At 40.7% G+C, this 259,090-nt stretch overlaps 4 protein-coding genes and 2 long non-coding RNA genes across 7 annotated transcripts; 1 reads left to right on the top strand and 5 right to left on the bottom strand.

Annotated features, from left to right (window-relative positions):
- Positions 1-64,071: 64,071 nt before the first annotated feature.
- Positions 64,072-67,603, bottom strand: LOC121393839. The gene is made up of 2 exons (XR_005961405.1): positions 67,558-67,603; positions 64,072-64,178 (listed from the first exon to the last, which is right to left on the bottom strand). It is a non-coding gene; the product is annotated as an uncharacterized LOC121393839 (long non-coding RNA).
- Positions 67,604-67,960: 357 nt separating this feature from the next.
- Positions 67,961-68,623, bottom strand: LOC121393838. Its single transcript, XR_005961404.1, has 3 exons — positions 68,478-68,623; positions 68,282-68,364; positions 67,961-68,000 (listed from the first exon to the last, which is right to left on the bottom strand). It is a non-coding gene; the product is annotated as an uncharacterized LOC121393838 (long non-coding RNA).
- A 9,253-nt stretch (positions 68,624-77,876) lies between these two features.
- Positions 77,877-149,835, top strand: rock2.L (Rho-associated, coiled-coil containing protein kinase 2 L homeolog; the record flags this gene model as incomplete). The annotated part of the gene is given in 34 exon segments (NM_001087476.1): positions 77,877-77,964; positions 82,626-82,726; positions 85,988-86,125; positions 86,330-86,590; positions 92,641-92,785; positions 95,164-95,302; positions 106,061-106,152; positions 107,391-107,550; positions 108,877-108,914; positions 108,917-108,940; positions 114,193-114,203; positions 114,206-114,215; positions 114,218-114,284; positions 115,331-115,379; positions 115,741-115,876; positions 117,004-117,095; positions 117,176-117,422; positions 118,069-118,175; positions 118,699-118,858; positions 121,179-121,339; positions 122,240-122,424; positions 122,783-122,852; positions 123,827-123,930; positions 128,102-128,288; positions 129,253-129,346; positions 129,501-129,595; positions 131,974-132,153; positions 132,843-132,999; positions 138,607-138,674; positions 138,836-138,924; positions 140,575-140,653; positions 141,874-142,132; positions 142,543-142,756; positions 149,790-149,835. Coding segments are annotated over 34 exon segments (4,011 nt in total), but the record flags the coding sequence as incomplete, so codon positions are not given.
- Positions 149,836-158,675: 8,840 nt separating this feature from the next.
- On the bottom strand, positions 158,676-170,004 carry LOC108717185 (solute carrier family 66 member 3-like). The gene is made up of 7 exons (XM_041563544.1): positions 169,734-170,004; positions 166,030-166,112; positions 165,828-165,897; positions 164,576-164,633; positions 163,392-163,512; positions 161,824-161,865; positions 158,676-159,273 (listed from the first exon to the last, which is right to left on the bottom strand). The coding sequence occupies exons 1-7, from the start codon at positions 169,880-169,882 to the stop codon at positions 159,182-159,184; spliced, it is 615 nt and encodes a 204-aa protein (XP_041419478.1). The 5' UTR covers positions 169,883-170,004; the 3' UTR covers positions 158,676-159,181.
- A 1,814-nt stretch (positions 170,005-171,818) lies between these two features.
- On the bottom strand, positions 171,819-177,321 carry c2orf50.L (chromosome 2 open reading frame 50 L homeolog). The gene is made up of 3 exons (XM_018264012.2): positions 176,808-177,321; positions 174,346-174,385; positions 171,819-172,460 (listed from the first exon to the last, which is right to left on the bottom strand). Exons 1-3 carry the CDS (start codon positions 177,050-177,052, stop codon positions 172,269-172,271), a joined length of 477 nt encoding a protein of 158 aa, XP_018119501.1. The 5' UTR covers positions 177,053-177,321; the 3' UTR covers positions 171,819-172,268.
- Positions 177,322-211,350: 34,029 nt separating this feature from the next.
- pgat.L (Primordial germ cell-associated transcript protein L homeolog) lies at positions 211,351-219,139 on the bottom strand. Of its 2 annotated transcripts, XM_018261687.2 has the most exons (3): positions 219,011-219,139; positions 216,414-216,660; positions 211,351-215,272 (listed from the first exon to the last, which is right to left on the bottom strand). In XM_018261687.2, the coding sequence occupies exon 3, from the start codon at positions 215,239-215,241 to the stop codon at positions 214,360-214,362; it is 882 nt and encodes a 293-aa protein (XP_018117176.1). In that variant the 5' UTR covers positions 215,242-215,272; positions 216,414-216,660; positions 219,011-219,139; the 3' UTR covers positions 211,351-214,359.
- Between the last annotated feature and the right edge of the window lie 39,951 nt (positions 219,140-259,090).

The raw sequence follows: 259,090 nt of genomic DNA, 5'->3' as shown, positions 1-259,090 counted from the left end.
AATGTTTAAATGATTTTTTTTAGACTTAAGGTATGAAGATCCAAATTATGGAATGATCCGTTATCCGGAAAGCTGCAGGTCCCGAGCATTCTGGATAACAGGTCCCCTACCTGTATATGTAAAACGTTGTGTACCATCTTACTAGTTTTCTAAAGTTCAAAAACATCTCTTTCCAGCTATTAAACTACAGTTCCCAGAGTCCCCTGCTGCAGCTTGCTGACCCAAGCGTAGAAGGCTGCAGGGTTGCCAGATTGGCGGGTTTCCAGCCAAATTGGGCTATTAATTTAAAGCCCAGCGGATTTTTAAAGTACAAACTAGCCAAGGTACGGATTTGGGCTACTTTTTGGGTCTTTGGCTAGTTTGTACTTTGGAAACCAGCCAAAGTTTTTTCTTGCCCTAAAGTGCCGAGCCTTGCCAATGCATGTTGGGTAATGTATTTTTTGTTCAACAATTTGCCAACTGCCAAGTTTAATGTAAGACTACAATACCCAGCATGCCATGGGACTGGCCTGTAGCAGTTGGGAGATTTTGGGCTCTGTACCCCAGTCTACCATCATGCGTAAACATTCTTGCATTTTCCAGTGACTTTCCTCAATTTCAGACAATTCTGGGTCAAAAATCTTCTAGCCCCCAAAATGTCTAGGAGCTGAGCTGTTTTACCAGTATTTAATGAAATTGTAAATGTATTAGGGACTTATGGGCAGGGCCGGATTTTAAGAATTGGTGCCCCGAGGCTGCATTTCATAATGCTGGACGCTGCGCACGTGCCCCCCGTATGGTCCTAGCGCCGGACCCTTAAGGAAGACAAGCTCTCGGTGCACACGCGAGTGCCCTCTTCAGTGGTGGAGCACTGGGGAGCTTTGAGCCGGGCTGGGCGGCATGCCGCGCCTTAAATGTTGCCACCCTAGGCCCGGGCCTTTGTGGCCTCATCACAAATCCAGGACTGCTTATAGGACCCCTATACCTCCTGGGGCCCCTCTGTAGTTACGTCCCTGGTGACGGGCGAATTTGTCCCATTTTGCTTCATGGAAAAATTTGCAAAACAGCGAAAATTTGAAAAAGGTGTATTTTCACATACCGTATATTCATTTACTTTTAGACTTTTTCACTGCACATATTGTGCTATTTTGGGGCTACTTTTGAAGTGTCTCTTGGCTAGTTTTGGGCTGGTTTAGTAAATTAGACCTGACAACCCTGGAAGGCTGATGTATGTGAAAAGAATGTGGCAGTTAGAGGAGAAGTGCAGGCAGTTTTGGGGGGATTTGAGAGCTGAAGCAGCACAGCAGTAGTAGGGGGGAGAGGGGTGGGTGATCGGCACTTTCCCTCCATGGGATGTTTGTGCAGGAAGAGGAGGGCTCGGGGCTGGAGGGCGGCTCTGTCCCAGCAGTAGCGGAGGGCAGGGGGTACTGAGGGCAGTAGCAGCAGTAGGAGAGAGACAGAGAGAAAGAAGAGGCTGAGAGAGAGCCGGGCAGGAAGGAGGGGAAGGGAGCGCGCACAGGGCGGGGGGAGGCAGTCCCAGCCCCCGGAGGAAGAGGAGGGGGCAGCAGCAGCAGCAGTGGGAGAGGAAGGAGAAGGGTTAGTGTGCGGGAGAAGCGCATTCACACGGCAAGAGGAATTGTTTGGCGGGGGGAACAAGCCGCCTGGATCAGCGGATACTTTGCTGCAGCCACCCCTGCCGGGAATTCACATTGGTCGGACCCACTGGCGGAACTTCCCTTTCGCTCTGCGAGACCTGTGGATCTACAAGTTTACCTGGAGGGAAGTCCTGTACCGCTTCCCCCGGATATCTGTCTGTCTGTGAGAGAGAGCGGGCACGGGGGGCGGCGGCCCCCTCTTCTAACTAACATGCACGTGGGGACCCCCTTTAGCTGCCCACTCCTTCTTCTCAGGGGGTCGGGAACTGCTCCCTAACTGTCCATCCCTGAGTGACTCCTCCAGAACAGCCTTAACTTCCTGTAGACTTGTACTATTTATATTATCTGTCCTTCCTACACATCCCTCTGCCCCTATATACACAATAGAACACCTATATACACATATAACATCCCTACACACAATATAACACTTATATACACAATATAACACCCCTACACACAATATAACACAGACACACAAGACTTAGCTAAGTTGCTATCACACACACACACACACACATGTATGGACCTTAAACTTTAGCCATAAGATCCCCCCAAAACTCTACACTAGTTAAATCTCCTATAGGTCCTACCCTTAGATCAGCTCAGTATCGGGGGCCGGCAAGGGGAGGGGGCATCACATGGGACACAGACCTTTTGCTCCTGGAGATAAAGAAGTGGCGAGGGACTGTGTTGGGAAGAGACTGAAGGATAAACCTGTTTGTTAAAGTTGAAAATAAGCCGAGGAGTATTGTACCCCACCGCAGAAATGCCTCCCCCACAGGAATGCATGGGCACCCGGTGGCAGACGCTGGAAGCCATTCTACACGACCCCCGCTCCCCCATCAATGTCGAGGGCTTGTTGGTAAGTGGGCACTTCAGTAGCAAATAAGAGGCCGGGGGCATGTCTGTGTTTACAAGCTGATATATGTGTATTGCATAAGTCAAAGTCCTTGGTTTGAAGCGGTTCAGCAGCATAAGGGTTAATGAAATAATATCTGACTTTTCTAATAACTATATTTATAATATCTGACCCCCCCTTCCTTCTGTTAAACTGTTACTTGCGCCTACTAAAGGATGCTGGGAGATGTAGGCCGGCTACAGCTCTGTGACTTCATTTGCAGGCGTTTTTTGTTTTAATCATGACTTTTTCAAATTATGGCTGCGTCATGTCTGATCACTGAGGATTCTGGGAATGTTTACTCAAAAGCTTAAAGGCCACTGCTTGATCAGTTTTTCTAAAGTTTAGGCAGCCTTTAAATAGATGTGTTATTCTAAAAATATCAGTGAAAGTCAGCCGGAGAAAGGAAAGTCAGTCGGAGGCCCGCAGATAATGATGGACTACAACTCCCACTCTCTGCTGGTCTAAATTGGATCATTATTTGGCCTCATCCCCTTATTGCGGTGCTTGTCACATTGTTAGCCTTGTCTGACACCTCTGTGTGTGCGGCTTTCTAGTGCACTGTGAACTCTCAGTTCCTAACAAGAAAACTGTCCCAAAGGCCAAACTAAATAGCACTAATTTGCTCTTCTGGCAGACCAGTGGGGGGGAGGGAAGCTGCAGGGCCACTGAGGGGGGAGGGTAGCTGCAGGGCCACTGAGGGGGGGGGTAGCTACAGGGCCACTGAGGGGGGGGTAGCTACAGGGCCACTGAGGGGGTGTGTGGTCGCTGCAGGGCCACTGAGGGCAGGGTAGCTGCAGGGCCAATTGAGGGGGGGTAGCTGCAGGGCCACTGAGGGGGTGGGTGGTAGCTACAGGGCCACTGAGGGGGTGGGTAGTAGCTGCAGAACCACTGAGGGTGGTAGCTACAGGGCCACTGAGGGTAGGGTAGCTGCAGGGCCAATTGAGGGGGGGTAGCTGCAGGGCCACTGAGGGGGTGGGTGGTAGCTGCAGGGCCACTGAGGGGGGTAGCTACATGGCCACTGAGGGGAGGGGAGCTGCAGGGCCACTGATGGGTAGGAGAGTTAGTTGCTGCAGGACCATTGAGGGGGGGGTATCTGCAGGGCCACTGAAGGGGTAGGAGAGTTAGTTGCTGCAGGGCCACTGAGGGGAGTGGAGCTGCAGGGCCACTGAGGGGGGGGGGGGTAGCTACAGGGCCACTGAGAGGAGGGTAGCTGCAGGGTCACAGAGGGGTAGGAGAGTTGCTGCAGGGCCATTGAGGGGGTATCTGAAGGGCTACTGAGGGGGTTATCTGCAAGCTATGTGCCCTAGCTTGGTTCCTTCCTCAGCAAATAATTCAGTATATTGTTTATTTAATGGGCCTGCAGGGTGATGCATTAGACTGGTATTTGCAGTGCACTGGGATGTGATGCAATGCAGGCAGCATACTCTGTTTATTTTTTGGGCTGATGTGTGTGGGTTGACAGGGAGGCTGAATCAAACAGACAAGAGGCACATTCCCTCGAGTTCAACGTCAGCCCCCTCCCTACTTGTAAAGTGAGTCTGCATCCGCATGGCTCAATACACTGTATAAACAAATGCTAACACTTTATTTTTACTTATTAAAGGGGAAATACGCCTGCAAGCAAACCTTTACTTAGACTGGTATAAAAATAAATAACAATACAAATAAAGCTGACAGTCTGCTTTCTTGCTTTCTAGGACTCTTACAGTGAGACAAATATAGTTAAAGTTTGTAAAAAGGCAGAATAGAAATGGTAAATATAAAGAAACCCAATCCTGTTCTGCTGAAGGCTGACCTTTCAAGTGATATGGCAACCCTACTATAAAATAGTAAATATGCCAGTGAGGAATGTTTTGACAGCACTGAGCTATGTCCTCATTCATAACTATATAAGGGAGAATAAATGGCTGGATTCTATATTTATAATTCGTGTGTATTTTCTCTCTAAAGCTGGTACATCAGAGCCCATGATGGGATGTTGCCTTGGAGATGGTACTGACCACATATCCAAAACTATTTTGTACTTCCAGACAGATGGCAACAACATACTCCGCAGTGTCTGATAAATTGACGTGCCACTTTAAGAGCCAATATACAAATATTTGAATTTCCTTAATTTGTATTCCAAAGTGTGGCTGCCTCAGAGGAACTGCTGTCCCCATTCAGGCTCAGAAACAGTGTTAGAGGTGTGTGTAGTGAGGAGCAAGTAGGACAGACTGCCATGGCATTAACTGTGTCATAACAGAGCAGCAGTTTTAGGTAACAAGTACAATACAGTACAGATATGGGTTATCCAGAATGCCGGGGGACCTGGGGCTTTCCAGATAATGGATCTTTCTGTAATTTGGATCTTCACTACTTGTTACTTTGCTGGCAGATCCAATAGTAACCATGGGGACTGTGGCTGTGGATAGGGCTATAATAGGGAGCGTTGGTGCCTATAGTAGCAGTGGGATAATAGTCTCTGGGAAGGGAGTGTGACTGTGGGATAGCAGGTATAGTAGGGAGAGATGGTGCCTATAGTAACAGTGGATAATAGTCTCTGGGAAGTGAGTGTGACTGTGGGATAGCAGGTATAGTAGGGAGAGATGGTGCCTAAAGTAACAGTGGATAATAGTCTCTGGGAAGGGAGTGTGACTGTGGGATAGCAGGTATAGTAGGGAGAGATGGTGCCTAAAGTAACAGTGGATAATAGTCTCTGGGAAGGGAGTGTGACTGTGGGATAGCAGGTATAGTAGGGAGAGATGGTGCCTAAAGTAACAGTGGATAATAGTCTCTGGGAAGGGAGTGTGACTGTGGGATAGCAGGTATAGTAGGGAGAGATGGTGTCTATAGTAACAGTGGATAATAGTCTCTGGGAAGGGAGAGTGACTGTGGGATAGCAGGTATAGTAGGGAGAGATGGTGCCTAAAGTAACAGTGGATAATAGTCTCTGGGAAGGGAGTGTGACTGTGGGATAGCAGGTATAGTAGGGAGAGATGGTGCCTATAGTAACAGTGGATAATAGTCTCTGGGAAGAGAGTGTGACTGTGGGATAGCAGGTATAGTAGGGAGAGATGGTGCCTATAGTAACAGTGGATAATAGTCTCTGGGAAGGGAGTGTAACTGTGGGATAGCAGGTATAGTAGGGAGAGATGGTGCCTAAAGTAACAGTGGATAATAGTCTCTGGGAAGGGAGTGTGACTGTGGGATAGCAGGTATAGTAGGGAGAGATGGTGCCTATAGTAACAGTGGATAATAGTCTCTGGGAAGAGAGTGTGACTGTGGGATAGCAGGTATAGTAGGGAGAGATGGTGCCTATAGTAACAGTGGATAATAGTCTCTGGGAAGGGAGTGTAACTGTGGGATAGCAGGTATGGTAGGGAGAGATGGTGTCTATAGTAACAGTGGATAATAGTCTCTGGGAAGGGAGTGTGACTGTGGGATAGCAGGTATAGTAGGGAGAGATGGTGCCTATAGTAACAGTGGATAATAGTCTCTGGGAAGGGAGTGTGACTGTGGGATAGCAGGTATAGTAGGGAGAGATGGTGCCTATAGTAACAGTGGATAATAGTCTCTGGGAAGGGAGTGTGACTGTGGGATAGCAGGTATAGTAGGGAGAGATGGTGCCTATAGTAACAGTGGATAATAGTCTCTGGGAAGGGAGTGTGACTGTGGGATAGCAGGTATAGTAGGGAGAGATGGTGCCTATAGTAACAGTGGATAATAGTCTCTGGGAAGAGAGTGTGACTGTGGGATAGCAGGTATAGTAGGGAGAGATGGTGCCTATAGTAACAGTGGATAATAGTCTCTGGGAAGGGAGTGTAACTGTGGGATAGCAGGTATGGTAGGGAGAGATGGTGCCTATAGTAACAGTGGATAATAGTCTCTGGGAAGGGAGTGTGACTGTGGGATAGCAGGTATAGTAGGGAGAGATGGTGCCTATAGTAACAGTGGATAATAGTCTCTGGGAAAGGAGTGTGACTGTGGGATAGCAGGTATAGTAGGGAGAGATGGTGCCTATAGTAACAGTGGATAATAGTCTCTGGGAAGGGAGTGTGACTGTGGGATAGCAGGTATAGTAGGGAGAGATGGTGCCTATAGTAACAGTGGGATAATAGTCTCTGGGAAGGGAGTGTGACTGTGGGATAGCAGGTATAGTAGGGAGAGATGGTGTCTATAGTAACAGTGGATAATAGTCTCTTGGAAGGGACTGTGACTGTGGAATAGCAGGTATAGTAGGGAGAGATGGTGCCTATAGTAACAGTGGATAATAGTCTCTGGGAAGGGACTGTGACTGTGGGATAGCAGGTATAGTAGCGAGGGATGGTGCCTATAGTAACAGTGGATAATAGTCTCTGGGAAGGGACTGTGGGATAGCATAGTTATACATTATATTAATGTTTTTTTATACAGAATTGCATTCTTATTCACTTCCTAAGCAGCCATGTGACAGGCTGAGCCCCCCCGCCATCCCAATAGCTGGCACATAGCTTTGGTAGGCATTGGTATGAAAGCCGCAAATGCTCATCTTTCCACTGCCCGGGGGGAAGGTTCCATGTTCTCCCACAGCAAATGAGTTAAACTGCCAAGATTCTGTCGATGGAGAATAAGGAGCCAACATCCTTCGCCTCCGGACTGCAGAGTGATCATCCAGTTTCCCATGCTTGTTCCTTCCCTCTGCAGAGCCAGATGACAGTTTAGTCACAGACACATCAACTATTGCCTTGGCTGCTCGTTTGTTTCCCTTGTTCATCTGAATGAGGACGTCACTGCAGCTGCTTGGGACGAGCTAACACTCTGTGGCCCTCCATCCGTTGTTGATCTGCGGTTCCCCTCAACCTGCCTCTTTCTTGTAGCTCAGTCTGAGGGGGATTTACCAATAAAAATCAATCCCATGTACATTCAATGATGATCCAAAAAGAATGAGGATGATTTTCAGTGGTATGTCCCCCTTCCGACTGATCATTGATTATTTTGTATGTTGATTTTTTTTAATTATCAGTCTTTTTATTTCATTTCCACCCTTCAGCTGAAATTGCAGTCTGGTTGTTGGGGTCACTGACCCCAGCAATGAAACTTCAGATTTACTATGAGATGTCATTTTTTGTTTTATTGTAGTACAGGTATGGATTATCCAGAATGCTCAGGACCTGGGGCTTTCCAGATTATGGATCTTTCTGTAATTTGCATCTTCACTACAAGAAAATTAAGTAAACATTAAATAAACCCAATAGGCTGGTTTTGTTTCCAATAAGGATTAATTATGTCTTAGTTGGGATCAAGTACAAGGTAGAGTCCTGCAGCAGGTTGGGTACCTGAGGGTTACCTGCAAAAAAAGCGGGCACCCTGTGGAATGAGGGGAGAAATTTCAGGTGTGGGTATACCCACGGGTCTGCAGGTCGCGAGTCGGGTTGCGGGTCTCATCTAAATTTCTTATCTTATGTAATATTGTCTATATTTAACTCATTTTAAAGGTTTACAAAATTCGTGATGACGTCACTTCCGGTTCGCAGAAGCATCACTTCCTGTTTGATGGTGGTCGGCGGGTTGCGGGTAGGGTTGCGGATAAGGCAGTTGCGGGTCTGGGTTGGGTAGTGGATCAAAGTGGGTAAATATGCAGGTTGCTGGTCGGGTCTTTGGATAACATGTTTCTGGATAATGGATCCCATACCTGTACCTAGTTTTGTTTACAGGCCCTCTACTATTTACATTCTGATTTAACCACTCCCTGGTTGCTGGTGTAGTTAACCCCTGTCCCTCCAAATATGCCAGTTAAAGATTCTAGCTCCATAGAAGAAAGATCCATTAAGGGCCCTTATGACATGGCACTTCTTCAATTATTCATAGGTATTAAATGGCAAGTGGGATATGCCCCAGCATTGGATCTCTCACCGGTATATTAGGGAAAGCAGTGTTTTTATATGGGCTCTTGGCTCCGCTTTATTTGGCCAGCATTCCTGTCTGCAGTGCCCAGACACCCTCCTGGTTATCAGGACTATGCCAGAGATGTATCCACTTGGGCTTTCTCTAATCAATTTGTTTTCATATGAAGATAAATGAATCCAGGGGCTGTTTGGCTACAGGAACAGTAGGATTTTTATCTCCCTGCAGTTCTGTCTTGTTACTTTATATATGAGACATACAAATTGGAAATCATGAAAACATTAGCAAAATGTGAGGTTACATCTTGCATAGAATCTGTGCTGATCATTAATCAATTTGCATGCACAGTATGGATGCACCTCTAACCCCCGAATCCTTTGCGAAAGATTCGGCAGAATTCCAAATCCTCATTTTCATATGCAAATTAGGGGTGGGAAGGGGAAAACATTTTTTACTTCCTTGTTTTGTGACAAAAAGTCACGAGATTTCCCTCCCTGCCCCTAATTTGCATATGAAAATTAGGATTCGGTTCGGCCGAGGCTGAATCCTGGCCGGATCCCGAACCCGAATCCTGGATTCGGAGCATCCCTAAGTGCACTGTTTTTCTCATATTGCCGAATACGAATCTGCTTTAATTACAAGTATGTGATTCGTTGTCTGGAAAGCAGCTATCCAAGAAGCGCAAAATCCTGCGAAGTCCGTCTTCCCGTTTTAATCAAATAATTTAAAATTTTAAAACCTATTCCTTTTTTCTCCTGAATAATAAAACAGTAGCTTGTACTTGATCCCAAATGAGATATAATTAATCCTTATTGGAGGCAAAACCAGCCTATTGGGTTTAATTAATGTTTAAAATATTTTTAGTAGACTTAAAGTCAACTTTTAGCATGTTATATAGAATGGCTAATTCTAAGTAATTGGTCTTCATTAAATTTTTTACAGTTTTTGATTTATTTGCCTTTTTCTTCTGACTCTTTCCAGCTTTCAAACGGGTGGGGGGGGGGGGGTTACTGACCCCCAAGGTACCGTTTTATTATTACAGAGAAAAAGGAAATACTTTTTTTTAAATATTTGAATTATTTGATTGAAATGGAGTCTATGGGATATGGCCTTCCTGTAATTCGGAACTTTCTGGATAATGTATTCCGTTGCCAAAGGTCTGGTTGGGTGGGTCAGATCAATCCACTATGTAGCCAGCACTCTCGAAAAATAGTATAGATAGTGTATATATATATATATATGGTAGTTCCCTCAAGAAAGGCCCAGAACGGGACCGAAACGTTGACAATAAATTTTCTTTTCTAAACTGCATTATGAAGTCCTGGAGTGCGTCAATCTTGGGGAACTACTTTCTATAACAGCACCCAGGCATGAAGAGAACTCTTGACTGGAGTGCACCACAGCTGGGACAAATAATTATAGAGATTGCAGATATTATGCAGGTATTGTGGGAGCTCTGTAAGCTTAGAGAAATACTTGTGAGCAGCGTAAATGTTTGATGTTAGGTGTTGGGGACCTGGGCAGTGCCGTATTTAGACCTGGGAGGAGTAAGTACTTACCTAGCTGTAATGTTGCCTTTCTAGTTTGCCTGCTGTCACAAGCTGACCTCTCATTGTTAATCTAGGCCTAATGCACCCACGCAGCCATGCACAGAGATGTTATTTCTGCAACATATCACATGTAAAACTGAGGGAAGATGTTGCTGTGATTGGCACAGTGGTGCTCCTTACTGCTCTATTCTTTTACTAGACATGAATCAATGTAGCCATGCTGTTATGTTCTATTAAATTGAAAATGCACATTAGGTACAAGTAGGTTGCCTTGCAGTTCTCCTGGGTGGGACATCTCCTGCAGTTCTCCTGGGTGGGACTTCGCCTGAATTTCTCCTCAGTGGGACATCTCCTGCAGTTCTCCTGGGTGGGACATCTTCTGCAGTTCTCCTGGGTGGGACATCTTCTGCAGTTCTCCTGGGTGGGACTTCTGCAGTTCTCCTGGGTGGGACTTCTTCTGCAGTTCTCCTGGGTGGGACATCTCCTGCAGTTCTCCTGGGTGGGACTTCTTCTGCAGTTCTCCTGGGTGGGACATCTTCTGCAGTTCTCGGTGGGACATCTCCTGCAGTTCTCCTGGGTAGGACATCTCCTGCAGTTCTCCTGGGTAGGACATCTCCTGCAGTTCTCCTGGGTGGGACATCTCCTGCAATTCATAGGTGAGTATAAAGATAGCTTATACGGGCAAATTTTAGGCAGATATCAATAGGACATGTTTAAACATCTCATCAGAGAGATGACCGCGTAGGCTTGTTGAATTTAAGGGGGAACTTTCCAAATGCAGTCCTACCAAATGTTAATGGTAAAAAGTGAAATGTTTGTAGTATTTTAATGTTCCAGTGATCTTCTTCTTTTAACTTAGTCCTATGGTACATTAGCAGCCGTTCAATTAGTCACGGATTGCACTAGGAGTGACATAGCCATTTATCATGCCATTAATGATTGGAAGTCTACCATAGCTTGAGAGCTGCATGGATTCCTTTAGTTTCCCTCTTTCCTCCTCCCCCTCAGCACATTCTGAATTGTTTGTGTAATTCCATACATTTCTGGGAATTTTCTTCCTGTCGGAGCTGATGTTTTCTGTAAAATGCCTTGGAATCCAGTGCTGGGGACTCTGCTAGCTGTGCACCAGTCTTTGTGACATCTAAAGGGAATGTTTTATTTTTTTTTTTGCTTAAAATATAATTCTAAGCAAGTTTGCGATATACATTCATTACAAATTTCCTATGGCTTTTAAAATGTATATGTATTTTATATATATATATATATATATATATATATATATATATATATATATATATATATATATATATATATATATATATATATATATATATATATATATATATATATATATATATATATATATATATATATCTTTTGAAACCAGTGTCTTTTCCTTTCTATTCTTTGTCCTGGTGGCTCAGACTGTTGATATAATGTAAGATAAGGCAGCTGATTTATGGGGTGGTTAACCTTAATGTTAACATTTAGTATGTTACAGAATGGTAAATTCTAAGCAACTTTTCAATAGGTCTTCATTATTTATTTATTTTTACAAATTTGTAATGAATTGCCTCCTTCTGACTCTTCAAAGTTTTCAAACAGGGGTAAGATGCTCTGTAAAGCTACACATTTATTGTTATTGCTTCTTTTAATTACTCATCTTTCTATTTAGGCCCCCTCCTATTCATATTCCAGTCTCTTATTCAGATCAGTGCATGGTTGCTAGGGTAAGTTGAGCCCTAGCAACCAGGTTGCTGTCTCTCGTGTTTCAGTTTTGCAATAATTAGTTGATACATTTCTCAGCAGCATCTCTGGAATATTAGCAACTGTTGTATCAATTCTAACAGCTGCCTGTAATGAAACCCAGAGATTCTGCTCAGCAGAGACAAAGTTAAGAAATGTATCAACTAAATGTATCAATTTAGAATAGTTTACAGGGTCAGCGACCCCCCCCCCCAGGGCTGCTTCAGAAGGTAAAAAATGACACTTTACATTTAAATATTAGAAAAACGGTCACACATAGAAAATAGAAAGTCATTATTTCTAAAATGTCGTTTCTATCTGAAACTAGTTTGAAGGTGAACCACCCCTTTCACAGACCTGTCTTTGCTGGGGAACGAAGACTTTTGCAACATTCTTTAAATAGTAACAACCAGGAGAATGCCGCGTTCAATTGCGATTGATATTTTGGGTTTAACTTGCCCAATATTCTACAGCGAAAGATGTTTTCTATGTCAATATAGAAGGGCCCTAAGAGCTTCGAGGGCCAGCATAGTCATACCGGAAAAGGCACATGCTCGATTCACTGTCTTGTTAGGAGCTGATTTGTGTCGTTCCAAGCAGATCAGCTACTTACACTTATCTCTATTAGTGTTAGCAGCTCCATAATTAACTTTTCAGAGACTTATTAGCAGCGAGCTAATGACTTGTGATTGTTCAGCACGTTGGCGTAAGTGAAATCTTTGAGCCATAGGTTTATAGAAGGAAAGTCATTTGACACTTGGGGTGCCAAATATTAGGCACCCCCAAGTGAATGTATTTACTTACCTCAAACCCGAGGCTGGTGCTCCCATCAGCAGAAAACTGCACCGGCCCAGGGTTATACCAGTGAGCACCACTCTTCAAATTTCCCGGGGCAGATGCATGCTTAGTAGAATGAAATAGCGGCTTTTTTGTTAAAATTTGGCTTTTCGCTGTACTGCGCATGCGCATCTGCGAGAAGAAAGAAGAAGTTGGAAGAGGATCGCCCCACGCTGGAGCAGTTTTCCTGCTGATAGGAGCCCGGGCTGTCAGGTAAGTACATGGGATCACTTGGGGTACCTAACCTTTGGCACCCCCAAGTGCCAAATGACTTTCCTTCTCCTTTAAATACACACAGTTTGATGGTTTCATTGGGCTGATCAGTGATCTGACGGTTCAGACCATTGATTCTTAGCAGCTCCTAGACCTTTGGCACTAGATATCACTAGATATGCTGCTGAGAAGAGGCTGCAACTACTTGTGTGCAAGGTGAGGCAAGAAGGGGAAAGTGTGTGTATAGTAAAGCAAAAGGGCATCAGTCCGATTTTAAAGGAAAAAATATTTTTTTCAAAACGCATCCGTTAATAGTGCTGTGTCAGCAGACTTCTGCACTGAAATTAATTTCTCAAAAGAGCAAACAGATTTTTTTTTAATTTTGAAATCTGACATGGGGCTAGACATATTGTCAGTTTCCCAGCTGCCCCAGTGATGTGACTTGTGCTCTGATAAACCTCAGTCAGGGCACACGCTCAAATTCAGGGGGATTTGTCAACCGGCGACAAATCTCCTCTTATTTGGGGCGACTAATCTCTTTGAACGGTCTCCCGCCGGCTAGAATGTAAATTGCTGGCGGGATGGCACTCGGATCGCTTCGTTTTCTAAAGTCGCCCGAAGTTTCCTCATGTAGCAACTGCGGAAAACAAAGTGATCCGAGTGCCATCCCGTTGGCGATTTACATTTTAGCCGGCGGGAGGCAGTTTGGGAGATTAGTCGCCCGAAGAAGAGGAGATTTGTCGCCGGTTGACTAATCTCCCCGAATCTGAGCTTGTGCCCTGACCCTTACTGCAGTACTGCAAGTTGGAGTAATATCATCCCCCCCCCTTTCGCCCCAGAAGCCTATCAACAGAACAGTGGGAAGGTAACCAGATAACAGCTCCCTAACACAAGATAACAGCTGCCTGGTAGATCTAAGAACAGCACTCAATAGTAATATCCAGGTCCCACTGGGACAAATTGAGTTACATTGAGTAGGAGAAACAACAGCCTGCCAGAAAGCAGTTCCATCCTAAAGTGCTGACTCTTTCTGAAAGCACATGACCAGGCAAAATGACCTGAGATGCACCTACACACCAATATTACAACTAAAAAAACATACACTTGCTGTTCCAGGAATGAAATTTTATATGGTAGAGTGAATTATTTGCAGTGTAATTTAAAAATAAAAACTACATCCTAAAAATCATGACAGAATCCCTTTAAGGAAAAAGTAGCGATCAGGCGTTGCAGTAGATGGCTAAAAAAGGCCAAGTCAGCAGAATTCCGGTTGTAGTAAAGAGAGGGAAAGAAGGAAATTGCTGCAGCAGCTGATGTGGGCCGGCAAGGCATGACTGGGCTCCTGTCTCTCCGGCTCGGGGAAATAGCAGGAAGAAGCCACGCCTGAGCCAGCAATGTCCCTGGGAGGTATATACAGTGGGCTCTGTCTGAGAACATCAGGATTCCACAACAGCCCCATTCTTCCTTATCCACGCCGCATTTGGGGTGGAGCGGCTGCACAAACACACTTTATCTGGGGGCCCGCTTGCCCTGACAGGCTCCTTAAATGTCTGGAAACAAGTTGCTTTTATGTAAAAAGCCCCCCTCCCTTAGGATAAGGTCCCTTTACTCATCATTAAAGGCGACGGGCTGTTTAGCCGCCTGCGATGAGAACTGCTTGGGGCTTTGGTTGTCAGGCAAGGTGTTAAAGTTCCTGCTGAACTGTAACTGTTGTCTTTGTTTGCCTTTATAGACATGCAATCATGCACACATCTTCCTTCTTTTGTCTATTTCTATTCTTTTTATGTGCAATTCCATACATATATATATATATCCATTGGTGTTGTTTCCTTTGCCTTGCTAAGCTTTCTTATCTCGGTTTGCTGGTTAACCCGATTAGTCTCATGCCTGTTGCACACAGGGCATTTTGACGGTGTTTCGGTTGGAGCGTGCCCTGGGGCTTTCTGGATAATGGATCTTTCTGTAATTAAGATCTTCATACCTTAAGTCTATTAGAAAATAATGTAAACATAAATAAATAAACCCAATAGGCTGTTTCTGCTTCCAATAATGATTCCAATAAGGGTTTTCTTTTTTTACAGTGAGAGCTGTGAAGATGTGGAATTCTCTCCCTGAATCAGTTGTACAGGCTGATACATTAGATAGGTATAAGAAGGGGTTGGATGGTGTTTAGCAAGTGAGGGAATACAGGGCTATGGAAGATAGCTCATAGTACAAGTTGATCCAGTGACTGATCTGATTTCTATTTTGGAGTCAGGAAGGATTTTTTCCCTTCTGAGGCAAATTGGAGAGGCTTCAGATGGGATTTTTTTGCCTTCCTCTGGATCAACTGGCAGTTAGGCAGGTTAAAAAAAAAGTTAAAAAGGTTGAACTTGATGGACATGTGTCTCTTTTTCAACTTAACTTACTCTGTTACTATGTAATTATTAGTTTGGATCCAATGTACTGTTTTATTAGTACAGAGAAAATGTTGGTTATTTAAATAAAATGGAATCTATGGGACACCGACTTTCCTTAATTCGGAGCTGTCTGTATAAAGGGTTTCCAGATAACGGATCCGATACCTGTATTTTGGTTGGAGCGTGCCCTATCTGCCTCTATTAATAATTCGGGTAAAAATGATGATTGCTGCTAAATAAAAAATATAAATATATAGGAAGGTTGGTATTTTTTTTTCTAGAAAAGCAGCAAACCTAACAGTAATATATGTCAAACACGGCTGTCCTGTTGATTTCATCTGCTGGGCTAACCCTGAAAAGAGAGGTGAGACTATAGCATGTCTCATAATGCCTAAAATCACATCACCAGTGCTAGCAGTGTTCATTTCACATGTACCCCAGAACTGGCAATATTTAAGCTATACATGTCTGAGTCCATAGTACTCGGTGATCTCTGGGAATGTGGATAATTATTGTAATTGCCAAGAGCCCTACAGGCACAGGGAGCAGATGTTGCACCTGTAATCATGACTTGTGGAGCAACAGAGCGACACTTTTGTTTCCTGCTTCTCTTCCTGTCTATCTGGTCCAACCGCACTTTCACCTCTCGCTCATCTCAGCCTCCACCTGTCTTTCCATTTTGTGCTTTAATTCACGATCATAAAAAAGGAGAACTAAAGCTTAACTAAAGAAGTAGCTAGAAATGTTGCACATTATGATTTGGGCTTCTGTACCAGCCAAAGGCAACCAGCAGTAAAGATCTGTGTCTCCAAAGATGCCCCAGTAGCTCCCCATCTTCTTTTCTGCTGATTCACTGCACATGCTCTGTGCTGCTGTCACTTACTGAGCTTAGGGACCCACTCACAATATACATAGAATAGAAATGTCCCAATATAAGGCTGATTAGTAATTAATACAGATAATTACTACATGGCAGCACAGAAACCAGTACAATTAGCATCAGAATTTAATAATCAGCCCTGTAGCATCAGTTTATATTACAGGGGAAGCTCATTTTCTGCTGGATAATTAGTGACGAGCCCTAAGCTTAGCTTCTCAACAGCTGCTCAGAGCCCACTGAGCATGTGAGTGTCACAGACACTTTCCAAGATGGTGACCCCCTGTGACAAGTTTGAAGTCCTGGATCATTGCTGCTATTGACAAGCTGAAACTTTAGGATAATGCATTAAGGTCACTATATAAAATATGACATCAGACTGATGAAGTGCCAGAGCGAGGCATGAAACGCGTCAGGTGACTAAACATGTCTTAGGGTAGGAGTACATCTGTAAATGGATGCCTGTTTGTTGTTTTTAAATACCCTGGATATTTGATTTTATTCTCCACGTGTGGAATGGTTTTCTTAACCACTAAACCCCCAATAAATGGCCAGAACATCGCCTGATTTGTTCTGTGTACTACTTTATTTAATCTGAATGGTTAGTGGTAGGTCAGGAGATTGCAATGAATGATCCTGCGACGGACATATCTAGATATATCTGCATGTCTATGGCCATCTTGAATCATTTCCATAAATGGTAATCTCTGCCTGCGGAAATGGCAAATGGGACACTCTCATCCACGCTTAATCTCCTCCAGAACCTCATTTTCTGCTTGAAAATCCCCCCTAATGTTATGGTGGCCATACACGGGCCGATAAAAGCAGCCGACAGACCGAGTCGACAGCTTATTGGCCAATGTGTGGGGCCCTCCGACGGGCTTCCCCGATCGATATCTGCCCGAGAGTCGGGCCCACGATCGGATCAGCCCCAGTAGTGCCCTAGTTCTTGCATTAATTATAATATAATAATCATCATTTTAAATGTCTTCTGAGGCGCTGTGCTTGATATGTTCCAATGTGGCCCTACTTCCCCTTTAAAGTTTTGGCTTGACCTTTAGGGTAGAACTCCACGGGTGATTTTAAATGTGATAGCTTCCATTCCGACACGCTGAGATAAAGCGCAGGCGTAACGTCGGATGCGCCGAATCTAAGGTAAGTAATAGGAATGTCTGGCGTTGTCGCTGCGTGCATCCGACACAACACGACTGTCGGATAAAGACGCAACGCTCACATCCAACAGTCGCGCCGGATGCGCGCATCGACAAAGCCGTCATTTCTATTACTTACCTTAGATTCGGCGCATCCGACGTGACGCCTGCGCTTTATCTCAGCATGTCGGAACGGAAGCTATCACATTTAAAATCGCCCGTGGAGTTCTACCCTTAGTCAATCCTGGCTGTGTGGAATAAAAATAAAATGCTGGTATATGAGTCAAGTTTTAGAATAGAGACTTTGCTCTTGCTTGGGAAGTAGCGGTTTATGGAGCAGACAGGAATGTGATATACAGTATGTGATCTTTGGCCAGGCTGCTAGCAGAATGAAAGATACTGTAAGTGTAATACTCTAATATTAAAGGAACAGTAATACCTAATAATTTGTGTTTTGAAGTAATGAGAATATCGTGTTTGCTTCAGAAACACTACTATAGTTCATATAAACAAACTGCTGTGTAGCAATGGTGGAAATTGAAAAAACTCTATATGGCACAGGTTAAATAGTGGATAGCCGATAACACCATTATGGTCTACAGAGCTTATCTGCTGTGTAACCTGAGCCTTTTCTCTTTTGAATGGCTGCCCCCATTGCTACACAGCAGCCTATTTATATAAATAATAGTAGTGTTTCTGAATCAAACACACCAGTTTTACTAGTGTAGGTCAACGCTGCATTATATTTTTATTACTTTAAAACTATTTTTTTTTTAATGTTACTGTTCCTTTAAAGGCTAGTGTAGTCCCTTTTTTTGCTTGAGTGTGGCACTTGAACTGAACTCTGCAGGTTTTAGGTGGCGAATATTCGAATTAGGACTGTTTCCATGTTAAGGTGTGAGAAATCTCACTTTTGAATTTACATGCGAATTGGGGGATTTGTGCATATTGACACCAAAAAAAAAAAATCGAAAATTCAAATTTACTATTCGACCATTAATAAATCTGCCCCTAAAAGTTTACCTAAATACAAAACACCCCTTTAATGAGCAAACTGCTGCCAGTGTGTTACTTGCCCTTGTGTATGGAGTGCCAGCTGATGGGGTTTTATCAAGCACAGCCTTGTTTCCTTTCTACGCCTATCAGGGATGTATAACCACATGTTCTATACATCTATTCACAAACATGCTGCTTCCTCTTTTTTGTGTGTGGCTGTAACACTTAAAGGAACAGTAACATCACAAAATTAATGTTTTAAAGTAATAAAAATATAATGCAGTGTTGCCCTGCACTGGTAAAACTGCTGTTTGCTTCAGAAACACTACTATTGTTTATATAAATAAGCTGCTGGGTCACAATGGGGGCAGATATTCAAATGAGAAAAGGCTCAGGTTACACTGCAGATAACAGATAAACTCTGTAGAACATAATGGTGTTATCTGTTATCCACTATTTAACCTGTGCCATATAGACCTTTTTCAATTTCCACCATTGCTACACAGCAGCTTGTTTATATGAACTATAGTAGTGTTTCTGAAGCAAACACATCAGTTTTACCAGTGCAGGGCAACACTACATTATATTTTCATTACTTTAAAACACTTACATTTTTGTTGTGCCTTTAAAGGCAACCCCCATAAATAATTTTTCATAAGAGAAACCTACTTTCACTGAAGTCCCAAATGCTCAAGACTTTTCTCAATAAGGCACCAAATTCCAGCAGTCCAGTCTTCCCCAATATCACAAAGCTGTAGTATGTAAATTTCCCACAATGCAGCGTTGTCCCATTCAGACCAAGACTGCCGATTCTGCACACAAACGCCTAAACGAGACTTCAGCACGCGCATTAAATAGTCAAAGTTACATTACAATTAACGCCGATATTCACACAGAAAGACTCGGCGGGTGGGCACAGGTACAGGATCCATTGTCCGTTTAACCCTTTATCCAGAAAGCTCTTCCCATAGACTCCATTTAACCAAATAATCCAAATTTTGAAAAATGATTTCCTGTTTTCTGTGTAATAATAAAACAGTACCTTGTATTTGGTCCAAACTAAGATATAATTAATCCTTATTGAAGGCAAAACCAGCCTATTGGGTTTATTTAATGTTTAAATAATTTTTTAGTAGACAAAGTATGCAGAGCCAAATTACAGAAAGATCTGTTATCTGGAAAATGGTAAATCCAGAGCATTCTGGATTGTAGTCTGTTTATTGCTCGGCACTTTATACCTCCCTGTGCCCCCAGCAGTCTACTTCCAATATAAATTTCTAAGTCAGTATAATTGTCAATTTCTTTATTTGTTGAAAGGGGGTCATTCAGGATTACATAAACTTTTAGTATGATGTAGAGAGTGACATTTTGAGGCAATTTTCAATTGGTTTTCATTTTTTATTATTTTGAGTTATTAAGCATCTGATTCAGCAGCTTTCCGGTTTGCAGTTTAAGCAGTCTGGTTGCCTAGGTCCATATTACTCTAGCAACCATATATTGATATCAATATGAGACTGGAATATGAATAGGAGAGGCCTGAATAGAAAGATGAGTAAAACAAAGTAGCAATTACTATATATCTGTGGCCTTACCAAGCATTTGTTTTGTAGATGGGGTCAGTGATCCCCCTTTTAAAGCTGGAAAGAGTTGGAGAAAAAGGGCTAATAATTCCAAAACTATAATAAAGTAAAATCAAAGGCCAATTGAACAGTTGTTTATAATTAGCCATTCTTTAACATAATAAAAGTAAATTTAAAGGCAAACCACCCCTTGAAACGATTCATCTTTGTTCTTGGGTTGTTCATGCGCCACCATGCTGATGCTTTCAACACATCTTGCAATTTATTTTTGCTCAACCCTTCTCTAGAATCTAACACTTTGCATGTACATAGGGCCACATGTAACTGTATGAACTGTGTAGGTTTGTTTACTTGACTGATGTTTTCTCCTACCCTGGAATCCCATGGGTCCAACTTTTCCACTGATGAGGTTGCTACAGGCAGCACCTACACCTCCGTGACTGATAAAGTCCAGCTTGTGCATTTCTGCTGCAGGTGTTGTAGTCTGTATTAACTAGGAAAAGCTATGGTTTGCTGGACCAGGGCAGTCTTAAAGAAATTGTTTTTAATACAGTTAGTTAGGCAAAAATGTAATGTATAAAGGCTGGAGTGACTGGATGTCTAACATAATAGCCAGAACACTACTTCCTGCTCTCTTGGTTTCCACTGATTGGTTACCAGGCAGTAACCAATCAGTGACTTGAGGGGGGGCACATGGGTCATATCTGTTGCTTTTGAATCTGAGCCAAATGCTGAGGATGAATTGGAAACTCACTGAACAGTTATGTCCCATGTGGCCCCCGTTATAGTCACTGACTTAAGCTGGCCAAAGATGTAAAGATTTTTAAAGATCTTTTCATTATCGTGAGACCACGATTATCTCAAAAGTATCATTTAAATGTACGATTTGTCCATCAACTAAAAAGACCATTTCAAGTGATATTGCCAGGAAAACTGAGGGTAGCTGCCTGCTTGGCCCTGCAAACATAGACAGATTGCACTGGGACCGAATAACATATTTTTAACCTGGCCGATCAATTTTCTGACAGATGTCAGACGAAAAACCGTAGGATGTGCGATTGTTCGATTCCCACTAACGATAATTTGACGGATTGGTCGGATTGAAAAGCAGGAAGTAGTGTTCTGTTATGTTAAGAGATCCAGTCACTCCAACTTTTATACATTACATTTTTGGCTAACTAAATATAATAGAAGCATTTTTTATTTTACACAGTTTATTTTCTATTTACACAGTTTTTATTTTTATTCTGAACTGTTCCTTTAAAGGGGTTGTTCACCTTCCAAACACGTTTTCAGTTGAGTTGTTTTCAGATTGTTCTCCAGACTTTTTTCAATTGCTTTCCATCTTTTATTTTTTTTTTTACCATTTTCCCAAAGTCTTAAGGGCAGATCACACGTGGCGTTTTTTAAACGTGCAGCCGAGCGTAAATACGCACAAATGAAGCCCTATTGAAAATAATGGAATACACTCTATAGCAATTCCCATGGGTGCTTGTGAGCCAATATCCACCACGCAACGCCAGGATTTGCATTTTTCAGCAGAAACGTTAATACGCCATATTATTGAACTCTATGGGATCTGCAGGTTTGGAAATGCACTTCACTGAAATACACCGCACATTTTCAATACGGTGGCCAAACTCTTGCGAGATGGATTGCGCATATACGTATTTGCGGCGTATACTGGTGATGTAATTACTTTGCCTATTGACAATCGGTTTGGCTACATTTTGCATTTAAATTGCTTTTCCTCTTTGCTTTTTTTCACAAAAGTTTACTAAAATTCTTCCGAGTGGAATTGTGGGGAACTAGAACAACCTGAAATGCATCTTGGGAAATAGAAACTACTGGCTGAAAATGTATATTATCATGCGTGCGTGGTTTCATTGGCATATTTTTAAAAATGCAACATAAAAACTCCACATGTGACCTCCCCCCTAAGTTTAAAGTTGAATGTTAGAGTCTGGCAGCTCAGTAATTCAGGTGCAGACTCTAAACTGTTACAATTTTACAACTTTTAGTTGATACATTTCGCAGCAGCATCTGTGGAGTATTAGCAACTATTGTATCAATTCTAACAGCTGCCTTTACGGGAGATTCAGTCGCCGGGCGACTAATCTCCCCGAACTGCCGGCTAGAATCTAAATAGCTGGCGGGATGGCACTCGGATCATTCGTTGCTCGAAGTTGCCTTACAAGGAAAGGCATTGCGGGGAGATTAGTGGCCCGAAGAAGAGGCAATTTGTCACTGGGCGACCTGAATCTCCACGTGTGTGTCTGCCCCAATGAAACTCAGGGATTCTGCTCAGCAGGGACAAAGATAAATGTATGTAGAACAGTTTACAGGGTCGGCGACCCCCCTCCCAGGGCTGCTCTAGAAGTTGAAAAATTACACTTTTCACTTCAATTTACACACACATAGAAAATAGAAAGTGATTGGAAAAAAGTCTTTATTTCTGGTGAATTATCTGAAACCAACTGAACAGAAAAAAGTGTTTGAAGGTTACCAACCCCTTTAAAGGACATTGTAATAAATATAATCAGATCCTTTGTTTCAAACAACGACAAATCAGGGGTAACTGCTAATAGGTTGGTAGATATTACTGTCTCTGGAGCACACTTTTCACCTGATGATACACCCCACATTGGATCGTTATACTGAGTAACCCCTACCTTTGTGTATCCATAGCTTGCCAGGCACCAAGAGTCAGAACTGAATTATTCTGTCCGCTGGGCTTTGGAGCTTCTAGCTGAGTAAATAATGTGGGAAGCGTGCACATGCTACAATGGCATTCATAACTGGATTCCCTTAGCCCTCAGTCTGTAGTGGATTTTCAGGGAGTTTTTAGTTACCTGTTTATAAACTCGAGGAATAGGGCACTTGTAAATGCCACAAATGTTGCCGTTGAAAAGAAAAAGAAGTGAAACACTAGATAGAAGCTGCCCAAAGTCCCTATTCTTTTTGCCTCTCGTCGTGACCTTAACAGGAGGAAATATTTAAAATTTCTTCTGTTTTGTAGCTGTTAGAGTAATATTCGGGACTTGGCATATTTATAGCTGCTTTTAAATAAATTCCTAAAATTAGTTAGGACAATTTATAACCATTTTCAGCTACTTTAAATAAACTCCAACTTACAGTTAATGTCATTAAAAGAAGGGTTTTTTTTTATCTTTGTTATATTTTTATCCTGTACTTATTCCCCGGAGCCCAGGGCATATTTGGTGCTGTGCCCATGAGTACAGGGCATGCGTTTGCAAGTGCATTATGTACCCTGTGCCCAGTGCTAGGGTGATGCCTAGAGAAGGAGGGCTGCACAAAACTGTATATTATGTGAACAGATACAAATTAAAGGGGGTTGTTCACCTTTAAATTAACTTTTAGTACCGTATGATGTCCAGGGTGAGACAATTTGGAATTGGTTTTCATTATTTATTATTTTAGGTTTTTGAGTTATTTAGCTTTTTATTCAACAGCTCTTCAGTTTGCAATTGCAGCAATCTGGTTGCTAGGGTCCATATTACCCTAGCAACCATGCACTGATTTGCATAAGAGACTGAAATATGAATACAGGAAGACCTGGATTAGAGTCCTGCGCAGAACCAATTTCTAAGACCCGAACCCGCAGCCCACGACCCAAACCGAAACCCGCATATTTACTCACTTTGATCCGCCACCCGGACCCGCAACTGCCTTATACGCAACCTGTCGACCACCATCAAACAGGAAGTGATTGTGCTGCAAACCGGAAGTAACATCATCAAAAGTGGGCGGGAACAGAAACAAGTTTTGTAAAACTTTAAAAAGAGGAAAATATAGACAATATTACATAAGATTTAGATGAGACCTGCAACCCGACCCGCTAGTATACCCACACCTCCATATCCTCCCCTCATTCCGCAGGGTGCCCGCTTTTTTTGTGGGTACCCAACCCGCTGCAGGACTCTAACTTGGATAGAAAGATGAGTAATAAAAAGTAGCAATAAGAATTAATTTGTAGCCTTACAGAGCATTTGTTTTTTAGATGGGGTCAGTGACCTCCATTTGAAAGCTGGAAAGGGTCAAAAGAAGATGGCAAATAATTGAAAAAAATTTTTTAAAAAAGAATAAATGAAGGCTAGCTGAAAAGTTGCTTAGAATTAGCCGTTCTATAATATACTAAAAGTTGAACCACCCCTTTGAAATAGCTTTTTTTTTTTATGTCACAGGGTTTAGTTATCCTTTAATACCAGCTCTATGACCAAGATGTTACTGGGAGAACAGAGGTATCAGAACTATGGGAGGAATATACACGCTGTGTTGGAAACATGGTCTCTCCCACCAAGTGCTCCCCTCTCTGCTTTATGATAATGGATTTATTTGCATTACAATTATGCTGCTGGCAATTTTGTCACTGCTGTTGCCAAATACTTTTTTGTTTATTTTTTGTTGCTGTTTTTTTTTTTTTTGTGTGGGATCTCCGTATAATTTTTATCAACATGATAACTGATATTGTTTATGTATTTTCTTTCCACTAAAGCCTGTAATGTAAACAAGTGCTCCTATTCGTGTTTATGCTTATCTCCTGTCGTTGCGTGGGGGTTTGTCCTGTATATTTGATTCTCGAGTAAGTTCAGGTTTAGGTATAGGATCCGTTATCTGGAAACCTGGTATCCAGAAAGCTCTGAATTACAGAAAGCCGTCTTCCATAGACTTTATTATATTCAAATAATTAAAAAATCTTAAAAATTGTGAAAATCGGAAATCGACGCCCTCGTCCAAGCTGTCGTTGCCGTTAAAGTCAATGGGCGTTTGAATAGTTTGACACAAGCCGATTTTGATGCGAGTGACTTCGGACGCCCGTCCAAAAAAATTGAGGCAGGAGAAATTTGCAGCAAATTTGTGCCAGGGAATTTATTCGGCCATAACTACATTCAATCCTTTTCAGTTGCAAAACAATCCTGTAGTGTTTTTTTTTAATTAATTCCTCAAAATTCCCCAAAACAATGATTGCCAAACCCATTACCGTAATAAATATTTACAGAAATTAAATTAAGTAAAAATAATTAAAAAATGGTAGTTTTACATAAAGTAAGTTCTTATGGCTGTTAGCTGGTATAGGGCAGGCTATGTGTTTGTACCTCTGGGACTTCCAACGAGTTAAAGGTAAAGAATTCAGAAGTCATTGTATCCCTTGTGAGTCTATGATTCATAGGGCCAATGCAGAGTCTTCCAACATAAATAGTCGCTGGCCGTTTAATCCACAAAAATGCAGCACACTCAACCAGCCAATGGCTGAGCTTCCCAACCCCTGGAGGGTCTCTGCTATGACTCTTTTATTTTTGTAAAAGTTAAAATGATATGAAGAGAGTATTTAGAAATGGTCATATTTTTGCAGAGCTGCAGGAATTTCTATAAATGATCAGTCTGATGGCAGATTCTTCCATGCACTAAACTGCTATTGTTGCTTCTTCCTTTCCAAGTCGCTCTGTCTGTTCTCAAAGCTTTTCCAAGCAACAGTAACACCAGACAACAAGTGTTTTAAAGGAATAACAATGTAATGTAGTGTTGCCCTGCACTGGTAAAACAGATAAGTTTGCTTCAGAAACACCACTATAGTTCATATAAACAAGCTGGTCTGTAGCCATGGAGGCAGCCATTCAAGCACAGGATACACAGTAGATAACAGATAAATTCTGAAGAATCCGGAGCTTATCTGTTATCTGTTGTGTATCCTGTGCCTTTTCTTCTTTTTCAGCTTTGAATGGCAGCCCCCATGGCTACACAGCAGCTAGTTTATATAAACAGAACTTCTGTTGCTGAAGCAAACATGCCTGTTTTACCAGTGCAGAGCAACAGGATATTATATTTTCATTACTTTAAAAAAACTTTCATTTTTTGGTGTTGCTGTTCCTTTAAAGGGGCAGTATACTCCTTGCTTAAGCTAATTGCAAGTTCTTGTGAGCAATGGTGGGAGGAGAACGCTCCCAGTGTTCACATAAACCCTCCCCCTTCATAATGAACTCCTCCTATCTGTAAGCCACAGACAGACAATTCAAGTTGCAAGGCTTGTTATCTTTATTTAAACTAATTTAGCTGATCCCATGGATAAAAGTAAAAACAAAAGCACAATCTAGAATTATTATAATTTTCTGTTTTCCAAACAACTGCTCTCACTCTTATCACGACCAGCTCCCGTCATACGCAGAGCATTTCAAATTGTTTTGCATGACGGTTAGTTAAAGGTACAGTAACACCAAAAATGTAAAGTGCATTATAGTAATGGAAATATAAAGTACGGATTGCGCTGCACAGGTACAAACTGGTGTGTTTGCTTTAGAAACACTACTAAAGTTAACAAGATGCTGTGTAGCCATGGGGGCAGCCATTCAAAGCTGAAAAAGGAGAAAAGACACAGGATAGATGACGGATAAGCTCTGTAGTATACAATGAGATTCTTCATAACTTATCTGTTATCTACTGAGTATTCTGTGCTTGAGTGGCTGCCCCCATGGCTAAACAGCAGCTTGTTTATATAAAGTATAGTAGTGTTTCTATACACCAGTTTTACCAGTGCAGGGCAACACTACATTCTATTGTAATTCCTTTAAAACGGTTTCTTTTTTTTTGGTGTTACTTTTCCTTTAAGGGCATTTTGACTGACACAGTTTGAACCCCTAGAGCACCATAGCAGTTAAAGCTGAAAGCAAGAAAGCGTGACGCATCCCTATCCTGAGCCTATTCCCATTGCTGCCACCAATTAATTGTACCTGAATTGCAGTAATTGAGATGCTAATGAGTTATGGAGACCAGGCACTTCTTTAAAAAGCTTTTACCCAAGAGAAATCAAGCACTGTTCCCTGTTCCTCTGAGAAACTGCTTAATAGCTCTGCATTGGTCACGCATGGTTTTTGAGACTAAGAGGAGGACTCCTTTTATTTTTATTTTACATTTGTAATTGTGTAATGAAAATATACAGGGCCAATGTCGTTTATGCTATTAATTTTCTCTCTCGTTAATAAAAAGAAACTGTTTTACCATTGCTTCTCAAGCTGGCTGGCCACAGGCTTCCTTAGTGCATCTAGCAACTTCCTTTTGTGTTATAATGTTATAATACAAGCCATGAATATCCTGTAAATTATATCCTTATAAACGGTGCTTAGTGATGCCATCGGTTATAATCGGAGCTTGGTGATGTCATTTCTGTCACATGACTCACTGAAACTTGTGTAATAAATAAATGATCCCCTGTTTTAAAATATGAGGATATTATAGAAATCACCTCGGAGTTTCATGACCGGCTTTTATATGGCTGTGGAACTCCATAGTAACATATAATATCCTTATATTTTACTAGAGGGGCTACGTTATTCACTATATATAACAAACCATGACTAAGATAACCTTATATAATACACAGAAGCCATGAATATCTTGTAAATTATATCCTTATAAACGGTGAGTTCTGATGTCATTTCTGTCACATGACTCACTGAAATTTGTGTATTATAATAAATAAAGTACCCCCAGTTGCAAAATATGAGGATATTAGAAGTTACCTCGGAGTTTCATGACCTGTATAAAAACACTCGGCCTTCGGCCTCGTGTTTTTATATGGTCATGAAACTCCTCGGTAACTTATAATATCCTTATATTCTACTTTATTCACTATATAACCAGATTTGGTCAGGTAGTTTGGCAAATTTCAGCCACACAGCTGGGGACGTTAAAGGAACAGTAACACCCAAAAATGAAAGTGTTTTAAAGGAATGACAATATAATGTACTGTTGCTCTGCACTGGTAAAACTTGTGTGTTTGCTTCCGAAACATTACTATAGTTTATATAAACAAGCTGCTGTGTAGCCATGGGGGCAGCCATTCAAGTACAGGATTCACAGTAGATAACAGATAAGTTCTGAAGAATCCCATTTTATACTACAGAGCTTTTCTGTTCTTTGCTGTGTTGCCTGTGCCTTTTCTCCTTTTTCAGCTTTGAATGGCTGCCCCCATGGCTACACAGCAGCTTGTTTATATAAACTATTATAGAGGTTCTGATGCAAACACACCAGTAGTACCAGTGCAGGGCAACAGTACATTACAAGGAAATGTTGTGGATTATGTTTTGGTCTTATGTACCAGCCCAAGGCAACCACAGCCCTTTAGCAAAGAAGATATGTGCCTCCAAAGATGCCCTAGTAGCTCCCCATCTTCTTTTCTGCTGATTCATTGCACATGCTCTGTGCTGCTGTCACTTAATGAGCTTAGGGACCGACTCAAAATATACAGCACACATAGAATAGAAATGTCACAGTTTAAGGCTGATTAGTAATTAATACTGATAATGACTACATGGCAGCACAGAAACCAGTGCAATTAGCATCATCATTTAATATTCCGCCCTGTAGCATCAGCTTATATTACAGACCAACCTTATTTTCTGCTTGATAATTAGTGACGACCCCTAAGCTTAGCTTCTCAACAGCTGCTCAGAGCCCACTGAGCATGTGAGTGTCACAGACACTTTCCAAGATGGTGACCCCCTGTGACAAGTTTGAAGTCCTGGATCATTGCTGCTATTGACAAGCTGACACTTTAGGCTGGTGCAATAAGTTCAGCAAATAAAATATGGCATTTTTAGGTCTATTCATTTTCAGGGTTTAGCTCTCTTTTAAATCTGAAATTATAGTAGGGACCTATCCCACTGTGGTTTAGAAGTATAGACGGGAACCTGTTATCTTGAATGATCGGGAGCAGGGGTTTTCCAAATCACTGACCTTTCTGTAATTTGGATCTTCATACCTTAAGTCTACTAGAAAATCATAAAAACATGAAATAAACCCAATAGGCTGGTTTTGCTTCCAATAAGGATTCATTATATCTTAGTTGGGATCAAGTACAAGCTACGGTTTTATTATTACAGAGATAAAGGAAATCGTTTTGAAAAAATTTGGATGAAATGCAGTCTACGGGAGAGGGCCTTTACGTCATTCAGAGCTTTCTGCATAACTGGTTTCTGGATAACAGATTCCCGTACCAGAACAATATGGCAGCATTCAATTACCATTTACTCACCGTTCTTAGTGGCTTTAATAGAAAATGCACCCTGTGTAAGAGGTAGGGTTAACAATAACTTTCTTTTTTATAATTGTTTGGTTAAACATATTTACATAGGTTACTCTGTTCAGAAAGTCTTGTTTGTTTATTTACTTCTTTAAGGGACAATCCACCTTCTCAAAACACATAATCTTCAGACAGTATACCACAGATCTTTTTTCAGTTACCTTAAACTGCAGTTTCTTTTACTTTTTCTTTCTTTCTAAAATTGACCTTATAAAAACAAATGAATATTTCCTCCTTCCTGTGTAAGTGATTGGTTGACAGGGGGCTTGGGTGGACTTCAGATGATGCTTCTGACTGGTCAATAAAACCTGCATTCAGACTGACTCACTTTTTGATAATACCAGCCCTTTTTAAGGAGAACTAAAGCCTAAAAATGCCACATTTTATATACTGAACTTATTGCACCAGTCTAAAGTTCCAGCTTGTCAATAGCAGCAATGATCCAGGACTTCAAACTTGTCACAGGGGGTCACCATCTTGGAAAGTGTCTGTGACACTCACATGCTCAGTGGGCTCTGAGCAGCTGTTGAGAAGCTAAGCTTAGGGCTCGTCACTAATTATCCAGCAGAAAATGAGGTTGGTCTGTAATATAAGCTGATGCTACAGGGCTGATTATTAAATTCTGATGCTAATTGCACTGGTTTCTATGTTGCCATGTAGTAATTATCTGTATTAATGACTAATCAGCCTTATATTGTGACATTTCTATTCTATGTGTACTGTATATTGTGAGTGGGTCCCTAAGCTCAGTAAGTGACAGCAGCACAGAGCATGTGCAGTGAATCAGCAGAAAAGAAGATGGAGAGCTACTGGGGCATCTTTGGAGACACAGATCTTTACTGCTAAAGGGCTGTGGTTGCCTTGGGCTGGTACAGAAACTCAAAACATAATGTACAACATTTCTAGCTACTTCTTTAGTTAAGCGTTCGTTCTCCTTTAATGAAACAAGGCATTAAAGGGGTGGTTCACCTTTACAATAACTTTGAGTATGTTATATAAGGGACAGTTATAAGCAACTTTTCAATTGGTTTTCATTACTTATTTTTTTTAATGATTTTTAATTATTTCCAACTCTTTCCATGTTTCAAATGGGGGTCACTGACCCCATCTAAAAAGCAAATGCTCTGTAAGGCTACACATTCATTTCTATTGCTACTTTTTATTACTTATCTTTCTATGCAGGCCTCTGCTATTCATTTTCCAGTCTCTTACTCAAATCAGTGCATGGTTGCTAGGGTAATTTGGACCCTAGCAACCCGACTGTCGACATTGCAAACTGGAGAGCTGCTGAATAAAAAGCTAAATAACTCAAAAACCACAAATAATAAAAAATCAAAACCAGTTACAAATTGTCTCAGGATACCACTCTGTACATCATAGTAAAATTGAACTGCTTCTCAGTGTTGAGTACAGCATCATTAGGGAAAGAAACACTGTAATCCCGGTATACAGCTCTGGGACTGTATCCTTTGTCACACGCTGAGGGCAAACATACACTTTTGTTCTGCGGATGAAGTAAGGTTTATTCCGGAGATATATTTAGCCAGCTGGGAAGCCCTAATGGGTGCAACTAAAAATAAACCCGTGAGTGCATCCAAGTGAACAGATGTAATAAGCCATAATTCCTTTCCCATATAAATAGCGCATGCCTTAAATACTAAAAAAGATGCAATGACAGATTTCCAAACGTGTAAGTGAGGGAGAGTGTTATGTGTGCCCCCCATTTGGATTATGACATAGCGTGACTTACACAGGATCTTTATTTGGCTAACAGATATACATCAGCTATTTGACACCATATCTGCTCAGCACCTACATTTAGGGAGTCAATTCTGTGGCCTAAATTTAGATTAGAAATAATTATAGCTTTGACTCATCTGAGGGCCCTAGCAAGCAGGTACCTTCTCATTGTATCAACTGTCCTTCTGAGTACTTTGGAATGCCCTTGAGCACATATCTTCAGAAAACACCCAAGCATTCCGTATGACTTTAGACATTTTCATCTATTTCAATTGATCAGTAAATGGAACGCTGTGGTGCACATTTAGGGGGTATGGGGGTTTTCCAAGTGATGCACCGAATCCCCTTTTTTGGATTCATCCGAACCCCCGAATCTTTCTCAAAGATTCGGCCAAATACTGAACTGAATCCAAATCATAATTTGCGTATGCAAATTAGGGGTGGGAAGGGGAACATTTTTTTTACTTCCTTGTTTTTTGAAAAACAGTCACGCAATTTCACTCCCCGCCCCTAATTGGCATATGCACAATGATTTGGCCAAATCCTGCTGAAAAAGGCCAAATCCCGAACTGAATCCTGGATTGGGTGCATCCCTAAAAAAACCTCAAATCTTTAGACATTTATTATACCCTGAAGCTGGAAATAAATTGAATTGGGAAAAACTCCAGCTAAACCCTGTCAAGGTCATGTAGAAGTCAATTGTAGAGGTCCCTTGAACCATTTAAAGATGTTTGTAGCCTGATGTTTGTTTTTTTTCCTGTGGTTTTCGCTCAAAAACTCGATTAAAGGTGTCCATACACGGATAGATCGACAAACGAGCGAATCTCTCTACGATATGCCCACCTTGACGTGGGCAATATTGGGCTGATCCGATCGTGGGCCCTAGGGCCCAACGATCGGATCCTAACGCCTGGGAAACGGGTGTCGGATCGCGGGACCGCATCAACGAACAGATGCGGCCACGATCCGATGGGATTTTTTGTCCCATCCGATCGAGAAGATCTCGATCGGGGAAGCCCGTCGGGGGCCCCCATACACGGGCCAATAAGCTGCCGACTTGGTCTGTTGGCAGCTTTTATCTGCCCGTGTATGGCCACCTTAATTCGAGTATTTGAGTTTTTCACCCAGATTACACTAATTCAAGGTTTTTACTTTCAAGTTTTTTAATAAACTGTTAAACATTTGAATAGTGAGTTTATTCGAATTATAAAAAAAAACTCCCAAACCCCCCTAAAGTGGTGGATCCCCTTTAAGTTAATTATTCATATGTTATAGAATATAACTCTCTACATCATACTAAAATTTATTTAAAGGTGCACAACCCCTTTAATGGCACACTCTGTGATTCTGGATGCTTTGGTTTCTAAGTTCTACTGGTTAATGCCAAAAAAGCCCAGAACAGCTGGGCTTTCACTTCAGCGGCAATTGGCTGGACCTCGCAAGAACAGTAGTTGTCCCTCAAAACCGCTGGCTACTGTAATTTCAAGGAACAACCATCTGTCCCTAACCTCGCAAGTGAATTTACTCAAGTGTTTTGTAGCTCACTTTAACTTCAGTGACCAAAGCACTTCCCCTCTTTGTCTTTGCTAAAGTTCATTTCTTACAATTATAATTTAATTTTATGGGCCTTAATTACATTGCATACTGATATTGATCTCTGTTGTAGAAAGACTAACAATAGACGACTCCCCGTCTGTTCCACACTGAACAACAAGCGATTGTGTAAAAGGCAATGCTCGTAATTTTATTTTAATGTTTAACATAATGTAGTGGCACCTTGTGTGACTTGGACTTTACTTTGAGGCCAGGTTGTTCCTGAGAGTAAGAACTCTTGGCTGTAAATGTCCTTTGTGTTCTTTATGGAAATCTCTGAGGAGAGAGTTTCATAATTATTTAGAAATAATGGGAATACAGAATAAATCAGTGGTTGCCAAACTGTGGTTCTGCCCCTCTTGGCCTGGAGAAATGGCAGAAGGATGGCCATACACGGGCAGATATAAGTTGCCGGCAGATTAAAGGAGAAGTAAGTAAGCTATATAAATACAGGTCTATATAAATACAGATGAAGCCACTTTGGTTAGTGTGTTTAACACAGAATATCTAAACACATTTAAACACACTTAACCGATTTTTAACACAGAAACACCAAATTTCTTTCCTTCTTTTGTGTACTCATGGGCTTCTGTTTTAGACTTCCTGTATTCAACATAAACCTCCAGGGCTAGGGCTTGAGCATGCTCAGTTTGCTCCTCTCTCCCTCTTCCCCCTCCCTTTTCCCCCTCCCCTCCCGCTGTAATCTGAGCCCAGAGCTATAAGTGAGCAGGGAGAGACTCAGGCAGGAAGTGATGTCACACCAAGCTAATATGGCAGCTGCTATCCTAAACAAACAGAGAGAGAGAGAGCTGTTTACTAATGTTTGGTAAAGAATTCTGCAGAATAAATTAGTGATGCACTGCATCTAGGATTCAGTTCGGGATTCGGCCAGGAGTATGCTTTTTTCAGTAGGATTCGGATTCGGCTGAATCCTTCTGCCCAGCCGAACCGAATCCTAATTTGCATGTGCAAATTAGAGGAGGGGAGTGAAATCCCCTCCTCTAAAGGGGGAAAAAAAGGGGGAAATGTTTTCCCCTTCCCACCCCTAATTTGCATGTGTAAATTAGGATTTGGTTCGGTATTCGGCCGAATCTTTCCCAAAGGATTCGGGGGTTCGGTGCATCCCTAGAATAAATATAGTGTTCTAGCTTGCACTATTGTGGCTAATCTATTGGCAAAAAACTGCTTCGGTGGGTTTCTTTCTCCTTTATTTCGGCATCTTATTGTCCGGTGTATGGGGCCTGATGTTGATTGTCCAGTCTTGAAAATCCCGTCCGATTGAGGGATGCGTCGGTTCGTTGATGCAGTCCTTGACCTGACAGTCCATTTTCTCCTCGTTATGAGCCAATCATTGGGCTCTAAGGCCCGCGATCAGATCAGCCCTATATCTTCCACTTCAAGGAGGGTTGCCAAATGAACAGATCTCTATACATATGGCCAGCTTAAGCCTGTAGCCAATTTAGGTTGTGTTTTGGGGAGAATACTCTCCTAGATAAACCAGAAACTCAGTTGAAATGAGTTAGGATGCACTTTTGTATGAAAATCTACTTTCTGCCCTAGGTATTATAACCTATATTACCCTATACCTGCAACCTTGTTATGAGCTAAGTGGGGCCCTGAACAAATTTAGGTACTTCAGTAGGTACATGACCTCTGCTTTATATGGTGTTTATACAAGCATATAAGGGTTCTAGAACATAGAATCAATCTATGCCCTGATGTTGTGTTCTAATAGGATGAGGCTTGAGTCTTTTGATTGGTTGTGCCTTGCATGTGGGCATGTCCATGTAGCACAAGTAAGTAGTGTAAGCAAGTGGTGTAGATTGAGGAGTCCATATAATGAAACCAGTAATTGATATGATTCTATATGTGTATCCATTTACTTTCTGCCCTTTATCATTCTGTCAGCACCACAATTCTGGCGTAACTATTTGGACTTTTCACTATTGCCACCCTGGCACATCCTGCGCAACGATGAGATAAAGCTCCGCTATTCATAGGAATCAATAACCAAGGAAAGTCCTAAAATGCTTTTAATTAAATATTGCAACCCCACTCCAATAAGTGCTATGGGTTTCTGGTTTCAAATAAGTGACTCCTTATTCACTTCTTACCAATGACGTCTCTAGAACTCTGCACTTTTCAGCTTATTAACTTTGCTAAGAGCTGAAATTCTAGAAGTCTTGGATACGCTCAGAAGGATTGAGCTGGAATGTGCTCTAATGCCCGCGCTCTTCATATTATCAGATCAGGGAAATCGAATGAAGTTCTGTTTCTTACCGGTATGTTGTCCTTCCTCAGCGGGTGCAGTTAGTAAAACCTGTAAATGTAACATATGACCCAATATGATTTAAAATGCTTACAAAAAAAAAAAAACAGCTAAACACTTGGGTGATAAATATTCATATGCACTATATATTGGAAAAAGTATGTGGATACCTGCCTGGGTGACATCTGTTTCCGTAAACCAAGAAGCAAAATACCTTTTGTTAGAGCCATTTAACTTCCAACGTAAAGTGGAATTCAGGCTTCATTATAATAACATAATTATATCATTAAGTGATATTTATTTACTCCTACAACAGGCTGGGGATCATTAAAATCCATTTGGAAGGCCTTGCCTGACCCGTGGACCTCAGGTTGGGTAGTCTTTTTTGACAAAACCTAAACCTGATAATGTGATGGGAAAGAACTGGATGTATCCAAATGTGTTTTTTAAACTTAAAAATGTGTATTTAGTTAGATCAATTACTTTTCACATAGAACCGTGATTCCAAACTGAGTTTAAAGGCCGATTACTTTGAAATGTGAGGCTGAAGGCTTGTTAACTGCTTTTACCCATGAGCCACATTCAAATTTAAAAAGAGTTGAGCATGAAAAATGTTCCAAAGGTTCCAAATAAGAGCTGTGATTGGCTAATTGTTAGCCCCTATGTGGACTGGCAGACTATAGGAGAACCAGTACACCTGGTTTTTATGCAACCAGAACTTGCCTCCAAGCCGGGGATTTAAAAATAAGCATCTGATTTGAGGTCACTGGGGGCAACATCCAAGGGGTTCATGAGCAACATGTTTCTCAAGAGCCACTGGTTGGGGATCACTAAAAAGTCTCCATATACATCTATAAGCTTATTATAGGTATATGTAAGGAATACCTAGCCAAATGTTTGGCAACAAAGAAGAGCCCAAGTCTACTTGTGACTCTACCTAGTGTGTCACTCTGGGCTTCCATAAGGAATAGTGGAACCCATGCTTTCACATGGACAGGGCCCAATGGAAACTCCATCTGATCCACTTATTCTTTGCCAAAACCTCTCCTCATTTGACAAGAATCCCTTCTGCAGCAGTCTGAACCTATGACAGGACTCCTTGATGGTGGTTCTGGTATCACTCTCTGGTTCCGGCATATAGACCCTTACATAAAATAAAACTGACTGATGAGGTACACATCCAACGGGTCATGGGCAACAGACAATACAACTGGTGGCCTCCATGGTTGGTTAGTTGAGTTTCATCTGATCTGTAATCCCATATTTCCCTACTGAAGCGAAATATCAATTTTTCCATGTTATGGGGATGTTCATAAACCATATTTATAATGAACTTTGATTAAGCCCTGGATTATGTACTTTGTATGTCGGTGATCAAGCTGTTTACAGAATGGTTGGCCCTGCAAGAATATACAGATGGAGCAAATGTCTCAGAAAGCAATCAACAACACTACCCGCCACACCATTCGGGGAGTGACCGTGATCTATTTTAATGTAGTGACAACATGAATCTGAACCAAAAATTACCCTTGGTACAGCTGACCATAGGGGAGACAATATGACTATTTTTATGTAGACGCCATTAATTTGGTGTTTTATGTTTAGGACTTTAGATCTCCTCTGACATCCCTAGCCTCCAAATGGTCTTGTCTACTTCATTGCATTCCACATTTGTGAACCCTTAAAGAAGTGGGGCTATTAGAGAATAAGCAGAGCTGTAGAGCCAGATTGGTGGCTTTGGGGCTAATTCCCATGGCAGCTGGGGTGTGTCCTTTGAGGTATGATATTTACATTTCATTTTAGTCTTAATTTCCCTTTGAAATGAAAGGGATATAGGAACTTTCCCTGATATATAAGTATTTATCCTAAGCCTTTTCAATAAATATGCACAGCACTATAGATGCCAACGCATTCCTCACACTTATTCTGGTTTTCATGTTGGGGCAAATGGGTTGTTTTTTTCCACTACAGGCTGTTATTACAACAGTGGCATGGAAACCGTGAGTCACTGTGTATAACTGAAATCCATTACTCTATATACTGGAGCTGGAATACAAATGTGTAGCAACCAGGGCAGAATGTATATTCAACTACTGGCTGCTTCCACTTGTTATTAAAAATGTTTATAACCACATAGTCTCTCTCTGGAAAACTGTATAGGAATCCTGCTCCTCCATCATTTTTTTTCCAGACCTGGTAATTAAAAGGACATTAAGATTCAATAAAAGTCTTTTAACACCTGTAAACTATGTGCGCTGTTTAGTTAATTAGATTGATTTATAGTATTATGAAAATGATACGACCATTTGTTTCAGTTGTGTGAAGGAATATATGGCATTCGGCTTTCTTTTAGCCATAGTGTTGTAGCTACCTGTATTGCACAAAATGGCGACTGAGTAGTGGCTTTTATTTAAGTCGCTAGTCATTGTTTTAAAGTCCCGCAGCCACAGGTAAATCATCTCAATCATGTATTTTTTGTATAGGTAGTTCAGCCCTGGTGTGCCTAGAAATAAACAGAAGTGGCTGTAAATTCTCAAGTAACTCATATCTTGATGGTAGCGCAACTACTTCATATATTGTACTGAATTATCTTTATTCATATATAAATAACAAGTGAAAGCCATATTGTGAGCCCAACACTTTCCCTTTTTTCACAAGTGCAGGTATGGGACCTGTTATACAGAATCTTACTTTAATTTGGATCTCCGTACCTTAAAGGAGAAACAAACCCGTAACTTAAAAACCCCTACCCCCTACCCTTTGTAGACCCCCCTCCCTCCTTCCCCACAGCCTAGGTGGTACCCGGGGCAAATGCCCCTAACTTTTTACTTACCCCTCGGTGCAGATTCTGTCCCCCACAGTTCACAGCAGCCATCTTCTTTTCTTCGTTAAGTTTCAGAAGTAGACCTTCGTTTTCGGCGCATGCGCAGTTGGAGTAATTCTTCGGTCCCGAACAACTGCGCATGCACCGAAAGTCATGAAAATTTGCACAGTTGTTCAGGACCGGAAAATTACTCCAACTGTGCATGCGCTGAAAACGATGGTCTACTTCCGAAGTTTAACGAAGAAAAGAAGATGGCTGCCGTGAACTGCGGGGGACGGAATCTGCACCGAGGGGTAAGTAAAAAGTTAGGGGCATTTGCCCTGGTACCACCTAGGCAGGGGGGGAGGAGGGAGGGTCTACAAAGGTTAGGGGAGTAGGGGTTTTTTATGTTGCAGGTTTGTTTCTCCTTTAAGTATACTAGATAATTATTTAAACATTAATCAAACCCAACAGGAGTGTTTTGCTTCCAATAAGGATTAATTATATCTTAGTTGGGATCAAGTAAAAGCTACTGTTTTATTATTACAGAGAAAAAGGAAAGCATTTTTAAAAATTTGAATTATTTGAATATAATGGAGTCTATAGGAGACGGCCTTTCCACAATTTGGAGCTTTCTGGGTAACGGGTTTCTTGATAATGGATCCTATACCTGTATTTTTAATACATAAGAATTGGACTGCTATGTTGATGGCATTCTAGCATGTAGATGCATTCTTTTGGAATGAAAAAGCCAAGCTATTGCACTAAAGGAGGTACGGTATTGGTAAAGAGACCAAGCTGGCCATATTGAAACACAAAGCAAATATAAGGATTGCTACTGAGTCTATGTAAAAAGTCAAAAAAAATTGTATCAAAAACTTACATATTAGCTAACAGCCCAAAATATTGAAACATCTGTTCAAAATATCTGACAAAATATTTAAACTTGATTTCCAGCCGGATATCACTTGGGTGGAACCATTGGAGATGGGCAATTAAAGCTCTGTCTCGGATTGAACAAGTCCAAGTGGTGGCTAAAATCTGCCCATGTGTGACCACCTTTAGCCCAATGGTTCCTAAACTGTGCCCCCCAGGTGCTATTCAGTGACTGTACGGGTCTTAAGCTTTCTGCTGTCCTATATAGAATGACTGATATCACAATATTATCCTATCTATCTATCTATCTATCTATCTATCTATCTATCTATCTATCTATCTATCTATCTATCTATCTATCTATCTATCTATCCTCATTTCTGGAGCTAAGGGGGACCCTGGCTGAAGGTTGGACTGTCATGAAGGCTTCAACTGTGTATTCCCTTGTATGTTCCTTTATGAAATACAATAACGTGGATACATATTCCCATTAATGGTAGGATTTGCTGGCCATTCCTGGGTGAGTTGTCAGGCTTTCCCTTTTCTGGCTGCCAAATCATTAGATTCCAGACTTGCTCCGAGTGGAAAGTCTCGCTACTGAGAGCCTGAAGCAACTTCACCTTTGCTGGTTATTTAGGACGAGTTCATGTTGGGTCAGAGCTCCCGGTACCCCTGCCAGGGGAGAAGCATGGACAGCTGATAAAACACTTTGAATGCAATTATAGCTGCAGAAAGCAGATCCACATATGTAGCATTTTTGAGGTGGATGAACATAAAACCCTGAATGTGCCTTATTGAACTGGACAGGTGAAGCCTTTGTGGAATCTGAAGCTGCAGCACATCTGGGATTATAGATATCAGATAATGTCTTTTCCCTTTTGCTGTCAGATCCCCGCTGGTTAGCCGTGTCCTATATCAGTGCTCCTGGGCTATCGATCAACTGCTTGTCATCGTTCAAAGAGAAATGGAGCTATAAATTCTGTATGCGAGGACTTGATCATGTTCACACACCCACACAGATTTTTGTGGGTTTTAGTGATACAGAGATAAGGCTGTTTAGTTTTACACGTGCATGGCATACGCAAAGCTGGCCATAGAAGCAAAGATAAACTCGTACAAATCTTGTTTCGTACTATTTTCAGACAGTGTGTGGTTTGTCCCGTCATTTTTCGTGCCAAGATGATCAGTCATTTAGTCGATCAGACGGGTCAGAAGATTTCTGTCGGCTAACGGTAATATATCTGCATGTATTGCCTACCTGACCATATCATTGGGTGACTGTCACTACTATTTGTCAAACTTTCATACGATTGCTGTGACTGTCTGTCAATTAATGGCCAGAACATCATCTGATACTATTTTATTTAATATGAATGGTTAGTGGTAGGTCGGAATATTGCAACGCAATTGGACATAAGGATACATCTGCACGTCTATGGCCAGCTTAAAGTCCTTGTTCTTTTATCACAAATGTTCCTGTGTGTTTGTGTAATTAATTATTAAGAGGTAAATGTATAATTATTTGTCAAGTACAAGGTACTGTTTTATTACAGAGAAAACTGAAATTGTTTTTAAAAATTTGGATTATTTGGATAAAATTGAGTCTATTGGAGACGGCCTTTCCATAATTCAGAACTTTCTGGATAATTGGTTCCCGGATAACAAGTCCCATACATGTATGTTAAAATTATCAGTCCCAGCTAGCTATTGGCAGCATGGACATCCGTACCCAGAGAATATTTTAATCATCTGCAGGGCTTGCTTAAAGGGATACAGTCATGGGAAATAGGGATGCACCGAATCTACTTTTTTGGATTCGGCCGAACCCCCGAATCCTTTGTGATAGATTCGGCCGAATACCGAACTGAATCTGAACCCTAATTTGCATATGCAAATTAGAGGTGGGAAGGGGAAAAAAAAATTTCCTTCCTTGTTTTGTGAAAAAAAAATCACGTTATTTACGTCCCTGCCCCTAATTTACATATGCAAATTAGGATTTAGATTTGGTTAGCCTAGCAGAAGGATTCGGCCAAATCTGAATCCTGCTTAAAAAGGCCGAATCCCAAAACGAATCCTGGAATCAGTGCATCCCTAATGGGAAAACATGTTTTTTTCAAAATGCATCAGTTAATAGTGCTGCTCCAGCAGAATTCTGCACTGAAATTTGCTTCTCAAAAGAGCAGATTTTTTTTATATTGAATTTTGAAATCTGACATAGGGCTAGACATCTTGTCAGTTTTCCAGCTGCTCCCAGTCATGTGACTTGTGCTCTGATAAACTTCAGTCACTCTTTACTGCTGTACTGCAAGTTGGAGTGATATCACCCCCTTCCATCCCCCCCCCCCAGCAGCCTAACAGAACAATGAGAAGGTAACCAGATAGCAGCTCCCTAACACAAGATAGATCTAAGAACAGCACTCAATAGTAAAATCCAGGTCCCACTGCGATACATTCAATTACATTGAGTAGTAGAAACAATAGCCTATCAGAAAGCAGTTCCATCCTAAGGTGCTGGCTCTTTCTGAAAGCACATGACCAGGCAAAATGACTTGAGATGCACCTACACACCAATATTATAAATTATAAAAAATACATTTGCTGGTTCAGGAATGAAATTTTACGTGGTAGAGTGAATTATTTGCAGTGTAATTTAGAAATAAAATCGACACCATAAAAATCATGACAGAATCCCTTTAATTAAATGAATGGGGCTCTAAATGGAGCTCTCCCTAGCAAAAGCATTTCTCTACGATGTCTCTTTACAATACTGTTAGTGTAACTGATCACCCCATGGCTGGTAAGATCGATACATTATGAGTGCCCAGACATGGAATTGCCACCTTTTTATTGTGCCTTCTTTCATTCTGATGCCCCAAAAATAGGTGTATCAGGGAGGAAAGTGCCCCTATTGCTCCTCTTCAATTATTTATCTTCAAAGGCACCATAAACTGGCTGACATTGTATATTGGCACGGTTCAAAATGTAATTTTCCCAGTCAATGAACCAATTAATATCTACGGCAGTAATGTATTAGTTGGATTCCCTACCCTCTCCATACTCTCTGTTAGAACTAGAATTTTTTTTTTAATGTGCTATGGCTGATATTGCATCCTAATTAATGTGGTAGCACATGACTACTTGCTTAGTAATTGAGCATTAATAAATCTACATTACGCAGCTAATTGCTGAGAAAATGAGGTGTCTTGGCTTTTCTAAATACACCAGCAGGTATTAGGTCTCCAGTATAGAATTTTTTTTCTATAAAAAGCCTGCGCCAGCCTCTGTCTTTTAACACTCCCAATATAGGAGAACTAAAGCTTAACTAAACAAGTAGCTAGAAATGTTGTACTTTATGTTTTGTGCTTCTGTACCAGCCCAACCACAGCCCTTTAGCAGTAAAGATCTGTGTCTCCAAAGATGCCCCAGTAGCTCCCCATCTTCTTTTCTGCTGATTCACTGCACATGCTCTGTGCTGCTGTCACTTACTGAGCTTAGGGACCCACTCACAATATACAGTACATATAGAATAGAAATGTCACAATATAAGGCTGATTAGTAATTAATATAGATAATTACTACGTGGCAGCACAGAAACCAGTGCAATTAGCATCATAATTTAATAATCAGCCCTGTAGCATCATCTTATATTACAGACAAACCTCATTTTCTGCTGGATAATTAGTGATGAGCCCTAAGCTTAGCTTCTCAACAGCTGCTCAGAGACCACTGAGCATGTGAGTGTCACAGATGGCATTTTTAGCCATATTCATTTTTAGGGTTTAGTTCTCCTTTAAGATTGGCCTTCTGGAGCTGGAAGTGAGGGAAGTGCACCAGTGTAAATATTCAAATAATATTTAAGAATTCCAAGATACCTAAGGAATCCATTGACTTTGATATATATCAGAAAGGTCTATATAAATCCAGTAAACCCTCAAAGTAATGCTGCTCTGAGTCCTCTGTCAAAAGAAACATCACATTTCTTTCCTTCTATTGTGTACTCATGGGCTTCTGTATCAGACTTCCTGTTTTCAGCTTAAACATCCAGGGCTAGGGCTTGAGCATGCTCAGTTTGCTCCTCTCTCCCCCTCCCTTTTCGCCCCTCCCTCCTCTCCTCCCTGCTGTAATCTTAGCCCAGAGCTATGAGTGAGCAGGAAGTGATGTCACACCAAGCTAATATGGCAGCTGCTATCCTTAACACATAGGGGTCGAAAATGCGCTAGGGACTACGGCTTTGCCACACTTCGCCAGGAGAAGTTTGGCCAGGGCTGCGCAAACTCATGAAGATCCGAAGTTGCGCACAGGTTACCGAACGGTTGCGAAGTTGCGCTAGCGATAATACGATAAGCAGTCTGAAGTTACGGTAGCGATGCCTAATTAGCATATGGCGTGCAGTAATAGTACAATGGACGTATATGCAGCAAATACATTACACTACACAAGGCCAGGGAACCTTAATAAAATGTAATAGAGGTCTTATATTGCCCTACACATGTGCTCACTGTATAGTTTAGGTGCCAAATGTAAGGGGGAAGGTTGGTACCCCAAAAAAAAATTACTATCTTTTTCAACCTATCACCCAGTAAAAAGTAAAAAAGAGGTAACGTTCAGTAAAATCCGCAAGTTAGTGAATTAGCGTAGTTACGTCCCTTCGCCAGAGCGCAACTTTGCTTGGTGTAAGGGTGCGAAGTAGCGCTAGAGTAGGTCTACTTCGCTAGCGAATTTACACCAGGGACTGTTAGTAAATTTGCTAGTGTTGGCCACTTCGCCCTTTAGTAAATTTGCCCCATAGAGAGAGCTTCTAGAGCTGTTTACTCGGGTGTGGTTAAGCAGTCTGTAGAATAAATATACCGGTAGTGTTATAGCTTGCACTATTGTGGCTAATCTGTTGGCAGTAAATTGCTTCGGTAGCTTCTCTTCTCTTTTAAAACTACAGATGGAGCAAGCTTTATTGTGGCCTCACATGGCGTATCAATGTAAAAAGTCTAAAACGTATGAAAAAAAAGTTTCTAAAGACCAAAGCGCTTTGACTTGGTGAATGTCTGAGCCAGAGGTTTTAATTAAAGATTATTGACCTACCTATTTTAAATCGAAGGGTTAATTTTATAGGTTACAGTCCTTGGTTGCGTTGCTACCTAGCACTGGGTGCAACTAAGTTCTTACTGTGTTCCTTGCATTCCGTTGTCTGTGGCTTTTCTCTGTGCGCTCATTTTTGTGGCCCACTCTGGTTATTGTCGGATTAAGAAGGGGAAATTTGAGAGGAACCCAGAAACCTTTATCATCTCCAAAGGCCTGTTCCTTGGCATGGCCACGTTCCTTTTATTCCATCTATTTACAATGACAGGTTTCAGGCTGGGTGCTTGTGAGTATCTGTATTCCAAAGTACAGGTCGGATAAAAACTTCCGTCCAAGTGACCTGCAGTTTAAAGGCACCAAAGAGAGGCATTCCAGCTGTTCCGGCTCACACACCACATATGTAAATATTATTTTGGCTCGGTGCTTCATGGCAGCTTTTATTGCCACGCTTAATGGTTTGTTTGCTCAGAATAATACGTGTTTAAATCAGAAAAAGCTGGAAGCTATCTCTGTCTTGTGCGTGACAGAAAGGAACAAGACTAAGGTGTAATGTTTGGATTAAAGAAGCATTTTTGTTTGGCAGCTCTCACCTACATGTACCGTGAACCCTTTATCTTCTGGCTGTAGCTCCAACATTGTCAGCCTCAAAAAGTTATGATGGGGGATGTTTCCATCCTATTGTTGGGTTTCCTTCTTCTGTTAGTGATGCACCAACAAAAGCTCCTGGGAAAGCACCCAGAAGGTCCTGGGTGCTCTCCAGTTGAGCGATAGTGTTGAGCTTTATAGAGAAATCCGAGAAATTATGTGGATATCTGTATGAGGCCTTGTATGGAGTGGCAGCAAGAGAGAAGGGATCACGATGGACCCCAGAGCATCAACATATCTGTTTGCAACTTGTGCTTGGCACGTTTGCCTATTTATGTACAGCAATGTTTCTTCAAAGGAGAAGTAAACCCTGAAAATGAATAGGGCTAAAAATGTCAGGTTTTATATACTGAACTTATTGCATCAGCCTAAAGTGTCAGCTTGTCAATAGCAGCAATGATCCAGGACTTCAAACTTGTCACAGGGGGTCACCATCTTGGAAAGTGTCTGTGACACTCACATGCTCAGTGGGCTCTGAGCAGCTGTTGAGAAGCTAAGCTTAGGGCTCGTCACTAATTATCCAGCAGAAAATGAGGTTGGTCTGTAATATAAGCTGATGCTACAGGGCTGATTATTAAATTCTGATGCTAATTGCACTGGTTTCTGTGCTGCCATGTCGTAATTATCCATATTAATTATTAATCAGCCTTATATTGTGACATTTCTATTCTATGTGTACTGTATATTGTGAGTGAGTCCCTAAGCTCAAGTGACAGCAGCACAGAGCATGTGCAGTGAATCAGTAGAAAAGAAGATGGGGAGCTACAGGGGCATCTTCGGAGACACAGATCTTTACTGCTAAAGGGCTGTGGTTGCCTTGGGCTGGTACAGAAGCTCAAAACATAATGTACAACATGTATAGCTACTTCTTTAGTTTAACTTCCCTTGTCCTTTAAACAAGATCTCTTGAGGGACCTATTCTAAGCAACTTTTCAGTTTTATTTTGCTTGGGTTTAGAATTATTTTTCCATCCTTCATCTGAAAATGTTGTCTAATTCTTGGGGTCACTAACCCCAGAAACCAAAGCATGCATTGATTTAGAGGCTTCAGTTTTATCATACTTTCGTATCACTGCTTATCTTTCTATTTAGGCTGTCTCCTATATATATATTGTATTCTGAATTCTTAGCTGCTGCCTTTTCATAATGGTAATGAAGCCCAAGCAATTGGATAGCATTGACAGTTCTGAGCCTGAGAGCTGTCGAAACAACAATAAAAACATTCAAAATGAAATAATAATTTAAAAAAAAAAAAAACTAATGGCAAATTAAGGAACTTGGTTTATTTTGTGGGGGGAGTGCTTGGTGATACGTAGCCAAATGAGCGGATCTCTCACTGATTTGCCCACATTGAAGTGGTCGTTATCGGCTGATCCGATCGTGGGCCCAAAGATCGGATTATAAGGGATGCCATACGGACGGTCGATTGCAGGACTACATAGACGAATAGATGTGGTCGGGATTTTTTAACCTGCCCGATCGAGATCTCGCAGACTTTCGGCCACATATTGACCGTGGAAGCCCATTGGATACTCCCACACATGGGCCAATAAGCTGCCAACTCAGTCTGTGTTTAAATAGGCATGGTACTGGTTTGCCGCCTCTCGGTGCTTGTTTTTAAGACTTTTAGGGGGTTATACAATAAAAGGCACTACGTATGCCATGGGCCAGTAACCCATGGCAACCAATCAGCAGCTAGCATTTACTGGTCACCTATTTAAGTGCAAACATCTTATTGGTTGCTATGGGTTACTGCTCCTGGGCAAACGTAGTGCCTTTTATTGTAGAACCCCCTAAAAGTCTTAAAAACAAGAACCGAGAGGCCCCAAACCAGTACCATGCCTATTTAAGCACAGACTAAGTCTGCAGCTTATTGTCTTATATTACATATGTTGGTTAATGTTATAATGTTAATGGGAAGAAGTATTTTGTTATGTTTGGGTCTATACGAATGATTATTCTTTCTTTCATAAATAAATCGCACATGTAACAAAGGTAGAAGCCAGGAGGAAATGTGAGTCACCAAACAATCTGATTTCTGGCTTAGCTGAATACAAACATTGTGTTACTTTCCTTTTAGAAATCCAGTTGTTCAGACTCATGGCTATGGGTTGTTATTCCCTTTTTAGTGATCTGTAGAAGCCATTAAGCTCATACTCTTTCTCATTTCCTGTACTTCAAATGGTAACTGCTCCCTTATCTTAGTATATAAAGGGGTTGTTCGCCTTCAAACAACTAGTTGTTTTCCGATAGATCATCAGAAATAACTACTTTTTCCTATTACTTTCTATTTTTATGTGTCACTGGTTTTCTAATAAATAAAGCAGCTCTGGGAAGTGGGGTCGCCGACCCTGTAAACTGTTTGGATACATTTAGTTGATACATTTCTTATCTTTGTCCCTGCTGAGCAGAATCTCTGGGTTTCGTTACAGGCAGCTGTTGCAATTGATACAATAGTTGCTAATATTCCACAGATGCTGCTGAGAAATGTATCAACTAAATGTTGCAAAATTGTAACACTTCAGAGTCTGCGCCTGAATTACTGAGCTGCCAGACTCAAACACCAGAGACATGAACGTTCAACTTTAATCTTAGATTTTGGATAAAACAGTAAAAAATAAAAAATGTACGGTAATTAAAAAAAGCCTTTATTTCTGGGGAACAATCTGAAAACAACTGAACTGAAAAAAGTTTTGGAAGGTGAACAACATCTCTCGTGAAAGTAGTAAAAACCTGTAGTAAAGGGCATTGTGAGCACAACTTCAGTTTTGGTCTCTTGTTGTCATCCCATGTTGCAGATGTTGTGCCCATAGCAGCCCTAGGCATGATAGCAATTTTGGGATAATGACTATTTTCCTCCTAGATACGCCTGAAAGTGCAGCTAGAAGGGGGGGTTGTGTTTACTGTTCTTCTAACTATGGCTGTATGACTAAGACACCTGTATTTTTCTACATATATTACCTTGTGATTCAGTGGGGTGGGGGTGTTGGGCTGAACAGAGTTCTAGTATATAGAGGGGGGCTTGCATTGAACCAACATAGTCTGACAAACCCTACCCGAGAGCTTTCCCTTTCCTATATAGAGATATTTGCATTAAAGGAAAACTATACCCCCAATATGAATACTTAAAGGGATACTGTGATGGGAAAAAAGATTTTTTTCAAAATGAATCAGTTAATAGTGCTGCTCCAGCAGAATTCTGCACTGAAATCCATTTCTCAAAAGAGCAAACAGATTTGTTTATATTCAATTTTGAAATCTGACATGGGGCTAGACATATTGTCAATTTCCCAGCTGCCCCAAGTCATGTGACTTGGGCTCTGATAAACTTCAATCACTCTTTACTGCTGTACTGCAAGTTGGAGTGATATCACCCCCTCCCTTCCCCCCCCCCCCCCCCAGCAGCCAAACAAAAGAACAATGGGAAGGTAACCAGATAACAGCTCCCTAACACAAGATAACAGCTGCCTGGTAGATCTAAGAACAACATTCAGTAGTAAAAACCCATGTCCCACTGAGACACATTCAGTTACATTGAGAAGGAAAAACAGCAGCCTGCCAGAAAGCATTTCTCTCCTAAAGTGCAGGCACAAGTCACATGACCAGCTGGGAAATAGACAAAATGTCTAGCCCCATGTCAGATTTCAAAATTGAATATAAAAAAATCTGTTTGCTCTTTTGAGAAATAGATTCAGTGCAGAATTCTGCTGGAGCAGCACTATTAACTGATGCATTTTGAAAAAAACATGTTTTCCGATGACAGGATCCCTTTAAGCAACAAATAATTTATTATTAAGTGGCATATTAAAGAATATTACCAATCAGGTCTATATTTTTAAGTAAATATTGCCCTTTTACATCTATTGCCTGGAGCCACCATTCCATGATGGTCTGTGTGCTGACTCAGAGATCAGCTGACCAGAAATACTGCAGCTCTAACTGTTACAGGAAGAAGTGTGGGAGTAAAAGACTTTGCCCGTTAATTGGCTCATTTGACCTAACATTATTTCTTAAAATGGCAATTTTCTATTTATGTTGACCCAATGGCACATACTACTAAAAAAAGTATATTATTTTGAAAATGGCTTATTTACATGAAGCAGGGTTTTACATAGGAGCTGTTTTGTGCAGTATATTTATATAGAGACCTACATTGTTTGGAGGTATAGTTTTCCTTTATCATGGATTACAAAAAAGACCTATTGCATGAGGGACTTGTCCTTTCCAGCATTTTTTTCAGCCCCACTCCACTGAATACCTTTTCAGCCTTTCATTTACTTTGACATACTCTACTGTACCTCTCACTCAGTGTTTCTCTCTTCCCACAAAGACCATGGCCATCAAATTGACCATTTAAGCATCTTGAAAACATGATTAAATGTAGCAATAAGAGCCACTTATCCACCCTATTTCACACACTTAAAAACTATATTTTCTTTCCACTTGGATTTCATTCTGTTTTAAATCAAAAACAATAAATTTTTGCGGCATTTAAAGAGCAGATTTAATAGTCTAGTGGTGCTATTCAGGCAGGAGTTGAAGTATTTAATTTGATTTAGTGGGTCGCATAGCGACATTACTTTACTTTAGCCTCCGTCTCTTGTATAAAGAGCTTAATCCTGCTGCTGTATTACAGTTTATGTACAACCAGCTCTGCTAAAGAGTCTCTTAGGGGCTGCTATGCGGCGCCTGTTTTATATCAAAGCTTACTTATTGTTCTGTGAGAGACCAGGCCTCGCTCATGATGACTGGAGGCTCTAGAAACAGTCTGGCCTCTGAAGAGCCTTTCTTCCAGGCAATGACTTGCATACACTAGCCTCTTACAAAAACACAAGGCTAACTGAGGTGCCATTAGTCGCGGCTCTAATCTCCCCACGTTAGAAATGCAGGTAATCTGCCTGCGTGTTTATAGTAACACATTCCTATAGGGAAATAAACAGAACTCGCTTGTTCTCTATACACATTCCCCACTGACTGATATAGCGACAAGCAGCCTTTGTAGTCACCCATTTTATTTACAGGGATTGGGTGGGTTATGAAAAGTAACCTTGTGGGGGAACAAAATTTAATTTCTGTAGTGCCCAAATATTGGCAGTGTAATGTTCGCAACTTCTAAGTGAGCACATTGTACCCTGCATTGTTAAAGCCATACCATTAGCGCATGTACAGGGGACAAAAAAAGATGTCTGCCCTGGATTTTATTTTATTAGGTCTATAGGACAGATTTAAGATGACAATTCAGCCCCTTCAGACTGGGTCTGCAGCTTATCTGCCTCTAATGGGCCTGTTCGAAGGGAAGGTTTAAAAATCCCATTGGGGTAAGGACCGCACAGCTCATTGATGCAGTTCTTGACCTGGACTGTGTTACCACCGTTGAGATCCTTTGGGCCAACCAATATGATCACCTGATATCTCTTACCCTAAAGCAGGCAACAGGGAGATCACCAAATGAGCAGATCTCTACCCAATATGTCCACCTTGAGGTTGGCGATATCAGGCTGATTTGTTTGTGGGCCCTAGGGCCCAAAAATCCTATCACAGCGAGAAGAATACGGGCGGACGGATTGAGGGCCTGCCCGATCAACATCTGAGGCCCCATACACTGGCCAATAAGCTGCCGACTTAACCTTCGGCAGCTTATATCTGTCCTTGTATGGGGGCATTAAGGTGAGCATGTCAGGGAAGGATCAGCTTGTTTGGTTACCTTCCTAACCGAGTGGATCTTTACATGTATAGCCAGCTAAAATGAGACCCACAATTGGAGCCAATTCATGGGTTGGGGAGCTCCCGGTGCAGACAACCATGTTTTAGCACACAAATTCTCTTAATGAGAGAACCTCTCTGCTTGTTAATTGTGAGACATTTGTGTGATGTCATATACTTAATGAGCAAGCCGGGACACTAAGCCTGTGTACATGATTGTGTCCCTACATTGCCACCCACAATTTTCCACTAAAAATGCTTATAGCCAGCACCTTGTCATACTGATGCTACTGATACTGGAGACATGGGGCTTGTTACCAGGGTTTTATTTTTTTATTTTTTTTAAAAAAGTAGTATTTCTCCCAACTGGAGTGCCAGCTCCATTGGCCTGCACCTTCAGTGGGGGAAACAATTTTCTCCTTAGTGGTGCTCTTTAGGTAAAGCTATGATATAGAAAGCACAGCTCAGCATGTCTAGTCGTGGCTAGTCTAAATTATTGGCTAAATTATTGACTGACTTCAAGTATTTTTTATATTCTAATGCTAAACCAATGAGGTGTTTTTAAGCAGATGGCCAGTAAATGCTCCCTTCTGACTGGTTGCCATAGGTAACTAGACCTTTAACAGACTTTCATCTTCTATTACAAAATCACTTTGCAGCTGTTAATTTACTGTACAAGGAAAAAAAATGTAAACAACCATATACACAGCTCATGTGACTTAACTCAAATGTGCAAATGGGAAAGCTAAGGGAGTGCCTTACGTTAATGTAACGTGATGATTCCTTGAGAAGAAATTTCCATGAAAATGAAACAAACTGAATGTAAAGCTGGCCATCCCATCTCCCGACCTGCCACTAACCATTCAGATCAAATAAAGTAGTAAAAGAACCGATCAGCCGATGTTCTGCCCCTGACAGCAATCATACGAAAGTTATGTCCGACCAAATCTAGTCTCCCTCTGAAAATCGTACGATCGGCAATACATGCAGAGATATTACCCACAGCCTACAGAAATCTTTTAACCTGTCCGATCTACGCCGGACGAAAAGTGACGGGACTCTCCACACACGGTCCGAAAACCGTACGAATCTTTAATTCGTACGTTCAGATCTTTGCGTCTATGGCCAGCTTAAGTATGGCATACGAAAGACAAAGAGACAGTATTTGTGTTTCATTCTTTTTTTTTTTTTTAAACATTTTTTTTAAATGACATTCTTTCAAAGCCACGATAGTCTGGGCCCATATCTATCCCAGCCGGGGAAACGTTTCCTAGGGTAACTCATTAACACTACAGGTTTCTCATTAATTTGCCTGGAAATTCTCGTGAGTCATCACTTTCTCAGTCTGAGATATCGGGTAACCCAGGGATAGGGCTAAAGGTTTTAGCTAATGGTTCCATGCCTATTTGTTTGCATTGAGGCTTTTGGGTCGGAATTGTTGCGTGATAAAAAATCTGATAGATCCTATCAAAGTGAGGGACCATTTAGCACTCATTAGTAAATAAAGGAAGAACGATTTAACCAGTTATGAATTTAGAAGACACAATCTGTGTGTGACTTTGGGTTCCTTATAAAAGCAATGGGACACTTTTTTTTAAAAAAAGAATATAAAGCAAGGGCTCCTCCATTTTCCTGATAATTTGCCCATGGAAGTCTGCTTAGACATGTGACGTATAAAAGCAGTTGGCTTCATCCTCATGTTTCTACATGATCATGGAACTTCCTGGTGACTTATATTTACAGTAGATGGTCATTATTCCTTATATAATGGCCAGCTCCAGTCAGGTTGATAGAGCAAATAAAGCATTGTAAGTATTTGTAGGTGGGTTGTTAAAACATGTAGAATATATGATCCCTTCTAAAATTGCATGTTGTCAGTTGAATCAATCTGTTATACATTGCTGTGTTACATTGTCTCTCTAAACATTATCAGCTCAAGGCATGCTCATCAAAAACATAGATTTTTTTTAACTCTTATTGACAAGAAGCCATACCCAAACTTAATGCAACTGTTTGAGAGGATTTGCATCTTCGGAAGTGGTGTAAAGGTTGCTACCATTGGACTCTGGAGAACATGGAAAATGTGCTGGGAGTGATGAATGGGGCTTCCTGGCTCATAGTTTGAGAGAATAGTCTGGGTTTGGCAAGTACCATGAGAAATGCTACCTGTAGATTGTAAAGTTTGATAGGAATGATGGGCCCCTGGTTCCACTAAAAACAACCATACAGTATACGGCTATATTGCATGCTTACTACTCTGTAGCAACAGTTTGGGGAAGGCTCTTTCCTTTTTCAGCACAATAATGTACCCATTCAAAAAATAAGGTCCATACAGAATGAGTTTGCAGAGATAGGAGTGGAGGAACTTGACTGGCCTGCACGGAGCTCTGACCTCAACCCAATGGAACACCTGTGGGATAAATTGGAATACCAACTGTGAGCAAGGTGTGACATTAGTGTCCAACTTGGAACCCATAGAAACAAATCCATCCAACAATGTTCCACCATCTAGTGTCAGTTCTAGCCACAAAGGGAAGACCAACTATATTAATACCCTTGGTTTCAGATTAAAATTTTAGACAGGTGCTAAGACTCTCAGATTTTTTGATGATGGTATCCATTTTTTCATGACTTTTAGGCCATTGGTGGTGGCCTTTGATTTCCTCAAGATTTGTGTTCACTGTGAGAACAACCTGTATGGCAGATTTCTATCATGTCTAAGCATGGGACATCTCTTGTGCCTTGTGGAACCAGACTAGGATTCCTCAGTGAATAAAAACACTTTATTTTTGGACTTATTTTAGAATTCCAGGCTTGGAGGCAAGTTTTGGTTGCAGAAAAAAACATGTACTGCCAAACAGAGCCTCCTGTATGTGGACAGTCCACATATGGTCTATGAAGTAGCCAATCACAGCCCTTATCTGGCAACTCCACAAACCTTTTTCATGCTTGTGTTGCTCCCCACGTCTTTTTTACAAAAGAATGTCCGACCTAGACTAAAGACTGTTCTTTTCTTGGTGAGTCAAAAGATAAGAATGATTGCATCTTCCAAAATACTAAACTGTCCTATGTGATGGGAATCTTTGAGCAGTCCCTCCATATGTTGAAGAGAAAATTTTCAATGCAGTTATATTGTTGGCTTTTTACTAGGTTTTTACTAGGTTTGCTAATCATATTTGTGAAGGTTATTCTTCATGCTGACTTTTTCCCCAAGACCACCCTTTTTACAGAATTCTACCAGTCATCCTGATATGGTTATGAAAATATCCACAGGAGCAAATTAGTTTCACCACAAATCTCAGCGTAACTGGTTCTCCAAGGCAGGCTTGTAGGAATAACTAGGACTACGAGTAAAGCATTCACACCAAATCTCACCTTAAATGACCTTCAGGCAATGGCCTACATATATTTCATTAAGACCCCCACATGGATGGTGCCGTCTCAGTTTTAGCAAATTAATTCAGGCTTAAAGGGAGTTGTTTGTTTGATAACTGTCGTTAAAATGATTTGCTGGTTTTCGTCAAACTGGAGCTGTCTTCGCAGTTAGATTGGGGCATCATCGTTCATTGACCAGAAACTATGGATGCACTGAATCCACTATTTTGGATTCGTCCGAATCCCCGAGTCCTCCTTGGAAGATTAGGCTGAATACCGTACCAAATCCTAATTAGCATATGCAAATTAGGAGCGGGAAAGGAAAACGTGGAAAAAATTGGTTTACTTCCTTGTAGTCACGTGAAATCCCGCCCCTGCCCACAATTTGCATATGCAAATTAGGATTTAGGTTCGGCCAGGCTTAAGGATCCTGCTGAAAAATGGAGAATCCCGAACGATTCCTGGATTCGGTGTATCCCTACCAGAAACAACACAAGTGATTATAGAAAAACAGGCACTTGTATTCTGTTTGAACTGGCATAACCGTTTTCTTGATATTGAATGAGATACATACAGCTACTTCCTGTTTTGCTTACTGATTCATACAGTACAATAGTGTTCTCTGTAAATATAGAAGTGTGTTTCTGAATAAGCCTTGTCACCTTATAACACCCTATTCTATAACCAAGCTTGTGCTACAAGTATACATGCATTAATATATGGCAAATTAATCCAGAAGAAAATCCCTAAATTGCAATGTGCTGTATATGGACCTTTCAAGGACAACTGTTCCTCATAGAGCTTGCAATCTTATGTTGTTCCCTACGACGGCCAAAGATCTCTGAAAGCCGACCGTGTTTTCCCTGATTCCCGTGTCTTTGCTGACCCAGCAGCTTTCTCCAATAGATGCGGTTACTAAACAGAGAAGGCTATAAACCTCAGCTCCGTCACGTTTTGCTTAAAAGGCACAAAAAAGCCCAATTGCAGCTGTTTCCGTTTCTGCAGTAACAAATACATCACACTCTAGAAATAATATTTTTGAAAAGAGGTAAAAGGAGAGGCCGTGATTTCAAAGAGAAAATAGCAGCAGGGCTAGTTCATTAGGCTTGATTAGCTTTGCAGAAATATTTGCTTTTCTGAAGTGCAGACTTCTTTGACGTGTTAGGGCCACTTCCTTTTATTTACCTTGCAGAGTTTAGGGTGGAGGCTAGAGGCGCAAATTGACTTAGGGGGTTTGTTTCAGGGCCCTGATTCTATGTTTGCCAGGGCAGTGGTTGCCAAACCTTTTCAGTTGAGGCCCCACTTGAAGGTCCACCCTTTGGTCAGGACCCTTCTTGAAGTTCCGACTTTTGGTCAGTAGCTCATGAAATGAATACAGCTATAGGAAAGTATTAGTATGTCTTTTAAGGACAGCAAGTACATATTCACCCTAAATGTCACCCTAACTGACCTTCACTCTATACGTCATACTAAAAGTTAACTCAAAGGTGAACAACCCCTTTAAGGTCTTGCCACCTGAATTGTTTCCAGACAGACTGTCTCCTCAACTATGAGACCTGCATTGGGGGAACAACCATAGCACACAACCAGATCTACTGATATTCCAAACCAGCAGCAGCAGAGATGGTGAGTTGTTGGGAGAGATGAAGGAAATAGTTAGAATTTCTTGGATCAAGATCAAAAACGAATGCACAGAGTCTGGAGAGAAGACTGATGGGAGTTAACGTGGGTGGAGGCAGCAGATAGGGACATGGCTACTGTGCTCCCTACTATACCCCCCTATCTGAACTGTCTACTCATAGAGACACTAGAACCAGCTTATTAGCAGTGCTTAAAGGAACAGTAACACCAAAAAGAGTGTTTTAAAGTAATTAAAACATCATGTAGTTCTGCCTTGCACTGGTAAACCTGATCTGTTTGCTTCAGAAACACTACTATAGTTCATATAAAAAAGCTGCTGTATAGCATTGGCGGAAATTGAAAAAAGACTATATGGCACAGGTTAAATAGTGGATAACAGATAACACCATTATGTTCTACAGAGCTTATCTGCTGTGTAACCTGAGCATTTTCCCCTTTGAATGGCTGCCCCCATTGCTACACAGCAACTTATTTATATAAACAATAGTAGTGTTTCTGAAGTAAATACAGCTTTTTTACCAGTGCAGGGCAACAAAACATGATATTTTCATTACTGACTTTCATTTTTTGGTGTTACTGTTCCTTTAAAAGCCTTTTCTTTTTCCCCCTTGTATAGAATAGATGTGCAAGAGCATAGCTAAGCATTGTCAATGCCAGTCTGAGGATTTGGTCTCCAGTGCTTGTGGCAGTGATCAAAATGCCACTTCCTCGTGTGGTTTCCTCATTCATGTAAATTGCAAGTGTCACGGGTTCCTTGTGCCCTTGATTACAGTTCAGAAACGCACCTTGATACTGGCAAATGTCCCTACACGAGACAAACTGCGAAGCAACCCATGATAGGTAGCATGTGTAAATCAATGGTGTTCACAGTTCAGATATACTATGTACTGGTAAGAATCTATAGTCTCCATAAAAATGCCTTGGCTGGCAGATTTTCAAAACAGAGGATGAATAGAAGATGACCTGAAAATAAAAATATGAATAACAATTTGACTACACTGAAGCTTCACAGTCAACGAGAGAGAGGTTGAGAATGAATAAAGATTCATAATCCCATGTCATAATCCTCATGACATGGGATTGGTTGTCATCTCTCCTATTATTGTGCATGAAAAGGACATCTGATGCCAGAGGTTGTTCATCTTTAAATTAACATTTAGTATGGTGTAGAGAGTAATATTCTGAGACAATTTGCAATTGGTTTTAATTTTTCATTATTTGTGGTTTTTGAGTTATTTAGCTTTTTATTCAGCAGCTCTCCAGTTTGCAATTTCAGTAATCTGGTTGTTAGGGTCAAAATGACCCTAGCAACCATCAGGGCCGGAACTAGGGGTAGGCAGAGTTGGCACGTGCCTAGGGCGCAAAGCTTGTGGGGCGCCAGGCACTTACATTTCACTGCTGCCTACCCCAGTCCGGTCTGCAGTCGCTGCACTTGTGCAGTTATGCGAGGGGTGACGCATCCGGTCAGTGTGCATGTGCGCGCTCAGGTACAAGTTTGCGTCCTCGGGTACGAGTGCACATGTGCGTGGCAGAGGGGGCCGGCCCTGGCAACCATACATTAATTTGAATAAGAGACAGGAATACGAATAGGAGAGGACCTTAATAGAAAGACGAGTAATAAAAAGTAGCAATAACAATACATTTGGAACATTACAGAACATTGTTTTTTTTAGATGGGGTCAATGACCCCCATTTGAAAGCTGGAAAGAATCAGAAGAAAAACTCATTCATTTAAAAAAGAATGAAGAACAATTGAAAAGTTGCTTAGAATTGGCCATTCTATAATATACTAAAAGTTAACCGAAAGGCAAATCAGTATGGCAGCTTCAGCCTTTTCCTAAATGCCCTCACCATTCTCTGCAAGCCACATTATAGATCAGAGCGATGTCTCCTTAGACGGGGCTCCCCAACCTTCTAATGTAAAAAGTTGGAGAACATGAAAGCATGAAAAAAGTTACTAAGGGTGCTAAATAAGGGCTGTGATTAGCTATTTGGCATCCCCTAACAAAAACTTGCCTTCAAGCCTGGAATTCAAAAATAAGCACCTGCTTTGAGGCCACTGAGAGCAACATCCAAGGGGTTGGTGAGCAACATGTCTCTTGTCAGCCAATGCTTGGGGATACTACGTTAGACTAAAGATGGCCATATACTGTAAGTTATGATACTTCAACTAATTTCGTGCAATCCAACAAATCCGTCAAATTATCGCGAGGTCATTGGGGCACCAAACTATCGTGCATCGAAAGATTTTCATCCGACATCCGTAGGGATGCACCAAATCCAAATTATGGGCAGCAAGGGAAATCGTGTGACTTTGTCAGAAAACAAGTAAAAAATGTTTTCCCCTTCCCACCCCTAATTTGCATATGCAAATTAGGGTTCGGATTCGGTTCGGTATTCGGCCGAATCTTTCACAAAGGATTCGGGGATTCGGCCGAATCCAAAATAGTAGATTTGGTGCATCCCTAGACATCAGTCAGAAAATTGATCGGTCAGGTTAGAAAATTTTAATTGGTTGCGGTGAAATGTATCCATTGTCCAATTGCTTGCAGTGTCTTGCCTGTTACCCTTGAATCTGTCCCACAGGGGATATTTTTTATTGCTGCCTTATCTGTCCTCCATCAAAATCTCCCTAGGGGCATGATTCTTCACCCCCATTGAACTAACTAAACCGCCCACCGAGTCCAATAATCATCAGACTATGCAGGAAAAAAATTATATTTATCAGTGTAGGATCTTCATATCCTATGGGGATATAGTCAGCCAAATATGATGGAATTCTGCATGAAACTGGGGCAATTCTAGTTTATCAGATTAAGAAGTACTGTGTTATACTGTTCCCTTTTCCCTGCATACAGTCTCTAACTTGAGGTAATGTCCTGATTTAGCTTTACATTTTATTTTATTTTTTAACGTTTTCAGCATCCCAATTACTGGAGAGTTGATTGTTTGTTATTTATTTATTATAGTAAGGAAATTACAGGTAAATGGTATATGATCCAAGAGAGGGGCACTGGATATTCTAACTTTCCTTCTTTAATATGTATTAACTTATTTTTATTGGATTGACGTGTGCTCAGTTTTTCACCAGGCCTGGTTACCCATAGCAACTGTTCAGCATTTCCTGGTCTGCTGCAAGTAATGAAAGTAAGAATTTGATTGCAGTGAGGGAACTTTTATATTGGTTATTACATTTCTCCACTAGCGTTTTCAGAAAAACCTAGTCCCCAAGAGAGTTTTTAAGCGTAAGAGGGTAGAATTATATGTTGCATATAAGGCCCCATCCATCTTAATAAAGTTTGCCAGGTCTGCCTACATCACCTGCTGCTTCTCTTCATTTTACTGCTGCTATGTAAAAGTTTTCCCTAAAATCACCCTGTGCCCACCTGCTAGTGGGTGCTGAGACACAATGATTTGCGTGTTAGTCACATAGAGTGGGAGTAAGGTAACTCTTTACCAGAAGAACTGCTAGTGTTGAAGTCAAGGGGTGTGGCATGATATTGTGGGTGTGGAAAGCTGAATGGAGCTTTAAATGGCATCCCTCCATATGTTTTGTTTTAGAACTGAAAAGATACCAAAGCTATGCCAGAATAGGTATTATATAGCGGCCCTTTAAGTGAACAGCCTCTTATGAGGAAGTAACCTGAAATATACTTTTGCTGCACTGCTGTGTCCTCAAGTCCCTTACATTTTTTTATTGTGAACTTTTTTTTAATCCACTTTTTTGCTTTTACCTGGTTTCAGATCCACACTGAAAAATTAAATTGCGGGTTATAAATTCAATATGTATATGCAATAAAAAAAGACAAATAGCAATCTATTGATAGGGAACACAAATGCATGTGTGCCTCTGAGCAAACTTTGCAAAAAATGCGAGCCAGGACGGTTATTCTTACTGCCATTTACTCCTTGCCACTAGTCAGTGCATTATTGCTATTTCATACTCCTTGCACAAAGCATTTAGTTCTGTTTTCCGCTTAGCCAACACATTCGTCCTAACTGCCAGTTAGTACTCTGCCCTTAACTATTGCATTCATCCTTACTGCCATTTAATAATCCTTGCTGTAGCCGATGCCTTCATTCTTATTCCCGTTATTCCCTGTTCAATAACAGCTGGAGGGTTGCAGTTTGGAAATTCACAATTTACAAAGAAGGAACTATCATTGAACACAGTACACTATGCTGTCATAATTTAGTGTGTTTTTTTGGGAAATATATGGTGACCTACTCTGTTGTGGTGCTAATTTCCCCTTTTGAGCCTCCGCTAAAGAAGATCGCTGTATGTTCCTTGGTCTCTTGCATAATGCACCAGGACTGTGTGTGGTTTGCATCAAGATAGCCGTGTTATTGTACTGTTGGCATGCGCTGGCACCCTTCCAACCACAGGACAAACACACAGTGGCATGCAGAGAATCACGCTTGTCTGTTTAAAAGCTTACAGCGTCAGCAGAGCACCGTGAGCCAAATGTAATCAAGACTAATTTATACAAAGCGCTGGCAGCCTCTTCATTAAATCTTCAGCCATGCTCTTTGTGTTCTTCGCTAATTTATGCTGATAGAACTGATGCCCGGACCACCAGCCTTGGCCAAAATGCTAAGCTCTATGTGGGATCAGAGTAGCAAATGTCTCTCTTGGGACATCTATTTACCTTAAGATAGTCTTTTTCGTGTGAGTTCTACACTTTTTGGTACTTACGTTTACTAAGTGCAAAACTAGTTTTTGATTTTAGTTTATATGTGTACATTTCCTGCCATTTCATTGGCTATCCTAAACTCCCCAGAGGAGCTTACAGTCTAAACTCGCTCATTAGATTCACACAATTTGGTCAATTTTATCAGGAAACAATTAGCCCGCCTGTATGTTTTTGGAGTGTGCGAGGAAATTGGGGTACCCGGAGAATACCCACACAGGCACAGAGAGAACCCACAAACTCCTTGTAAACTGCAGACTCCTCAATGTAGCGTCCTGCGCGAGTCCATTTTCTAGAACCCGTACCCCCCAACCTGCAATCCGCAAACCCAGACCGGAAGTGACATAATCAGAAGTAGGCTGGATCAGAAAAAATTAGTAAAAATCGCTATGGAGAAGACCCACGGCTCGACCCATGACCCGCAAACCTGCCGACCCGCATCTATACCCGCACCCTGAACTTCTACCCGCAACCCGCAGGGTACCACCGGTTTATGCGGGTACCCGGCCCACTGCCGGACTCTACCTCAATGCACATCATTATACTGGCTGGTCAATTCAGCTTTGCATCAGTTTGGAGGTGTAAGATAGCTGTGATTGGCTAGATTTCCCCACACATGGATGGGTGTATGATTATTGGTTGCTTTATTCTGTCCAGTGGAGGCAGGACAACCATACACATATAAAGATTTGTAGTTTTGACGTAGCAGTACATGCAAAAGCCCACAGCAGCCAATCTGTGCTTTCAACTGTGTTATTAAAGGAGACCTAACCCCTAATGAATATGGATAAAAATGCCATATTTTATATACTGAATTTATTGCACCTGCCTAAAGTTTCAGCTTGTCAATAGCAGCAATGATCCAGGACTTCAGACTTGTCACAGGGGGTCACCATCTTGGAAAGTGTCTGTGACACTCACATGCTCAGTGGGCTCTGAGCAGCTGTTGAGAAGCTAAGCTTAGGGGTCGTCACTAATTATTCAGCAGAAAATGAGGTTCCCCTGTAATATAAGCTGATGCTACAGGGCTGATTATTAAATTCTGATGCTAATTGCACTGGTTTCTGTGTTGCCATGTAGTAATTATCTGTATTAATTACTAAACAGCCTTATATTATGACATTTCTATTCTATGTGTACTGCATATTGTGAGTGGGTCCCTAAGCTCAGTAAGTGACAGCAGCACAGAGCATGTGCAGTGAATCAGCAGAAAAGAAGATGGGGAGCTACTGGGGCATCTTTGGAGGCACAGATCTTTACTGCTAAAGGGCTGTTGTTGCCTTGGGCTGGTACAGAAGCACAAAACATAACATTTCTAGCCTACTTCTTTAGTTAAGCTTTAGTTATTGGTTGCTATGGGTTTCTTGGAAAGAGGTGACACATTGGTATATTCGATTTAGTTGGACATGAATGGCCTGACATTGGTAACCCACGCCAGCAGCTTATTGGCCCATATATGGTTCCAAAACGATGCTCTGTCTGTCCAGTATCCTGCCAGGGAGCATCTAGATATCATTGCAAGAAAAACAGCGAAATGATGCAAGTGTTGTTCTGTGAGATCCGGCTGCTTCTCACTGTCTGAGCATGTCTGTATGGATAAGGCTTTATATGAAAGAAAGCAGAGCTGCTATTCCTAGAAGTGCTGTTCCCTGTGTTAGTCCTATCAGGGCTTCCTGCCATATACATGTGAAGCAATCTGCTTTTTATTGCCCCAAGTGACTCATCAACTCTCCTTTGGCTTCTGCCAGAAGCACAGTATGTACTAACACTGGACATTCTCCCATGTTTCTTAATCTGTTTGTTCATTGACTTATGACACTGTTGTGATCACCATTGCTGTCCCGTCACTCGTATATTATGAAACCCTTGGTTTGTTAGTGCTATTTACTATGGGGTGAGTAGTGCTTATTGTCGTGGCTGAATCGTGGGGGGTATCCAAGTGGCTTTATAACCTTTAAAGGTATTTGTGGGATCATCATATTATGTGCAGTCTATAACCAACCCAATAGCACATTGTAACGAGAGAGAAATATTTCTCAACATTCTGTTCACTTATTTTACAAGTTAAAGGGGTTGTTCACCTTTAAATACATTTTTAGTATGATGTAGAGAGTGATATTCTGATATGACTTGCAATTAGTTTTCATTTTTTAATATGTGTGGCTTTTGAGTTATTTTGTTTTTTATTCAGCAGCACTCCAGTTTGCAATTTCAGAGTCTGGTTGCTAGTGTCCAAGTAATCTTAGCAACCATGTATTGTTTTAAATGAGAAACTCGGATATGAATAGGAGAGGCCTGAATAGAAGGATGAGTAACAAAAAGTAGCAGTAACAATACATTTGTAGCCTTTCAGAGCATTCGTTTTTTAATTACATGGGGTCAGTGACACCCATTTGAAAGCTGGAAAGAGTCAGAAGAGGAAGGCAATTCATTTGAACACTATAAAAAATAAATAACGAAGACCAATTGAAAAGTTGCTTAGAGCTAGAGATGCACCGAATCCAGGATTCGGCCTTTTTCGGCAGGATTCGGATTTGGCCGTATCCTTCTGCCTGACCGAACCGAATTCTAATTAGAGGCAGAGAGGGAAGTCACGTGACTTTTTGTCACAAAACAAGAAAGTTAAAAATGTTTTCCCCGTCCCACCCCTATTTATATAGGATACAGATTCTTTCGGTAATCGGCTGAATCTTTCGCAAAGGATTCGGGGTTTTGTTTGTACATAACGGGAAAAAAAAACCCACCATGGCACATTTAACTTTAAATTCGCAAAGTAATTATTAAGAAATAACTTACCGATACTCCGCTTGCGCTCCTCTTCAGAAAAGGCGACAGGGCGACGATCCATCGTGCGGTGCTCAATTTCTCCTCCCTGGCTATCTCCTATAGAAGGTAGGGTGGAGAAATCGAGCGCCGCACGATGGATGGAAGCGGAGTATCGGTCAGTTATTTTTTAATTGAAAATTAAATGTGTCTTGATGTTTTTTCTTTTCGTTATGTACATAAATTGTACGAAATTAATTTTTTTATGTTACTTGTCCTTTAAGACCAACCTGTATGTGTTTCAATTTCATATCCACCCAGGGTTTAACCTGTAATTCTACCTAGTAAGGTCCTGAAGTCTCACCAGAAACCATCTTTGTGAGAAACCTAAGGGGATGGATTCTTGCTTGTTTCACCCTGCTCCTAGTAGCTGTGTCAAGGACAGAGATCTCCACATTTTCTCATGTATAATTGAGATAACGTATGTTATATGGCATCATTGTAGTCAATGATATTATCATACAGAGACTCGGTGTAGCCTTGGGGCCATAAAAGCTATTTAGACTTTGAACATTTGGGTCTGGCCCCCAGTCTTTCAGCTGAACAGTCCTAACATAGGGGGTTAAGGCCAACACTATATAACTCTAGTTATTCTCTGTCCATACACCTCCGCTAACTCTAGGGAATGAACAGTTTTCTGAGCACTAGTGATCCTGCACCCCTCACCCCACACTGACCAGCATCGGGTTTGCTGTGGCAGGCCCAGAACCACCCCAGGCTGAGTACACCACTGTAGCTCCACTTACAAAATAAGCGCCATTTCTAAACTGTAGGAAATAAAGATGAGTGGTGGGGTTTCCCAAGAATTCAAAAAGTAAAGTTAAAGTACAAAATCATTAATTAGGACAAAAAAAATGGCCTAACGCGTTTTGTGCCGTTTGGGGCACTTACTCATAGGTCAGGGCACTTATAAGACTATGAGTAAGTGCCCCCCCAGGCACAAAACGCATTAGGCCATTTTTTGTTCTAGTAAATGATTTTGTGCCTTTAATAAAGTTTGTTTTTTTAATTTTTGGGAAAACTCACCACGCATATTTATTTCCACCCTTAGACTGGGGTGGACCCAATTCCCTCTATTTTACTTTAACCCTTTAAGTGCCAGCAGAATTTCACATTTTGGTTACGCGAAATGCCAGCCGTTTTTAAGCATTTTGTACTTGTTCAGATTAACAAGGTTTAATTGTAGGAAAACCTCCACGAAACTAGGAAAATTATATATTGTTTTTTTCGTTACAAATTGGGCTTCGACATGCAAGTGGAATTTTGTGACTTTTCAGGAGATTTAATGTATATTTTGGGTGAAATATGTAAAAAAAAAAAAATTTGTTAAAAAATTGTGTATATCTTGAGTTTTTTTTCCACAGAAAAGTTAATTTTACATGAATTTTTTTTCTGTTTCTAAAAGCCCAGATCCTGCCAAGTCCAACGATACCAAATATGTATCAGTAACCCACTTTCTTTGTCCAGGAGTAACCCCCAAACTAAAACAGCAGTTTGTATAATTTTACACCAGAACAAAGTAGATAAGCACACGTGACAGTTAATGCTGCATAACTTATATGTAAATCTAACTTATCCCTTCATGTTTGGTATTTTTAAAAACTACAGACCTTCAGGTTTCTAGGGGTGGTGTAGTTTTCACTCAAAATTCAAACACATTTTACCAGTGCATCATGATATTTAGAGCTTTTTTGTTGCATTTTTAGTTTTTTTCTAAAATGCAAACTAAGACGCAGGAACAAATGTAAATCTGACAAAATAACACCGTTCTAAATGCTATAACTACAGACAATTTGAAAGACAAACTTCTCTTGAATAAAACGATACCCCATATGTATGGATACACATAGAGACGCAGCCCCCAAATACCCCAAAACAGGAGCAACGCATAAGGGCAATTGCAGTTGAAAATCTGGGGGCTGCGCTCTATGTGTACTACTTGCAGTTCTTCAGTCTAAACACCCCCAAACTGTGAAATAACCCCCACAAACCATATATGTCCGAAAAGTGCACTTCTTCAGCTATTCAAAGATGCGATTGTTGCTTTTCTACACGGAAAATTGTGGGCGCAGTCATTCGGAGAAGTCAGCGATTTGGTCTGAAATAAATGAAAAAAGAGTTCCAAAGTTAGATTTCTCCCTAAGTTTCCATGGCAACTAACAAAAACCTGCTCAATAACAATCTGCAGGTTCCCCTGAATAGAACGATACCCCATATGTATGGATAAACATAGAGACGCAGCCCCCAAACACCCTAAAACAGGAGCAACGCATAAGGGTAATTGCAGTTGAAAATCTGGGGGCTGCGCTCTATGTGTACTACTTTTAGTTTTTCAGTCTAAACACCCCCCAAGCTGTAAAATAACCCCTACAAACCATATATGTCCGAAAAGTACACTTCTTCACCTATTCAAAGATGCCATTCTTGCTTTTCTACATGGAGGATTGTGTCCGCAGTCGTTCGTAGAAGTCAGCGATTTGGTCTGAAATAAAGGAAAAAAGAGTTACAAAGTTCAATTTCTCCCTAAGTTTCCATGGCAACTAAAAAAAACCTGCTCAATGACAATCTGCAAGTTCTCCTGAATAGAACGATACCCCATATGTATGGATAAACATAGAGAGGCAGCCCCCAAACACCCTAAAACAGGAGCAACGCATAAGGGTAATTGCAGTTGAAAATCTGGGGGCTGCGCTCTATGTGTACTACTTTTAGTTTTTCAGTCTAAACACCCCCCAAACTGTAAAATAACCCCTACAAACCATATATGTCCGAAAAGTACACTTCTTCACCTATTCAAAGATGCCATTCTTGCTTTTCTACATGGAGGATTGTGTCCGCAGTCGTTCGTAGAAGTCAGCGATTTGGTCTGAAATAAAGGAAAAAAGAGTTACAAAGTTCAATTTCTCCCTAAATTTCCATGGCAACTAAAAAAAACCTGCTCAATGACAATCTGCAAGTTCTCCTGAATAGAACAATACCCCATATGTATGGATAAACATAGAGACGCAGCCCCCAAACACCCTAAAACAGGAGCAACACATAAAGGTAATTGCAGTTGAAAATCTGGGGGCTGCGCTCTATGTGTACTACTTGTAGTTTTTCAGTCTAAACACCCCCCAAACTGTAAAATAACCCCTACAAACCATATATGTCCAAAAAGTACACTTCTTCACCTATTCAAAGATGCCATTCTTGCTTTTCTACATGGAGGATTGGGTCCGCAGTCGTTCATAGAAGTCAGCGATTTGGTCTGAAATAAAGGAAAAAAGAGTTACAAAGTTCAATTTCTCCCTAAGTTTCCATGGCAACTAAAAAAAACCTGCTCAATGACAATCTGCAAGTTCTCCTGAATAGAACAATACCCCATATGTTTGGTTAAACATAGAGACGCAGCCGCCAAACACCCCAAAACAGGAGCAACGCATAAGGGCAATTGCAGTTGAAAATCTGGGGGCTGCGCTCTATGTGTACTACTTGTAGTTTTTCAGTCTAAACACCCCCCAAACTGTAAAATAACCCCTGCAAACCATATATGTCCGAAAAGTACACTTCTTCACCTATTCAAAGATGCCATTCTTGCTTTTCTACATGGAGGATTGGGTCCGCAGTCGTTCGTAGAAGTCAGCGATATGGTCTGAAATAAAGGAAAAAAGAATTACAAAGTTCGATTTCTCCCTAAGTTTCCATGGCAACTAAAAAAAACCTGCTCAATGACAATCTGCAAGTTCTCCTGAATAGAACAATACCCCATATGTATGGATAAACATAGAGACGCAGCCCCCAAACACCCCAAAACCGGAGCAACGCATAAGGCCAATTGCAGTTGAAAATCTGGGGGCTGCTCTCTATGTGCACTACTTGTAGTTTTTCAGTCTAAACACCCCCCAAACTGTAAAATAACCCCTACAAACCATATATGTCCGAAAAGTACACTTCTTCACCTATTCAAAGATGCCATTCTTGCTTTTCTACATGGAGGATTGGGTCCGCAGTCGTTCGTAGAAGTCAGCGATTTGGTCTGAAATAAAGGAAAAAAGAGTTACAAAGTTCGATTTCTCCCTAAGTTTCCATGGCAACTAAAAAAAACCTGCTCAATGACAATCTGCAAGTTCTCCTGAATAGAACAATACCCCATATGTATGGATAAACATAGAGACGCAGCACCCAAACACCCCAAAACAGGAGCAACGCATAAGGGCAATTGCAGTTGAAAATCTGGGGGCAGCGCTCTATGTGTACTACTTGTAGTTTTTCAGTCTAAACACCCCCCAAACTGTAAAATAACCCCTACAAACCATATATGTCTGAAAAGTACACTTCTTCACCTATTCAAAGATGCCAGTCTTGCTTTTCTACATGGAGGATTGGGTCCGCAGTCGTTCGTAGAAGTCAGCGATTTGGTCTGAAATAAAGGAAAAAAGAGTTACAAAGTTCAATTTCTCCCTAAGTTTCCATGGCAACTAAAAAAAACCTGCTCAATGACAATCTGCAAGTTCTCCTGAATAGAACAATACCCCATATGTATGGATAAACATAGAGACGCAGCCCCCAAACACCCCAAAACAGGAGCAACGCATAAGGCCAATTGCAGTTGAAAATCTGGGGGCTGCGCTCTATGTGTACTACTTGTAGTTTTTCAGTCTAAACACCCCCCAAACTGTAAAATAACCCCTACAAACCATATATGTCCGAAAAGTACACTTCTTCACCTATTCAAAGATGCCAGTCTTGCTTTTCTACATGGAGGATTGGGTCCGCAGTCGTTCGTAGAAGTCAGCGATTTGGTCTGAAATAAAGGAAAAAAGAGTTACAAAGTTCAATTTCTCCCTAAGTTTCCATGGCAACTAAAAAAAACCTGCTCAATGACAATCTGCAAGTTCTCCTGAATAGAACAATACCCCATATGTATGGATAAACATAGAGACGCAGCCCCCAAACACCCCAAAACAGGAGCAACGCATAAGGCCAATTGCAGTTGAAAATCTGGGGGCTGCGCTCTATGTGTACTACTTGTAGTTTTTCAGTCTAAACACCCCCCAAACTGTAAAATAACCCCTGCAAACCATATATGTCCGAAAAGTACACTTCTTCACCTATTCAAAGATGCCATTCTTGCTTTTCTACATGGAGGATTGGGTCCGCAGTCGTTCGTAGAAGTCAGCGGTTTGGTCTGAAATAAAGGAAAAAAGAGTTACAAAGTTCGATTTCTCCCTAAGTTTCCATGGCAACTAAAAAAAACCTGCTCAATGACAATCTGCAAGTTCCCCTGAATAGAACAATACCCCATATGTATGGATAAACATAGAGACGTAGCCCCCAAACACCCCAAAACAGGAGCAACGCATAAGGGCAATTGCAGTTGAAAATCTGGGGGCTGCTCTCTATGTGTACTACTTGCAGTTTTTCAGTCTAAACACCCCCCAAACTGTGAAATAACCCCCACAAACCATATATGTCCGAAAAGTACACTTCTTCACCTATTCAAAGATGCCATTCTTGCTTTTCTACATGGAGGATTGTGTCTGCAGTCGTTCGTAGAAGTCAGCGATTTGGTCTGAAATAAAGGATAAGAGAGTTAAAAAGTTCGATTTCTCCCTAAGTTTCCATGGCAACTAAAAAAAACCTGCTCAATGACAATCTGCAAGTTCCCCTGAATAGAACGATACTCCATACGTATGGATACACATAGAGACGCAGCCACCGAACACCTCAAAACAGGCACAATGCATAAAATTGGGGCTGTGAATTTATGTGCAGTTCTCAACTCTTTTCATTCTAAACTGCCCCTTACCTGTGAAATAACCCCCACAAGCCATCTATTTCCTAAAAGTACACTTCTTCAGCTTTTCAAAGATGCCATTCTTTCTTTTCTACACAGAGAATTGTGGCCGCAGTTCTTTGTAGAAGACAGCGATTTGGTCTGAAATAAAGGAAAAGAGAGTTACAAAGTTCGATTTCTCCCTAAGTTTCCATGACAACTAACAAAAACCTGCTCAATGGCAATCTGCAAGTTCCCCTGAATAAAACGATACCCCATATGTATGGATACACATAGAGACGCAGCCACCCAACACCCCAACACAGGCACAATGCATAATATTCGGGCTGTGAAGTTATGTGAATGCATCCATATTTTATCCTAAACTGTCCCTAACCAATAAAATAACCCCCACAAACTATAGATATCTTGAAAATAAACACCTTCAACTATTCAGAGATGCCATTCCTGCTTTACTACGTGGATAATTGTGGCCACAATCCTTTGTAGAACTCAGTGCTTTGGTCTGAAATAAAGGAAAAGACAATTTACAAAGTTAGATTTATACCCAATAATTTTGGGACTACTCTGATGGATCTGCATCTGGGCCCCACTACCCCAAAAATATATTTCACTCACCCTTTTCGATTTAGTGGAGCGTCTGAGTTTCATCTGTCCTGTTGTGCAACGACTTCATCTGTCCTGTTGTGCTTCTTCGTACACTTCACCAATGACAAAATCTGTACCACATTTGCAAATATATTTACCAACAGAATCCATAGTACTCATGCAAAAAATGTAGGATAGGAAGGAGCATTACAATCCGCAGACTTGGCTGCAAAATACCTTTATTGTCACAACATGTTTCGGATCATCATGGATCCTCACTTGAAAAAGGATCCATGATGATCCGAAACATGCTGTGACAATAAAGGTATTTTGCAGCCAAGTCTGCGGATTGTAATGCTCCTTCCTATCCTACATTTTTTGCATGAGTAAAAGTTTGGCCTGGCTGGTGTGGCCTGAGTAGGAAAGTGAGCTACACAGGTGGAGATCGTTTGGACAAAACTTAATTTTTGCAAGAATCCATAGTACATTTGACCCATAAATTATGCAAGTGTCCTAAGAAGTGCACACCAGAAGTTTGTAAAAAAGCTGGTGCCCTACTGGTGGCAGACATGGCACGTGATCAAAGTACTATTCCTATTCACAGAGCCACTGCAACTTGTCCAACCTAATTACTGCATAAATATTCAATGTGCGCTACAAGTACAAAAAAAATGGATTGTTCCAACCACAACTTTTCGGGAAAAAGATTCTGAATGCCTACACTATAAACAATTCTAAATGGAAGACCATAGTGTTCCGCCACCCTGTGCTCAAAAACCGAAAACTGAAGACATGCTACCCACAAATCCAGAGATGCCTAAATCTACAAAAACAAATGCAAATGTTGCCCAGAAATACAGACAAAACTATAGATAAATGCGCTGATAGAGGAGCTTTTGAGGTGCCAGTAAAAAAAAAAACTTGTGGCATCAGCATTAGAGATGCACATCATCCCATGTATTCATCACACACCACAAGTTCTATCGTGCGCCCTCTCGACCAACCAGCACCTCAGTTTGCTATTGCACCAGCGCAATACAAATGCTATCCATAAAACTACAACTGGCCTAAAGCACCATAGCTCAACACAAAAACTGAATGCATAGACTAAGAACAAACCTACATACAATTGTTTTTACTGCTACACTGCACAAAAAAATTGCTCACCCTGTGCCAAATTCTACACCATAAATCACTACCAAGATCACTACTATACAGAAAAAAAAATGCCAACTTTTGCATCGTCAAACTTTTTTTATCAATATCTATAGATTACCAATATCTATAACCTAGTTATAAGCCAAGTAGGTACCTGCCAAAATGTTAAATCTCAAGGGGGGCTTGAATCTGAAAAACCACTGCACAAAACAAAAGAAATGCACATCATTTTGCCAGCACATATAACCAGTTATTGCTAGTTCATGCATAAAAACCTAGAGCGTGAAATGTTAGAACTCGATGGGGGGCTTGAATCCAAAAAACCACTGCACAAAACACAAAAAAGCGCATCATTCTGCCAGCACACCTAACCAGTTATCGCTAGCGTGTGCATAAAAACCTAGAGCGTAAAATGTTAGATCTCAATAAGGGGCTTGAACCTGAAAATAAAGAACAAAGAAGGACCGCTACTGTTCATCGCTCTTGCCTATATCCAGGTGCTCAGTCAAACAGTGTCCCCACTGTGGACGCTACAAAACTCGACAGACAGGCGGCACTTCTGGAATAGGTTTATTGGGGTTGCTGCTGTAAAAACCTAACGCGTTTCGGGAGTAGATCCCTTAGTCATAGGACCTATGACTAAGGGATCTACTCCCGAAACACGTTAGGTTTTTACAGCAGCAACCCCAATAAACCTATTCCAGAAGTGCCGTCTGTCTGCCGAGTCTTGAACCTGAAAAACCACTGCACAAAATACAAAAGAAAAAGCACATCGTTTTGCCAGCACACCTAACCAGTTATTGCTAGCGTGTGCATAGACACCTAGCGTGTGAAATGTTATATCTCAAAAGGGGCTTGAACCTGAAAAACCACTGCACAATCACAACTTCAAAAAAACACGAAATAAAAAGCATCACTTTGCCAGCATGTGCATAAAAACAGAGCATGCCAAGTTTACTACATCCTTTTACCACCAACAAACCCAGAGAACCCTAACCTACCAACACAACTCATGGCCTCTCGTAGTGTACCACAGTGTGGTACACCTCAAAACAGGGTTGGAAACACAAAGCAGGCTTGCTAGGACACTTGGGACAAAAATATCGCACATCTTTTCGAACACCCCTGGAACGGCAAACCTTACAAGTTCTCTGGGCATATCTTTTATTAGGAGTTGGTGGAATTTGTGCAATGAAATGCTTACCCACCATTCGGGCAACATTGTCATTGCCAGGCATTTCTGGAACCTCCTGTACATCACCAAACAAAAGGGCAGGGAGCAGTTGCAGCAGATAATTGTATAAAGACAATTTTGGGCCTGGTACTGCCGCCTTGTAAACGACATAGGAATTATAAAGGGCCATTTGAATCATGTAAATTGCTGCTTTTTTGTACCAGGCCCTGGTTTTTCTGGTGGCGTCATAGTAAGTTTGAATTTGGTCTGTTTTATCAACGCCACCCATATGCTTACTATATTCTTTACAACAGAGTGGCTTTGATTTTGCGGGCCTGCCACGTCTGTGTTGGACAACTACACTCTCATTGTGGATAGTAGTAAGCATACAAACATTTTTTGTGTCTGCAAATTTTAGTGCCAGGAGCTCATCACTTCTAAGAGCATAAACTTCTCCACGTTTTAATTTCTTTTGCACCAGTTCCTTAGGCAGTCCTTTGCGGTTTTGCCTAACGGTGCCACAGGCTGGGGTGTCCAACCAGTAAAGCGTTCTAAATAAGGGGACGCTAGTGTAGAAGTTATCCACGTATAAGTGGTAACCTCGGCCCAACAGTGGAGATATGAGCTCCCAGACAATTTTACCACTGGCAGTCAAATCAAGGGGACAACCGGGGGGGTCCAAATTAGTGTCCTTTCCCTCATAGAACATGAAAGAATTAGTATAGCCCGTGCTGCTTTCGCAGAGTTTGTAAAATTTCATCCCATAGCGAGAACGCTTACTAGGGATGTATTGGCGGAATCTTAGGCGCCCTTTGAAGAGCAAAAGGGACTCGTCCACACATATATTTTGGGAGGGGGTGTAGACCTCTGCGAAGCGCTGAGACAGGCTATCTATAAGGGGCCTCAATTTGTAAAGCCTGTCGTGACCGGGCTCATTAGGGGGAACAGCCGCTGCATTGTTGCTAAAATGAAGAAACCGCAGTAAAATTTGGTAGCGGTTTCTTGGCATAACGGCTGAAAAAAGAGGGATGGAAAGGACTGTAGTGGTATCCCAGTATGAAGCTAAGGTATTGCGTTCTACGAGTCCCATTGCCAATGTGAGCGCCAGGAATCTTTTGATTTCATTTACAGTAGTGGGATACCACGCCTGGGCTCTTGAATACCCTGGTAAAGGGTGGCTGGCAAGATACTGCTCAGCGTATAAATTTGTGTACTGGACCATGTCCTGTAGGATGGCCTCTGTGATAAAAAGATTGAAGAAATCTATAATTTGAAAGTTAGTGGTGTCCACCTTGACGCCCGCGACTGCAGTGAATGGGGGAATTTCGGGGGCATAATTACAGGGAGGCCCCCACATAGGCGCTCCAACTGCTGCATCATCACTACCCTCACCCTCTTCAACCTCCATGGGTGCATCTGGCACACTGCCACCAGCCTCTGCCTCTGCCTCTTCCTCTGCTTCTTCAGCAGTAAGCGTGCCGCCACTACTAGCCTCTGCGCTAATAGTGCTGCTATCACCAATCTCTGATTCCTCACTAGAGTCATCAGATGGGACATACTCAGAATCGGAATTGCTAAATTCCTCTGAGCTGGAGTCCTCGCAATACCTAGCCGCTTCCTCAGCGGTATAAAACCGTTTGGCCATTGTGCCAGAAATTTACAGACAACTACAAAGCTAAGAATCAATAGGCAAGTCAAACAAATAAAAAAAAAAGCTAATACAATCAACCACAAGAAAAAAAAAAAAAAGCAAGCCAGCAAGATGACTGAGACCCCTGCTAATATAAACAACCAGAAGAAAAAAAAAAAGCAAGGCTGCAAGATATGACCAACAGTTAACCCCTGCTAACAGAAACAACCAGAATAAAAAAAAAAAAAAAAAAGCAAGACAGCAAGATGACTGAGACCCCTGCTAATATAAACAACCAGAAGAAAAAAAAAAGCAAGGCTGCAAGATATGACCAAAAGTTAACCCCTGCTAACAGAAACAACCAGAAGAAAAAAAAAAAGCAAGGCAGCAAGATATGACCAACAGTTAACCCCTGCTAATATAAACAACCAGAAGAAAAAAAAAAAGCAAGGCTGCAAGATATGACCAACAGTTAACCCCTGCTAACAGAAACAACCAGAAGAAGAAAAAAAAGCAAGGCAGCAAGATATGACCAACAGTTAACCCCTGCTAATATAAACAACCAGAAGAAAAAAAAAAAGCAAGGCAGCAAGATATGACCAACAGTTAACCCCTGCTAACAGAAACAACCAGAAGAAGAAAAAAAAGCAAGGCAGCAAGATATGACCAATACAAACAAGCAGAAGGAAAAAACCTTGAGCTTGAACAAATGAACCTTATGGAATGCTATGGAATAAAGATATGGCACAGTTTACAATCCACGTAATCCCTGACTTTCTGGAACAATCACCTAAAATCAGAAAACAGAATAAGACCACTAAATGGTGTCACAGCAAAGGGAACTATCTTTTGGGGCACTAAACAAGCAATAAAGTGTGCAATAAACAGTGCAAAGAAAACTCCTGAAAAAATCACTAAAATGCAACACTACTCAAAGCAATAAAAGAACAGCGAATACACTAAAATCAGCGGTCAAGGGTCCTAGATTCTCTAGTGACCTACAAAGGGAACTTTTTCGGGGGAACTAAGCAAGCAGTAAAAACAGCTAAAGCAATAAAAAAACTGTTATTGGAGTGAAATTGGTGGTCAGAACTATAGATCCACCAGCGTCACTGCAAATGGAAAGTTTTTTGGGGAACTAAACTAGCAGCAAAGAACAATGCAAAGGGTAAACGTAATAAAACCACCAAAAGCAATACAGTGAACAGTTATTTGGGTAGGGGAAAACTTTTCTAGAAAACTAAACCAGCAGTAAAGAAAAATATAAAGAATAAACGTAATAAAATCACTAAAAGCAATAAAATGAAGTTATTGGAGTGAAATCGGTGGTCAGAAATCTAGATCCACCAGCGTCACTGCAAACAGAAACGGATGAGAACAAAACAAGTAATAGCGCAATAAAAGTGCAATAAAATCACAAACCAATGATGAAAATGGCCAAAAAACAGTAAAACGCAATCAAATCAGAGCAGAAATAAAGTTTGAGCAACAAATAAAGACAAATGACTAAAGAAAGCAAAGTAAAAAATAAGTAGAGATAAAAAGTAAGAAAGTAAGTGTGTAAGTGTGAGTGTGTGTGTGTGAGTGTGTGTGTGTGAGTGTGTGAGTGTGGGAGTGTGAGTGTGAGCTTGGCAAAGTTGCCTGTAAGTGTGCTAAGGCCAAAGACAGAAGAAAAAAAAAGAAAAAAAAAAGATTTTTTTTTTTTAGAGAGAATATGTAAAGTAAAGGGTGTAGAGAGGTGCAGTTCAGCTCACAATGTTGAATCCAGGCAATCCAGGCGACCAATCCAGCGATCAAAGCTCAGACAGGCAGCAGGGGGAACTCCAGCAACCATAAGTGCGCAGCAGGAGGGAAGGTGTGACAGTTGGGGGGAGTTATTTATAGGGGGAGCAGTGGAGACGTCATCAGTGTGCTCCTCGTGGTCTCCACTGCTCCCATTGGCTGCCTGGGACGATCGAGGAAGCGATCCGGTAAGTGAACCGCCTCTGCTCGTTGCCTAGGGGGATCTGTGCGTGTTAGAAGCGATGCGCCGGTTTTTTGTGCGCATCGCTTCCTGGCCTGGGGGAAATGCTGCAGAACGTAGAATCTACGTTCTGTGGCATTTCAAGTTACTTTGCCTCAGAACGTAGATTCTACGTTCTGTGGCACTTAAAGGGTTAAAGATGAACTGTTAGATAAACACGGTACGGTGCCCCTACTTTACTTATTTTTGTTGTGGGCTTTCATACACATTTTTTTTGCTCTTATGAATGTCCATTTCTAAACCTCGTACAGGGGGTCCCCACCCGAAATGTTGTAATTTTTCTAGGGATGCACCGCATCCACTATTTTGGATTCGGCCGAATCCTTGGTGAAAGATTGGCCGAATACCGAACCGAATCCTAATTTGCATGTGCAAATTAGGGGCAGGAAAGGAAAAAGTGGAAAAAAAATCTTCTTTTGTGACTAAAAGTCATGTGATTTCCCTACCCACCCCTAATTTACATATGCAAATTAGGATTTGGATTCAGTTCAGCCAGGCACTAGGATTCAGACAAATCTGAATCCTGCTGAAATCCCGAACCGAATCCTGGATTCGGTGCATCCCTAAATTTTTCCTTAGTTTTGCCATTTTGTGAATGATTGGTTTCATTTATATAGTACAGGTATGGATCTTCATACCTTAAGTCTACTAGAAAATCATGTAAACATTAAATAAACCCAATAGGCTGGTTTTGCTTCCAATAAGGATTAATTATATCTTAGTTGGGATCAAGTACAAGCTACTGTTTTATTATTATTACTGAGAAAAAGTATATGGGACATGGGAGATGGCCTTTCTGGATCATGGGTTTCTGGAAAATGGATCCCATACCTGTAGTCATTGGCCGCAACCCACAGTGCACTTTTTTTTATTTTGTAGCTGCTGGTTTTGCTTACAATAAGGATTAATTATGTCTAGGGATGCACCGTATTCACTATTTTGGATTCAGCCTAACCCCCGAATCCTTCGCGAAAGATTTGGGCGAATACCGGACCGAATCTTAAAGTGTGGGAAAGGGAAAACTTTTTTTTTACTTCCTTGTTTTGTGACAAAAAGTAATGCGATTTCCCTTTCCGTCCCTAATTTACATATGCAGATTGGGATTCGGTTCGGCCAGGCAGAAGGATTCGGCCCAATCCTGCTGAAAAAGGCATAAACCCGAACCGAATCCTGCATCCCTAATTACTGTATATCTTAGTTGGGATCAAATACAAGCTACTGTTTTATTACAGAGAAAAGGGAAATTACAAAAATTTGGATTATTTGGATAAAATGGAGTCTATGGGAGACGGCCTTCCTATGGGAGACGGAGCTTTCTGGATAATGGGTTTCTGGAAAATGGATCCCATACCGGTAATCATTGGCCAATCATTGGCCACAACCCACAGTGCACTTTTTTATTTTGTAGCTTCTGAGAGCGGGACTACAAGTTGGACCCCCCTTACCCTTTTTTGCAGCTTTTATCTATTTTATTCTGCCTCTTCTTCTTTAAAAGCCCTTTGCCAAGTTGGATTTTTCAGCCGTGATCCTGCCGGCGTGCTTCCGCTTTTGCTTTTCTAGGCACTGCACACGGGTTCACTTGAAGTAGACGGGTGGGGATTCTATAAAAAGCCTGTTGCCTGGAGCACTTTAGTATTATCTAATGATTACAGGTAGGGCAGCGTGCTGAACATTGAGATAGTTTCCTTACAACACTGCCTTGCTGTTGAACCCCTGTCATTTCTGTGGGACGGTGACAAGTCTGCAGAACAAATGACATTTCTGTTTCTTAGACAGGAAAACTATAAGGTGGAGCCGTTCTTGTGGAAGCGGGTTTGTAGCGGGGCCATACCACAGCAACGGAAGCCACGTGTGAAATCATTCATTTGTGAGCAGCTGTAGAACAGGGCCTGTTGTTTCCTGACAGTACAACACCGCTCTGTATTGTCTCTAAACATTACACACAGTTTCTTTTGGCTTTTGTACAATGAAAACCTTCTCATAGCAGAAGCTATTCACACGCCGTACGCACCGAACATTGCAAAAGCTAAATCCTCATTTAAAGGGGAAAAAAATTGTAGCCAGAAAATAATGACCCTTTTCAAAACCTTTTCATTTTTTAGAGTTTCTCTAAAATTATAAAAAAAACAAAAACATAAATTTGGTCCCGTCCCACCACATGTTCCCACCACATGTTTACCAGTGGCAGTAATAGTGGCTCAGTTACAGCTCTAAGGGGCATATTTATCAAGGGTCGAATTAGAAAAACTTTGAAATGCGAATTTAAAAAGACCAACCGAAATTAAGTTGAAGGGTTTTATTGGTCCGTTTTCAATCTAATAGGTCCGTATTCAGCCGAATTCGAATCATATGAATTGGCGAATTTGATCGAATCCGAATCGAAAAAAACGTTGATTTTTTAAAAGTCCACCAATTTACTCCAAACAGGTTCTAGGAGGTCCCGCATAGGCTAAAACAGCAATTCGGCAGGTTTTAGCTGGCGAATAGTTGAAGTCGAATTTTTAAGGAGACAGTACATGATAAATTTTGATATTCTAATTTTCAAATTTTTTTTCAAATTCAAATCGAATTTTTACTATTCCCTAGACGAAGTACACAAAAATAGCTCGAAATTCGATAAATCTGCCCCTTATTTTCCGATACATTCGTTGTACAATTCTTGGAGGTTAGCCCCTACTAAACATCCTCCACAGGCTTAATCAGTGCAGCCTTTAGTTCATTTTAAAAGCCTACATTTAAGAAAAAATTATGAAAAAAGAAACTAAAAATAAGAACGGTTCTTCTAAGGCAGCAGTCACAAAACTTTTTAAGGGATGCACCAAATTCGGCCAAACCCCCGTATCCTTCATGAAAGATCCGGCCGAATACCAAACCGAATCCTAATTTGCATATGCAAATTAGGGGTGGGAATGGGAAAACATTTTTTACTTCCTTGTTTTGTGACAAAAAGTCACGGATTTCCCTCCCCACCCTTCATTTGCATATGCAAATTAAGGTTCGGATTTGGTTCGGGACGGGCATTTTGCCAAATCTGAATCCTGCTGAAAAAGACCGAATCCTGGATTCAGTGCATCCCTACTTTTTTTTTTACACATGAGCCACATTCACGTATAAAAAGAGTTGGGGAGCAGCACAGGCATAAAAAAGTTCCTGGCGGTGCCAAATAAGGGTTGTGATTGGCTATTTGGTAGCCCTACGTGCTGGCAGACTACAGGAGGCTCTGTTTGTTAATACACCTGATTTTTATACAAACAAAACTTGCCTCCAAGCCAGGAATTCAAAAATAATCACCTGCTTTGAGGCTACTGCGAAATGGGTTGGTGAGCAACATGTTGGTTTATGGTCTCTGTGGGTAAATATGTATGTAATAAATACTGGTGTTGCTCATTTCATTGTGAAACTGTATTGGCCGTATGTACTTTACATTATGTTTCATTTTGTCTTTTGCAGGATGGGCTTAACTCAATTGTCCTGGACCTTGATTTCCCTGCACTACGAAAGAACAAGAATATAGATAACTTTTTAAATAGATGTAAGTAGATTTATATAACATAATAAAAGTTAATTTAAAGTTGAATGTTCGTGTCTCTGGTGTTTGAGTTTAGCTGCTCAGTAATTCAGGCGCAGAATCTAAACTTTTACAGTTTTGCAACATTTAGTTGATACGTTTCTCAGCAGCACCTCTGAAGTATTAGCAACTATTGTATCGATTCTAACAGCTGCCTGTAACTAAACCCATGGATTCTGCTCAGCAGGGACTAATACAAGAAATGTATTTACTAAATGTATCAATTTTGAAAAGCTTACAGGGTCAGCGACCCTCCCTGCCAGAGCTGCTTTAGGGCTGTTACTGACGAGCATTTTTACCTGCGCTCCCCTATGTTCCGTTTTTCTGCGTTCAGCCGCAGGGGAGCGCAGGAATAGACGCATTACATTTTTTCCAATGGGGCTGTACTCACACAGACGCGTGTAGGCGCCAAACGCAGGTTGAGACGCAACATGCTGCATTTTTCCTGCGTTCGGCGCCTGTGTGAGTACAGCCCCATTGGAAAAAATGTAATGCATCTATTCCTGCGCTCCCCTGTGGCTGAACGCAGAAAAACGGAACGCAGGGGAGCGCAGGTAAAAACACTTGTCAGTAAGAGCCCTTAGAAGCTGACAATTTACACTTTACACTTCAATATTAGAAAAATGGTCACAAATAGAAAATAGAAAGTATCCACTTAGTCAATGAACGAAAGGAGAGATTAACTGCTGATAATTATTTATTATTCACACTGCTTAACACAACATGTTTCGGGCTACTGGTGCCCTTTCTCAAGTGTAAAAAACAGATACAAAGTGAAAACATTTAAACACACCCCTCCCACCCAGGTGATTTTCGGCATCCAATCCTGGATAGTAAAAAGATTAAAAAAAATGTAAAAAATTTAGTCCAATTGAATATTCTTAAAAAACAGTCCAATTACCTTTGACAATACTGTCAGTGCAAAGAAGCAAATGGTAATATTTGTGGCAAGATTTCTAGATACAAAATGTCCACTGTAAAAGGTTATTCATTATATGTAATATGTCGAACATAGTATTAATGTGCAAAAGTATACAAAAAATATCCACTGTGAACAATTATTTATACAAAGTGACAATTTCAACAGAAACTCAACAACCTGCTAAAAAATACAAATAGGAAACAATCTAGATTTGATACTATCAGTTTCCATCTACTAAAGTTCAACTTTTAAAATTAAGAAAAAAAATGATTCCAGATGTAAACAATGAGGCTGTACAGTCCTTTGAACATATTGTCCTTACGGAATCAAAGAAAATCTGGGATAATAAATTACCTAAAGATGGCCATGCACTGAGAGAGCCGCTCATTTGGCGATGTCGCCAAACGAGCGGATCTCTCTCCGATATGCCTACCTTGAGGTGGGCAATATCGGGCTAACGAATAGTAATGGGCAGTCGGATCGCGGGACCGCATCAACGAATAGATGCGGCCGCAATCCGACGGGATTTTTCGCCCCATCCGATCGAGATCTGGCCGACTTTCGGCCAGATCTCGATCGGGGAAGCCCGTCGGGGGGCCCCATACACGGCCACCTTAAGACTACCAATCTCAGCCATAGTGAATATACTGCACTAAAATCCTTACAATCTAATAATGACCTTATCATTCGTAAGGCTGATAAGGGGGGAAGCATTGTGGTTTTAAACAGAACGGATAATAATAGTGAGACAGCTGGAAATGCCTAACCACTATACTGTCAGTAAGGTTCTTTGCATTGACAGTATTGTCAAAGGTAATTGGACTGTTTTTTAAGAATATCCAATTAGACTACACCTGGGTGGGAGGGGTGTGTTTAAATGTTTTCACTTTGTATCTGTTTTTTACACTTGAGAAAGGGCACCAGTAGCCCGAAACATGTTGTGTTAAAGGGATACTGTCATGGGAAAAAAAATTTTTTTCAAAATGAATCAGTTAATAGTGCTGCTCCAGCAGAATTCTGCACTGAAATCCATTTCTCAAAAGAGCAAACAGATTTTTTTATATTCAATTTTGAAATCTGACATGGGGCTAGACATATTGTCAATTTCCCTGCTGCCCCAAGTCATGTGACTTGTGCTCTGATAAACTTCAATCACTCTTTACTGCTGTACTGCAAGTTGGAGTGATATCACCCCCTCCCTTTTCCCCCCCAGCAGCCAAACAAAAGAACAATGGGAAGATAACCAGATAACAGCTCCCTAACACAAGATAACAGCTGCCTGGTAGATCTAAGAACAACACTCAATAGTAAAATCCCATGTCCCACTGAGACACATTCAGTTACATTGAGAAGGAAAAACAGCAGCCTGCCAGAAAGCATTTCTCTCCTAAAGTGCAGGAACAAGTCACATGACCAGGGGCAGCTGGGAAATTGACAAAATGTCTAGCCCCATGTCAGATTTCAAAATTGAATATAAAAAAATCTGTTTGCTCTTTTGAGAAATGGATTTCAGTGCAGAATTCTGCTGGAGCAGCACTATTAACTGATGCGTTTTGAAAAAAACATGTTTTCCGATGACAGGATCCCTTTAAGCAGTGTGAATAATATAGTGAATAAAGTACCCCCTCTTGTAAAATATAAGGATATTATAAGTTACCGAGGAGTTTCATGACCATATAAAAACACGAGGCCGAAGGCCGAGTGTTTTTATACAGGTCATGGAACTCCGAGGTAACTTCTAATATCCTCATATTTTGCAACTGGGGGTACTTTATTTATTATAATACACAAATTTTAATGAGTCATGTGACAGAAATGACATCAGAACTACCGTTTATAACTGATGACATCAGAACTCACAGTTTATAAGGATATAATTTACAGGATATTCATGTCTTTTGTGTATTATAAATAATTATGAGCAGTTAATCTGCGGCTGAGTGCTCTCCTTTCGTTCATTGACTAAGTGGATAATTTTGGATGTTTGGCACATCCGTGTGAAAGGATTGATGCATTGCACAAAGACGCCATTAATAGGCTGAGCGCGGATCTTCACAGTTGTATACAGAAAATAGAAAGTAATTGGAAAAATACTTTATTTCTGGTGATCTGTCTGAAGCCAACTGAACTGAAAAAAGTGTTGAAAAGTGAACAACCCCTTTAAATAGCTGTTATCTTGTTACATTCCCATTGTTCTGCTGATGGTCTGCTGGGGTGGGGGGTGATTCACTCCAATTTGCAGTGCAGCAGTAAAGAGTGACTGAAGTGCATCAGAGCACAAGTCACATGACTGAGGGACCTGGAAACTAAAGTTGGCCATAGATGTAACAATTACGATCTTTCTTTGAAAAGATCTTTCCAAGAAAGATCATTCGTTTCAATACACACGTGTAGAGCTAAATCGTCAGATATACAGGTAGAAAAAATAGAATTATATCTGTAAAATTAGCATAACAATGGCCGATGTTTGGGTGCACCCAATCAAAATTTTCCCTCCAGCCCGATCGACGGGCCGACCAATATCCAAGTCTTCTGCCGATATCGGTCGGCTCTTTTCACACACCGAATATTGTACGAAAATTTGTTTTGTATAATATTAACTGTGCGTCTATAGCCGCCTTAAAACCATGTCTATCCCTAGATTAACTATGAAAAATCTGTTTGCTCTTTTGAAAAAGTTATTTCAGTGCAGAATTCTACTGGAGCAGCACAATTAACCGATGTTAATGACAGCATGTGACAGAATCCATTTAAAGGAGAACTAAAGCTTAAAAGTAAATGGCTGGAAATGCTGTGTTTTATATAGCGAGCTTGCTGTACTAAGTTCAACTGCCTCATAACAGTAATGATCCAGATCTTGTGTGTATATATATATATATATATATATATATATATATATATATATATATATATATATATATATATATATATATATATATATATATATATATATATATATATAAACATGCGGGTGAGGGTTGCCATGTTACTTACGGTACATCATTGAGCCACTCCCCATAGTTTCATCAGATTGTCACCATCCACAGAAGTGTTTAGAGCAGTGATCCCCAACCAGTAGCTCATAAGCAACATGTTGCTCTCCAACCCCTTGGATGTTACTCCCAGTGGCCTCAAATTTAATTTAATTTAATTGCATAAAAACTAAGTATAGTGCCAAGTAGAGCCTCTTGTAGGCAGCCAGTCCACATAGGGGCTACCAAATAGCCAATCACAGCCCGTATTTGGCTTTTTCATGCTTGTGTTGCTCCCCAACTCTTTTTTCATATGAATGTGGCTCACGGGTAAAAAAGGTTGGGGACCTCTGGTTTAGAGACTGAATGAATACAGTCAAGTACTATGGCAGGGCCGTCCAACTGGAGGCCTGTGGGCCAGTTGCAGCTCTTCAAGAGATTTCTGCCCCCTTTTATTTTATTAAATTATTGTATTATAATAAGCCACGCCTCTAATGCCTACGGGCATTAAGCTGCATTTTAGTTTCTAAGGTGTTTCTATGTCTTCACCCAAACCAATTCCTTGGTTTAAACTATTTTCTCCTCACTGTATAGTCACAGTTTTCTGGGCACATGCACTAGTACCCTGCACCCTGGGGCTCTACCCTTGTGCCATAGAACAGGGTGCAGGGCAACTCAAGATTGACTCTGACAGCAGTGACCCCATTTCATTGAATTTATTTATTTTTTAGATGAAAAAATTGTCAGGGAAGTCCGCAAGCTTCAAATGAAAGCCGAAGACTATGACGTCGTCAAAGTCATTGGAAGAGGCGCCTTTGGGGAAGTCCAGTTGGTAAGACTTTAACCATTTGTTGGAATAAAACGAGTCACTTATTACTAATCTTTCACAAAGAAACATGTATGTATTGTTTAAAACAAATTCTGAGACTTAATGCAGGATTTATCTTATTACTTCTGTTTTCCCTCGAGGCTTCTGAATTCCCCTCTCGTGGGTGGCAGACATTGTCTGATTTGGATCTCCTCAAGCATTAGGAACTTGTTTATAGAATGGCCATGTAGAAACACTACATTCTGCTGGTGGCTAACATTAGAACGCACACATCCCATTATCTTTAAACCAGGGCTCTATAGTGGTCTTTAAGGTTCAAGTGAAAAACGGGTAGCCAGCAAATATACATCTCTTCTTAGTTCAGCATGACTAGTTTCTTAGAATTATTTCTTAAACTGTTTTTACAAGATAGTTCCCCTTTAAAGGGGCTGTTCGCCTTAGAGATAACTTGTAGAGAGTGAAATTCTGAGACGATTTGCAATTGGTTTTCATTTTTTAATATTTGTGTTTTTTGAGTTATCTAGCTTATTATTCAGCAGCTCTTGAGTTTGCAGTTTCAGAAGTCTCTTTGCTAGGGTCCAAATTACCCTAGCAATCATGCACTGATTTGAATAGGAGATTGGAATATGAATAGGAGAGGGACTGAATAGAAAGATGAGTAATAAAAAGTAGCAATAACAATAACTTTGTAGCCTTAAAGAGCATTTGTGTTTAGATGTGAGGTGTCAGAGTCCCCAATTTGAAATCTGGAAGAAGGCAAATAATTTAAAAACTATAAAAAAATAATAATAAAGACCAATTGAAAAATTGCTTAAAAGTTGCAATTATATAGTCTACTGAAAGTCAACTTAAAGATGAACCACCCCTTTAATATAAGTAGTATATGGATTGGTTTTCTCCCTACAGTACTTAGCTTCTCTGCAGCCAGGCAGTGCACTTGCATCCCAGGGCATCAACTATCACTTTGTATGTGTATCTTGGCCTTTAAAGGAGAACAAAAACTTAAATAAAGAAGTAGCTATAAATGTTGTACATTATGTTTTGGGCTTCTGTACCAGCCCAAGTCTATCACAGCCCTTCAAAGATGCCCCAGTAGGTCCCCATCTTCTTTTCTGCTGATTCACTGCACATGCTCTGTGCTGCTGTCACTTACTGAGCTTAGGGACCCACTCACAATATACAGTACACATAGAATAGAAATGTCACAATATAAGGCTGATTATTAATTAATACAGATAATTACTACATGGCAGCACAGAAACCAGTGCAATTAGCATCAGAATTTAATAATCAGCCCTGTAGCATCAGCTTATATTACAGTCCAACCTCATTTTCTGCTGGATAATTAGTGACGAGCCCTAAGCTTAGCTTCTCAACAGCCAATCAGAGCCCACTGAGCATGTGAGTGTCACAGACACTTTCCAAGATGTTGACCCCCTGTGACAAGTTTGAAGTCCTGGATCATTGCTGCTATTGACAAGCTGAAACTTTATGCTGGTGCCATAAGTTCAGTATATAAAATATGACATTTTTAGCCAGATTCATTTTTAGCGTTTAGTTTTACTTTAAAGGATAACTACCTCGTCTGAGGTTCCAGGGTTGCATTGATGTAACTGCTGCTGCGTAATCTTACCCATAATGAGCTGCTTGCAGGCGCATAGCTTGTAGCCGACTACATATATGTTTTTTTTCCTTTGCTGGCAAATTATATTTATTATTCATGTAGTTTAACAATAGGACAAATAACTAGCGGTGTCTCTCAGGAAGCTGTGTGGTTGCCATCCGGCACGACTCTGCTAGTTGTCACTATCTGACAGTGAGCAGGGAACTGCGACTGATTGAGTCACTGTGGTGGTGTGTGTGCACTTCAGTTTCACACTAGTAGAAAATTTCTCAGGACTCCTAAATGGTGATTCTATAGGGCAGGAGTGCTCATACGTTAATCATGCAAGGTCTACTTTTAGTGATGTTGTCCCATTATGATCTACAATTATAAAAGCATTGTTAGCATTCTGTTCTGTGGAAAATATTGCGTAAATATTATATTCATTTATAAGAGAATTTATATTACGATATTTAAAAAATTTATTTTTCTTATGTAGCTTTAACACAATAAATTTGAATGAAAAGAATAAAACAGAAAGGTAATTTAGTCGAGCCGTTTGTTGACAAGTGTCTTGATCTCTACTGATCTCCAACTAAAGTTGGTAAATCCCGATCTACCTTTAGGACACCCCTGCTATAGGGTTTATTGTGATTGGCTGTGTGTGTGAACCAGCCATGTGGCTACATAGCCTGAGTGTGGTTTAGGTCTCCGATAGGCTGGAGTGTGGTGTAATAAATATTTCCAGCCTATCAGATCCTTGCATAATCCCACCATACAGAAAAAAAGGGAAAATTGATTATATTATTTCTGTAAAATACAGGGAAGTGTCAAAATTACTTGCTATAATGTAACTACCAGCAGCTTCTAAAAAAGAGCTGTTCAACTCTCTCAATGGAACGGGCTAAATTGTTTGTTGTGTCACATGTTCAGGGGCAATTATAAAATATTAATGGAATACAAATAATTCAACTGAGCCCTTGAACAGACTGGAGAACCATAACATTGCCTTGCAGGGCCTCACCCAGAACATGCTGGCAGAGCTCTGCAACAGGAGATTTTCATACCTTAAAGCTGGCCATAGATGCAAAGATCCAATCGTACGAATCATCGTACGATCAGACTTTCCCATCTCCCGACCCGTCACTAACCATTCAGAGCAAAGTTTTACCAGTCAGATTAGTTAAAGAACAGATCAGCAATGTTCTGCCCCTGACAGCAATCGTACGATATCTATGTCCAACCAAAGATAGTGACAGTCTCCCACTGAAAATCGTACGATCGGCAATACACGCAGAGATATTATCGGCAGCCGACAGAAATTTTCTAACCTGTCCGATCGACCAAACGACCGATCTCCGCCGGACGAAAAATGTCGGGACTCTCCACACACGTTCCGAAAATCGTATGAATCCTTGATTCGTACGATCAGATCTTTGCGTCTATGGCCAGCTTTAGTCTTTTAGAAAATCTTAGAAAACCCAATAGCCTTCCAATAAGAATGAATTATATCTTAGTTTGGATCAAATACAAGGTACTGTTTTATTACACAGAACTAGAACTTGTTTACAGAAATGAATATGAATGCTTTTGGAAATAAGAAAGGCAAAGAAGGTTGCGAGCAGAAACAATATCTTATATTTTTATTCTGTTTACACCAGGTTCGACACAAAAGTTCTCAGAAGGTTTACGCTATGAAACTCCTTAGTAAATTTGAAATGATCAAACGGTCTGATTCTGCCTTTTTTTGGGAAGAACGAGATATCATGGCCTTCGCTAATAGTCCTTGGGTAGTTCAGGTAAGGTGTTTGCTTGTTGTTACGCCTAGGAGGTTTCCGGGTTTTTTATTGGTTGTCTTACTTAGTATATGCTCATGTGCATGTCTCCTCCTCCAATCCCATTGCTGGTTATGCTTACATGAAAGGGGTATAAATGTGTAAACTGCAGAACATACTACTATCATTATTCCAACTGAATACATTTTTCCCCGTGGTTTTCCACAGCTTTTTTGTGCCTTTCAAGATGAGAAGCACCTGTATATGGTGATGGAGTACATGCCAGGCGGCGACCTGGTAAACCTTATGAGTAATTACGACGTGCCTGAGAAATGGGCTAAGTTCTACACAGCGGAGGTTGTCCTTGCTCTGAATGCCATTCACTCCATGGGTTTGATACACCGCGATGTGAAACCTGACAACATGCTCTTGGATAAGTACGGGCACCTGAAGCTGGCAGACTTTGGCACGTGCATGAAGATGGACCAAGTAAGTCTAGCAGGGATGCAGCGGCTGGTTCTTATCAGCAGGGGTACAATACCATCACTCTAATGGCTCAAGCCCAGTAGTGTTGGTCTGTTGTCTTTATAGCTATTGGGAGGACATTTTGCAGGGAATTTGAAGCAACAGTTCAGTGTGAAAATAAAAACTGTGTATATTGATAGGCTGTGCAAAATAAAAAAAAATTCTAATATAGTTAGTTAGGCAAAAATGTAATGGATAAAGGATGGACTGACTAGATGTGTAACATAATAGCCAGAACACTACTTCCTGCTTTTCAGCTCTCTAACTCTGAGTTAGTCAGTGACTTTAAGGAAGCCCACATGGGACATAACTGTTCAGTGAGCAATTGATACTCAGCATTCAGTTCAGATTCAAAAGCAACAGTTATGTCCCATGTGCTCCCCCTCAAGTCTCCTATTGGTTACTTCCTGGTAACCAATCAATGGAAACCAAGAGAACTGAAAAGCAGGAAGTAGTGTTCTGGCTATTATGTTACACATCCAGTCCCTCCAGCCTTTATACATTACATTTTTGCCTAACTATATTAGAAACATGTTTTATTTTGCACAGCCTTTCTATTTACCTAGTTTTTATTTTTACACTGAACAAATCCTTTAAAGTGATACTGCAAATGTCAGAATCACTTTAAAATCATATATGTTGCTGCTATTACTGTTTAAAACAAATCTTTGGTCTTCTGCTAGCAGCACGTTAATGTGCTTTAATACCAACTTCACCATGGCTGTGGTAGCTGTGATGTCCGACTTGAGGTGGGGAGTAAAGACCTGATGGGGCGGAGCACTCTTGTTGTCAGTGTCCCCTATCAGTTGGATCATTGCACTGCCCCTAGGCCCTGTGTCAGGACAGCCAATTAGCACAGCAGCCACTGGAGAAAATTACTTCTAGACTTATATCTGTATGTTGGACGTCAGCAAAGGTAGGATGTTACATAGTGTTCTTAAAGGGGTTGTCCACCATTAAACAACTAGTTGGTTTCAGATACATCACCAGAAATAACGACTTTTTCCAATTACTTTCTATTTTCTATGTGTCACAGTTTTTCTAATATTAAAGTGTAAAGTGTCATTTTTCACCTTCTAAAGCAGCTTTGGCAGGTGGGTCGCAGACCCTGTAAACTGTTCTAAATTGATATATTTAGTTGATACATTTCTAAAAGTTGCAAAATTGTAACAGTTTAGAGTCTGCACCTCAATTACTGAGCTGCCAGACTCAAACACCAGAGACACGAACATTCAACTTTAAACTTAGATTTTGGAAAAACAGTAAAAAATAAATAATGAAAATTAATTGAAAAAAGTCTGTATTTCTGGGGAACAATCTGAAAACAACTGAACTGAAAAAAGTGTTTGGAAGGTGAACAGCTCCTTTAAAGGAACAGTAACATAAAATGAAATAGTTTGTTTATTTAGCTACTATTTTACTACTAGTAATGTATCTGAAGCAAACAGATGAGTTTTACCAGTGCAGGGCAACAGTACATGATATTTTTTTGCTGTTACTGTTCCTTTAAAGTGATACTGACCTGGTCCTGGAAAAACCTGGCACTTGTCTGTCTCACTTTACCCGAGCCTTGTATTTTTGTATGAAATATCCTCTGGCCAATGGGATTAATGTAATAACAGGCCCAAAGTTGACTCTGGGTCTTCTGGTCTAAAAACAAATATGTCATCAGTTGTTATGTGTTACTAGGCCTGGAGTAGACTTTATTCCTGGTTCTGAATTACCCCAAATAGTTGCGTTTGTGGAAGTACCCCAATTACATATAACACTTTCCTCTATAAATACTGATTTTTTTTTTTTGATTTCAGGTTTAAACCTCAAATTGCTTGTTTAATTTTGGTTCTCGGGTCCAACTTCCCAATAATAACACAGTGATAGAAGCATATCTTTATTATGTTATGTATTATTGAATTTAAAAGGAAGGAAAGGTTAAAACTAAGTAAGCCTTATCAGAAAGGTCCACCTAAATATACCAGTAAATCCTCAAAGTAATGCTGCTCTGAGTCCTCTGTCAAAAGAAACACTGCATTTCTTTCCTTCTATTGTGTACTCATGGGCTTCTGTATCAGACTTCCTGCCTTCAGCTTAAATCTCCTTTCCCCGGGCGTGAGCATGCTCAGTTTGCTCCTCCCCCCCACCTTCTCTGCTGTAATCTGAGCCCAGAGCTATAAGTGAGCAGGGAGGGACTCAGTCAGGAAGTGATGTCACACCAAGCTAATACTGCAGCTGCTATCCTAAACAAACAGAGAGCTTCTTGGGCTTTTTATTCACTTTTTAGTCACTCTAGCTTGCACTATTGCAGCTAATCGATTTGCAATAAATGCCTCCGTAGCTTTCCTTCTCCTTTAAAGGCAAAAGGGCATTCTGAGCCATGCCAGCTGTTACATTGCTGTACGGTTTGGGTGCACTTTTAATATTAGACAGAAGTGGGATGCAGGGTGGAGCTGCAGTTTCTGGTGTCAGGTGGAGAAAGTAAAACTGCCTGCACTGTTGCTAAGAGACTGGGGAGCATTTTTTATGCGGACGCATGTGTTCAGGAGCTGCCAGCAAGCCTGTCTGAGGATCTTGGGATTGAGAGTTCAGTAGCTGTTCAAGGATATGCTGGGTTTCAGTACTGCCAGACTGGATGGCTGCCTATACCGTGTTGATATAATCTTCTTTGTTGCATTTGTACAAGGATGTCTCTCAGGCTCCTTTTATGGTAATGCTGGCACCTCCAGGCTAATGGCAGTGACTTTACTGCTGGGATTGCCTCATTTTATGGGAGCTCTCAATGCATTCTGGGTAGAGACAGATATCAGCTCTGTTATATTGTCCCCCGAGTTCCTTTTGTACAGGCTGACGGCTGCTCTCCCATCTATGGACCTGGCTGATGTTAGTAGCAGCATGAAGTTTTACTTTTATTACCCCCCTCTTCCCCGGCCAAGCATCAATGTCCCATACACATCATGTATAGACACTCCTAATGCTTTACTGTCACCACAGCAAGACTTTTATCTGTTCTGATTTGTTTCAGCAGTTGGCACCAATTCTGTCTCTTACAGCACCACCTACTGGAAGATATTTGGCAATACATTTTGGATTCTATAGCAATTAAAAGAAAGATGCCAGAACCCTGGAGGTGTTATTGCATAAAAATGAATCAGACACACACACACTGACAGCTGTACATGGCTATTTTTAAGTTGCAGAGTAGACCTGTATTGCCTGAAGGTGATGGCGCTGGAAGAGGACCACAGGCACTAACTGACGTGCCAATGTTTATGAAAGCCAGCTCTGCTGCAGAAGCATGTTTCAGAGGTGATGTGGAGATACGTCTGTGTCTTTGCTCACTGCCATGTGTTTCCATTGCTCATTCCAGAATGAATAATCAAAGTAGTGCCCTTCAGTATCCTTCTTCATCTGAACTTCATACCACGGCCATTTTTAAGGGGTTGTTCACCTTTAAATAAACTTTTAGTATGATGTAGAGATTGATATTCTGAGAAAATTGGATTTTATTTTATTACTTCTGTTTTTTTGAGTTATTTCGCTTTTTATTCAGCAGCTTTGCAGTTTCGGCAATCTGGTTGCATGGATTTAAATAAGAAAAAGTAGCAATAAGAATAAATTTGTAGCCGTACAGAACATTTGTTTTAAGATGGGGTCAGTGACCCCCAGGTCTGGACTGGGAGATAAAATAGGCTCTGGTATTTCAAGTACAGAGAGGCCCAAACAGCCCCTCACCAGCCCGCTAAATAGTGTCTATGGCATCTTATAGCAGCCCCTCTGGCATTTTCCAGAACCAACAGATAGCCAGTCCTGGCCTGGTGACCCCCGTTTAAAAGCTGGAAAGGGTCCTCAAATAATTAAAAAAAACTATAAAAAAAATAATTAATGAATACCAAATGAAAAGTTGCTTAGAATTGGCCATTCAATAACATACTTTAACTGCATAGGCTTAAGTTATAATCTGACCATTGGGTGGCCAAATGGGGTGCACAGATCTACTTGTTTGGTGATCTTTATGCGTATGCCCCCAGCTTAAGCCTAAGGATTTAGGCACATAACTTTTTTAGGTTTGAGCTTAACCCGTCTGATACCATCATCAGCGTAAGTATATGGCCAGGACCAAAAATGTCCTAGACCTGTAATAGTACGACAGACTAAAGTTGGCCATAGATCTAACAATTACAATCTTTCTTGGAAAAGATGTTTCCAAGAAAGATCATTCGTTTCAATACACATGTTTAGAGCTGAATCGTCAGATATACAGTTCTATCTGTACCTGAAGATAACAGCACTAACAATGGCCGATGTTTGGGTGCCTTCAAAGGTGCCCAATCAATATTGATATTGATATCCAAGTCTTCTGCCGATATCGGTTGGCTCGTCTCCCACTATAGACACTCTGAATATCGTACAAAAATTTGTTTCGTACAATATTATCGATTTGTCTATGGCCACCTTGAGGGCAAGTAACATACAAAATGTGCTTCTTAACAAGATTCCAGTTTGGAATTGTGAGAATTTTTAGCTTGTTTTTGGAAAGAATGTTTGAAATTAGAAACTTTGTTCACCTTGCTTATCTGCCATACAACTTGTACCTCCATTAGTCCCTAATTCCCCCGGCAGCAGTGCTGATAAGTGCGTATTCAGTGACATTGAAGGCTTGGGCTGACAAATAACAGAGGCAGGCAAATATGGAACTGAAAGATGTGACTCACCACACACTAAGCCAACTCCGGAGAAGACAGATAAGATGAGCATGGATCTGTTATTTATAATCCTACCATTTTTATCCCATCCGTAACAGCCCTTGGTATTTAAGAAATTCTGCATAAAAATATAATGTAAATGCTTGCAATCCTGGATGAATCATACTTTTGCATAACCACAGCAGGATACAAAGGCTGCACTCATCCCAGTGTTTGCCGGAGCAATAACCAATATATTTTTAGCAGCTAAATATGCCGATAGCTGTAGCTGTTATTTCCATTCGCTCTTCATGATCAATCTGCCTGGTGACACACAGGGATGTTATTAAAGGGGAACTATCGCGGAAATATATTTAATATACTTAAGAAACTTTCTCAAATACAATCAATTAAAAATTCTGCATTGATTCTAAAATAATCAAGTTTATGTTCACTATTCCTCTCTCAGAATCTTTCTCTCTTCATTCTGTCTTCATGGGGCAGTTGGGTGTCAGACGAATGATCCAATATATCTTATAGGAGGGCTTCCTTTCTGAGCAGATGTAAAAGAGCTCACTCAAATAACTGATTCCAGTACAAACAATATCTAACAAAATAACTGCCTTTTGCACAAATTCTGCATGTAGAGAGACATGATGTCTGGTGATTTTAATAGAGTGAGCTCTAATACATCTTCTAGGCAAAATGAACCCACCCTATAAGATCTATTGGATCATTCATCTGACACCCAACTCCTGAATGAAGACAGAATGAGCAATAACAGATGCTGAGAGAGGAATAGTCAAGATAAACTTGATTATTTCAGAAACGGTGCCGAATTTTTAATTGATTGTATTTAGAAAGTTTCTTATTTCAGTATGCTGAAGCTAATACTAAATTTTAATTTTCCCCGATAGTTCCCCTTTAATAATGAGAGACATGAGGCCTACTTTTGATCACTTTTAATTTAGCCTGTGGTGCATGAGGGATCTGGTTAACTACTGCTTGCGGCAGTGGTCAGAACACTATGGATCACTTCCATTGGCCGCTATTGAAAGCGTTGTCTATATAGCACTGCAGTTATCATGCATGCGATTGGGGCAAGCATTGAAGGTTCCCCATTGCAGTCAGTGTGAGGCACCTAGACCCTAGGAAATTTACTATAAAAAGAACATTGACCCTGTTTGGAGCAAGTGAAAAAAAAAAAAAAAAAAAAAAAAAAAAAATATATATATATATATATATATATATATATATATATATATATATATATATATTGTGTTTTTTGGAGTTTATTTAATGCTGCCTTGGTTTCTGATGTGTGCCTGCTTCCCCTAGACAGGCATGGTGCGCTGTGATACCGCTGTTGGGACCCCGGACTACATATCTCCTGAAGTTCTGAAATCTCAGGGAGGGGATGGATACTATGGCAGGGAGTGCGACTGGTGGTCTGTGGGGGTCTTCCTGTTTGAGATGCTGGTTGGTAAGTGATTCCACTGTATATCTGTGTATTCTGGCTATTATGTTAGACATCCGCTCACTCCAGCCGTTTTTGGATAACTAACTATATTAGGAACATTTGTTATTCTGCACAGTTTATCTTTTTACCTAGTTTTTATTTTTACACTGAACTTTTCCTTTAAGAACAAGAAAACACTCCTGGCCTCCTGTTGTTAGGGCATTTCAAGGCAGAACCCAGCATTGCTAGATGGATATCTTCTGCTCATGCTCAATAACTATTTAATAAATATTCATGAATGTTACTAAATACTCTCAGACACAGAAGCATTATGTATGTTAGCTATAGCTTTCCTTAAACAAAGGCCAGGGCTCTGCTTGTTAGTTTCCCTTGAATTATAGATAAGGAAAGCCGCAGATTCCTGCCATTTTGGTGCAAGGTTATTAAAGCATGCGGCTGAGGTGCCAAGCTATGTTAGCTAGTGTATCTTGGCACTGATCATTATTTGCTGCATAGAAGGTCAATATTGTCCTTTGTCTTGCAGTTGGTTGTGCAGAGTAAATGAATTAGTTCATTTGCTGAACTGGAAGTAAATAGGTGTGTGATAGCTGGTGAGTCGGAAATGCCTGTGATCCCAGCCAAATGGCTTATGTCAAGCTTGGTTCATGATTATCTCATTTCCAGCCCTTTGTGCTCATTATGTTTCCCTACAAGTCCCAGCTTGTCCTCCCTAGCAAGGAAAAAGTGGCAGAAAATTGCTGTATATGCCATAGGCATAAAAGGGGTTGTTAGCCTTTAAATTAACTTTTAGCATGACGTAGAGAGTGATATTCTGAGACAATTTGCAATGGGTTTCCATTTTTTATTATTTGTGGTTTTTGAGTTATTTAGTGTTTTATTCAGCACCTCTCCAGTTTGCAGTTTCAGCAATCTGGTTGCTAGGGTCCAAATTACCCTAGCAGCCATGCAAGAATATGACTAAGAGACTGGAATAGAAGTAGGAGAAGCCCTACAATACATGTGTAGCCTTACAGGGCATTTGTTTTTAAATGGGGTCAGTGACCCCCATTTGAAACTGGAATGAGTCGGAAGAAAAAGGCAAATAATTAAAAAAAGATAAAAAAATAAAAGCAAATGAAAAGTTGCTTAGAATTAGCCATTCTATAACATACTAAAAGTTAAGTTAAATGTGAACCACCCCTTTAAAGGAGAACTAAAGCCTAAAAATGCCCTGTTTTATATACTGAACTTATTGCATCAGCCTAAAGTTTGAGCTTGTCAATAGCAGCAATGATCCAGGACTTCAAACTTGTCACAGGGGGTCACCATCTTGGAAAGTGTCTGTGACACTCACATGCTCAGTGGGCTCTGATTGGCTGTTGAGAAGCTAAGCTTAGGGCTCGTCACTAATTATCCAGCAGAAAATGAGGTTGGTCTGTAATATAAGATGATGCTACAGGGCTGATGCTAATTGCACTGCCAATTTTCTGTGCTGCCATGTAGTAATTATCTGTATTAATTACTAATCAGCCTTATAGTGTGACATTTCTATTCTATATATATTCTATTCTGTATATTGTGAGTGGGTCCCTAAGCTCACTAAGTGACATCAGCACAGAACATGTGCAGTGAATCAGCAGAAAAGAAGATGGGGAGCTACTGGGGTATCTTTGGAGAAACAGATCTTTACTGCTAAAGGGCTGGGGTTGCCTTGGGCTGGTACAAAAGCACAAAACATAATGTACAACATTTCTAGCTACTTCTTTAGTTAGGCTTTAGTTCTCCTTTAAAAGGCATTCTCAATTACCATGTTTCAACTACATGGGTATATCTCTGGAAACTTTATCATCTGAATAGTGATAGCTTAATTGTAGTCTTGCTCATTTCAAACTTACGTACATACCAGGATCCAGGATTCGGTTCGGGATTCAGACAGGATTTGGCCTTTTTTCAGCAGGATTCAGATTCAGCCTTTTTCAAAGGCCTTTTTTTGGCCAAATCCTTGGGCCTAGCCAATCAGAATCCTAATTTGCATAGGGGGCAGGAAGGGAAATCACATAACTTTTTTTTCACAAAAATATGTTTTTTCTCCTTTTTCCCTTCCTTTCACTATTTTGCATATGCTAATTAGTATTTGGATTTGGTTCAGTATTCAGCCGAATCTTTTCATGGGGGATTCCACCGAATCTCAAATAGTGCATCCCTAATACATACACATACACATACATGATGGGTAATGTGATAAAAGTCACAAAGTTTCACCAGGTAAAATTGAAACCACCCAATCAGCAAACTAGCCTGGATACGAGACCTGGAGTGAACTCCTCAATATTCATTGTGTTTCGCCAACAGAACAAAAAAAGCGGTTACAGCAAGTACAGTGATATCTTGTTTTCTTCCAGGGGACACCCCATTTTATGCTGATTCGCTCGTTGGAACTTACAGTAAAATTATGGACCATAAGAACTCACTAAATTTCCCTGAAGATGTGGAGATCTCAGCGCACGCCAAGAACCTCATCTGTGCCTTCTTGACTGACAGGTAACCACCATTGCAACCAACATGTAGCTGGGTAGAGAGAGAAATGGAAGAGGGAAGCCAATGCCTGCTAAATGCCATTCTATATTGTATTTATTGGCTCTTGATGGTTAAGAGCTGTGGCTGAATGACTGATACACCAATATTTCCCTGTATCTGTAAACCACAACTTTCAAATACTTGCTTTTATGAAAGTTCAACATCATTTTGGAACACAAGTCGTTAGTAACACAACTATATACTTTTATAACACAAAATCTATGAAATGTTGTGTAAGTGTAAGGTTATCATTTAGTTATACATGGTGATGTCAACACATCAGACTTATGTGTCCCTAACTGTTAAAAGACCAGTAACATCAAAATTTCGTATAAGAAATAACTTACCAATACTCCGTGGGCGCTTGTCTTCAGAAAAGGCGGCACGGCGACGATCCATCGTGCGCCCCTCGAATTTCTCCTCCTTGGCTATCTCCTATAAGGAAGGCAGGGAGGAGAGATCGAGCGCCACAAGTTGGATCTGAAGAGGCGTTTCGGTAAGTTATTTCTTAATAAAGGCTGTGCGATTTTAAAGTTTAATTAGTCTTGGTGTTTTGTTTTTTTTTCGTGGTATACTAACACATTTTTTTTAAAAAATGTATTGAAGTTACTGGTCCTTTAAATAAAAGTATAGAAGAATTCACCTTGGAGTCCCTTGACCGGAACCACTGGACCCCATGCTATTGAGTTATCAGGGCCCTCCCCCAAGGGGCCTTAATTGCTAGCTGGGCCTCATACTGCTAAAATGGCAGGGCCCTCCCCCAAGTTTGGTTACAATTATAAACCCATTGGTCACATAGGCCCTACAAATAAGTAAAATGGACCAATTAAAAAAAATAGCATGCGCAGGCACAATCACACCTCTGATCTGCCACAGTCACCGCCCCATTATACCTTGCCCACAATTCACCAAAACCCAGCCCACCAATCACACTTTTATGTCTCTTGGGGACCCGTCTGCCATGGCTCAACAGCAACATACCTTTAAATGTAAGCAACTTCTGGGTGACTAAATATTCTTTTTATTCTTATCGGGGGTACATTATTCCCCATATTAATCTGTGGGGTGTTCTGCTAAGGGGTGAATAACATACTAAAAGTTAACTCAAAGGTGAACAACCCCTTTAAAAAGAAGAATTTTGTAATTAGAGGGACTTGTTTGTAATTAGAGAGACTCGGCAGCACAGCCAGACTGGCGAGTCCTCTAGGATATCTGACCAATTGGCTGGCTGTCAGAGCCATACATTTTATGACCACCTTTCTGTTGTTGTTTCAATACTTCGGGCTGACAACCCACCTGATTGGCACTGCAGAAGAGGAGTTTATTATCCACCGTAGTATAATGTATTGGTTAACATTGCATAGGCAGAACCTGCCAATATCAATTGTACATAGATGAAAGTTTTGATCATTTGGCCTCCATCACAACCTAGAATACAAAATTAAAAGTGTAAGTGTATGGCTGACTTTTTGCCAGCTTAGATCCAGGTGCCTCAAGATGTGTCTTCATGAAGTGTCTCATTGTTTACCTTCAACTTGATTCGAAAAACCGGAAAATCTAGAAGAGCAAGTTGTTTCCAGTTGGCAGCAGTAGCAAGAACAGGCTTTTGCCAGGGCTTACCAGAATTAGCGGTAGGTGTAACAAAACAGAGAGTATGTGACCTGCACGTGTCTCTGTACTTAGGATGACATTCCCAGCATTCATGCTGCCGTCTAATAGACAGATCAAGAGCTTCATCCTACTATTTGGCAGCACCAGAGCCTAGTCAGCATTGTGCCAATCGGTTTCTCTCATTGAATTGGTGAACCTGTTCTGCACAAATACAGAGGCCTCCAGAATCCAGAAAGGGGACCTGTCACCGTAAGAAATAGTTCCAAATTTTTTTCCATCGTGTTAGTTGTGCAAAATAAACTTTACTTACACTATATTTATTATTTAAATGTTGTTTCCTTCAGTCTTGGAATTACACAATCACAGCAAGCTGGCAAGAGCCATTTTGTAGACAGTTATTAAAACAAATTGTGTATTACCCCAAAATCGTGTGTGTGCACCAGAATGGGGGGCCTAATGTCCATGTACAATCAGGCCTGGATTTGTGGAGAGGTCACCAAGGCCCGGGCCTAGGGCAGCATGCTGCCCAACCACACCCACATTGGTTCCGAAACACTGGGGATGCACAGGAGATACAATAATTTTTTTAATTTCGTGTGCGCCAATCCCCAGTCTTTTTGCACAGGTTTTTAAAATTTAAGTTTTTTACATTTTTTAAATTTCCTGTGCACCAATCCCCATTGCTTCGGTCCCGATGATGGAAATTTGAGCAAATAAAAGGGAGGTGATGGGGCTATGAACAACAGTGGGCCTAGGGGTGCCCGCTATGTAAATCTGACCCTGTGCACAATGCCCTATGTAATTATAGAGCCTGAGGAAAGGGTAAATGTGACAAATACAGTGACATGTAGGAATTGCTTGTGCATAGGGGCGGGGCAGACAATATTTGATTGATAGCTCAATATTTAATGAAAAAAATAATGTATGTTTAATTTGCAAAGGACTTTCATTATGCAGCTTTTTGTTGGTGACCGGTCCGCTTTAATTCTCGCCCTCATTTATTTGTTTAGCAGGATTTTCCTCTCAGTATTTGAAAGAAAGCTGCACAACAGTCACAAACAATAGGTTACTTTATATTTCCTTAAATGGGTTATTTACCCTTAAATTAACTTTTAGTATGATGCAGAGAGTGATAATCTGAGTGAATTTGCAATTGTTTTTTATTTGAGGTTTTTGAGTTATTTAGCTTTGCAGCTCTGCAGTTTGCCATTTCAGCAATCTGGTTGCTAAGGTCCAAATTACCCTAGCATCCATGCACTGATTTGAATAAAAGACTGCTATATGAATAGGAGAGGCCTGAATAGAAAGACGAGTGATAAAATGTAGCAATAGCAATAAATGTGTAGCCTTACAGAGCATTTGTTTTTAGATGGGATCAGTGACCACCATCTCAAAGCTGTCAAGAGTCAGAAGAAGGCAAAAAATTAAAAAGAACTATAACAAATAAATAATGAAGCCCAATTGATAAGTTGCTTAGAATTGGCCATACTATAACATACTAAAAGTTAACTTAAAGTTGAACCACCCATTTAATAAATAATACATCATATATTTGTCTGAGCCCCAGTTATAGCTGGTAGCCCATTAGAAGGGAACGCAGAGAAGTGACAAAATCATGATCAAAGATTAAAAGAGCTTTTGAATGTCAGATTTGCTGCGACTCCCATAGTGTTTAAGGTGCTATATGAATAATGCATGCTGTTCAAAACCTACACAGTTTCTGACAGGAATGCAAGGGGAATTGCTGAAGGATCGCTGCTTTGCCGGCACAATTTTGCAAATCTGTCAGGGTTTTTTTCTTTTTAGATGATTCTTTCTTATTTCATAAAAGAGCCCAACACCGAGCTTTGCATCTTGCAAAAGGGTTGTTCACCTTCCGAACACTTTTTTTCAGGTCAGTTGTTTTCAGATTATTCACCAGAAATAAATACTTTTTTGCAATTGCTCTCCATTTTTATTTTTTTACCATTTTCCCAGAATTGGTGTTCAATATCTCTGGTGTTTGAGTCTGGCAGCTCAGTAATTCAGGTGCAGATTCTGAACTGTTACAATTTTGCAACATTTAGTTGATACATTTCTCAGCAGCATCTCTGGAACTTTAGCAACTATTGTATCAATTCTAACAGCTGCCTTTAAAGGGGTGGTTCACTGGCAGGATAACTTCTAGTACAGGGGTCAGCAACCGTAACTATCAAAAGAGCCATTTTGCTCCCTCTTCCACTAAAAAAATAGTCTGGAGCCGCAAAACATAACAATTTATAAACTTTTTAACCTTTTTTTTTTAATTGTAACGGTTACAACAACAGAATACAACAAACAGAAGTGCAGTGTGCATGTGTAGGCCTACTTTGAAATAAATTAAACACTGAATAGACCTATTAAATGCTAGTGTTTAATATGACTTCTGTTTCTGAAGCTCCATGCTGATCTTCCCTCTCTTGTCTTGAGTGTGTGACCGCGGTAAGGACCATGATGAATCATCTTGCTGCGGCTCGGTCTTGCCTGTCACTCCTGGGACGTCTATACAGTCCTCACAACTGCTGGTGGCTTCTTGAGTGGGCGAATGCGGCTTACCGTGGTCACATACTCAAGAAGTTGCCAACAGGTGCGAGGTCTGAATAGACTATGTGACCGGCAAATCGAAAACAAAGAGCCGCAGCAAGCAGAATGAAGAGCCGCGTGAGGCTCCGGAGTCACGTGTTGCCTACCCCTGTTCTAGTATGTTATAGAATGGCTTGTTCTGGGCAAATTTTCCATTGGCCTTCATTTATTCTTTTTAATAGTTTTTGAGTTCATTATGTTCTACAGAGTTTATGTGCTGTGTAACCTGAGCCTTTTCTCCTTTGAATCGCTGTCCCCATTGCTACAAAGCAGATTATTTAAATAAACAATAGTAGTTTTACCAGTGCAGGGCAACCCTGCATTATATTTGTATTACTTAAAGGGGACCCGTCGCCAAAAGAAATTATTCAATTATTCAATGAGAATTTTAAAAACACTTACTACAGCTATGAAAGCTTTAATAAAAAAATAGAAATCAGATTTCATGTTTAATTTATACTTTTATATATATATATATATTATACTATATATGTTCATGTTTAATTTATACTATATTATACAGGATTTTTGTGTCTGGTGACGGGTCCACTTTAAAAACACTTTCATTTTTTGATGTTACTGTTCTTTTTCGAAGGGTTGGGGTAAATAAGAGTCAGTTCACTTTACAAAACTGTGTGCAGTATATTAAGCAATGTACAAAAAACACAGAAAATGCCTATTTTAGTATTGCATAGTAAGCACTACCCATTCAACATGGGGCATTGCATGTGTTTGTGTGATCCTCCATATTGTTTTCTTTAGATGAAGCAACATTTGCAGCTGCACCATTTAAGCTGGCCATAGACGCAAAGATCCGATCGTACCAATCCTCGATTCGTACGATTTCGGATCATGTGTGGAGTGTCCCGACATTTATCTTGCTATCCCGATTGGTCGTTCAGTCGATCGGACAGGTTAAAAGATTTCTGTCGGCTGACGATAATATCTCTGCGTGTATTGCCGATCTGACGATCTTCAGTGGGAGACTGTCACTGTCAGCTTTGTCAGACAAAAAATTTCCTACGATTTCTGTGGGGCAGAACATCGGCTGATCTGTTCTTTACTGCTTTGTTTGATCTGAATGGTTAGTGGCAGGTCGGGAGATGAGGACGTACGATTGTCCGTCTGATATTGCAGGAAAATCTTTGCGTCTATGGCCACCTTAATCGTTGCTGTATAATGTTTGAGAGATAATGGAGCTGTGGTAGCATTGCAGCTCCCACACATACATATAAATGAAAGCGTGGAGAAAAAGCAGAATATAATGCCTTCATACTTCATGTTAGCCAGGGAAGCCTGATTTCAAAGAATTCTTGTTCAGTACCTATGTCTAATTCTATCCGATATATGCAGTATCTCTTCTATCTATGTCAATATTATGATAAATACTTCATAAACTCATTCTGACATCTGAGGTTTTCTTTGATACCTGATTAGGCTACAAATTTAACCTAGGTAAAGATTGAGGCGGACGGCTTTGAAAGATTGATACATTTATTGACCTCAGACTTTGTTTTGGCTGGTAAATGGGCACCCTCCCTTATAAATAATAAATTGTAGGAAAGTTCAATGGGGGAGGCCCCTGTGCTCGAGAAGGCGCATATCCTCTTCTGGCTGTGTTCCCTCTGATAAAAATTTGGTCTGATGAAAATGTAACCATTCATATGGTATCGTTTTTAGAAATAAAGAGCTTTGAGTCTAGGTGCAAAGGCAAGGTATTTCATTGTGGGAGCTGGTTTGTGATTGGTCAGGGAAAGCCTTAAGATGGCCATAGACGCAATGATACCATAAAACGAAGCTACTTAAGATTTTTGGACCATGTGTGGAGTGTCCCAACATTCTTCGTGCCATGGCGATCGGTCGTTCAGCCCAAGCATTGTGTGATTTGTTCTCTTTACTACTTTATATTAATCTGAATGGTTAGTTGCAGGTCTGAAGACTGGCACAGATGATCGTTCATCCAACATAAGACAATCTGCATGACTATGGCCAGCTTTAAAGGGGACAAAATTTGTAAAAACCAGAATTTGCCAGTGTATTATTCTCCTCTAACTACAGACGGAATGTGCTTAAAAAAAAGTGTTTGTGGCTGATTTATTGAAAAATTACCCCAAAACCCAACCAGCCCTGCCCATCTGTTCCACTTTCTGCCCACTGAGTTCTCTGGCTGTGCAGGGGAGTCCGCACTCCACACACTGCACACATAATGCTGTTTTCATATCTGCCACTAGGTGGGGCATGGGAGCATTTTTAGCAATGCAGGTGTCAGGGGGGCTTTGTTCTGTTTATAGGCTACTAGTAGGGGGTTGGAGGTGTGATATCACTCCAACTTGCTGTGCAGCAGTAAGGGCAGAGACACATGCTGTGATTCGGGGAGATAAGTCGCCCGGCGACAAATCTCTTCTTTGGTGTGGCTTATCTCCCCCAAACTGCCTCCCCTGCCTTCCCGCCGGCTAGAATGGAAATTGCCAGCAGTATGGCACTCAGAGCAAAGTTCCGTTTCTGAAGTTTACTTTCAGCTTTACATTCAAGCACTGTACTCTAAAAACTTATCTTTTATCTGTTCTTTTAAATGAGTGACCGAGTTTTATCATATCCCCTCACATGATCGAGGGCACCTGGGAAACGGACAATGTGTCTAGCCCTATGTCAGATATCAAAATTAAATGAAAAAAATTTGTTTGCTTTTTTGAAAAAATGGATTTAAATGCAGGTGTCTGCTGGAGGAGCGCTATTAACGTTTTCATTATGTAAAAAAACATGTTTTCCTATGATGGTATCCCTTTAAGGGTCTGCGCACGCAGTGCTGTTTTCATATCTGCCTCTGAGTGGGGGAGCTATTACCTTCCCTTTGTTCTGTTTATAGGCTACTGGTGGGGTGGGGTGCAGCAGTAAGGGTCTAGCCCAGTGATCCCCAACCAGTAGCTCGTGAGCAACATGTTGCTCCCCAACTCCTTGTATGTTGCTCTCAGTGGCCTCAAAACAGGTGCTTATTTTTGAATTTCAAGCTTGGAGGCAAGTTTTGGTTGTAAAAAACAGATAATGCCAAATGGAGCCTCCTGTAGGCTGCCAATCCACATAGGGGCTACCAATAGCCAATCACAGCCCTTATTTGGCACCTCCCAGGAATATTTTACATCCTAGTGTTGCTCCCCAACTCTTTTTACATCTGAATATTGCTCACGAGTGAAAAAGGTTGGGGACCCCTGGTCTAGCCACACAAGCAGATTTTGGGGGGGATTAGTCGCCCCAGCGACAATCTCCCCGAACTGCCTGCCCTCTGCCGGCTAAAATAAAAATCGCCTGCGGCAATGCACATGTGGTGCTTCGTTTTCCGAAGTCGCCCGAAGTTTCCTCGTGTGGCACCTTCGGGGGCTTTGAAAAACGAAGCACCACGTGTGCATTGCTGCATGCGATTTTCATTTAAGCCGCAAAGGGCAGGGGGAAGGCAGTTCGGAGGGATTGTCCCCCCGAAGAAGAGGAGATTTGTCGCTGGGTCGACTAATCTCCCCGAATCTGCTCGTGTGGCCAGACCTTAAAAAGTGACTGAAGTTTATCAGAGCCCCTCACATGACTGAGGGCACCTGGGAAACTGACAATATGTCTAGCCCCATGTCCGATATCAAAATTAAATATATTAAAAAAATCAATTTGCTTTTTTGAAAAAATTGATTTAAATGCAGGAGTCTGCTGGAGGAGTGCTATTAACTTTTTCACTTAGTAAAAAAAACATGTTTTCCCATGACAGTATCCCTTTAAGAGTCTGGACCCATCGTTTCCGTGTAGGACCTGGTGTAGGCCAGTTGTGGGGATATGTTTCTCTGAATCTTGCAAAGCTATCAGAGGACCCAGGGGTAAGGATTTGGACAATACTGACCCACAGAAGGGGTATAGTTTGGAGGAAGCATAGTACTCTCAGGAGCAGTTCTTTTTTTCAATTAGGAGTGCAGCAACAACAAGACTTGTGCCGGTTGTCATCCCTGCCAGTTGTACTTTATGTGGGTTGCCCCTGACTTTTGATCCCAAAATGGGACAAGGATTTCCAATGTGAATTTGGGTTTAGATTTGGTTTGTTGCACACCTAGAAAAAGGTAAGGGAGGTGTTGTATTTCTCTGTTAGCCTAAGGGTTAATGGGTAGTTTCCTGCAATCTGGGGAATCCGTTTTGTCTGTGTAAAATATATTTATATACAGGTATGGAATCTGTGATCCAGAATGCTCGGGACCTGGGGTTTTCCGGATAACGGATCTTTCTGTAATTTGGATCTTCATACATTGTCTACTAGAAAATGATGTAAACATTAAATAAACCCAATAGGCTGGTTTTGCTTCCAATTAGGATTCGTTATATATTAGTTGGGATCAAGTACAAGCTACTGTTTTATTATTACAGAGAAAAAGGAAATCTTTTTTTAAAAAATGTGGATTATGTAAATAAAATGGAGTCTGTTAGAGATGGCCTTCCTGTAATTCAGAGCTTTCTGGATAACTGGTCCATTACCTCATTAAAAACTTCAGCTTTCTAGTGGTTTCAAAGTTATTCTATTTGCAACTGAAAACAGTATCTATTTGTTTTCTTTACTCTTCTGACTCTTGAAACAATGTAGTAGAAGTCACTTGCCCTCCAATTTTGTTACCGAGCTTCTGCTACATTGTGTAAGTAGTCTGAAGCAGCAGTGCAAAGAATACAAGCAAGCGGTGCTTTCCGTAGCAATTACATTAACATCTATCAAAATTTAATACAGTACGTTTTTCAGGGGACCACAAAAAAACGGTGTAAAATCTAGGAAAATGTAAAATCGGGTAAATGTATTATGCATCATATATAGGTGAGACTACAGAACGTAAAATGAGGGAAAATTTCAAGGGATGAAAAATTGAGGTTTCACTGTAATTGTATACAGGTATAGGATCCCTTATCCGGAAACCCGATATCCAGAAAGATCCGAATTACGGAATGGCTGTCTCCCATAGACTCCATTTTATCCAAATAATCCAAATTTTTAAAAATGATTTCCTTTTTCTCTGTAATAATAAAACAGTAGCTTGTACTTGATCCCAACTAAGATATAATTCATCCTTATTGGAAGCAGAACCAGCCTATTGGGTTTATTTAATGTTTAAATGAATTTCTAGTAGATTTAAGACATGAAGACCCAAATTATGGAAAGATCCATTATCCGGAAAACCCCAGATCCCGAGCATTCTGGATAACAGGTCCCATACCTGTATAGGAAAGTTGTGTAACAATATAATATCCATGAATATCCTGTAAATTATATCCTTATAAATGCTGACTAGTGATGTCATCAATTATAAATGGTGAGTAGTAGTGGTCATTTTTGTCACATGACTCCTAAAATTTGTGTATTATAATAAATAAAGTACCCCTTGTTGGAAAATATGAGGATATTAAAAGTAACCTTAGAGTTCCAAGACCTGTCATGGAACTCCTCAGTGACGTATAATATCCTAGTATTTTTCAAATGGGGGTACTATTCTCTATATAATGCAAAAAAAGAAACTTTTTTGTGTTGTTCTTTAAATATTAGATTAGACATCAACTTGGAGTTTCACTTCAAAATAATAAAGTAATCCCCCCACAGACTAATTAATGAGCTGTTGCAAATTAGAACTAAAAACTACCGGTTTGTTTGTAAGTAATTTTCACTGTAATTTAGTGAAATAATGGTATTTTTTTTAATAAAACTGGCTAAATGGCTCTTTTCTAGTACTTCTTTTCCTGTATGTGAGGAACAGAGAGACGTCTCATACATAGAGAGTGCTCATTTCATCCCCCCACAGCCTGTAGGTGCCTAGAGAATCCTCGGATTTCTTCAACTTGAATAAGGGACCCTGTGTAGAGGGCACCCGTGCACCCCTACGGATCACTGCCAGGCCTGTTTCCCTGTCTCTCCTGTGACTCCCTGCAGCCAATGAAAATATTGACAGTGAGCCGAATTCAAGGAATCCAACGTTACTTTGCAGAAGCCATTGATCGGTTCCTTCTTGGGAACTGTTTGTTTATACATCGCTTACTAGAACTTATGGGGGGGGGTTCGTGCATTAACCCTTTTGGAAGGCAGAAGAGCTTCTTTTGAATTCTCTGCTGCCAATGGGTTAATGAATATTGGCAGTACAAGTGCAAACCTCCATATGCCTCCCTTGTCATATGGCTTGGCAGCAGCCTGTGAAAGGATCCTTTTTAATTTAAAATGCTGGCCGATATTGGCTGAGCTTCCCTTTTGCTGCAGGATCAGGGTGGAAAACGGCTTCATTCTACACGTGGCATTTTAACAGACTGTCTGTTTTCCCCCCGCTTGCTCTCAAGTATTAATCGCACGCTGCCGGATCAGCAGAGGTGGGCTGAAGCCCCCTGTGTTGGATTAATAGCACTTTGGGGTTAACTGCATGGGAAGGCTTCTAAGCCATTCGTACAATAATAAGACAAAATGGTTCAGGCACTTGGGGTTTTCCAGATGTAACTTTTTGATTGCTTTGTTATGTACAGAGAGGTGCGACTCGGGAGGAACGGAATCGAAGACATAAAGCAGCACCCTTTCTTCAAGAACGACCAGTGGAACTGGGACAACATTCGGGAAAGTAAGTGTATGTATGTATGTGCAGGGGGGTGCCGATCTAACCTTGTATTTCTATCCCGAGACTCACCTTGTACAGGTTGAAATTAGACTAACACACCTATACTAGCTGTTCTACAACTACATCTTCCAGCACTCCCCGAAAGGCATATTATAGTTCGCTAGCTCAATAGTTTGGACATTCGTGTGTGCGTTATGCATACTGTGCTCATGGATATGCAATAAAAATCATTTACATCAGGCAGATTGTATATATATATAGTATTATATATATATATATATATATATATATATATACTTTGCTCCGTACACCTATTGTGTATTTAAATAGTGATTAAAGCTGTGGATTTACTATGTACGTAAAGGTACTCATATTAAAGCGTATTTTAAACATGCTAATTCATGCCGTAGATTATGCAGTGGACCTGCAGGAAGAAGAAATATGTTTGTGGTATGTGGAGGGGGCTGGCAAGAGCTATTTAGAAAAAGGAGGACAAAGATCCCAGTATTTGGGGCTTATTAATGTCACCGTTGTGTAGCATTACCCCGCTGCCTGAATGTACCTGCGCATGATTCCTAGTCATCCCCTTTTCTATTGGTTATACTTAATGGCTAACACTCGAGCTATCTTTATAGCAGAGCAGCTGCTGATTGGATGTAGTTGCCCTGATTGGAGAAAATGCAGTTGCTTTTTCCATCAAGCTTCATCTCATCACCAAATTGTGTGCATTGAGATCATTGCCCCATGGTATACAACATGCTTAAAGACATGGAGGATGAGTAAAGGAAGATGGAGCCCATATGTGCACCTGTGGGTCTGTAGTAGTGACATTACTCAGCCAATGTCTTTCTATGGGAGAATCACCAGCTGAACTGGTGGAGAATGCTGAGAAGTAATAACAAGTGTATCGTTTGCACCAAGTGTAGTAACCCACAGGAACCAATCAGATTTTACTTTCCAGCATAGTCGTTTTGGGACATTAGAACTGGGGTAAACTTCGCACCTATTATTACATAACCCCCCAATGTTCTACAACAATTAAACCAGTGTTCCAGCATAGTTATGAAAAGGAATGTTCCTTGTTGACTCTGCAAATGCATAATTGTATTATGTGGAACCAATCTTTCCTGTGCTGTGAATAAGTTTAGCAGTTCATTATCTCTAGACCTCTATGTTCCAGGCTGGAGCCAAGTGTTTGAGTGGAATAACTGATGCCAAGCATTCTTTCTCCCTGCTTCCAGCGGTTGCGCCTGTTGTTCCAGAGCTGGCTAGTGACATTGACACCAGTAATTTTGACGACATCGAAGATGACAAGGGAGACGCGGAAACCTTTCAGATCCCGAAAGCCTTTGCAGGAAACCAACTGCCTTTCGTAGGTTTCACCTACTACCGTGAAAATCTGTAAGTTTACCAGCAGTACATCGTCATGAAAGCAGTGGCAAATATCAACATTGTATATTTTCATTTATATGCATATGTGATAGCTGCGCTTCAGATTTTTTCTGCTTGCCATTTTCTTTGTGACACCTTTTATATTGATTATACCAATTCTGCGGCTCAGACATGGCAAGCACCATGGCAGCACACTGACTTGTCACATGGGGGATTAGTTGAAGGTGTTGTAATAAGATATTTGCCACAAAACCTATTTTCAACCAGTTAAAATCAGACTTAAAGGGGAAGTATCACAAAAATGTAATATAAGCTTCATCACGCTGAAATAAGAAACTTTCTAAATACAATAAATTAAATGTTCTGTAGCGTTTCTGAAATAATCAAGTTTATATTCACTATTCCTCTCTCAGCGTCTGTTTCTCATCATTCTGTCCTTATGCAGCAGTTGGGTGTCAGATTTTCATTGATATTTAGATCCAATATATCTTATAGATGGGTCTCCTTTCCTAAAAGATGTATTAGAACTCACTCAAATAACTGATTCCAGTACAAACAAAATCTAACAAAATAACTGCCTTTTGCACAAATTCTGCATGTAGAGAGACATGATGTCTGGTGATTTTAATAGAGTGAGCTCCAATACATCTTCTAGGCAAAAGACGCCCCCTATAAGATATATTAATCTAACTATCAATGAATATCTGACACCCAACTGCTGCATGAAGACAGAATGAAGAGAAACAGACATTGGGAGGGAAGGGTCCCATACACTGGGCATTAAGCTGCCGACATGGATAACCACCCACAGATTGTATATAAATGCTGGTCAGCACACGGATATGCTGAGATTTGTAGCCTATAGGCACACAGGGGGTCATTTATAAAAACTGGTCAAATTTGCCCATGGCAGAAACCCATGGCAACCAATCAGATGATTGCTTTCTGTTCTCAACCTGCAGCTGGCTGAAAAAAACTGATTGGTTTCCATGGGTTACTGCCCATGTGCAAGTTTGCCCAGTGTTTATAAATGAGACCCACAGTGACCAGCTCAGCACTAGTCAGAGGTACTTCTTTCAATGTCTGTTCTGGAAGCAACAAATGTCATTTTTGGTGAGATAAGAATATGGGGAAGGCAGACATCGGTTTAACCCTTAGCTGGGTATGCCTCTTAGCCAGGTCCCTGCATCTTAACATGACATCATTGTTTATAGCCTAAATCATAATATAAATACTTGAAAGTCTGGACATTGTTTAGGAATCTTCTTTCTTTGCCCAAGTATTTTTATGAGAGAGAGCTGTTTCATGTCTTTTTTTCTTAACTTTTTCTTTTAGATTGCTAAGTGAGTCTTCCCAAAACTGTAAGGAGAAAAAATCCTCTGCCCAACCAATGAAAGAGGTAAGTACGCCTGATCAGGAAAAACTTGCCTTGAAAAGATTACGTGGAGTGCTGGGAGTGCATAAAATAATTAGTAAAGTTGGGTAAGTTAGAGTAGTGGTCACAGTAGCTGTGTGGAACATACCTACAGCTATGCCCTCAAATTTTAGTGTCTTCCCTCCCTTGGTGGTTTAGGAAACTAGTTTGTGCACTGGTGGGTTAATAGTGTTAAAGGAGAAGGAAAGCTATCGAGGCACTTTATTGCCAATAGATTAACTGCAATAAAGCAGGCTAGAATACTATATTTATTCTGTAGAATGCTTTACTATAAACAACTCTAGAAACTCTCTCTGTTTAAGATAGAAGCTGCCATATAAGCTTGGTGTGACATCACTTCCTGCCTGAGTCTCTCTCTGCTCTACCATAGCTCTGTGTTCAGATTATAGCAGGGAGGGGAGGAGGGAAAGGGAGGCAGAGGGAGGAGCAAACTGAGCATGCTCAAGCCCAAGCCCTGGAGGTTTAAGCTGAAAAAAGTAAGTCTGATACAGAAGCCCATGTGTACACAATAGAAGTAACGAAGTGCAGTGTTTCTTTTAACAGAGGTCTCAAAACAGCATTACCTTTAGAGTTTACTGGTGTATTTATATAGACCTTTCTGATAAAGCTTACTTAGTTTTAAGCTTTCCTTCTCCTTTAAAAGTCAATGTAATGACACGGTATCCTCCACATCAGTCTTGCACCTTATTTTACTTAGGTATAGGGTGATATGGCAGCAGATACATATTACTGTCTGTCTGGGTATAGGTACAGTACTGCTCCAAACACTCCAAATAGAGGTAATTCAAACTGCAACTGGAAATATACCAGAGATGTTCATCAAGTACCATCATCAGACTGTGTCGTAATCTAGTCCAATGTCCATGAAGTTACGTCCCTATAGAAATGCGTAATTGTCAATAGTAGTGTCCATAAATCACAGCAACGTTTAGTTTCTTTTTGCATTTTATTGTACACATGACTGCATATTATTGTATATTTGTATTAATACTGTCTGGGAATTGCAGCAGTAGTGTAGCAGAGGCAGGTGAGTTGGAGATGGGGTTGTAAAAATGATGTTTGATCCCAATGTTATTAATAAGGGAAAAAGATAAATATATAGGAAGGCCGGTATTTTTTTCTGGGAAAGGTGGCAACCCTAGTTGGAGAGCACACCCAAGTGCAGATTGCTAGCATTACTTTTATCCAAAAGTCTTCAATATTTGCTTAGTCGAAGCCTAGGTGCCAGTTGATATATTCCTTGCCAGTGTGGGTGGGAGCTATGATATTGCAAAGTTTCTTACTTAGCCCAATCTGATAGTCGCCGACATTCTGCAGTGACACTGTGACACCTTTCGCTCTCTCTGGCACATTTTATCAGAAAGTGGAATCATGTTTATTCCTTCGGCAGAGCGTTGCTCTGTGTGTGTTTTGGATTAGCTCGGATCTGATTTCCTTTAAAAGTCTCCCCCCCCCCCTTGCCTTGAGTGTCTGATTTTGGCATTTTTATGACTGTCGGAGCCTAACAAAAACCGAGCTGATTAAAGATTAAAGCTGTTTAGGAGAAGAAAAGCGCCAGATGTCCTTGATTAGATGGTGTCTGATTTTCTGGAATGTGAGAATTGTACTTGGTGTCCAGAGCAGTTTGGGAATATTTCAGCATTCTTAGCGCACTAGAAGTATAGGGTTTAATTCATAAATGTCCAACCTGCAGATATGCATCTGTCACAACTAGGGTTGCCACCTGGCTGGTAAAAATGTTGCTTGATGCCAATGTTATTTATAGGGAAAAAAAACATAGAAATACAGGAAGGCCGGTATTTTTTTCCAGAAATGGTGGTAACTCTAGTCACAACTGGCTGCTGTTGGCTTGCTGGGGGCACAGGGTGTGGAAGTTTGGCATGGTATGGAGGTATTATGCACGGAGCTGGCACTTGATCTGGATCAACTAGCAGTTAGCCAGGTTAAAATAGAGTTAAAAGGTTGAACTTGATGGCAGTGTATCTTTTTTTCAACCCTACTTACTGTTACTTCTGCCATGTGCTCTGGGAGTAGAAATTAGTGATGCACCGAATCCACTATTTTGGGTTTGGCTGAATCACCAAATCCTTTGTGAAAGATTCTGCCAAATACCGAACTGAATCAGAGTCTTTACTATAACAAACAAGGGAAAGTTGTACTCATCACTAATTTTTAAAAACATTTAAGCGGGGGTGCAATGAGGTTGTGACCACAAAATTCACATGGGCAAATACAAGAGTCCTCTGCACTCAACCCATTATCAATATATTGAGCACATTGAGACATTTTGTGCATACTGCTACTGAAAATGCCTTACCCTTTAAAAAAAACAGGGATTGTTTGTCCATATATTGCATTATATTTAAGCTGGCCAACTACGTCACAGTCATCCCATATCTGGCCAGTCCTACGCTCAATTTTCATCTGATTCATTAGGAATTCTATTGCTTCATTATACATTTTACAAAGGGACTAAGTTTTACCTGCAACTTACTTGCTGCTTTCAAAGTAAAACTCCCAAACTTGGCTGCCCTTTTATTAGACACCAGGGGAATCACCTGACTATAGCTGGGAAGGGTGGGAGCTACAACATGGAGCTGGTCACTGCTCCTGTATAACTATAACAAACAAGGGAAAGTTGTGCTCACCACTAGTTTTTAAAACCATTAGGCGGGGGTGCAATGAGGGTGTGACCACAAAATTCACATATACAAATACAAGAGTCCTCTGCACTCAACCTATTATCAATATATTGAGGACATTTTGTGCCTTAAGCTACTAAAAATGCCTTCCCCTTTAAAAAAAACAGGGATTGTTTGTCCATGTATTGCAATATATTTAAGCTGGAAAATTGTGGCTTTGTGCTGAATTGTGGGGAATGAGAATAAACAGAAATACATGTTGTGAAATGAAAACTACAGGCTGAAAAACGCATATTATCATGCACTTGTGCTTTCATTGGCGTATTGACACTTGACCTCGCTTTTTTAAAAAAGCAACATAAAAACACCCCATGTGATCTCACCCTAACAGGTTGGGCTTGGTAATGGGTGCTAGCTGGATCAATATAATGGTGTGGGTGTAAGTTGCAAGTAGTAAGTGCTGGTCTGCTCAGTCATACGTCTTTAGGGGGTCCGTTTACTAAAGTGCGGTAAGTTTCCGCATGTTATGGCTGAGAATATTTTTCTGCCAGAATATTCGCAGCGACTAAGTTTACTAGACAGCGATGCGCTCAGAAGTCATTGCGATCCCTTGCCGTAACTACGTTAAAGAACCAGCTTACGTTAGCGGTCATTTTAGTGAGTTGCTAATTTTCTGGCGACAAATTACATTTTCGCAAATATTTATGCTATAAAATAATCTTGTTTTATGGCGGTTATTATGGCAATTTTTACTGTGACATTTTTATGCCAGAAATGCATCTTCAAAACTCAAACTTTGACTGATGATTATACCATCCAACAACATCACCAGAGTAACACCAATCAAACATGTCTGCATCATATAAACCCTTCTGCCAATAGAATCATATGAACAAGAAATCATACCAGTCAATCTCTTCATAGAAATGCACAGTTTAATGTAGCCAATCACAATGAAACCAAAAAAGCGTAGAGGCTGCCGAATCCTTGGACTGTGATGCCGCTGCCAATAATACGCCTCTGAGCTGAAACTGCTGCTATTGCAGTAGATAGAAGCAGAAGCCAAAACATCATGTCGGCAATAGCCAGGACTGCCATCAGAAATCGCAGGGCCCTATACGACAAAATTTCCTGGGCCCCCTGGGCTGGGCCCACCGCAAGCCCCACCTACAAGTCCGCCCTCCCCACCCCACAGGTCCACCACACAGTAAAAAAAAAAACATTGGTGTTTAGGGTTCCCACATGTTAATTAAAAATAAAAAAAAATTTGTGGCCAGGACCCCCCATTAAAAAATATTGGTGGCTAGGGCCCCACATTATAAGAACATTGGTGGCCAGGGCCCCCCTTAAACATCCATGTAAAAGAGACCACAAAGGGTTACCTTTAGGGGGGCCCTGCCATGTTGCACTTACTTCATTAGCGTGGCCCACCTGCTGTCAGTGAGATGCCAACTACAGAAGGGAGGAGGGGAGCACAGGTGGCTGCATCTTCTTCCAGTGACAGCATTTTCTTCCCTTATTCGTCACAGAATTTCAAGTCCCGGTAAAGTTGCATGGTGATTGGATGAGCAGGAGGGGAAGTTCAAACCTCAGCTACCCAATCCCTGAGCAGCTCAAGCGGGACTTAAACTCTGTGACCAATAAGGGAAAGTAATGGATACCTCACCCTGTGCTCCTGCCCTGCCTTCCCGAAGTCTGCAGTTCTCAGAAAGCAGGGGGGGGCGGCTAATCAAGAAAGTGCGGCGTGGCCAGGCACCCCTTACCCTCGGGGCCCCCTACAACTCTCCCCCCTGTCCCCCCCTGATGGCTGCCCTGGCAATAGCTACAGATCTCTCTCCTGTCAGCAAAGAATGATGGGTAAAAAAAATATATTATGGGATATTTCCTGCCCCTTGAGAATTTTCTGGCGAAAAAAATTCTTTTACGCCACTACATAGGTGACGGTAAAATTTTGCGAATATTCTTGCGTAAATTTAGTCTTTTGCACATTTCGCTGTTTAGTAAACCAGGCGTTAATGTATATGTAGCGTTATTTTCAGCGAATTCGATAACTGGCGAAAACATATTTTTGCGCAAGAAAATTCGCAAATTTATATTTACTGCAGGTTAGTAAACCGGCGAAAACATATTTGGCAACAAATTTGTCTATATTTTGTGCGCAAATCTTTTCCGCACTTTAGTAAACGGACCCCTAGGTCTCTTGGTCTGTGCGTCTTGCACAAAACTGTTGCCTAGAATTGTCTTGACATTGTATTTACCTTTATACCTTGATATATTTACCTTGATCTGTCAGCCCACTGAAATATCCAACCATCACCTTAATTAGCAAGTGTCTTATACTGGGCAAAATATTGGCTACTCAACTTTAGTAATCCTCCATTTGGTCCACCCAGGCTGCTCTGGATTCATGCCAGGTACATGTACCAATATACAGGGCCACTTTAATAATGCAAGTTAAGGGGTGTCTGCCCAGGGCCCACTGCTTTTGGGAGCCCAGTGCACTTAAAGCAATAAATCATTTGTTAACAGTTAATATCTTATAATAAATTGGTATCTCCCATTCTCTTATTGCAGCAGTCAGCACATCTGCAAAAAGTCATTAACAAGCTGGAGGAGCAGCTCCATAATGAGATGCAAACCAAAGATGAACTGGAGCAAAAATTCAGGTAAGTGGCCAGTGTCACTGCAGGGAAGTTCTGTTTGATTTGGGTTGAAATGGATTCCCTTTCCTGCTGATGTGTGTGGATGCACGAAGATTTCTTGCATTTGCCAAAAAAAGTAAGGAGAGTAAATACTAGGTATATGTAGTACAGGTATGGGGCCTGTTATCCAGAATGCTCAGGACCTGGAGTTTGCTGGATAATGGATCTTTCCGTAATTTGGAGTTTTATACCTTAACTCTACTATAAAATCATGTAATCATTAAATAAACCCAATAGACTGGTTTTGCTTACAATAAGGATTGATAATACCGTAGTGTGGATACAAGGTACTGTTGTATTTTTGCAGAGAAAAAGAAAACATTTTTAAAAATTTGGATTATTTGGATAAAATGGAGTCTGTGGGAGACGGCCTTTACTTAATTCTAAACTTTCTGGATAATGGAAATCATACCTGTAGTAGTAATGCAGCTTGTGATACAGTGCATGTTTGACCTGAATGTGGGGTATGCTTCATATCATAGCTTTATTAATATGACTAGTCTTACCAGCTCCAAGTACCATGTAGTAACCAGTGGTCATTATGACTTAATGACCAGCTTTTCCTCTTAACTGCAACTAGGGATTATTCAAAAATATTTCAAAGCATTATTGAGATCTTTGCCTAGCCATGCTGTTTGCATGGTTGTCAATAAAAATTATCGTTGCTGAAAAATAATCTTCCATGACTTAAGTAGGCACCACATGGCTGGACCAATTTCTGAGCAAAACGCATGTAAAATGCTGCATGTAAATATCCAGGAATTCACTTGGCAGAAATACAGGCACAGCTGTGTCTGAAAACATGTGAGCATAATATATCCATCTGATTTTGTCCAATTGGTACCAGAAGTTGAGCTAGCAAATTGATCATTTTGAGGGGACCATACATACACATAGTGGAGGAAAAAGCTGGGTTACTCAGGTTTGCCATGTCTGATTATGGCATATTTTGGACAGCAGATGTTTGCAAACATATATGGTAATGGTTCAAATATTCTTATGTTTCCTAGAGCTGTAAATTTACGTTTGGAGAAGATCGTGAAGGAGCTGGATGAAGAGGTGAGTGCTGTGTAATCTCTAAAGACATAAAGGATAAAGTAATAAAAGATGCAACATTAGCAAATAGCTGACTGATAAATTCCACCTGCTAATTGGCTGCTATTAGTTATTAGACCAGTAGTAAATGTTTTATTACTATAGCCCCATATTCTGCCTTTGTTGCTTGTGAGGTCGTCCTTATGGTATGTATAGCATTCGTGCAACCCAGAATCCCTTGCAGCTGAGCCCATTTATTTATTTCTATATTTATGTGTTTATTTTTATCGAAACTGGAGACTTTTTTTCAATGGTTAAATTGCATATCCAATGTCTTTTTGGAAAGATATGGAACTGAGTTGTCGTTTTGAATTGTGACTTTCAGGCAAGTTCTAGGAAAAACATAGAGTCGACAACGAGGCAGCTTGAACGTGAGAAGGCTCTTCTGCAGCACAAGAACACAGAGTACCAAAGAAAAGCAGAGAATGATGCTGACAAGAAGCGGAGCTTGGAAAATGAAGGTCCGTATTGTGTTGCAGAAAGTACTGAAACCTTATCTACCATTGGAATGATAAACAAGGCCTAATGTACAGGCACTGCCGGCTACACCTAAATCAAGGAAGATCTTCGCAAAGGATCAGGAAGGAAGAAGAGGGCTGGTTAATTGCTTGGAAGATGTTTTATATGTTCCTTCAGTTCTAAAGAGTAGAACACACATTCTTTTAAAACCCATTTAGTCAATTGTTCAAAAATAATTGAAAATCAGTGAAATATAGAAAGAAATGGTGTGTAAAACAGGAAAAATCTATATAGTGATTGGAGCATGTGTCCACTGTTGCCAATATTATTTGGCATGGGCATAACATCATTATTGTTTCTCAAAGGAAATGTGCTTTTTGTTAGAGAGGTAGACATTACTGGTTGCTCTTCCCCAGGTTTCCCTAGAATCACCCTAGAGGTGTAAATGTATATAAAGCTTTGAAAGCTACTTATAATTTTGCATAAGTATTTGCACAATGCTTTTACATTACCTGTCTGATGCCCCATGTTCCTGTATGAGGGGGCTGCCATATTTGTGCATCAGGAGTCCGTTACCATCAGGGGCGATCCTGGCCCCTCTGCCGCCTGAGGCAGCAGCAGTTGCTGCTGCCCCCCCTCCCCTGGAAATTCGCTCTTAAAGTACCAGGAGCAGCATTTTTGCTGCCCCCTGGTACCTAGTGGGGCGCTGCTGCCTGAGGCGACAGCCTCAACTCGCCTCATTGGCGAAGCACCCCTGGTTACCATTAGAAACTGACAGGTTGAGATGGGACAGTCAGGTTGGCAAAACAGTCAGGTTTAGGAACTTCAACTAACAATAACTTAGATAAGCAAGCCTCTCGGCCAAAATCGATCAACATGACCTATAGGTAACTTTAAATGTACATTCATATTTTAAATAGTAGTTTTTTTAGTGTCAGTATCTATTAAATGTCAGACATAGGTGGTTGGTGAAATGGCTGGATGTGAATGTTACAGCTGAAGGGCAACAGGATGGGCCCAAGAGATTTAGGTATCCCCCCTGTACCATATGCTGATGTACCTTTTATTATAAAGGTTTATGGAACAAAGTGTTCCTTGCAGGGTGAAGTAAACATTTTATGTTTTGCAGTGAACAGTTTAAAGGATCAACTTGAAGATATGAAAAGGAGAAACCAAAACTCCCAAATATCGAATGAGAAGATGAATCAGCTACAAAGACAGGTGGGCAAGAGCTACTTAAACTTTAATGTGAACTCATCCTGCCCAGTACCATGCTTATTATTATTCTTCTTCTCTGGCAGCTGGATGAAGCAAATGCGCAGCTCCGCACAGAGTCCGATGCAGCTGCCCGGCTGAGGAAGACTCAGACTGAGATGTCCAAACAGATACAGCAGCTAGAAACCAACAACCGCGAGTTTCAGGATAAGACCTGCATGTTGGAGAATGCTAAGCTGAAACTAGAAAAGGACTTTATTAACCTGCAGTCGGCTTTGGAGTCAGAGCGGAGAGACCGCACTCAGGGATCAGAGGTTATAAGTGACCTTCAAGGTATGTGATCTGCCAGTTATGTGCAATTGCCTTTACCATGACTATGTATTGTGTGATAAAAAAACCTACAAATATACCTTTCTTTAAACCAGGGGTGCACAAAAGGTAGATCTGGATCTACCATTAGATCTTTAGCTGGTGATCAGCAGATTTCAAGACACTGTCAACAAACAGTTTGTCTAGATCACCCTCCTATTTCATGCTTTTCATTCAGATATTTATTGTGTTATGGTTACATAAGAAATAGTTGTTTGTTAAATATAGCAATATACATTTTCTCACAAATCAATATTTAAATTATATTTTTCATGGAACAGAACGCTTACGTTTTTATGGATGGAGATCAAAATGGGACTATATCACTAAAAGTAGACCTTGCATTAGTAGAGTATGGGCACTCCTGCTTTAAACGATCTATGCTTACAAGCAGAGGACCAAAGAACAACTAAGTTATTTTAGATCTCCAGTGGTTTATCTAACCTAAATACAGAGAGTAAAGCCATACTAATTTTCTATAAATTAAATGTCTCTGCCACTATATTCCACTTGTTTCTCAATTCCATTTGTATTTGTTTCCTTTTTGTGAATTAAGTTGTGCAGTTAAGGCTTGGCAAGATGTGTCACCCTCATTCTTTTCTGTTGATAGGACGAATATCTGTCTTGGAAGAGGATCTTAAGAAAGGCAAAGAGCTGTTAGCAAGGGCAGATGCAGAAAAGCAGCAATTGCACGAAAGGCTAGCCATTTTGGAGAAGGTAAGAAACTTGGTATTCATAGTATATTTATATATATATATATATATAGTGGGGGCTGCCATTTATTTTGTTACCACAGAAAACAAGCAAAAAGACCATCTGTTTATGAAACATAGAGGTGTTGATGCTGCCTATGCTGTAGGCATAAACCAAATCCAGGATTTGGTTCAGGGTTTTGCCTTTTTCAGTAGGATTTGGCCAAAGCTAAATGCCTGGCTGAACCAAATCCAAATCCTTAAAATCACATGACTGTTTGTCATGAAAACAAGAAAGGTAAAACATTTTTTAACTTCTCTTTAACCCAATGCATATACTTTGCATATGCATTGGGTTTAGGATTTTGCCAAATCTTTCACGAAGGATTCGGCTCAATCACAAAATAATTGACTCTTTGCTTCCATACTATGCAGAATGCACAACAAGTTTAGACATTTTGCAGGCTCTTCAGTTCTGCCATGGTGTTAACTTGCCACACTATTGGATGGGATGGTTGTTAGTTCTTACACCTCTCCTGTTCTTGTAGGAAAAGAGCAATATGGAAATAGATATGACCTACAAACTGAAAGCACTACAGCAAAGCGTTGAGAAAGAGGAATCTGAACATAAAGCCACAAAGGCTCGGCTTGCTGACAAGAACAAAATCTATCAGTCCATCGAGGAGACCAAGTCAGAAGCAATGAAAGGTATGATATGATCGGTTAAAGGAAAATGATACCCACCAAACAAAGTAGGTCTCTATAAAAAGATATTGCATAAAACAGCTCATATGTAAAACCCTGCTTCATGTAAATAAACCATTTTCATAATAATATACTTTTTTTAGTAGTATTGGGCAATCATAAATAGAAAACTGCCATTTTAAAAAATAAGGACCACCCCCTGGGATCCTAGGATCACAAAAACAAGCCAAACAAACTATACATGTTAGGTCACATGAGCCAATTAACAGACAGAGTTCTGTCTTTTGCTTCCACCCTTCTTCCTGTTACAGTTAGAGCTGCAGTATTTTCTTAAAATGATATAAACTATCTATTGCTCAAATATTCATTTTGGAGGTAAAGTTTTCCTTTAATTCTTCTTGCTTGGAACCAATTCTCACATGTTAATGAGAATGTTGTAGTTCAGTACAGGTTTATGTAGATTTAAGCTGGTCAGTGAATGAACATGATCATAGAGGATAAGTTTTGGCCCAATTTTATAAGCTATTTCATAAGCTTAAGCAGGACCCAGCGTTATGTATTATTGCATATTGGGATTGTAATTGTTAAAACTTTGGCCAAGTAAATAGCCTGTTGTACTAGTTTAGTTAGAGAATGTATTTACCCGTATCTGTTCTGTGGCATGTAGCAAAGAGATTACAGTTGTACTCTAGAAATATCCATAGGCTTTTGGCTAGCTGCTAATGTGATCCCAGGAAGATGACGAACTACATGCCAATGCTGCAGACGTTTAAGCTTGTGACCACAAGAATCAGTGAGCAGTAGAACATAGCTTTTTAAGAGGTCACATCGTGTCACAGTACATTCCTGCCTGCGAGGTGTACATAGAGCTCTATCTGGGAAGGCTGGACCTCACACGCTTCGAAGTACAGACCTAAAGCTCTAGGTATATCTGTGCCAAAGTAAACACAATGAGCCGTACGCAGGCCTTGGCATCTCTATATAAAGCTAAGTAGTCGGTAAGATTATACTGCCGGAATGCAACCTCATTTCTCAGGTATTTTGAGGCATTGGGATCATTTTATCTTTTTAACTCCTTCTGGCTTGTTTTGGGGCCCCAGTGTCACATCTGGGTTGCATTTTATCGAACAATATCGCTACTTATTAGCCAACTAAGAAGCTCTACCGACTTTGTTCTCTTGCAAAACACGGTTCCGAACACTGTTTCTCACATTAAAGGGGAACTATTGTGAAAATGAAAATTTAATATAAGCTTCAACATACTGAAATAATAAACTTTTTTTAAATACAATTAATTCAACATTCTGCATCGTTTCTGAAATAATCAAGTTTATGTTTCTCTCAGTATCTGTTTCTCTTCAGTATCTGTTTCTCTTCATGCAGCAGTTGGATGTCAGATAGTCATTGAAAGTTAGAACTAATATAACTGATAAGGGGGCTTCCTTTCATAGCAGATGTATTAGAGCTTAGAGTCCTGCAGCGAGCCGGGTACCTGCGGGTTACCCGCAAAAACCTGTGGGTTGCCGGTAGAAGTTTTGGGAGCGGGTATAGACGCGGTTCTCCGGGTTTGCGGGTCGCGGTTCAGTCGCTGGTCTACTCAATAGCGAGTTTTACTCCTTTTTTTTCTGACCACTCCAACTTCCAATAATGTCACTTCCAGTTTACAAGACAGCACTTCCTGTTTTTTGATGTTCAGCGGGTGCTGATCTGGTTGCGGATAAGGTATTTGCGGGTCAGGTAGCAAGTCCAAGCGGGTAATTTGCGGGTCGGGTTCGGGTTTAACAAATTGGTTCCGCGCAGGACTTTATAGAGCTTTTTCAAATAACTGATTTCAGTACAAAATAACTGCCTTTCGCACAAATCCTGCATGTAGAGAGAGACAGGATTTCTAGTGAGTTTAATAGAGTGAGCTCTAATACATCTTCTAGGCAAAAGAAGCCCCCTCCTTTAAGATCTATTGATCTAACTGTCAATGATTATGTGACACCCAACTGCTGCATGAAGACAGAATGAAAAGAAACTGATGCTGGGAGAGAAATAGTAACGATGAACTTAATTATTTCTGAAACAGTACATGAGTTTTAATTGATTGTATCTAGAAAGTTTCTTATTTCAGTGTGCTGAAGCTTATATTAAATGTTCATTCTCGTGATAGCTCCCCTTTAATAATCACTTGCATTTCAAGAAGAGGTGATACAGTTATTTTACTTTGCAGTTAAACATTAAGGGGACCAGTAATTAGTATTTAGGGATATGTTTCTTGGATGCTGTTTTGTATGAGGCTATATAACCTAAAGGTGACTGTCTTGCTGTGTTCCCACAGACATGGAGAAGAAGCTTCAGGAGGAACGCGTGGCCAAGCAGAGGCTGGAGAATAATTTGCTGGAGACAGAGAAACAATACTCCATGTTGGACTGTGACCTCAAACAAGCAAAGCAAAAGATCAATGAGTTGGAAGCACTCAAAGACAAACTCAGTGAGGATGTAAGTACTGGTATAGCATACATAGCATACATAGCATACATAGCAATGGAATGGTGATTTGAGGTATATAATAGACTATAGAGCCAGTATTGTTGAACAAGGTACAGTGTAATGGAATAGCCCCACGATTTGAATTACTGTGAAATAAAACAGAGTGGTACTTTGTAATACAACAGAGCCCTTTTGTTAGAATTACGTCATAATTTGCAGGGACTGAAAGACTTTCTATGGTAAAGGAATAGGAACAAACAACAATAAATTGTGAGGTAAACGGGGCTGCATAGGACACAGGGCCTAGTGACTCTAATGACAACAGCAATGCATCACTGCACAAGAATTTTAATAGGGCAGGGCCCTTATAATAACTTTGAAGAGCAACGGTTAAAATTACATTAAAATCATGCTGTGAAGAAACCAAAATGGCTGCATATGATGCAATGTAAGAGAAGGCAGCCCCATTATTAGAATAGTGCAATGTATTGTGGGACAACAGATTGGAGGACCATTATACCAAAACTTGAAAGGTGGGCCAACTTAGCTGCATAGAATTCATTATAATAAAACTGATCACCATTATAATATCCAAGAATTGTGGCTCAATATGGCTGTATAAGATGTCCTGTAATAGAACAGAAGCCTTATGATTAGGCTCTTGAAGAGCAGTATGGTGTGAATCAGTAAAATCAGTAACTTGTGGTCCAACACAACAACATATTGTTTTTGCTTCTTTGCTGAGCGCGCTTGGTTTATTTTCATTCCTGCAAAATGGCACGGTCGTTGTGGGGCAGCACTGTCTGCTCAGCCATGGAATTGTAGATTTTATCCTCATTTCATATTTTATCTCCTTGGCTTCTAAAGGTTATTAGGGGAGGATGTAATTTGCACCCCTCATTCTTTCAGATTAAAAACTTAACGCTAAAAGCAGAACAAGAGACGCAAAAGCGCAGCCTGTCGCAGAATGATCTGAAGATGCAGCTGCAGCAAGTGAATTGCCTGAAGATGTCTGAGAAGCAGCTGAAGCAAGAGGTCAACCATCTGACCGAGATCAAACTGAACCTGGAAAAGCAGAACAACGAGTTGCGCAAGTATGAGAAACAAAACTGCTGCTGTAAATGGGAGTCTCTAGATAGAACAAGTAGAGAGTTTGTCAGAGATTTCCTATGTGATAATTGGCAAATTGGTTCCCCCTAAGCCATAGGTATCTGTCATTCAATAATATGTGGAAAACTACAGGTTGCTGATCTTTTCTATCTCACAGCACAACAGGTAATGGTAACATCACGTTTTGTTTTAAGCTAAGGAACATTTTAGAGACATTCAAACAACATGGGTTGGACTGAAATGAGTAGTTTGGTTCCAGCATTTGGCTTGCACTCACACACAGCACTAACACTATGTGCAATTGTACTGTATCCATATAGTGTCCTGTTTGTTATTGTGCAGAGAAAGAGTAGATGCGGATGGACAGATGAAGGAGCTTCAAGACCAGTTGGAGGCTGAGCAGTATTTCTCAGTACGTATAAACAGAACCATTTTTTCTGTCTGCTGCATACATAGAACATTTTCTACCATTTATAATTATTGGCCTCTGTGGACAAGTATAATTAGCACTTAATCCCAAACTCCACTGCATCTCACAGTGTTCTGGATAGTTATCAATGCATTCCCTTAGTTCTAGTTTATAGCCAACTGTATATTTCCAGATACAGCATCAGCTGCAGGTTAAAGCTGGTGTTGATAATGATTCCCCTGTAGCCATGTTTCTGTTTTCAGCCTTAAATGGGAACTAAAGCCTAAATAAAGAAGTAGCTTAGAAATGTTGTACATTATGTTTTTGGCTTCCAGCCCAAGGCAACCACAGCCCTTTAGTAGTAAAGATCTGTGTCTCCGAAGATGCCCCAGTAGCTCCCCATCTTCTTTTCTGCTGATTCACTGCACATGCTCTGTGCTGCTGTCACTTACTGAGCTTAGGGACCCACTCACAATATACAGTACACATAGAATAGAAATGTCACAATATGAGGCTGATTAGTAATTAATACAGATAATTACTACATGGCAGCACAGAAACCAGTGCAATTAACATCAGAATTTAATAATCAGCCCTGTAGCATCATCTTATATTACAAACCAACCTTATTTTCTGCTGGATAATTAGTGATGACCCCTTAGCTTAGCTTCTCAACAGCTGCTCAGAGCCCACTGAGCATGTGAGTGTCACAGACACTTTCCAAGATGGTGACCCCCTGTGACAAGTTTGAAGTCCTGGATCATTGCTGCTATTGACAAGCTGAAACTTTAGGCTGGTGGAACAAGTTCAGTATATAAAATATGGCATTTTAGCCACATTCATTTTTAGGGTTTAGTTCTCCTTTAAGAGTAGTTTTTGAATAAATAGCTCAGTGAAATTGCAGTTTTAAGATTTCTTGGATCCTTAATATATCTAAACGGGAAAAGTCACATGCTGTCATGCTTCCCCCTTTATAGACACTGTATAAGACCCAGGTACGGGAGTTGAAAGAGGAGTGTGAGGACAAGGGCAAGATGTACAAAGAAGTGCAGCAGAAGGTCCAAGAACTCCAGGATGAGAGGTGAGTAATGGAAGAAATCTTTTGTGCTTAGGTTTGAAAACACAGCACATTGTGGCTTCGAAAGGACCCTGTTGTCCACAGAGCAGCAACAGTAAGATCAAGCTTTTTCCATTTTAATTTGTTGGAGGCTTAAAGTATAAGTAAACCTTAAAAATATGTGAATGTAAAATTGATGAGGGTGCTATTTAAGAACTTTTGCAATGTACATTCATTATTTATTTATTTTTTAAATTCCAAGATATTAAAGGATACGTGTACTGTTAACATCAATTAATTTTGTTACAACAGCACCACCTGCTGGTCATTTTTTGACCAATAGCATAGAAAAAAGAGGAAAAAGTATGACCCATATGGTTGCACCTTCCCACCTCCATTAGCTGAGTTCCCAAAGCAAGAAAGTAAAACGTAACTTTTATTGATCACATTCTAAAATTAATATGAAACGAAATAAACAAAGTGTGTATTAAAATCAAGGTTAGGTGAGGAAGCTGAAATAGACTCGTGGTCAGTAGCTTGTAAACGGTGATTGAAAGTGGGAATAGTGTGGGTTTTTGAACACCAATAATGGCAATTTGCCCACACCTATCCCCACAGTATTGGAATGCTGGTGGTCCACTGTGTATATATGGAGTGGGTGTAATACAGGGTAAGGTTGGTACTGAGAATATGAGCCAGAAATGATTTATGGGCCCAAGTCGCGTCTAATTGGGGCAGTCTGTAATCACTTGAACACTATTAGGGACGAATGTCGTGAGCAATAGTCTATGTGAAGACAGAGGAATTCGTCATGTTTAGACTCACACAACGTCCTTAAGAGCTAATACCATTTCTAGCTGACTACAAGCGGTTGGTCTATTTAACATTAATTTAGGGATCCGAGGAGGCGACTTAGAGACATCGCTTCTCTCCAAGGAAAGTGAATTAATCTTTCTACTAAACACCTTAAGTCCGCAAGGTCTCAACGAAAGCATTACCATGAATATTTTCATTTAACTATACTTTGTGCCATGTTATGCTTACACCCTGCATCTCCATATATATTTAATTTCTAATTACAATTGTATTATAATGTGGGGATTTTTCCATATATATTGTTGCTTTTTGTAACATATGTTCAGCTGTTTCCACAAATGTTGCTAAAACAACAATTATACTTTTTTATTCTAATATACTTGTACTATTGTTGCCAATGACACTAACTACAGTTTGCCCTGTGGAGGTATTGGGCTGATGCATTGGGTAATGTATAGCTCCACCTCCTGTGTCGTGATTGGCTCATTCAAATTTTGAGAGGTATTCACCTCCCTACTTAAACCTGCACTGATTCAGCGCCAAAAATTAGCCTTTGACAAAGCTTGCAGCTCAGCAAGCGAAACGCGCGTCAGGCGCTCCTTGAATTTCTTTTTTAATTGTTAGGCAGGGACGGTGCACGGGAAAACTGGTGGCTAAAACGGAAGGGTGGTCTGGGCTGTACCGTACGCTAACACGGCGCATAGCGCTCCGTGTGTTGGACACTTTCTGTCTAGCAGTCTCATAGAATCACTAAGTAAGGGCGGTGCGGGGTCAAGCCGGCAGCTAAGTCTAATATAGAGACCTGCTCTTCCCTCGCCGACGCAGGCAGGCGTATTGAACGGCGAAAGTAGGCAACTGTCTAATCCGCATTCTAAGCATCCATGTGTAGCTAATTCTGGCGGAATAATATAGCAGACAGCACATGCAATTTGGCAGATCTGCTCGCCGCTCAGCTAGAAATGGTATTAGCTTTTAAGGACGTTGTGTGAGTCTAAACATGACGAATTCCTCTGTCTTCACATAGACTATTGCTCACGACATTCGTCCCTAATAGTGTTCAAGTGATTACAGACTGCCCCAATTAGACGCGACTTGGGCCCATAAATCATTTCTGGCTCATATTCTCAGTACCAACCTTACCCTGTATTACACCCACTCCATATATACACAGTGGACCACCAGCATTCCAATACTGTGGGGATAGGTGTGGGCAAATTGCCATTATTGGTGTTCAAAAACCCACACTATTCCCACTTTCAATCACCGTTTACAAGCTACTGACCACGAGTCTATTTCAGCTTCCTCACCTAACCTTGATTTTAATACACACTTTGTTTATTTCGTTTCATATTAATTTTAGAATGTGATCAATAAAAGTTACGTTTTACTTTCTTGCTTTGGGAACTCAGCTAATGGAGGTGGGAAGGTGCAACCATATGGGTCATACTTTTTCCTCTTTTTTCTATGCTATTAATTATTACCATTGACCTTGCACACCACCTTCTTGTTTCAAATCTCTACCAATTGATGGTGCTACCTACCAAACCAATATATCCTCATTTTTTGACCAGTCTGACCATCAAGTAGTCAAGTAAGTTGAAAGAAAGAGGCTGCTCTGATGTTCTTCTGGTTAGGAAAGATTTGAGAACGGTTTCTGATTTTATTTCTAACCAGAAGAACATCAGACCAAGGAAAAAAGGAACCCCTCTCAGTCTGCATAATAGTTTACTCCACTTTTAACAAAAAGGATAACAGTGGTATGTCTTTAATTTCCCAGGAACATCTGAGTACTGAGGTGCTTTCTGAACAAAGATGTTTAGTATTCAGTTGTTTGAAATAAAATCAAATGTGAAAAACTTGCTGTGCAAAAATTTATGTACCCTTGTAATTTTGCTAATTTGAATGCATGTAACTGCTCAATGCTGATTACTGGTTGGATTAGCTCTTTAAGCCTTGAACTTCATAGGCAGGTGTGTCCAATCTTGAGAAAAGGTATTTAAGGTGGCCAATTGCAAGTTGTGCTCCTCTGAAGAGTGACAGCATGGGATCCTCAAAGCAACTCTCAAAAGATCTGAAAACAAAGATTGTTCAGTATCATGGTTTTGGGGAAGGCTACAAAAAGCTATGTCAGAGGTTTAAACTGTCAGTTTCAACTGTAAGGAATTTAATCAGGAAATGGAAGGCACAGTTGCTGTATAACCCAGTTCTGGCAGGCCAAGAAAAATACAGGAGCGGCATATGTGAGAATGGTTACAGACAACCCAAAGATCACCTCCAAAGACCATCTTGCTGCAGATGTGTATCTGTACATTGTTCTACAATTCAGCGCAATTTGCACAAAGAACATCTGTATGACAGGGTGATGAGAAAGAAGCCCTTTCTACACTCACGCCACAAACAGAGTCAGTTGTTGTATGCAAAAGCTCATTTAGACAAACCAGTCATTTTGGAACAAAGTGCTTTGGACTGATAAGACAAAAATCGATTTATTTGGTTATAACAAAAAGCGATTTGCATGGCGGAAGAAGAACACCACATTCCAAGAAAAACACCTGCTACCTACTGTCAAATTTGGTGGAGGTTCCATCATGCTGTGGGGCTGTGTGTCTAGTTCAGGGACTGGGGCCCTTGTTAAAGACGAGGGTCGGAGGAATTCAACCCAATATCAACAAATTCTTCAGTATAATGTTCAAGCATCAGGCACAAAGTTGAAGCTACACAGGGGTTGGATATTCCAACAAGACAATGACCCTAAACACACTTGGAAATCTAAAAAGGCATTTATGCAGAGGGAGAAGTACAATATTCTGGAATGGCTGTAACAATCCCCCCGACTAGAATATCATCAAAAATCTATGGAATGATTTGAAGCAGACTGTCCATGCTCGGCAGCCATCAAATTTAACTGAACTGGAGAGATTTTGTATGATCGAATGGTCAAAAATGCCGCCATCCAGAATCCAGACACTCATTAAAGGCAATAGGAGGCGTCTAGTGGCTGTTGCATTTGCAAGAGGAGGCTCAACTAAGTATTGATATAATCTCTTTTGGGGTGCCCAAATTTATGCATCTGTCTAATTTTGTTATGATGCATATTGCTTATTTCTGTTAATCCAATAAACTTTGTCACTGCTGGAATACTACTGTTTCCATAAGGCATGTTATATATTAAAAGGAAGTTGCTACTTTGAAAGCTCAGACAATGATAAGCAAAACTACAAAGAATTAAGAGGGGTTCCCAAACTTTTTTATATGACTGTAATTGGCTTAAATCTTCTGATTATAGGAACCAGTTACTGCTGATGCATGATACAGTTAGGGCCCTGTAAAAAAACAATGAAATCATTCTGTAGACATCATCATTATTTCCCTTTAACAGAGACTCACTGGCGGCTCAGCTGGAGATCACATTGACCAAGGCCGACTCCGAGCAGCTGGCACGTTCCATCGCTGAGGAACAGTACTCCGACCTGGAGAAAGAGAAGATCATGAAGGAACTAGAGATAAAGGAGATGATGGCGCGGCACAAGCAGGAACTGGCTGAAAAATACGCTACAATTACTTCTGTACGTAGAGAGGGTTTAGCTTTACTGCTGGCAGGCTTATCCTGCAAACTCTATAGCTATTCAGCATGCAGAGAGGCACATTGGATTTACTTGGCTTTCTTGCAAAGATCTGGTTTGTTATTGCTGTCAGTGTCCAGTTTTCTGGTGAGCAGCAAAATAGTGTATCACAGAATACAATCCATTATATGTCATAATTGCAGTTTTATTTAAGGGATATCGTCAAGTACCAGTTTTAGTAATATAACGATGACGTGGCCCAGAGAGGGATTGTTTTAAGGTAAGGACTGGTGCCTGTCCTTAAACTTTCAGGATTGCCACCACTTTATGCCTCTGCCTCTTTAAGGGTTTGTTCATCTTCCAACATTTTTTCCAGTTCAGTTGGTTTCAGATCATTCACCAGAAATAAAGGTTTTTTCCAATTACTTTCTATTTTCTATGTGTTACGGTGTTTCTAATATTGAAGTGTAAAATTAAATTTTTTCACCTTCTAAAGCAGCTCTGGGAGGGTGGGTCGCCGACCCCGTAAACTGTTTTAAATCAATCTATTTAGTTGATACATGTCTTTTTACCTGCTGAGCACAATCCCTGAGTTTCATTAAAGGCAGCTGTTAGAATTGATACAATAGTTAACACTGCAGAGAAATGGATCAACTAAATGTTGCAAAATTGAAACAGTTCAGAATCTGCACCTGAATAACTGAACACCAGAGAAAGGGACATTCAACTTTAAACTTAGATTTTGGAAACACAGTAAGAAATGGGAAGTAATTGAAATAAAGTATTTATTTTTGGGGAACAATTTTTAAACAATTGAACTGAAAAAAGAGAGTTTGGAAGTTGAACAACGCCTTTAAGAAAGTCATGCAACATATTATCACATATAGTGATAATATGTGAGCAGTAACTCAGCGAAGGAAGTGCAATATTTTGGCGCCTTATAGTAAGCATGTCTGTCTTTCTGCAGTTGGAGGAAACTAACAAAACACTGACTATCGATGTGGGTAATTTGGCTAATGAGAAGGAGGACTTAAATAACAGGCTGAAAGAAGCCCATGAACGTGAGTATCTCTCATATTGCAGAAAAGAGATTTTTTTTTTTTAAATGCTCCAAAACTTATGTAGACATTACCTGGAATAACATTCCCACTTTGGTAACCCTTACATTTGTGCCGCCGTTTTACGTAGTAGACGTGTTATTGTCTTTCCATACAGAAATTCAGAGGCTGAAAGAGGAAGAAAACAGCGTTGTTACCATCAAGACACAGTTTGAGAAGCAGCTGTTGACTGAGAGGACTCTGAAGACACAGGTAAATGACAAAGCAGGGAAGAAGACCCTGTGACTGCTAGGAGTGTCCAGGAGGTAAAAGGGTCCCGAAAGCAGCACTGACATAAACTGTGTTTATGAACAAAGTCTAAGGGTTTAAGCACACAAGCAGATTCGGAGTCGCCTGACGACTAATCGCCTCTTCCGCGGGGCGACAATCTCCCCAAGCTGCCTGCTATAATGATAAAACGCCCGCGCCAATGCACTCACGGTGCTTCGATTTCCGATTTGCCTCATGAGCGAATTAGGGCCTGGGAGCTGTGTCCAACCAGAAGTCAGTATAGCCTATCTTCTCAAGCACAAGCAATGGTTTCTGACCCGCAGTACATAGACTGCCTTGTCTAGAACTAACTATATAAAGCAAGGGAATTCTGAGTGACTAAAGAGTGATTATAAACTGTCTGCTGTAGTGACTTAGGCCAGGGAACTGTCTCTGACCTGCAGCAAGTATAAACTTTATGCTATAACATGTTGTAATGTATGCTAGTGACCAGTGCTCTCCCCAGAATTTTTTTTCTGTAGGGTGGAAAGAAAAAGTAGCCGGGTTGGAAAAAAAGTATATTTATAAATAAATAAATATATTTTTTATATGGTCATGGTCAACTCCTCGGTAACTTATAATATCCTTATATTTTACAAGAGGGGGTACTTTATTCACTATATAATGCCCAGCATTGCAGTATTATTATTTACTAAGTAAAAGTAAACCTTGCAGTATCGTGGGTCACACTTATGAACACTATTTTAAAGAAAATGACATATCTGGCCCTAGAGAAAACACTGTATTCACACTGCAAGTATTAATTTGGACACTGTGCTGAGTTTGATATGCCAGAGAAAGCCCCATCCCTCTCCCTTCCCTGTGGAGGAGTGGTGAAACAGATAATTAAAGGGATTCTGTAGTGATTTTTATGATGTAGTTTTTATCCCTAAATTACACTGTTTACACTGCAAATAATTCACTCTACAATATAAAATGTAATTCCTTAACCAGCAAGTGTTTTTTTTTTTAGTTGTAATATTGGTGTGTAGGTGCATCTCAGGTCATTTTGCCTGGTCATGTGCTTTCACAAAGAGCCAGCACTTTAGGATGGAACTGCTTTCTGGCAGGCTGTTGTTTCTCCTACTCAATGTAACTGAATGTGTCACAGTGGGACATGGGTTTTTACTATTGAGTGCTGTTCTTATATCTACCAGGGAGCTGTTATCTTGTGTTAGGGAGCTGCTATCTGGTTACGTTCCCATTGTTCTGTTGTTAGGCTGCTGGGGGGGGGAGGATGTGATATTACTCCAACTTGCAGTGTAGCAGTAAAGAGTGGCTGAAGTTTATTAGAGCACAAGTCACATGACTGGGGGCAGCTGGGAAACTGACAATATGTCTAGCCCCACGTCAGATTTCAAAATGAAATATAAAAAACTGTTTGCTCTTTTGAGAAACAGATTTCAGTGCAGAAATAACTGATGCATTTTGAAAAAAAACATGTTTTCCCATGACAGTATCCCTTTAAGCAGCCATGAGGTGTCCTGTACTGTTCTTCTGACAAGCAACCTTCAGCTGGCTGCAAACAGCAGATACAGATCACTGGTTCTCTCACTCTCACCAGTGATAGCGCCGTACACTGCTTGTCTGAAGAACAGTACAGGAGACTGCATGGCTGCTTAAAGGAACACTATACCCTCATGCAGAACACCCGGCTAAAACCCTCTGGGGAGAGCACTGGTGCCATCCAGGGAACTGTGACCAACAATGAAGATACAAAATTAGAGTAAACTGTAGCTCACCATTAGCTGTTTTTGGTGGGTTCAAGGGTGTCCTGTGTCAACACCTCAAAATGACATGATCAATTTATTGTAGTAGAATGCAGGACAAATCCAAGGCAGTAACTAGTGTGACACTTGATAAAGGGCCTAGCTTGAAACATTATGTGGAGCATTTTCCCCAATAAAGCACTTTGCAGTTGTAGTTACTGCCTTGGATTTGTCCTGCCTTCAACTACAATACTTTGACCGCAACAATGAAGATAGACAGTGGCGTTACTAGATAATACTGGGCCCCACAGCAAATTATATTTCAGGCCCCCAAAATGTTTAGAGGTTGGCTTGTTTTACCAATATTTATTGAAACTGTAAATGAATTAGGGCCTCATGGGGCCCCTATATTTCTTGGGGCCCCCTGCAGCTGCAGGGTCTGCTTCCTCTTTAGTTACACCCCTGAAGATAGACTATAAAACAGTGAAATGATTTCTCTTCTTCATGTTGCCTATTTTGATTTTGCATAAAACTTTGTGTTGCACCTGCTAACAGGACTCCTCCTTATTTTATACATAGAGACATGATACCTGTGTTTTGTGCCATTTTTAGGCTGTGAACAAGCTAGCGGAGATCATGAACCGCAAGTTACCCACCAAGAGAGGGCCGGACACAGATGTACGAAGGAAGGAAAAGGAGAACCGCAAACTGCAGCTTGACTTGAAATCGGAGCGTGAGAAATTCACCCAGCTTGTCATCAAGTACCAGAGGGAGATGAATGATATGCAGGCGGTAAGAATCCTTTTCTTTATAGGGGTGATTTTAAGTTAATTGTTAATATTCTACAGAATGGCCAGTTATAAGCAACTTTTCAACTGATTTTCGTTAGTTATTTTTTTATATGTTTTTAATTACTTGCCTTCTTCCTCTGACTCTTTCCAGCTTTCAAATGTGGGTCACTGACCCCATCTAAAAACAAGTGCTCTGTTAGGCTACACATTCATAGTTATTGTTACTTTTTATTGCTCATCTTTCTATTCAGTCCCTCCCCTGTTCTTATTCCAGTCTCTTTAATCAAATCAATGCATGGTTGCTAGGGTAGTTTGAAATTGCAAACTGGAGAGCAGCGAATAAAAAGCGAAATAACTCAAAAACCACAAATAATAAAAAAAAAATGAAAACCAATTGCACATTGTCTCAGAATATCACTCTCTACATCATACTAAAAGTCCTTTTTAAGGTTAAGCAACAACTTTAATGACAATGACAAACTATTTGGGGGAGAATATATATATATATATATATATTAACTATATAGTTTCCATCCAATTAGAGATCCCTGCTCTAATTAGTAGAGAGAGGTAGCTATGTCTATGTAGATATGTAAATGGGTGCCTATTTGTTCCCATGACAATCTGGACATCCATTGTTATGACTACACTACTGGACATTGTGATGACTTTGATATGTTTTCTCAACAGCAAATAGCAGATGAGAACCAAGTCCGAATCGAACTGCAGATGGCGCTAGATAGCAAAGACAGTGACATCGAGCAGCTCCGGTCGCAAATGCTCGGCCTCGACAGCACGAGTATCGGCAGTGGACACGGGGACACAGATGCTGAAGATGGCTTTCCAGGTAATGTTGTTTCCACCAAAATGGAAGAAAACAGACAAAGGGGATCCTTTTATATCAGGATTGGCATTAGGCCAATGCTTCACAGGCTGATTCTTCGTCTGTGTATAAACACACACTGAGAATCAGCTGCTCCTCTGGCCTATGCTTGTTACTGTGTCTAAACTTTCAGGCGCTTGGGTTGGCGTAAGTGCAGACTCATAGAATGGATTTTTCAATGTTATCCTCTCCCTGTGTCTGAACCCAGGCCAATGCAAGTTTAGATACAGAAGCAAGCAAAGGCCATCTGATTGGATAATTATTGGCCTGTGTCTAAGGTTGCTGGCAGATGGGGAAATTAGTTCCCCAGCGACAAATCTCCCCTACTTCGGGCGACTAATCTCCCCAAATGCCTTCCCACCGGCAAGAATACGAATTGCCGACGGGATGGCATACACTTCCGAAGTTGCCTCACGAGGAATCTTCTGGCGACTTTGGAAATCGGAAGTGATTCGTATGCCATCCCGCCAGCGACTCATATTCTTGCAGACGGGAAGGCATTTTGGGGAGATTAATCGCCCGAAGAAGAGAAGATTTGTCGCTGGCCAACTAATCTCCCCGTCTGACACTACCCTTAACCATCCAATGTGGTGTTAGAGTTCAAAGGTTCCTATACATTAAAGGATGACTGGGGCCCCAATCTAATAGAAAAAAAGATGTTATTCAGGGATGTACAATGTGTTTGGGGGGGGGGGATTTCCAGGTAAACCCAGCTTACACTTGAGAAAGTTGTTTAAACCGTAAATCAAAAAAAATGTCCTTTAACAGTCCTGTAAGTTTCAAATGCTTCAAGTCCTGTAGTGACTCCTACAAGAGAGCCAGGGTTTGTCTGCTCATTTAGATAGTACTCCTCCACCGAACACGCCAATATACAGGAATTAAAAAAAATAACCAGCCACTTTCAACTTTTCCTCAAGTTTGAAGGCTGAAGAATATTAAAATGATGTTATTATACATAGCCAGAGAGTGCAGAGAGTAACATTCTGTGTGTGCAATAAGCTACAGCCTCAAACATGACAGGCATTGGGCATACAGTACAAGTAATACTCATAAATGCAGCCTCCTTCCTATTTCATGGCTGCCCTCCATATCATAAACATCAAAAGTATAAATTACTTTTATAAGCCTGATGTCGGCGCCACCACATGTTCAAATAACATTTTGTGTTTTTTTTTATGTTGAATTCCTTACTTTGGCACATTTTAACATCTCCTTTGCACTTTCCTCCCATCCTGTGCTGGGTTTCCAGTTCACATCACACAGTCCCGTACTACGGAATCCATGTCCTTTACCTATCAGCGTTCTTCTACCTCTGTTACCATTGGCACTAAGCCCTTGCGTTCTCGCTTGCTCCCTGGCATTGACTCTGACTCAGATGAGGAGCCCTTCCCTTGTGTCGTTACTGAGCCTGATAGTGATGGTAGTGATGATAGTGAAGGTGACGTCCCTGTTCACCAGTGTGTTCTGCACTGCTTGTGATAACCCCTTTGATATTTCCTGCCCCCACTTAACACCAGGAGTGATGCTGAAGTGACACTTTATTAACACTTAAAATTGGACCCCAGAAGCTTGGCTTGATTGCTGACCGTGCATGAAGCTGGGGCAAATTGGGTTTGGCTGTCCGTTATCGGTATAAATGCAATAAATTACACTTGGGGGCAGTTAATTCACAAATAAGCATATAAATAATGGTGGAGGGAAATTGTGTGCCTTTAAATTGAAACCAATGCTCAACACACACTGAACACAGGTAATGCTATTATGCAGAGAAGTATCTCTTTTTAAAGTAAGCAAGTTAGGGACCGCCATATGGGGTTTACCTTGACGTGGTATGGTGGCTTTTCAATTTTATGATCATAACTTTGGTAACTAAAAACCCCTGTTTTGTAAACATATGCACTTGCATTTATACTGAATTATTTATGAGACAGGGGCCCAGGGAAGTGCATTGTAAGTAGCACTTCCATTATATTTGAATATATTTTGATTTAGCCTTGAGTGCTTCCACAATTCCCCTCTAATATAAATAATGGTGTATGACTCCATTCTTAAAACAAAAATCAAAGTAAAGAAAAAAGGTAAGGAAAAGGAAAATTATAAGATATTAAGTGGTCCCTTACCAGGGAAACCCCCAGGGTTGCCAATAATTTTTTGCAGTTTGCGAAGAATTCAAAAATGGGAAGAGACCAACAACTAGTTGCTTGGCTACTGCTTTACCAGTAGTTGGTCTCTTCCCATTTTTGAATTCTTCACATACTGCACTTAATTCATAGTTGCATTTATCATCTAACATCAAGGGGCAGATTTATCAAAGTGTGAGATTAGAACTCACCAAGGAAAAACTCATTTCGTATTCATTCGTATGGGATTTTTTAGAATCGTATTTATCAACGGAGTTTGTCATTTGAAAAATATGCTTTTAAAAATCCCATAGGAATGAATAGAAAGTGAGCGAGTTTTTCCTTGGTTAGTTCTAATCTCACACTTTCATTAATCTGCCCTTTGATGTTAGATGATAAATGCAACTATGAATTAACTGAGCATTCTGCAAATGGAATTAATCTAAACAACGTTGCAGCTGGGCTATATGTGTTACCTGTATCCCAAACCTGTACAGTAAATTTACTCAAAGTAAATTGTTGTGAGGCCTTTGGTCAGCGGTTCCACCAAGCAGAGAGAAGGTAGGTTGTGAGGCAATGACAAGTGGTTCCACCAACCAAAGAGCAGCTATGTTGTGAGGCTATGGTAAGTGGTTCCACCAACCAAAGAGCAGCTTAGTTGTTAGGCTATGGTAAGTGGTTCCAGCAACCAAAGAGCAGCTATGTTGTGAGGCTATGGCAAGTGGTTCCACCAACCAAAGAGCAGCTAAGTTGTTAGGCTATGGTAAGTGGTTCCAGCAACCAAAGAGCAGCTATGTTGTGAGGCTATGGCAAGTGGTTCCACCAACCAAAGAGCAGCTAAGTTGTTAGGCTATGGTAAGTGGTTCCAACAACCAAAGAGCAGCTGTGTTGTGAGGCTATGGCAAGTGGTTCCACCAACCAAAGAGCAGCTAAGTTGTTAGGCTATGGTAAGTGGTTCCAGCAACCAAAGAGCAGCTATGTTGTGAGGCTATGGTAAGTGGTTCCACCAACCAAAGAGCAGCTAAGTTGTTAGGCTATGGTAAGTGGTTCCAGCAACCAAAGAGCAGCTATGTTGTGAGGCTATGGTAAGTGGTTCCACCAACCAAAGTGCAGCTAAGTTGTTATGCTATGGTAAGTGGTTCCAACAACCAAAGAGCAGCTAAGTTGTTATGCTATGGTAAGTGGTTCCAACAACCAAAGAGCAGCTGTGTTGTGAGGTTATGGCAAGTGGTTCCACCAACCAAAGAGCAGATATGTTGTGAGGCTATGGCAAGTGGTTCCACCAACCAAAGAGCAGCTATGTTGTGAGGCTATGGCAAGTGGTTCCCCTAACAAGAGAGAATATAGATTATGGTCAATGATTCAGTCAAGCAAAACCACTTCAAATGATCTTAGAATGTCACTTGGCAATCCTGCAGCCCTACAGATTTTGGTAATGCTATAACATATTGAGGAGTACAAAATGATTATTGTTGGATTACATCAAGGAAAACGTTTTATTTCAGGGACTTTCCCCCAATGTCTCTTACATAAGCATATATTGTACATGACTCTGGTGCATGACTGGTTGAAGCAGTAATATGCTCTAGGTGCTGCCAATATTACATTCTCCTAATTGTTTGGGGCATATTGTTTATATTATTGGCAAATCCTGTTTTTGTCTTCCCACAAGACTATTACAAGTTGGCAGTACATGTATGGGACCTGCTATCCAGAATGCTCAGGACCTGGGGTTTTGTGGATAAGGGGATCAAATCATTTAAACACAATAAGCTGGTTTTGCTTCCAATAAGGCTTGATTATATTTTAGCTGGGATCAAGTACAAGCTACTTTTTTATTATTACAAAATGGAAATTTTAAAAATTTGAATTATTTATTTAAAACTGAGTCTATGGGAGACGGCCTTCCTGTAATTCGGAGCTTTCTGCATAACGGATCCCATACCTGTATTAATTTAGGCTAATTGCAGTCATTGTGAGCATCTTTAGGCATAAATTCAAAGCCACCTGGTGGTACAATGGCATCTTTATTCATCGCATGCATTATAAGCAAAAAGAATAAATGAAATGGCCACAACTCAGTCAGGTAGGGAGGTGTTGGTAAGCTGCATGCCTGTGTGACACTGAGGATAACTATATAAGAACTGTATCCGGATATTTCTGTGCCGTGTAGACTTTATTTTTCTGTCCTTTAACCACAATTATGAGCTTGGCACGGGCATCACATCAAGTAAAGAAAACATAACCATGGAAGGAACATTTGCTTATTTTATTTGACTCTTTTAAATTGCAGATATCCTTGTCCTATTGCCTTTTAGGGAACTGGTGAAATATTGTGATTTGTAGACCAGCACTTTTACACTCCTTGGAAGGAGAAAACACCAGAAATCACCCACCTCGTCCCCCTCCCATCAATGTGAATGCAGGATCTCCGTTTTTCTGCCGTTATTCCTATGTCACTATATGCAGATTCCCTTTCACTTTGAATTGGAGGTGATTTCTAGTGTTTTACCCCCTCTCCAATGGGGTGACAAATCACCCAGTGTTCCATTACCCGTATGCCGCTCCACTGTCCCGAACTTGTATCCAGGTATTCAGTCTGATCATAAACATTAAAGGGGAACTATCGTGAAAATGAAAATTTTATATAAGCTTCTTCACACTGAAATAAGAAACCTTCTAAATACAATCCATTAAAAATTCTGCATTGTTTCTGAAATAATCAAGTTTATCTTCACTATTCCTCTCTCAGCATCTGTTTCTCCTCATTCAGGAGTTGGGTGTCAGTTATTCATTGACAGTTAGATCCAATATATCTTATAGGGGGGCTCCTTCTGCCTAGAAGATGTATTAGAGCTCACTCTATATTAAAATCAAAGACATCATGTCTCTCTACATGCAGACTTTGTGCAAAAGGCAGTTATTTTGTTAGATTTTGTTTGTACTGGAATCAGTTATTTGAGTGAGCTCTAATACATCTGCTAGGAAATATATATTGAATGTAACGTCAATGAGTATCTGACACCTAGCTGCTGCATGAAGACAGAATGAAGAGAAACAGATGCTGAGATTTGAATAGTGAACATAAACTTGAATTTTTCATTGATTGTATTTAGACAGTGTCTCATTTCAGTATGATAAAGCTTATATTAAATTTTCATTTTCACGATAGTTCCCTTTTAATGTTCAGGTAGGTAACATATCAGGTGTGATGTGTGCTCCAGGTTTAGTATTGCATTGCATCCTAAAGGCACATTTACTTGTCTGCTAAGAAGGAAACATCTGATTGGTTGTCATAGGTGGCTTGAGTAGTCTTTGCGTCGGCTTTGCCTGGATTTGCTTGTGCCTTGAATTATGTGATGTGAAGTGTTATGTGTTTGATAAGCTGATGCACTGAGGTTACTGGCAACAGAGTGGGATTTGTCACTGACCTTTGCCCCTGTCCCCACAGAATCCAGGTTGGAAGGATGGTTGTCACTTCCTTTGCGCAACGCCAAAAAGTTTGGTTGGAATAAGAAGGTAAGACTTTGACAATTATTATTATTATTCATGAGATTTCCTTGTCGACCCTAAAAAAACTAATGACAAAGGAATTAATTGTAGTGACTGTAATGAATGATTGAGAATACTTATATAATGCGACTGCGTTCTTTAACACCCTCTCCTTTGATTTGATGCAGTATGTAGTGGTAAGCAGCAGGAAGATCCTGTTTTATGACAGTGAGCAGGATAAGGAGCTGTCAAACCCATCCATGGTGCTGGACATTGAGTAAGTATGAAGTGAACCATTCACACAAAGTACACTGAATGTGGCCATTTGTAATATATTATGCACTGCTCACTTAAAGGTATACAGCCAAGTAATGTTAAGGAGCTTTTTGTTAAAGGATTGTTCAGTATAAAAATAAAAACTGGGTAACTAGATTGTATGTGCAAAATAAAAAATGTTTCTAATATAGTTAGTTTGCCAAAAATGCAATGTATAAAGGCTGGAGTGACTGGATGTCTAACATAATAGCCAGAACTCTACTTCCTGCTTTTCAGCTCTCTTGGTTTACACTAACTGGCAGTAACCAATCAGTGACTTGAGGGGAGGCCACATGGGTCATATCTGTTGCTTTTGAATCTGAGCTGAATGCTGAGGATCAATTGCAAACTCACTGAACATTTAGGGCCCCCTTAAAGTCACTGACTAACTCAGAGTTAGAGAGCTGAAAAGCAGGAAGTAGTGTTCTGTTTTGTTTTGTTATGTTAGACATCCACTCACTCCAGCCTTTATACGTTACAGTTTTGGCTAACTAACTATATTAGAAACTAGGGATGCACCAAATCCACTATTTTGGATTCGGCCAAGCCCTTGAATCCTTTTTCGAAAGATTCTGCTGAAAACCGAACTGAATCCTAATTTGCATATGGTAAGGGGGAAAAAATTACTTCCTTGTTTTGTGACAAAAAGTCATGCGCTTTCCCTCCCCGCCCCTAATTTGCATATGGATTCGGTTCGGCCAGGCAGAAGGTTTTGGCGAATCCTGCTGAAAAAGGCAGAATCCTGGCCAAATCCCGAACCGAATCCTGGATTCGGTGCATCCCTATTAGAAACATGTTTTATTTTGTTCATCCTATTTACCTAGTTATAATTTTACACTGAACTATTCCTTTAAACTGGCTGGTGATTCGCCCTTTCGAATTGGCAGCCAGACGAAATACATTATATTAATTACTAATATCTTGAAAAACTAGAAAAAAAATGTTGAGCAGTTTTACGTTCATTTTCTTGGGATTTTCTTTTTCCTTTAAGTGAACAGGAGACACGTTCACACATTGCTTTCCCTCAGCTTTAATTTATGATTAATAACTCCAGGACCTTTTCTGGGGCTGCTGCCCCCCCATACTCTATAGTTACTAGAGGATTTTTAACACCCCGTAGGAAAGGTTCTCATCTTGTCTCATTGCAGGAGTGGCTCTGGATTACTCCCACTGATTTTACTGATGCATGGTATACTTTTCATTACAATGAGAAAATAGGTTAACCCTGCACCTTCTGTATGTGAATTTCTAGTTTTTATATCTATCTGGGGGAAAGGTTTTGTTCTTTTCTCTATTCCTTGTATTTGCCTCTATTCCTTGAGTGTTTTGGGCCAAAATGACAGCATACTATGATGTTAGACTTAGTCTATTGAAGCCCTCTTTCCACAGGAACTAATTAATGCAAACACCATGGCACTTGTTGCACAATTTGTGCAAAATTGTGGGGTATTTTTGCCCCAGGTCTAATAATTTCATAGCATCCATTCAAACAGCAGACCCATAAATGTGACAGTTGCAGACCTGTATCTCACTCGGCTCCATATGTGATGTTACCGGCACTAACTTGGCTGCTGTCTCCATGATTTAATGATCTCATGCTTGCTATTTGCAGTAAATTGTTCCATGTGCGACCAGTTACTCAGACGGATGTATATCGAGCCGATGCCAAAGAGATTCCACGGATATTCCAGGCAAGTGTGCATTTTACTTTTCATTTTTATAGTCCAAGCAAAACCACACTTACCCATGGACCATTATGTGGCTATTTAGCTATTTTCAACTTTTGCTTCCAACAATTGAAAGGCTCACCAACTAAGGGTCTTAATACCATTCTGTTGCTTCTATCATCATCTTAATCTTCTATACCTAGTACCACCGCACTTTTCCTACCTTTATGCCCTACAAGACCCCATTATGTAGGGAAGTTGAACCTATTTGAGCCCCTTAGAGGCTCTTTTATACATTGCTCCTGGGCTTTTGAGCTGAGCTTTTCCCTGAGCATGATGGGAACTAATATTGCCACAACTCACTTGTTTTTGCTCATTAAAGGAAAACTATACATCTCAAACAACGTAGGTCTCAATAAAAAGATATTGCATAAAATAGCTCATATGTAATACCCTGCTTCATGTAAATAAACCATTTTCATAATAATATACTTTTCTAGTAGTGTGTGACATTGGGTAATCATAAATAGAAAATTGCCATTTTAAAAAATATGGGCTGCCCCCTGGTACACAAACATACCAAACAAACTATACTTCTTAGGTCACATGAGCCAATTAACAGACAGAGTTGTGTCTTTTGCTTCCACACTTCTTCCTGTTACAGTTAGAGCTGCAGTATTTCTGGTCAGGTGATCTCTGAGGCAGCACACAGACCACCACAAAATGAGGGTTCAAGGCAAAAGATGTAAAAGGGCAATATTTACTTAAATATATATACCAGTTAGGTAAAATTATTTAATATGCCACTTAATATGATATAAACAGAATCCAAGATTCGGTTCTGGATTCGGCTTTTTTCAGTAGGATTCGCATTCGGCCGAATCCTTCTGCCTGGCCGAACTGGATCCAAATCCTAATTTGCATATGCAAATTAGGGGCAGGGAGGGAAATCGCATGACTTTTTGTCACAAAACAAGGAAGTAAAAACTGTTTTCCCCTTCCCAGCCCTAATTTGTATATGCAAATTCAGATTCGGTTCAGTATGTGGCAGAATCTTTTGATAAGGATTCGGGGGTTCGGCTGAATCGAAAATAGTGGATTCAGTGCATCCCTAATATAAAGTATCTGTTGCTTAAGTATTCATTTTGGGGGAATAGGTTTCCTTTAATGTTTTACCCCTGCTAGCAATGTGCTTCTATTAGTTGCCTATATCCCAAGAAGCTAATGAAACTTTTTCCCTTTAGATTCTATACGCCAATGAAGGAGAAAGCAAGAAAGAACAAGAGTTCCAAGTGGATCCCCTAGAGAAGTCCAATTACATATGTCACAAAGGACACGAGTTCATCCCCACACTCTACCATTTCCCCACTAGCTGTGACGCTTGTATGAAGCCCCTGTGGCACATGTTTAAACCCCCCGCTGCCCTGGAGTGTCGGCGCTGCCATATCAAGTGCCACAAGGATCACATGGACAAGAAAGAAGAGATAATAGCACCTTGCAAAGGTTGGTGCAACAAGTCCCTGATCTACAAAGACATTCAGTCATTTCTGGGTAATACGTGTACATCCAGGGACATCTATCCTACTTACATATATATCCGAATTCTTTTCTAAAGAGCACTGGGCTACTGTTTGATTTGAACGACAACCTTTCCTGCTGCAATTGTAATTTTTGTAACATATTTTGATCCTCGCTACGGCTGGCCGACCCTGGTTCACACTACAGACTTGGTGCAAATTCAGGGGAGAGACTAGTATAAGTCAGATGAGTGCATATGTGTATCATTACAGTGAAACTCAAAACATTGTGTTCAATTGCAATTTGATACACGTCCTAATGTGCAGTTCCAGCTAGAGCATACATTCTGTTCCCTCTGCCTTCCATATTTATCTAGAACCTTCTTTTTATTCCAGTGAACTATGATATTTCCACCGCAAAGAATCTACTATTACTAGCCAACTCCACAGAAGAACAGCAGAAGTGGGTGAGTCGACTGGTGAAAAAGATCCCCAAGAAGCCCCCAGCCTCTGAGCATCAAGCTCGGTCCTCTCCACGGCCTCCTGCTAAGGCTTCGCTAAACCAGTCCATGAGGCGGCCAAGCCGACAGCTTCCTCCAAATAAACCCAGGTAATGTAACTCCAAATGTATTAACCTCCACTAACAAATTCATTTCTGTAGCATCAACAAGGACAAAACGATATCCGATTACTGTGAGTGAGAAATAAGGGGATGTTGCAAAACTGTCTAAATAATGGCAATAAGAATTAGAAATTTGTCTCTACATCTGTCTGCTTAGGAAAAATAATTAGAAACCTTTCTCAAATCTTTCCTAAGCAGAAGAACATCAGAGCAGCCTCTTTCTTTCTCCTGACAACTTCCTTGACTTCTTGGTGGTCACTCAGACTGGTCAGAAAATGACCAGCAGGTGGCGCTGTTGTAACAAATTTCATTCATATTAACAGTACATGTATCCATTAATTAAAAAAAAAATAATGAATGTACATTGCAAAAGTGCTTAAAATAGCACCCTCATCAATTTTACATTGGACAGAGTTTGAGCTCTAGTTAACTACAAATCACATGATCCATAGGCTACCAACCACTTGACTCAATCCTTGCCACCAACCAAGGTAGAGAAATCAGTATGTGTGAAATCAGTATGTGTGAAATCAGTATGTGTGAAATCAGTATGTGTGAAATCAGTATGTGTGAAATCTGTATGTCTGAAATCTGTATGTCTGAAATCTGTATGTCTGAAATCAGTATGTGTGAAATCAGTATGTGTTTTGTGTTGTGTGATGGTTGGGGCACCAGACAGGACCATGTGTATGTAAATGTATAGAACAACGTGGTGTGCTAAAGCATTCAGTACATATCAAATGACACCATCATAACATCTTCCATGCGTTACTGCATTATTTTAGGTAAAAACGTAATGCACTAATGCATCATCTTGTGTTCAGAAGCTTTGCTTGCTTACCTGCTAGCTAATGATCCCTGTGTTCATTCACCCACTGGCTAACATACGGGGTTCAGTACTCACTTTCCCTCTCCTCCAATCATTTCATTCTGTTGTGTTACTAATTTTCTTTCTAGCCCTGGTCCTGCCCTCCGAATCATTCTCCATTGACTTTCTTTAACCCTTTCCATATGCACAAGTAAGTAAAAGGCTGGGCAGCGAACCTTGCTGCTTGCACCCTGTGCTTTGCTTGTGAGTCTACTAATCTGTGCAGTGGTACTTCATCTCTAATGCACCCACAGTCACTGCTGCTGCATAAATGCATTGTTATTCCCACTGACATGCGTGTGTGTGTGTATAAGCTTCAGTTTACTGACGTTTTCTTAGTACACAGGGTTGCCTGCGGGTACAATACACACTTAAAGGGGTGGTTCACCTTCAAACAACTAGTTGTTTTCAAATAGATCACCAGAAATAATGACTTTTTCCAATGACTTTCAATTTTCTATGTCACCGTTTTTCTAATATTGAAGTGTAAAGTGTCATTTTTCACGCAGCTCTGGGAGGGGGGTCGCCGACCCTGTAAACTGTTCTAAATTGATACATTTAGCTGATATATTTCTTATCTTTGTCTCTGCTGAGCAGAATCCCTGAGTTTCATTACAGGCAACTGTTAGAATTGATACAATAGTTGCTAATACTCCAGAGATGCTGCTGAGAAATGGATCAACTAAATGTTGTAAAATTGTCTGCACCTGAATTACTGAGCTGCCAGACTCAAACACCAGAGACAGGGACACTCAACTTTAATCTTAAATTTTGGAAAAACAGTAAAAAAATAAATAATGGAAAGTAATTGAAAAAAAGTCTTTATTTCTGGGGAGCAATCTAAAAACAACTGAATTGAAAAAAGTGTTTGGAAGGTGAACAACCCCTTTAAAGTGTCCTGATATACTGTTCAGAGAACCCCTTCACTTGGTTCAGAGTGAGTTTATAGTGGGATTTTTGAGCACTGCTGTTTTCCCCTGGACGACAAGTAGCAATGAAAATGGCCCATGAGCCATAAATGAGGACTTTTCCCTACACCTGTTTTTCCTTATGATAAGAGAATGTAATTCTAAACAACTTTCCATTATACTGTAACTTTGTCATGGTTCTAATGTTGTTTGTAATTTCTATTGAATGTTTATATTCTCTGCATTGCAGGTTCTGGTTCCTGAAACAATGTAGCAGTCAGCTGGTGTGCAGACCTGAAGGATAACAGCCTTCTGCAACATTGTTTCTTGAGTCAGAGCAGGACCAGCACACAGAAGCACTTGCATGGGGTGTGTCCCCCTGGGGTTTATTAGTCAAAAGTGGAGGTTGCCGTTATTCCTGAGTCAGAGAGGAAATAAACAAATACTGCTTTCAATTATATTTAAAAATGATGTTAAAACTATTGAATATCAATGTATTTTGGAGAAGTTGCTAAGAATTGTATTTTTTTTCATCATGCAAAATGGGGCGACGATCCCCTTTACGTGCAGATGTGCCACAGTAATATACAGTAGGTTTATTTGCAAACCATTTAAAAAAAAAAAATCGTTTTTTTATGATGTTTGTTCTGTTGATCACGACTTAATGTTAATGATTTCTCTCTTTAACCAGCCTCTCCTCCCAAGGCAATCACATGATCACATGGAAATGATATGAACATATGTGTATTTTTCTTTATTTAGCTATTCCTGTTGGACAGACTCTATGTATTCTGAAACATGACCCAGATTCTATATTCCCTGCCTGATTGGACTGATGTGCTCCTTACAACAGCCCATGATTTAATTAGGCACTAGGAATAGTCATTGTTAAAGGAGTTGTTCACCTTTGAGTTTGACGTAGACAGTGAAATTCTGAGACAATTTGCAGTCGGTTTTCATTTTTTATTATATGTGGATTTTTGAGTTATTTATCTTTATATTCAGGAGATCTCCATCTTGCAATTTCTGCAATCTGGTTGCTAGGGTCCAAATTACCCTAGCAACCATGCATTGATTTGGAAAAGAGACTGGAATTTAAATAGGAGAGACCTGAATAGAAAGATGAGTAATAAAAAAGCAGCAATAACAATAGCCTTTCAGAGCATTTATTCTTTAGATGGAGGTCAGTGACCCCCCCCCCCCATTTGAAAGCTGGAAAGAAGCCGAAGAAAAGGGCAAATAATTAAAAGTAACTACAAAAAAATAAACAATGAAGACCATTGAAAGTTGGTATTGCTATAACATATGAAAAGTTAATTTAAAGGTGAACCACCACTTTATAGTAAAAAATTCCCTTTTCTATGGATCATTTCCTAATGACTGCATAGAAGGTGACAAATGGAAAGCATCATGTGTCCCAAACTGCTAGTTGGAACCCTAAAACGAGAGCAAATGCCTAAAAAAAAGTCTAGAAATGCTGTATTTTATATAATGAACTTACAGTACCAGCCCAGAGATTCAGCAGACATATAACAGTAATGTACCAGGCCTTCAAAGCTGTACATAGCAGCTCCCCATCTTCTGATCTTTGGAGTGTCAGTGGCTCTGCACATGCTCAGTGTGATCTGGGCCGGTGTTGAGATATAATTAAAACTTGAGTGATTTTTTTGTATGCTGTCAAGTAATATCTGACCTAAGTAAGTGGGTCCCTAAGTTCAAGAAAGTGACCGCAGCACAGAGCATGTGCAGGGAATCAGCAGAAAAGAAGATGGGGAGCTACTGGGGCATCTTTGGAGACACAAATATTTACTGCCTTGGGCTGGTACAGAATCCCAGAATATAATGTGCAGCATTTACTATATACTACTTCAATGTTAAGCTTTAGTTTTCCTTTAATCATCGGTACCAGTTCAGAGGATGAATGCAGCGCAGTAGCTACTGGTATTTGCATTTCAGGAAACTCCCAATATTGATAACTGACTATTGTTAGAGAATAGTATGATCTTTGTGATGCCTGAACCTGGGGGGAATAATAAATAATGACGGTATTGTCCTATTTTCCTTATCCCGGGACACTCCTGTTGCAGATTACTTGATCTGGCCTTTAAAGACTGGGACTGGTCTCTTGATGATGTAGAGGATGATGATGAGGATGTTTTTGATTTCTGAAGAACTAAATTGGGTAAAAGCAGGTGGTTTTGAGCAAAAAATCCTCTCTGGCGCCTGCGTTTGAAGTGTGTGTGTTTGTGCTGTGCAGTCGCATAACTTAACGCTTTCTCTTCCAGCTGTCTCATGACTCTTAAGCCGTTGTTCATCTACAGACTCCCAACATTCCAAAAAGCAAACGCTTCCTGGAATATGGGAATTTGCTGTCTTTTTTCCCCCCCCCCCCCCCCCGTTTGATGTAGGGCTAAATCTAATGTCTAAATCTATCTCCCATTACAGTAGCCTGTGCATTAATGCATGTTTTGCTGTGTAAAACAAGCCCCACACCGAATTCCCAGAAGCAGACCTGAGCAGTAGGGTTGGCGGCCTCCATGTTTGGTTTTTGGTTACCTGGCTGTGACCTCTAACCAGAAACAATGGAAGCCAAGGCCAGATCTGCTTCTCACTGTACATACTCTTCATCTTCTGCTTTGGGAGATCCGTTATTTGGGAATGCTTTTGGGGTAGAAGCAGAAAGGGACTAGCACAAATAGTTTAAAGGAGAAGGAAAATTACTGAAGCAGTTTATTGCCAATAGATTAACCACAATAGTGCAAGCTAGAATGCCATATGGATTCTGCAGAATGCTGAGTAAACAGCTCTAGAGACTCTCTGTTAGTTTAGGATAGCAACTGCCATATTACCTTGATGTGACATCACTTCCTGCCTGAGTCTCTCTCATAGCTCTGGACTAAAATTAAAAGCAGGACTAAAATTAAAGCAGGGAGGGGGAAAAGGGAGGGGAGAGAGGAGCAAACTGGGCATGCTCAAGCCCTAGCCCTGGAGGTTTAAGCTGAAAACAGGAAGTCTGATACACAATAGAAGGAAAGAAAAGTTGTGTTTCTTTTGACAGAGGACTCAGAGCAGCATTACTTCAGGGTTTACTGGTGTATTTATATAAACCTTTCTGGTAAAGCTTACTTAATTTTAGCATTCCCTTTAAGGCGTGGGGCGATTTACTTGACTAATTATCAACTTAAAAAAATTATTTTCTTGGGTAATGCCAAGTAAGGCTTCCAGCACTTGATCATGATCAGTAGGAGTCACCAGAAGACAGGTAACCTCAAAATAACCATTGGCTGCTTCCAGGGATATAAATAGGAGCAGGTAGGCAGATGATTTGTAACTAAGGGGCTGGTGCTTCTCTTCATTGAAAACTTCAACGCCCTTGGCTACTATTGTGCCATCATCCGGCTTCTAGTACCTGAGATCCTCACTGGCCAATGTGATAGAAAAAAATGAACTCCCTGTGCAGTATCAAGGATCACCACATGGTGGCGTAGCACCTCCTGCAAGGTGATGGCATCTCTAGTTTTATGAGCCATTCAGAATGGCAGTTGTTAGCCTTCTTCTCATTCTCATACCAGCATGGAGAGTATGTGGATCTGTTCCTAAAAAAAGCTTTTATTTATACAAAGCTCAGTAACTTACTGGAGGGCCATACTCAGCATTGGGCTGATTTGACTTTGTCCAGTGCAACTTGCTCCCATGAGCAGAGAAATAGGTGTTCTCACTTGGGGTGGGCAAGCGCTGCCCCCAATGTTACAGCTGATAATCTGGAGATATAGGCCAATTACTGCCTGTCTCAGGATATCCTTATAAACGGCAGTGGGGACTTAGCAATTATCTCAGTAAGGCAAAACCAACCTTCAGGATTCACTTTAGATTGCCAACGCAATAGGAAGACCCCACAGGGCATTTTTGAAGACTTGCTGTATGAATATGCTGTGTTCCTTTTAATAGGGGCATGTAAATCCAGTACCCACAGACTGGCCAGGGCATGGTGTGTGCTTCTGAATTCTGCCCGTTGTGGGGTTGATCTATGTGCCCTTCTCTCTTACAGGTTTATTTTATAGTTCTTTGCAATCCTGTACTGTAGACCCATTGGTTTTTAAAGGAGAACTAAGCTCTTGAATATAGCTAGATTTTAGATATATAGATGTATTTTATATACTGAACTTGTTGCAGCAGCCTAAAGTGTCAGCTTGTCAATAGCAGCAATGATCCAGGACTTCAAACTTGTCACAGGGGGTCACCATCTTGGAAAGTGTCTGTGACACTCACATGCTCAGTGGGCTCTGAGCAGCTGTTGAGAAGCTAAGCTTAGGGGTCGTCACTAATTATCCAGCAGAAAATGAGCTTCCCCTGTAATATAAGCTGATGCTACAGGGCTGATTATTAAATTCTGATGCTAATTGCACTGGTTTCTGTGCTGCCATGTAGTAATTATCTGTATTAATTACTAAACAGCCTTATATTGTGACATTTCTATTCTATGTGTACTGTATATTGTGAGTGGGTCCCTAAGCTCAGTAAGTGACAGCAGCACAGAGCATGTGCAGTGAATCAGCAGAAAAGAAGATGGGGAGCTACTGGGGCATCTTTGGAGAGACAGATCTTTACTGCTAAAGGGCTGTGGTTGCCTTGGGCTGGTACACAAACACAAAACATAATGTACAATATTTCTAGCTACTTCTTTAGTTAGGCTTTACTTCTCCTTTAAGGACTAGCGACACCAAAAATAGTTACTATTGATTTGGCCTGGAATACTATTCCTTTTCATCCTGTTCGTGTATAAATCTTTCTCTTAAAGTAGAAGCCGTTGTTTTAACTGCAGTCTGCCCAAATCCTCTGGCACTTATAAGGTTAAAGGACCACTAAATCCTAAAAAAAACATGGATATAAATGCTGAACTTACTGTACCAGCCCAGAGGTCCAGCAGCCCTATAACCGTAATGATCCAGGCCTTCAAATTTGTTTATAGGAGCTCCCCATGTTGGATCTTGTTATGCCATCTTGTGAGTGTCAGTGGCACTGCACATGCTCAGTGTGCTCTGCTTAGGGCTTGTTGGAAATCATTAATGCATTAGCAGAAATAAATAGTGAATTTTACATTGTATGAATATCTAGTGTACATTGTGAGTCGGTCCCTAAGCTCGGATGCATGTGTTTGTGCGTTGCAGTATAGAGGAATTAACTATGAACAACTTTTTTATTGGATACAAACACTAACCAATCTGTTTTCCCTCTTGCTTTTCAGCTAACTGCCTTCCGTGAATGCAGTCCCCATTTCAAGACGTTCGTTTTCTTCCAGTTCAAATAAGACTGAAAGCCTTCAACAATGTCCCATAGTGTCTATTAAAAACAAAAACGGAAAAAAAACAAACTATATATATATATTTTTTTCCTGTGCTATATATGAAACAAAGGTTTACAAAATTGTTGCTGCAATATATAAAATTGTTATAGATATATATAAGTGAAAGAATAATGTATGATCTGACCAGGGGCAGAGATCCCAGGGCAGCTGTTATCTCACTGGGATTAGCGTATCATCACTCCGGATTTTGATTGGTCAGCAGCATATATAGCGATACCTTCCCTATGTATAGAGAACACAGATCTGCGCCACAATTTGCCGCCCCCTGACTGCCAGCTGCTGTTCCACAAAGCGCTCTTTGCAAAACCTCACACTACATTCAGCCTAAAGGACAAACCTACTGATAGTTCCATCACAGCTTCCATTTAATTCACCTGGATGAACATGGATGAACGGCCAATCCGGAAAACCGTTCTACTGCGTGTGTGTATGTGTATATATATATATATATATACTGTACTGTACACCCATAAGAGGCTTTGTGAGAATGGCAGTTTATTTTTGTATGCAACGACAGATCCAGTGAACTACTGCAGCTGCACCTATGCACATGTATGAAGCCATAGTGTTTATTAGGAACCCCCCACCCCTTATTTCTTCTTTTAATAGGGACAAAAAAAAAAAAATTAACTGCATGCAAGTGCTGAGCAGCTTGTCTCTGGTTTCATAGAACCGTAAGCCTTTTTACTGCAAGGAACCCCGAATGCCTTAATTGACGTTTCAGTTTTTCTTTCTTTTTTTTTTTTTGGACCATTCCATCACCAACTGCCAGCTCTCTGGGCGACACGACATTTTGTGCTGAGAGGGAAGGGGGACAGTGCACTATTTTTACACGTACTAAAACATACGATTGCTAGCCTATTGTTTTGAATGTATTAAAAAAAAAAAAAGCCGTTTTTGTGGGTTTTGTTTTGAAAACTGCCAGTTTGGCTGCAGAAACATGGTCAGAGCTTCTATTTTTTATTAGTACACCCCCGCCCAACGATTCTTCCCTTCTCCAGATTCTCAGAGGCAAGTTTATCAAAGGTCGAATTTCTAATTCATGTGAATTTTTAAAAACACCCCCCGAAATTTGAAATTCAACCAAATTATTATTAAAACCAAATTTTTTAAACTCCGATGAATGGAATCGAATTTGATTCGAGTTTTTTCTCCGAAAAAAAAAACTCGAATGTTAGTAAGGTTGCAAACTAGGGATGCACCGAATCGCGGTGAAAGATTCAGAAAAGTCCTAATCCTGAACTGAATCCTGGATTCGGTGCAAACAACTCCAAATTGATCCCTGGGTGTCTCCCATTGACTTAAACAGTAATTCAGGAGGTTTTAGGTAGCGTACAATCGAATTTGAGTTTTTAGGGCCAGATTATGATAAATCACGAAAACCGAATTACAATTTTTTTTCTAAAACTCGAATCGCATTTGAATAACTCCCTAGTCGAATATGACCATAAAAAAATTTAGAATTTTCAATTTAACCCGTGATAAATCTGCCCCTCAGTGTCAGTCAGTTCCACTATAGAATATATAAGTGCTATGGCCTCTTTCGACCTGGTTCGATCCCTCCCCCGCCTTATGTTTTTATTCTTTGAAAAAAAAAAATTCGGATTTGTTGTCTGTTTTTCTTTTTTTAAGTGTCCATAGCACAGGCACCCAAGGGCCGACATGCCTTATTCATACTGTACATGTATTTTAATATTCTGGGAACTGTTCTCTATCACAGAGCTTCAGATATAGAATTTCAGAACGGAGTATTTGGAGGTTGTGTAGCTGGGATAAATAACTGATTGAGTTAATCTTTACACGGTAAGGAAAGAGTTAATTTATAGGGGCTCGTTCATGCTGTTCTCCTGAATATCCCCCCACAGTGCATGTTTTATACAGAAACAGTATGATAAAATGTTAACCATATTGACAATAAAAATATGTAGCCTTCAGCCCCGCCCCCATGATTATACCCTGTGTTTTCACTGGTCATTCTTTTCTCATGCCGTTTCTGTGACTTCTTCTCACTGTTGCCTATTAACAAATTATATCACTGAATAAAGTAACTTTTTAATGTCATTTTCCTAACGCATCATATACTTTCCCTGCTCTGATTCCATCGCTCCCTGCTGACATCATATGTGCCTGCTGACATCATAGCCTCCGTGTCAGAATGTGCAGAGTGGTCTGTGATGTCAAACGATTTTCGGTAAAATACTGAGCTTTGGATGTTGCTCTTTGATTTGTCCTGCTAATCGTTCCTGTTATATATATATATATATATATAAATTGTTGTTGTCTTTAGGGATGCACCAAATCCACTATTTTGGATTCGGCCAAATCCTTCTCGAAAGATTCGCCCGAACTGAATCCTAATTTGTATATGCAAATTAGGGGTGGGAAGGGAAAAACATTTTTTACTTCCTTGTTTTCTGACAAAAAAGTCAGGTGATTTCCGTCCCTAATTTGCATATACAAATTTGGATTCAGTTCGGCCAGGCAGAAGGATTCGGCCAAATCTGAATCCTGCTGAAAAAGGCCACATCCCGAACCGAATCCTGGATTTGGTGCATCCCTAGTTGTCATTAGAATGTTATGCATTGTATTCTGTCGGCTAAAGGCAATATTCTGTAGTTAGTCTCCAAGTCAGAAGTCGTCTCTTCCGTTAAGCTGGCCATAGACGCAAAGATCCTATCGTACGAATCGAGGATTGTTATGATTTTCGGACCATGTATGAAGAGTCCCGACATTTTTCGTCCGGCGGAGTTCGGTCGTTTGGTCGATCGGACAGGTTTGATCCCGACCGATCCCACCGGAGCCCATTGCGATCTCATCGTAATCTGATCGTTTGGCCATAGGACCGAACGTTCAGATTACCAACGATATAGCCATGCCCGTTAGTGGCATATCGGCGAAAGATTGGCTCATTTGGAGATGTCGCCAAACAAGTGGATCTTTGCATCTATGGCCACTTTAAAAATATTAGAGTGATCAGAACACCAACTACTGCTGCAGAAGTGTTACCAACAGCTGCACAACCCTAGATCATAACAACACTGTAATCTTGTGGGTACAACATGGGCTTTTCTTTTGCATATTTACACTATCACCATTGCCCGCCTTATAATTGCACAGTCAATGCCCTTAACTTTTAATATGTTATAGAATGACCAATCCCTGGCAACTTTTCATTTAGTCTTCATTATTTATTTCGTATAGTTTTTTTTTAATTATTTGCTGTTTTCTGCTGACTCTTTCCAGCTTTTGAATGGGGGTCACTGACCCTGTCTAAAAACAAATGCTCTGTAAGGCTACAAATGTATTGTTATTGCTACTTTTTATTACTCGTCTTTCTATTCAGACCCTCTCCTATTCATATTCCAGTTTTTATTCAGAACAATGCAGGGTTGCTAGGGTAATTTGCACCCTAGCAACCACATTGCCAAAATTGCAAGCTGGAGAGCTGTTGAAAAAAAAGCTAAATAAATAAAAAAACACAAATAATAAAACATGAAGACCAATTGCAAATTATCTCAGAATATCACTCTCTACATCATACTAAAAGCTCAAAGGTGAACAACTCCTTTAACTTTTAGTATTTTATTAAATGGCCACTTCTAATTAATTTTTCACTTTATTATTTATATTTTTATAGTTTTTGAAATATTTCCTTTGTCCTTCTGACTCCTTCCAGCTTTCAAATGGGGTCACTGACCCCATCAAAAAACAAATACTCTGTAAGGCTACAAATTTATTGTTATTGCTACTTTTTATTACTCATCTATCTATTCAGGCCTCTCCTATTCATATTCAAGTCTCTTATTCAAATCAGTGCATGGTTGCTAGGGTAATGTGGACCCTAGCAACCGGATTACTGAAATTGTAAACTGGAGAGCTGCTGAATAAAAAGCTAAATAACTCAAAAACCTCAAATAATAAAAAACAATTGCAAATTGTCTCTCAATATTACTCTCTACATAATATTCAAAGGTGACGGTGGTTCACATTTTAGGTAACTTTTATTATGTTATACAATGGCCAATTCATTATTTTTATACTTTTACAGTTATTTGCCTTTTTCTTCTGACTCTCCTATTCCTATTCCAGCCTCTTATTCAAATAAATGCATGGTTGCTAGGGGAATTTGGACCCCGGCTACCAGATTGCTTAAAGGGAAACTATTGCGAAAAATTAAAATGTAATTAAAGCTTAACCACGCTGAATTAAGAAACTTTGTAAATACAATCAATTAAGGATTCTGCATCATTCCTGAAAGGATTCGGCATCATTCATGAAGCTTATATTAAATTGCAAATTGAAGAGCTGCTGGATAAAAAGCTAAATAACTCAAAAACCTTAAATAATAAAAGATTAAAACTAATAGCAAATTGTCACCATACTAAAAGATAACTCAAAGGTGAACAACCTCTTTAAGCACTTATGTGATTTTTCCTGCACAAACCTAGTCCAGCTATATTACATACATAATACTCAAAAGAGCCTGGGCACTTCTGTGCATGTGCTGATAATGTTCCTGTTACTTACTGTGAATTTCTGTTGTATAAGTCTGTCTGTATAAATGATCACTTGTGTAACATTACATGGAAATGTGCCTAGTTTGAAGGTTGGCAGAGCTAGGGGAAAGGTACAGGTATGGGACTTGTATTCCACAATGCTTGGGACCTGTGGCATTCCGAATAAAGGGTCTTTCTGTAATATGGATCTTCATACCTTAAGTCTACTAGAGAATCATTGAAGCATTAAATAAACCCAATTTCCAGCTAATGGATCCCATACCTGTACAATTATCTCAAGCCTTACGTGTTTCGTGTCTATCTGACCTAAGCTTATGATTAAGTAACCGAGAGACTCGAAATGCGTAAGGCTTGAGACGATTGTGTAAGTAAAGATTTTTTTAATACTTTTTAACAAATAATATTTGGTCTGATCTGCATGTGGTTTCCAGAGTGCCCTAAACTTGCTATTTCTCTTTTCACGGATTATCCGCTCCCCTGAGCTGAGGGCCTGTGGCAGGAACACCTGGTAGAGTCCTGCGCGGGTCCATTTTTTTTAAATCCCAACCCCGGAACCTGCAAATTGGACCCGTATGTTCCCGCTACCTGACCCGGGGGGACATGCGGAACCAAAAGGGATGTCACATTTGGCCGAAAGTGGCGTCACTCCAGTGCCGAATATTTCCCAAAAAATGTAAAAACTGGAGGAATCTCGTGGGTGGGAGGGATCAAGCCCACACCTTTTTTGGGTGCTCAGCCAGGTCAACCGCAGACTACCCATACGGCCAAGGAATCGGCGGGAACCCGACCACTTTGCTGATATTCTGCGGGTACCAGACCCGACACAGGACTCTAGCTCTACTTTTCCATAAGAAGTAGATGTATTTACACTGACAATTGCATTTTGAATTATGATTAAGGAATGGACTCTACCAATATACACTTGGGGTTCAGCCCATTTTGTGGAACAGAGAAACGTTGCTACAATTCCAGACGTGTCAGAGGCAACATACGGTATATACTCGAGTATAAGCCGAGTTTTTCAGCCCCCCAAAATATGCTGAAAAACTACCTCGGCTTATACTCGGGTCAAGTGCAAAAACGGTCGCCGGCGCCCAAGAATACTCGCCGGCGTCCAAGAATGGTTGCCGCATCCAAAAACGAGACAGCAGAAACCCTCAATTTTTTGATTGAAACTTACCAGAAGCTGCTTCATTTCTCACCCTAGGCTTATACTCGAGTCAATAAGCTTTCCCTGTTTTTGGAGGTAAAATTAGGTACCTCGGCTTATACTCGGGACGGCTTATACTCGAGTATATACGGTATACGGAATCTCCTCCAACTCTATTCACTACTGGGTATCCCAGGGGGCTCTCAAGAAGGAAATGTTTGCAGAAGCTTGTTGTTGACTGTGGTGTTTGCTATAAGCCTTTATTTACATTTATTTGTACTTTTAATATTTTTGCTCTGTTAAAGGGGGGAAAAACATTTTTGACACTTACTCAAAGGGGCATAAACACTGTCATAAATAGACTGAGCTGAAACCATGATGGATTTAATGAGTTAGAGACTATTTCCCAACAACACTTAGGCTGGCATTTAACCTCTCCCTCACCTTGTTCCATGATGGATTCTGGGACTTGTAGTCCCTCAGCTTTCCAGAGAATCTGTGCTCCACCCACTATAAAAAGAAGAGGGACTTCAATTCCCAGAATCCATCATGGAACAAGGTGAGGGAGAAGTTGAATCTCAGCCCAACCAATTCACAATGGAACAAGGCGAGGAACACTGTGAATACAAGGGATGATGTTGTGAAAGGGTTTGACAGTCCATCATGGTTTGGATGTCTCTGTTAAAGTGAGAAGAAATAAATGTATTCCTGGAAACTCAAGCACCATCAGCTGAATGAACTCAGCTAAAAAAAAAAGGGGTATTTTATTTTTTCCTGTTATTTATATAGAGCTGGCACATAGTCTACAGTTCTTGTGCATCATTCTGCCCCAGAGGCGCTTACTATACTTTCCCTTAAATTCCTAACTCCATCACTTAGACATAGAACAAGGCTAGTGGGGGCTTAATGCCATCCTAAGGGGGCAAGGTTAGGGACTTATCTTGGGTGATCACTGCACAAATGCAGTAGCAACCAATCAGGTCCTTGCTTTCATTTTCTAAGTTGTGCAGAGCTGATATTGTCAGCAGTGTATGTAAATCAGCTCTTTAATGCAAGAAAATTACTAATTAATTTGGGAATATAAAAGAGTGATGAAGAACATAACGCCAGGTGCAGCTACACAACCAATTTATTGTCACCTTGATAAATACAGTACAATGAATGCCCTTTTTAAACAATATAACCCGTCTGGTCTTTAAACCCATGAAAGGATAATACTTTGTGATATATATACTGTATTTTCCATAACTTTATAATTTCACTTGTATTAAAAAACATATAAGCCAACCCATTCTTAGCAATACCAGTAAAACAAATATAAGCAATAACTATACTGTATGTAAACAAGTTTAAGTGTTTGGTTATACATTTCTTTTTCCAGTGCAGCAAACGTCTGTCCTTCCAAACTGGTCTGCATGGAAATCCAGAGTCATAGATGGGACCTTCTCTGTAACAGCCACACTCAATAAACCCTAAGCCCAATAGATAATAACAGGGGGCACGTTAAGCAGCCAATCAGCAGCTGCTAACTGCACCAGGTCAGTAAAAGCTTAGCTCTGATTGGTTGTTTCCAAGTACAATTTATATCTCCAAAACAGAATAGGAAATATGAGAATGAATGGTGGATAAAAGAATTAGGGATGCACTGAATCCAGGATTCGGTTTGGGAATTGGCCTTTTTTAACAGGATTTGGCTGAATCCTTCTGCCGGGCCGAACCAAATCCTAATTTGCATATCCAAATTAGGGACGGGGAGGGAAATCGCATGACTTTTTGTCACAAAACAAAGAAGTATATAATGTTTTCCCCTTCCCACCCCTAATTTGCATATGCAAATTAGGATTCTGTTCAGTATTCAGCAAAATCTTTCGCAAAGGGTTCGGCCAAATGCAAAATAGTGGATTCGGTGCATCCCTAAAAGGAATACGTCTGGAAAGTATTATATTGAATAAATGATTTAACTCTGAGCTTCTAATCTTAGGAACTCCTGTAGCAGATGGGAGGTAATTATTTCATAGCTCAAGACAATGTTCATTAAAGGAGGTTGTTCACCTTTAAATTAACTGTGAGCATGATGTAGAGAGCGATATTCCGAGACAAGTTTCAATCGGTCGTCATTTTTTATTATGTGTGCATTTTTAATTATTTAACTTTTTGTTCAGCAGTTCGCCAGTTTGGTTGCTAGGGTCTGTATTACCCTAGTAGCCAAGCAATGGTGTTAACTACAGACTGGGGTATTAATAAGAGAGGCCTGAATAGAAAGATAACCTATAAAAAGTAACACAATTGTAGCCTCATATTGTAGCATTGAGCTCATAGAGAACATTTCTTCAGTGTCCCCATTTGAAATTTAGAAGGAGGCAAATAATTAAAAAAACAACAAAATAAGACCAATTAAAAAGTTGCTAAGAATTAAAGTATAAGTAAACCTTTAAACTAAGTGAATGTAAAATTGATGAGTGTTATTTTAAGCACTTTTGCAATGTACATTCATTTTTTTTTTATTAATGGATACATGTACTGTTAATATGAATGAATTTTGTTACAACAGCGCCACCTGCTGGTCATTTTCTGACCAGTCTGACCACCAAGTAGTCAAGGAAGTTGTCAGGAGAAAGAAAGAGGCTTCTGATGTTTTTCTGGTTAGGAAAAAAAAAATAGAAACCTTGTCCTAAGTAGAACATCAGAGCAGCCTCTTTCTTTCTCCTGACAACTTTCTTGACTACTTGGTGGTCAGACTGGTCAGAAAATGACCAGCAGGTGGCGCTGTTGTAACAAAATTCATTCATATTAACAGTACATTTATCCTTTAATATCTTGGAATTAACAATAAATAAATAATGAATGTACATTGCAAAAGTGCTTAGAATAGCCACCTCATCAGTTTTACATTCACATATTTTAAAGGTTTACTTATCCTTTAAAGATGAGCTACCCCTTTAACACTCTCAGCCTGACTAGAACTGTAACTGACGAGAGCTTGAACGGCCACAAATGAACGAATCCGTTTTCTGCGAAGGGAGTACAGTTTAGAATTCAAATGTTACCACTTCGCTCTTGAATATTATTGTGCCGTTTCCATTTCAGAACTACAGGGAATGGATATAATGTGCTCATTTAATAAGGCCCCGCATTGCTGTCTGCTATAGACAGAACATTACCTGGAGAAACTACTAAAGAAGAAGAAGAATTGATGCCCTGGGGGCAGGGGACTCCTTTGAGGTCAAATCTTAAACTGTCATTTTTTTCACTTCTTATCTGAAGGGTTTCTGGCCCAGACAGACGTGAAGGAATCAGAAGCAGCCCCATCAATCGGTCACTTTCAGTGGAATATTTGCAGCATATACACAAAGCAACAACTGCACAAAGGCTGCATGGAAAGCTCCAGGCAAATCAGTGCTCTTATTAACTTTGCTCCACTCTAGAATCATCTCCACATTTGGCCCCGAATCCTCCTCTTGTGCCACAGAAATAGAAACAGGTCTACGTTCCCTTCCCTCAGTCTCTGCCCTTGGGAAAAGAAAGGCTGTGAAACAGTAATAAGAAGTTGCAGTGGGTACTGGAGATAATAGAGGATTGGAACACTTGCAGCAACGGGCGCAGGATTATTCTGTCTTCACCGTTTTCTTCCTGTACATAAGTATCATGACTGTGACGCAGGCGTTGAGAATCAGCAGCAGCAAAAAGCGAAAGAGAACTGCAGGGACACAAAGTCATTTAGGAGTTAATGTTTGGCTGCAGGTTAAAGGTTCACCTCTAAGTTAACTTTTAGTATGTTATTCAATGTCCTTTTCCAAGCAACTTTTCAATTGGTCTTCATCTAGTTTTTAGTTTTTTAATTATTTATCTTCTGACTCTTTTCAGCTTTCAAATGGGGGGGTCACTGACCCCATCTAAAAAACAAATGCTCTGTAAGGCTACACATTTATTGTTATTTTTACTTTTTATTACTGATCCTTCTATTCAGGCCTCTCCTATTCATATTCCAGTCTCTTATTCAAATCAGGGCATGGTTGCTAGGGTAATCTGGACCCTAGCAACCAGATAATTGCTGAAATTGTAAACTGCAGAGCTGCTGAATAAAAAGCTAAATAAAACTCAAAAACCGCAAATAATAAAAAATGAAAACCAACTGCAAGTGCAGTCAGAATATCCCTCTCTACATCCTACCAAAGTTGACACAAAGGTGAACAACCCATTTAGGTATTACCTGAAGTTAAAGCTGAATGTGTATCTCTTAGTATGAGTCAATGTATCAGGGTGTTGAATTACAACTCCCAACATCCTACTGGATTAGAGGCGCATGACACATCCATTCCAGGGACAATAGGATTCATTGTGCCTATTGCAGGGCTGTTTGGGGGGGGGGGGGTGCGGCTCTCATTACATTACAATTAAAGGGGTTGTTGCATTACCATTTAGTAGGATGTAGAGAGTGATATTCTGAGACAATTTGCAATTGGTTTTTATTTGTGTTTTTTGAGTTATTAAGCTTTTTATTCAGGAGCTCTTCAGTTTGCAAGTTCAGTAATCTGGTTGCTAGGGTCCACATTGCCCTAGCAACCATGCATTCTTTTAAAGAAGAGGCTGGAATAGAAAGAGGAGTAATAAAAATTAGCAATAACAAAAAATTTGGAAAAAGTAAGACAAAAACTGCAAATTCAAAAAGCTAGTGATTAAATAATGAACACCAATTGAATAGTTGCTTAGAATTGGCCATTCTATAACATACTAAAAGTTAACTTGAAGGGGACCACCCCATTAACAGATCACTTGAAAATTCAGGCTCATGTCTAAGAAATACAGCTGGAAGGGCTGCAACCTTTATGTTGCACACACCCTCCAACCCTAACTAAACCCTGCCCAGCCCCTTAAGCTGGCTACAGACGCAAAGATCTGATTGTACGAATCGAGGATTCGTACGATTTTCGGACCGTGTGTGGAGAGTCCTGACGTTTTTCGTCCGGCGGAGATCGGTCGTTTGGTCGATCGGACAGGTTAGAAAATTTCTGTCGGCTGCCGATAATATCTCTGCGTGTATTGCCGGTCGTACGATTTTCAGTGGGAGACTGTCACTAGCTTTGGTCGGACATAACTTTTGTATGATTGCTGTCAGGGGCAGAACATCGGCTGATCTGTTCTTTAACTACTTTATTTGATCTGAATGGTCAGTGGCAGGTCGGGAGATGGGAAAGTCCGATCGTACGATGATTCGTACGATCGGATCTTTGCGTCTATGGCCAGCTTTAAAGGGGAACTCCACACAAACATAACTTAAGATTTTTGAAAAGTAAATATAATTTCAAGCAACTTTCCAATATACATTAATTAAAAAATATGAAGACTTTTCATGATTTTTAATGGTTTCTGACAGTTCCCTAAGCCTAGCCCCCTGCTCTCCTGCTGATCTGTCTGACTACTTTGCTGAGCTGGCTGACTACTGTTACTTTGTATCACCAGCCATCTGTCCTCAGCCTGCATCCTCTTAACCCGACAATTCCCTGCACACGTGATTTCAATAAGGAATGGAACATCATAGTGCAATGCATTGTGGGTTATGTAGTTCCTGCATGCTGTCTGTAAGCTGTGGAAAAGTTGTTACAATTTGTAACATCAGTGTTTAGTCCCTCCTTCCCTGCCAGGATTTCAAATGATGCAGGAAGAGAAGAACTGTTAAACAGCTGGATTTCAGCATAGAAAATGGCATTTATTTATACTTTTTGAAGAAACAGTTAATGCAATGGGTATATTAGGGGCTTCTGTGTTATGTGGGCTTCTTTATCAAATTTTGATTTGGAAGCTGGAGTTCTCCTTTAATTAGGTAAACTAAAGCCTAAATATGAATATGGCTAAAAAATTAATTTTATATCCAGTTCAGCAGCCCTCTAACAGTAATGATCCAGGCCTTCTTAGGTGTCCACCTACTCCTCATCTTCTAATCTCATTAGGCATCTTTTGAGTGTCAGTGGCACTGCACATGCTCAGTGGGCTCGGGGCGGCTGTTGAGAAGCTAAGCTTAGGGGTCTTCAGAAACCATCAAGCAGAATGAGGTTCATCAGTTAATTCATCAGGGCTAATTATTCGAATGCAGAATGCCCTGGTTTGTGAGCTCCGTGTCATGTGACATACGTGACCTCAGAACTCTCATGTGAACCCCAGAAAGGCCTGGATAGAAATATATAGAACTGCAACAGTTCTACCTGCTACATAGTAAATGTCATGGCACTGGTTTGTGTGCACTCCATACCTGCAGCGTCCCCAGTCGTCATTAGAGTTGTGAATATCCTCGCTGTAATCAAAGCAAAAAGCAAGAGTCACATTGTGTCAGGGAACGGACCTGTTCCACTAACAAATATACATGTACGGTCCATCCCTGGCTACGACTTTGGCACTATAAAGTCACCTGGAATAGGTTTCAGTTGCTGCAACTTTATTTCAACTGGGATCAGCTGCAAAGTTAGAGATAAGGAATTACCCCTCCTACTGAGAGCAGGGTTGCCATCACAAATCACGGGGCCCCGTACAACATAATCATCTGGGCCCCCCTAAAAGTTATTAAACAAACCACATACTAGTGGCCAGGATTGATAAAAATAAAAAGCACAGATAGTACGAATCAGAAATGTTTATACGGTGCTAAGTAGCCATATTTATCTGTGTGAAACACAACTTGAATCATTTCTACTAAAATACAATAGTGTGGGGTTTAGTTTCTCGGACAATCAATTTTATGTTAATAACTTCCTTAACACAAAATACTTTCTCCTATGTTTCATAGGCCATAATAAAAAAATGCTGTTTCTGGTTTAGTTGCTCAGTACCATTAAAAATACTCACCCAGGGAGCTGCAGAATCGGGTAGGGTGGGCGGAGCTGTACTGCCTGCACATTCCTCCCCAGCTTCTATACTACTGGTTTTCTCTTAAAGGAACAGTAACATCAAAAAATAAAATGTTTTAACGTAATAAAAATATAATGCAGTGTACTGCACTAGTAAAACTGGGTGAGTTTGCTTCAGAAACACTACTATAGTTTATATAAATAAGCTGCTGTGTAGCAATGGGGGCAGCCATTCAAAGGAGAAAATGCTCAGGTTACACAGCAAATAAGCTCTGTAGAACACAATGGTGTTATCCACTATTTAACCTGTGCCATATAGCCTTTTTTACAATTTCCACCATTGCTACACAGCAGCTTGTTTATATGAACTATAGTAGTGTTTCTGAAGCAGACACATCAGTTTTACCAGTGCAGGGCAACACTGCATTATATTTTCATTACTTGATAACACTTTGATGGTATTACTTTTCCTTTAAGTACCAATAGCTCTACACAGGGATTGGCTAGGCTGGAGGGTGAAATTTGACCTTCCCTCCAAGCTTATCCAATCACCATGCGGCTCTACCGGGACTTAATGAAAATACCAATAGTTTAGAAGCTGTGGAGGGGAAAGAATTGTGCAGAAGAAGCTCTGCCCTCCCCACCGGATTCTGCAGCTTCCTGACACCAGTGTGGGCCGGCTACAAAGTGATTACAAGGCCGGACCCGCCTAAGACCCTAAAACACCAAAATCAAAAAACACCAGACCCGGGACAATTGTCTCCCCAGGCCCCACCCTGATAGCAGCCCTGAGTGAGAGTGTTGGGCACAGAACCTTCCTTGATTGGTGTATGTAGTCAGGGCTCATGGAATGACCTGTTTTAGGGAGAATTCATATGCAGCAGAGGCTCACAGAGCAAGCGTTGGGCACCTAACTTGCACTGATTAGTGTGTGCCCAGAGAATTACCCTACAAGTGAGAGTGTGTGGCACCTTACTTGCACTGGTGTACATCGCCAAGCTCCATGTCAGCGCACTGGCTTGGCCCGAATCTTTAGTCAGCCACAGATACTGGATCTGGATAATCTTGCTTGCAGCGCTCATCCCTGTGCACAAGTACTGCAGGACAGAACTGGTTAGTTTATACTTTATACAATTACAAGGTGCCCTCATCCAATCTTATATGTCAGAGGAAGGAAAATTAAAGGAGAAGTAAAGCTTAAAAATAAGTAAATGTAAAATTGATGAGAGTGCTATTCTAAGAACTTTTGCAATGTACATTCATTATTTATTTATTTTTATTCCAAGATATTAAAGGATACATGTACTGTCAATATGAATGAATTATGTTACAACAGCACCACCTGCTGGTCATTTTCTGACCACCAAGTAGTCAAGGAAGTTGTCAGGAGAAAGAAAGAGGCTGCTCTGATGTTCTTCTGCTTAGGAAAATAATTAGAACTCTTTCTCAACTGCAGCCTCTTTTTTTCTCCTGACAACTTCCTTCACTACTTGATGGTCAGACTGGTGGGAAAATGACCAGCAGGTGGCGCTGGTAACAATAGTCATTCATATTAACAGTACATGTATCCTTTAATATCTTGGAATTAAAAGAAAATAAATAATGAATGTACATTGCAAAGGTTCTTAGAATAGCACTCTCATCAATTTTACATTCACTTATTTTAAAGGTTTACTTATCCATTAAGCAAAATTTTAAAGACAAGAGGGCTTATTTACTAATGTCTGGAGCAGCAAAATTGGCTGTGGAGTTGGCCCCATTAAAACACTGAGTACACCGTTGAGCTCACTTATACTAGTGCGGTGCATCAGTTTGAGGGTGGCATCTACTCGGGCGCCTGAGAAGCAACAGAGCCCTGACACCTGCTCGGACAAGTGGTAAATACAAGGCTGCCGTTGTACTCGGCGCCAGCAGAATGACATACATCAATTCCTGTTTGAGTGCAGCTTTACAAAACTGTGCCCACTTTTCATGCCCCACAGTGGCACAATTAGGCTGATACAACCCCATATATTACCTTTTTACTGCACAACATGTCAGCTGTCACCCTAATTGCTACACAAATGATCAGGCCCATGTGTAACTCTGATGTCAGGCATTATATATATATATATATATATATATATATATATATAAATACTGGATTACTGTATATCTCACCAGGGCCAAGTCGATTATCCATTTGTCAAGCGCTAGGATGTTCCATGCTGCAAAAAATCTGCCCAAACATTAGGGAACATAAAAGAGTAAGTATAACAAACACTGTAATGGAGGAAACTATGTGGGTTATTTACTAAAATCAGAATTTATCTCCTATTTTATAAAAAGAAAAACCATGACCAAACCCCCATGTCTTATTTTAGCTTTTTTTTTTTTTAATAAAAAAACTAAATGTAATCAGATTTCGGAAAACATGATAAAATTGAACAAAAATCACTTGAAGTTTTGGGGCTTTTTTCACGATTTTTTCTGGCTTTTTTTTCCCTGAGCTGCTCGTATTTTTGCCCAAAAACCCTGAAAAATTCAGATTTTAGTGCTAAACCCAGCACAAATACTTCAAATTGACTTCTACAGGACCTCGACAGGTCTGAGATGGTGGAGTTTTGAATTCTGGCTTTTTGCAGCATCGGGGTATAATACAGGGGGGGGCGCTAGGACACCATTTCACCTTGGCCCAACCCTGATAACAAACACTGTATAGAGGACATTATGGGGGTTATTTACTAAAATTGATCTCATATTTTATTTAAAAAAAAAAAAAACCATGACCAATCTCCCATGACCGATTTTAGCTTATTTATTAATAATAAAAAAAACTCTGATACCAGAAAAACTCGATAAAATCAAGCGAAAACCCGAATGCTCACTTTTTCAAGTTTTTTCCCTAATTGCTCAAAATTTTCAGGCTTTTTTCCCCAAGTTGCCCAGAGCAGACCACAAAAACCTTTTGAGATAGGTGCCTCTCCTATTGACTTATACAGGTCTGAGATGGTTGATTTTCAGATTCGGCCTTTTTGCAGTATCAGGGTATAATAAATCTTTTTTTTTTTCTTCTTAAAATTCGAGCTTTCTAGTGAAAAAAGTTGAATTTTTTACAACTAAACCTTTAAGGGAACAGTTCAAATATAAATATAATATAAATGTTGTCTGCAGGAGTCATTAGTGGCACGGGGAGGGCTCAGCCTGAATGCTGGTCAGGGTGAAATTTGGGGAGAACTATCTGCCTATCAGTTAGGGTGACATTTTGGGGTGAAAGTTTTCTGCTATCCTGGATATTCTTGGCACTATGACTGACATGCGGATATTTTCCATGAATACCTGTAAACATTATATAAGCTAAGGGAACCCTGGCCAAATGTTGGACCTCTAAGGGGAGCCAGTGGCCAATCGAGTGCAGCAGTAGAAAGGATACATGCCAGCATATGGCAGCGCATTCTTCACGCTTCCCGTATAGTGAAACAGAAACAGCAGAAGGACGGCATCTGAAGCACAAACATAAAAGTAATACAATAAGGGCACTGATCCTGCATCATCACATGCTTTATGGCTCATTAATAAAAGCTTTAAGAGCAGTTTCTTTGTCACACAAAGGCTCCGTGTCCTGCACGACTTACCTTGGGCAATCAGGATTGGGTACTCAAGGTAAGTTTCCATGGGGTAGTTGTAGTATATTTGGTATCTCAGGAAAAAAAGGAAACTGTGGCAGAAAGAATATAAAAAAAACTGCATTTATTGTGGCAGAAAAGCAATGATTTTCTGTTTTATATATCGCATAATGATGTTTGGACATATACGTATGAATTATTCTGTAAGCAGACAGTGCCACTTTCATACACTCATTTGGTTCAGCCCACGTGTGTCATTTACAACTGCCGGCTGGAGGTTTAACACTTATATACAGGAGATAAAGTCCAGGGTGGGAGTAGCCACAGTCATAGAGCTTGCCTACTCATAGATACTATAGGGCACCCACTAAATGACCCATTAGTAGCAAAGGAATAAGTATACAGGGTGCCCCACCCATTCCTACCTGCACCGTTTATGTTTGGATAAAGGTCTCCCTTCCCATCCTTCATTGCCCACCAACAGCAGCCATAGCTGGGTACAGGGTTTCTATCCTTGTATGTCTGGACTTATCATGGGTGCACATAAGGTGCCAAGCTCTCCTCACCCATCTGCACCAATCATTGCTCATTTCCCCTTTGTATCTGCAACAGTCATGGGCGGGTGTATGGATTCCTTCATCTTACCTGCACTAATCAGGGATGTCAGGCTGGTGAGTTTCCAGCCAAATTGGGCTACTAATTTAAAGCCCAGGCAGGTTTTGAAAGTACAAACTAGCCAAGGTAAGGATTTGGGCTACTTTTTGGGCCTTTGGCTGGTTTGAACTTTGGATACCAGCCAAAGTCATGTCTTGCCCTAATGTGTCAAGCCTGTCTTCAAATGCATGTTGGGTAATGTAGTTTTTGTTTAACAATTCGCCAACTGTCAGATTTCATGTAAGACTATAATACCCAGCATGCAATGGGACTGACTTTTGTGGGAGTTAACAGATTTTGGGCTCTGTACGCCAGTCTCCCGTCACTCTTAAAGGGGTTGTTCACCTTCAAACAACTAGTTGGTTTCAAATAGATCACCAGAAATAACGACTTTTTCCAATGACTTTCTATTTTCTATGTGTGACGGTTTTCTAATAGTAAATGTGTAAAGTGTAATTTCTCACCTTCTAAAGCAGCTCTGGGAGGGGGGGGGGTCGCTGACCCTGTAAACTGTTCTAAATTGATAAATTTAGTTGATACATTTGTTATCTTTGTCCCTGCTGAGCAGAATCTCTGGATTGCATTACAGGCAGCTGTTAGAATTGATACAATAGTTGCTAATACTCCAGAGAAGCTGCTGAGAAATGGATCAACTAAATGTTGCAAAATTGTAACAGTTCAGAGTCTGCTCATGAATTACTGAGCTGCCAGACTCAAACACCAGAGACAGGGACATTCAACTTTAATCTTAGGTTTTGGAAAAAACTTAAAAAATAAATAATGGAAAGTAATTGAAAAAAGTCTTTATTTCTGGGGAACAATCTAAAAACAACTGAATTGAAAAAAGTGTTTGGAAGGTGAACAACCCCTTTAGGTATTCTCATGTTTTCTGGTGACTTTTCTCAATTTCAGACAAATTTGGGATAAAAATCAAGAGGTTGACGTGTTTTACCAATATGTATTGAAATTGTATATGTATAAGGGCCTTATGGGGCCCCTATACTTCCTGGGCCCCCCTCTATAGTTACGTCCCTGGTGACGGGCGAATTTGTCCCATTTTACTTCATGAAAATATTTGCAAATCCGTAAAAATTTAATAAAGGTGTATTTTCACATATATATTTTTTTTTCACTGCACATATTGTGCTATTTTTGGGCTACTTTTGAAGTGCCTCTTGGCAAGTTTTGGGCTGGTTTTATAGTTGATTTTGGCTGGTTTTGAAAATTAGACCTGGCAACCCTGGCACTAATCATTATTAGATTCCCCTTTCCATATATGGACTAGTCATGGCTGGATACATGGACCACCTCACCTACCAGCAGCTACTCAACCTGAGAGGGACCCTGGGTTTATCTATGAGCAGCTGTGAGCTGATACAGCACATGGCAATTATCATACCAATAATATCTTGATATACACAGAATAACACCCCTTACAGTGGGGTCTGTGTGTAGTTCCAGATCACCTGACCCACCTGCACCAATCACAGCTGACTCTGCCCTTCCCTAACCAGGCCCGGACTGGCAATCCGTGGGTTCTAGCAAATGGCAGAGGGGCGGCGGTAAGATGCCACAGTCACTATTTAATGGAGGGCTGTTTGGGCCTTTTTGTATTTCAAATGCCACGGCCTATTTTGAATCCCACTCCAGCCATATCTGAATGTACTATAAGGCCTTACTTTCCTGCACTACCCACAGCTGCATATTAGAGCCCCGCTCCCCAAACTGTCATCTTCAGTCAGAGCAGGCAGTCAGGCAAGGTGGGAGACACTATACAAGAGGCCTTTACTAGTTGGGGGGATAATGGGTTTAGTGCAGAACATAGAGGACTTCTTGTCTTTGTATGAATTTCATGGTGACAGCAAATGGTTCTGCGCCAATGAGGTGAGTTGAGAAACTTTAAAGGAAAACTTTACCCCCAAAATGAACACTTGAGAAACAGATAGTTTATATCATATTAAGTGGCATATTAAAGAATCTAACCAAACTGGAATATATATTTAAGTAAATATTGCCCTTTTACATCTCTTGCCTTGAACCCCCATTTCATGATGGTCTGTGTGCTGCCTCAGAGATCACCTGACCAGAAATACTGCAGCTCTAACTGTAACAGGAAGAAGTGTGGAAGCAAAAGACACAACTCTGTCTGTTAATTGGCTCATGTGACCTAACAAGTATGGTTTGTTGGTTTGTGTGCACTGTGAATCGTACGATCCCAGGGGGTGGCCCTGTTTTTTAAAATGACAATTTTCTATTTATGATTACCCAATGGCACATACTACTAGAAAAGTATATTATTATGAAAATGATTTATTTACATGAAGCAGGATTTTACATATGAGCTGTTTTATGTGATATCTTTTTATAGAGACCTACGTTGTTTGGGGGGTATAGTTTTCCTTTAAAGGTGGCCATAGACGCAAAGATCCGCTCTTTTGGCGACATCGCCAAACGAGCGAATCTTTCCCTGATATGCCATTAACGAGCATGACTATATCGGGGGTAATCTGAACGGCCGAACGATCAGATTACAATGCACAATGGGCTCCGGTGGGATCGGTCGGGTCAAAATCAAACTTGTCCGATCGACCAAACGACCGATCTCCGCCGGACGAAAGACGTCGGCACCCGCCACACACGATCCAAAAATCGATTCATACGATAGGATCTGTGCGTCCACGGCCATCTTAAGAGCTGAATTTCTCGTTTTCTGCAAGTTGTATCACAGATGGGGGGTCGGCGAAGCAGCAAGTCGCCTCAGGAAGAAAAGGTGCCAGGATTGTACCTGGTCACAGCCTCATTGCACCCCTGACTAATGGCTTCATATTTAGTGGTGAACTTTCCCTTTGTACTGTGGGGTGCAGAGGCTAAACAGACACTGGACTCCCATAACCCCTCCCCTAGGTGCCCGGCCCCGCCCAATACACCACTGTAAAGACATCACCTGCTTGATGACGTCTATTTGGGCCCCTGCCCCATTCAATGTGACGCAGCAGCGCAATGTGCCTGGAAAGCACGTGCCTATAACACACACATATATATTGTATACTCGTTCATACCCGGACACTTCGAGCAGGACACTCTGCAGGCTCACACCCTCCGCGGACTTGGATGCCATGACAGACAGGATCTGGGGGAATTTGAGCACCATGCAGGCCAGTAACGTGCTCCAATTAGCGAAGAACAACATCTCCAGCTGGGAAAACATCCCTGCGCCCACACTGGCACCGCGGGACCTGGGCTCTGGGGACACAATTAAAACTAGCGATGGAACTCTATTTCCTCTTCCTATCACGGTCGCGAGGGGCGGGCTTGACCATCTTAGCTCCTCCCCAACAGGAGACGAGTAGTGTTTAGGGATGGGCAGGGGGCGTGGCTGATCGCCTTAGGGTCTCCACAATTGGAGCCGGCCAGTTAGGGGCGGGGCTCACCTGTAGTGACGGAATAGAAGGGCGGGGCACTTAGGTTGTTATGGAATGTGGGAAGCTGCGCCCCGAGGTTGGGAGGAATGTGTTGGTGGCAGCGTGTGTTTGTGGCAGTGGAATGTAGTATTTGTATTATTCTCTGTATAAAAGCTGTCAGAAGCGGGACTGTTGGGAGGTTAAATGACTGTGTCCTTGTGTAGCATTCTCAGTGTAATCCTGTAGTAAACTGAGTGGCACCTTTGCTCTAACCCCAAACTAGTGCTCTGGATGAGACCTTAAAGGGCATATAAAGGCAAAAAAAATAAAATCACATTTTTACTTTTTTTAATAAACCTATCTCCAATATACTTTAATTAATAAATGTGTACCGTGTTTATAAGAAACCTGACTGTATGCAGTGAAATTCTCCCTTCATTTACTGCTGTGGATAGGAATTGTCAGATGGTCCCTAACTGCTGAGCAGGGAAACAATCATACTTATGTACAGCAGGGGGAGCCCCCGTCTTCCCAGCCATGCAGAACTCAAGCAGCTTTGTTTGTTTCCCTGTAGAGCAGCTGGCGACTGTAGAGATTTGTATTGGATTTTATTTTTACTGTTTACTGTTTCCAACTCCAGCTGCAGGGACAAAGATCATGGAGCCAGATTTAAACAGATAAACTGGGATTCTATTTGGAGGATTGTTTTGCTGCATCCACTGGGTTCTGCAGAGTTGGAGAAAGTTTGTATTAAACAATACAAAAACTATAAAATCCACATTAGATTACATGACAACACAGGACCCAGTGCAGTCTGTATATTCTGATTATTAATCAGTCTTCAGGCAGATATTATTTGACTTGTGCTGTTTGATCATTTATGACAATCCCTAAGCAGCCCAGACCACACTGAGCATGTGCACAGTCTTGGTCTTGCAAAGATGTTTAACAAAGTTACAAGATGGTGACCCCCTGTGGCCAACTTCGAAAGCATAAATCATTTGTTTTATTAGGCCTCTGGTGCAGTAAATTTGTGTTAAAGGAAAACTATACCCCCAAAATGAATACTTAAGCAACAGATAGTTCATATTATATTAAGTGGCATATTAAAGAATCTTACCAAACTGGAATATATATTTAAGTAAATATTGCCCTTTTACATCTCTTGCCTTGAGCCACCATTTTGTGATGGTCTGTGTGCTGCCTCAGAGATCACCTGACCAGAAATACTGCAACTCTAACTGTAACAGGAAGAAGTGTGGAAGCAAAAGACACAACTCTGTCTTTTAATTGGCTCATGTGACCTAACATGTATAGTTTGTTGGTATATTTGTGAGTACAGTGAATCCTATGATCCCAGGGGGCGGCCCTTATTTTTTAAAATGGCAATTTTGTATTTATGATTACCCAATGGCATATACTACTAGAAAAGTATATTATTATGAAAATGGTTTATTTACATGAAGCAGAATTTTACATATGAGCTGTTTTATGCAATATCTTTCTATAGAGACCTACATTGTTTGGGGGGTATAGTTTTCCTTTAATGTTTATTATACAAACTACAGCATTTTTAACCTTATTCTATTTTAGACTTTATTCCCCTTTTAAAGGGGTGGATCACAATAAGTTAACGTTTAGCATGTTATAGAATGGCCAATTCTAAGCAAATTTTCATTTGGGCTTTATTATTTATCTTTTATAATTTTTTAATTATTTGCCTTTTTTCTGACTTTTTCCAGCTTTCAAGCGGGGGTCACTGACCCCATCTAAAAAACAAATGCTCTGTAAGGCTACACATGTATTGTTATTGCTACTTTTTATTACTCATCTTTCTATTGAGTCCTTCTACGATTCATATGCCAGTCTGTTATTCAGATCAATGATTGGCTGCTAGGTTAAATTGGACCCTAGCAACCAGAAATTGCAAACTTGAGAGCTACTGAATAGAAAGCTGAATAACTCAAAAACCCCAAATAATAAAAAATTAAAGCCAATTGCAAATTGTCTCAGAATATCACTCTCTACATCATACTGAAAGTTCATTTAAAGGCAAACAACCCCTTTTATCACTTCCTGGTTTGTATCCCTTGTCCTGGTGTAGCAGAAAACTCTCCTGGGGCTCGTATATCTCTCTTTCTTTCATCTTTGTATTGTACTAGGGAAGAGTCCATTATGTCTGTAAGTGGGTTCCTAGCTGGGCAGCAATTCACTTCCAAGCTTCTTCTTTTGGTTCCCCCCCGTGAGAAAATAATCCATATGGACCAGAGTCTTCCCCAGCTCGGTGTTCATCCGACTCCCGATAGCCTGGTTCGTGGTGTTGGGTACTCGGTCAGAAAAAACAGGCACTTCTTTAGGCAACTCTTCTACTTCTTTTTTATTTCCCTGTGAAAAGAGGAGGCAGGAAGGTGTAAGTGTAACATTTTGTTTTTCTTACACAACTCTGTACACAAACACAGCACAAGTAGTCTAAAGGGGCCAATGTAATAAAAGGTACAAAAGAAACAAGTTGTGAGACTCCCGACCCGCATTTGTCCTGCTTGAACCCGACCCGCTGCAGGACTCGAGCAGGTAGGATTTACTGGTCAGCTGTTTCAAAACAAACATCTGAATTGTTGCTAGAGGTTACTAGACCAGGGCAAACATTGCACCTTTAATTACATCGCCCAGTGAGTCATACAAGAACATGTCATAAATGATGCAAAGTTTGTCCTTGTGTTCTAATCCCTAACAACCAATCAGATGTTTATTTTACACAGTTAACCAGTGCATGCTGCCTGCTAATTGGCTGCTAGACCTGTAACAAGCATTGTATCTTTTGTTATGTGACTGTATGCATATAGTGATATATAAATACTACTGTATATTTTAACATTATTAGTACAGGCTGGGGGGGGCAGAATAAAGATAAAGTGGCACATGTTAGGGGCCATAGAAGGAAAGAAGTCCCTGGCCTTTACAATCTACACAATACATTTCAGGCTGCATTTGTATTTCACTTTCTTGCAGGAGGCTCATCGTCACATACCTCCCAAGATTTTGGAAATAAAAAGAGGGACAAAAAAGTTGACCATGCCTATTTCAATGGCCACGTCTTCTAATTACCATGTTCATTTTACAGTTTTGCTAATGAAGGTGAATTGCCGTTTAAGCCGTGAGTCTAACTTTTGCCAAGAGACCTGTTATATAAATTGTTACAATTATTTATTTGCTTATCTCAAAATGGTTACAAAGCTATCGTATCTTCTTCTGTGGCTGTTCTGGGCTCTCTGCCAAAAGCCAATTAAGTTAGAAATTTTGTTTCTTTTTCTGGCTGTTCAGTGGAGAGAAAAATGGGACTTTCCAGTACAAACGAGGGACTGCGGGTAGAGCTGTCAAAAGAGGGACTGTCCCTCTAAAAACGGAACAGTTGGGAGGTACGTTATCATCATGTATTTCCAAAGTGCCAGTGAGTTACCCAGCTGTTTAAATTAAAGCAAAACAGACAGTATAATCGATGGAAGGCGCAAATTGTGATTTCCCCCCCAGTGATACTAGTCTCTTCCTACTGAGGACTGGTGTTCGTCTATAACTCTGTTCCAGAGTAGTTTTCGCCACATTTGTGTTCCGTATCTCAGGCAACATTATGGTGGTGTGACACTCACAGCTTGTTGCATTTTTTCAAAAAGAGGTGCACTGATCTGGGATAGGAAGCAACCAACTAGAACCACTGGGGGTGTCTAACAACTTGATGCTACCTGTTGTTCTCCTTCAACTACAAACAGAAGAAGTGCAATAGACAAACAAAGCCAACCATCAATGGAGTAACTATATGTGACTGGGCCCCACAGCAAATGTAATGTTAGGGCCCCCAACATATCTAGAGGTTATCCTGTTTTACCAGTATATATTGAAGTTGCTTATAATTTATGGTCTCGTGGGGCCCCCTACACCTCCTGGGCCCCCCTGCAGGCGCATGGTCTGCTTCCTCTGTAGTTATGGCCCTACCAATCATACAAGACATTAAAATCCAGAGAAGTCGCTGCAACATAGTATGTTTGAAAGGAATTTCTCCCCAGTGATGCCACCAACTGACAAAAAGGGAGTCTAGGCAACTTGCTAGATAGTTATATCTGGAAACAGGAAAAAAGATGACTGAGCATGTACCCTGGGTAGCAGGTTAGCAAACTGGCCCCCTCAGTGATTTTTACTGTTGTAAGCTAAAAGGGCCAGCTGGTTCCAATATATGAACAGTAGCAGTAAGTGTGTGTTTGGGAAGGGCATGTCTTACCAATGAATCATACTCTTTCAGAAATCCCCAATTCTCATGCCTGCAAGAAACAAGAAAATCCAAATGAGTGGCTGTTTAATATCAGTGAATATTGATGCTGTTATATTATATAGGAATTACAGCACCCGGGGCAGGGTGAACCACAGCACTCGTAATAATTAGGGATGCACCAAATTCATTATTTTGCATTCGGCTGAATCCTGTTTGAAAGATTCGGCTGAATCCGACTTCTAATTTTGCATAGACAAATCAGTGAGAGGGAGGAGAAAAGAGAGTGCAAGCGGTTAAAAACATTTTTCTTCCTTGTTTTCTTCTGAAAAGTCATATTTATTTAGGGATTTGGTTTGGCCAGGCACAAGGATTTGGCAAATATGAATCCTGCCGGAAGAGGCTAAATCCTGGCTGAATACCAAACCAAATCCTGGCCGAATACTGGACCGAATACTGGATTTGGTGCAAGCCTAGTAATAATGTATGAATCCACCTATCACTGCTTCCCATAAAAAGCATAAGGAACACTCTGCACACACTGGCAGTGACCGGGGAGAGAGGGGGGAAGTCTTCCTTTGGTGTCTGAGTGGTGGCTGCCTCTCTGTGCCATTGGCATAGGATTTCCCATGCTTTGAATTGGGGGCAGGTGATTTCGGTGTTTCAGTGCTTTGTTCTGCACCAGATCTGCACGTACTGTATAGTCCTGCAGTTTGCTGTATATCCACAACGTAACAGAAAAGTAAACAACGGAAACCCTGATTCTTAGAATCTGTCCACAATTATAAATGAGCTCTGTTATAAAACATGAGAGGACTACGTTCTTTCGCTGCTTCTACAGGAGCATGAGGACATACAGTGTCTCATACACTACAACATGGGACCATACGTTTAAATAATAAATAATGCTGTATGGCACAGCCTCTGGCCCTGGTGATACTTACAGGTCCGGCTTTTGTTTTGGCAGACTGTCAGGCAGTTGGGTGCAGGGACATAAACAGTGTTGTGCCAGTGGCAATGGCGTAATTATAAAGGAAACAGACCCCACGGTCCGGGGGAAGAATGCAGGGGAAAAAGGGGCCCAGACAGTGGGGTCTGCTTCCTCTATAGCAGGGATCCCCAACCTTTAGAACTCGTGAGCAACATTCAGAAGTAAAAGGAGTTGGGGAGCAACACAAGCATGAAAAATATTCCTGGGGTGCGAAATAGGGGCTTTGATTGGCCATTTAGTAGCCCCTATGTGGATGTGGATTGTCAACATACATTGAGGCTCTGTTTGGCAGTACAACTGTTTTTAATGCAACTAAAACTTCCCTCCAAGCCTGGAATTCAAAAATAAGCACCTGCTTTGAGGCAACTGGGAGCAACATCCAAGGGGTTGGAGAGCAACATGTTGCTCGCGAGCTACTGGTTGGGGATCACTGCTCTATAGCATTCGAATACCCCCTTCCCACCACTCTTTTTCTTCTTCTACTAAATGCACGTGCACCTGTGCTAGCTTGTGCGGGGGAGGGCGGTTGCAAACGGGTGGGTTACGGGTGAGAGCGGCTGTGTGTGCCAGGCCCTCTGAAAGTTTTTCTGGCGGGGGGGCCCAGCACTCGCTTCTTACACCCCTGGCCAGTGGGTTACAGTGAATAGGGCTGCACATTTCCCTTGGGATTCTGCTCAGCAGAGCAATGTTGCTATGCACATTGTGTGTGCCTCTATCATACAATGTCTGGCCCATGGGCTGCTTATTTATATATCCACATGAGCAGCTCATTTTACCAGTGGTTCCCAAACTTGTGGGGTTTTCTCCACTGGGGGCGGTGAGAGCTGTTTGATGGGTCCAGTCTGAAGTCCAGTTAGGGTAAGAGCACACCTGGAGATTCGGGGAGATTTAGTTGCCTGGCGACTAATCGCCTCTTCTTTGGGGCAACTAATCTCCCCAAACCGCTTCCCCCTTGTCTTCCGTCTGCTTCAATGAAAAATCACCTGCGGCAATGCACACGCGGCACTCCTCGTGGGGAAACTTCGGGCGACTTTGGAAATCAAAGCGACGTGTGGACATTGCCGCAGGCATTTTTTCATTGAAGCAGGCGGAAGACACGGGGAAGCAGTTCGGGGAGATTAGTTGCCCCAAAAAAGAGGCGATTAGTCGCCGGGTGAGTAAATCTCCCTGAATCTCCAGGTGTGCCCTTACCCTGAGGGTGAAATCAGAGATAATGTATATTTGTCCTTGTAGATAGCCCTGGAAGCCTACACTGAATAGCAAATAGACTGATATAGAAAGACCTAAGCATTTTCTTGGAACTATAACTGAATGGTTGATACAGTCATGTTTTATTTACCTGTATAAAGTAAAGGAGGCCCTGACTAAACAGCTGGACCTTTAGTCTTATAGCTAATGGTCTGTTCCAGTGCTCTGCTAAGAAGGAAAGGCCATGCAGCGATTGCTGACAGAGTTCATGTAGGACACACGGCTAGAGACTCACCAGCGTTTCCCACCTCTTCTCTCAGCTTCCACAAATTCCCGCCAAACTTGGTCGTGCCTCACGGTATCCTCCCAGCAGCGCTTCTCCTTCTCCTTGGCACTCGGCTGAGGGTTGGGCTGGGCCCCTGGAACAGACTTGTTAAAGGAGACAGAGGAGGTTGAAGCAAGTTGCTTTGCCGTCCCTCTGTCTGGCAGTCTGTACCCTGCTGAGGTGCTCCTCTGTATAGCATCATGCCGGCTGTCCATCTCCACTCCTTGTAGCCACTGGGGCAGTTACACTTTAAAAAAGTATATTTTGCCCCTCAGTACATCAGGAGAAAGATGTTTTATTCTCTGCACATTTCCTCAGATTTCACCCAGATACTGACTCTGTGCAAAGCTTTGGCTGAGTTCTGACTTCTAGTCTTGTGTTGCTGGAGGTGCAGTAAGTAGAAGAGACGGAGGCACACACATATCCCCAGTCTGTTTACTATCTCCCTTGGAAACCAGATCTAGGGCTGAGCTCATGAATATTCCTCTGTACAATGAGCCCAGGCAGCAGCCGGCACTGCTAAGGAATTTGCCCAAGGAACCCATCTGTCCAAGACTTCTGCTGCCACAGGTATGGCAGGTATGGCAGCTTTGTATACTGAACATTTATAGCAAAATAAAGAAAAAAAAAGGTAAATTACAGGTTTTCTACACATCTTCAGAAATCACTGCCCGCCCAGGGAGGCACGGGGGATTGTGGGAGCAGGTGGCAAGATGGCGGCATGGCACTCTACAGTGAATTGACCAGAAAAGTGGCAAAATTAAAGAAGAGGAGTGCAGTGGTTGGAGGCTAGTCTCACTGGGAGGTGCCTATTAGCGAGCGATTTTAGGACGAGGAAAAGCAATTATTTTATTATTGTAAAACATTTTGATTTGGAAGGATAGCAGACTTTGTATGGGTGCTAAAAGCTGATTCCTAGGCCTTTCAGTCATATATATGATCTTTAAAATGATATGATAAAACGATGACAGCTTTTAATGTATTTAACTGTGGATGGACAAATCATCCTGATCAATGATGCTAAAATAATAATAGGATCGGTCAGCTGACATCAGCATTCATGTTTGGCAAGCTTGACGGTTACTAAAAACCTGCCACGGATCAGTGGCGGAACTACTGGGGTGCAGGGGGTGCAAGGGGCGGATAGCGGATGGAGTCTGGGCGTGGAGGGGGCAGAGGACGGGAAGTGGGTGGAAGGAGGACGACTGGAGTGTGTTGGGCCCCTCTAGCTACACCACTGCCCTCGGGGCCTGCAGTAAAAAGAGAAAAAAAAACACTTTTGGAGGGGGCACAGCTGCATCTCCTGCACCCAGACCCGCAGGGGGTAGTTATGTTACTGCCAATGATGCTGGAAAGTTTTATTCACTAAAATGCCCGCCAAGGATGGTTGGTAGCAGGCTGCCATATATATTTCTGGATGGATGAGGGATCAGCGAACCTTTACCAACCACCAGTCCACCACCCATCCCGACCCACCATGTCAGCATGATACATAACTTGTGATGTCAGAGATTGCCCCATAGTGCTTAAAGTATGTAGTCAGGGTGGAACCTATTGTAAGTAGGCTGTGTTACCTGGGGCAGGAATATGGGAAAGTTCAGCCCAGTGCCATATGACAAAGTGAACCAGTTGTGACCCCCGAGGGCAGTGCTTCCCAAACTGTCGGGTTGTCCCTCCCCCCTAGGGAACCTAGATTTGAGGAGAATGCTTATTTGCTGCCTTAGATACTCCTGGAAGCGCAACTTGGAGGCCAACCAGACAAATTTGGGGTGAATGATTATTTTATGTTTGTCAGTATTCTTGGAAGGAGGACTTAATGGCTGGTTCAGCAATGTTTTTATATATTTGCATCCTTGTTAGAAGATAAGAGAGTCCTGGCCCAATGAGGGGTCCTCAAAGCTGGGCTTCAACCAAATAAGTTTGTCAACCACAACCTTAATGTGGCCATACACGGACCACTTAAAGCTGTCTTCTGGACCAAGTCAGCAGCTTATTGGCTATAGGGTGGCCACCTGGCCGGTATTTTACCAGCCTGGCTAGTGAAAATGTTGCTTGATGCCAATGTTATTTATAGGGAAAACCCATAAAAATATAGGAAGGCCAGTATTTTTTTCCAGAAAAGGTGGCAACCCTACACATGACCAATATGACCAATATCTGGCTGAAAATCTCTGAAGTGTGAAGGGACAGGGAACAGGAGAGTATGGAGAACCCAAGGTTAGCCAGAGGCAGGAACAGGGGACATAAGAAATGCTTAGGAACATGCCATGGAAAGGGGAGGAGGAAGTCCAACAGGATCTAGAGCAAGGCCACTCAACCAATAACTGTTAACATGCAACCCTGTTGGAAATTGAGCTGTTTAATTAGCAAGGTGTTGGCCAGCGGAGCCGGGCACATTGAGTGCAACCGTGCATTTAATCACAGGCTCAGTTACACCTACAGACACCCGATATGTAATGGAAATCAATGAACTAATTGCTAATAAGGAGGATGACTACAGGGAATGAATCAGCATGAGAGACAAAGGAGCCTTGTGAATGCGGAACAGACTGAATACCAAATACTTCAAAGCAAAAAAAAAAACCAATATGCAATCATGCAATCTGTATATGTGTAGCCCATCATTTTGGGTTTCATGATCTATGCCTTTGACATTTTTGTATCCAAGGAAAGCCTGAGTTCTAGAAGAGGTGGCCCTGGTTTGCATTAAGGCCCCCATTGCCAGGAGCATTGCTGATTAATTTTCAGTTCATCAGGTTGGACATCCCTCATTTATATAATTTCCCCTTCAAACTGGAGGCTGTGCCTTCCTGCATCACCCCAGGTCTTTCTTCCAACCCCCTACAATATTACTGATCAAATTCCATGCAATTCTATACATTATTTGACTGCTGTTCCTGCAACATTATCTCTTGTCACTAGGTGGCACTATTCATTCTATTTTTCATAGTCCATGTCTTACATGCACAAGGATCCGCCAACTGAAGGGTACAGAATTAAATGCAAACTAAAAACAAGGGATGTTCTGTATGCAGATAATAGATTAAACAATGGGTGTTACACTTTGCCATTTCAAGCACTTAATGGTTGCACAGAAAACAGTTAGTTATAATTTGGGCTGTATTGTGAGCTTTATATATACATACCAACGACAGATGGGGGTTTATTGCAGGGAAGAATCTGACTGTGTCTCTTTTTAACATTTAACCACTCATCTCCCACAAATTGTAAAATCGTCATGATAGCTGCCAAGGACCCAGCTGCCGGCACCATAAACTTTATATATCCAGATAATAAAATGCAGACTGTCCACATTTGAATAATGCAGCCACCGCTCAAAGGGTTAAGTTGGCAGTGTGTTAATTCCTGGCCTAACAAGCTGGCAGTTTGGAACGCGGACTAGCACAACAGTATGCTGAGTTGTCTGCAGCAGGTCAAAATGTTGGTTTGTGAGGGAACACTAATAAACTATGACTTTTCCCCATACCTGTCCCTGTTTCATTCCTTAATTGAGGATATTGGCTTTAATTAATGTTTAAATGATTTATTAGTAAAGTTACGAAAAACCCCCAGGTCCCGAGCTTTCTGAATAACAGGTCCTATAGCATTGCTAGTTAAGATACTTACCTGCAGTTGTTTCCATCTGCCCCCCAGTAAAATCTGGAGCAGTAACTACATTCAGCATTAAAGGGGCTGTTCACTTTAAAATTAATAGTGTGATGATAGAGTGGTATTCTGATAAATTTACAATTGTTTGTAATTTTTTACCATTTCTGGTTTTTGAGTTATTTAGCTTTTTATTCAGCAGCTCTCCATTTAGCAATTTCAGTAATCTGGTTGCTAGGCTCCAAGTTATCCTAGCAACCAGGCATTGATTTGAATAAGAGACTTGAATATGAAAGGGAGAGGCCTAAATGAAAAGATGCATAATAAAAAGTAGCAATCACAATAAATGTGTAGCCTTACAGAGCATTTGTTTTTTCAATGGAGTCAGTGACCCCCATTTGTAAGCTGGGAAGAGGTGAATAATTCAAAAACTATAAAAAAATAAATTGTAAAGTTGCTTAGAATTAGCCATTCAATAACATACTAAAAGTTAATTTAAAGGTGAACCACCCCTTTAACCAATTAGGGTGAAATTTGTTCTTCTAAATACTCTGGAAGTTTAGCACAGAGTAGAGTCCTGCAGCGGGTCAGGTACCCGCCGGTTACCCACAAAAATCTGCGGTACCTTGCGGGTAGAGGGGAGAAGTTCTGGGTGCGGGTAAAGACTCGGGTCAGCGGGTTTGCGGGTCGCGGGTCGGGCCGCGGGTCTTCTCAGTAGCGATATTTACTCCTTTTTTCTGGTCACGGCTACTTCCGATGATGTCACTTCCTGGTTTATAATGACAGCACTTCCTTATTCTTGATGGTCAGCGGGTCCAGGTTGCGGATAAGGTACTTGCGGGTAGGGTCCGGAAGCGGTTCCAAGCAGATAAGAATGCGGGTTGTGGGTTAGGGTTGCGGATTGCAGGCTGCGGGTACGGGTCCCAAAAAATGGACCTGCGCAGGACTCTAGCACAGAGGTCAGATAGACTTGGGTTATGGGATAGCAATTCATTTCCTTTCTATATATTGCTGGAACTATGGCTAAATGACTGATGCAAAAGTTTGATCATGTATCTGTTATCTTGATGCTATGAGCTAAGGGGGAGCCCCATTGCCCTATAGGCACAATTATGGAAATGAAGAGCTGTAAAGACCTGGAGAAGATTTAAGTAGATTGTGTAACTTCTCCCTTTTCAGCGTGAGAAGATTTCATCAATATCTTTTATACTGTTCCAGAAATAATTCCCCGAGGCAGGTTTAACTTGAATTGACATTTCCCTTTAGAGAACGGGTGGCTCACGGCATAACACGGCTCATCTTTGGCAGAGAGAAAATGAATGGAAAACATATTCCCTTTTCGATCATAAAGGCCCCATATTGTTTTTTTTTTTGCTGGGGAAATTGATGTATGATTAGGCACACATTATAGAGGAATAATTCAAGCAAAAGGTCTTATATTAAACAAGGAAAGGTGTCTGAGTCACGTTGCTTCCACACAGGAACCATAAAACTCCATGTGTGTTGACATTTCATAAATGGACGTTGGAAATGTCCCCATTCAGCACTGTAATTATAGCAGTGTCCTTTCCATTCAGTTAACATCGCAACTGCCAGCATGAGCATGTGCTCAATAAGTAGGAATGCTACGGTGGAAGCTGGGGCCTTTCATTTACAGTCAGAGAGGCTACAGTTAAATAATTGTACATATTTGTACATAATTGCTGTCACTGTGGTGACTGATAAGGGACGACGTTTGTTCTTCATACAGCCGTCATACATCAATGCCAATTCTTGCAGTGCCATCCTGCTGCCATCTAGTGGAACATACAGTAGGGTTGCCACCTGTCTGGTCTTGATCCGGACAGCCTGGTTTTATGAAGGGCTGTCCTGGTCAAAACTGCCTGCCCGGTTTTCCAACTTAGGAAAACCGGGCAGGATTCCCTGAGATTGATGTGGCGATCAGCTAATCGCCGATCGCCACGTCATAGCCCCACCCCCTACATCACATCCCGCCCTCGCTACACCACGTCCCGCTCCATTACATCACAGCCCCGCCTCCCTCTATGTTAAGGTCCCGCCTCCCTGCCGGGAAGAAAGGTAACAACCCTAACATACAGTCAAGGTTAGAGGGTCTCCCTAGGGTTTGAATAGTTGGATAACCTATAAAAGGGGCGGTTTACCTTTGAGTTAGTTAAAAAGTTGCTAATTCTAAGCAACTTTTTAATTGGTCTTCATTATTTTTTTTTTTTATAGTTTTTGAATTATTTTCCTTCTTTTTCTGATTCTTTCCAGCTTTCAAATGCTCTTTAAATAAGAAAGGAAAGGCATTTTCTACTTGGGGGTGCCAAAAGTTAGGCACCCCCAAGTGATTCTATTTACTTACCTGAAACCCCAAGGTTCTTCTAGCGAGCTCAGCGGAGCAATACTCTTCCTGCGTCTTTCTTCACGTGGGTGCGCATGCGCAGTAGAGCGAAAAGCTGAACTTTAAAGGGATACTGTCATGGGAAAAATGTTTTTTTTTCAAAACACATAACTTAATAGTGCTGGTCCAGCAGACTTCTACACTGAAATCAGTTTATAAAAAGAGCAAACAGATTTTTTTATATTTGAGTTTGAAATCTGACATGGGGCTAGACATATTGTCAGTTTCCTAGCTTCCTCCAGTCATGTGACTTGTGCTCTAATAAACTTCAGTCACGCTTTACTGCAGTACTGCAAGTTCGAGAGAAATCACCCCCCTCCCTCCCCCCCAGCAGCCTAGAAACAGAACAATGGGAAGGTAAGCAGCTCCATAACACAAGATAACAGCTGCCTGGTAGATATAAGAACAGCCCTCAGTTAGTAAAATCCAGGTCCCACTGAGACACAATCAGTTACATTGAGTAGGAGAAACAACATCCTGCCAGAAAGCAGTTCCATCCTAAAGTGCTGGCTCTTTCTGAAAGCACATGACCAGGCAAAATGACCTGAGATGCACCTACACCAATATTACAACTAAAAAAATTTGCTGGTTCTGGAATGAAATGTTATATTGTAGAGTGAATTATTTGCAGTGTAAACAGTGTAATTTAGAAATAAAAACAACATCGTAAAAATCATGATAGAATCCCTTTAACGAAAAGTCAGCTATTTCTGAGCATGTGTTTGCCCTGGGAAATTTGAAGAAAGGAAAAGATGGAAGAGGATCGCTCTGTGGTGCCTGTAGGGCCGGGCCAAGGGGTAGGCAGAGTAGGCATGTGCCTAGGGCACAAAGCTGGGGGGGCGCCAGGCACTTACCTGCTGTGTTGCCTACCCCATGTCTGGTCCCCTCTGTGCCCGACTCTCTGTGGTTTTTACTTCTTTTTGCACTTCACACATGCGTACGTTCGCACTAATTCACGCATGCACAGGAGCGCAAAATGAAGTAAAAACCACAGTCTTTCATGCGCATGCGAACGCCACCCTGCGCATGTGCACTCAAGCAAAGTCGGCGCCGCATCTGCTGGCTTGGGTGCCTGTGCGGCGTGGCCCTGGGTGCTCGCTGGTATAACCCCGAACCAGTGCAGTTTTCTGGAGCATCGGCCCAGGGTGTCAGTTAAGTAGATACAATCACTTGAGTGAGCCTAACTTTCGGCAGCCCCAAGTAAAAACACCTTTCTTTCTCTTTTAATACTACAAATGAATTCCTATTGCTACTTTTTCTTACTTGGGTTTCTATTCAGGTCCTCTACTAAGTCTCTTATTCAAACGAATGCATGGTGGCTAGGGGAATTTGGCAAACTGGAGAGCTGCTGAATAAAAAGCGAAATAACTAAAAAAAACGCAAATAATAAAAAAGGAAAAATTAAATTGCAAATTGTCTCAGAATGTCACTCTCTACATCATACAAAAAGTTAATTTAAAGGTGAACAACCCCCTTTAAGTTGTGATTTTATTTTTTTAAATAAATAGCTACTGTATATTTCTTGGTATGACTTTGTATTTTTCTTGACTGAATATTGTATATTAGAATCTCATGTGACTAAAGCTGTGAATACTCCTGTAGGACATATATAAAGATAAATGAACACGGAGGGTGGCAGCTTGGATTTCCTTGATTTACATAATTTTTTTCCCCCTGGGAAAGATTGGGGTCCCATCCTGCTTGACCTGGGGCCACCATTTCTTTAAATTTGGCCCTGCGTGTTGTGTGCACCATTCATGATATGGCCCCTGATTGTATAATAATATAGTTTTGCAGATCCTATAGCCTGCATGAGCTCTGGCCAATATATATAATCAGGGTAAAATCACAGCTCAATTACAGCAAACATGACTTTTACCATTGTGATTGCTGGCAGAAAGGTAATTCTAACATACTCTTACACAAAAAGGCCTCTTGTTGTCTTGGCAACACTATATGTAAGAGGTTGAGGTCTAATTTCTCTCTGTTTACTGTGTGAATGAACCCCTGCCAAACTCAGTAATACAAGGGTTGTGGAAAAAGTTGTAAAATTAACTCTTTTGCTGCCGGAGCAACTTGTAGTGCTTCACATAGCGTATGTATCAAAAAGGGGTAAAGTCTAAAATAGAATAAGGCTACAAATGTTGTATTTTGTATACTAAACATGAACTTATTGCACCAGAAGCTTAATAAAACAAATGATTTATACTTTCAAAGTTGGCCACAGGGGGTCATAATTTTGTAACTTTGTTAAACATCTTTGCAAGACTAAGACTGTGCACATGCTCAGTGTGGTCTGGGCTGCTGATCGTCATAAATGATCAAAACAGCACAAGTCAAATAATATCTGCCAGAAGCCGATACAATAAGACTGATAAATAATCAGAATATACAGACTGCACTGGGTCCTGTGTTGTCATGTAATCTAATGTAGATTTTATAGTTTTTATATTGTTTAATACAAACTTTCTCCAACTCTGCAGAACCAGTGGCTGCAGCAAAATAATCCTCCAAATAGAATCCCAGTTTATCTGTTTAAATCTGGCTCCATGATCTTTGTCCCTGCAGCTGGAGATGGAAACAGTAAAGGGGATGTAAAGGCAAAAATAAAATCCAATACAAATCTCTACACAGTCGCCGACTGCTCTACAGGGAAACAAACAAAGCTGCTTGAGTTCTGCATGGCTGGGAAGTAAGGCTGGGGCTCCCCCTGCTGTTCATAAGTATGATTGTTTCCCTGCAGAGCAGTTAGGGACTGTCTGACAATTCCTATCCACAGCAGTCAGAGCAAGTAAGAGAATTTCACTGCATACAGTCAGATTTCTTATAAAAATGGTACACATTTTTTAATTAAAGTATATTGGAGATAGGTTTCTTTTTCATTAAAGAATTTAAAAATGGGATTTTTTTTTTGCCTTTCCATGCCCTTAAATGCTATGCTCTGAATCTATTTCCTGCAGTCATCCCACTGGCATGATTGGGGTTAATGCAATGCTCTCAATACAGTTTCTGCATTCATCTAGCTGGCATGTCTGGAGTTACTGCAGTCCTCTGAATTCAATTTCTGCAGTGATTTTGCTGGCAGGTCTAGGTTAAAGTGCTGTAAATCAATATTCTGAAGTGGCCTCAATGGCATGCCAGGGGTTAATGTTATGGTCTGAATTCATTTTCTGCAGTGATCTTGCTGGCACGTGTGAGGTTAAAGCTCAATGCTTTTAATCAATATTCTGCATTGATGTCACTGGCATGTCTGGTGTAATACATTACTCTGATTCCATTTTCTGCAGTAATTTTGCTTGCATGTTTGGGTTAATGCAGTGCTTTAAATCAATAGTCTGCAGTGACCTTAATGGCATGTATGGGCTTAAGCAGTGATCTCACTGGCATATCTGAGGTTAATGCTCTGAATCAGTTTTCTACAGGGATTTTGCTGACATATCTGGGTTAAAGCAATGCTTTAAACCAATATTCTGAGGTGATCACAATGGGATGTTTGGACTTAACGCAATGCTTTAGATCAATATTCTGCAGTGATCTAACTGGTCTTGTCTGGGGTTAATGCAACGCTCTGAATCCATTTACTGAAAGTCATCTCACTGGCATGTCGGGGGTTAATTCAATACTTTGAATCAATATTACATAATTATGGGCTAAAAGTATTGGTGCCACACTATGTTCTGCACATATTTGCCATACTTTGTTGTGCGAGCCCCACCTTTTGTATTGCTACAGTATATTCACATATAATGAAGTTTCCTTTAGTTGCCTTTCCAAGTGCTCTGCTTGCTGCCTGTGTTCTTCTATAACATTCCGGATTGTACCAAAGCAGCTTTCCTGTGGGTGAAGCTTGCAATTATGCCTCGCTGTCATCACTCAGCGCGTGTTCTGACTGTAATTTTAACGGTTTTGCTTGCGCTGGTTACCAGAGAAACAACCCAGAGCAAGAATAACGGGTTATTGTCCTCATCGATTTCTCTAGCAAACTCCTACAAACAGAATCTCATGTTATAATTATTTGCTTTTGCCACCGCCGTGCCTGTCCGACTCACGCTGAGTTATGTCAATAGGAGGTTTCAGTGGCCAAGTGGAGCGGCTCTTCTTATGACAAATATTTGTTTAACCCAACACTTGTCATTTGCTCTCACTGCTAATTGTTGTCAATGCACAAAGCACAGCTCCTGAGTGCAAACAGGACATTATTAATAGGGAAATGTATTTCCATCTTTCTTTCTTTCCACCCTTTCACCACCAGATGGAAACTGACTTGATGGCAGCCTAGTGTTTGCACTGACTAGATTGTGAGCCCCGTTGGGGCTTTAGGGGTTATTTATCAAGCTCCGAATTCATCTCAGTATTTCTGAGATGAAAATCCGAGCAACTCCGAATTACTGAATGGACCTTATTTATCATTCAAAACAATAGGTTCAGGCAAACTTCGGACCTTTGCCTTAATAGTTTTCGGACTTTTCCACAAAAAGCACAATTTTTTTGTGGTTTTCTGACTTTATGGTCCAAAATCCCCGAATCAACGGATATCGATACTGACAGCAGTTCAGACACTGGGACCTTCCCCATTGACTAATACAGGACCCCATGAGCTTTGAGATGCCGGGTCTTCGGATTCAGAGTTTTCATACCGTCAGAAAATAATAAATCCCGAAAAATTCAGTTTTTTTTAAAGGTCCGAAAAATCAGAATTTTTCAGATTTCGGGTATTCGGAGCTTAATAAATAACCCTCTTAGTGTAAATCAGTTACTAACCACATTGGGTTAAAAAAAACTGGGGATGGGGTCGCTGGTGGGGTTGGCGGGGGCGGCGGGGATCAGCAGCAAGTTTGGATGCACCGCGTCCAATTAGGGTGCACCGGCGCCCCTTGTTTTTGTGCGCTGGGCTCGACGACCCAGTGCAGGAGTGTCTGCGGGCCGGCAGTTGGGGACCCCTGGTTTAAATAGTAACAACCAGGAGTTAAGCAAATGCTGCTTTCAATAGCAATTATTTTCCAAATAACTTTGAAATCACTGAACATATTTAATAAATATATATTGAAAAGCTGCTTAGAATTATATTTTCTTTTCTTAGAATTGGGGCATACAGCTATAAGCTACTTTATATATATATATAGGCTCTCTCCTTAAATGCTCGCTCTCCCAACCCCCGCCTAATGATGTCTTTGTAAGAGATCATGCTAAATAAAGAGAAAAGCAGGTATGGTCTGTCTCCCCCCAAAGGTAACACTTTATTTTTTCACTTAGGATAGGACTGACGCAGTGACACTGCCTGGACAGGGCGAGTCAGCTTATGCATGCTTTGTACAAACTTTGTAACTAAAAGTGTCTTTTTTAAAGAAAGTTACAGTTCAGTTGTGCAAGAATATTTTTTCAGAGGGTTATATATTGAGAGTGCTGGGGCTACCTTGTTTAGTATATATATTTATATATTAACCATTGGTGATGAGAAAATTTTTTACTGAGTTTCACTGCAAAAATTATGCCCATAGACTGCATTTTGGCGAATTTTCACTAATTTTTGGCGAACCAGGTCAGATTTGCCTATCACTGTTAACCATATATTGGTTTTATTTGCAAGTCATCTTTTCTTCTCCTTTAATAAATCCAAGTTTTATTGCTTCACTTTGTATTGTGGAATAGAAATATTAATGCTATTAATAATGATTAGATTATTATTTTATATTATATTATATTAATGCTAAATATTAATTAATGCTTTTCCCATGCTTCATCATTGCTCTATTGCTCTTTGACTGTCTAGCCCTTTGCTTGTCCCATAGCCCCCCAGAGTATTAAATTCCCCATACAGCAAAGAAGAAAGGGGCACAACATTGTGTTATTGTTGGTGGGGCTGCTGAAAATATAAAGGTGTGGTTCACCTTTGAGTTAACATATAGTATGTTATAGCATGGTCAATTCTAAGCAACTTTTCAATTGGCCTTTATTATTTATTTTTTATAGTTTTATAATTATTTGCCTTTTTCTTCTGACTCTTTTCAGCTTTCAAATGGGCATCGCTGACCCCACCTTAACAACAAATGCTCTGTTAGGCTACACATGTATTATTATTGCTACTTTTTATTACTCATCTTTCTAGTAAGGTCCTCTCCTATTCATATTCCAGTCTCTTATTCCCATCAATGAATGGTTGCTAAGGTAATTTGTCCCTAGCAACCATATAACTTAATATGTAAATTGAAGAACTGCTAAATAACAAGCTAAATAACTCAAAAACAACAAATAATACAAAATTAAAACCAAAAAACAAATTGTCTCAGAATATCACCACCAATATTGCCACCAACACGCAGCTTAGTTTGGATCAAGAACTAAGGCCTAAATAAAGAAGTAGGGTAGAAATGTTGTTTTGTGCTTCTGTACCAGCCCAAGGCAACCACAGCCCTTTAGCAGTAAAGATCTGTATCTCAATTTGGTTAAAATGGTGATACTTCCTAAATTAACATATATTTTCAGACAAACGCCCGTACTGATACAGAAACCTATTTTTACTAAGCTAAAATCCTTATTGATCTCCATTTTTTGGAACAAGGCCTCCCCAAGACTAGCTTTTACAACACTGCAACTTCCTACTACTCAAGGGGGACTGGCGGCTCCGAATCCCTTTTTGTATTTTGTGGCTGCTCAGTTGGTGGTGGCAAGACAATGGGCCATTACCCCCCTGCGGAATGCAGCGGTTACTTTAGAAGCTCAGGTTGTTGGGTCCTATGAAGAACTTAGGAATTTACTCTATAGGGGCACTAATTACTCCAATAAGGTAACTCCCCTGATGAGAACCACGGTTACAGTTTGGAAATCAGCGCTACAATATTACCCAATGGCAGACCATCATTGCTCAAAGTTTGCCCCTCTATGGTGTAATCCTCAATTGGCCCATCTTAAGCAGATCCCAGACCCACAGATATGGGCCCGGCATGGTATCAAATATATAGCAGACGTAATAGTTGAAGGCAAACTGTTAACTTTTCAGGAACTGAAGGACAAATTCTCCTTACCCAATAACATGTTTTTTAGGTTTCTACAGATCCGACATGCTGTGACCGCTCAATTTAAGGGCCAATTTATTGAGACCACTCCAAACATTATAGATCAGGGGGTACATAACGAGGAGTTGAACAAACCTTTATCCTGCTTTTATAAACAACTGATACAAAAGTGCAGCTCGACCCTAACCAAATTGATAGTAAAATGGCAGCAGGATATCCCCGATTTAACAACTGAAACGTGGGAAGAGGTTTTAGAGGGGCTGTTTGAGGGTATAATAAGCACTAAAGATAGAATGACGCAGTTAAATTACATACATCGTGTTTATCTTACCCCTCAGAGGTTACATAGGTTACACCCAAATGTATACCCGGGGTGTCCCAGGTGTTCCCATTCACCAGCGGGTTTCTTTCATATGGTATGGGACTGCCCCAGAATACAACAATATTGGGAGTCAATTCTACGTCAGATACAGGATAGGATTGGTATTCTGCTCTGGAGGGATCCCCAGGTATTGCTACTGCATAGGTTAGAAGAACAGGTTCCTATGAGGGCACATAGGACTCTGCTATCCATATTGTGTGTGTATGCCAAGAAGGCAATAGCCATGAAGTGGAAATCTCCATGTGGCCCAACACTTACCGATTGGGAACGTCTGGTTGAGAGATCCATTCCTTTATATAAACTTACTTACATGAGACGAGGCTGTCCGGAGAAATTTCATAAAGTGTGGGATATGTGGATTGAGTGGGAACCAGTGGTGAATCCACCGTGATACTCATACGGAGACCGATAAATACATAAGATTGCGAGCATTTCTTACCATTTCATGATTAAGATTTATTGAAACTACATAACACGATAAAATAAACAAATCAAAGGCTTATAGAAAATGGACAACAAACACCAAGACTGCTATCCTTTTATTATGTTTAAAGGTTTTCTTTTTCTTTGTTTTCCTTTTTTTTCTTTCTGTTTCCTTTTGTATTGCTTTATTCACATTGATGCTTGAAAGTGAAATGTCCTTATTGTAATTGCATGATGACGCTTCTACTGTCGGATACGTAAAACTTTCATACCTTTGTCTTCTACTGCTTTATTCACATTACTGCTTGAAAGTGTAACATCTTTATTGTAATTACATGGTAATGTCTCTGATACCAGATATGTAACTGTTTTCATACATTGATGGATAAATAAAGAATTGTTAAAAAAAAAAAAAGATCTGTATCTCCAAATATGCCCCAGTAGCTCCCCATCTTCTTTTCTGCTGATTCACTGCACATGCTCTATGCTGCTGTCACTTACTGAGCTTAGGGACCCACTCACAATATACAGTACACATAGAATAGAAATGTCACAATATAAGGCTGATTAGTAATTAATACAGATAATACTACATGGGTCTAGGGCAGCAGAATCATAAGGGCGGAATGCCGCCCAGCCGCTTGCTGAGGAGCACTGGAGACGTACAGCTCCCCAGTGCTCCACGTGTGCTCTTACCGGGAGAGGTGTGCGGGCGGTGGGCGCTAGGACCGTGTGGCCTAAGGGCGCCTGCACTGCAAATCCGGCTCTTAGTGCAATTAGCATCAGAATTTAATAATCAGCCCTGTAGCATCTGCTTATATTACAGACCAACCTCATTTTCTGCTGGATAATTAGTGACGAGCCCTAAGCTTAGCTTCTCAACAGCTGCTCAGAGCCTACTGAGCATGTGACACTTTCCAAGATGGTGACCCCCCTGTTTGAAGTCCTGGATCATTGCTGCTATTGGGAAGCTAAAACTTTATTCTGGTGCAATAAGTTCACTATATAAAATATGGCATTTTTTAACCATATTCATTTTTAGGGTTTAGTTCTCCTTTAAGTGTGGAATACTTACTTGGCCATGATATTTGTTTCACCAATGGCAGAGCTATAATCCCAAGCAAGACCCAGACAATATGATTTGTGCTGCATTTGTGGACGGCTTTGTTATCTATTATTCTTTACTCTTTGAGAACATTGTAATAAAAATGTATTTACAGAATATGAATAAATCTTCAGAAGCCTGGCTGAGATACAGGGCCGCCAATTCATTATCTCCAGACACAGCAATACGCAGAGCCGTGGGGTGTATTGTACTGAACCTCACAGCACTTGCCAGCGGATATCTGTGTGTACCGGATGCCGGCCAATTATATACAGCGCTAACACTTAAATGCCTTTTCAATTCACTGACTTGGGAAAATTGCTTTTATTCACGACTGACCCAGTCTGCATTCAATTTAACAGATTGAAGCAGAAAGTTGGAAATAAGACTTTGTTTGGGCTGTGAAGGTGTCTGCCAAAGTAATGGAATATTTTCCTTGGAACAGCAGACTAATGGGTTTATTAGCTGCATATGTTATTCCATATTACAGTCCTATCCTCCGTGCAGGGCCTTTTTAAGGCCTTGGTGGGCCCTGGGCAAAGATCCAGTTGGCAGATCTAATATCTTGTCCTCTTCGACCATGTCCACTTTTTGGGCACATCCATAAACACCACGTGCATTTTACCAAAACATAACCCTGACGTGCCAGTATAGTTACACCAGGAAATGGATAGTGAGAATAATTACCCCAGACATACTAATATAATTACTACAGATTATCGATAATCAGCATATTAACCCCAGCTGTGCCAGTATAATCACTGTATAAATGGTCACTTTAAGCAAGTAAGGTCATTAAAAATGGCCTATGAACATTCCCTAAAGTCCTGACATGCCAGTAGGATTACAGAAAAATGAACAATAAGTACTCCATTAATCCCAGACATGCCAGTGAGATCAATGGAAATGGCCAATAATTACTCCATTAACTCCAGACATACCAGTAAGATCAGTGGATAGATTGAAAGCGTTACCTATGCTTGCACCAGGAGAATAACAGTAGCAGTTTTTCTTCTTACCTTGGGCTCCCACACTGTTAGTTGGGCTCTCCTTCTTTCCCTTGGCCTGCCTGGCTAGCTTTAAAAATCCAATAAACTGATGAGCAATTGGAAAAATTAAAAAATCCATTGCAATTACTGCCCAAGTGACCTTTCTGCAACAATGTACAGCATGATTAATGATGCCCGGTATGAATCTTGTACATATATATTAGTTTGGGGCCATGTGAACTTCCCATCAGGAATGGAGCGGCAGGCCCGGATTTGTGGCTAGGCCACAATGGTGTCAAGTTTTTATGGACGGCAATGCCGCCTAGCTACAACCTAAGGAGCACTGGGGACGTGTACTCCTGTATGCGTAATCCCCAGTGCTCCAGTGCATGTGCAAGCTCGAACGCGCGTGTGCTCTTGAGGAAGCTCGGACCTAGTGACCTAGGGGCACCCAAGCCCGAAATCTGGGCATGGTGAGTGGAGGACACCAGTGGGTGGATGGGGGGCTGAGTAAGAGTGGCCGCACATTGGGACCTCTGAAGATTTTTTGTGTGGGTTAGAGCAGCACTGCCCCTAAATACAACCTTGATTATATTGTGTGAATACTAGTTTTATATTTTTAGTTTATACATTACCTTTGGCAGTTGGGGAAAACTGGAAGTTGAGGTTGAATAACAGCTGGAGGGCCGCATGCTGGATTTCTCTGATGATTGGGGGCCTATTCATAATCTTTTCATGTATAGGGACATTTACGAACACAGTTCAGTTTCCAGTTTTTGGACGAAAATCTCCATGCAAGTATTTTTCCTAAAAGTGCAGCCTAACAGATGTGGGTGGGTTCTAACAGCTCAGGAGTCTTTATGTTGCTGTTTACACAATTTGAGAACCAAAGCTCTAGTGCCATCAACAATAGATACACAAAAGCAGCTATAAGCACATACACACCCTTACATATAGGGACACAAGCATGCACATATATTTTGATGTACAAAGCCCTTTATATAAGGAAGACAATGCAAATAAACATCCACATACCCACATCTACACTAAGCAATATATCCCAGTATATCCTACAGTTTTCACCTTTCCATGCAATAATTACCACCAGCCTTCCTATATCCATGGAGCCCTCTTAACCGGCTGCAAACATAACTAGCAACCAGGGACTTTGGCAAAAGTAAATGAATTTCAAACTTGTCTCTATATGGTATTTTACTCTTTATAAATTTATAAATTGAATATAAGAAATCAAAGGATAGGGTCTCCAAATAGTAAGTGATTACTCACCACATAAAGGAAGAGGCCCAGGTGCACCGCCCTGAGCCCTCAGCACGGGGAGAGGACAAACCGAAAATTCTTTGGAGCAGGCACTCGATAAAGGCAATTGGCTCACAGTGAAAAAATAGTTGTGTCCACAGCCTTATGCATTTTGTGCTACAAACACTTAATCATAGGCTATAGATACAGAGCCATGCCTCAAATATTTAAACAAAAGTGCACCAATCAGAACAATACATCAATTACATCAATTAGCAAATCAACCAATTATAAGGCTTACCCAAATGCAACGTTACACCCTTGTCTCTTTATAAATTGAGCAACATTTATAAAAATACTGCTGATCTTTGTTAGAGGTGTAAGATCATGCCCACTCATTAGAACTTTTTGGGAGGATGTTAGGAAATTAGCTGACCGATTATTGGGTTATGAGATCCCAGATGATCTTTTCATATCTCGTTGTTCCATGTTGATGTGCCGCTCTCTGCTTTATTGAGCACAGTACAGCCCCATTTTCTTTATGCAGATAAATTACTGATCCCCCAGCGTTGGAAGCAAACAGCGACACCAACTATAAGGGACTGGCTCAAAAAGGTAAAAGAACTATCACTCTTTGAACCTGAGCAGTACCCTAATTATAGCATGGGTTGGCTCCAATGGTTTCTTTTCAGAGTTTCAGGATTATAGATGTGTATTGAAATAGTTCTATGCCGCTATGCTTTCCTTTCTTCTGTCCTTTTTACTCTACTCTTTTTTTTTAAAGCTAACTGTCACATGCTCAGTGGGCTCTGAGCAGCTGTTGAGAAGCTAAGTTTAGGGGTCGTCACTAATTATCCAGCAGAAAATTAGGTTGTCCTGTAATATAAGCTGATGCTACAGGGCTGATTATTAAATTCTGATGTTAATTGCACTGGTTTCTGTGCTGCCATGTAGTAATTATCTGTATTAATTAATAATCAGCCTTATATTGTGACATTTCTATTCTATGTGTACTGTATATTGTGAGTGGGTCCCTAAGCTCAGTAAGTGACAGCAGCACAGAGCATGTGCAGTGAATCAGCAGAAAAGAAGATGGGGAGCTACTGGGGCATCTTTGGAGACACAGATCTTTACTGCTAAAGGGTTGTGGTTGCCTTGGGCTGGTACAGAAGCCCAAACATAATGTACTGTACATTTCTAGCTACTTCTTTTGTTAAGCTTTAGTTCTCCTTTAAAAACATCAACGTTGGAGCGGGTCAAGGGGGTGCATCGCTAGTGCAAAGAGCATTATATCGCTATGCACTTGTGGAGCTGAATTTATTGGTTAAAAACTGGAAAATTCAGCTCTTAAAGTTACAAGAGGTGACTTTTTGCTGCTCCTTGTAACTGGACGCTCACTGCTGCCTGAGGCAAGGTTAGACTGTGTGAGAAACTTGTATTTATAGATGTGTAGGGACCCAGCAGTGAGGCTAGTGAGAAAGAGCAGTTCAAGCTCCAACTAGGAGGATAGTAGGGAGTAGCTCTCCCCCAGGCTTTGCATTGCCTGTAGGGAAGGGACCCAGTAGTGACAAGGGAATTAGATTATGGTGTAAGCCTGTTCCAAGTCTGCTATGGGGGTCCAAGCCACATAAGGTACTGAAATCCTGGAAGGTGATCTCTCAACTCCTTTGGGCTATTCCTAGTGTGGTGGGTCTATATGCTGTCTCGGCTACACCTGTGAATGTACTTGGAGATGTACTGTAGCTACCTCCTGTGTAAGTATTACAATCCCTGTGGCGCTTTGTTTTAAATAAAACCTCTTCTACTGTTTTGCAAAGAACCCCTGGCGTCCAACTATATTTTTGTGTATTTTTGGCAGTAGTGAGTTGTAGTCCAACAACATCAGCACGTGTGTTTCCATTTTTTTCGAAAGCCCATCCTGGTGAAAGAGGGTCATGTGCAGCCCTTGCTCTATCACACTAGTTGGTATTTGGTATGCAGCCAAATAGGTGCTACACGTGGTTTTATTTGAAGCATATTGTGCAAATGATGGAATAGCAAATTGGATGGACAAAGCATTGCTTCTCTGGATATTCACATGAATATCTTATGTGTGTGAGCAGCCATATTGCATATCACGGCTGTCCCTTGTGTTCAAACATTGTAGTCTTTGGATTATCCCTTAGCCCAAGCAAGGATTACAGCAGGATCTATTCATGTCTAAATGCCTGTATGCTAAAAAGGGTTCAACCAATTATTTCCCGGCAGGATCCCCACAATCCATCTGATAAGTAAATGCAGCATCGTGGGGCAATGGTCCAATGCGGGAAGGAAGATAAATATATAAAAAAGGTGTCGTCCTGAGCAAGATCTCAGATCTACAGATTAACTATTATGCTAATAGTTGAAGTTCTTTTGTAGGGTTGAACTAAAGAATTGGGACCCCTTATTGGGACTGGCAGGCTACCATTTGGCCACTCCTTACATTAACGTGTGTCATTGATTGTTAGTTGCAAAATCTCAGCCCTTGATTCTGATGGCACAAAGATTTATATGAGGGATCAAGCTGCATTATGGGTAATTAAATAAGCCCTGATGTGTTTCCTTTTTTGCAATCAACAGTTCTTTTTCTAAAACAGGAAAAAAGCTTCACTGTGGATCTTTTACAAGTCTTATGTATTTGTGTTTTCTCTGAGCGGAGAATGGCAGCTCCACGTGATTTTCAGCAGACTTGTTTATTGTCCATGGAATCCCACCCGCGGAGTTTGGCATTTTCATTTAATGGTGCAGAATAATAACTGTTCCGGTTTCTTTCAGCTCAAGACATTTTCGCCCCTTTGTGACACTTATTTTAAAGTTCATCCGGTGACCTATGAGTTATTGCATGGAGCTGTCTGGCACAGAGCTATATTACAGCTTCAATATAGACCTGTCAAGGTCAAGGTTTAGAAGGATTTTTTACTATAAGGAATTATTGGGTAAAAGTAGCAGAAAATTGGCAATAGCCCCCTTGGGACCAAAGGGCAAAATATAATTTTCATTTTCCTGGGTTGATTTTGGGGTGGTAGTTCTTTGATAAGCTTAGAAGATTGTGAAAGAAAAAACTGTTGTTTCCTGAGGCTGGAGATCTGATGCCACCTTACCTTTACTCTCCCACATCCACTACATGACAAGGGTCCTGGAAGCTTCAGGAGAGGAATGCTGTGAGAGTGTAAGGAATGCAGAGAGAGAGAGAGAGAGAGAGAGAGAGAGAGAGAGAGAGAGAGAGAGAGAGAGAGAGAGAGAGAGAGAGAGAGAATCTGTAGATGCATTGAGCATTCTTTAACCAATATCCTCCAGTCAGCAAACAATTTCCCAGTCTGTGCCATGTCTCACTGCAATAAGCAGCCAATAAAGTAGGAGTATGCATATGTCCACCAGCCATGGGTGTCCCCTCTACAAGTTGAACAAGGAACTTCTGGAGGTTACAGAGGTTCATGCACGATTAACGCTAGGAGATAGTAAGCATGTGAAGGAGTAGCCTTATGAGTTAAAACACCACAGAGAGATGGATCGCCTCCATTGGATGCTTCTCGGGAAAGAAAACAGCAAACCATTTCCAGACTGTGGTTCCAATACTTAGGCCAAACTCTACTTCTCCCTAGTGGAGCTTGATCTTCTCTGCCTAAGCAAGCCTCTCTATCTCACTATCTCCTAGGAGTATGCTATGACTACCACCAGGACTGTATTTACAGTAGGTCCGATGCTGCCCTAAGCATCAGACCTAGATACGCACCTTACGTCGTGCTGGGACATCAGCACATTGTGCACGTGATGTCACACGCACGGACATCACGGAAGAGATGTCACGCGCCGCATGCTTGTGACATCACTTCTGCAAACCAGCGTGGCACCCTATCAATCACCCCCCCCCAATGGAAATCCATGGAAGAGGTTGGATATTTTTTTTAATTTAAAAAAAAAAATTTGTAGGCACCCATTTATACTATATTTATAATAATATATAGGCACCTAGGCACAGGCTTTTGGGTGCCTTAATATAAATACGGCCCTGACTACCACAACCGTTACCTCCTTAACAGGGTGGGTCCCTGTTCCTAGTGTATTCATCCCTGGTACCCGACGAAGACCAAAGAGACATGTGCTCTCTCTTTCTTCATGTACACTAGGAACATGAATTAGTCACACAGCCCATGGGCCAATTGGTAGACTTCCGTCCCACATGATATAGGTAACAGTTCTCATTAGCCGAGGAGATTAGCCCTTAAGACCCCCCAAAATTAAGCACCACTATACATTTCCATGTATCCGTATCAGAATTTGCCCTGGAGTCTAGTGGCATGTTTAAAAGCATTTTAGGGCCACCATCAAATATGGGATAAGGCAATTTTTACGTATCTGCTTCTCAGTCAGTGTCCACTGGACCACCCATTCCTCTTGGACAGGTTCTGCTTCCTTTATAGTTCTGTCCCAATCCCAAACCAATGCTGTTGTTTTTTTATGTTAGAAAAAATTAAAGTAGCTCCAGCCAGAAGACTAAAGGCCTTTTTCCAGTGTAAAGAAATCAATCTAGTCTTACCCAGAATACCTTGCTGGGAATATACCCAATTATCTGAGATAACAATGCTTATGTTAATGTGCTGGTACCATGCACCAGTTGTTTGATCATCTATAAAACATTGAGGCAAAATTTTAAAAAACTTTTTTTCCATTTTTCTTCATTTTGACAGGGAAATGCAATCTATAACATTATAACAGTTTTATTCCCATAAACAGAAAATCCACAGTAGCCTCAAACTGTTAATTTTGAAATCCATTCCAATTTTATTTAGTTGATTGGAAAATCAATCATTTACTCATTTTGTTGGCCATAAAATCCATATCGCTTATATGTTAATGATAAGTCTGTGTGAAATATATATGGTGCACAGTTACTGTGCCACACAGCTGGGTACAAACAAAAGGTATATCTCTCCCAGAATGCTCAATGAGGTAGAGCAAATATGGAGAATAAAAGGGGCTGTGATCACTGAGGTTGGAAAAGCTAGTACAGGTATGGGATTCATTATCTGAAAACCTGTTATCCAGAAAGCTCCCAAAGACTCCATTTTATCCAATTAATCCACATTAAAAAAAAATTCCCTTTTCTCTGTAATAATAAAACAGTGCCAGGGGTGTCCAGACTTTTTTACCCTGGGATCTACTCTCAACGCCTGGCCCCCGTCAGGAGATCTACCCTGATAAAAATAGTGGACTGTCTACCGTGTGGCGCAAGAACAAGTTTTCCAAGCCCATAAAATGGTTCTAATATTACACTATACCTGCCATAAAGCAAGACAAAACTGCTGTTTTCTATGGCAGAATAGAAGCAAAGAGACATAGTGTGTAACACAGTTATTGGTGGTTTTATGGAAACCAGTGCCGGGCTCTGGACTAGAAATAACTATGTGGGTGCAGGTAATACAAGGCTCCCAAGCACAGCCAAGACATCATGCCCTTTCTTTTCCATGATTAGATGTGAACAGGTGCTGGAAGACACAGAGGACATTTGGGGTGATCAAAGGGAGAGAGTTGATCTCTGCCCAGAATACCAACTAGAAAGAGGAGGGGGTGCAACTGATTAAGCTGAGCAGAGGAAACTGTGAATTAGAAACAGAGCTGGAACTAGGAAAAGGCAGCATAGACATAGACAAGGGTCTAGGTTAAAATCATGGCAGTTCTACAAAAAGGTATAGAGAATGCAAGGATGTGACAAAGTAGGCAGGCACACGTGCAAGTGGAGGTAGCAAGGTGGGGTTGGGGAGATCAGAACCATGGGTGTTGCCAGATTTTGCACCCCTTGGCTCTTGGTTAAAAATCTGTAATTTTCCTGAATTAACTGGTTCCAATTGTGGCTCTGGGTTTAGGAAAATTAAGTTTAATTTGTTTGTTGCAGGTCTTGGATAAAAAATTAAATGGAGGTTTTGCTGAAAACCCTGCTGTTAAAAAACACAGGAGAATACCTTGTTAAAATTACTCTGGATGTCACTGTGTCTTACCTTGAAAAAGCTATTACTACTTCTGCTGGTGCATGTATCAACGTTAGTAGATGAGTCCTTTATTGTAAGGGTAGGACTACATGGACACTTTCGGCGCGATCCGACGCACTGCAACATAACGCCGGCGTCAATTCGCATGTGATGGAAATAAGGTAAGTAATGGAAATGCCGGATGAAGTCACAGCGGTTACCCGACTCGACACAACTGTCGTCTGCATCAGACAGCTGTGTCGAGTTGGATTAACGCTGCAACACCATCCAATGCATTCATTGGACAATGCATTAATTTCCGTCGCATGCTTTTCGACACCGGCGTTTTGTTGCAGCGCGTCGGAAAACTTCTATGTAGTCCTAAATTAACATATGAAAACATAATACAGGTATGGGACCTGTTATCCACAATGCTCGGAACCTTGGGTTTTCCAGATAATGGATCTTTATACATCTATTAGAAAATCAAGTAAACATTAAATAAACCCAATAGGCTGGTTTTGCTTCCAATAAGGATTAATTATATCTTAGTTGGGATCAATTACAAGCTACTGTTTTATTATTACAGAGAAAAAGGAAATCATTTAAAAAAAATTGGATTATTTGGATAAAATAGAGTCTATGGGAGATGGCTTTCCTGTAATTTGGAGCTTTCTGGATAATGGATCCCATACCTATAAATAATTATATGTTTAAAGGGCAGACAGTGTACGTTAGGTGGTAACTGGGCACCATCATCTCCAAATATTATATTACATCTTGATCTTGAAAATTGAGTTTCTTGTTAAATAGTCATCTAAGATTTCTTTTTTTAGTGCACGTTAAAACCTCTCCCCAATGGAATATGAAGCTTCATGTATGTTCTGTACTCTTTGGATATCTGGAAATAGAAGCATCTCCTCCTCCCATTTCCACTGAAATAATGAAAGTCTTATGGGATCTCCTGACCTTTCTTGCTTACTTGTACCACGGGCAGGATGCAACTCAAGACATAGAATGAGGGTTTTTCATTATTAATGCCCTTATCTCTATGGCAGAGAATCGGAAGAGGCAAAAATACCACTCCTGCTTTGTATGCAACTAATTGTGTTGTATTTCAATCACCAGGGCTGGATAATAAATATAAGATAAATAACCGCAAGAGAACATTCCTTTTAAGAGCAGAGACACAATGTCAATTTCGGGGAGATTTAGTCGCCCGGTGATAAATTGCCTCTTGTTCGGGGCGACTAATCTCCCTTAACTGCTGCCCGTCAGCTAAAGACTAAATCACCGGCGGGATGGCACTCGGATCGCTTCGTTTTCCAAAGTCGCCCGGAGTTGTCAGAGGGATAAAAAACAGGTTTGGCCCCACAATGGAAAATATGATGCCTAAATACTCAAATGTATGTCAATAAGCCTTGCTATGCAATCATTATATAAATAAAGGGCTTAAAGGGCTCTGCCCAAAACATGTAGTGTGCCTTCACTGCTGAATAAAACACATTGCAGTTGAAAATTACTGTCTGGAGCTGTATTGATTCAATATTTTCCTTGAATCTTCTTCCTGGTCTCTCCGCCCACCACCTTGCACTGACGGCTTCCTTTTTTATAGACATGTGCCCCACCCCATTTGTGATGTAATCGGTGTGGCAGGCGCAGGTTGAGGAGCCTGGAAGTCGAGGGCGGGCAGGCGTGGGCTGAGGGAGGACAGGTTAGGGTTGGGTGTGGGTCGGATTTTACTCAACCTGCACATCACTAGCTTGTACATACAGGAGATTATTTATCAAAGTCGATTGTATCTCAACATTTTCTGCTACAAACTCCGATCAAATCCGCTAGGGTTTTTTACACTTATTGATTAAATTTTCCCGAAAAATTTGCTTTGCAGGAAAAAAATTTGATTTTCACAATTTTATTTGGATTTCTCACCCGAAAACTCCTATTTCTTATGCTTTTTTGCCCGAAAACTCCAAAAACTTCGGGGGTATTGCACAAAAACCCAGCGCACATCAAAAAATCATTGAGACTTCTCTTATTGACTTCTATGATAACTCAACAGGTCTGAGACGCCAGATTTTCTGATTGGGACTTTTCATTCTCGGGATTTAAAAATTCCGAAAAATTTGTGATTTTTTAAAAGTCCGATTTTATATAAAGAAAAATCACAAATTTTTCGAGATATTTGCATTCAGAGTTTAGTAAATAACCCCCTAATTAGCTAGTACAGTGTTTCTCAGGAACTTGGTTCCTGTGGCCACAACCAACCTAAACAAATCACTAAGGGGCAAATTCACTAACCTGCGGAGTTGCGCTACCGCAGGCTTCCCTGCACTTCGCCAGGACGCCGCTAAATCACTAAAATCCGAAGTTGCGCTCAGGGAGGCGAAAGGTAGCGACGTTGCGCTAGCGTTAATTCGTCAGGCACAGCAAAGTTACACTAGTGATGCCTAATTTGCATACGGTGCCAAGTTAACGTACAATGGAAGTATTTGTAGCAGCAAATACATTACACTACACAAGCCTGGGAAACCTTCATTAAATAAAATAGAGTTGTTAATTTGCCCTATACATGTGCCCACTGTATAGTTTAGGTGCCATATGTTAGGAAATGTAGGGGGGAAGGAGGGTACCCCCAAAAAAATTTATGATCTTTTTCAGCCTATCACCCTTAAAAAAGTAAAAGACGCCAGCGTTTTTTGGGACTTAGAAAAAAATTCAACTTTTTTTGAAGCAAGCCCTATCTACTCTATTGCACTTCACCTGGTCTGAGGTGGCGAAGGCAAGTCTGGCACAAGTTCAGTAAAATGCGCAAGTTAGTGAATTAGCGTAGTTACGTCCCTTCGCCATAGCGCAACTTCGCCTGGCGTAAGGGTGCAAAGTAGCGCTAGAGTAGGTCCACTTCGCTAGCGAATTTACGCCAGCTCCTGTTAGTAAATCGGCGAAGTAATGAGATGATATCACACTGGCAAATTTGCGCTAGCGTTAGCCGCTTCGTGCTTTAGTGAATTTGCCCCTATACGTTGCATTCAGCTCAACCGTACCCAACAGTTCCACCAAAGTACAAATTACAGGCAGTGGGCCCAGACTGTCCCACTAGGAACGCTCAGACTTGGGTGAAAAGAGTTTGGGAAAATGCCTGTTTGGTCTCCAAGATAATCCTGGAAGCCCATCTTGCAGCTCAGATGGAACAAGTTTTGGGGTGAATGCCCTAGATATTTTTGGAAACATGTCTGAGAGGCTAATTCAGAAACATTTTCATGGGTATGATGATTGGTTAGTGCACAAATGTCATGAAAAAGAGAGAAAGAAAGAAAAGAACCTTGTTTTGTAACTGTATTAATTACTACACCTCTATAACACTTCTCTCCAAATAATGCAGTTTCAATTCGTTGTATAGTTTAGAAAAGGATACCCTTAATTTGTTGCAGTAGTCCGAATTGAAACTATGTTGGAAGTTTTAAAATAAACTGATAACACCAGATTAGCAAGTTACAATGTTGCTTATTATTGTTATTATTATTATTAAATTTAACTCCTCTCTACTGGATATAGCAAGCCATGTGCAACATTCACCTTCAAAAACCTTACAATAAATGATTCTAATAAAGAAAAACTTATCAATTAGTATCGTTTGTTATTTTTTTCCGGTTTAACCCACAAAATCGATAACCAAGTGCACAAATGTCATCTGCTCCTCACTATAATGATGTGCTGTATGAAGTCATAATCCCACTCCATCAATTCCCTATGCAAAATCATTTGTTGGCAGTTTAATATATTTAATAATATATAAAAATATATTTTTAGATGAATATTATATTTTTTAAAAATTGAAAACCTTTTTTTTTATTTCACAGGGAAACAAAATTCTAATTTTCTTCTTGTCCTTGTTTTGTGGGTGACTGTTAAGATGTGTTAAAAATAAGGGATCCCTGCGTGGCAGAGACGCTGTGAGTGCAAGCCTACGCAGCCATTTGCATAAGTGCTTCACTGCTGTCAAACTAATGTCGAGTCTGCATTACTTGCTATCACTGAGTTAAGGTGCTCCATAAAGAGCCCGACATTCTGAAATCACAGAGACTTGATTTTTTATTCAGAAGTCGGCACTAGATGTAGAGAGGCTGGGGATTTCTTTGTACTCACTCGCTAACAAACTGACATACACTGCCTGATCTGTAGGTAATTACTGCTCCAGAAGAGCCTCTGATTGACATGGCTGAAATTGAGTATTCACGCATGATTTGGGATGAAGGAAGGTGGCCACTATTAGTATTCCCAGTGCTGCAGAATTGGTCATGTTGCTTTACTGCCCACGTCCATGTGTTCAGAACTGTATTTGGGGACATCCAAGTAGGGGGTGATCTATATTATATATATTGATATATTGTGTGGGCTCTTGTAAATTCTTCCCCCATTTTTAAAGTTTGGGAGTGTAAGTACAAATTAGCTGCAAAGCAACAGTTGTAGGTATACAGAATTCCTGAAAGATCAAAGTTACATACAACACATTGACTGCAATGGTGCCTATAGTAGCGGTGGATATTAAGGTTTGTCGGAAGGGAGTGTGACTGTGGGATAGCAGGAGATGGTGCCTATAGTAACAGTGGGATAATAGTCTCTGGGAAGGGAGTGTGACTGTGGGATAGCAGGTATAGTAGGGAGAGATGGTGCCTATAGTAACAGTGGGATAATAGTCTCTGGGAAGGGAGTGTGACTGTGGGATAGCAGGTATAGTAGGGAGAGATGGTGCCTATAGTAACAGTGGGATAATAGTCTCTGGGAAGGGAGTGTGACTGTGGGATAGCAGGTATAGTAGGGAGAGATAGTGCCTATAGTTACAGTGGGAAATAGTCTCTGGGAAGGGACTGTGGCTGTGGGATAGCAGGTATAGTAGGGAGAGATGGTGGCTATAGTAACAGTGGGATAATAGTCTATGGGAAGGGAGTGTGACTGTGGGATAGCAGGTATAGTAGAGAGAGATGGTGGCTATAGTAACAGTGGGAGAATAGTCTCTGGGAAGGGAGTATGACTGTGGGATAGCAGGTATAGTAGGGAGAGATGGTGTCTATAGTAACAGTGGATAATAGTGTCTGGGAAGGGAGTGTGACTGTGGGATAGCAGGTATAGTAGGGAGAGATGGTGCCTATAGTAACAGTGGGATAATAGTCTCTGGGAAGGGAGTGTGACTGTGGGATAGCAGGGATAGTAGAGAGAGATGGTGGCTATAGTAACAGTGGATTATAGTCTCTGGGAAGGGACTGTGGGATAGCAGGTATAGTAGGGAGAGATGGTGTCTATAGTAACAATGGAATAATAGTCTCTGGGAAGGGAGTGTGACTGTGGGATAGCAGGTATAGTAGGGAGAGATGGTGCCTATAGTAACAGTGGGATAATAGTCTCTGGGAAGGGAGTGTGGCTGTGGGATAGCAGGTATAGTAGGGAGAGATGGTGCCTATAGTAACAGTGGGATAATAGTCTCTGGGAAGGGACTGTGACTGTGGGATAGCAAGTATAGTAGAGAGAGATGGTGGCTATAGTAACAGTGGGAGAATAGTCTCTGGGAAGGGAGTATGACTGTGGGATAGCAGGTATAGTAGGGAGAGATGGTGTCTATAGTAACAGTGGATAATAGTGTCTGGGAAGGGAGTGTGACTGTGGGATAGCAGGTATAGTAGGGAGAGGTGGTGCCTATAGTAACAGTGGGATAATAGTCTCTGGGAAGGGAGTGTGACTGTGGGATAGCAGGGATAGTAGAGAGAGATGGTGGCTATAGTAACAGTGGATTATAGTCTCTGGGAAGGGACTGTGGGATAGCAGGTATAGTAGGGAGAGATGGTGTCTATAGTAACAATGGAATAATAGTCTCTGGGAAGGGAGTGTGACTGTGGGATAGCAGGTATAGTAGGGAGAGATGGTGCCTATAGTAACAGTGGGATAATAGTCTCTGGGAAGGGAGTGTGGCTGTGGGATAGCAGGTATAGTAGGGAGAGATGGTGCCTATAGTAACAGTGGGATAATAGTCTCTGGGAAGGGACTGTGACTGTGGGATAGCAGGTATAGTAGGGAGAGATGGTGTCTATAGTAACAGTGGATAATAGTGTCTGGGAAGGGAGTGTGACTGTGGGATAGCAGGTATAGTAGGGAGAGATGGTGCCTATAGTAACAGTGGGATAATAGTCTCTGGACAGGGAGTGTGACTGTGGGATAGCAGGTATAGTAGGGAGAGATGGTGCCTATAGTAACAGTGGATTATAGTCTCTGGGAAGGGACTGTGGGATAGCAGGTATAGTAGGGAGAGATGGTGTCTATAGTAACAATGGAATAATAGTCTCTGGGAAGGGAGTGTGACTGTGGGATAGCAGGTATAGTAGAGAGAGATGGTGCCTATAGTAACAGTAGGATAATAGTCTCTGGGAAGGGAGTATGACTGTGGGATAGCAGGTATAGTAGGGAGAGATGATGCCTATAGTAACAGTGGGATAATAGTCTCTGGGAAGAGAGTGTGACTGTGGGATAGCAGGTATAGTAGGGAGAGATGGTGCCTATAGTAACAGTGGGATAATAGTCTCTGGGAAGGGAGTGTGACTGTGGGATAGCAGGTATAGTAGGGAGAGATGGTGCCTATAGTAACAGTGGGATAATAGTCTCTGGGAAGGGAGTGTGACTGTGGGATAGCAGGTATAGTAGAGAGAGATGGTGCCTATAGTAACAGTAGGATAATAGTCTCTGGGAAGGGAGTATGACTGTGGGATAGCAGGTATAGTAGGGAGAGATTATGCCTATAGTAACAGTGGGATAATAGTCTCTGGGAAGAGAGTGTGACTGTGGGATAGCAGGTATAGTAGGGAGAGATGGTGCCTATAGTAACAGTGGGATAATAGTCTCTGGGAAGGGAGTGTGACTGTGGGATAGCAGGTATAGTAGGGAGAGATGGTGCCTATAGTAACAGTGGGATAATATTCTCTGGGAAGGGACCGTGGCTGTGGGATAGCAGGTATAGTAGGGAGAGATGGTGCCTATAGTAACAGTGGGATAATAGTCTCTGGGAAGGGACTGTGACTGTGGGATAGCAGGTATAGTAGGGAGAGATGGTGGCTATAGTAACAGTGGGATAATAGTCTATGGGAAGGGAGTGTGACTGTGGGATAGCAGGTATAGTAGAGAGAGATGGTGGCTATAGTAACAGTGGGATAATAGTCTCTGGGAAGGGAGTATGACTGTGGGATAGCAGGTATAGTAGGGAGAGATGATGCCTATAGTAACAGTGGGATAATAGTCTCTGGGAAGGGAGTGTGACTGTGGGATATCAGGTATAGTAGGGAGAGATGGTGCCTATAGTAACAGTGGGATAATAGTCTCTGGGAAGGGAGTGTGACTGTGGGATAGCAGGTATAGTAGGGAGAGATGGTGCCTATAGTAACAGTGGATTATAGTCTCTGGGAAGGGAGTGTGACTGTGGGATAGCAGGTATAGTAGGGAGAGATGGTGCCTATAGTAACAGTGGATTATAGTCTCTGGGAAGGGACTGTGGGATAGCAGGTATAGTAGGGAGAGATGGTGTCTATAGTAACAGTGGATTATAGTCTCTGGGAAGGGAGTGTGACTGTGGGATAGCAGGTATAGTAGGGAGAGATGGTGCCTATAGTAACAATGGAATAATAGTCTCTGGGAAGGGAGTGTGACTGTGGGATAGCAGGTATAGTAAGTTAACATGGTGATTCTAGCAAGTTATCTCAGTATATCAGATATTTTGTAATAAAAATGTGATCAGTTAAATACCTCTGTGTAGGAAAATAAAAGTTAATCATGGAAGGCAGAGAAGTACCTGTTGTCAAGTGAAGGATAATGAGATTTAGCAGGGAGGTTAGTGCCAGCAGCAATGAATAGATTGAAAGAGACCCAACCATGATCTGAAGTCAGGCAAAACATGAACTTAATTAATGTTACACTTTTAAGCTTCAGATCTCTGCTCCATTCCCCTGATTGATGTAACCCACTGTACACTCTGCCATTTCAGATGTTCACCTTAGGGATTCCTCCCTTTCATTCCACACTGGAAGGCAAGAAGAGCCTTGCTGCTAACAACTAGTACTCAATAAACCATATTACTTGCACAAAAAAAGCAAAGGGAATGCTAGTTACTCTTAAATGAGAAACTGAAACGACGGAGAGTTTGGACTAAAAAAGAAAAAAAAATAACATTGGGGGTTGGGTGGGTTTGAGGCAAAATACATAAGTTTCTGTTTTTATATACAGTAGAATGTCCCAATTGTCCTTCATTAATTTCTTAATTACAGCTCACAAAACCTCCCTGGTAGAATTTATAATGCATTTCAGTGGATGCTTTTCAATTATATTATGTTTTCCTGTATTTTTACGCAAACACTTTGTCCTGATGTTCCCAAAAATGGCTGTTTGTCCTTTGTGAATGATACTACAGGTTATACAGAATGCCTGGGACCTGGGTGTTTCTGAATAACGGGGCTTTCTGGATCTTCATCCCTTAAGTCCAGTAGAAAATAAAATTAAACATTAAATAAACCCAATAGGCTGGTGTTGCTTCCAATAAGGATTAATTATAGCTTAGTTGGGATCAAGTACAAGCTGTTTTATTATTACAGAGAAAATTAAATTTTTTTTAAAAATTTTATTAATTGGATAAAATGGAGTCTATGGGAGACGGTTTCCCTGTAATTTGGAGCTTTTTGGGTAACGTGTTTCCAGATAATTGATCTCATACCTTTATTAGTGCAATTAAGAGGTTTAAAATACTAACCAGATGCATATTTGTCTCTGGTTCTGTTTGTAAAAAGTCCATTTAGTCTGCGCCTTTTCCCCCAAGTTGATGCCACAATGGGTACTGACAAAGCACACGTTCCAAGGAAATATAATTAAAGTGCGATATAAAATGCAGGGGGAGGGAGCTCCGGGAAACCTCACCAAGTTACCATGCAGCCATAGCAACCAAGTATTTTTAATCTCTCTGTTAATCACAGAGCACATTGCCATAGAAACACGCCTAAAACAAACTTTTAAAAGAATAATACTCCGATATAGGGATTTCATACCTGGAGAGTCAACATTTGCTCCAGGCCTATAGCAGCCAATCAGCAGGCAACATTCACAGGCAGATACAAGGTTGCTAGGGACAACTAGACCTTGGCAACCTGTACCTTTTATGGCATTACCTAGCAGCCTAATGACATGCACTGCTGCCCCATTAGGATTTTTTACATTGCTGTCAGTACAATAGCGATTCTGTATAATATATATTATATTCCATATAACAAGCACAGCTCTTGTAGGTTCAAGTCTCTGTTCAATGACGGGGGCAACATGAACATCCAAACCCCAAGGTCACAACTTCCTTTTATTTAAGCGGATGTGAAATTTCATATAAGACACAGTGATCTCAAGTTCAGCAGGGCACTCGTTACAGCCTGTGTTGTCAGTCGGATAATTAAGCCATTATAATTGTGCATTTTGTGCCACTGAACAGACACATCTCGGAGTAGTTATTTTGTACAATTGGGGGGACCTTGTGACAGGTTTAAAATTTTTATGAATCAGAAACATACAAGTAATTAGTAGTAAATTAGGTTGAAAAAAGACACACGTCCATCACGTTCAACCTTTTAACTCTATTTTAACCTGCCTAACTGCTAGTTGATCCAGAGGAAGGCAACAAATATTAAAATAAAAATTCCAGAAATCTATGTGACTTTGTCCATCTGCTTCCATGTATGATACAGTGGTGGCGTTTGTATTCAGGGTCGGACTGGCCCGGTGGGACACCAGGACCCTCATGGGCCCCCACGGGCCAGACCCCAATCGTGAGTGATAAAGAAAAAAAACAAAAAAAAAACACCTTAGCCGGCAGGCTGCAGAGGAAAGCGCGGCGCCGCCGCAGGAAGGGGGGGTAGGGGGCCCTAGACAGCAGCAGTCCCAGTGGGCCCCTGTTTGTATTATATGCTCACTGGCCCCATCTCGAACTTTGCCAGGAGAATCCACGAAAATTGTGGATCTGTAAATGGCCCCATTTACCATTGCCCCAGGGACAAGTGCAAGAGCAGTAAGGGGCTATAAAATGCACCCATAAAGGCCCATGATCATTCCTGCTGTGCCTGGGGCAATGGATCCTCAGTGCTCCCACCTTGTTCAAGATTCCATGCACGGACACTAGGGATGCACAAAATCCAGGATTTGATTCGGGATTTGGCGTTTTTTAGGCATGATGATTCGGATTCGGCCGAGAGCTTCTGCCCGGCTGAAAGGAATCTGAAACCTAATTTGCATATGCAAATTAGGGGCAAGTCGGGAAATGGCGTGACTTTTTGTCTCAAAACAAGCAAGTAAAAAATGTTTTACCCTTCCCACCCTGTAATTTTCATATGCAAATTAGGATTCGGATTCAGCCGAAACCTTTGTGAAGGATTCGGGGGTTTGGCTGAATCCAAACTAGTGGATTCGATGCATCCCTAATTGGACGCCAGCAGCTAATCTAATCCAAAGTTTTATCTCCAAGTTGTAGCAACATAAGTGTCTTTCCCAAGTGAGAGCATTGGGTCCATGACATATAGCGAACAAGAACTGTGCTAAAAGAGAGCAATATGCAGAGCAGTGACTCAATGGAGCCAATATGTGAATATTCCATGAGCCCATGAACTGCTAGCATGGCAACTCAAAGAGTCAGTGAGCTGAAAGTCCGTTACTAGTACAGGAATGAGATCTGTTATCTGGAAACCCATTATCCAATAAGCTCCGAATTACGGAAAGGTCATCTCTCATAGACTCCATTATAATCAACTAATCCAAATTTTTTAAAATTATTTCCTTTTTCTCTGTAATAATAAAACAGGAGCTTGTACTTGATCCCAACTAAGATATAATTAATCCTTATGGGAAGCAAAACCAGCAGTGGCGTAACTACCGGTGCAATTGGGCCAGGGCCCGCACCCCCGCAGGGCCCCCCGGCAGTCACGTGCCCAACTGCAGCGCCGCACGGAAGCGGGTGGGGGGCGGGGCCCGGCCGCACCAGGACCCGCCCCCACCTAGTTCCGTCTCTAAAAAACAGCCTATTGGGTTTATGTAATGTATATATGATTTTCCAGTAGACCTATAAAGATGCAAAAAAAGATCCAAATTACAGAAAGATCCGTTATCCCCAGGTCCTGAGCATTCTAGATAACAGGTCCCATACGTGTAGTAGAAAACTGCCAATATTTTAACATGTTATTTTTACTCAGGTCACTTGGAAAAAAATAAATAAAAAATAAATAAAAAAAGAGTGCTACAAAAAATGGCATTGCGCGATTTCTGAATAAATACATTTCCAGGTATTAAATCCCATGTCTGTATGTTCTTTATTATGGTAAAAGAAGACTAGGATGTACAGCATTTGAATAAACAAGTGATAATTACGCTATCAATTATTACGGGTCAACTTTTCAGACTTTGCTTTCTTACTCTAAAGGGAATCCGCTGCTCAGCTTGATGCTCTGTTTTTCACCCACTAGATGCTATTTTTCTGGGGTTTTTTTAATGACTTCTGCAGAACTTCACACAACATAATTAAGTGACTGAGGCAGCACCACAGGCAGAGGTTACTGCACTTTTTAAAGGAGAAACTACCAGAATAAAGCAGGATCAAACATAGTAACTGCCACCCAGGAGCTTTTCCTCATACAACTGCCCTTATGTTGTGCGCCAGCATATTCTTCCCTATGGAATTACTTGTGTTAATTGCTCTCATTCCTGTGGCTCTATACCCAGGGGACAGAATTCAGTCAACCCATTTCTTATGCATTCATCACTGGTCTACATTGGTACAGACCTGCAGGGAAAAATGGAACCAATAAAATAAAAATCAAGAAGTATCATGGCATACATTGGAATGTACCACCTGGCATGCACATGAAAAGTCCAGGGGTGCAAACCCTTGCTCACAAATCTCTTTCCTACAGCTTATATGCCAGGCACTGTGAGACAACTTACTGTAACTTGGCAAGATAAATGGGAAAGAAAATGGGCTTTGCCCAAAACCTTAAAGAACACTATCTATTTTGCCCACAAATAGTAAAATTGAACAATCAGAGCCACCACCACCACCAGCCCCCCCTCCCCTATAATTCTGCTTGCCTCTACTAACCCCCAGCTGGGTCTGCTGTATCCATCGTTACATTCTTGATGGTCATGGGACTGGAGAAGGAGGGAATGGACAAGGACGGGCAGCCTTAGCAGAGAACCTGAACGAGATGCTCTGCATCTACATACCACCAATATCACTACTTGGGGATCGCCATTTATATAATAACTTAAAGAGACACAAATTTGTGCACAGGAAGAGGGTGGTAGTGGTGTTTTATCAAATCAACAATGATCTGTATCTTTAAAACCCATTAGACATGTCAGGAGCTCTCAGAGGGCAATGACATCATATGATGACATCACTAAATTACGCAAGCTCTGTTTCAGTACCTGGACCTGATAGAAGGCATTCACTCTGCTAGGCCTGTTGTTTTCATATAAACCATAGATACTCTAGGCCCCTAAAGGAAGTGTAAGTTCTCACTCCATCAGAAATTGATGGTGACTGACCAATCAACCGGTCAATTTCTCTAGGCTAGATAAAGCATATGTCTAGGGTTTATATGGTTTACTGCTCTTATGCATATTTCCACCTGTTTCAGCCATCAGGACCAAGCTGTTGCCCAATAACTGCGTATGAATCTCTACCATGTGAGCTTTTACTTCTTTTTTTAGCGTTTCCATGTCCCAGACGGCCTGTGGTGGAGTATCTTGTAGATACGGCCTGTCCAGCAGAATGATGATCATGATCACCACTAGATACGATGGAATGTAATACACAAGCTGGTTCCTAGGGCCTGTCATTACTGATAACCTTCAGAACATAAGATAAGGCAGACAGTACCTACAGGTTGTAACAAAGACTAAAAAAAGACAATGATGAATCTTTCCTTCTTTTCTGCTGTCTCTCCTATTCATGTTTACAAAGATAATGCTTCTGGTTTTCACCTCTCAGGCTATGACCAATGGTGGTGATTGTTGATGCCCTTAACTTTCACTTCCATGGAGGCTGAGGTTTTCTAACACCCAGGGGGGCTGAAGAAAGTGCCTCATAAAAATTCAAACCACTGTATCACTATGCAGCCCATTGCTACAATATTACAAGATACCAATGCTAATAATTGTGTCACCATGAAGGCCCTGCACTATGAGTATTTCAGGGATATGACATTTCAGTATGTGCCGTTACCTTCCCATCAGAAGCATAAAGGGCTGATGACATAATATAAGGCGAGAGAACACTGCCCAATGTGGCACTTTTAACTTTCAAGCTTAAAATGAATGAACTTGAGACTTGTGTCTTAACATATGTGAAATAATCCCCCTGTTCTCTCTATTGCCAAAATAACCATTTTGGCAATAGGGACGTGTTTAAAAGAAAGGATAGACATTAATAAAACACTTGGGTTCTGTTCTGTGTTAAAACAACTACTCAGCAAGAGACATGGCCATTAAAAAACATGTAGCACCATCCCTTCTTTTGCATAGTATTTATCATATTACCAGTCTAATGGGGTTATGTAATAAAAGCCACTAAGTTTGCCCAGGGGCAGAAACCTATAGCAACCAACCAGCAGGTAGAATTCACTAGTCACCAATTTAAATGCAAGCATCTTATTGGTTGCCATGGGTTACTGCTCCTGGGCAAATTTAGTGCCTTCTATTACATATAGGGGTATATGCTTAATCCTCTTCTCTAGGAATAATTGGTGCATGTGGATTGTGTATTCACGGAGTGTGCAAAGTCTAGAGTTTTGTGTTATATGAAACAGTGTCTGGTGCAGGAAGGGAAACGTATCAATCACTCCAATAACTCCAAAGTGCCTTTGTGCAAATCAGTGCATTATACAGAACATACACATGTGCTTAACATAGGCTGTGGCAGTGGAAAGAATAAGTAAATCAGTCCAAAACAAAAGCTGTGCATGAAACCATTCCTCGCAATCTGCTTTGTTATGTGATACAACACCCAGTGCGTGAAAGTCTTATCACTCCTCAACACATTAGTGCATGCTACAGATCAGTGTTTGATTCAATCTGTGATCTTGGTGCTGGAAAGGAATTAGTAAAAAACAAAACAAAAAGCGGTGAATAAACCCACTCCTAACCTGCTGCTCTGCTATGTGATATAACATCTGGTGCATGACAGGTATCTTACCAGTCAAGTGCATTTGTGCAAATTAGTGCATTACATCGGACACAGCAAACCATTTATAAAACTCTACTTAAAACAGTCAAAATCTTAACAAAAACTTAAACCTTTGGCCTACAGGCCAACATCCCACCAAGCTCTATCCTGACGTGTCCTCAACATCAAATTCAACCTTGTCTTAATCTTCCGTTTCTCCTTTGGGCCCAAGACAAACCTTTTGGATGTTTGGTGCAAGATGTCTATCATTAGGTTTCTGGGCAGGCCAAGTTTCCCTCTGGAACCATCAAAGTTCACTTTGTTAGCCCACAGTTGGAAGAGGGAATGGGGAACGTGATGTTGAAACAGAAGCTCTGCAAAACGATGTGGCTCGTAGTTGGAGCTGCGCAGCATGGAAACTAGCTTCTTTCCATCCAGGGGATTTAGGATAATGTCAGGAAGCATAAAATAGCCATCTGTAGCGAGGGTCGGACTGCAGCTCCACAGAACTTCAGATTTCCGTGGAGTGCTTGTGGCAGGCATCTTTTTGGGGCTTTTGGTAAATGCTGCATGGATTTGGGCACCTGTAGTGATGTTCTCTTCAAATCCATTGATATCAACGCTTGGCCTGTTTAGAGCACTTGCAACAATTTCCTCATCTTTAAGCAAAGTTGGGTTTTGGTGGGGAGGAAGAAAATGATTTGTACCCTCCATGCCACTGTCAGTGCCACTTAATGAGTTCATGAAACCATGCAGCAACTGTTTCAGGGCTGCTACATCAGTCTTCAGATGGTCAATGTACTCCCACTGTTCTTCTAAGAGCTGCCACTGCTGCATCAAAATGTGCGTATGGGCTTCAGAGTGTGTACAGCATGCATGGTCTTGACAAGTTTGGAATTCCTTTTGTGCATTGAAAGCTGGGGATTGGCTTTCTGAAACGGTAGTGTTCTCAGCATATCTGCAGAAGCTCTGGATCAACTGGGAGTAAATATCAAAAGAGTCTTCTGCCTTCAAAGCCATAGAGATTCTCTAGTCTGGGCTATCCTGAAAGCTAAGGAAAAAAGGTTCAAATGATCAAAGTATGTCACTGCTGTTATATGGCGCCTATACATCGTTATTGTGTTTCATGGTGATTCTTAGTAGAACTTGTCACATCTACAAAAAATAGATATAGAAGAACTGGAAAAAGTAAATAAAAGAACAACCCCATATTTATAGGAGTGGATGGCCATTCATAGATAGATACTAGCCATTTTTAATTGAATCAATAGCCTGTAGGCCCATTTAGGGACTTAAAAATAGGACATTTTTGGTAAGTTATTGATTGTGCCAGGTGGAAAATCCCATGATAACGGATTGTATTGGGTCATTGATACAATCCATAATCAACAGTCTACATGGGTCTTTTTAATGGTCCTAATGATCTGGCCAGCCCACTGTGGTCCACCATTTGGTTGTTCATAGATCCGGGTTATTTAGTGACCCGGCTAAACAAGCGGATACAATTGTGTATTGGTTTGGTTACCAAGCAGAATACTTGACAACTGGACCTCTTTTTATATATGGGGATACGATCAATTTATCAGGAGTATCCATATATATTTTTAGAAGGGCTCAACTCTACATTACAATCTAAGGGCAATGCGCCTCGTCTGGACACAGATCTCAGCAATCCCCTACTGTCTCATTGTCTGTCTGGTGGTGCCTCAACCCCTTTCTTGGTAGAAGCTAGTGACTCACTGTTGGGAAAAAAGAGCTAAAATGTCCTATTTAAGCCTCTGTGGGAGGTGCATTGTCTGCTGCAGTTGGATATCCGTGTCTCATGCCTGCAATGCCTCTATAACCAATTTGAAAACAACAGCAATAGAAAATCTGTAAAAAAAACTGTTGGTCAGTTGGTCAGTGTTACTAAATGAGCCCACATACTGTACAAGACAACTCAGAAGTGTGCTCCTTTCAGCTTCAGATCTGGTTTTGGCATAGGGCAGAAAGGAGTCCACCATAACTAGGGTCTCCTAAACAGTGGGACCCCAAATTAAAATTCCATTTGGATGCTCCACATTAGAGGACACTCTGGTTGGTGTTATTTATAAAGTAAGGCACAACCATATGATATGCTGCCCATTTAAATTATACCAAAAGAAGAACTGCCCATTTAACAATTTATTGAATAATAATGCAGTTTATAATACCAGTTTAGTAAGAAGAGTAAGCAGGATTCCCGAAAGTAATTTCTGGATGTGCTCCCTGTTTTCATGCAGGTGGTGCACAGTGTACTCAGTTACTTGTACTGTTGGGTGTCACTATGGGGATCTGATCTTCACAGCAGTGGAGCATAGGATGGCTCAGCCCTGTCCATATAATGTTGTTAAAGCAGTGAGCGTTTCCCATCTGTCATCTCTCGAGCCTTAAATGTACCGGCAAATTCAGTGGATGTCACTATTAGGCAAAACAAGGGGCAATTGGGAATATCTGCTGTCAAACATAGGCAGCAAAATGATTACAATTTCTTATTGTGCCAGTGTATAATGCATTTCTTTTATTTAAAGTGGAAGGTTAGAGGTTGACCCCCCCCCTTAATGATATCATGTTTTCAGAAAGCTCCAAATTATGGCAAAGCCATCTCCCATTGACTCAATTTTAAACAAATAATTTAAAATATGTTTTCTTGGGGAGATTAGTCGCCTGGCGACAAATCTCCTCTTCTTTGGGGCGTCTAATCTCCCCTAACTGCCTCCCCTGCCGTTCCGCCCGCTAGAATGAAAATCACTGGCCGAATGGCACTCGGAGTGATTCGTTTTCTGAAGTTGCCGCACAAGGAAACTTCAGACAATTTTAGAAAACGAGGCGCTCAAGAGTGCTGTCCTGCCACGATTCTCATTCTAGCCGGCGGGAAGGCAGGAGAGGCAGTTTGGGGAGAATAGTTGCCCCGAAGAAGAGGAGATTTGTCACCGGGCGACTAATCTCCCCCAATTGCAGGGTGTGTCTCTGCCCTAAAAGTGCCTTGTACTTGATCCCAGCTAAGATATAGATTATTCTCAGTATAGGCTAAACAAGAATATTGGGTTTAATTCATATTTAAATGATCTTTTATTAGACTTAAAAGTATGAAGATCCAAATTAGAAATACCCCTTATCCAAAAAAAACCCTGGTCCTTCCAGACTTCCATCAGATTTTATCCTGAACTATTAGGTGGGTCCTACAAATGAGAAAGGAAGAAGCTCATCAATTGGTTTCTATGGCGCTCTGCTGGGTATGTGCACACTATACAATCAGATTCTGTTAGTTGGATCAGAATGGAAATCCAGGAGGTGTCTTTTTTCAACCTCAACTGCTATGTGCCACAATCCAGCTGCAGGAAGCAACTAGTGGGGTTTATGAAGGTTTATGCTGGAGCCAAGCATATACGGTCATGAAGAGTTGCTATTAGTGATGAGCGGAATTTTCTCCTTGTGCAGATTCCCCTTGAACTTTGCGACAATGCCACGACAAAAAAAGAAACATGCGATAAATGTGTACATCATTTTATCCTTCCCCTCTCCTTCCACATCAGCCAATGGATCTGAGCCGTCCCACTGTCTATATAATGTCATACACAGAAATATATGGTTTATTCATTTTAGGGGCAGATTTATCAAGGGTCGAATTTGAAAAACTTCGAAATTCAAAAAGACCAACCGAAATGAATTTAATTTTTTTTTGGTCCATTTTTTGATCGAATAGGTCCGTTTCGGATTGAATTCTAATCGTACGAATCAAAGTAATAACGCATTCGAACTAGCATAGCATTTGAACTATTCCCTAGTCGAAGTACACAAAAATGAACTCGAAATTCTAATTTTTTTAATTCTAATTGTCACTTCGACCTTTGATAAATCTGCCCCTTCATGTGGGATACACCCAGATATTATCTGTTGGAGGTCAGATTGCTTATTAGTCGTGCCTGTGTTTGTAAGCTAGAAGTTATATATAAACTACACCGGATACTTTTTGGTTGAACTGCAACATAATGTTATAGTAGTAGATACTATTACCAGAGGTATTATGAAAAATCACAGACGTTTTTAAAAAACTGGCAACATAGGAGCCTTTTTTCTATTGAGAAAGCAGTTTAGTGGTTAGGAGTCCTCTGTCAATGTTGGACACGCGCGAAGCAGTAAACTGAGCAAAAAATGCATGTGATTTTGCCTTCTCAAAGCAGCCACAAAAATGGCGCCACAAAAATGTAACGTAGTTAGACACACAACAAAAAAAAAGTTGTGAATTTTTCGTCCTTTCGCAAATTTTTCTGCGAAGCACAACAGGACAGATTCACTCATCCCTAGTTATTATAAATATGTGATGTCTGTGTTGCTAATGTCACCTTGAAGCAAACTGAAAAAAAAATATATATATATATCCTCACTTAACATTATGTTGTGCTCTGCAGATTTCTATAGGAATTGCTTGGTTTTAAATATTAAGCAGCATAGTTTTGTAGCTATAACTAATCAGCCTAGCAGCAGTTGAACGTTACTTTACCTCCAGCATTCATTAAAGCTAAAAGGTATGGTGTAACTCTGATTGGTGTAACTCTGGCCTGCAGGGACTGTACCATATTATATTGATATCATTTAACAGGACTATAGGGGCAGATTCACCAAACAGGTGTAATATCACATATATAAGGTTTATACCCACAAGCTGATCTAGTTCTTCTATGATGGAACATAGCAACACATGGCAAGCTCATTAAACACCACCAGTGGGTATACACTCAAATTACATAAAATAAAGTTGCCAACTCACCCTTTAAATTTGAACACATCTAAAATTCTCATTCTCAGCAGCAAAAGGAGGATTCATTCAGACACAGGCTGCAGGCTGCACTGGTTATTGTGAAGATGTGCACAGTGCATCAACATTGATGTCTAATTAGCAATTTAGTATGTAGATTGTGTAGGAGTCATGGTTTAAAGGGCTAGTGTCGCACCCCTAACATATAAGGGCATTTTGAGAACTGATTCGGATGCTGGCTTTAAGGACCTATGGGGAGCTCCAAAATATCCATATATTATGTCAGATTCTTAATTTCCTTTATTGTTAAAATCAAATACCAGTGTTGAGTTAACTGCATTGCATTACATTTTGTTATTTTTGACCATTTATATTTTCTGCATTTAAAGTCAAAAAATATCCCCAACAGTAGCTTTTTTTTTAAAAAAAATTGGCCCCACTAGGACACTCGCACCGGGAGCAGCCATGTCGTTCAGAGCACATGCGTGTAACTCAATTATGACGTCACGTGCATGCACATAACGAGCGGTGCGGGTAGCCTAGCGCTGGCAGGGGGCAATTTTTTAAAAAAGAGAAAAACTACTGTTACCCCCAACTAGAATATGGAGATTGTGGCCTCGGAAATTAGGGGCATTTGCCCTGGGGGGGGGGCAGGTAGGCTGGGGGGAGGAGGGAGGGGGGTCTACCGAGGGGGGGTCTACCCAGACCCAGGGATGGGGGAGGGTTTTTTTTTATTACGGGTTGAATTCTCCTTTAACTTCCAAATCATTTCAGCCCATAAATCTTGGTTCACTTTCTGCTTGTGTTTGTAATTACTGGAAATCTTAGCGGTGTCACCACAGTCATATCACTACTTTATCAAGCCACGCCCTTGGGTAGGCTACATTTGCAAATGTAAGTATGAGAAGAAGGGATGCATCTAACTTATAGGAGTACTCGCCATTTTGACGCCTGTGGCAGAATTCGCTAACTTTTTCCTTCCATTGTCTTCTGACAAATAAAATCCACACCCTTTGTGGCTAATTTATTTATTAGGTGCGCTGCCATCTCTGTATAAACAGCATGGAATTGAGTACAGGGTATCAGTCAAATGAAGATTCTAATTTTACAGATTTTCGACTTATTATATCAAACCAATGGATAAAATAAACATGGCAATGAAATCCTATTTGTTAATAATGTTATTTTCCAAGCCTCCTACTCGGCTATGATTCATGTGCCGGACACCTGCTTCCCAAGTAGGCCCGGACTGGCAATCTGTGGATTCTGGCAAATGCCAGAGGGGCTGCTGTATGGTTCCATAGAAATTTACCATATAGTGGGCTGGTAGGAGGGGAAAACTCGAATACTTAGGGAGGAACTCCATGGGCGATTTCGGCGCGATCCGACGCGCTGCACGACGTCAAGTCGGATGCGACAAAATTAAGGTGAGCAACAGGAACGTCAAACGCCCCCACGTCTGCATCCGACAGTCGTGTCTTGTTGGATGAACGCTGCGATCTCATCTGACATTTCCATCTCTTACCTTATTTCCGTCGCATTCGACTTGACGCCTGCATTTTTGCGCAGCGCGTCGGATCGCGACAAAATTGCCCGTGGAGTTCCTACCTTAAGTTGATTCTGTTTAATTGTAACAACACAAATAGTTATTTTTGCCATTAGATTAGCCATTCAATTAAACTTGTAACAAACTTGGGATCACCATGGATAATTTTATTTTCATATCTTTTCAGATAATGGTCTATGAAGTCCTTTTGGGTGGCTGCAGCATCTAGGTCAGTCAGTGGTTCCCAAGCTGTGGCTGAGCATTAAAGTGTGGCCATTTGCTCTCCGAGATCTCCACATCAAGTCCAGCTTAAAAGTAATTTAGGTGAATATCTCAGGTGAATATGTATTTGCTTTCCTAGCTGGTGATGGAACTATGACTGAATGACAAGTTGTGAAGTTGTTGCGTTGGACCAGAGGATTTGCCCCTACACAGGCCTGGACTGGGTTTCAAAATAGGAACTGGCATTTCAAGTACACAGAGTCCCAAATAGCTTCCACCAGCCCAATAAATTGTGGTATAGATTTGGCATCTATACCATTCCGCACCAAATTATTTAGTGTGTTAGGATCTGCAAAAGTCTCTTTTACTTAAAAAATTTCACTTAAATAACTAAAACAATATATATATTAAAGGAAAAGGTAAATTTGTTCAGAATGTTTTATTGACATAAATCCATTGTGGGGAAAAGCCTTGCTGGCTTTTAGGGTCAGGGCACACTCTCAGATTTTGGGAGATTTGAGGACAAATCTCCTCTTCTTCGGTGTGACTAATCTCCCTGAACTGCCTCCCGTTGGCTAGAATGTAAATCGGGAGGCAGTTCGGGGAGATTAGTTGCCCCGAAGAAGAGGAGATTTGACTAATCTCCCCAAATCTGAGCGTGTGCCCTGACCCTTAGAGAATTCTGTAGATAACATGGCCCATTAACTGCCCAAGATTTGAAGTCACCTGAATACAGGCTGTGTTTAAACAGACTAAAATCAGGTTCAACCCCTAAAAATTTACTTGATGGACTTTGGTCTTTTTTCAACACAACTTAACTATACAACTAAGTAAATAGGTAACATATACATGTAGATATTATTGTCTTCTTTATGTTCATGGAACCCCATGGTCATTTTTATTATTTTATATTCAACAGTTGTTTCTGCCAGTCATGATTTGGACATGGCTTCACATTGTGCTGTTACATCCCTAACAATGAAAGTATTGGAGTAATGTACATTGGATGAGTATGAACGAGTCCTGACCAAATGGCAGCAGAGCCAAGAAGCAGCATAAACAATTACTAACCTGTGCTAATTACCGGAGAGTTGCAGAAACATATGGCATCCTTCCTCCTGGCAGATGTGATGTTTCCCAGTTACACCACAGGCAATATCAATAGAGAAGACAGAGACAAGGGAAGCGGCAGGCACCTGTGAGTGTGGGGTATCACCAAGCTCAGATATTATTTATAGAACATCAGTGTGGAGTTTAGCTTTAAACAGTGACTCATTCATTGCTTTCTGCTGCAAAGCACCAGCATGGGGGCTTGGGAATGTCACAAGCTGGGAATTAATTGTTTGGAAGATGAAAATAACGAGTCTTGTGCCAGGAAGCTGAGAACATTCAGGTTCTATAGGAACCCAAGAACATTGCTACAATGTTAATTTCATTTTCATCTTCATCTTGGACTTGAGAAAAATGTATAATTATCAACGGCAAATGTATTTTGTAGCCAAAGGGCAATGCAAACCACAGTTGAACGTATGATCTAGTTAGGGTAACTCAGTCATTGCACATGTCTGCTTTTACTAGAGATGCCCGGTGACATTAAACATATGTGGAAGTATTAAGTAAAAACTATTAAAATTATGCATGACATGAACAGTTTAGTGTTTATTAAACATAGACAAAAGTAGAGACTCTTCCACCATTAAAAAAATATGTTGCGTATGTAATAAAGGGGTATATTTATCAAAGAGTGAAGTTAGAGATCTCCGCAGTCCACAGAGTCAAATACCACCTCTCTCCATTCATTTCTATGGGATTTTTAAAGGCATATTTTTCAAAGGGTGAAAGTGAAAGTTCATTTGATAAATTACGCCTTCGATAATCCCATAGAAATGAATGGAGAGAGGCGGTATTTCACTCTGTAGACTGCGGAGATCTCTAACTTCACTCTTTGATAAATCTACCCCATAATGTATTACTGGAGAAAAATTCTTATTTTGCAAAAAAGAAAGAAAACCAGAAGGTACATTGGTACAGCTGCCACCCGCTCTGTCATAAAAAGACTTGCTCTGGAAAAGGTTAACATTCAATGTCTTATTTTAATGGTAGTATTGAATAGAGCAGATATGTCTAACCTGTGGATTGGGACCCAATAATGGTCCCCATAGGCAGGGCTGATCCTATCAAATGTGGGGCCCAATTGGGACCATGTTGGCGGGGCCCCTAGACAAAGTGTTGCTGGCTACTGACACACCAAGTATTTAGGAAAATAAGGGCATACAGGCACAAAATAGAAAGGAAAGGGGCAGACAAGGTAAAAAAGTGAGAGGGATGAAATAGGGGCACATAATAGGGGCACACAGGGTAAGAGAGAGAGGGAGGAAATAGGAGAGTGGACTGGGCCAATTAGTTTGGGGCAGGCTGGGCCGATTCAGCTTGGGAGCAGGCTTGGTTGGATTGGGGGCAGGCAGGGCCTATCAAGGTTGGAGGAAAGCTGGGCCTATCAGAGTTGGGGGCAGGCTAGATCTATGGAGTTGGGGGATAGGCTGGCTTATCAGAGTTGAGGGTGGGCTGGACCTATGGATTTGGGGATGGGCTGGACTCTCAAAGTTGGGGGCAGGCCAGGCAGCATCATGTGCTGAGGGAAATATTATCTGTGCTGCCCTGTGGTGCGGGGCCCCCAGAGGTGCGGGGCCCTATTGGGCCCAATTGGTCCAATAGGCCTAAGGCCAGCCCTGCCCATAGGGTTTATGATGGGTCCCTTTATTTTGCCGAAATTTGGTCCTACAACAGACAAAAGAAGTTCCATTGTAAACCAAACCATGATAACATTGAATGTGTTCCCCAAAGTCCCGGTCGCGGTTCAGTCTTCTGCCTATAACAGCCACCTTTCGCTTTGGGATGAGCCCTCCGCTACTCGGGTGCCGCCAGGTCTTAACGTGAGAGGATCAGGGAGAGAGCTCTGGGCACAGGGAACTGTTTGTGGTATAGAAATGGAGAATAGGAAGTGTGGTGAGTGGTCTATATACAGGCATTTGCATTTGCATTTGCATATTAACCTCTGTCAGGTGGTGCAAAGTACTACTTCATATTATACAATTACAATTATAATACCTGTATAGTGACCAACCGTGCATGTAAATGTCTCTATGTGATATATCTGTAAATTTCCATTTTAGTGTCGTGTATTCACATGATTCTCTTTATAACTATATATAAATAAACAATTAGTGGTGAGCACAACTTTCCCTTGTTTCTTATAGATTTTTCTAAAAGAAAAACCTCACTCGCTCAAGTGTGTTTAGGAACAGATCCAAATAAAAGGATTATGTGTTTTTGTGGCAAATTGAGAGAAATAAAATCAATGCAGTGTTTCAAACTACTTAAGTCATTAAAAAGCTACAAAAAACATTTTATTTCAATAAAATTTCCATTCTCACATTTCTTTGATTTTGCCACAATTCTAGGAATAGGCCATTGCATTTTCACAAAACAATTAAAATGTGTTCTTATCGTTTATAAATAAGGATAAATAATGTTCCTAATGTTTTTTGAGAACTGGATTTACTGTTTAATATCACATTAGAATAATGGAGAGTATGAGTTCACCGGGTGTCTGGCTGACTATCTGGTTCATCAAGAATGCTTTGACCTGGAAGATGATGTTCAAGCTCTGGTTTCCTAGGCACATTGTGGTTCATCCTTCAGGGGAATAAGGAGAAGGGTAGAATGGACGTATGTGTATGTTTTCAATGCAATGTAGTACATGATTATTATTACCCTTTTTTATAGGGCACCAACATATTCCACAGAATTTTGGCAAAGACAACACATTGTTTTTACTATTTTTGCAAATTGTTTATGGACAGTGGGGCTTCCCATGATGCATTCTATAGACCTTGTTAGGTAAAGGCACTGTGCATTTAGGTTCAAGGTTCCAAGTAGGGTTGCCACCTTTGATTGTTGGGCCCGTTGAATGGGGGGGAGGAGCAGATTACATTAAAGACAGCAGCACAAACAACAATTTGCTCATTTGTCCAACCACCATTCTCTTCATATGCTATAAGAGTATGTTGGCTTTAAGCCTGTATCATGCATGGTGTCCATGTCTATTGTCATCAACTTCTGTAGTGTCTCTGTATGTGCAAGAAAATATTTTAAATATTTTTAATGGCATGTGGTCACTGAGCAGAAAATCACAACACCAAGTTAAAAGGCAGAGCCCTGTGTTTAAAGAGGCAACAAAAATCATCATTTAGATGAAATGGGTTGCTAGGCTAAGGAAATCAATCTGGGAGCATGAAAGTCTTGCAGCAGGAGAATTAATTAATGAATTTATTAATCAATAAATGTCTTTACAGAAGAAATATTACAGAGTGATTAAATGGACACTACTTTTAGGCATATTTTTTAATATAAAAGACAAATTCCATTTAAGGCGCGAATGTTCCAAACTTGCCATTTGGCAAACTGCAGATTTGCCAAAACAGGCAGAAGAAAATAAAGCCTACGTGTAAGCAATTTTATCCAAGAATCTGATTACTAAAAGCCCATTTTCAGATAAGCTGCTAATAACATTCAGCACCAGGAGAAAAGATGCGTCTTCTTATATATTCTAATTCTAATTAAATTAAAATCCAGTGCATTTCTTCTTCAAAGCAGCGAGGACCGACGTGTATCTGGGATTCCGCCTGTGAAATTGTAAGTTAAGGATAAAGGAGCTTGCATCACATTTAAAGCTTCTTTCATTCTTTAGAATTCAAATAAGTGGTATGATTCAGCCACAATAACTTCATATATTATTTTTTAAACATTGTTTAGGATTTGCATGAGAATTGTACAAATATGGATTTTTAAATATTATTTGTAATATACAGAGACAGAGACAGAATAAATTGCCCTTCTCTCTATTCTGTAAATGTATTTATTCTGTGCGTTCATTATACAAACTTCATCCTCTTTAGCTCCACTCTAGCCTAGAGGGTCACTTATCTCTAAGCCTTCATGATCATCATCCAAAGTACTGAAATTATAGCTAGGGGGTTACATAGTTAATTTGGTGTGAAAGAAGGGAATACGTCAATCAAGTTCAACCCCTTTTATATAAGCGCTGAAGGTTACAGGTCTCTACAAGCAATTCTGTCAATTAGAATATAGATTTTTATGGAACCATTGGAATTCTATGTTTTTTTCTTAAAAGTACAAAAGAAAATATTTTGACTTACAATTCTGGTACTTTTCATAGAATGAGAAATTCTCTCTAAACTGCACCATATGCTCCTACACCTGGTTCTATTATACAGAGCTGGGCCAAGTCGGTCGGGCGCCCAAGGCAACCCGACCGACTACATCACCCCAGTTCTGAAGTGCGCGCTTGCACAGGCGCGCTCACGGGTGATCAAGCACACAAGCCGATCGTGCGCACGAGCATGTGCAGAAGAGTGTGCGTCTAGGAAGGGTGCGCATCTGTGCGCGCCTAGGAAGACAGCGATTGCTGCTACAGGTGGGGAAAGAAGCGTCCGAACTAGGGGCAAGGCGCAGAAGCGGTACGGTGCCTGGCGCCCCTCCACATTTGCGCCTTAGGCACGTGCCTCTTCTGCCTACCCCTAGTTCCGGCCCTGCTATTATACAGTGTGGTAGAGGGATTAGGAAAAGGTGAAAAAGGTCACTCTAGCCTTTAATTTATCCCCAGGTACAGAGAGAGGCTCCAGGAAGGGAGTTGTAAAACAGAGAATCCATTCTCTGTTTAAAGACTTTAGTAGCCAGGTACTATATTCCGCAGATCCAGTCCGGACATTGGAGTTCAGGTACTATTGGAGTTCACCTTCCACACGAAAGCTGTCCTGTGGAAAGACTATTTAAAGTTAATTGGAATGGGGGAGTGGGTCTCTCAGCAGGGCACAGCAGGTAGGAGACGGTAGGAGACGGTAGGAGCAGGTAGGAGACGGTAGGAGACCTGGCTGTGTGAGGAACTCCCAGAGGAGCTGGGGGTGCCGCCTGATACTGCATGAAGCAGAGGGAGCCTGTGACAAGCTTGTGACTCTGGCAGAGAGTATTGTGAAGAGATTGAGGAAGCCAGGAGGCTGAATATTACTCGGGAGAAAGTTCTGAAAATAAACCCGGGATTTCCTTGAAGAAGTCTATGTCCCTGTCTTTCTGCTCCTTTGTCCTATGCTGCCTGCCCACCATTGACTAATCTCCTCAAAAGTTACATGTGCAAGTTACCAGTTTGCCACAACAGGTATGGGACCTGTATTTTTAGGGCTAGTCCACACGGGGAGATAGCGACGCGTTTGCGGTCGCGGCGACAAAGCGCCGCGACAGTCGCTGCGACCGGCGCAGGCGACAGTTTTGTATGGGCGCCTATGTAAAAACGCCTGTGCTAACCACACGAGGCGATGCGCTTTTCAACAGTCGCCTGAAACAGCCTGGCGAGGCATTTTCAGGCGACTGTTGAAAAGCGCATCGCCTCGTGAACTTCATGTAAATGAACCATTATCATAATAATATACTTTTTTAGTAGTATGTGCCATTGGGTAATTATAAATAGAAAATTGCCATTTTAAAAAATAAGGGCCGACCCCTGAGATCGTAAGATTCACTGTGCACACATACAAACCACATGTAAGGTCACATGAGCCAATTAACAGACAGAGTTCTGCCTTTTGCTTCCTCACTTCTTCCTGTTACAGTTAGTGTTGTAGTATTTCTGGTCAGGTGATCTCTGAGGCAGCACAGATAGAGTCACGCAATGGTGGTTCAAGGCAAGAGATGTAAAAGGGCAATATTTATGTAAATATATATTCCAGTTTGGTAAGATTCTTTAATATGTCATTCAATTTGATATAAACTATCTGTTGCTTAAGCATTCATTTTGGGGGTATAGTTTTCCTTTAAGGAGCATTTTGGTGTTTGTAACTGTTACGGAGGAGTAACATCTCAAGGGAGGAATTTATGGTGTGGACTTTTTTTTAAAAAAGATAACGCCTCTTACCTAAGGACTGCAGGTAGTATATAAAGAATGCAGGTAGTTTGTTTTTGTCACATATTAAATAGGCACCAACAGTAGGTTTTGTGTGTGTTAGTATTTTATTTGCATGTGTGGCTTTTCATGATCCATTCTATGGACCAGATCAGGTAAAGGCAAGGTTCCAAGTAAAGTTGCCACCTTTGAATTTTGGGCCTGGGGTGAAAGCATGTGACATCAGAGGCAGAGGACCCCCCCAAGGGGATTAGCTGTCAAAGTCAAGGGTGGAGGCCCATGATTGATCAAAATGCATGTCAATCAGGTCTACCCAGGTCTCAGACTTCTGAAATCCAGATAGGCACCATGTAAAAACTAGATTCAAAACCAGACAGGTGGCAAACCTAGTTGCAAGTCTCCCTAGTACCATTGTAGTGGAGTCCCAAGTTTGCCTGGCCACCAGAAGTTAGGCATCCTGAATCACAAGAAGCAGAACCTTGTGTTAAGATGTACCATCAGAACAGGCTCTACATATATAGGGGTTTTACTAAGTGACGGAAATTTGCCAGCAATGGCTTCACACCCATCGCAACACTTCGCCAGGTGAAAATTCGCTGGGACAGCGCTAATTTCCTAAAATGCGAAGTTTCGTCCTGGCAGATGGATGCTGGCGAATTTTCGTTAATTTTCAAAGCAAAGATGCGATAGCGTTCAATTCTGCCTAGCGCAAATTCATTAAAGGGCTTGTGCTCAAGCTAATTTGCATAATTGCAAGCACTGCGTTTCTTGACAGCTCTATATAAATAAATGATGATGATGATACGGCTGGAAATTTAAAGTTGTCTAATACATTACATTTATACTGATAACTAGACATTTCCAGGGAACCTTAATAAAATCAACAGAGTTGTTATAATGCCCTACACATGAGCCCACTATAAAATAATGTTCCATATGTTAGAAAATGTATGGGGGAAACCGGTTACACAAAAATATTTTTTTAGGACTTTTGCAGCCTATCACCCTGAAATAAGGAAAAGACGCCAGCGTTTTTGGAACTTAAAAGTTTTTCCACTCACAAAATATGATGTAGATAACTGAAGTTTGAGGAAGATCTATACACTCCAATGCACAACGTCTGGTCTGAGCTGGCGAAGGCAAGTCTGGCGAAAGAGGTAACGTTCAGTAAAATCCGCATTTTAATGAATTTGTGGAGTAACGCCTGGCGATAGAGTGCGAATCACTGCTAGCGTCTATCTGCTTCGCTAGCGAAGTGACACCTGCGCCCGTTAGTAAGTCAACGGAGTCCCTGTAACGATGGCAAAACATTACCAGCATTAGTCACTTCGCACTTTAGTAAATCACTAGAATAATGACCTTTTGGGTTAAGACTTTGAAGGCAAGAGGGAAAATACGTTCATAGCATATCTTTGTTATTGCATAATTGTATTGGAAGGGTGGACATGTATGTTGTTGTACGTCTAACAAAATGTAGAGCACTTGAGGCAAAAATGAAAAACTTCAGACCTCCACTATTTTAAACTTTGAAGTGGTTTTGAGTGATTGAGATTGCATTTTCTTTACGGCTATTATTTTTAATCATGGAGCATATTTTACAAAATTCTACAACGATGAATAAGAATTTAAATTGATTAAGTACTTCGATGATTGCTTTCGTATGTCTGCTTTAGATGTTTTGAAAGGATTTCTAGGAAAGGGAGCATTAAATCCCCCTGGGCATCTGCTTTGTAAGTCAAATCCTTCTATAACTAATGGTAAGTAATTCATGTAAGGAAACCTTTCCGTTTTTTAGATAACAATTGATTGAAATGGCCAAAATGTATCCTTAAATTATATTAAAAATGACATTTAAAACTGTATCCCACTTAGTCGAACTTACAATATTTGTAATGTAAAAGCCCTAAATAAATATTATTAAAGTGTCACCTTTTACTAACTCTATTCCATGTATATGAAGCTTTTAAAACAGGGGTGTAACTACAAAGGAAGCAGATCCTGTGGCTGCAGGAGGTATAGGGATCCCATGAGGCCCTGAATAATGATCAATTTCAACATATATTGGTAAAGAAAGGACAACTTCTGGTTATGTTGGGGCCCTAAAATTAATTTGCTGTGGGGCCCAATAACATCTAGTTACACCACTGTTTTTAACCATGGAGGCGGCCAAACACTGCCCATTTCAGATCAGAAAACCAGGCACTATAATCGTTAGCCCCAGCAAAGGTGAAACCAGACTGTACTTGGGACCTGATTTGCACCTACCCTGGTTGTGCTTCAAAACCCAGTGAGTGACCTTCAGCCTTTAGGAAAATGTTTTTGGGGAGTGAAATGTGGATTTCTTTCCAGGATTCCTATTGTCTTTCTATTCTACCTTGCACTGAAGTGAAGAACATACCGGGGGTCATTTATAAAGTTTGCGCAGTGCATATTTTTCGCAAATGGTTGTATTGCGCATGTTTTTTGCTGAGCGCTAATATATTGCACTGCTCTGCCCGTCTTTCTGGTTTTTGCGAATTCGCAGTGTGAATAAATTTTCGCAAATGGCGCTCAAATGAGACAGGAGTTTGCGCGAGCGCACCCAATGTGCGAGGTTGTTGTGTGCGAAAACAGCGTTAAATTCGCAGTTTGCAAAACTGTTTTGCGAATATTTTATCCGCCACCAAAGTTGTGGCGTAATTGAGTCGCAGAGTGTGCGCATAAAGATTCGCACTTTGCGAATTGTGACATATTTATAAAGCCCCTTTAGACATTCGCATTGTAAATAAAAAATTTGCAATTCTGTATGCAGCCTCTTATTCAGCTTTATAAATATAACCATGCGCAGGGCAAATATATTCACTGTGCGAACCAATCTGCCCTGCGCAAAGTTTATAAATGACCCCCACCATGTTGATTATTATCTGTTTCCCACACATCTCACATAGCAAAGGGCTATAACACAGTGGGAAAAAAGTAAAACAATGTGAACAATAAATGTTTTACCCAAGCAGTTTGGATTTGATTAATCAGCCCAGCTGTCCCACAGCCTGAAATGGAACAAGTTACATAAATACTACATAAAGAAAGCTTTATAGATATAGTACAAAAAATGCATTCTGCACCTCTATTATTTCAAAGGGAAAAGGGACGTGCCACTTGTTTAAGATAGGCCCTCCTTGAGGTTGGAAATTGCTGTAATGCCAGCAGTTGGATCAAGAGTCGGGAAAATCAAACCTGTCTCTGGAAAATCAAAACTGTCTGTTTAACATTTGTCCAATGTTCAGCCAGATATCATTTGGTTGGCGTCTGAATGGCCTAAATCAGCTTAATATGGCCATCTTTAATGTACTCCATCCGTAATTTACTCATTATTATGTAGATATTCTCTTTGCACTGTATCTATAGTAATAAGTCAAATCATCTGGACTTGCTATATTTTCTCAATTCAAAGCCAGCTGGATGACTAGTGCAACATCTTCCATCTTCCATCGCTATAGATAGACCATGACCTGGATGAATGAGAACCTTCACTGACACTCTTTGCACTGCTTTATCATTTATTATGCACAGCCACATTGGGATCTTCTAGCTACAGTATGTCAGGCTCCCAACACTAGAAGCCGCTGGGTGCTCTCAGCTTGACCCATATTGAAGCAGGTATATGTTGCAGACGTGGAGCTCACACATATTCATGCACTGTATACATAAGATTATGTTCAGCCTGACGTGCAGTGCAAGAGGGTTGCTGGTAGACTCCAACGGTTTGGTCTTATTTGGAAGTGATCATCGCTACTAGTATGACACTGAGCTCTCTATAGAGAGCTGCCTTCGCTGCCTGTACTTACCTTCAGGGCCATATTTATATTAAGGCCCCTGAGGGCCTGTGCCTAGGGTGACTTGGTTTTTGGGATGGCCCTCGGGGTGCCTATTTTTTTTATGTTTTTGTAAACGGCCTGTGCCTGTGCCTAGGGCAGCATCGGACCTAAATACAGTCCTGCTGACCTTGTGCCCAACCTGAATTTTTTTTTTGCCTTCTGGCTTGGATTTGAAATCTGGAATATTTTTTGGCCCTCCTGCCAATCCTTTATTGGGTGCAGACCTGTTTCCACCTTCAATGGCTGTTCTTCTACAGATAGGGTTGCCACCAGTAATACTTACAGTACAGCCCCTGATCCCCACCCCTTTAAGCCCCTGCCCCACCCCCTTAAAGGAGAAACAAACCCTAAATAAAAAAACCCTACGCTACATAGACGGCGGCCATCTTCTTCTCTTCGGTGATCTTCTGAATGAGACCAGTGTATTGCCGCATGCGCAGTTGGAGTAATTTTATGTTTCACAACAACATGCGCCGTAAAGAGTTAGGGGCATTTGCCCGGGGGGCAGCTAGGCTGAGGGGAGGAGGGAGGGGATAAGTAAAAGAACAGATCAGCCGATGTTCTGCCCCTGACAGCAATGGGACTAAAGTTTAAGCTAGTGACAGTCTCCCTCTGAAAATCGTACTATTGGCAATACATACAGAGATATTATCGGCAGCCGACAGAAATCTTTTAACCGTCCAATCTAAAAAACTACCGATCTCCGCCGGCGAAAAATGTCGGGACTCTCTACACACGGCCTGAAAATCGTATGAATCCTCGATTCATACGATCAGATCTTTGCATCTATGGCCAGCTTTATGTAGGGTAGGGTTTTTTATTATTAAGGGTTTGTTTCTCCTTTAAGCCTCTCATCCAGTAAAAACTTACCTGTCTCTCACTCTTCATCCTTCCCAAAGAAGTCTGGTGATATCATTGCCCCACCCCTCATTGTCATCATCTCACCGCTATACGTCATCATCCTGTCACCACCCACACTGGCCGGTAAGAATATTTTGAAATGTGGCAACCCTATCTACAGACACTCCAGCTACCACTGCCAAAACTTTCATCTTTACCAGTCAGTTAATGCAATAGGATAGAAAAGAAAGATATGCAACATAATTTAACCCCTCCGTTTAAGGGGGTTGATTATCAAAGGTCATTTTGTGAAATCTCGAAAAGTTTTTTTCACTAGAAAACACAAATTTTTAGAGGGAAAAAAACCCTTCATTTGACGAGATTTATTATACCCCCCCGCAATGCTGCAAAAAACCTGAATCCGAAAATCAAGTCAAGTTTTCATGGTCTGAGCTGGGTTCAGAACGTCTTTTGTAAGTAACTAATTAAAAACAGCCAATATTGAATGTCTTGTGAGATCTGAGTTTTTAACACATTCTCATTAAAAGTTAATTTAAATTATTTCAGCCAAATGCATTCAAAGGCTGGGTAAATTAATTATACATATGTATTTAGAAATGCAAAAAATATACGTCTGTTAACAACATACCCGAGCATGTTCCCCATAGGCAAATGAAATGTGATTTTCCCTCACAAAGCCGCCGCTTTGAAGGTATAATTAGGCTGCAATTTTCAGAAAACACAGTGTGAAATATTCCTTGCAGAATTCAGAAACTTGGCCAAGAATGCCTAGAAGTTATTGGAGTATGAATGTACATTTTGCACTGTTGATGTCTTAAGACTTCTGATGTGTTTTAAAGGAGACATATTTTCTGTGGAATTACCATTTAACCATAGAGGTGCGAGAAGACAACATTGAGCCCTTCACCATTGACTAGAGAAAAATAGAAAAATTCAATTTGATAAAAAATTGGAGAATGAAGATAAGTTCTGAGCAGTAAACCAAGAATTAGAGAAGATGGGGTTTGGGCACGTCAGAGGGCTCGTGTTATTTTTGCATTGCCTTCATTTTTTGATTGATAATAATTTTTTACATTCTACCAAATATGATTTTTTCTGAAAGCTTCCCATAGTCAGACTTATGGTGCCGGAACCAAATGAGCACACAACTCAATGGAAGGAAGAAAGGACATGTTTCTGCTCTGCTATTGGCTGGAACTCTTTTCAATCTCTACAATCTCTCTTGCAGCCTTGCATCTAAAGTCACCTTACAGTAGCTCTTGCTCAGCATTGGGAATAACTCTTGTTTCCTAGTAAAGGTATGGGTTCCGTTATCAGGAAACCCGTCATCCAGAAAGCTCCAAAATTACTGAATGGCCATCTCCTATGGACTCCATTATAATGAAACAATTCAAATTTCTTAAAACTATTTCTTTTTCTCTGTAATAATAAATCAGTAAATGATACTTGATCCAAACTAGGATATAATTAATCCTTATTGGAGACAACACAAGCTCATTGGGTTTATTTAGGGGCTTATTTATCAAGGTCCGAATTTATCTCAATATCGGCTGCTACAAACTCCGATCTAACCTGCTCTGGGTTTTTAACGCTTATTTATTATTAAATTTTCCCGAAAATTACCTTTGCGGGAAAAAGATTTTTACTATTTTTCATGAATTTTCACCCGAAAGCTCAGAAAACATTGTGAAATTGCCCGAAACCCCCGCCACAACCAAACATCAATGGAACTGTTCCCATTGACTTTTATGCAACCTGGACAGGTTTGAGATGCCGTGTTTTTATATTCTGGCTTTTTAGCCCTCGGGGTTTAATAAATTCCGAAAAATTCATGATTTTTTTTAAGCCTATTATATAAAAAAAAATCACAAATTTCAGGGAATTTCGGGTATTCGGACCTTATTAAATTGCAATCTTAATGTTTACATGATTTTCTAGTAGACTTAAGGTATGAAGATCCAAATTATGTAAAGATCCATTATCTGGAAAACCACGGGTCCAGAGCATTCTGGATAACAGGTCCCATACCTGTATCATATGTATATTGCAGCATTTTTCACTAAATTCCAGGGTCGTTGCCAATGAAAAACTTGCACAACAACTTGCATGTGATTCATCAATTTAAAATCAAGTTGCAGTGCAAGGCAATGCAAGTTCATTTATAGTACAAATGGCACGTGGACAGCATAAATAACATGCATTAGCATGTGATTCACTGGATGCCCTGGCCACTAGCATTGGAAAAGCTAAGAAAGTGGCTGCGGAGGCGGGATTCTCTTAATTATAGAGGAAACAGACCCGCAGCAAGTACCTTTGTAACTGGCATTTAAGTGTGGAATGGAAGTGCCAGCTTCTAATTACTTAGAATTAGAAAGTCCACTTAAACCCTAATTCATCTCCATATTTCATTGAGCTCTAAAATTTGGTTCCAGACATGTCCACTCACAGTAACAGATCTGTCCCCTGCTGTTAGTAATTTGTAACCAAAACCTAATCTACCTGCTCCATTAAAATAAAGGTGGCCATACACGGGCCGATAAAACCTGCCAACAGACCAAGTCGGCAGCTTATTGGCCCGTGTATGGCCCCCCCCCCCGACGGGCTTCCCCAATCGAGATCATCTCGATCGATGGGACAAAAAATCCCGTCGGATCGCGGCCACATCTGTTTGTCCCATGATCCAACCCCCGTTTCCCATGCGTTAGGATCCAATCATTGGGCCCTAGGGCCCACGATCGGATCAGCCTGATATTGCCCACCTCAAGGTGGGCATATCGGAGAGAGATCCGCTCGTTCGGCAACATCGCCAAACGAGCGGATCTCTCCGTGTATGGCCACCCTTACTAGACTTGTCACCCGAAGTCCTCCAGTATCTATCTGAAGTAGTGGATCAGGGAGCACGACAGGGGGTGAGGCAGAATGGGGGGGGGCAGAGTCAGACATGGCCTTCAGATCCAAGTTGGCTTCTCTGTGCTCTTGTGTATAGACCAACTAATGGACACACCATGAAAGCAAAGTGGAGGTCTAAACACCTATGTCCACTTGTCACCACTTCACAAATACAGGCAAACACTGTGGCAACGTTCCTAGCATTTAGCATGGAGACAATGAGAGTGGGCTGGATACAGTAAGAAAGCTCAGGCTGAGGCAGTGTAAATAGATGATCCAATACAATATATACCCATATAAACATATGAAACGTGCCAGAAAACAGCCATTAAAACATGAAGAACAGAAAATTGTATTATAATGAAATGTCGTAATTGTGTGACATAATGACACTCCCCCTTCAACCCTCCACAAAAAGTCATCTAATCAGAGAAGCTAACTATCTACCTATCTTTATTTAACTAGTTATCTGCGCTGTTCCCTATAAGTATACATAGAAAAGACCTGACATCATGCCATGGATTAATGAAACGGATAGCGCAACTAATCAAGGCCGCCCCCACATACAATAAACAGAATCTATACCACAGAAATAGCATGTTCTGCACAACTACAGTAATGATATTGCTGTCAAAAGAGTAGATGTGATGTGCGCTTAATAAGTTGTGACGAGGTTAATGAAGGCCAACTAATCAAATAAGTTCCCATTTCTATTTTTCATTCAGCAGTAGGAGTCGTTATTTTAGTACCAACTCTGCTGTGAATGATTGCTCCATATTATCTGTCCTTCATTAAATAAGGCTTTGCCTCAGTGCCTAGAAGACCTTGTTGCAGAGAGTTGTTAGGAAGGATCGATGGTGAGCAGTGTTTTTTTTAATGTGAAAACCACATAACCTGATTCTGGATAAGGGTAAAGAAATGGAAGAAGAAGGGTGAAGAAACGGATTCATGGCCCATACCCGCAGTGTCAGACTGGCCCACCGGTTAACCAGGAAAACTCCCGGTGGGCCCAGGTGTCAGTGGCCCTCTTGCTTCTAACCATTTGGCATATATCATGGTCATTCCCTATTTCTTTTTAGGAAAAAAGAAACTTAATAATGGAACAATAGAGTATAGTAAGTAGATATAAAAGACTTGGAGAATAAAGGTTAAGTGAGTAGAGGAGGAATAATAGTTTGGAAAGTGGGCCCACGGTCTAAGGTTTTCTGGTGGGACCCTGGCATCCCAGTCCGACACTGCATACCTGTGTTTTCCTCCTTATTAATTCATAATTGTGTTCAAAATCAGAAGGAACTCATTTTAGAACTCATTTTAGCAATGATATCCTTTATGAAAATCCAAATTTTTCTGGCTATTTAAATTAAAAATGTCCGACCAAACTTTAATCGGATGGGGACAAACTAGATATAATCGAGCGAAAACCCTAATCGTACAATTTTTTCCGAGTTTTTTCCCGAATCGCTCAATTTTTCCGGGCTTTTTCCCCGAAAAGCCTAAATTTTTCGGATTTTTGCCAGAAATATATAATAAATCTGGAAAAATTATAGGGTTTTTTTCAACTAAAAATTCTTTATAGTAAAAAACTAAAATTTTTAGTTTTTTTGGCATTCTGACTTTAATAAATAACCCACTAAATGGCAGGCAAAGAAAAAGAATCAGTCATCCTGCCAAAAATGTGCCCAAAATACTCCACACACACTCGACTGCAATGAAAATGCAATATTGCAGTTCCTTTTATTTGTAAAATGTAGGCTTGTTTCAAATAATAAAATAGCTTGAATGTCGAAAATAACCTTCAATTGGCTTCTATGAGATCGTATTTGAATTTTCAAGAGTTTTCCCAAAGATATGAATTAATTAAACTTGGATTAGAAAAGGTTTGATGGCCCTGCCATGGGCATAGTCCCTATAGAGAAGCACGGGGTCAATGGAACCCCAAAAAAAAAAGCCGAATTGGATTCCACTTATACATGTCGTTGTGTAAGAGCCCTTAAAATAATTGGGAATCATCTCCCTCACACATTCTCTGCTTAGAAGGGATGTTGATCTTTTTTTAAACAGTTCTTGCCAAGTCAAAAAAATTCAAAAGCAATCCTTTAGAAAATACCTAGAAATGAAACATGACATACCGTACTCACCAAAGTTTTTTATGGTTGACAGTCTAATATTTTGGGATATGAGGGGGCACACTGCCCTTGTGGTACAATTAATATGTTCCTGTGATCATATGGTTGGGTTCACCGAAGGCTTGTGCAAATTGTGCCTTCAAAACAGCTGGAGTCCAGTACATTATCTTTTAGGGACTTATCTGTAAATGCACTTAAACACACAGTTATGTCAAGCTTCCATCTTTACAAGTTAATAGGTGGCATTCACCTGAGCCAGATGACCTATAACAAAGCAGAGGTCACACTAAGCCAAGGAGATAGAAAACTCTTAGCTAATGGTTTAGTGAGCAGGCATCTGCGTCAGCCATATCCTTCACAAGCTAATGGGATGTCAACCCAAACACAGAGCCAGTATTTTTTTATAATTCCAAATCTCTAGACATTGTTGATATATGGACAGGGTTCCTCCAGGGAGCACTTTTTTAGCTTTTGTGCCCCAATAGCTTGAATGAAATCTGATGCTGAATACATCTGACAGTGACCTGCTTTCTCACCCTTCCCGACGACTCTGAGAATGGCTTTTATCCCTTGTTTGTGGGGAAAGCGTGAACTTATTCTATTAACAATGAAGGCAAGAAAAATATATTAAAGGGATACTGTCATGGGAAAATTTTTTTTTTCAAAATGAATCAGTTAATAGTGCTGCTCCAGCAGAATTCTGCACTGAAATCCATTTCTCAAAAGAGAAACAGATTTTGTTATATTCAATTTTGAAATCTGACATGGGGCTAGACATATTGTTAATTTCCCAGCCGCCCCAAGTCATGTGACTTGTGCTCTGATAAACTTCAATCACTCTTTACTGCTGTACTGCAAGTTGGAGTGATATCACCCCCTCCCTTCCCCCCCCCCAGCAGCCAAACAAAAGAACAATGGGAAGGTAACCAGATAACAGCTCCCTAACACAAGATAACAGCTGCCTGGTAGATCTAAGAACAACACTCAATAGTAAAAACCCATGTCTCACTGAGACACATTCAGTTACATTGAGAAGGAAAAACAGCATCCTGCCAGAAAGCATTTCTCTTCTAAAGTGCAGGCACAAGTCCCATGACTGGGGGCAGCTGGGAAATTGACAAAATGTCTAGTCCCATGTCAGATTTCAAATTTGAATATAAAAAAATCTGTTTGCTCTTTTGAGAAATGGATTTCAGTGCAGAATTCTGCTGGAGCAGCATATTAACTGATGTGTTTTGAAAAAAACATGTTTTCTGATGACAGGATCCCTTTAAGCAAAGGGGTCGCCTAAATATTCAGAAGGGGTTTTTTACAGTGAGAGCTGTGAAGATGTGGAATTGTCTCCCTGAATCAGTGGTACAGGCTGATACATTAGATAGCTTTAAGAAGGGCTTGGATGGTGTTTAGCAAGTGAGGGAATACAGGGTTATGGGAGATAGCTCATAGTACAAGTTGATCCAGGGACTTGTCCGATTGCCATTTTGGAGTCAGGAAGGAATTTTTCCCCCTGAGGCAAATTGGAGAGGCTTCAGATGGGTTTTTTGCTTCCTCTGGATCAACTGGCAGATAGGTAGTTAATTAAAAAAAAAAGGTTGAACTCGATGGACATGTCTTTTTTCAACCTTACTTACTATGTTACTATGTTAAAGGGGAAAATGAGATATATTAAGCAGCAGTTACTAAAACTGATGATCATTGCTCTAATTTTCATTTTTTTGTCAGCAGATCTATAGTGCCAGAAATGGAAAAAAATTATAATTAATTGGATTTTTTAATATTTATTTTTAATGATTCACAGATGTGTTTTTTTTTATTTTTAGAAAACTGTATTGAAAGGGATACATGACACAGTTATTTCAAGTAGTGTATATGCAGGTATGGGACCTGTCTTCCAGAATGCTCTGGACCTGGGGTTTTCCGGATAATGGATCTGCAATTTCATACCAAATTCATGCCTTCATTAATTCTACTAGAAAATCATGTAAACATTAAATAAACCCAACAGACTTGTTTTGCTTCCAATAAGGATTAATTATATCTTAGTTTGGGTCAAGTGTAAGGTACTGTTTTATTATTACAGAGAAAAGGGGAATATGTTTTAAGAATTTGAATTACTTGGATAAAATGGAGTCTATAGGAGACGGCCTTTCAGATCCCATACCTGTATTCATTCTAAAAGGAAACATTGTATTGCAAGCAGTAGCAAAGTATTTCTTCTTTGTCTGCCTATATGTGGTGTTGGTAGCCCTAACAGCAATTCTGCGCATTGGGTCATCCCCTGGGTATAAAAGCACAAAGCTGTTAAGGGGTAACGTTCCACTTTGGTAAGTGGTAGCGAATGTGCTGAGAGATCTGGTTGATGGTCCATGTAAATAAGATTTAGCTGAGGCTCAAATATGTTTGACATGATGAAGGAGCAACACGCCAGGATACTTTGCACAATCTGAAGATCCACCAGCAAATAACAGTAGCTTTTGTTGTCTAGTCGTAAGGCCCAGTAAGATGTGGCCTACACTGCTGAACTGACTGAGGGTTAAGAGGGTTTGTGTTTTTTTCTAGAGTGTTGCCTAGTAATAAAGCTTGTAATTATTTGTAAGTGGTTATTACACTGTAGTAATTATACTGTAGTGTATTGTATTTATGCTTAAGAGTTGCTGGTTTTTTTTGAGCTAGAAAGAAATGGCTCCATATGAAGAAAGGTTATACCCATTTGTGTGCTATGATAACAATCCTGCAATCTAAATATCGCCCTGGTGAGTATAATATGTGTGTCGAGGGTGGTGCCTGTTTGCTGTCCTAGATACTCCTAGAAGCGTGGAGGTCAGTAATGATGACATTTGGGATGAACATTTAGATAATCTCAGAACCATGGCCAAATGACTGATATAGCGATGATGTCATGTGTCTATAAAGTTGTTATCCAATAAGGTTGGTGTCCCAAACCTTTTTAACCCGTGACCCACATTTAAATGTAAATAGAGTCGAGAAGCAATGCAAGCATGAAAATAGTTCAAGGGGGATGCCAAATAAGGGCTGTGATTGGCCATTTGGAAGCACCTATGTGGACTGCCTGCCTACAGGCGGCTCTGTTTGGCAGTACATCTGGTTTTTATTAGGGATGCACCGAATCCAGGGTTCAGTTCCATCCTAATTTGAAATGCAAATTAGGGGCAGGAACAGAAATCATGTAACTTTTTGGCACAAAACAAGTACAAATTTTTTTTCCCACTTTTTCCCTTTTGCATCCCTAATTTGCATATGCAAATTAGGATTTGGCTCCTGTTCAGTATTTGACTGAATCTTTCATGAAGAATTAGGCCGAATTCCAAATAGTGAATTTGGTGCACCACTAGTTTTTATCCAACCAAAACTTGCCTCCAAGCCTGGAATTCAAAAATAAGCACCTGCTTTGAGGCCACTGGGAGCAACATCCAAGGGGCTGGAGAGCAACATGTTACTCACAAGCCACTGGTTGGAGAATACTGAGTTAAGGGAAGCAAATGCCAGCTCTCTGAACTTTAACCACTGCAAACCACTGATACAGAAGTATACAGTATATCAAATCTGGTCCAACTATTACTATACCTGATCATTTTAATGAACAACTTTATTGCTATGGGCAACATCAATAAATATGCCCCTAAGTGTTGACTCTGCTGAAGCCCTAGTGGTATAATATGGTATAATGGCTAAAGTCTCATCCAGCTACACTGTTGAAGCAAAATCCATATGAAGCATATTGTGATCTTACTTACTATCTTAACTATACTAGAACTCTTAGAATACCTAATAGAGTTCTAACCCTCATTCAATGTAATGTTGGCGATTCAGACCAAAAGAGTATTCTCTGGAAGAAAAACTTGAGACTGGCTTAGGATCTCCCTGCATTGAGCAGAATCCAAGGACCTGAATGTGAGCCATCTTCTCTGCTGAAGCACATTCTGATCATATTTATTGCCCTTAGTATATCTGAGTTCCCACAACACATAAAGAGGTCTTTTTCTGTCTCATGCTTGTGCCCCAGACCCAGAGAATGTTCCCTGGAACAAAATTGCCACAGGCTTAGGAACTCTCTACTTAGAAGAGTAGTTAAGGGCTTGGACCAAGGGTCTTGGTCAGGCTTCACAACATTAGGAGGAAAATGACTAGATCTCTGTATGACTGAATGACCTCTTCCTGTTTCTAACTTGGGACTTACCTGCATTACAGAGAACACATCACCAATTAAGCAACCCCAAATCCTCCCAGTATTCTGACCCCAGAGAAACATCACCTGAAAATCGGTTCCACCTTTCTTCTCTTTTGAGGCTACGCGCAAAAATGCAAGATCTTGGCTGCAGTTTAACTAGGGGAGGTTTGGAATCCACTGTGTTGCTTTAATCTGTATATTCACTTTTATTTTTATGTGTTACTATGTCTCTGCATCATTAACTATACAATTCCAATGCTCTTAGTACAAGTCCAGCAGTTAAACTGGTCATGTTGGTTATAAAACATCTTTCATGTATTTCAAGGGCTTTGTACACAAAAAGTAGTGGAGCACTTTAAGACTTTAAGTCATTTTCATGGCCTAAATATATCTAAAGGCACTGAATTATTAAAGTTTCCCTATAGAACCTGATTCCTTTTCCTTCAGAATACATCTCAATGCCTTAATCAAGATTTCCAAGCATATCTTAGAAGATCAAACTTGCAACTTCAGGTGACCCTGTCCCAACCCAGCTCCTCCACTGAAATAGCCACGTGCCAATGGTGACTCTGCTCTGCTGCAGATACTTCTGTCAGAATTCCTTTATGAAAGACTATTTAGTAACAAACAAACACACATAGATACAAAGTTTTCATGAGCTGATAGAGCCATGGACTCAAGATACTAAAGTTGGCCATACATGTATTCACCTTGCTACCCAGTTTAGTCTTGGGGACCCTCCTTAGTTTTGGGGTCCCTTCTTAGAGGATTGCATTAACATGAATCAACATTTGCACCGGACTCAAATACAAACACCATTTTGCATGTGTGCTCTAGAAGTGACACAACCTGGCTGCTACACAAGCTTGCACCCGGTTGGAACCAAATGCAAGCACCATTGAGTCCATCTTGATGATCGAGGAGCAGCTTGGAATGCTGCCATAATTACTCTGGAATGATGGGGAAACACTGCAGGCAAAATCTCTGCACAAGGCCCTTCATTCCTTTGCAACCCACTACATCTTTTCTCTTGTGTCTCCATATGATCCTGGCCATTTCCTCCGCTCCTCTCAGAGCAACAACTTGTTGCACCACTCACTGATACTGCTGTTTCCCGCTTTTCTCTTGCTACTCCTTACATTTGGAATGCCATTCCGGAACTCCTCAGGGAGAATACTCCCTCAGTCTCTTTAGAGCTAATTAGATTGTAACCTCTACGGGTCAGGGACCTCCATCCTCTTGTCTCCTTCTGTACTCTGTATTTATTTGTATCTATTATTGAACCAACCCCCTGTTTGTTCTATTAATTTATCGCTCTACCGTACAGTGCTGCTTAAGTAGCGCTATAGAAATTAAAATATACAAACATACAGGCATACACTTAGGGGGTTATTTATCAAAATTTGAAAATATCTGAGCATTTTCTAAAAACTACTCTGACCTTATTCCCCTTCCCCTTATTTACCAATATATAAATTTTTCAGAAAATGTCCTGTGCGGCAAAAAACTATAAAATTGTGAAAAAATTTGAATCGTACAAATTTTTTGGATTTGACGCCTGAAAACTCAGGTTGTTTTGTATTTATGCATCTTTGGATTATTGTATGAAACCCAACGCAGATCAGGATATCTTCGGGACTTCTCCCATTGACTTCTACATGAACTAGGCAGGTCTGAGTTGGAGTACTTTTTTATTCAGACTTTTAACACCCTCGGAGTTTAATACATACCAAAAAATTTGAGTACTTTTTTCCACTATAAAATTCGGATTTTATAGTAAAAAAAAACTTGAATTATTAGCGTTTTTGGCATTCTGACTTTAATAAATAACCCCCTTAGGTTCATAAACGACCCCTCTCGTTTTCAAATGACCTTTTCAAGTTACTATTTATTTTTTAGGATCTTTCAGTTTTTCTATGACCAAAACTGAAAATGAAGATCCCTAATAAACTGGAAGTGGCTTCTGTCTGTAGAGCAGGAGTGTGAGACAATGCTGTCTTATTAATAAGTGCATCTGAATGCGGAACAAGGGGCTTCCTGTCTTGTTCTTGTAATGACTTTCCTCGCTGACACCGCGTTGCCCCCACAGAGCTGATAATTAGCGCCCGCTGCCAGAAGGGCACAGCATGGGGCACAGCATCATTCCACCTGCTGAACTACATTGTTCATTTATGCATTTCCTACTCCTAGCCACACTACATTATAATGCAAGAAATAAGTACATGTTATTGACTACCCTGTAGCCGCTAAAACAGAACTCTACCAGCTTTTATTTGTCTGCTGACGAGGAGGCGACCATAAACGTCAGCTTGGTATGGGGTAACAATTAGAAAACTGTTTCCATGGAGATTAAAAGGCTTTGCATTAATATTATGGGTAGAAGTAAAATGAGCTAGATCAAACTGAGTTATTTGAGCATATTGAGTTGTTCTTTATCAGCGAGTGCTTTTCTCATAGCAATGGTCTCCAGACTTTCTGGGCATTGTGGTCCACCATTTGGGCAGGGCCACTCTTTATCTAGGGTGCCAAAATAGGAAGAGACATAAAACTGCCTGAGCACAGTGCAGTATCTTAAATGAGCTTTAATGCCAGGTCTCACCCAGAATTCATATAAGGTGTCAAGCTCAATGGGTATATGTGGGGAGATGACCCCATTAACATATCAGACTGGACTATAGATCTCTACTTTATGAAGGATTGGTATGGTCCACTGTGAAAGCTGCAATGTAGCCACCTGCATGGCAATTTATAATGTAAATACTCCCCATATAGAGATATGTGAAAATATGGTCATCCTGGTCCCCCTCTGGTGGTATCTATATCTATAATTAGCATTCAACCTCATTTCTCTATGATTATCAGGCTTTCACCCCATTCATTGAACCCTCCTAGTGAGACCAATCCCATAGTTTAAAAGGATACTGTCATGGGGAAACATTTTTCAAAACACATCAGTTAATAGTGCTGCTCCAGCAGAGTTCTGCACTGAAATCCATTTTTCAAAAGAACAAACAGATTTTTTTATATTGAATTTTGAAATCTGACATGGGGTTAGACCTATTGTCAGTTTCCCAGCTGCCACCAGTCACGTGCAGTCGTCAGCCAAGGCTAAATTTCCCCACAAAGCCTTTCATGTTCTGTGATAAAAAGACCTATGAAGAAGGGGAATCACAGAATATGCATGGCATTGTTTACCATAGTCCAGGGTCCAGAATTCAGCAATGATGTTAAAGGAGAACTAAACCCTAAAAATGAATGTGGCTAAAAATGCCATATTTTATATACTGAACTTATTACACCAGCCTAAAGTTTAAGCTTGTCAATAGCAGCAATGATCCAGGACTTCAAACTTGTCACAGGGGGTCACCATCTTGGAAAGTGTCTGTGACACTCACATGCTCAGTGGGCTCTGAGCAGCTGTTGAGAAGCTAAGCTTAGGGCTCGTCACTAATTATCCAGCAGAAAATGAGGTTGGTCTGTAATATAAGCTGATGCTACAGGGCTGATTATTAAATTCTGATGCTAATTGCACTGGTTTCTGTGCTGCCATGTAGTAATTATCTGTATTAATTACTAATCAGCCTTATATTGTGACATGTCTATTCTATGTGTACTGTATATTGTGAGTGGGTCCCTAAGCTCAGTAAGTGACAGCAGCACAGAGCATGTGCAGTGAATCAGCAGAAAAGAAGATGGGGAGCTACTAGGGCATCTTTGGAGACACAGATCTTTACTGCTAAAGGGCTCTGGTTGCCTTGGGCTGGTACAGAAGCCCAAAACATTATCAGACCACAAAGAAATAAACCTAGCCAAGAACTCTTCAACAATAACTATCTCATACCCAACAATCGCCTTTCAGCAAGGCCACCTTTCCAGGTCCTGTCCAAGCATATGTGCAACTTCAGTATTATATAAAAGGAAAGGATACGGCCAAAGGCAGAATAACTGCAATGTGCATTTATTGACACAACATGTTCTGGGTATAACAACCCTTTATCAAGTCACTTGATAAGGGGTTGTTATACCCGAAACATGTCGTGTCAATAAATGTACATTGCAGTTATTCTGCCTTTAGGCCATATCCTTTCCTTTTATATAATACTGAACTAGCCAAGAACTCATTATTCCTGAAAAATCTGCCAAATGAGGGATGGAAAACTGCTGGCCAGTGGGATGAATGATGTTCACATGGGCTCCCAGTTCTCTAAAGAGAGACAATTAAATAATACTTTCTAAAAATGACCAAGAGTTCAACAGGGTTTATATTCCAGCAGCAGAGGACACTTGTAGGAGGACACGTACGGCAGTGCCGCATAATTATTCCCTACTTATAAAGAAGAAATCCAAGTGCTTTTTACATGCTGATATTTCAAATATTCCAGTAAGTGCTACCTTGCTAGCTGCTTATTTCACTGTCACTGCTGTGAGAATTTAACTATCGCCTTCACTTTCAGTGCATAAAAAAATTTGTGGCATCTGTCATACAAACAATGTCCAGAGCAGACAGACAAATCCCACAGACAAAAAGGCACTTACAGCCGGGCTGCAAATGGATCTGGGAGTCATTATGATGGAGCACAGGCTGATTTGTGCTTTGTAACCAGAGGGACTAACAAACATCCCGCTGTTTCCGACTCCAATAGACTCGTAATGCATGTGCTGCAGTACAGAAATGTGCAATTACTTCCCCTTTATGAGTGCCATTCTCCTCTTGCTGTGTATCTTGTTTCATCGGAGGAGCAGCGTGGGCAGAACAGAGCGATCTTTACAAATGAAAAAGATTTAAAAGGTACAAATATGGGTTTGTATGAAAGGAATGTGCCTTCTATAGATGCCCCTGATCAAAGGTGTCATTATTTTATGAATCAAACACTAGCCCTTGTGGGAGCGGGGGACTCTTCTCTTTTTTTCTTTAACGCAAATATACAACCTTCACAAAGAGTTCTTGTTTAGGCAAAGGAGTCCTTAGAGGTTGACAGGCCTGGGGCAAAATATCCAACACAGGGTCGTCATATTGATGGAGGGGTCAAATAGCAATTATTTTACAATTAGCATTGGCTCCTCAACTGTCCTACTCAAGTGCAGGGGCCAGGGCAGCAGCCCCTATGGGTCATCTTCAATAGACTGCTCTGAATTAGGCAACATATCAGGCCCCACTGATCTTTCTATCTATCTATCTATCTATCTATCTATCTGTCTGTCTGTCTGTCTGTCTGTCTGTCTGTCTATCGATCTATCATCTATCTCCATCCATCCACCATCTATTTATTTATCTATCTATTATCTATCTATCTATCTATCTATCTATCTATCTTCTATATCTCTATCACCAACCATCTCTCTCTCACTATCTATTATCTATATATTATCTATCTATCTATCTATCTATCTATCTATCTATCTATCTATCTATCTATCTATCTATCTTCTATATATCTATCACCAACCATCTCTCTCTCACTATCTATCATCTATATATTATCTATCTATCTATAGCTGGCCATAGATGTTGAGATTTTTAAAAGATCCGATCATCATCGTGAGACCATGATTTTCTCGAAACGATCGTGCGAATTGTCCATTAACTAAAAAGACCAATTTGCCAGGAAAACAAAGGGGAGCTGCCTGCTTGACCCTGCAAACATAGATAGATTGCACTGGGACCAACAAAGATTTTTTAACCTGGCCGATCAATTTCCTGAAAGATGTCGGCCGAAAAATTTTAAGATGTACGATCGTTCGAATCCACTAACCTAACCGCACGATAATTTCGAAGGATTGGTCGGACTTCGCTAAAATCGGTCGTTCGGCAAGAGAAATCTTTGCGTGTACCTTATCTGTCTGTCTGTCTATCTATCTATCTATCTATCATCTATCTCTCTATCAATCTATCCAATAATCTGTCTATTATCTATCTATGGGGGAAATTCACTAAAGGGCGAATTTTCGCCTTGCCAGACGTTAATTTGCAGCTTTTACTCTAATTCATCAAAATGCGAAGTTACGTCTCACCAGCCGAACACTGGCAAAGTTTCGCTAGCGTAAATTCGTCAGCTTGAGCAATTCATAGCGAACTTTCGCTAGTGTTAATTTCTGCTTAGTTAAACTTGGTTAACTAATTCGCTTATGTCAGTTTGAATAGGATAGGTCATATATATGCCTTTATTAAAGATGTTGGTGCAAATGTCCAAGGAAGCAAAATAAAGACAAAAGAGATCCAGCCTAAAACAAATGTGGCATGTCCCTCAAATGGTTAAAAAAACAAAAATATTTAACAGTTACAACTTTAAAACACAATCCCACTTTAAAATATAAAAAAAATCAGTTTTTTTTTCTTTTTTATTTCTTTTTATCACAGGATATGATGTCACTGACATAAGATTGAGGAGGATGTAGCGTCATCTTATCAGTTCGCCAGGTATAACCTGGCGAAGCAGACTCTGGCGAAAGAGGTAACGTAATGGAAAATTATATAGAATACACAAAAGTCATGAATATCTTATAAATTATATCCTTATAAACGGTGACTAGTGACATCATTAGTTATAAACGGTGAGAAGTGATGTAATTTTTGTCACATGACTCACTAAAACACGTGTATTATACTAAATAAAGTACCCCTTGTTGAAAGATATGAGGATATTAGAAGTAATCTTGGAGTTCCATGACCTGTATAAAAGCATAAATGGTCATGGAACTCCTTTGTGACTTATAATATCCTTATATTTTACAATAGGGGGTACTTTATTTACTATAAGATGTGAATATTATTAGCAAATTTATTTCTATAAAAGTGCACATATAATCTTAAATATCTCAAGTGTATTTAATTAAAAAAACTCCTTAAAACTCATCAGTGTATCATATAAAACACCCACTGAGTCCATGTGGCAACCCCTTAGAAAGAGAGGTCTTTTTGATTATATTAATAGCCACAGCGGAACTACAACTCTCAATTTAAACATAGCACCCCATATCCATGATGTGTACCAAATCACCCAGTGTGACAATATATCACAAGTATTATTTGTAGTTAAACCCAAAGGTCTAATACATATCAAAAAGAGGCCATAATTTTAAAATTCATCAGTAGGTGTTATCATCAACAATATCTACTATTAATCCCACAATTTTATGTGCAATAAATAGTGCAATAAATATCAATAGTAATTGAAAAAAAATATATATATAAATATAGTGCATCTATCTATCAATCATCAATTAGAACACAGTAGATGACTGTATGAGTTAATAGGCAACACTCTACAGATATTATTTTGGTAGCCATGGATACATACAGAGTACAAAAGCAGTTTCTGGCATTGTACAGTTAAACCCAGCATCACATTGAGGCCGATGATGAGGAACAGCAGCACTGCATTTCAATGTATCAACCCACAACCAACAATTAAAAAGACTAGTTCAATTTTAATTTAAAGCACATGGTGACATGATCCAAAGATTCTGTGACTCTTGGCAAGTTTAACTTCAAGCACCATTCCCCCTTTGGGTTACTGAAATGTAGAATATTGTAATAAATAGTCAAATATCTAGGATATCGAATCCTAATCCCTAAAACACCCAAATTGGTTTCAGGCTCTGTCCCCTTCCTCTTCACTGGCCTCCGCAGTGGGAAAGGCAGCCTCCTAGTTTGGGATCCTCTAATATACTTTATACTATTTACACTGCTTTGATTATAGCTTGTACTCTCTCCTATGCCTTTAGTGGATACAGGGAGGTTAGATATCAATAAATTATCAAAACTGTGTCCGTAATAAACAAATGAAGGTAAGGGAAGCCCAGTCCCCTGAAACGATGCCCCATGTTTTTTATCCATTCAGTACTTGGTCCTGTTTTAAGTTACAGTTTACATTTTCATATAGATCTTTCCATATAAAAGGTATTAACCCAATCAGCTTGTACTTATTCCCTCTTTATTCTATTTACAGTCAGAATACAGACAGACACATCGTGCAGGATCAGTTCTGTAGCGGCCCCTGACTGTATGACTTACACCACCAACCTGTTAGATTTTCTTGGAGCTGAAATTATATGTTTATAACTCAGTAACTCCTCGGACTCCCACCCTGGGTGCCCTATCTGACACCCTCACACACATAGGGGCAGATTTATCAAGGGTCAAATTCTGAAGTGGAAAATACTGTACTTCGAAATTCGACCATCGAATAGAATCCTCCAACATTCGAATTCGAAGTCGGAGGATTTCATTCATCGTATTCCGATCATATTTCGAATCGTAAGATTCGAACGATTTTATCTCACGATTTTCCTTCGAATATAAAAAACTTAGCAAATTGCTCTGGAAGGTCCCCATAGGCTAACATAGCACTTCGGCAGGTTTAAGTTGGCGAAGTATTGAAGTCGAAGTTTTTTTAAAGAGACAGTACTTCGATTATCGAATGGTCAAACGACTTTTACTTCGAATCAAAGTCGAAGTAAATTCGAAGTCGTAGTATCCTATTCGATGGTCGAAGTATTCAAAAAAAAGCAATCTTTCTGTTTCACATTGTATTTCAGCTCTTCTTCCTCAGTCTTAAATATTTTGGTTGTTTCCTCCTGTGACAATTATTTAGTGAATTAGTCGTTTCAAAAACCAAACAGGTGCAGAATCCACTGACTGCAAAATAATCAGAAAGGGCAAATACAGAATTCATGATCATTTCTTGTTCTTTATGATTATTAGCAAATAGCTTTATGATTATAAACTAGATTAGATGCACTAAATCTATCATTGGATTCTGCAGAACACCAAGCCCTCCACAAAAGATTCAGCTCAACAACAATGGAATCTGAACCCTAATTTGCCTATTCAAATTCAATTTGAGGGAAATAAAAAGATTCCAGAAATTGTGAACAAATAATTGTCACTTGTTGGAGGCCTTTTCATCTCCATAGTCAGATTTAGACATACAGTAGACATTGCATCTAAAGAAGGATCTACCAGTTTTGCTCATGGGACATACACTCAATTTTACACCCAATTTTACTGCGCCCTGATTGGGCAACATTATATCTGTGTGATTTTTTTTTTTTAAAAAACAATAGACTTTGTGATTTAAGGAAAAGTGGTCATTTTTGTGATGAAAATAATTTAACAAGTTTTGGGGCTTTTGCATTGTTCCGTGAAAAAAAAAAAAGCTTCATAGTCAGAATATAGACCAAGAAAAGACTAGAAATAACATCACTTTAGCCATATAGGATATAGCTCTGATTTGGCCATGCTTTTGGCAATCTAAATTAGAAATTACCCAACAGGTTCATCTTCAGTTTGCCAAAGTAGAAGACAAATATCCTTTAAGACAATTACTGGATAAACCCTTAATTATGGGTACAGGTATGGGATCCGTTATCCCGGAAAGCCATTATCCAGAAAGCTCCAAATTACAGAAAGGCTGTCTCCCATAGACTCCATTTTATCCAAATAATCCGAATGTTTAAAAATGATTTCCTTTTTTCTGTTATAATAAACATTACCTTGTACTTGATACCAACTAAATACAATTAACCCGTACTGGAGGTAAAACAATCCTATTGGGGTTAGTTGATGTTTAAATGATTTCCTAGTAGGCTTAAGGTATGAAGATCCAAATTATGGTAAGATCCAATATCTGAAAAACCCCAGGTCCTAAACATTCTGGATAATAGGTCCAATAGCTGTATTAATGCTGGTTGAGTTTTCTCAACACGTGGTATTGTCCCCTTATGAATTATACATAGTGATCAGACCATTCTTAAATCTTCTTCACTGATGTAATTAATTACAATTTGACAGGCTTATATTCAAAACCGACATTGTCCATCAATAGCTTCATCAACCTTCTCTGGGCTCTATTTTTAGAATGACCTTTTTGCTTATTGGAATCCAAAACTTTACTGCATACTCTTGATGGGGCTCTGCCAGTGCTGTATTATCAGAAGCATTAAACGCTTTGCTCCTGATTCTATCCCTCTTGTAATACATGCCAATCAGTGATGGGCAAATTTAGGGCGTTTTGCTTCACAGAAAAATTTGCGTATTTCCTGCGAAATTCAAGAAACGGTGAAAAACTAGTTTTTGACGCCGTCCAAAAAAACGTTTTTTTAACATTTCAATGTGTTTTAACACTTTGCTCCTCTTTACAGCAAAATCCATTTATCCTATGGGGTCTCCGCGGGATATACAGTAAGGGGCCCATTTACTTAGCTTGAGTGAAGGAATAGAGGAAAAAAACTTCGAATTTCGAATGTTTTTTTCGGCTACTTCAACCATCGAATGGGCTACTTTGACCTTCGACTTCGACCTTCGACTTCGATTCGAACGATCGTTCGACTATTCGACCATTCGATAGTCAAAGTACTGTCTCTTTAAAAAATACTTCGACCCCCTAGTTCACCACCTAAAACCTACCGAGGCCAATGTTAGCCTATGGGGAAGGTCCCCATAGGCTTCCTAACAATTTTCTGATCGAAGGATAATCCTTCGATCGATGGATTGAAATCCTTTGAATTGTTCGATTCGAAGGATTTAATCGTTCGATCGAACGATTATTCCTTCGATCTTTCGATCGTAGGAATATTGCTAAATACTTCGATATTCGAAGTCGAAGGATTTCAATTCGGCAGTCGAATATCGAGGGTTAATTAACCCTTGATATTCGACCCTTAGTAAATGTGCCCCTAAGGGCTCTTACACACGGCCGTTCCGACCACACGGCCGTTCCGAAATGGGGCTGTACTCACTCAGGCGCGTGTAGGCGCCGAACGCAGGTTCAGACGCAACATGCTGCATTTTTCCTGCGTTCGGCGCCTACACGCGCCTGAGTGAGTACAGCCCCATTTCAAATAATGACTTGCGTCTATTCCTGCGCTCCCCTGCGGCTGAACGCCAAAAAATGGAACGCAGGGGAGCGCAGGTCGGAACGCCCGTGTGTAAGAGCCCTAAGTGTGCTGTAAGGGAACAACTTTACTCCTTTTGTGCATAAACAGCACAGTGTCAGATCTATATACATTGCCTCGTTTTCATTGGTGCTTTCAACATCCATTCTCCCAGTTTAGAGAAATAAGTGAAAAACCTGGAGCTTTATGACATATTATGGATAATAACTAGTAGAATATCTTTGGAACCTATTCGTTGATTATTCACAAAAACTGTCTAACTCCCAGCTGGTGACCGGTTAGCAGCTCAGCTGGCAATCAGGGAAGATTGTTGGCAACAGGCAGTTTTATTACAAAGAACACATTGTTTTAAAAAGAATATGACTGATAATAAGGCTGTAAGACATAAGCACTGAAGTGAAACACATTAGGATTTCTTTTAATCTTGCAGTAACAGAAAATAATTATAGATACGGAATATTTTTATGTTGGCTTCCATAGAGCACTAGCAGTTACATGTGTAAGGCCCCTGTGAATATAAAATAAAAATGTTTAATGAGCTATTCTGCAAATGTATTATGTACTATATTGTATACAGAGCGGGAGTTGGAAAATAAATGGATTATACTAAGGTACTATGGTATGGGTGCTGAACAAACATTGAGACTGTCCAACCTGCAGAACTTCACCTATTGTTAATGGAGACAATGGGTGTTTCAGTTCTACAAGTTGAAGGCTGGAGGTGCCTGTATTTTATACTGCAAATATCAATAAATGACGAAATAATGTCATATGCCCTTTCCACATATAACACCAACCCAACACCAAGGTACAGCAAAAAACTTCCCTTGTTATACATTCTGATTGTGGATTCCTTGTGAAAGAAAGAAGGCTCACATTGCTGCAAGAGCAAAGAGAAGATGCTGATCAAAGCCTAAAAGACGATGATAATTCTCTCTTAAGGCCACTTAAGGGAGAACTTAATCCTAAAAATAAATATGGCTAGAAATGGCTGTACTTTATATACTAAACTTACTGCACCAGCCTAAAGGCTCAGCATCTCTATAACATGCAAAGTGAAGCCTTCTGAAATCAGAAGGTATTTACTTGTCTCATGCCAGTCGGCCCACGTGGACGCTGGGACGCATCGCTGCAACGCCGACGCATGCATAAAACACGCATGCGCAAGCACGCCGGCGTAAGGACGCCAGTGACATCACTGTGGCGCCAAATTCAGCTATAAAAGGGCGCCCAGGACGCCAGAAGGGCGCCCAAGAATAGGTTTTGCTACCCTGAACCTGGGTTCCTGTATTCCTGATTCCTGATTCCTGTTTCCTGTATCCTGATTCCTGCTCCTGCCTTGGTTTTGACCCCCTGCCTGGACTCTTGTTATTTGATCCTGATCTGCCTGCCATTGAACTCTTGCCTGGACTTTGACCTTGAATCTTGCTTAACCCTTTGGATACCGCGACCTTGCACCCTCAAGAGGGCTTCCTCCTTGATCCTGACTACCTCCCTGGAGGAAGCTCCCGGCTCCCTGACAATAGACATAGCACTGCCTAAATACCAAGAATTAAAGTTTTTTTTAATTCTCCCATAAGGCATCATGGGAAGAGACATGCAAATCACTCCTTTATGTCCCTTTGGCCAACTATAGCACAGAAACAGCCTAATGGTTCAGAGCCATATATCCAAACTTGCAGACAGCCTGTTTCCATCTTGTTAGATCTCATCAGTGCAAGATATTGGGACATAACTTCTGAGGGGGAAGGACTTGGAGAGTAGCGAAATATAAAACCGAACTTGGTTAGGATGAGATGGGCTAAAAGGAGCCTAAAAGCCCTTTACACACCTTTACATGCAAAGTAAAGCCTTCTAAAATTAAAAAACTCTCATTTTTGAGTGCTATGTGTATGGCATGAGACAAGTAAATACTTTCAAGTTTCAGAAGGCTTCACTTTGCATGTAAAGGCATGAGAAGGGCTTTTTGGCTGCTTTTAGCCCATCTCTATAACAGTAATGATCCTTCCAGGCCTACAAAGTTGTGTGCAAGAGCTCACCATCTTGGATTTTGTTAGGAGTGTCAGTGGCACTGCACATGCTCAGTCTGCTCTGGGCAGCTGTTGAGAAGCTACAATTAGGGTTCATTGCAAATCATCAGGCAGAAAATAAGGTTTGTCTGATGCTACAGGGCTGATTATTAAATTCTGGTGCCAGTTCCATTGGTTTTTGAGCTGCCATGACATGTAAATCTGATTTAATTACTAATTAGCCTTATATTGTGATTTTTTTAATTCTATACATGCAGTTTATTGTGAGTGGGTCCCTAAGTTCAGGACAGTAACAGCAGCCCAGAGAATGTGCTTGGAATTAGCAGAAGAGAAGATGGGGAGCTAATGGGGCATTGTTAGAGGCACAAAACTTCCCTGCTAAAGGGATGTAGTTGCCTTGTGCTGGTACTGAACCCCTAAGTTTTATTACTCCTTTAATTATGTTGGGGAGAATGATGAACACCTAGCGAAATCAAGACTTCTGCTTGATCTAACTTCTCAGTCCCTTATTATAATACATACAACCATAGGCACCAACAAACTATATTTATATATCTACAGATAGCTGCAGCCAGGACCATGGGAAAGAACATTTCCTTCCAAGTTATCACCTCCTTCTGTAGTATAGCCAGGAACAGGAGAACAAGCAACCACCCTATGGCCTGGTGGATCTCAAAATGATCACATACTGAAACCTGCACAAAACTTGAATAAGTACAATAATTTTAAACCCAAGACTACATTCAAAAGTCTGTTCAAAAATGGTGCTGATATAACTATGATATAACTAGGCATATGTGACCAACCTGAAGAAAATAGTTAACTGGGGTATAATGCGTAAATGCTGTAGTGTAGAATTTTCAGCTTTGATTTGAACTACCTCTGTACCAGTGTTTCCAGGTTACACTTTACTCAACATCATATTATTATTAAGTCAAAAGAGTGTAGAATCTCATTGACAACTGCTCTATGAATATGCAGCAAATGTTTATTAATTATATAATTACTGAAGGAATGTAGCAATACGGGAAGAATAATTTCATAATTTCACAATGGAACAATTTACAGCAGTGTTCTGATTATTATTCAGTAACCGCAGTTGTACATAATCATTAACACAGTAGGTGACCATATTAGGAGGAACCCACACAACCAGGCCAATTGATAAATGGCAGTTTAGTGAAATTAAGTCCTTCTTGAGAATATCTCCTACTTTTTCCACATTGTTCTGATCTTCATCCTTGTGCAATTTTAACTGCTTTGTACAAGTAAAGGCAAACTGATATTTGTTTAATATTGGTCATAGAACAAAGGGTGTTTGTTGGAGAACTTAAGATGGACATACACTGGACAATACTCTTTGGTGTCCAACCAATTGGCCTGGGCTGGCAGTTGGATTGATGCTGTTTGAGTGGTCATGCTCATGTATGGCCACCTTTTGTTTGTATTTCTATTATTTTTGTTTTTTACATTTGTTGGGGCCTGAAACACTAGAACTGTGGCTCCCTTTTCCCAACTGCTGATGCTCCATGCACTCCTCAACCTGTTGTATTAGCAGATGAAATTTAGAAGATAAAGATTGTAGGATTTCCAATTAATAAAGCTCCCTGATCTGGCATAAATGTTCAGATGGTGGATCAGTATGGTCAAAATCAACCAACATGATCAACCAAAGTCAACTTTAGCTTCTGCCTTCTACACACACAACTCCCCTGCGCAATATTTATTGTAGAATAATTTATCAAGCCACAGCCTTTCTTTTCTGCTTTAAGGTCATCTTGTACATGGTCTAACCAGCAGTTACATAGTTACATAGTTAGTAGTAGTTACATAGTTACATAGTTAAATTGGGTTGAAAAAAGACAAAGACCATCAAGTTCAACCCCTCCAAATGAAAACCCAGCATCCATACACACACCCCTCCCTACTTTTAATTAAAATTCTATATACCCATACCTATATTAACTATAGAGTTTAGTATCACAATAGCCTTTAATATTATGTCTGTCCAAAAAATCATCCAAGCCATTCTTAAAGGCATTAACTGAATCAGCATCACAACATCACCCGGCAGTGCATTCCACAACCTCACTGTCCTGACTGTGAAGAACCCCCTACGTTGCTTCAAATGAAAGTTCTTTTCTTCTAGTCTAAAGGGGTGGCCTCTGGTACGGTGATCCACTTTATGGGTAAAAAGGTCCCCTGCCATTTGTCTATAATGTCCTCTAATGTACTTGTAAAGTGTAATCATGTCCCCTCGCAACGCCTTTTTTCCAGAGAAAACAACCCCAACCTTGACAGTCTCCCCTCATAATTTAAGTCTTCCGTCCCTCTAACCAGTTTAGTTGCACTTAGTCTCTGCACTCTCTCCAGCTCATTTATATCCCTCTTAAGGACTGGAGTCCAAAACTGAACTGCATACTCCAGATGAGGCCTCACCAGGGACCTATAAAGAGGCAGAATTATGTTTTCATCCCTTGAGTTAATGCCCTTTTTTATGCAAGACAGAACTTTATTTGCTTTAGTAGTCACAGAATGACACTGCCCAGAATTAGACAACGTGTTATCTACAAAGACCCCTAGATCCTTCTCATTTAAGGAAACTCCCAACACATTGCCATTTAGTGTATAACTTGCATTTATATTATTTTTGCCAAAGTGCATAACCTTTAGCAGTAAAAAGCTTGACTTTGTTTCTTCATGGTAATTTTACACCTCAACCTAACATTATAACCCAAATTCCACATTCACTTTCAGTGATGATTTCTCCTATTTATAAAGCTTCAAGTTTATTCTGGCAATTTACTAGATCACAAACTGGGGGTTATCAGAACACTACAAGACAGAGCAGACACAATCCCCACCAGCACAGACGCTCAGACAAAAGAGTTGAAACATCTCAGTGGGGTCCTTAAAACATGCGGGTATCCAGGCTGGGCCTTTGTTAAAACGAGTAGAAGGAGAAAGAACAACACTGAAACTACCAATGAAGGTGGAAAGCAAGACAGACGAAAAAACTTGGTCCTCCAATATATTTTTGGGGGGTCTGAACAACTTAGAAGGATTTTTAATGAATGCCACATCCCTGTCTGCTTTAAACACAGCAACACACTGGGGCAACAACTAGTTCAATGAAAAGACCCAATACAAAAGCATAAGAGGAGTAACATTGTGTATACAGGTATAGGATCCCTTATCCGGAAACCCGATATCCAGAAAGCTCCAAATTACAGAATGGCTGTCTCCCATAGACTCCATTTTATCCAAATAATCCAAATTTTTAAAAATGATTTCCTTTTTGTCTGTAATAATAAAACAGTACTTTTTCTTGATCCCAACTAAGATATAATTAATCCTTATTGGAAGCAAAACCAGCCTATTGGGTTTATTTAATGTTTAAATGAATTTCTAGTAGACATAAGGCATGAAGACCCAAATTACGGCAAGATCCATTATCCGGAAAACCCCAGGTCCCGAGCATTCAGGATAACAGGTCCCATACCTGTAAAGTGCAGGGAGGAGTGCTCGGACTTGTATGTCGGAGAAACTAAACAACAATTTCTCAAACTGAAAATGGACTACTAATATAGAAATACCTGGGTGAATGAGAACCTTCCCAGACCTATTCCTCAATAAATAATGCAAATTTACCAGGTCTAGGATGGTGAGCAAGTCTCACTGATATTTTTGTCAATTTGGATGTTGAAGTTCTTTATAAATAGGGTTAAGTTAGAAAATACTTGTTAAGAGGAAGTTGCATTAGGATTAAAATTCCTTTATGTCATAGTATCATTGGAGCTCAGGAAATGTATAACTGTAATCACTCTCAACTTTCCACGGCTACTTGACCAACTGCTTTTTGGGATTCTCTGTAGAAAAAACCAGAGGCCTTGCCTCTTCCACAGCTCCAGTCTGCTGGGCGCAGGAGCCATGCCTGTTCTAGTTGGAGGGCTAGAGCAATCTGCTAATCCTACTCTTGTTTTACTTAGCAGCTGAAATGCTGACATTTAAAGAAAGGATGACAGAACAATAGCTATTATTGTTCTTACCAGTACAAATCAAACATGCCAGTTTCAGCAGATTTATATTGGATCAATGACTGTCAGTGGCCTGACACTTAAAGATAATGCGTAATGAAACAAAAGATGCGATAGGTGGTTCAAATTGTTTGGGTGGGTGGATACTATCCAATAAAGGACCTGCTACATACTAATGCCTCATCCTTAATAAGATAATAATGATTCTTGGAGATCTGAAGTCACTCAGTGGAAGGCTTTAAGCTTTAATTTTCTTCTTATACAATGGATTCTTCACCTTTATGCGCCCTTATGGTATGTTGTTGGAAGTAGGTTGGTAAAAGTCAGGGGTCCCCAACCTTATTTACCCATGAGCCACATTCAAATGTAAATAGAGTTTGTAGGCCACACAATCATGCAAAAAGTTCCTGTGGGAGCCAAATAAAGGCTGTGATTAGGTATTTGGTAGCCCCTATGTGGACTG

This window comes from Xenopus laevis, chromosome 5L, assembly GCF_017654675.1.
Source record: "Xenopus laevis strain J_2021 chromosome 5L, Xenopus_laevis_v10.1, whole genome shotgun sequence".
NCBI lineage: Eukaryota > Metazoa > Chordata > Amphibia > Anura > Pipidae > Xenopus > Xenopus laevis.
This window is presented reverse-complemented; position numbering and strand designations above follow the sequence as displayed.

What these genes read in the sequence shown, in the direction of transcription:
- LOC108717185 (XM_041563544.1), bottom strand. Translation starts at nt 169,882, where the DNA reads ATGTTTTCCCAGCTGGAGATGTTGTTCTTCGCTAATTGGAGCACGTTA. An exon ending in CCCAATCCTGATTGCCCAAG is followed by an intron (nt 165,898 to 166,029) that starts GTAAGTCGTGCA and finishes TTTGTGCTTCAG; the next exon opens with ATGCCGTCCTTCTGCTGTTT. An exon ending in GGCGATGTACACCAGTGCAA is followed by an intron (nt 161,866 to 163,391) that starts GTAAGGTGCCAC and finishes CTTTGATTACAG; the next exon opens with CGAGGATATTCACAACTCTA.
- c2orf50.L (XM_018264012.2), bottom strand. Translation starts at nt 177,052, where the DNA reads ATGGACAGCCGGCATGATGCTATACAGAGGAGCACCTCAGCAGGGTAC. An exon ending in AGAAGAGGTGGGAAACGCTG is followed by an intron (nt 174,386 to 176,807) that starts GTGAGTCTCTAG and finishes TGTTTCTTGCAG; the next exon opens with GCATGAGAATTGGGGATTTC. An exon ending in TGAAAGAGTATGATTCATTG is followed by an intron (nt 172,461 to 174,345) that starts GTAAGACATGCC and finishes CTCTTTTCACAG; the next exon opens with GGAAATAAAAAAGAAGTAGA.
- pgat.L (XM_018261687.2), bottom strand. Translation starts at nt 215,241, where the DNA reads ATGGCTTTGAAGGCAGAAGACTCTTTTGATATTTACTCCCAGTTGATC.